The sequence below is a fragment of the Daphnia pulex genome, chromosome 8 (genome assembly GCF_021134715.1).
Source record: "Daphnia pulex isolate KAP4 chromosome 8, ASM2113471v1".
In the NCBI taxonomy this organism is placed as follows: domain Eukaryota; kingdom Metazoa; phylum Arthropoda; class Branchiopoda; order Diplostraca; family Daphniidae; genus Daphnia; species Daphnia pulex.
In genome coordinates this window covers 8975049-9188929 of record NC_060024.1, presented here as the reverse complement: position 1 = coordinate 9188929, position 213881 = coordinate 8975049, and the positions used below count along the sequence as shown (strand labels likewise).

Here is a 213881-nt window from a genome sequence, read left to right as displayed (position 1 = left end):
CAGCCTCCACCCATTGAGGATATCAGGTAAACTGATGGATGATTTTGATGAAGGATTGTTTTTGTAAAATCTTTATCTTTCAGAAAAAAATACGAGTCAGATCTACAATGGAATCTGAGGAGGGCATTCATTGAAAGAAATGAAGAGAAAATGGAGAGACGCAAGCTTCTGAAGTTGTCCGGTAACCTTATGAACATGGAATTTGTTGGAAAGTAAGTAGCCTATTCTATTGTAATGGAAATTTAGGACTTCGTTTGTAATAATGATTAATTTCTAAGGTTTCGATACCCCATCAAAGTTTACCATGAACTCAATAATTTGGCAGGAAATCTATGGGAAGAATTCAGACGGGAGAAGAAACTTGCCAGGATAAGGGATTACATCTCAGAGGGGAACCTTTTTTAGCTAATGGGAGGCTATGGTAAAGTTTTTATTTATAGTCAAATTAATAGTCAATTAACTGCATAAAATAAAAATGACAAATTTTAGGGAGACTGAAATTCTACTGGACGGAAAACTGATTGCGTTTGCCGACCATAGATCTCGGAATTTGTCCATAAAACTCGCTTTCGAGTCCTCATTCTGGCAACTCCAACAATCCCAATTGTGGTCAATGACGAATCCTACGAGCATGTCGAGGATTTCGTTTTTGTATGAATCCATGAACCACGTTGCTTTTTGCTACCCATCCCTCTATGCTAACTTCGCATTCCAAGACTCGCCTATGTAATATTACTAATTCTATCTTATCTTAGAATGTTAAATATGTCTTGATTTCATTTTCTTATGCATTCGTTACATTGGATTCGAGGAAATGGGGTTTGGGAATAACAGAAATTATTTCAATCTTCCATTTGATTTTTCACTTCAGGCTCAGAATTTTTTGAAAAACTTCGTTTCTGAACAGTCTTTAGAAATCCTTGATTTTTCGACAGAATTGTCTCGTCGTCAAAGAGATATCGTTGGCGAGTAAATACAAAATATTTTCTGTAAATATTTGTTTTAAAATTAATTTCACTTTCTGGTTACAGGCTCGCTTATGCACTCAATCTAGATGTCTGCAAAGTTCATTATGGTAGAGAGGATCGGGTGCAAGTCAAAGTGATGCATTGCCTCCTTCATTTGGCAATGGATATTTTCTGGTTGATGTACCAAGGGGTAGAAGAAGAAGATGACCATCCAATCTTTAGAAAATCATTCTTGTGCAACCGCAACCTCATGTAGGATATTGGGCAAATGCGCAGTACCTTTTCTCTCTGTGTACAATCTGGTAATGCTGATATCTGATCAAATGAGTCTTCAGATACAAATAATGGCCAGACCTATTGCCATGCCGGTCCGACAGGCGGACAGGGCAATAGAGGGCTTTTGCCTTGTCAGTATTAATAACCCCATCTAGTGACGGCTATTGCATTTTACTTTGCGTAGGGGAGACTGGAGTAACGCGGGGCAGTGTTTGTTTGTTTCCCTTATTTCCCAATTTAATCACCCTATTTATTTATTTTTTTTACATTTTATGTATTTCACATGTAAAGGTACCGGGTTTGGGAACGATACTTCTAAAAAAGTATTTTCGTTAACGATAGCGATTCTTCGTTTTTTTCATGTTCGTTAGTCGAACGATAAAGTGAAAAATATTCATCGGCAAAAGAATACTCTATAGAATTTCGATACTAAAAGAAAAAAATTTAGGGAAAATTTTAACTTAAAAAAAAACATTATTTTTCTCGACAATTGAGACAAACAACGAGAGAATTTCCTGCCTTTTCTGTAGGCCTATGAAAATCGAAATACTTAGAATGGATAAAAATATCACTATACGGGACATTCGAAAAAAAGTTTTGCTTAAAATTCACTGATATTCGGTGGAATTACAGCTATAAAAAATTCTTCTGTTTTTTCTACTTTTGCTTTCTTAAAAGTATCGGTATCGTTCATCGAACGATACTCATTTCGATAATCGAACGATACCCATTTTGAAAAGTATTGCGCCATACTAGAAACAAATTAAACAAGTATTTTTGATGACGTTTTCATCGTACATCGAATAGATAGTCTCAACCCTGAAGGTAACCCCCATATTTTTTATTTCATTTTAAAGTAAACTGTTTACCCGTAGGAGACGGATAAAGTTGGGGAGGAGCCTATTTTGAGAGGTAAGTGAGGACACTAGGGTGGGTAGGACATTTGCTTTATAAGCCTTAACATTTTTTAATTTGTTTTAATTGAAATCGTTTTTCCCTACATCAATTCTACTGTCATCCGTGAAAGTTTCTTGAACAGGCAAATGGCTCTCTATGTTTTAAGTTTAATTTGACGGAAGGGATACTACGGTGCCTTAGTACCGTACCCCCGGTATTTTACTCCCTTTTCTCTTTTTCTCTATGTTCTTCTCTTCCTTTACCTACGAAAGAAAAAAAGAAAAAGGCGCAAAATCCAAAAAAAAAACGACCCCCATCCCAACGCAAAAAAAAGCCACTCCCCCAACCCACCACCCTAAAAGAAAACCAACCCCCTTCCCACCCACCCCCGCCAAAAAATCGACCCCTTCCTTCAATCCAAACCGCAAAAACGAAAAGAAAAACGGTTTAATCGACAGCGCTCACGATTCGCTGAACGGATCGGGATTTTTCGTGTCAACTTGTCCGTCTCATCAAGTTTGACGTCACCTACCAACCACGGACAGGATCAAAGAGACAATTATAAGGAAACCCGCCGATTGTCCAAAAAAACGGTCCTAATAACACCCCATCTCCCCCCCAGGACCTTGGAAGCCAAAAGGGAATAATAGTAAGCGTTTTTTCATCTCGTTCAGTGCAAACAAGTAATCTTGTTTTTGCTCTTGTTGTTCATAAGATACAAGATACATGGCGTAACGGGGTTTTCATTTGTTTTCATTACTGTTTTAAAAATTTAATTTGCGTACTTGTTACCTAGCTGGTTGCCGAATCCTAGGCAGTGAATTCGCTTTTTTTGCGTAACCTTCCAACTGTCAGTGCATGCTCAGCAGTGTAAACAAAAACAAAAAAAAAGTTTGGATCTTCCCTAGCAAGACAAGTTTTCTACTACGGGAGTGGAGAGTATTTATTATTTGATTTTGTTTTTATGTTCGATTTCGATTTCGTCTTTATTCTTCTTTTTACTTTGTATTTTCCCATTATTACTTTTTTAAATCTTTTGTTTTATTATCACCTCTTTTTGTTTACTGTTTTTTGTCTTGATTTTAATAAATTTGTTGATCAAGTAAAATTTCTATTCCTCTTTTTTTAACAGTTAGTCATCAACCAAGAAGTTGAGGAACATTTAAAAATGTTTGATTATACTCATTTTGAAGCTCTGGGTCATCTCTCTCTTCTTCCTTTGTCCTCTTCACAGTCATCAAGATCTTCTGGTGGTCGTGAAGAGTTACCACCGATCTTCCACTTCCATTTACCTCCGAAAGCTTTTTAAGTGTAATTTTTCAAAAATTACAAATTTATTTTTCGAGATCGAGATTCGAACTCTAAACAATACGAGTTGCAGCCCGAGTTGCTAACCATTAGACCAACATTGACATTTTTATGTAAGGGAATGCTTGGCCCGGTTGGTGAGTACACCAAATAATGTAACAAAAGTCGAAGTAAAGCAATGGTAATATCGCTAGCGACGCTACCATCGGTATCGATTTCGGAACCGGTCGTAAAACACTTAGGTTATATGCCTTAATTATAAAGATTTTTTCAGCGGTGGTTTAATCTAACTGCTATAAGAGCACATCCATTTCTTTGTAGTTAATATGTAACTAATAATTTTTCTAATTCCATGTTACTATAGTAATAAATATTGCTATAACTTAATCTAAACATGAAGTGCGACGTGGGGTGGCGGAACGAATCCTCCGCCATTCATAATTCGCACCACTCATAATATTACAGATTATTTTTCAATTAATTATAAAGAATCAATAATGGAAGATAATAAAGGGAAACAGAATTTTCCAAACGTTATAGTATGTATTAATCTACTATAACCTTGATTTTCTGTCTCTTTAACGTTTAAAAAAATTACCGAAGGACGTTACCGAAGGAATCTTGTTTTAGAGTAAATAGTTTACCCGCTACCAATTTTTAAAGTTGCGGAAATAAAAGAGGGCGAGGAAAAAATCGGGGTTTGTATGGGACAGGGCGAAACAATCTAAATTTAGCACTAAAATATTGTAATCAATTAACTTTAAAATTTCATGCTATTATATTTGCCACCTAGTATTTGTTTTTCGCTATGTTTTTAGGTTATTGCTAAATTAAGAAATAATTTTTTTTTATTTTTTTCTCAGCGTTGCCACTGAGCTAAGCTCCGCCCATTACAGACTCCTTTTAGTTCCAATTTAGAATTTACCCCACATTTTCGCCCCAAATATCCCCCCAAAAACGCTTTTGGGAAAACTTGAATTATAAAACACATTTTTAACAAGCGATTTTCCACTCCATTTAAGCTTAATGTGATTCTCTATCCTAAAATACCGAATTCATCTAGAATTTCTAGATTAGGCAATTTTTTATATGCTTAATTTTTTGAAAATTGCGCCAAAACACAAATCAAATGTGTTTGTAATTACTTATTTTTGTTTATTCTATTTTAAAATATTAAAAATGAATTTTAGAATTTTAAAGATGAATTTTTAAATTTATTAAAATTTAATCAACCACTTGTGACCGAAAATATCGATTCAAAACGATCGATTTCGATTACAAACAAGTAAACAACTTACAATTAAATCAATCCAATCATTTTGAACAAACCTGCATTCAATATCAACAGACATTAACGTGGCTTCGAAAACACATTTACTACACAACCACATATTACGAATGAAAAAGGCCTTCGGGAACCTCTCCAAGAAGCCTCGGCGCATTGGTAGCAGTTGAATCTGAAAGCAATCCCGCCGTCAAGAAATGTGAACGTCACTAGGTGACTAAAAAATATGTCCAATAGGTAGCGCGAGCGTAATCGTGAGAAACGGAATTCCGCCATTTTTTGCTGAGAACATGAAGTACCATGGCCTACTGAACCCTAGGCCGGTGGTCGAGCTATACCCCTGTAGTGTAGCTTTTTCAACCCATCCCCTTCCTTTCAACCTTCCTGGGAAGTGGCGCACCTAGCGCTCAAATTAGCTTATTAGCTTATTAGCTTTTCAAATTCCATTCTTCCCATTGCCATACACCTACTACTTCATAACTTTATCGAAGATTGGAGGAGCCTTGGCTGATCAGCCGATGAAGTGGATTGACTCTTTTGGCTTAGAAATGTTAAACGAATTTAAGGTTTTTCTCAATTTGCTTTTTAATATCTGTTCTGTTATTAACTAAAGATGTTCTGATACGTACTGGTGGCCCCTTGCCCCCGGAATTCGGGGGCCAATAGGGACAACCAAAAAAAATTTGGTCGGATGGCAACGGCTGCATTGGAGCGATAGTAAGGATAAGAGTTGTTATTTTTCAAAGTGATCTTAGCAAATTTAATGGAGAGAAGACAAAAACTTGAAATTATTTGGATAAATCAAAGAGGCATCTTGGAAAATTAGATGATCGTCTTCTTCCTCCAACACTTGATACATTATCCAGAACAAATCCATGAGTTTAGTGGAGCACTTCATTGGCTTAACGTGTACACGAGTGTCTGGCCTCTGGCCGATTTTAGTAGCATCCAGGTTGAGTGAATGAGCCAACCTGTAATAAAAAAGGAAAAATTAAAAAAAAGGAAAATTCTTACAAGAAAAATTTCACATTTACTTGCAAACTATGTTTTTTTGTTTCCAAGATAGATCATTGGAGAAGACGAGTATGTCATTTGAATTTTGAGAAATAAAATTCTCCAAAAAGTTTTTCAGTTGGAGATAAAAAAAATTGGCGAGGCACCGTAAAAAAAAAAAAATTAAAATCCAAGGAATGGCCGTGGTGGTCTAGTGTATAATGCTGTACATTGAAAAACGAAGGTTGAAGGATCAAACCTTTGAAACCAGTAAGATTTTTTTCAAAAAAAAACTTTATTGAAATTGTTATCTGTTTTTCGTTCTATTTGCATTTTTTAAAGTTGATTCTAAATATTTTATCAAGATGTTTACGATTAATGAAAAAGTTAAAACTTAAATAATATTTTCAACAAACAAATTTGGGACATAAGATGCATAAGAGAAACAGGGGCCAGCAATAACAAAGTGAAATGTTAAAAAACAATTCCAATATTATCACGGAAATGACTGATACTCCATTCACTCTTAAAATATTATTTAAAAAACGGGAATAGGTACAAGAAATAGGAATGACAAGTTTCTTGGATCCGATCAGACTTGATCCCAAAGACAATAACATTTAGTTTTTGACAAAAAATGTTTAACCAATGCAATAAAACCTATAACCTTGTACATCAATCGATTCGACTTGAAAATCTGCGTCGATTGATGTACATATATTGTGAAATCACAAATATTTTTTTTTCAAAATTTGTCGTCCCAATTAGCGTCTGTTGTCCAACGTTCGCATTTTTCTTCCAGTTTCCTGGTAATGAAAAATCTCGGATAATGACTAACATATTGACAAAATCTTACATGATTTTGTAGAACTTTTTAATCTTTACATTCTAATATAATTTTTTATAGGATTAGTGCATTTTTACTCTAGATATTCCTTAAGGCGTGACTTTTTTCTTACAGCCAACACAGACTCCAAATTTCTTGCCCGTAAGGAAAATTGTGAAATTTCATTTTACGATGTTTCGTTTAATGCTAAGTATTATAAGATGCTTTTTTCTCATTTGCGTATCATGCCCTATAGTTAAAAATTAGTTAATTAGATTTCGCAATAAACCCTTAATTTATTTGTATTTTACTTAAAGAAAAAATCGTCGTTTTTTTCCCAATTCGCGTTTTCGTGACCAGTGTACCATTTAGCGTTTTTACCCTAGATGCTATAAGCTCCATAGATTTTAAGAGTTTATAATATATGTATAAACTCTTAATCATATTTAGATGTTAAGAGCTCGACAGATTTTAAGAGCAATTATTGTATCTCTAGATGTTAAGAGCAAAAGAAGGTCAACAAAAAAACCCACACAAAGAAAGAGATTTATCCCTCTTGTCAACCGTCACGTTGACCTTAACTGGAGAAAAAAGGTCACATTCTATAATATTGGACAAAATTCTTGCATTATTTTATTCAGACAGAAATAGTTTGGGTGCCAAACGAAGGACAAGAATACCCAGATTTAATACCTAAAAATGCTCCATTCTTTTACATTCCCGAAGGAAAATACAAACTGTATATGGAAATCTAAAACAAGACTGCCTTTTTGGCAAGAATACGTTTAGAATATGTTTAGACTTACTTGGAACAAATGTAACAGCAAAAAAAGTATCTTTTGATAAAGGTTATTCATATTCACCATCTGATATTAACTGGTTTTGGGAATTTATAAAAAAAATACGGCGATGCTTTAAAAAATGCTCTAAGAGGAGCCGATTTCAATAATTGGGTGAAAGAACTACATGAAACACAAATTCTAGAAAGATGTGCCCTAATACCAGAAAGGAAAATCCTGGATACACATTACCCGGTTATAACTTCTGTTGCCCACAAAATTCAATGGATTACGTACCAACGACAATGTTAGACTCCATTTGTCAATATCGCGATACACAATGCATGCTAACAGACAAACTTATTTAGAAAAATAAGATGACCGAGAATTTAATATAATGCTAGATAATTGGTCAAAAGCAAATGCTAATCCGGTGATGGATGATCAAAAGCAAATGCAAATCCGGTGATGGATAGTCTGGACCAACATATTACGAAAAACAAAGTGTAATACCGTTTATAAAAAGAATATTTAGCCTGAAGGATGCTTTTGATGGATCTTATTTATTGCAACGATCTAGACAAGATCCATTAATTTCATTGGATGATTTGTATGATCATGAATTTCAAGAAATAAATGTCAATAGGGATTGTACCAGAAATAGAAAATATCAAGTATTAAGTGATTCATCGGATGGCATGGGAGATATGTCAATCTATTTTACATCCAGATGGGAGATACGTCAATCTATTTTACATCCAGATTCAAGGTCTATTGCCTTTAAGTCTTTTACTCAAAATAAAAATCTTATTCATGTAGAAAGATGGTCCGAAGGAATGGTTATTTTCCAATATATTTCGAAATTGAACATTTTAATTATGAATTATAACCATAAAGACAAAATTTGACCAATTCACTTTTTAAATGCAGAAAGGCTTGGATACAGAGTTCCTGAAATTTTATGGTCATGGAGTCAAGATCCTACAAAAGAAATGTACAATATACAAATTCTATTATTCCTTGTGCAATTCACAAAAGTTATGAATCACTTAGTCATAAATTTGATGGAGTAGATTGGGAACCTAAATACGCTACATGGTCTAATTTACAAGACCCTTCCAGACAGGATGTATTGTAGATTCACCTAGGCAAAGATAAATTTATAAAACTTCCAAAACCTTTGCAGAAGCAGATGAAGCTGCTAAACAATTTATTGCACAACAAACTTTAGAACCTGGTAGAAAGCGCGAAAAGCATCCAAGAACGGATGATACGGAGGAAGAATATCAGGAAAAAAAGCCTAAAGTTGAACAATACGTAGAAAATGTAGATCTAGATGAATTAATGCGTCAACCAGATGAACCTGCAAGTCCAGAGACAGCAAGAAGTGTCGAATAAGCTCTCGCTGGAGAGAGAGAAATTGGCCGATCAAAAGAATAAGTGAAACAAGAAGAAGTAGTAGTGAAAACAATTGTTAAAGAAGGCGGAACTGAAATACAAGAGACAGAAATAATTCCACCCTAGGTACCTAGGAATGTTGGCATTTTGCATAACTCTAGACACCCGGTTGTTGCTGAGCCAACGAACACCGGATTCAGCAAACCATACAATTGCACTTTTTTGACGAGGCTTGGATCCCCATTCTTATAAAGTATGTAAGCACACGGTCCATCTTCAATATTTTGTGACACACAGTGGGAACATTCAGTGAATTTCGTTTCTTTGAGGTGCGAAAAAATATTGGTACTGTCTTATCGCATGATTCCAATCTACAGTCGTTGTCTTCACATGAAGCGTACTTCTATTCTAAACTAGGTGAGAAATAGCCTGTCTAGCCTCTCGTCAAACAAAAATTGATCACTTTCTTCAGAAATAATGCCTGAAATAAAAACCCCAAACGAAATTTAGACGCACATCAAGAAAACAAGAAATCGATAATAAAGTTTATACTGAGTTAAGAAAGTTCGTCCTGAACATCCAATTTTGACTTCGTGACACATTTTTGCTGAAAAGCAAAGGCAAAAACATTTCTGGTTTCTTCATTTTGTCCAGCTGTACAATCGTTAAAATAAGAGAATGCGCACAAATTTCAGCACATAGGCAGGAGTTTGCCAAAATGAAGTTACGTTGACATTATAAGTTTGACTGAATGATAAATTGTAGCACCATTTTCGAAGACCAAATGTCGCATACCACATCATATAGATGCACTTCAGAGGAGCAATAGTGGTGTCCAACCAACTCGATGTAATAAAGCGAAACATCCCTAAAAAATATCCAAAAATCCGAAGGGCATTAGAGTTGACAACCCGTTGATTTTATGCTACTTAAAGCAACTTTAATTTTTTGTTTTAATTTGTCCCACATAGCCCCGGTCTCCCCTAAAGAGGGGGAACCAGTAGACCACTCAGAGCTTCGGAGGTTGGTTACAGTGGTTACAGCTTCGAATTTATGCCTTAACTACGAAGAAATAACCAAAGACTGAACTGAGAACTCCTCTATAGATGTTATTCCAATGAAAAAGTAGTACATGCCAAAAAGTCGTGCGCAGTTTACGCCGATGCGCACCACAGCGGCCGATAGCAGAACTAAGATTGTTATCACACATGACTTTGTAGAGGATGAGACGAGACGAGAACCGTCTGCTTGTCGAACAATGGATCTGGCCTAAATAGCTCTGATAATGAAGAACTGATAAGTATAGAATATAGTTCTCAAGACTGAAGTAAACTTTTCAACATTCGATTTGACTTGTTGACAAAAGATAAGGTAAATTTACTCTGAAATTATTTTTCGTTGTGTATTGATAAAAAAGGTTTTAACGTAATGGAACCTAAAAAATAAGTTTTATTTTTCTAGTTCTTGACATAAAAATGTCTGACGATTCCCCATCTCGCATCTTGGTAGAAGAAGTACGCTTAGGTTTATTTCGAATATACTGGGAGATAGAGGAAGCCATGTGGGAGAAAGAAGATGTATACAAACAACAATTTGAGTTGTGTGGATCACAACAAGAAAGAAAATACCAACTCAATTTTGAACTACAGTTAGTTGGAAATAAGAACACCACTTCCAGATCAAAATTGAAGATCTCTTGTGTACTGATGAAAATTATTCTAAAACAGAAGAAAAAGCAAACAAATCTCAGCAAGAAGAACAGCAGCAGTCTAAACGTAAAAAGTTAGATAAATTAACAGCCCCATCCAATATGCTGCCAGCTGTGTTCCCCATTTACATGTGGTTAGACAGCCACGTCAGTTCCACCAACGAGATGCCACTAATGAAAGCAGCTGAAGGAATTTGGAGAGTAGAAGTTATCAACCCTTACGCACAGCCTTACATCACTGTATGGATGGATTTCGGGACCAACGAAATGAAAGAAACACGCGTTATCAAAAGACTACTACTGTACATGTACTACAACCAACAGCAGTGTGATGTTGAGTTCGATTTCAACGACGGGCAATCTGTTGGTGCTCACATAGTCATCTTGTCCGCCAGCAGCTCTGTATTTGCTGCAATGTTTCAATCAAACTTATCGGAGACCAAAACACGAAAAGTGACCATCGTTGACGCTGAAATTCGCGTTTTTAAACAGTTTTTGATTTTCCTCTACACGGATAATGCTCCTAAAATGGCGGAAGAGGGCATGGCGCGACTACTATTCGAATTGAGTGATAAATACGATGTTGTTAATTTGAAGCATGAGTGCGTCGACATGTTACTTACTCAGTTAAACATTGGAAACGTTATTGACATGCTGGTTTGGGCTCATTTTCACTCTATCGGAATACTTTCCGAAAAAGCCATGAAGTTCTTGGTAAAAAATTTTCGCAAGCTTTGCAACCGGCCCCAATGGGAGGAGTTGTTAAAATGTCACCCTGATTTGTTCCTCCGAGCTACCCAGCAATTGGCCGATCTTCTGCCTGAATCTTCAGATTCAGAGTAATTATTCTTTTCCCTTGAGTTTTCGCCGATAAATAGCGTATGCTTGCCAGTGGATTTGTTCCGCTCAAATCTGCTCAATCGAAGCGCTAGCGTAACCATTTTAAAGTATTAACTCTTGATATTCTTCAGAGCAATTTACATTTCATGTATGTATGTATGACCATGTAAAATTTCGCATAATAATATAAAAACAAAATTTTTTCGTCGAGTTGAGGAGTGAACAATAAAACTTGTAACATTCTTTTTGCAATACATTTACAAATGAACTTTGTATTTCTCTTTCTAACACTGTAATCTTTTCTTACTAATTTGACAACGTCGAAGATCTTCAGCTTCGTGAGCTTCTTGTTCGTTCTGGACAAGTAACGATTGAAGTTCAATCTCCATTTGAGTGGCGTCGCTACTGACAGCATTCTTTTCTTAGAGTAAATCCAAATCAGCCGCCTGACTACAAATCTACCACCTGGTCACAAACTGACAAAAGAACTGGTTGCCCAAAAAATAGATAGCAGCTGGGATGGGATCTAACGATCGAGGGACGAGGGCTCCAATATCTTGAGGATTTGTTACGACTAATCCGCGAAACATTTACCTGAAATAAAGATGAAAAATTAGTTGAAATAAAATTTACAAAAAACTAAACCAATGTTCAACTGATCTATGACGAATTCTTTCAATTCTATGCAAAATTGTCTATACAACTTACATATGATAGTCACGATCACCACAGAATGATTGGACACTTTAAGATAGTAACTTTCTTCCTGAAAATAAACACAAAAACAACTGCTTTCAATTCAATGTTTTGACAAGAACTAATTCAAAACACCTTTACTTTAGATCTGTTGTTGGATATCTCCTGCATGTTTCCTACTGAGAATTGGGAATAATGCACAAGTGTACAACAACTGCTTCAGAAGCAATAACTCAAGAGGCAGCATGAACTTGTTCAATAAATCACAACATTGTAATTATAAAAGGTATGATTTCTTCAATGAGCCTTATGTGATAATATCATTCTATGGTATGCTTACCAAAAGCAAATATATATATGACTCCTGGACCACACAGCTGCAGCTTATTTGTGATTATCAGGAAGTTTTGATGAATTATTGGCATCTTGTTGAAACAATAGGGATATCCTTGATCCACCTGATAGGGAAGAGGAAACTTTTATTAAAGTCTAGGAATATTATAATACAGAGATGTGTGTGATAAGACTATGGTTACAGAATTGCTTATATACCAAGATTGTGGTTGGGTATAGTCCATAATACCATAAATAGTTATGTACAAAGACTCACATATACAAGCAAACATGTGGTGTGATGTGAATGTATGGTGGCGAGGATCATTTGTATGCTTAATGTCTGGATTGTGGATTGTCGGGTGTATGGTGTCTGCCGCCTGCCTGACTGCCTCAGACTACGTCATCGAGCTGCGGTGTCGAATCGCTAGATTGGCCTGAGTTCAAATGTTTACTTTTGGTGATGAATTGATGATGGGTGGTAAGGAAAGGGAGGGGTATGCATTTATTAAACTAAAATTAAATTTATTAAGTTAAATTTAGAGTCGAATTGAGTTGACAGCAAAACTATATTTATAAAGAAAATCTTGATTTACATGCCTTAACTACGAAGAAATAGTTTGTAGTGCATCATATTTTAAAGTTCCTTCTCGTTTGTGACCTTCACGTACGGTGTTAAAAATTACAAACAACATTCCATATAAGGAAAATTTAGAGGATATGTTGAGGTTGTTCGAATCGGAATCAGGGGTTGAGGTTCTTAGTGAAGTTTCTATATGTTACCCAAAAGGTGGTTTCGAATATATTTTTTAATGGTCACTAGAATTGCTAAATAAAAAAGAATGGCGAAGTGACGGCCGATTATCGTTGGATTCAAGGAGCAACCGTCAGTGTAATCAATAATTCCGGATTAACATGCAAAAAGTATTTATTTATGTATTTTGTTATTTTATCTTCAGCTTCATATGGATAGGTTGCAATGCATTCACGAATCTTTCTTCTCGCGAGTAGCGGAACTTATTCCACAAATAGCTGAAGCAAAAAAAGTGATAATTGTTACTGATGCAGAAAAAGCTATTACAAACGCAATATTGCAAACCTGGCCAAACAACCCAATGTTTAACTGCTGGATTCATTCATGGAAACATATGAAGCTTAATTTAATTAAAATTTGCATTCAAGAAAAATTCTCGGGTCTCAACCTACAAATCCGATTTTATGCAGCTTCTGTTGCAAAAATCAGATAGGCTCTACAAATCCCTGCTCACCAAATTGTATTTGAAGAGCTGGAACCAAAGTAATATATAGGCCTAAATAATTTGATTTACTGTTAGAGTTAAAAACCCTTCCTGGGGTTCCTGGGGTTCCTGGATATTGCTACCTTTTGGTATTTAACTCTAGACCAAAAATAAATCAGAGTCTTTCAACGCCCCATGAAGCGACTCGTCAACTGGAAACAGCAGACAATTGACGTTGTGGCCAATTCTTTAAGGAAAATCCCACTGTTTTATGAAATCAAAATTGGTAGGGTAGCCTTTGATGTAGAGACTACGGACTTCTGCCTCATCTCAAAGATTCATATAAAACACGACAATGGTCAAACTGAATTACCAGTCTACAGACGAACTTTTTGATCAAATTAAGGCTTCTCTACCAATAAAAATTACGGTAAAAGTAAAGATATTTAACGTGATTAATGAATATGCTAAAATTGCGTAATTTTAGAAAGGATATGATGCATCAAATCTAGTTTAACATCCTGTGCCCTATTGTACTCCCAGTGACAGTGTCAGGCAGCGAGCCATGGATATTATAAAGGAAAACAGAATACAGATAGTGCCATTGCTTCAACACTGGTCGGTTGTAGGATCTACAGGAGACATTTACGTCGTGAAGTTGTTCAAAGACTCGTAACCAAACTTGTACTTGTGCCGCAAGTGCATTTTGTTCACACATTTTGGCCGCAATGTACATTATCGATTGTGAAATGCTATCAAAGAAGAAGCGAAAAATTACAGTTACACAGCGAAAAAGGCGGAAGCAGCAACTTTATCAACGAAGTGGAAAGAAACCTCTTTCTAAACTAGAAAAAAAAAGATTCGAATAGAGCCAAGGAAAAAGTATCAAAGAAGAAAAAAGAGAAGACAGTACGCCTAAATCTCCTGACACGTCTGATTTCAATGATAACTTGGGTGATGTCTCCAATAAAAAATAAAAAAAAAATTTAATCAGAAAAGGTCTGAAGATCATCCGAAACTTTCTCCGAGTACACAAGCAGCGTTCAGTGTCGTTTTTCTCCTCGACCTACGTCTTCTCTGGGTTTAGCAAGGAGGATTGTCTCCGTCGGCATGCTCTCCTCCACAATCTTTGAGGGAATTTACATTCTACAAACCGAGACGATTCATTTATTCTACTGTCCCTTTCGTATGGACGATTCTCGACATCGGAAGTTTGGAAACTGAAAAATCGACCATCTTGGAACTTTAAAGTGACGCGTAAGGAGCAACATTTCCATTTAACTTTTGAATTTGCAATTGCAAAGAGCCAATCAGCCAAACAGATTCATCTAGCTAAAAGCGGTTCATCCAGAATAAAAAAAAAACTTTGTGAAACCGCGTTATCTTTATCATATCAACTGTTTGTAAAATGGAGCAGCCTCCACCTATTGAAGATATCAGGTAAACTGATTGATGATTTTGATGAAGGATTGTTTTTGTAAATTTTGTATCCATCAGAAAAATTTTCGAACCAGATTTACAATGGAATCTGAGAAGTGCATTTATCGAAAGAAATGAAGGAAAAATTGATAGAATTAAGCTTCTAAGGATGTGCGATAGCCTTGTAAATATGTAGAATAGGTGCAATTGCTGGAAGCATAGCCGGAGTCGGGGTAGTCAGTGTCGGCCTTATGGGTAGCCAGTGTCGGGTAGCCAGTGTTGGGGTAGCCAGTGTCGACCCCCCAGGTAGCCAGTGTCGCGGGTAGCAGGTGTCGTTTTCGCAGACAACATTTGGGCTAGTGATGCTTCCTGATTTGCCACATGTGCATCCATTGATCGAATGATCAAAGGAGAGAATCTTTATTTTGGAGGATAGCTAAACAATGAAAGAAAACTGTCATCACGCCATATATGGTGGAACGGAACTAGGGAACACGGTCTTCGGCGGTAAACACAATTTTTACTTTAAAAGTAAACAAAAAATATTATAACATGCTTTTGACTTGCAGTCGCTCTCCATTATTTTTCTGACTCCCGCAACCTACCGAGGTTGATAGTTCCCGAAATCATTAACAAGAAGCAAAATCTTCGAAAAATGTTGCGGCAAATTACAGAAAAATCAACAGTGTTGAACCACCCAAAAATGAGAAGACCAACGAAAAAGAGAATGAGAAGCTCAATTACGTTTTGGGACAGTACATAACAAAATTAGAAGGTTTGATGAAAGAATTTAAGTTACCATAAATTCCGATGTGATCGTTACTACCGTTATTATTTGAAAATTAATTGTTCCGTTTTGTTTCATTTTTCACCGTCTTTGTTAGTTAATTGACCATCCTTCACTTATTGTGTTCAAATGTTTAACATGCTATTGAACTTCTTTTTTCACAAATACATGGGACCAATAAATTTCATGCTTTTTATTATTTTGTCGGAAAATTAGCGCGCGCTGGTAGAAATTTGAATAGAAGTTTATTAGCAGTTTGAAATGCGGAATTATTGAATTATAATTATCGTTAGCAATACTTACATTAAGCGCTAAAAAATTCCGTATTCGTTTGCCGTTTAAAAACGTATTTGTACCCAGTTTTATTTAGGGGTTAGTCCAACGCATTTGGAACAGTTTCTTAACTTCATTCCAGAACGTTTGATTGCGCTTTATAGGAGTTTCTAAACGGGTTTACAAAACTAGATACAACACAACAAACAGGTTTTAGAAACTGTATTGAAACAACTTTATTTACGGTAGACAGCTAGTAGGGTAGAGAGTTTCTTGCAGTGACAAGAACACTGCAATACTACCATCACTCAGGCGCAACAAACAACAAAGCCGCCATCATTTACTGGCTCACCGACAGCCAAAATTTAATAACTTTTTTAACAAAGGGGTCAGGAAAGAATCAAATTAAAAAAGAAGTTTTCCAAGTTATGGTCCTCTGCAAGAAACTTAACCTGAGAATAATTCCAATTCACCTCTTACGCGAAAACCCATGCATCAAATTAGCAGATAACGGCTCGAAAACAGCAATCATCGGACCTATTCAACGTCGTGAGCAGCAATCAGCAATTTGGCGTTCACCAAATATTGACATTGTCAGAAAGTATGCTGACAAGTATAATCAACAGAATCTTTTCGCGTTCCTTACAAAATATGTAAGCACATCATTTTCCATTACCTCTCGAAAAGAAAACGGCAATTACCATGCGGTTTTAACCCTATACGGCGAGGAGAGGCCATTCCACTTAGTTCATCGTCTTCAAGCGGATGCTAAACACTTCATACTGTTACAATACATAAACAAGCTTTGTGTAAATGGATTTATGTTATGGAGCTTTCAACCTGGACCGAATTTTCTGGAATTCAGAAGAATGATTTCAACATGATTGGCAGAATTTGGAAACTACCACCCTCAGGTGGTAGTCCGGGAACTGGCGGAAATTTTCCCGACTCTGATATGCGACATTGATATAGTAACAACTGCATTCAATTTTGCTTTTGTTTAGCAGTTGGGTCAAGGATATCCATATCCCAGTCACTATGTCCCAATTGCTACCAGCCTGCCACAAACTGCTGAATACTACCTATTAATCACAAATGACATCATGTTGAAGTGTGCTGAACCGCTCACTTGGATGACTGCCAAATAGACGACGAAACGTTCCAAATGAGCAATGGTAAATTCAAATTTAAAATCGAGCTGTTCGCATCCGACAGCAATACCAAATGCGGGAGATTATTTTTTTTGAAACTTTTACTGTAAGAGAACAACTGGCATTGACACGTTTTCGAATTCCTGGGACGGGGAGGTGGCCTGGATTTGCCCACCAATACGAGAGCTAATCAAAGTCATCAGGAAACTAAAAACATCGAAAATAGCTGTAATTCTATTTATCCCGGAGTGAAAAGACTGCCGACTACTGGACCTATTTAAATGGTACAATGTGTAAATGGAATGTGTTTGACAACAGTAAGTATTCTATTGTAATGGAAATTTAGAACTGCTTTTGTAATCAAATTCAATTGCAAAGAGCCAATCGGAAAAACAGATTCATAAAGCGGTTCATTCAGAATTTAAAAAAAACCTTAAACCGAGTTTTCTTTATCAAATCTACTGGCTAGTTTTTGAGAAAAATCGTCAAATAAAAAGCAAATCAGCTTCATCAGAAACAGGTTCATCTAGGTAAATTTGTTCGTTCAGAATTTAAAAAAACTTTTTTAAATTCGTGTGAAACCGTGTTATCTTTATCATATTTACTGGTTTGTTTTCTAGCTAAATTTAAAATGAAACAGCCTCCACCCATTGAGGATATCAGGTAAACTGATGGATGATTTTGATGAAGGATTGTTTTTGTAAAATCTTTATCTTTCAGAAAAAAATACGAGTCAGATCTACAATGGAATCTGAGGAGGGCATTCATTGAAAGAAATGAAGAGAAAATGGAGAGACGCAAGCTTCTGAAGTTGTCCGGTAACCTTATGAACATGGAATTTGTTGGAAAGTAAGTAGCCTATTCTATTGTAATGGAAATTTAGGACTTCGTTTGTAATAATGATTAATTTCTAAGGTTTCGATACCCCATCAAAGTTTACCATGAACTCAATAATTTGGCAGGAAATCTATGGGAAGAATTCAGACGGGAGAAGAAACTTGCCAGGATAAGGGATTGCATCTCAGAGGGGAACCTTTTTTAGCTAATGGGAGGCTATGGTAAAGTTTTTATTTATAGTCAAATTAATAGTCAATTAACTGCATAAAATAAAAATGACAAATTTTAGGGAGACTGAAATTCTACTGGACGGAAAACTGATTGCGTTTGCCGACCATAGATCTCGGAATTTGTCCATAAAACTCGCTTTCGAGTCCTCATTCTGGCAACTCCAACAATCCCAATTGTGGTCAATGACGAATCCTACGAGCATGTCGAGGATTTCGTTTTTGTATGAATCCATGAACCACGTTGCTTTTTGCTACCCATCCCTCTATGCTAACTTCGCATTCCAAGACTCGCCTATGTAATATTACTAATTCTATCTTATCTTAGAATGTTAAATATGTCTTGATTTCATTTTCTTATGCATTCGTTACATTGGATTCGAGGAAATGGGGTTTGGGAATAACAGAAATTATTTCAATCTTCCATTTGATTTTTCACTTCAGGCTCAGAATTTTTTGAAAAACTTCGTTTCTGAACAGTCTTTAGAAATCCTTGATTTTTCGACAGAATTGTCTCGTCGTCAAAGAGATATCGTTGGCGAGTAAATACAAAATATTTTCTGTAAATATTTGTTTTAAAATTAATTTCACTTTCTGGTTACAGGCTCGCTTATGCACTCAATCTAGATGTCTGCAAAGTTCATTATGGTAGAGAGGATCGGGTGCAAGTCAAAGTGATGCATTGCCTCCTTCATTTGGCAATGGATATTTTCTGGTTGATGTACCAAGTGGTAGAAGAAGAAGATGACCATCCAATCTTTAGAAAAGCATTCTTGTGCAACCGCAACCTCATGTAGGATATTGGGCAAATGCGCAGTACCTTTTCTCTCTGTGTACAATCTGGTAATGCTGATATCTGATCAAATGAGTCTTCAGATACAAATAATGGCCAGACCTATTGCCATGCCGGTCCGACAGGCGGACAGGGCAATAGAGGGCTTTTGCCTTGTCAGTATTAATAACCCCATCTAGTGACGGCTATTGCATTTTACTTTGCGTAGGGGAGACTGGAGTAACGCGGGGCAGTTTTTGTTTCTTTCCCTTATTTCCCAATTTAATCACCCTATTTATTTATTTTTTTTTACATTTTATGTATTTCACATGTAAAGGTACCGGGTTTGGGAACGATACTTCTAAAAAAGTATGTTCGTTAACGATAGCGATTCTTCGTTTTTTTTCATGTTCGTTAGTCGAACGATAAAGTGAAAAAAATTCATCGGCAAAAGAATACTCTATAGAATTTCGATACTAAAAGAAAAAAATTTAGGGAAAATTTTAACTTAAAAAAAACATTATTTTTCTCGACAATTGAGACAAACAACGAGAGAATTTCCTGCCTTTTCTGTAGGCCTATGAAAATCGAAATACTTAGAATGAATAAAAATATCACTATATGGGACATTCGAAAAAAAGTTTTGCTTAAAATTCACTGATATTCGGTGAAATTACAGCTATACAAAATTCGTCTCTTTTTTCTACTTTTGCTTTCTTAAAAGTATCGGTATCGTTCATCGAACGATACTCATTTCGATAATCGAACGATACCCATTTTGAAAAGTATTGCGCCATATACTAGAAACAAATTAAACAAGTATTTTTGATGACGTTTTCATCGTACATCGAATAGATAGTCTCAACCCTGAAGGTAACCCCCATATTTTTTTATTTAATTTTAAAGTAAACTGTTTACCCGTAGGAGACGGATAAAGTTGGGGAGGAGCCTATTTTGAGAGGTAAGTGAGGACACTAGGGTGGGTAGGACATTTGCTGTATAAGCCTTAAAATTTTTTAATTTGTTTTAATTGAAATCGTTTTTCCCTACATCAATTCTACTGTCATCCGTGAAAGTTTCTTGAACAGGCAAATGGCTCTCTATGTTTTAAGTTTAATTTGACGGAAGGGATACTACGGTGCCTTAGTACCGTACCCCCGGTATTTTACTCCCTTTTCTCTTTTTCTCTATGTTCTTCTCTTCCTTTACCTACGAAAGAAAAAAATAAAAAGGCGCAAAATCCAAAAAAAAACGACCCCCATCCCAACCGACCCCCCGCAAAAAAAGAGCCACTTCCCACCCACCACCCTAAAAGAAAACCAACCCCCTTCCCACCCACCCCCTCAGTTCAGTGCAAACAAGTAATCTTGTTTTTGCTCTTGATGTTCATAAGATAAAAACATTTTTGGTGGCTCTTAGTATAAAAATCGAATAGGAGAGAGTGGGGTTATTTGAACCGGCTTTGGTTTTCTCGTATAGGGCCTTTCCTAATATTATATTGTATTCGTCTCACTTTTTTCTATCTCCAGTTTTTTTATTTTATTTTAGAGTAAATAGTTTACCCGCTACCAATTTTTAAAGTTGCGGAAATAAAAGAGGGCGAGGAAAAAATCGGGGTTTGTATGGGACAGGGCGAAACAATCTAAATTTAGCACTAAAATATTGTAATCAATTAACTTTAAAATTTCATGCTATTATATTTGCCACCTAGTATTTGTTTTTCGCTATGTTTTTAGGTTATTGCTAAATTAAGAAATAATTTTTTTTTATATTTTTTTCTCAGCGTTGCCACTGAGCTAAGCTCCGCCCATTACAGACTTCTTTTAGTTCCAATTTAGAATTTACCCCACATTTTCGCCCCAAATATCCCCCCAAAAACGCTTTTGGGAAAACTTGAATTATACAACACATTTTTAACAAGCGATTTTCCACTCCATTTAAGCTTAATGTGATTCTTTATCCTAAAATACCGAATTCATCTAGAATTTCTAGATTAGGCAATTTTTTATATGTTTAATTTTTTGAAAATTGCGCCAAAACACAAATCAAATGTGTTTGTAATTACTTATTTTTGTTTATTCTATTTTAAAATATTAAAAATGAATTTTAGAATTTTAAAGATGAATTTTTAAATTTATTAAAATTTAATCAACCACTTGTGACCGAAAATATCGATTCAAAACGATCGATTTCGATTACAAACAAGTAAACAACTTACAATTAAATCAATCCAATCATTTTGAACAAACCTGCATTCAATATCAACAGACATTAACGTGGCTTCGAAAACACATTTACTACACAACCACATATTACGAATGAAAAAGGCCTTCGGGAACCTCTCCAAGAAGCCTCGGCGCATTGGTAGCAGTTGAATCTGAAAGCAATCCCGCCGTCAAGAAATGTGAACGTCACTAGGTGACTAAAAAATATGTCCAATAGGTAGCGCGAGCGTAATCGTGAGAAACGGAATTCCGCCATTTTTTGCTGAGAACATGAAGTACCATGGCCTACTGAACCCTAGGCCGGTGGTCGAGCTATACCCCTGTAGTGTAGCTTTTTCAACCCATCCCCTTCCTTTCAACCTTCCTGGGAAGTGGCGCACCTAGCGCTCAAATTAGCTTATTAGCTTTTCAAATTCCATTCTTCCCATTGCCATACACCTACTACTTCATAACTTTATCGAAGATTGGAGGAGCCTTGGCTGATCAGCCGATGAAGTGGATTGACTCTTTTGGCTTAGAAATGTTGGACGAATTTAAGGTTTTTCTCAATTTGCTTTTTAATATCTGTTCTGTTATTAACTAAAGATGTTCTGATACGTATTGGTGGCCCCTTGCCCCCGGAATTCGGGGGCCAATAGGGACAACCAAAAAAAATTTGGTCGGATGGCAACGGCTGCATTGGAGCGATAGTAAGGATAAGAGTTGTTATTTTTCAAAGTGATCTTAGCAAATTTAATGGAGAGAAGACAAAAACTTGAAATTATTTGGATAAATCAAAGAGGCATCTTGGACTCTTCCTCCAACACTTCATACATTATCCAGAACAAATCCATGAGTTTAGGGGAGCACTTCATTTGCGTAACGTGTACACGAGTGTCTGGCCCCTGGCCGATTTTAGTGGCATCCAGGTTGAGTGAACGAGCCTTCTTTATCTATGCTTCTACCATGGATTTAGTCAAAAATCGCAATGTGGCAACTCCCTTGATGTTTGAAAGCCCTCTCTGGCGGCTAATGCTATATTTCTCCAATTGCTTTTAGTCTACATTGTCTATTGTGCGTTGTGGTGTGCATTTAAAAATTAAGTTGTTCTTTTTTACTATTGTCGGAACCTAAACACAGTATTTATAATGTTTCGAATGAAGTTTGTTACCGTAACAAGTGTTGCCATAGGAGGATATTTGGCTGGGCTCGCAACCGAGAAATTCTATCGATCCCCAAGTGTAGATTTAGAACGTACTGAAAACTCAACATCCAATCATAATAATAACCTCTTGCCTATGCCGGGCTTACCAATATTTGGTACAGTATCCGCTGCTTCAATGGTACCTTCCAAAGCTAGTTTTAAAGAAGTGAAAAATATTCCTCCTGAACCTTCTAATAATGCCCCTAGAGTTTCTCAGGTATTAAACAAAGTCATGGGATACAACAAAATTTAAAGTAAAATTCCGACAATTATTAGATAATGAGATTTGGATTCCCTGGACTAGACAATGTACGGTCCCTGGATGATTACGTATTGTCATATGATAGAAGAAATAGAACTGCTCATTGGGTGTTTGAACATTTGACAGCTGATTTTGTTGCTTACAATGAGAAAGTTGATCGATCAAAATGTGATTTTGCTGAAGATGAATCCATTCATCCTTACTTCAGATCATCAAATGCTGACTACAAAGCTAGTGGCTTTGACAGAGGTCACTTAGCAGCAGCTGGAAATCATCGTAAGGATCAACTGCATTGCCAGCAGACCTTTCTGTTATCCAACATGTCACCACAAGTTGGAAAAGGATTCAATCGAGATTCATGGAATAGATTGGAGAGACATGTTAGAAATCTCACTAAAACAAACAGAAATGTATATGTGTGCACAGGTAATTAACATTGCTCAAACATTTCTTTATGGAATCAATCTGATGACAAATTTGTTTTTAGGACCACTCTACCTGCCCAGGTAGATGATTATTACATGAATGCTTACTCAAACAAATGGAAATAATAATTATCATTGTATATTTTCTTAACTTAGGAAGGAAGATGATGGCAAAATGTATGTAAAATATCAGGTAATTGGCAAGAATCATGTTGCAGTGCCTACCCATTTCTTCAAAGTCGTAGTCATAGAAAATCAGAAACAAGAGCTTTCTTTGGAATCCTATGTTATGCCAAATCAACCTATAGATGACAAAACTCCACTGTCTGTATTTCAAGTACCTCCAGAAACAGTAGAAAGAGCTGCTGGACTTTTATTTTTTGACAAACTGTCAATTGACAAGTTAAAAACTATAAATGGCAAAAGCCAAGTTTGGTTGTAATTTACAGTGCATACATGATAGTACTACAACCCATTATTTGAGAGCTTTGTGAAAAATAGTACAATCATGTAAAACAATTAAATTTTTCATTTCAAATATTCTTTTTCTTTTATATTTCATGAAAAAGAATACAAGAATTGACAATCATATCAATCAAAATTTTGACTCCACTTGATTTCTTAGAAAAGTAAGCATGGTACAATTAATTAATGAATGGAAATCAGTCCAGATTCAATCAGCTTCTGGATTTTAGTAGCAATCGCAGGATTTTTTAGATGGCTAAATTGAATAAACAATTTGTTAATATTTGCATCACTCTTAACATACATACGCTACTTACTCTTGCAGAGCACGAGGTTCATTCTGCATTTGTTCTAAAATCATACGCATGGCAGGGTCACGCAATATAGCTTGGACTTCTGGATCTGCCATTGCTCTTTTGCGCACTTCCTCAGGATTTGAGTTAGTTTGCATCATGCATGCGCGGTAGCCATCAAGCGCTTCCTAATATAAAAACACAAGAAAAAGTGAGTTGATTTTTCTTTAACCAACCAAAATAAATAAAACTACCGAGGCGTTTGGATCAAGCTCCATAGCTTTCTGAAAAGCGGTAGAAGCCTTACTATATTGCTGCATTCCCTGGAGAATCTTTCCTTTCCTAATCCATCCCTTAACTAAAAAGACATTAAAAAATATCAGACTGCGCTATAGACCAAAACATTTTCTTACCAAATGATGGTTCAAGCTCTAAACAGACATCACAATCTTTCAAACCTAAATCAAAAGCTGCCAGCTTTGTATAGCAGGCAGCACGATTACTGTAAACTTTAGCGTCGCCAGGGTTACGCTTTATCGCCTCCGAGTAACATTTTAATGCATCAGCGTATTGACCTATGTAAGGAAGTTCAAGAGAACAAATAATAAATTAACTGAGTTTACTTTCTCCTTCCGGAAAAGAGATTTACCTTTACGAAAAAATTCATTTCCTTTCTCCTTTTCTTGCTCTGCAATTTCCGGATTGATGTATGCCTTGCGTTGTTCCTCACGAAGCAAACTTTCCACTTCAGATAGCAATGTTTTTGTCTCTGGCGAGCGGAACTCTGAGAGTGATTTTTCGAAATGTAATTTTGCATTTGCCAAGTCCTTAAAGAGAGTGTTTTAAATAGACGTACAGTAATAGTTTGAATAATGTCAAATACCTTTAGCTTTTTATACGAGTTGCCAATTCGCGTATAAGCTTTGGCAATTAGCTTGAAGTCGGCCCTATTTTCTCTGCCAATGTCAATTGCTTGTTTACAAAGTTCCACACATTTTTCGTAATCCTTTTGTTCAAAATAAACAGCAGCCAAATTCGTGACATAAGTCATGTCAGTTGGATCTAGCTCTACAGCCTTGTTGTAGTGTTCTATTGCAGCAGCAAAATTTTTCTTCTTATAAGCTGCATTTCCCTTTTCTTTTTCATCAAGAGCCTATTAAATATAATTGTTGTTATCATAACTGAGAAAATCACACATGTTAGGCATACCTTTTTCTTCTCTTCTGGTAGAGCATCATATTTGGCTTTTTCCTCCCTCTTTCTCTCTTCTTCCTCCCTTTTTTTCTTCTCTTCTTTCGGATCAAGTGGTGGTGAAGGTTCTGTGGTATCCATTGGTTCATCTCCTGAGAAACATCTCCTTTTCAGTTACTATTGTCCACTACTTTGTTTTCACATAATACCTTCATTTGAAGCCTCCAAATCCACTCCTAGCAAGACACTGAGGGTGGCCAAAACTCTTGGATCACCCAATTTGGTGGCCATCGCACCTGGATTATTTTGAAGGTCTTGGATCAACTGTCGATAAGTTGGATCTTCAAACATTGCTTTTGTTTTTGGATTGTTCTGTAGTTTGTTCATGACATCTGGTCCAGCAAACGGATTCATGAGTTTTGCTCCTTGTGATCCAACCTTGTTCTTCACTTCAAGAAGACCTTCTTTAAGTTGTTCATTGTTTGGGTCATACTTGAGTCCTTCCTCATAGGCTTTTTGAGCTTCAACATCACGGCCAAGATAAGCCAATGCAGCACCTTTTCGTGAATGACCCTTACCCCAATCAGGCTTTAATGAAACAGTCTTCTCAGCATCCTGTAAAGCTTCCAGGTACTTTCCAGCTTTCGCATATGCAGCTGACCGATTGCTGTACAGAACATGATTTTCTGGGTCTATAGCCAATGCTTCTGAGTAAAGGGCTACAGCTTCATCTAATTTACCAGCCGACAAGGCCGCATTTCCTTGATCTTTCAATTGAGTTGCCTAAATTTATAGAACAAATGTAATGATCAAAAACCCTAGTTCTTTCAGTTTTATAGTACAATACTAATTTCCATACCTTGTTTGCCATGATAAAACAAGACAATCGCGATCAGAAGGTACGGATGAAACGTTGATGTAAATTCACACGCCTGCACACTGTCAATGAAACGTTTCCAAGTGGGGAATGATTTCGATACTGAGAGCGAGGGACACGAGAAACTTCGCGAAAAGGCTTACACACGATACAGACGACGGAAGGTTCTGGATTTCTGTCCGCCGAAATTCAAAGCTTACTAGAACTACGGCCAGAGCAGCAGAGCTTACAATAATAGTAGCGGTAGATTATGGAACCATTAATAGCCACTTTGTGCAATTAAAAATACATATCAGTGAAGCGTGGATAATTTAATGTATACATTTATTTTCCGTTTGAAACTAATGTGAAAGGCAATTATTTATTTCTTGCTTGAGACATTTATTCTTCTGCCTTCTAAAATGAGCAACTAAAGCCGCCATGAAAACAGACGTCATCTAGCGGCTAATGCTCTCCCTTCATTATTTTTTACGAATTTTTCAGCAAACGAAGAAATGCATTTTTTGAAATTTGAAATGAAACATCCTGTTGAAGAAAAAATTTGAAGCGTAGCTGTATGTTCGTTTATTATTTTTCTGTCTGCGCCTCCTCGGAGCTATTGCTTTAAGTCATCGATTTTTAGTTAATTTTAAAAACAAATACGATAATAATACAAATGCTTTTTTATTGCTTGGAGAAAAAAGGATAAATGCGGATAAATGCCATTTCTAATAAAAGAAGAAAATTTTAAAATAAAAACATTTGAATTTTTTATTAAATACTTTGTGCCAAACTTTTATTTTTTCACTGGTTCACTTTTTAGACTAGTAACATTGACATACCAACAATTTGTCTATCACTGGAAAGATGCGTAACGTTCATGAAGAACGAAATCATAAATACCGAGTGCGCTAGTTTTTCTAGCCAAATCAATTACTTCTACGTCCGGCATTATAGGCGGCCATGGAAATGAACACAACACCCAGGACAAAATAATAGCCTCCGTACACTTTAAACTACAAAATTTATTAATTAGATTCTTAAATTTCCAAGAAAAATTTTCTAATAATACCTGGTCCGGAGGTTCGAGCGCCAATCCAGCACTATCTGCTACAATCAAAGTTAGAATAGTTTGGAAAAACAGGGCGAGAAATGTGTTGATTCCAAACACCAGACCATAGCTTTCCTGTTTCAATCCTTTTGCTACTTCCGAACTATATTAAAAAAGCAACTGAATATTAGAATCCGAAAAGATCTCATACAATGAAATGCATACCTTGCAATTGTAATAAGAACACTATACGTTATGCAAAAGGCCATGTAAGTAACGTACGCTACCCACAGTTCATTAGAACTGCCAGCTAAGTATAACATGGCACCTTCAAATAATGATATCACAGCTATTACAGGTTCACCATACACTGACCAATTGACGGGCGCATAGCCAATAGCTATGGTAGCGAGAGCACCTATTAAAAAAAGCATGATTATAATTTCAATTTATGAATCATACACATTTCTTTATATCTTTTACTGAGGAACGTATGCGTGGCTTCTACAGCGCCGTTGTAAATATTGTTTGTTCCTGACGGAGCCACTGTTTCCCACAGAGGTTGGATGTAATTAAGTACTTGAAAGTAACCGCACATGGCAAACGCCCACCTATAGAAAGAAAAACAATGTAGAATGAAACATTTTCTGCATATTATCACGAAGGCTTTCTCATCAATAATTCATACCAAAGGGACCACTTGAGCATATAAGCATTTGAAAAAGAAGACTTGAAATCGATCCATAGGAGTTGATAGACAGATGCCAATGTCCACTCGGTTTCCGAAGCGGTACTGTCATTGGAAGTAATTTGATCAACACCATCCGTTACACGACCCATGTTCGGGCTATCCAGTTGATCGAGCGCTTTGTCATCTTCTTTCGGTTTTCCACGATGGAAATAGATGGACTGAGAAACGTTGGGTAGGAAACATGCGACGACAGTTGCGGCAGAAACAAAAGCCAGGGATATAAAGTTGAGGGTGTAGTAGTCACACAGCCCTGTAGCAACCAGAACCTGACCCAATATACCTGCTATGCATCTGCCTGTCAACAAGGCAGCTTGAGTGTAGGCTGTGACAACTTGAAATTTGGATAAAGGAACTTGGGCATAAATGTAGGTGTTGTATGCAATTTGAGTTGCTGTAGCAGCTGCGTACAAAAACTCCACTCCCTTTGATTGAAACAGGTTAATCATATTATGGAAAATTGAAAGGATTTTATAACTCTAAAATACCTGCATTGCTGCTACTCCCTGACCCCAGATGAGAACACACCAAGTCATAATATAACATATTCCTTCAAACACAATGACAGGTTTGTATAACAAAAAGTCTGTGACAAGAAATACTACAACCAGAAGTGCTAGGTAAGAATAGGTCCAAACAGGAAATATTTCTGAATAAACCTGAAATTAAAAGTTATTATTAAAATGTAGTAAACTGAAAATTTTAAAAAATACCTCATCTGTAGTCAAGTTTTTCCATGGTCCAACAAGGTACTGTGTTAAAAACGGTTCTGAAGGCCTCAGCTCTTTCAAGACACCAAAGAGGCATAATAGCAAACAAATCTTGAACCACTTTTCCATGTTGCTCTCCTCGCACGACGAATAATGATGCAAGACTGACGAATGATGACCGGATCTCAATAGCTTATTGGTTCAGTTGAGGGATTCAACCATTGATCCATCAAGGATAAGATTGTAATCATCCAAATAATTCCCCTGCCTAAAATTATCACAGTTAGACTGTCAATAACGGAGAAGCTGTATGAACTTTACCCGGAACAAATACATTATAACGGATTTGAATTTTTGGACTTATTGAACTTTATCTTTGTTTTCAACAAGAGGATTGTTTTTTTTTGTTTTTTTTATTTTTATTTACGTCACGCGATCCGTCGTCTGCGAGCCATCTAGCGTCGTAACAGATTAGACATGGAAAATTTCCGGTTGCAAGCCCGACCAAGCGAGTCCGCCGCTCGTAGTGGTCAGATTCCATTTTGGTAGGGACTGCTTTTGAGAGGAAATCCGGAGCGGGACTTGAAAAATCCGGAATAGGTTTGTCTTGTGCAGAAGTGCAAGATTTCATTCGATTCGAATGAATTCCAAGCTGATCCCTCGTACTTTTTTACCTAATTTCTCGCCGTTCACAGGGCGAATAAAAAAAAATAATTGGTGCAAAATGTAGTTAGTAGAAATATTAAAGGACAAGAGGAAAAATCAGAGTAGCCTACAACTTTCTCGAGTCAATTCAGAGCGAAAATCGCAATTTGAGGCGCATTCTGGACACATTTAAAATTCCAGATGGTTAAAATAAAAAACTTTATTCGAATCAATCTGAATCAACTCATTTCAAAATCGTCTCCCTTTTCATGTAAAAGTAAGAAAAACCCGAAAAACTGCAATTGAATTAACGAATCACAAAAATCGAAATGTAAGGATGGTTTTTGAGCGACAGCAACCGTTCAGTGAAGTGCATATCTTTCAAATAATAAAGCCTTACAGCATACTTACATAACAAATAAGACTTATTACAAAAGTGGTGGGACACGTGACTTGCATAAAGGTGTTTACAACTCATTGGTGTGATGTAGGAGAAGCCGGATCGAAGTAATCACTTGGAATATCTTTACAGTCTGTTGAACATTCTATACAGACAATATGATGTCGCCATCTGTAGAAAGAAAAAAACTTAAAAAAGATTCATGAATAGTCAAAAATAGGGTTACGACATTACGAGCGTTCATCTAAAAATCTTTTACCGAAAACCAATGGATCGAAAATTTTTGCTACGCTAGCGTTACCTTAGTTCCCACAGGTAAATCGGTAATGTCCCATTTCGACACAAGCTCGCAATTCAAATTCCAACGATGGATAGATTTACCTTTCTGTTTCAATTGGATTTTAAATTGTTACGTCCCGTGTCGTCTGCCATCCAGCGTCTCCAAAGATTAGATCGGATTAGATATCAGATTTGGAAAATTCAAAGTAAACAATACATTTGAGCATACGAGTACGGAAGTCGAGAATGTTTGCGTAAATAACGAGCACATGTTTCTATTAGTGTCCAATCGTATAATGAGTACACAGAAGTATAAAGGGGCGGGGGGCAAAAATTCAGGGAAGAGGGTACTTCAAAGTAGGCAGGAGAATATATAGCGGGCGGGGGCCAAAGGCCACCACCACAATGCACACACACATGAAAGCATTGTACTCTCTTATTCATTCATTGAATCTCAACCAGAATTTTTTTTTGTTTTTTTTTCCCTCTTGGCTCTCAGTTCCAAGTTACTTGATTTAATAGATGTAATAAACGAACAGAAAAAGAAAATGCCACTATTATTTCACACGCGTCAATGGTAACTTATATCTTCGTTTAGTTTCTATGATATAATGCATATTATATAGGGGCGGGTGCGTAGAAAATATTACTTGTTTCCGTTTGTCCCTTTTCATCGCCATATGTATCATATATAATGCGTTCGTGTATGTGTGTATGTGTATAATCTGCGAATTCAACAAAGATCATTTTTTTTTTGTTTTTTTTTTTTGCTTTCATTTTTTCTCCTTCGTTCAAAATTATGACGTTGGGGGGTAGTTTTTTGTGTGTATGTTTCTTTTCTTTCAAGCCCGGGATATAATGGAGGGATCGTATTAACGAAACAGAGGATTAAAGAGAGTTGTTTTTTTTTGTGTCTGTATGTGTGTGTATAAGCCCCGTGTGGATATAAAATCGAAAACAAAACTGAGATGACGACAAAGAGAGATTTGAGTCGAGGAGGACTTGGGTGGGGGGGAAAAAACCAAATGGATGAAGGCGTGTCGTTTCACGCGCAATTTACAGGGATATTTTGACACAAGCAGATGATTTTTCTTCCCAAAGCAATGATTTTTTTTAAGTTTACATATTTACTCTAAGAGGCCACAGAATTTTTAAACGCTTCACTGTGAACCGGGCGAAATGGCAAAAAAAAAAATGAACTCATATCTCACAACTTGGTAATTAATTTCATTTCGTGTGTGTGTGTGTTTTCTTTAAAGAGGATATCTCTCAACGCTACTGGGCCTTCACGCGTGATCGTTGCTCTCGAATGCCAAAGACACACAAATAAGCTCTTCTGTTCGAACTCGTGCTTCGATCCAGCGGCGATGAAAAAGGCACAACCTTAATTTTTCGTGAAAAAATCTTCTCCCTCTCCACTACTACATCTGCCATCGCAAAAAAAACACACACGAAAATTTCCAACAAAAATACCGCATAGACGAAAGGGAACCGGCCCGTCACGTGACCAAATGAAAGGAGAACAAAACAGGAAAAAAAAAAAAACAGAAAGAAAAAAAATAAATTAATTAAAATGAAAAAGAGGATAACGCGCGACCTGCTCAGTCCGCGAGTTTTGTTTTGTTTTTTTAATTCAACGGTTTTGCACTTGGGTTCGTTTACGTGTCTCCCGACAACGAGTATAGCAAAGAGAGAGGAGAAAGATAAGGACTGTGTGGTGGTCACGTGAACGAGATCGGATAAGTGTTTTTTGTTATAACTTGATTAAGCTGTTGTATAGACACTTTGTTTCCCTCTCTCGTCTTCTCTCTCGTCTCAAAATAAGAGGCACTTTGGCAAGTTTTCTATTTTGTTTTCTTTTTTGTTTTTTCGTACGCGATCAGAGAGAAAGGGAAACAACTCCCTGTGCCCATCCGACGAGATGGCCATTCACTTCTAGTTGTTTTTTGGTATTGCAAACGAAAAAAAAAAAATATGCTTCCGACAATAAATACCCGGTAAGAAGGCAAACTAAGTCTACATTTCCTTTGTGTGTGTATATCTTGCGAAGATATCGAGGAAATTCAAATGATTGCGTGATCGACCTTTTTCTGTTTCGACGACGAGCCTTGTTTCTTCTTCTTTCTTTTTTGTTATTCACTTTTGTTGGCTGGCTACCGACCCGGCTGAATGTAGGCGTCACGCAGTCGTTGAACACCAGCCCGGACGTAGCGGACAACGTCGCGTAAGGAACTGTGAAATGTGAGCGGCCCGCATTGCCGATCCAGTTGGATAAAAAAATCTGGAAAACGATATGGATTTTTGGGGTTTTTGTTTAGTCCAAACCAGTTCAAATAGTAAAAGTAAGTAGTAGTGCAGATGGATAGTTTACCTTGAGCTTGCGCTCTTTGTACTAGACTGTCACCCTGCTCCCACAGTTCGTGGCAGGTGCACAGGTAGCTAAAGTACTGATTCTGCTTTTGCATGACACTGTGCACGCCCAGTGGTACCGAGACACACGGGCCAGCATTCAGGTGATTGGGCGTCGACATGGCTAGCGGTTGACTGTTGGCTAGTTGTTGGGGTCTTTGTTGCTGCTGCTGGCCAATCTGCCCGTTGGGTTGACCAGGTGCTAATTCGCCACTACTGTAACCCGACGACTGGCTCCCCACTGAGCCAACTGACCCAGCCGGTGAGGGTGTCGGTGAAAGTGGCGACGGTGTTCCCGTCGTCCTGTACATAACACCTCCGCCGACACTGGCCTGGCCGTGCATATCCAAAGCGATGCCACTGCCAGACGCTCCACCCATGGCGGGAGAAGTCACCGCAACTGTAGTAGCCTGCGAATAAACAACATGGAATTAGTCTGATGTAGACAGACAAACAGACGGATGGATGGGTTACCTTGGCGTGATAGTCTCCCAGCACCTTGGAAAACTCTTTGACCTCGTGACGCCGCATTTTGAATAGTTTGAGGTAGAGCAACGCTTGACAGCGAAGCGACAAGATTTGGAGCTTGGCGTCAATGTTGGCCGACTGGGTGCCGGCTTGTGGTTGATGCCGAAATTTGGACGAGATATAGCGGATCAGATTGAGCGTGTCCTTGTACATGGTAAAAGCTGCTTTCTCCGTCATCCGGTCATGCTCCATGGCATTGCCCGTCAGGATAAAAAACAACACTGCTTCCAAATATTGTACTGCTTGGAGGGTCCGGTCCGTTTGCTGTCGAATGACAAAAGAAAACGGCGATATGAGCAAATGACCAATGGAAAATGAGGGGAATCAAGGAAATGATGGAATATTACCTGCTTGTCAGCCGCGTGCTTGAGAGCTTTAGCTTCGCTTAAGAAATGATTATGATCACGATCTTCGTGTTCCAATTGATGTGCTGGTGGTTCCTCAAAATAACTGAAATACACAATGCTGGTTCCCGGCTGCGTTTGTTGTTGGCTGCGCATCATGGGCGGAGGAGCTGGTGATGCATTTCTCGGATCGTAAGGAGACAGACAAGACTTGACATCAACGGACGGAATGTGTGTGGGTGTAGGAACGACCGGAGCGAGAGGGCCAGCCTCGTCCTCCTCCTTTACTTCAACGTCGATTTTCCGCCTACTCTTCTTCTTTTGAGCCTTGCCCGTTTGAGTCTCGATTGATTCCTCCACCTCGTTCTTCCGTTTCCGTTTGCTCTCCTTACGATGTGACGGCGTTTCCACCGGCGGCACGACTGAGACGGACGAAGTTGAACTGATGCTTGATCGACGTTTGGAAGATTTCGACGCCGACAATTCCGCCTCACGTTTAATAGGCACTGGCGTTCGGGTTTTGGTCTCCACAGGTCGCTCCGCATTCTTCTCCTGCGTAGTAGGACGAGCCGCAGGGATAGGAGCAGCAGGAGCAGGAACAGCATTATTAGCCAATTTGCATAGAGGTACTTGGCAGATCAAACTAGGCCGGCCGTTGACGTATGGGACGGATGGGCCAACTTTAGCAGGTGGTGGTGGAGGAGGTGCCGCAACCGCTTTCGGGCTGGCTGTCACCACCTCGCTAGCAACTTTCTTGGGCTCCTGTTTACCTTTGACGCCTCTGCTGCTGTTACTACTGGGAGTTGTCGCTGCCTCGGGAGCGACTGCACGATCCTGCCTTCCTTTAGCTCCGGGACGATAGATTTTCATAAATAAAGCACACTTGCGATCAGAGCTGGGCTTCGAGTCCATGTCCAGTTTGGGTGGACTGAAATCCTTTTGCAATTCTTCCTCTCTCGGTCCTCTCGGTTGGCCCTTGCCACCTCCACTAGGTATTGACCGCCCGCTACTGCTGCTGCTGCTGCTCGAACTGCTGCTAGAGCTGCTGGAACTGCTGCTTCGACTGCTGCTAGAGCTGCTGCTACTCCGGCTCCGGCTGCGAGATGGAAAAAGGACTCGGCTGGTCACCGTTTCCGGTGGAGTCGGCATCTTGACAACGGCGGCCAATTTAGATGGACTTTGAGAGTGGGTATTGGTTTTGCGCGGAGTTGTCGGTGGCGTGACCGTCACAGAAAGGCTGGGCTTCCTCGCCTTCAGAGGTGACGGCGTGTTCTCCACATCCACTTCACTGTTGGATGGCGATGACGAACTGCTCACCGAAGATGTTGTCGTGTCGAGAATTTCACGTGATATCGGTGCCTGCAAGCTACTCGCTTGTTTCTTTGGTGGTCGGCCTGGCCGTTTGGAAACTTCTTTACCAGAAGGAGGTGCGGATGAGTTGACTTGCTTCTTAGGAGGGCGGCCAGGACCTCTCCGTTTGGGAATAGCCTCTGTTGGCGCTGCTGGAGCTGGTGGCGGTGCTGGTGGTGGAGCGGCTACCACTACTGGCTGTCGTGGCCGCACTTCCGGCACCGGGCGCTCATCTTCACTGCTACTACTCTCCGATTCAGATAACCGATTCAAGTTCACTTTGGCAGAATTTTGAGGCTGTTTCACTCTTCGATTGGCGGAGGCTTTGGAAGCAGACGAAGGCAAGTTAGGCCTGGGCGTGACGTGATCCTCCGAGTCGGACATTTCCGACAACAGAGGTTCGGGCACGATCATTTTCGACAAGGCAGAATTGAGGTCCGGCTGCTCGGAGTCACTATCTGAAGTCGCTTTAGCGATGGACGATGTTGCCGCGCTCTTGTCCCCTTTGAAGAGGCCATCGTCCAGTTCAGACGAAGGATTGGGACTGTCAAATCTAAGGCCAGCTGAACTGCCAAAGAAATCGTCGTCGTCATCATCCGGACGACGAAGAGAGTCGCCCAGTGTATCTCTGCGATCCGAGGAGATTTGATCAAGGCCTGATTGAGAGACGTCCGAACCTCTAGTAGCGCCCTCAAATATACTGCTGGGTGGATTGATTGGCAGAAACGACTTTAGACTCCAACTTGGAGTATTGGCCGGCTGCTGTTGCTGCTGCTGGATAAGGAAAAGAAAAATATGTAAATAAAACATGTGGCATCCTGCTAGATCAATATCGATCTTGTTGGTTGATCGGTCGGTGGGTCACGCAATGGCAAAGTTCCTGGTCACCGCATTATAAAACCTGTTTTACCTGTTTAGGAGGAGATGCAGGCGGAGGTTTCGTCTCCGGCTCCAAGTGCTCAGCGTCAGAGCTGGAATCCGAGCTGGAACCGTCCGATTCTGAGCTAGAATCATCTTCTGAGTCATCAGCCTCACTAGCAGCGGCTGTAGCAAGACCAGAAGGTGGCGAACGAGGCCTTGGCGGACTGTTCATCGGTTCCATGGGACTGGAAGGCAGTGGGCTAAGAACTGGGGCAGTAGAGGTGGTGGCGGCGGCCGAGATCTTGATGGAGGATTCCGACTCAGAGTCCTGGTCGCTGTCTGAGATGCTTAAATCATCCATCAGCCCGCTGTTGGAAGGCATCCGCTTCGGAGGTGGATGAGGATGACCGAAATCAAAGTGCTCCACTTCCTTCCGCGGAGTGGCAGCGATGGCCGTTAGCGGCGTCATAGCTGCCGATTTCATCTCTTTGAGGATGTCGTGGATATCTGGATGACCAATCCTTTCCGGTGTTGAGGATGGAGGGAGAGGATTGATGAAGTTCAACTTTGGTGGTTGAGGCCGCATGTTGTTAGTTGGCTGACGCTGCCTCTGCGATGAGGAGGTAGACATGGACGAGGATGATGACGATGAGGACGAAGACGAAGATGATGACGACGACGACGATGATGATGCACCGCTGTGATATCCTCCACCAGGCCCTGGTCCGGGAGCCTTGTGTAGACCCGTACTATTACTACTACTGCTGCTGGATCGGCTCGGCGGAGCCGAATTCCTTTGAGGAGCGATATGCGGTGCAGCATGAGACGGAGGCTTCATTAGACTGCCGCCCGATGAAGGGAGCCGTTGGTGAGAGTGGCCCTGACCCAGACCCGAGGACGGGGCCGGCTTGGTAGGAGTGGCGAATTCTGGCCGGCTACTGCTACTGCTACTGCTCGACGGCGGTGGCGGTGTGTCGGGTGGGTCATGGTGCTCCCGACACGGTAGTGGTGTAGCCGGCTCTTGGTACACTCCAATTAAATACTTGGAATCTTCTATGATCGAAGGAGCGTATCGGCCAAGCGTCTTGACAATCATCTGGTGCGTCCGATCGTCTGATGATGGCCGGAGCTGCAATTGACATGATCGTGATCGTTATCATCTTTTCTAGGAATATGAAGAATAAGAAATTAAGATAATTACGCGGACGGGTGCGTCAAAGACGGGCATGTACGATTCCTTCGGCTCGGCCAGCATTGATGACATTTGGGCCCTGGCCCTGGCCTGGAGTTCACGATCACGTGATCGATCACCGGCATCGCGACTGCTATAATAGAAAGAAAACAAGAACCAATAAAATATAATGAATTATTCGTAGTCATTTTTTGTTCAAACAGAAAAGGGCAGGGCCAACTAGATTTAGTTCCCTAACGTCCTTGGATAACTGAAGATTGGCAATAAATACAAAAGAGCCAGAGAAATGATAGCAATAGAAATAAAAATCAGTTCAGGTTTTTGTTTTCCGGAGATTTTGAAATGGCGAGATGGGGGGCTAAAGCTTTTTAGGTCTACCGCACTACGCCTGATGGATGATATGCACCGTTATTAGAGGCAACAGCTTGTTCCCGTTAAGTTCAATGTCCCTTTGGGGGAGGAAAGACGACGAATACCTCTGCGGCAATTTGGCGTGACGGCCTGATCATCTTTTTCTCGCCTATCTTAATCGGGAAAGCGATTTCCTAGATTGTTTACCCAACTACTTTCAGAGATCCATAAATCCTCTCAGTCAAGTAAACAAGGTTAGTCATGCAAAAAACCAAAAGGGGAAAATGGCGAAAAATAAAAGGGATGACTATACTGTTCCAGTAGCTGGACTTGACTTTTACGGCCTTGGCCAAGCAAACGAACGCCGATTGAGGCCACGGACGAGAATGCGAAATCCAACGACACTGAAGCACACAACAGTGGATGTCGATTGTCATCCATTTTCTACACTTCCCTCATGTTCTTGCCCACACGTTTGTAGGGGATCTCTTGATGATCCATTTTTGGGATCCACTCGATACTCAAACCCAATACAACAGGGACAAGGTTCAGTAACTGGAAAGAATAAAGACAGAGAAAACACCAAACACTGTGTTGGTTGGTTGTGCAACACAGCCCCACCACTTTCTTTTCTCTGGATTCAGACGAAAGTAGGGCACTCTTAAATTTCCTGACTCTACCCTGCAAAACCTCCAATAGAAAACACAAGGACAGCTTGTACTGAAATCCAATCCCGCTGCAGGTGAACCTAAATTTCCAGAAAGAAGCAACTCGGAGATTGGCACAAGAATCAAACACTGGGCCTGCAGAAATTTGTGTAGTGATTGATTACACAACTCCACATGATAAGCTGGGGGGTTTTTACGTGACACTGAATGCCTGTTGGTTATCAGTGAGTAAACACTCAACATTCACCCACAACTGAAGTGAGCGAAACCTGTAGGAAACTGTTTTTGAAAAAAAAAAGACCTGATCGACTGCAAATGACACAAGAACAATGATGATGAGAACCATAATTCTAAAAGTAGTTGATTACCTCAAATTATAAGACATTGTAGAGTCAAGATCATGAGTGATAAGATGAGGTCAACACCGGAAAAATAGAAAGAACGGGAATATTCTGGGAGGCTAATGTCGAATGAAGTCGAACAATGAAGAGGTAACACACTCGGGCGTCGAGTATGTTGAGAAGATTGAAACTGTTTTTCTTCCTCTTTCGTCGTCCGCCACAAGTTTACAAAGGCTTTTTATTTTCAGAGGGTGACTTGTGTCTGTTGTTTAGATATTTAAATGGCGAATCAACTGGCCCACATGAAGATCTGTCCAATCGATAGGGCTGGTAGTGCACATTTTCCACCCCGTACGTGCACGTACGTAACCAATGAGAAATGTGTGCAAGTCTCTCGGCCGAGCCACCACAAATCCGAGACGCTGTCGCGAGATGTCAGAAATCACACACACACACACACAATGGAGGAAGGGGAGGAGGAGGGGTAAAGTGGAGTGAATATAACTACACACACACACACACACACACACTGTGTAGTATGATCTCCAAGAATATGTATCCCGAAAACTGATGACGAAATGGCTACACAAACAACGTTGATGTGTGTTGAGTCTCAGTAGTAGTATCTACTACGGGGCATATGTATATACACAAACACCACAATAAGCAAATGGGGGACTTATATATATATATGTGTCGACGAGTTAACGAAAACTTGTGAACCCTCTCACTACTCAAACTGCGCCACTGTCAGTCTCAGCTTTTCCAACGAATCCCGAAGATTACAAGTTCCATCCAAATGGACACTGGAAGCCATTTGAGGCCTCATCACAACTTTTTTCCAGATCGTTTCCTGACTACACAGGCCTTCACTGTGGAGAGAAAAACGTATTTCTCTCCGTTTCTCCGTCTCTAGTGTAATAGATGCTACAGGTCATGTCACTCCGCCTTGCTGCGGTGTTGAATTTTTCGCGCAGACAATCCTTTTTAACCACCTTTGAACGAAACGATTAAAATGGGTTCCTATTAAAACGCCAGTAGAGAATCAAAACTTGGACAAGACGTCACTCGTCAGCCGATTTTCACCAAGGAAAAGGAGAAACTCAATGCCGTGCCAAAATAAAATACACGACGACACAAGATCTATTTAGTCGGCCCTTGTGCCTCTTTTTTTCTACGTCGGTTAGAACTCTCTTTTCACTTCTGCTATTTTCCAACTCTCTCTGGCTGGCCGCCGCTGGTGGGGATTTTCCAATATCGACGAAATGGCGTCGTTGCATCGGCGCCATATTTGAAAAAACAAACACAACAAAACAGAAACCAACCTTCTCTATTACAGTAAAAGTGTATTCGCCTTTTCATAAAACCAAGAGCTTTGGTTATTATCGTCAATGACAGCTCAAAACTTCTCATTTGTTCCAAAATGAAAAAGGGAGGTCAAAGAAAAGAAGAAACTAACCAGTAACTCGTATGCAAAGAACTGAATAATGAAGAACCAAAAGAGGTGAAAAATGAATTTCTTATAAAAAAAAAAAATTACCAGCTAAATTCATGTCACTACAATAGTTGGGACAGAAAAAAAAATTCAGCGACAGTCGACAAACATCGAAATTGTCAGCTGGACAACAGAGAAAACAATTTCAATTTCTATTTTTAAAAAAAAGGTGGTTAGGTCAATCAGAATAATTTGAACACTGAATTCCAAAGTGAATCGGAAATAGCAATTCTTATGCTTGCCATAAAAAAGTAGACGAATGGGAGACCAAGTATAACGCAGACCAAACAGATGACACTCTGCGAGCCCCACTCATCATATTATAAGATTTGTTGTTTCTTTGCACGGGCGATATAATAATCTAAACGAGGATTTGACGGGTGGGAAGGAACCATGTTCCACTTGGCAAAAAAGTCACTCATGAATAGCGGATGATTTACTTAGAATTTTCAAAGAGATAGTGAGTTCCTATATGGACTTGGTTCCAAGTTTTGTTAATTTCTGTTTCTTTTCAACAAACAAATGTAATGGGGATTCAAAAAAACATCAGCATGAACGGAAGTTTTTTTAGTCGTTTTTGTTTTTTAGTGTGAAGGGGGAGAGAAAAAAAATAGTATGAGGTTTGTATGAGGCATGAAGCGATGCAGTAAACGCTGGTGTGCTGTGGGCTGGTATGTGGTAGTCGATGGTTTTTAAAACCGGGCCCGGATATAGACGGCTGAAACGTCGTGATCTGCGTAGCCAAGCCGCTTAGCGTGTTTGTAAACTTCGTTGGCAGCAGCTGAAACGGGCAAAGGCTGCTCTAGTTGGTCACCCATAGACAACGACAATTTCAAGTCTTTCTGCATGTGCTGTAGCGGCAAGTTGGTTGGGAAGGCTCCCTCTAAAATGGCTAAAATTGGGAGGAAAAACAAAGAAAATAAATAATCGATATGTTGACTTCCGATTTCCTAGTTGCAGTACGGCTTCATCAGTCAGCACGAAACCTTATTATTTTAACCCATCAAACTCAAATCCGAGGCTATTAATTATGCTGCCTTTGATTACAAGAAAACAAAAAAATCAATGCGAAAAAAACAGTAGAAATGTGTTACCTTTTCCCTTTTCTAACAATAACGGACACGCCAGAGTCGTAAGCTCAAAGATTTCGAGGACGTCGCGTTGCTGTAGACCAGCTCGATCTGCAAGTGCCATTCCTTCGGCCACACCGGCCACTGCGACGCCCATCATCAGCTGCAAGACTAGGTTCATCTTGGACGCGCTTCCCACTTCACCTATAATGATGCAACGAAAAAAACAAAACAAACCTTATTAGATGTACAGCGCCACAAAAATAGAAAATATGAGTCATTACCGAGGAAGAACGAGTTTTTGCCCATGGCTTGGAAGCAAGATTGGCAATCATCAAATAGGGTTCTGTCTCCAGCAGCCAGAATGACCAGCATTCCTTCTTCGGCCTGTACTTTACTGCCTTGAATTTGTGCCTCCAGATAACGACCTCCTTTACCCGTGATGGCCTACGCAATAAGCAAACGTGTTTCATTGATTATCTGTTGCACAAATAGGGCTTTTTTGGCAAGTCGATATATACCTCTGCAATGTCTTGCGACGTTTCGGCATCGATGCCCGTCATTTCAACAAATCCCTTGTCAGCCGACATTTCTTGGAGAACGCCACAATTGCCAAACACCATCTATGCGCCGTGCCAAATCAAACAAATGTTAGGTGAGTGCCAGTTGTCACGAACGAGGCCACGAGGTTAACGAGACGCGGGTATAAAAATAAATAAACAAAACAAAGACGAAATCAAGCATCCTTACGTCTTTGGCTACTTGTGGATCCGAAACGCAAGAAAACGTGATATCGGCGGCTGATATCACATCCGATGGAGTAAGAGCCTCCTCAGCGCCAGCTTTGACGAAATCTTGACACTAAAATAAATAATAACAAATAAAAATAGTTTTATCACGTTTTTTTTCTTTGTTTTTGAAAATTAATTATTTTTTTGAAAATTCTTTTATTAGGTTACATAACATATATTTTTTAATCGGTTGCATCTATTTGCCGCTAGATGACAGGAGGTCGCAGGAAAGCCCCAAAACCTTGGGAGGGAATGAGGAAGAAAGATAAAAGGAAATGGGCAGAGTAGGCCGTGATAACTGACCGGAGATAACGGACAAATAAAAGAAAAAAGGCGCGCAACGCGACCAAAAAAAAAGAGCCTTTCCGACGACATTCGACAGCGCCATTTTATTTTTGGGTTAGCGAGTCAATCGACTTGTAACGACGAAACCCGATGAGCGGAAAGCTGATCCTTCATCTTGACACGAAGTTTCATGAAGTAGTTTCAACTGGTTCGGGTTTGTTGTAAACCACGGACCTTTTTCACATTTCTCTAAAAAAGTATCGAATTTCATATTCTGAGCACAAGAATGGCTCGTCGTGAACTAAATAAAAATTTCTTTTTTTTACGAAAGTGTATACATGCTACAGGGAGGGGGGTAACTAAAGTATTGCTTTCTTTCAACTACATCATCAGTCTTTGCGACTTTGCTGGGGGTTTTTGGTAAAACTGAAAGTTCAACTATAAGTTAAGTTAAGGAGAAAGGTATTGCCAGGGTGTTTGTTATCAAGGCCGCTAAGATGGAGGAGTGTGTATACAGCTTCCAAAAAGAAAAGTACAGCTAGAGGCCAGAAAATTACCACACCCTTTTTGACCACGATTTCTATTTTACTCAATATATAAAACGCCAAATGATTTTTTTTTCCTAATTTGACTTTTTTTTACTGAATAAAGCCCGCTTTTCTCCGAAAAGCCATCTTTCGTTGTTGCACAGCACCCCAAGCGGATACGAATTACAACAACAATTAAATAACGGTCTTTTTCTTTTATGGCCAACCGCAGCGTTTTTTTTTAAGGCAACATTTTTGGTTTCAAAGTGAAGAAGAAATTTTTCCTTTTTATCTCATAGGAAATTCGACGAACATATTTTCGGTGCTCTACCGAAAGGACAGCGTCAAGCCGTCAACAACGATAAGGAAAACAAAGAATTTCAAAAATCTGGTAGCCATTTTGGAAAACTTGAAACGTTGCATTACCAACGCCACAGCTGATAGCTAAGGAAGAGGCACAGTGCTTAGCCACAATACGACATCAACTTGGAGATACTTGGCTGCTGGAGAAACCATTTTGGCAGGGGAATGTTAGACGTTTTGCAAAAGTGATTCCACATCATTCCGAAAAGACTTGTCAGGTGTGGTAAGGGACACAATTAGGATCAAAATGGTGGCTTCAAGTGGTATTGAAGCCCATCGAATGTGGCCGAGTCTGATGGTGGCTTTGTTGCTATTGTACATCGCATCAGCCGACGAGGTACAATGTCCTTTGCCCTGCCACTGCGAAAATGGCGAAGTAGATTGCACTCAAGCTGGTCTGAAGGTATGGCCGATCAATCTACCTGCAAACACGACGACGCTCATACTCAGTCGCAATCAATTAAAACAAATTCCAGTCGATGGGTTCTACCTTTACCCTCGTCTCAAGACACTTGACGTCAACAACAATCAAATTGAGCACATCGACGAAAAATTGCAACTGGATCATCTCGAAAAACTAGATCTATCACACAACGCCGTAAAAAACCTGGATTTTCTGCAAGGGCTGCCGAAGTTACGTCATTTGGATGCAAGTTTCAACCAACTCAACGTACTGGAAAACAACACATTCATTCGCTCTACAAGACTTCATTGGCTAAGAATCGATAGCAACCCCATTAAAACACTTCCATCAGGTTTGTTTCGACGTAACGAAATGATAGGCTATCTATCGTTGTCAAATCTTGAGGTGGAATATCTACCACCCAGGCTTCTCGATCCGCTGACTCGACTTCAGCAACTGGAAGTTCGCGACAACATTCGGTTGGATTCTTTGAGAGACGAGATTTTTCACTACCTGGGCAACAGCTTACGTCACCTGAACCTAGCCAACAATACTTTTAGCTCACTACCGCGATCTCTAAGACAATTGGACGCTTTACGCAGCCTCAACTTGGATGGAAATCCCTTCCAGTGCGACTGTCAACTGTTTTGGTTCGCCAACTGGCTTGAAAAACGACCTACAATCGCTACATCGGATGGCATGTATTGTTTGGATTCCAGTCTACCCTTGGTGGAATCGCTCTGGAAGATGCATTGCAGCGCTGTTCGCCTAGAAACATCTACATTGTTTCAAGAAGGTTTAATCGGACAGCCCGTTGTTTTGACGTGCAACTTTTCGGGGAATCCGCAGCCCAGCGTGACTTGGGTCACACCAAATCGTACTATTCTACAATGGCCGTCTACGACAGCGGGAGACGTGGGAGTCGACGATGTGGCTCTGCTATCATCCGGTCAACTACAAGTGAACACATTAAGTCGCCACACTGCCGGTGATTACGCCTGTCATGCTTCTAACGCCTTATCCAATGTGACGGCTTTCATGCGCATTCACATCGCCCCTAAAGGCTTCCGCCGAGTGCAAATTCACAGCATCATTGCTGGATTCACTTGCGTTGGGGCTTTCGTTTTGATTACATTATTGGTTCAAGGATTCCGCTACTTGATGGACAGGTCTGTGATACTTTTCCCTACAGCTTCTTTAGACATTTAGTTTTAATTACTGCCTCTTTACAGATTCGGATGGTGGGAGTGTTGCTATTGTTGTGGCGAGAGGCTTTCGCCTAGAGCTAAACAGATTCGTAACTTGCTGGAAGCCATCGAGCAGTACAAAAGTCAACAACTGGAACGCCTCAGAGAAAATTATACTGGACAGGTACGAGTAGCTGCTGAAAGTCCTAATCAGTTAAATGCAATTTTAGACTAAATGGAATTTACGCAGGTCAATCGCATTCGGGAAAACTGTGTCCAGCAAATGGAAAGAATCCATCAAGGTTATGCTGGCCAAGTCAAATATTTACGTGGTGTGCGAGTCTACGGTACCCAACAGCTGACAACCATTCGCGAGCAATATAATGATCAGGTAAATTCTAACACTTGATAGATCTGAGATGATAAATACATTAACTATAACTTTTTGCAGGCGAAAAAAGTGTACGATTACACCGTTGACCGACTCCAAACTGTACAACGCAATTACGTTTCGCAAAGGTCAAAGGTTCGCAAATTCAGTGCTCACCAACTGATAAGATTGCGAGAAAAATACAAGTTCCAGCAAAAGACCCTCAACAAAATCATGGAGAACTTGCCAGCATTCTACTTGGATTCTTGTCGCAGCGCTGCATGTGCCCGTACCGATTCCGTCTACTTCCAAGATGTCGGAGAAGTAGATGTCAACATCGATGTAGTCGAGTCAATCATTAAGCAAGGAATTCGTCTTGATCTGCCCGACGATGTTTGCTTGGAAGACGAAAATCTTGATGCCCTGGGTGACGAAGAACTTGAGGGAGCCATAGAAGAGATGGAAGCGGCGGGAGCAAGGCCTCGCAAAAGATTTGGCCATGGAAGACAGTCTAGTGCTGGCAGTTTAGATCTAAGTTTTCTTTTTGCTCCTATTCGTTTTCCTTCTCTAAATTGGCGGCGACGCAACACGGTGGACGAGGAACCGAAAAATGTCGCGAGTGGAACAGCTGTAGAAGTAGCTGTTGAAATCTGCCCTGTACCCATTGAACAGGAAACCGAAACTACTCTTCAACCTGTAACTTCAACTGATTGCTAAGAATATTTCCTTCAGCGCTTGAATTAGCTATCAATGTTCCCTTCTCGTGTCTATTCCGTGTTAACCTGCCCTTCGAATATATTCTTAACACGATTTAGGATGTCTGTGATCAAGTGTCCCATGATATGAATAAACAGAGACATCCCGTTGTCGTTGTCTAACGGAAAATAAGAAATAAATATTGGCTTTGATGTCGTACCTTTTCTGTTGTGCGATTCCAGACGATAACCTTGTGACCTGAATTAAGGAGGTTTTTGACCATTCCTGAGCCCATGATTCCAAGGCCGAGGAAGCCAAACTTGAGCGTGGATGGTTGAACGTTCTTCTCTTTGAGAGTTTGAGTCACTCTCTCGACATCCAATGGTGGGGTATCCTGCAAAAACCAAAGGTCATTATTTTCCAGGGAATAATATTTTATCGAGTTAATTTGTAGAAACTCTTGCAACTAAATAAATATCGAAATAAACCAAATCGAAGATTTTTAAGATATATAAACTGCCTTCCTAGTAAATAATTAAATACATATTTTTCTTTCTTTTTAGCATTACCGGTCTTTGAATTGTGGCAGGTTGGTCTAATATTCTTGAAACCAGACCGCTTTTACGAGGAGAGGTGTGATTGGTTATAACTGAAGTGTCACTCGAGTTTTCGATAGTAGAATTACTGCGTGGTTTTTTTCGGCTAGGAGTGGGTCCAGAATCACTACCTGACTCGCCTGATGTCCGCCGCTTTCGCTCCTAAAACACAAAATATATCATTTAAATGGTTTCATATTATTTTATATTGCATGTATTCTTTGTTCCTCTTTCCATATGAAAAATGCATGAAAAAACCATTTTTGTTCATATATTACTGTAAATGATAGTGCCAGTGAATTTACCTTTGGTGTGCGCTTTATATCCCTTTTAACTTTCTTGGGACTGTCCTTTTCTTTAGTTTCATCTTTAAGTTTATCGAAATCTTCATCACTTTGGTTATCATCAGTGACAGTCTGCACCTGCTCTCCTTCTTTCTGTAACAGGTTGATATGGAAATAATGTTTACAGGTACACTTGATTAATATTATAACTAAACACTCACAGGTGGGTTTACAATGTGTTTTTCAATAGCTTGGCAGGCATCTAAGAAGGCACGACTCTTGCACGCTTTAGTGAATTGTTCTTTATATTCGTGGTAGGGCTTTATGTTGAAATCCTCAATCCAGGCACTAGTAAATATAATGATAATTATGTTTCTAAAATCTGCAACAATTAATACAATGCTTACAAATTGTCTGTTCCAAAAAAAAAGACACAAGATGCAGTTTTTCCAGACGGTTTCGAAATTCGCTTTAAGTCTTTAGGAGGGTTGGCAATCTAAGTAAAATGAAATAATAATAATGATAATCTTCCAAAATTTGAAATATATTTAAAGAGTGAACAATAATTTTTGTCGTATCCAACTCTGTATTTTGAGTTATCAAACGTACCTTGCCCGGCCAGGGAGAGAATCCTTTCATCTTGGCCCTGTTTTCACACAAACACAGAGAGGGGAAATTAACGATTAATTCAACGGCAAAAAAAAATTACGAGTATTTATAAAATCAACCAACCACACTAGATCGCCTAATTTTAAAGCTGTTTCCGACATGCTAATGCAAGTTTTCTAACCGGACGAGGCGTAAAGTTATAACTGACTACACGCAGATGTTGAGCGGCACAACAAATTTTCAACAAATTTTCAGCAACGGAGACGCCAAATACAAAATCTGAGTAGAGACATTGCCAGATGGATTATGGTGAAGCTTCCGCGTGAGTAGCCTGGGGCTGGGCTCCCCAGTACCCAATGTTTTTGATCTGACTAAGCCTAAGGCTGCTTCATCGGTAGTCCTCACAATTAAATAAACTCTTAATTATTGTCATATACACTATTATTCAGAATAAAACGTGCAAAATTGTAAACCGAATTTATGATTTTTAGAACAGATTTCTTTTATTTGTCAAGTTGACTCAAGTCAACTTGTTTTGTTCGGCTCCACTTTTCGATTGCAATAAAACAAGAAATGGTGAATCAAAGAGTTATTTCAGTTCTTTGTAAATGTGATACATTAATTTTCCAAAAAAATTGTATTTTTTTTTTAATTGGACGTAAATAATTTTTTTTATTTATTACGGAAAGAAGCAGTTTCTCTAATCATTCATAGGTAGCGGCACACTCTGAGTTGCTGTACACCAATGTTTTTTTTTTAAATTTGTTTGAAGGGAGTGCAAAACAAATTATTCGCAATTTAGCGTTCACATTTTGCCCCATTTTTTTGTAAAACTTCAGGTTAATGTTGACAATAAAATGGTTTTCTTCCCAAGGTCACACGTTCAGCTTATAAGAGGTTGTGGGTTAACGATTAAATGAAATTAGGTCCTGCTCAGTTCATAAAAATCAATTAAATAATGAACTGGCACAATAAGAATGCTTTCTGAGCTAGGCAAAACGAACAATAAATCAGCTTAATAAAGATCAGCTTAGTCGGCGTAAAGTTATGAAACACACGAGACACGAGTATATTTATTTACGATTTACATGACTGTGTGGTTCTAACTGGACCAGCACTTCAAAGCCCAAAGCCCACTGAAAAAGTATCGCCTTCAGTCGATAGATGTCTTTAGATCCAATATGTAGACGAACCTTGGCCGGAACAACATAACATTTCTGTAAAATAACTACCAAAATGCAAACTGGAGAAGGAAATGTAAGCAGTTTTGTAGTTTAATTTCCGTCATGCATTGATTTCATAGACAATTACTGAATCATTTATTTCCGTTCTTTTAGGGTCCTAATACTGCCGCCGAGCCCACAGAAGTACCATTGCAGCTTTCAAATATTAAGGCACGAGTCTTCTCGTTCTGCACATTTTCTTTCTCGCTAATTTTAAATTTATTTAGGCATTAGTTGAAAAAGTTTACGTGGACGGACTAGGAAGAACAAAAGATGACCTTGTTATCAAAACTGTGAAAGAGCTTTTCGAAGCTGGTGACTTTCAGCAAGTTGTGCTAAAATCTCAAGAAGTCAGATCAAAACTAGAAAAACTTGGATGTTTCAAAAATGTTGGTGTCTTCATTGACACCAGTAGGGGAGAAGATGCCTCCTCAAATGGATTGGAAATAACATTTTCAGTAAAAGAATTGAAACGAGTTCTTGGTGGAATTACTACTCTTGTTGGAAACAACGAAGGTTCATTAGTCATTAAAAGTAATCTGCCCAATACTTTTGGAAGAGGAGAAAATTTGCAGGTGGAATACACTTATGGCACAAAGCAATCCAAAGGATTTAATGGAATGTTTATAAAACCTCTTCACAACAAAGCCAATACCATGTAAATAGTTACTAAATTAAATATGATGCATTTAAATTAAATCTATGTTTTTCATAACTGTTTTCTTTATAGTTTAACCTCTTCCTTTTACCAAAAAAACTCAGAATGGGTAACATCTGGTTACCACTTGTGTGAACAGGGAATCTCTCTTGATGCCAGCTTTGACTCAGTTCCACTTGTAAGTAAATCAATATTATGTTTTGAAAGCAAATGCAGGTAACTCGAATTTTTCTTAAACTCATTTCTAGGTACGTCACAATCTTCAGTGGGAAGGTATTTGGCGTGAGCTGTCTTGCCAAAGTCGCACAACAACATTTCCTGTCCGTGAACAAGCTGGCCACTCACTTAAATCTGCTTTGCGCCACATGATACATTTTGACAATAGAGATTCAACTATCTTCTCCAGTCGGGGTACCCTTTTTCAGATGGTACAAGAACTCGCTGGAATCGGAGGAGATGTTGGGTTCATCAAACACGAACTCAATTACCAGTTAAATGTTCCAGTCACAAACGATGTGGTGAGTTGTGTAAATCAAAATTATTTATTGTACTTCTCAAATCAGTTTGAAGGTTTTCATTTAATTTTTCTGGATCAAGGTTATTCAAGGATCCTTCCAAGGTGGTTTTATGAAGCGACTGAACGACGAGAAACTGATTTACATTTGCGATCGCTTTTTCTTGGGTGGCCCGCATACTATCCGTGGTTTCGAGCAACGTGGAATTGGTCCACAATCGGATAATCAAGCCCTTGGAGCACAGGTTAAATTAATAAATAAATAGGCAAACCATATGCCATGTTTTTTGTTTCTTTTTAATCCGCTAAATATGTTTTACTCACAGGGATATTGGGCTGCTGGTCTTCATTTGTACACCCCATTGCCTTTCAAGCCAGGACAAGGCGGTATAGGAGACATCCTTCGCACACACTTCTTTGTCAACGCAGGAAACATAGACAATTTTGATTTCAGTATGGCTTCTTTATTAATCTTGTTTCACAATTTAACCATATTAACCGTTTTTTCGTCCTTTTTCCAGGTGATAATCTAAAGGAGAGTGCTCGAATTCTTACAGACAGATACCGTTTGAGCTACGGAATGGGATTAATGTTACGATTAGGCACCACTGCACGAATCGAACTTAATTATTGTGTCCCCATCAGAAGCCAACGAGGAGATCGGACGCATCACGGTGTGCAAGTGGCTGTCGGAGTGCAGTTCCTATAAATTGTGTCAGAAGCCAGTACGCCAAAGGTGACACAACACGGTTCGAGGTTAACGTCACCTGATATAGCAATTTGATCTTCGAGATGATAAACTGTTTAAAAACTCTAATTCATACCGTAGTGCTCGTTTGACTGAAAAATAGTTTACAAAGAAGTTTCTGTAAATACAGAGTTCATTTAGTTTGTTTTGTGTATTCGGATAGGCGCGGGAAAAGAATAGACGGATGGTTTTTAATGCATGCAAATAAAATACGGGTTTGGAGCGACCCCAAATCATTAACGGGGTGGGCAAAATAATTAAAAATAACAGGGGAAACATTTCAGCCGCCTACTTTTCTTAAAGTTCGAAAATCTAGAACGAGGAGGGGCAAAGTGAATTCCATCCAACGAAAAGGAAATTTCAAATTACTTTTATGGTTTAGGGCTTATGCTCTGGTCTCCACACAGAAAAATTACCCACAAAAACTATGAATGAATGGAAATTCACTACACATACGCGCAAATGGAATTTGATCTCAACCATTCCTCGTTCTTCTGTTGTAAACCGCAATAATGACCTTCAGCGCGTTACATGCTGATTGGGTATTTACAAAATTTTTACAAAATTCACGTGGAGAATTTTTTTCTAATACTTGCAAACTTCACTTTTCAATCTTCAACATTTTTTTTAAGGGGTGATAGGGATAAAACAATCATTTTTATATGAAATTCAAAACCATTGATGTCCCGATCTACCTTCCTTCTAGAGAATGGCGCAGGAAATCGAACAGCAGCTACTGCGTCCACTTTTACTTTTTTGTCGTTGATCTGTCAAAGATAGATTTATTTAATAAAATTTAGAAATCATACAAGAAACACAAAACCACAATTTACCTTGAGAATTAGGTTCAGGTAGAGTTTCTCGTGGAACGAGATGCATTACTGAAGTGCGACCGGGCGGTAGACCCAATGCTCCCAAGGTTACATTTCCATGTAAAAATCTACCCTGGTATATCAAGCGAAGTATCTCTGCTCTTGACACACCTTCTTCATTCCATTCTAATTTCAAATAAAACATGAATATTTCACTTGATAGAGACAAATAACGTGCAGAATAGCTTACCTTCTGGCCAATTGTCAAAAACAAACTGTGCGATCTCTGAAGCAGAGTCCTCAGGAGAGAAAAGAAACTCTTTAGTCTTGCCAGAGACAAGAATCAGTCTCAGATTGACCTAATATCAATAGACAGATCAGCATATGATAAGTGATAACAATTTGAAGAAATACATATTTAATTAAAGGAAGTCTTTCCAATATGATAGCCAATGACCTCTTCCAAGCTTGAATAACTGTATCAGCAGCCATTGAAAATATGGAATTTCATACCTTATCCATAGGAATGTTTTTGCTGGAGCCCATTGTACCAATAAAAGTGAGCAGCTGATCTGGATGTTTAACACTTTAAGTTGATAAAATGTTTCTTTGTGTGTAAAAGATCACAGTGGAACACCTTTAAAATTCACTCAATAGAGCCACATTTTAGTGATGCTTAAAACACTGGTAGCCCGTCAGCACTGCCATGACACAATATAACTCACTGCAGTTTATGGTTATTTGAGAAGAAAATGTTATACAGCGTGTATAATTCAATTTGAAATCCAGTCAAATAATATTACGTTGTCGCCCCCCTGGAACACGGACCAACAGGGAAGGGTGGGAGTAGGCCTACACAAACGAACAATACCCAGTTCTAAACCGTGAACAGGGTAGGGACAATTACTAAAATGGCGGCGATATCAATAAAATACGTTTAATAAACTGAAAGAGAGCGTTTTGTTCGGATTTGGCATGAGATTTTACAATCGAGATTCGCAGACAAAATGGCCAAGGAAGTTTACTAACTAGGTCACAGCACAAAAGGAGACTCCACCATGACAGTACGTTGCTGTGTTGCCAATGTTTCGAATGTTACTTCTGTTTTCTTTACGTACGTTGCCAGAAAAATCCAAAGAAACGCGTTTCTTTTTTTCTCCTATATATCGATAACGGGTTGCAATCAATATTTGTAGTTATTGAATCGATAACAAAAAAAGCAGTGTTTAAACTCGCTAAAAATAAAAAAAGCAATTTAAAACAAAAAAATTTAAAACAAAAAAATAAAAATAAATATAGCTACTGGACCACCTTTCTTAAAATGCTACATTTGAAAATTATTTTGATGTATTACTTTTATTAGCTCTTCAAGCTAAAACCGAATATAATTCCAATTTAGTTTAGATTTCATTTTTATACGGTACGATGTATTATCTCAGATGTCGTGTCATGACGGTCTAAATTTTTCTATTACCACGACATCTTTCGCAGCGATAAACAAGGTTTAGTCCATTGTCACGACAATCTATTGGTCCTTTTGTCGTGAAAACAATTAGTTTAGATCTATTACCAAACCAATTTCGTGTCAGTTAGAGCTCCCACCCCAATCAATCGGTCTTAATAACCACAATTTGAGTAAAATTATTTTAACAAATTTCGCAATCGAATTACAGCTAAGTAAAGTCCATTCCTTGAGTTCTTGCTTTGATGAAGGAATCCAATTATTTGAATTATAATACAAGCGTCATTTGAAATTTGCTGGAAATTGAAGCATTCGGAGTTGAAAAAAAACAAAAGTCAATGATCAAGGAAAATGAAAAATAATTTTTATCACCAAATGAATTGAGTGAAGATGTGGTAACTCGACATGGTTTATTTTATACAAATGCGTTAACAACTGACTACATTTATTTACCTTCCTTAAAATAAAGGAAACTGGCGAGAGAAATTGTTGGATATTAAACTTATAATTTCTGTCGTTGGGCTTTATCCTCCTTTGTCTCTTTTAAATTGGAATCGTCATCTTGAGAAGAGTTAGTCGAACCTTTTTTGCTAGAGCCATCACTCGCCTTTTTCGCACCTTTGAAATAAAAAAATTCAAAATTACAATTACAATAAAAATAATCAATAAATTCTAACGCGCATCCGTAACGAAGCATAAATCAAAGCTAGCTAGACTTAAAGTCAGAGATCAATAACTGGTAGTTAAGATGCAGCTTGAGAGGAAACACCCAGGGTTTGTCATGTCAATACATTTTACTATTACTTACGTACTCTATGGTAGTAGTCGCGACTTTTCCTATCTTTATCCAAAAATGGCCTTTTTAAGGCGGCCAAAAAGACCATCTTCTTTTCCCTGGGTGTCCTCCTTGCTAGCTGATTGGGATTCCGAGCCAGCCATCGGCGCTTCTTTGATCCCATCCATTCGTTTACCTAACAATAACGCACACTATACGAAAAACTAATACTTCGACCCTAGTGCAATATGTAGAAAATGCTATTCCCATTTAATAGTCCTTATTTATCTTGTCTCGTATACAGTAATCTTAAAATTATGTATTAATTGTGTTTATTTACCATCTTTGGTGTAGGTGATTCCGTTTACAGTTCCTGGGGTATCTTCTTCAAGTTCAGCGTAAGCCAAAATCAGTTTTTTTTGCTTTTCATTAAGCCGGACCGGGATTTTGATTTTTATATGAATGTAGTGGTCACCAAATCCGTAACCATTAACTTTACGTAATCCTTTTCCATTCATACGAATACGTGTATGTGACTGCGTTCCTTTAGGGATATCAACTGTTAGCTCTTCATATATTCCTTGAACGCGGATGGCTCCTCCTAGGACGGCTTGCGAGAATGTAATAGCAGCGTCAGTGTGTATGTCGGCACCATCGCGACGAAAATAATCGGATTTTTCTACCCGAAAAGTGATAAAAACTTCTTTTTGGCCCACTTGCATTCTTACTGTTTGACCATCCTCAACACCTGGATAATATGCGATACATCAGCTTAATTTTCTTCGGTGAAATGTTTTAAGTAAAAAAAAGATTCCAAATTTTACCTGCCGGAACGGGGACAGTTACTTTTTTTCGCTGAACTGTTGAACCTTTTCCTTCACATTCCAAACAAGGATTTGCTATGTGCATTCTTGAACCCATGCATCTTCTGCAAGTCGATCTCATGATGAACGGACCAGTGCTAATTGTTTCCATCCCTGTTCCATTGCAAAATGGACATTTTACTGCTTTTGTTCCAGGTTCACTTCTTGAACCACGGCATTTTGGACATGTATCAACCACATTCAAGTTTATATCTTTGTTGATTCCTTTGGCAGCTTGAGCGAATGTCAAATTCATGGTCATCTGTAAGTTAAGAACAACAAGTTATATTTACTTCTTGAAAATAGCTATCAGAAAATACTATCAGAAAAGTAATATTTTACCTCTTGAGCAGCACCAAACCCAAACCTTGATTCAGCAAATTCTTCACCAAAATTTCCTCCTTGAAAGCCAGCTTGTCCGAAAATCTTTCGGAACAGTTCTTCAGGATCAACACTAGACTGAAAATTCCAATTTTGATGTCTTGAAAAGTCCTGTGAAGCACCTGGTCCAGCCTGTCCACCTCCCATTTGCTCTGAAGTAGCTCCCCATGTATCAAATTGTTTTCTCTTCCCATCATCGCTCAAAACCTATGATGTAACTCTTCAATTTAAGATCAAAGTAAACAATAATTTAAAATATATACCTCATAGGCTTCAGAAACTTCTTGAAATTTTTTTATAGTTTCTGGATCATTTTTATTGGTATCAGGATGAAACTTTTTAGCTAGTTGGTAATATGCTTTCTTAACATCTTTTAAAGAAGCATTTCGAGGAACACCTAGAACATCGTAATAATCCCTTTTTTTTGCGAACGTGATGTTTGATGTATGGAAATTTCTTCTGCTTGCTAAGTAAAGAAATTTGAAAATTTAGTATGATTAACATTTAAAGATTCATAATTTTATGCTAGTGTAGAAAGTTACTTGGAATTTCAGATTGAAGTGCAGCATGACTCGTTATGGGCAATAAAAACCTCTGTTTTATAATTAATCCAAACAAACTTCGGGAAGTGCAGGCCATTTTCTGTAACCGGGGCCACATGGGGACGTACAAGGTACAAATCGTTGGTTTCGACTCGACTGTTTAAGTGAGGCAGTGATCCCTAGATGTCATCACTTGATTTCGTTTTAAAAATACTTAAGCCATGCCCGGGCCAATCATCATTCATCCATGGCGTCACGATCGCCACAATATTAGCTAAAAATTCAAAAAAAAAAACAAAAAAAAAAAAAGGGAAGTCTGCTAACGTGAAGAACCCTTGAAATATCTTTTTGTTACAAATTTACAATAACGAAATCATCTACGCAGCGATATTGGAAGGTTTTCTTTTGATCCTAGATATCAGTTTAAAGTTATGAATATAAAAGAATTCGAGAAGGTGCAGGTGCATACAAGATTTTAATATATATTAAATTTTATTTCCCCCATTACAAAGTGAATACGAAATGAACTCTCGGTATTACGGAACGCCAAATTGAAAAAGAAAAATGTACCGCTCGTCGCACCGCCAGTGTGGCTGTGTGGCGAATAGCAGAAAATTCTGTTCCATCCGGAATGTCTTCCGCCTTAGGAATTGATCGTACAGAAGCTGATCATATTTCTTTTCGATGATCGAGTCAACCTTTTTGAAAATAGATGTATAAAGAAAGAAATGGTGTCTCCGGATAATCGTAATCCATCTTGATTAACGACGCTGATAAGCTTTTGGTCCTGAAACTTAACAAAACAAAAAAAAACAGGAAAAAGTGTACGAGAAACCAAAACACTGAACCTAGTGCAAACAATATCTAGACTGACAGCAATAGCAAAATTCGCAAAAATAAAATAAAAATTAATCTACAAACATTGACAACGAGCTCCTGAACAATGTAAGGTTTAAAAAAACCTCACTTCTTCCAAGTCACCTTCCTGGCTTTACCCGACCAACCTGAAAATGACGGAATTAACGAACAAACTACCCTTTATTATATTCAACGTTCAGAAATTCGTAGGATTTAGGGTAAAGGCGGACGAATCAATTCACAAGGTTCTAGAAAGAAATACGGTGTTGACAAAAAATAGTGATGCTGGAAGCATTAGTCATCTCTGGAGAGAATTACAATTAGGCAGTTCGCCAAAGACTGTTGAAGCGAGTATGGATGGTATAGAATTATTGTTCGAGAAAACGATGACTTACTTTACTTTATTATTACTTCTTATCTCAACAGTCAATAAATGATGGCATCTACGGATTTTCCTCCTTACACCAACTTGCTTTAAAATAACATTACTGTATCATATATCCAGCAGCATAAAGACGATGTATCCTGGCTTTGAATTGTTAGATGTGTACTTATCATAATAAATAATATAATTTATTGACACCATGTACCAAAAAGACAACCGAAAAAAATAACAGCACCTATACTATTGTTAGACTTGAATAGTTTCGCACAATTTTCGCCGTCTTTGATATTCAAAGTCGCTACCTGAAAGGAAAAAAAAATTGTATATATATATTTATAATTTATATATATTATCTTCATCAAAGTATTATAAATTAAATATATTTTATTACTTGGCGAATCAAATGAGCACTGGATGCTAATACAGCCACATAAAACGGCCATGACTGTTCTGCGGAAATTCCGGCAACGGTAAATCCAGTTACCGTCATTAAACTAAATCCCGTGAGCCATTTAGAAGTGGCTTCGCCGAATCTCAGAGCTGTCGATTTAACTCCTACGATAACATCGTCATGTTTATCCTAGATTTCAAATCTTCTTTTAAACCACAAATGATAAATTCATAAGTTAAATGAAATTCTACTTGATGGGCGTAGATGGTGTCATACACCAATGTCCAAGCTACTCCAGCGGCATAGAGGGGCAAACATATACTCCAGTCACAGTGACCTTGTACAGCAGAATATCCGACTAATGCACCCCAGTTAAAGGTCAAGCCGAGTATAAATTGAGGCCAATATGTTATTCGTTTCATAAGAGGGTATGATATAACCAGACCTAGTGAAATTTAGAAATAGATCCTTTAATTATCTGCTTGACTGGATATCTTTTTTTATTGTATCACTTACCCAACGAACTTGCTCCCAAAAGAATTGTGTACCAATTTAACTGTAAAAGAATGGCAAGTCCCACACTGAGCTGGGCACCCAAAAAAATTAATGCATTAAAAGGGGTGATTTGATTGCTGGCTAATGGTCTGTTTTTTGTTCGTTCAACCTAAAATCATAAATATTTGTACCACCAAGGTTTACATTAAAGTGGCTTTATTCAGGTATTTTGTTAAACAGAGAATAAATTTGTATTTCACAAGGTACCTTACGATCTATTTTTTGGTCCCACATGTCGTTTATTGTGCAACCTGCACCCCTCATCACGAATGATCCAGCCAGCATAAGACTTAGCATGCCAAAATCAGGGAGACATCCTGGTGCTGCAGCTAATGCTACACTCCAACTACAAGGCCAAAAAAGTAACCATGTTCCTGTAGCAATGGATTGTCAAAAGATTTATTATCTGAATTTTTTGATTTATGAAATGTTTTATATTTAAAAAAAGGAGAATTCATACCTATAGGACGATCTATTCTCATCAATCTGAGATACGGTTGCATCGGTTTAGGGCAGCCATCCACAAGCCGTTCGGCAAGTTTTGGTTTAGCAAGCTGTTGCTGATTTTGCTGTTTGTCACTGAGTACGAATTTGCTTGTAGAGTAAACTGTTCCATTCCACGGTTTTTTGGGGGAAATGTTTCTAAGGGCGTAATTTGGAAACGAACGCAGAATTCCTTTACATTCTAAAGAGAAACGAACTGACAAACAAGACATCATTTTCCTTCAATTCGATCACGAAGGTTAAAAACATAAACATAAACGTTGCCTGATTGGGCAGTTAGTCCGTTATGTCCGCAACTGTCGTTATTTCAGAACAGGTTTCTTCAGCACTCAGCAGCAGAAACATTGAACTCGGGTTCAATGGCTCTAATTCCAGTTTTCCCGTAAAATATCTTAATTTATAATGAAAGAATAAAAACAATCAATTTTTTTAATGATTCCGTTTTATTTCTCCTCAAATCATCACCAAAACCTCAGAACAGGATATCAAACTGAAATTTAGAAGTCTTCGTGTGAATTTCCTCAAATTTGTTTTAAGAAACGGAGAAAGTACTAAAGTAGCGGTTAGAAAGATAGCAGTATCATAGATAGGTTTAAAAAAAATAAACAAAGTAGACGTTTATTCGAATCATCCTGCTTTCATATGTACAGCGTATCGTTCAGGTTAACAATTTCCGCAAGAAAGATTTGTAATTTTTTTACATGATGGAACAAAGTCCAGAGGTTTCGACACCTTTAGTCATGAGAGGGAGAACAGTTAATTTTCGGCCAGCCAACCTCGGCTTGTAAGTCAAAGAATTTTCGTCAGAAGTAGGAATTAACAGTTTACTACTGTTATCTGGGACATTTGCAGGACAAGAAGTCAAGCCCGCATCGGGCTGTGAGGATATTTGGGGCGTAACCTGCTGTGCAGTGGATGAAATAGTTGACGACGCCTTGTTGAAAAGATTAATCTTGATTTTGATTCCAGCTTGAGGAGCAGGAGCAGGCTGTTTGTTGGTCATTTCGACATTGCCATCAAGAGAAGAATTCACAGTAGGAGTCTGAGAAATGGAAATTAAAGGATCGAGAATCGTAGCAGTTTCCCCGTTAATAAGCTGGTCGCGACTTTCAACTTCTTCGTCAGTTCGGGGAGCAAGATCTGGAGCTGGAGAATTTGTTTCTTCCAAAGCTTCGGCGAGTTCAGTAGTTTCTATCGATTCCTGAACACTCGAAAGAACTTCGTCCAGACCTTCTAGTTGGTCACTGTCGTCATTTACTTTTTCCACGCCAACAATTAGATTTGCGTTGTCGTTCATCACATCCAAACTATCGAGTAGAATTGCGGCGTCCTGCACTTCTTCCTCTGTTTTGTCGATTTCTTCATTACACACATTCGTAAAGTCTGTCTCGCTGTGCTGGTAAGGCGTTAGACCACCTTCCTGAATGGTTGTATCGTGCAAATAATCACTTTCTACTACTTCGATCGATTCCATTTTAACACTTGTCGGCAAACTCGTTTCAACAGCAAGCTCAGTTTGAATGACAGGCGCACAAGTAACATCTTCGAATGTCTCTGTGTCAACAGGTTCACTTTTGACAACGGGCAACAAAGATTCGTCTTGTGCAAGCAATTCTTCCATTGGTTCAATTTCGAGTTTTTCAGTTTTGATGACTAAAGGTATTTTCACGCTCTCCGATGGAACAGATTCTTGCATATCCACAAGTTCATTTTGAATCTCTTCTTTTTTAATATCACTTGTTTCTGCGATAGCTTCTTCTTCATCGCATGAAATCTGTTTGTCGTCATTATCCGAGGCAGATTTGTCTTCTTCGTTACCAGATTTTTCTTCTTCGGTAGCCGATTTGTACTCATCCATCGCGTCGGAGGGAGAATACGCACCCGTTTCCTACAAATCATAATAATAAATTTTTGCTACTAAATTTGCAATATTTATCATTAAATTACCACGTTGGAAAGATGGTCGCGGTAGCATAAACGATGGAAGGTTATTCCTTCAACACGAACTGCGTCTTTCAAATGCCATTCTTCGCTTTCTTCATGGAAAAACTCATCCAGTTCCTCGTGACATACAAAACATTTGTTCTCCTCGGGAGCAGTGCCCACCGCAACCGAAGTGCTCTCTTCCCTGCTACAAAAAAAAAAGAGAAGTAAAGTAATTTTCAAGAAACGTAAATTTAAATGCTTCATACGGAGTCAAGTCTTCGCCATTACGCTCCCCGTCTTTCTCCGACTTTTCTTTGGCTTGAGCTTCAAACCAATTTAGCCGCTTTTCTTCGGATCCCTCTGTTTCTTCAAACTGTATCCAGTCGGAAACGCTGCAATACCTGTGGGACATTACGTTAGTTACCAGTTGTAAGGCAAACCAAACCAAGGATTATGTACCATTTGCGACTTTGTGGTCGTTTAGAGGCCCCCTTTTCGCGTCTATTTTGTCGGAAATGCCAATCAAGATGAGTACTGTAGCGAACTGTCTGATCAGCAGGAAATCGTAATCCGCAGCTACCGCATTGCATGCCACTATACAGCATCGAAACAGCAACATTGGGTCGAACTTTCATGCTCTCGGAATCACCCAAATTAACAACTGCAAATTGAAAAGAAAAAGTTGTACACAAGCGTCAAATCATAGATTTTATCTAAATAATACCTCGCATAGTCTCTTCCTTCTTGATTTCTTCTTTGATGGGGGCCGGTTTGACTGCTTCAGGAACACTTCCAGGTAATAAGCCGGTGGCAACCAACTTGGACAAGAGTTCGCCAATATTGACTGTGCCGAGGGGAGGAGTTTGACTAGCACTCTTTTCTTCTTCAAGAACCCTGCGGTTTTCTTCACTTTGTGTCAAAGGCTGTAAAACACGACCGGGCTCGACACCTCGTGGTAGAGACGAAAAACGAACAAAGTGCTTCCGGCCATCAAGATGAATAGCCATTGGCAGTCCACCAAAATCAACACTGTATGGATTTCCGTCAATTACGGCCGTTCGCAGTGCGTCTTTGAATTGCAAAGTGAAACGTTTCGCATCCATTTCAAAGTGTTGTGATTTGAGATCCAAGTAAACAGGGATAACACTGTGAGCATCGATTATCATCGTCACACGCCCAGCCAACAGGTCCAATCGACGTTCAGTACCGATTTTTACTGTAGGCGGTGGACCTTCCAACATCGCTTGCACGGGTCTACCGCTCAGGTTAACCGTAATTGGCGGACCCCCGAACATGCATTCGTACCTGAAAGAATACACGAATACCAAATTTAGTGACAGTTATAATTTTTGTTCAATGGCTATCATTACCAATTTCCATCAATGTAAAGCTCTCTGGTAGGAGCTCCGATTTTAATCTTGTGAAGCTGTCCATCAAAGTGGAAATCCATGTAATCATTGCCGACCGTACAATCCACAGGTAATATGTTGTCAAATACGACGCGTCGAACACAAGTCTGGAAGCCCAGAAGACGTGGGTCATCAGAGGCCATTAAAATGATAGCTTTGTCCCCATAAAATCGAATTTCTCGAGGAACATTATCAATTGGGATGTTTTTCATATCTTCGTCTGGTCGAACCTTCATTTAAAATTAAATTAGCATACAACAAGTCACAGCAATTAATAAAAGTAAGATGCTTTACCTCAAAAGCGGAGCTGACTGGAGGTCCGCCCATACCAGGTGGGCCGAGGTTTCCACGAGGTGGCTGGATCATATCAAAACGTTGCATACGACCTGGGCCAGGTGGGCCTGGCGGATATGGTCCGCATGGATATCCACCTGCACGACGCGGATCGTTCCATCCTCTGTCTTGTTCAGGACCAAAAGGTTCAAGGCCATAAGGACCGGGACCTCCTGGTGGCATGTCTCTGCCCTGGAAACGAAAGTCATGTTCCATGCTAGGGTGTGGATGCGGACCTGGTGGACCTGGTGGGCCTGGAGGGCCAGGAAACGATTCACGGCGCTGAACTTCCCGAATCATCTTTGTCTCCGACATTTGGAACACTTGGCGAATAATTGTACTATATTCACCATCGTTGATAACACCGTTGCGATGATTCTCTTTGGCTTGTTCCAAAATGAAGTCCATGTTGCGAGGTGACCCGCTGCCATCTTGCTCCCTATCTTCGTCCTCTCGAGGACCAGCACGTCCACCACGTCCTCCTCGACCAGACCATCCTGCTCGACCACGTTGAACAGCAAGGCCTCGCTTGGGCCAAGCTCCTCGAGGTGGACTTTCTCGGCTGGATAAAGGAGGTGGAATGACGACACCAGGAGCTGCAGGAACAACTGGAGCAGCAGGCACTTTCCTCAGGTCAATGTCTTCGTTGCCAAACAAACTGAAATGGGAAAATCAATGAAATTCCATTTTCTTTCACAAAAGCGATGCACACTTACTCGTCAAAACGGTTTGTTCTTCTCTTTTTGGGTTCGACGACACTTTCCTTCTTCATGACATCCATCTTACGTCTTTCAGCTGCAAATAAAAACGACACACAAATCATAAAAAAATCGTCATTCAGGCGGCATCACCTTATTTCCCCATGAAATACAGTTAACTACGAAAACAGTGCAGTTAATAATGCTAACAAAGGAGGGAGAAGTATTAGTAAGGATGTCCGCGGAATATTAAATCAACCTTGGATTCCAGGTGAAGGGGGGCGTTTGTTGTGACTGTGGCGTGGGCGGCCGATGTTATTCCGAACGTTTCGGAAGGCAGCCACGAGTTGGATATCGTCCTCAGACGGAAGTGCATTACCGATTTTACCACCACCAACACTTTCAAGACCTTTGTGCTCATCCTTAGAAGTTAGAATATGTGTGTTTCCGGCACCTGGAAAGCAGAGAGAGAGAAAAAAGAAAGAGCTGAGATTGGCTGACTCACCCTGACTCGCTTTGAGCATCATAAGTCGTGGGTCGCGGCTTTGTGGGGCTGACGGGCCTGTCCCTGTCGAGGACGGGTGGCGTTGGCTGATTTTAGGGATCCGAGGCATGGCTTTGGCGGCATCTCTTAAGCTGGGATGATTTCTTAATTGCGGAGCAACACGTCCGCCAACCACAACCACCTCGTCTTCACCAGACGTACCCTTGACAGGATCTGCATCTAACACGACCACAGTCTCTGGATGTTGTTGTTCCTTGCCTTTACGAGCGCGAACTGAATCCTTGGATTTGGGTCGACCATCGTCCGGACCGGAATCTTTTCGGGATTTTTTTCGTCCAGGCTCCTTATCTCGATCCTTGTCTCTGTCCTTTTTCTCCTTTTTGGCCTCAGCTTTCTTTTCTGGGGATCGGCTGGAACGATTGTTCAATCCCATCGAATGGCTGATGGGTGGGGGTTGAGGGATTTGAGTAATAATTAGCTCTTCCATATTCAAATCGGGAGGCGTCATGGCCAATTCCATCGGTTCTGGGACAGAGAAAACTTCGGATGACGGCGCAAGCGGCAGGATAGTTTCAGCTAACGGACTCGGAGCAAAGAATGCTGAAGTCTCTTCTGGAATGGGGAGTCCTGTAACTACATCCGGTGGTGTCTGGTTAACCGTTTGAATGAGTTGTATCTAGAAAAAAGAAAAAGTTTGTTTAGTTTCTACACTAGAAAGAATTTCGGTCGACTCAAGTTACCTGTTGTTGCTGTAGTCTAGCTTTCGTTTGCAGCAACTCAATTTCTAGTTTCTTTTGCTGGAGTTCAAGCAGTTCCTTTTGTTTTTTGAGGAGACTTTCGCGCATTTCCGTTTCGCAAAGGTCACTAGCAGGCACAGGTGGTGTGACTACTGGTTGTACTACCTTAGCCGCTGGCTTGGCGGGCTTTGAAACATTGCTTGAACCGGACTACAGACAACGATAGATACACATTTAGTTGATCAACTTGATTAATTTTCACTATTTCAAACACTGATTACCTTTTTAGTTGAATTGGGTTTATATCCCACGCGTTCCTCCTGAACGATCAACGAAAAATTAAAACATGCCATGGAATCATTACAATATAACAAAATTATAAATTGATTGGTTTTTTCTACACGTTGCGCTACTAAGAGGAGCCGCATCGGGATATAAAATACCCAACAAATATTTGCTTTAAAGGAACAAGACTATCGAAAATAAATTACACATACCTTCGGTAAGAACGCTGGATTTAGATGGATACTTGTGGGCAGCGGTGCAGTGACGGGCCACGCAGGATCTATTGATTTGACTCGGACGTCCAAGGCATAAAGTTTTTTAGGTGGGAACACGTCCGACCACGTCTGGCGCAGTTTAAACATCGATGCACGCGTAGATTCTTCCACCTAAACGAAGTGACATTGGTTTCGCGCTACTTTTTCATGGCTTGGTTTTCTATTTTACAACGCTCGTTTAAATTTCTTTCCCCTAAGACAACTTCCCTCGGCCGGATTGTATTTCAAAGACAGTCGGAAAAGTTGTCATCAAAGGATCCCCAAACCTAAGCTCCCATTGTGTTGAAATGGTGTCATGGAAAATACAATCAGACACAGACAAATAACAGAACACTTTGACTTTGTACTCAAATGCAACTTTTTTTTTTAGAAAATGCATCACGCTTGAATTTAACAAATTAATTGCTTTTGTCAACTTCAGAACTTCGATGTTGCAGTAGACGACGGCCCGTTCCAAATAGCTGCGTTAAGCTTAAAAACATTTAATGAGATTATTAAACAAAAGCATACAAGAGCCCATAAAACATTGTGAGGATTGGAGGGAAATGCACTCCATTTATTTTCAATTTTGGGAAAAAGGGATTAAATAAATGTCAACAATTTAACGTGTGGATTCGTATGCCTAAAACTGCTTAAAGTGTGTGTGACGTTTTTTTGTTGTTTGCTTTTCCATTGCTGGCAAAAAATAATACCTTTTCAAAGACACTGCAAAAAGAAGACACGATGTTCTGCGTGAAGAGCTGTGTGTAAGCGCGGCCATAATTCTTCACTATAGAATCCACCAAGTAGAGCACAGGCAACTTCATCTCCGGCTTCACCTAATTGTGGGGGACCGTTTCAATTGACATAAGTTTTCCATTCAAGGGTTTAACATGTGAGACCCAGAGGAGTGCAACATATCCGTGATAACCTCCACTTTAAGCATCAAAAGTGCAGTGAAGCATTTTTCACTGACGATGACAAGAACATAATGGTATTCCAACAGCAACAATCTGGATGCTTCTATGGAAACCAAAGCTCAAATGTCATGTCTTGGCATATGCACACTTTGCTCAGACTGGGACGAACACAACAAAACTGTATTTGTTCTTTTTTTTTGTTTTCTTTAGCAACCACAAGGCAATTCACTTCACCCAGAAGAATGGTTTGAAATGTGATCAAGTTTTGGGGGGAAATAGTGACACTCGAATGAGAAACAAGATTTTTTTCTTTTCAACCTAGAAATCAAACATTATTATTTTTTGTTTACTCTACTTTCTATCTTGACCCATAACATTTGGACCATGTATTCACCACCACTACAAAAGGATTTCAAGAGACTTGTTGATGTATCAACAAATACAAACAGACCTTTATCACCACGAAGATCAAAATTTATTGGTAAAAAGAACTTAAAAGATAAATGTAAAACCTGTGATAGATGTTTTTCAATAACTTTGACGATTGTTGGGGCGGACTCAACATTCTCCTCGGCCAGCATGGTCAACATATTGATGAGGGGCTTGCTATTCACCGTCAAATCAGCCAAGGAGGACATGTACTCTTCTGCGATGACATCCTGTTGAGGGGTGTTTTGTGCTTCGTCCGCCATTTTACAGCCAGAATCCTGGATTTCTAAAACCTTACCACATTCGACGAATAATTTTTACTACGAATACGTAGAGACGAGACGAAATTTCAATCGAAGAAAGTTTCTAGAAGCGAGGTCGTTGGTGGACGAGCGTTTCCAATCTCACAAATGGCGGATGACAAAAACGAATAAAAAGTATTGCGTTTCTCTAACGTTGTCAGCGTTGTCATGTCGTACTAGGAAAATGTCACAGGGAAAAGTTGCAACATTTCGAAACGGCTGAAGTCGCTGAACTGCACAAAAAGCTAGTTTTCTATTTTACGAATTTAAACGGAAACACAAGTTTGTTTTTAATTTTGGATGTTCTCAATAACGTAAAATTTGAACTTTTCTAAAGATCTAGACAAATGACAATAAAAGGTTTGTTCTCATCCAGGTTCGAACTGGAGACCTTCAGTGTGTTAGACTGATGTGATAACCAACTACACCATGAGAACTTGTTTTTCATTGAATAAAAACGGTAATTATACGTTTTTATAATGGAAGATGAGAATAAAAAATAATAAATATGTGCCACTGACCACCAACTGTAAGTTGTGTTGAGTTTTTTGTGATTTTTTGAATATATATCCACGCACTATATAGACCTGTAACAGATCATTATAAAATCCTTATTGAATTGAAATCATAGTCATAGTGTCAGATTATGACAATTGCGTTTTATTTTACTACATAATAGACAAAACAACACTTTCATATAATCTATTGCTCAGATTTCAAAAAGTTTTAGATACGACCTGTTCGTAGCAGATGTAATAATTCAATTCCGTTTTTCAGCTAGCGATATTACCCCAAAATTTGTAACACAATGAAAAAACAAAACAACTGAAATCGCCAACAAACAAACAAAAATATTTAAACACAATGAGTCAACAGTTCAATAGTACTTTTGAGCTCGAGAAAATGTTGGTCCGTCTTCCACTTTGGACAGCATAAACTTATAATAGTTAAGCGGGCACAGAGTCGAATTAGAACAGAATAACATCTTGCTGATTGAGTAAAAAGCCATTTCTTCGCATCTTCATTAAACGACAGATCAGACAGGGTATTATCAAGACACTGACCCGCTTCTGTTATAATTTCTTGCATGTCAAAATCGAACAGGAAAGGCTTGGAATCATTCCCAGTCGCTGATAAAGAATCGACGACATTGATGAGGAAATGGACCAAGTCTATCTCGTCGCGAAAAAAATTACGGGGTTCCCGAACGTACAAAAAATGAATTTCGTCGTCTTCGATCCGGTCGCAATTTTTTAACAGATTAAATACGACTGGAATAACATGTTCTTTACTAAACCAACGACGAATGTCACGAGCAAATTCTTCAAGGCACCGGGTGGGATTCATTTGAACTAAGCGTGCGTGTTCTCTTGAACTACAATTAGACGGAGAGACTAGATCCGTCAGAAACAAAGCCACATTTGCTCGTACGCTATTGTCTTCGTCTTGGATGAGATTCAAAATGAGAAGAAAAAGATTGCGATCTGTTTCACAACTTTTGTTTGCCGTCTCCATCAGCGTCCTTCCCATCGTTTTGAGACCGGCAGCAGCTGCGCAACGGAAAGATAGTGATTCCTCAGGCTGCGAAGCATCCAATAAGCAGCGACTTAGTCGTACAATCACTTCGTCGATACCGTTGGTCATTAGATTCTTCACTAGTGTTTCCTTGATGACAACCGCCGCTGTGGGGATGGCTAGTAGAGCCACAGCAGAGCCCAGTTCCCTCTTTTCGATACACTGATCGAGGAAAAAATGGATGTGCTCTTGAAGTGACGTTTCGGTTTCCTGCAGAGCCATAGCTCCCCGAGCTTGGACAAAATCAAGACAAACCGGTAAAAGAGACGGGTATGTCTGCCAATGAGAGATATAGTACATCATGTAAGCGTTTACATGATTTGCCATGACACTGGAGCTCGAAAATCGAGCAAAACGGTTTGTTAGTACTTTTAGAATAGTTCCCAGCACATCCATTCCTGAAAAAGGAAGAAAAGAAAGAAACAAATTATTAATTAATAAACAATCAGAAACAAGCTTTAACAAAAATTGAAATCAGAAAAATTATGGAAATTTTGTTAATTACCACTATAGAAGGCTAAATAGTCTTGAATGGCCATGGCATGTATTCCCCATAAAGAATTAATCGAAACTTCGTTAAATAGCAGCTCTGTTTTAAGCTTTAACCATTCATTGAAGCCAGGTTGATGAGCGTGCAAAGTGCGCACCGATTCGTCTCGATACATCCGAAGAAATTCATATTCCTCAATCATGATTCCCGGTAACATTTGAAAAATCTTTAAAATAGACAATCTGATGTAAAAGCTGGGATGATCATTTTCGATGGGTATGAATTCTGAAACAGCTTTGCGAATCAATTCCCAGTCTTCCATGTTGAGCGCAATATCACGACACCGACTAATAAATTGGAATACAGCCAGTAGGCATCCATGGAGGCTGTTGGTACTCGAAGACCCGCGTACGCACAAATGAAGTGTTTTTTCTGAAGCATTTTCATTCGCCAAGATCACCGCATCTGAACAAAGCTGCAGCGTTATACACTTGGTCTTGAAGAGCGGGACGAATGCTAATAGGCTCTGAGCAGCCGATTGGCGGACTTGGTGAACTGAGTGACCGAGTACAGCCATGAGACTGAAGGTGAATCGAAAATTTCTGTATTCATTTCTGTGGCTGGGTGAAAGGCGACTTAGCAGGCCGAGAGTTGGAAGGATCCCACGGGAAACTATTTGATGGTGGTCTGTTTCTTCGCCTAGTTGGTCAATTAAGAAAGTCTCCAATCCTGGAAGTTTGTGAAATAGTTCGCCAGTTTTTTTGCTAGACGTGCCAACCAAACGTGGTATAACAGCTCCGTGTAGTTGAAGAGCAGCATTTCGAACTGACCAATGGGAGTGAGAGAATGAATTGACGCTTAACTTGAAAATAAGCTCCATCGTGTCCGGCTGGAGGACAACACTTAGCGAGGCATCATGAACTAGCGATTTCAGTATATGAATGGCTACTGATTGCGGCAAATCGTTAGCATCATCTTGATCTTCATTCAAATTGACTGGACGCTGAGCAACATTTATCAACCATTTAGTCGCCAAAACCAGCAAAGAGTCCTGTAAAACAATAAATCGTTAACTGGTTTGCTTCCACATGAAAAATTGGCTTCAAGACGCCTACCGATGAAGAATTTTCTGGTTGACTGCTTACAATCTTACTGACCAGATAAGCTAATCCAGCCGAACGGCGGGTGACAGATGCACCCGTTTTTAAATTCCCAAGTCGTTCAAAAAAATTCGTTAATATCTTGCTAGGGATAGCTCTTATCACTTCTTCTCGATTGTTAAACATTTGTCGACAGAGTAAGCCCATAGCATCACCAGCTGCCTCGATTGCGCCCTTGTGTCGACAACGGAGAAGGATTCGATAAATTATTTCTGCGCACTGTTCAATCTTATCACTCCGCTGTTCCTTTGTTAATAATTCGTCGTTTAACAACAAGGTGGCAACTTGAGCAGCTAGACTACCCGATTCCTGCGTTCATAAACTGAAATATTAGCATTTAATCATTTAGGTCGTTACAATTGAATTACCTTCAAGTTTAGCCAGACGCACGACACGATTAGTTGATGTTGAGCGTTGATTGAAATCGTGTCGTTCATTTCGGTTGGTTTACTTTGACGAACAATCTCGTCCATTGACAGGCTCATTTCTTCAAACGATGGCGCCAAAACTTTATTAAGAATTTTCAAAATAATAGTTAATTAAAATTGAAATTGACTGCACGAGGATTCTGAAGGACAAATTACCTTGATTTTCGTTTGATTTGGTGGCTAAAATATCCAGCATATAGCAACTAATCATTTCACTCAATTCAATTAAATCTGCATACGATTTCGCCGAATGTTGATGATGAGGAAGCTGAAGGACTTTGATCAGGGCGCAAACGAAACCATGTACAGGTTCCCGTGAAGCACCAGTCAACCAATCTAACTTGAGTTGATGGAATCGCTTTTTGATCTCCCCCACTAGAAAATCTACCGTCAATTCTGGAATGACAGCTTTGCTTGAAAATGACCAATGACTGACCATTTGTATTGCGACGGCTCCACATTCGCTACGCTGAAATTGAGCACTATCACACAATTCCAATCCTTGTTGACAAAGCAGCTGTACGTAACTGAGCGGTGGGCACAGGAAAAAAGTTCGCAAAATCTCGGCAGCTTTTTTGCGAATGTCAATAACCTCATCCATTAGACAGACTGTGTAATGGTCTAATGGCACTGTTCCAGTAAAGTCCCAGCGGTCTCCGGCCAGCTCAATCAACTGGCAACGATTCGTTAGCGAAGCACCTTTAGCCAGACTATTTGCCTGAGCATCACTTTTGCCAAATAATTGCAGAATGTAGTGAAGGACACCCAGCGACGTCATTTTTTTGTGGTAGCTAGAAGATTTAGTCAAACATTTCAGTAGACGGTCGTGTAGTTTTCTCAGGCTGTCGATATCTTCTTTCACATCACGATTAGTTTTGATTCTGTAAAGGCTAGACTCCAGTACTCGAATTAGAAACAATCGAGTGGTTGTAAGCAATTGAAGTCTGAAACGAGGATTGTCAGATCGGAGATTGTTTAATAGGAAATTGATGAACAAGTCCCATTCTTCGGAAGTAACTGCTTCTGTCGTTTTATTGGTATGAAGAAGGATTGCAAAGGCAGCTGCTCTTACTTCCTCTTCGCCATGGTTGAGAGCTCGATGGACAAGCAGTCTGTCTTCGTCGTCTGGAGTATCTATCAGTTTCAATAGTGAAATGTAAGCCAACCAATTCAAGCGATCTGCTCTTCGTAAGCATTGCTTAAATTCGACTAGGACAAGAGGTGAAGCATGAACCAAGCAGGGTAGCCAGTAATGGGCGGCATTAAGTTGAGTGTTTGGGTTCGAATGATTCAAAGCGTCAAGCAAGACACTTTGACAGCAATCTCCCCACTCTTCAGAGGTCAAGTTCTTCAAAAGTGCCTTGAAAAGTGTTGTTCCAGCCGCCAGCAAACATTTGACATTGGAGTCGAGGCTGTACGTCATAGCGTGAAGGGTATCGGGATACTCTTTTAGAATTTCACTTAAGTTGACGAAAGGAAGCAAGGTAGCTAAGATGAGGTACTTTGATTTTGATTTCCACGTTAAGTTAATTAACGCAGTCTTGACTACAGTAGCAGCATACTGCGAAGATAGTTGGAGGTTACGCCATATTTCGCATATTGTCACCAGACACTGTTCTGCCACATTTTGCACTTGAGTCGTTTCCAAATGAAGTGTAGTAAGTTCCAGCATCACACTTTGAGGCAACAGTAATTGTGTCCAAATGGGGTTGGAATTGGGAATGAAGCAAACGATATTTTGAACATACTGCAGCCAAGTATGGAACAGCTTCATTTGATAGAAATAGACTGAATTGAAATTGAGCAGGAGCTGTAAAATTTCTTCAGCAACAGTCACTACAGTCACATCACACCTATCACAAGGTAGGCAATCCAAAATGCCAAACACGAAGCAAATTTTTGGAACCCTTTCGCTGATCTGTGAAGATTGAATAAGCAGATTCTTTATTGTTGTGCGATGATTCTGGATGAACACTTGTGTCAAGCAATTTATCTTTCCAGCCACAATTGCAAGATCCATGGGCAACTTTGAATTGCTCATCAGTCCTTCAGTCATTGTTAAGAAATCAGCAGGAGGCTCTGCTAATTCGAATCCTTGTTTCCTTGATATTTGTATTGTTGTCAGCAAAGCCTAGGTATCAATTATCAGAAAATTCATAAGAAAACAAGATGATGTAAGTGTTGAAATGAATAAAATATTACCCTGATAGAATTGTGTAAGTTTTCTGATTGAACATCATACAAGTATGTTCTTGCCACTTCCATATGGTGAACGAATTTCTCTTGTAGGTTCAAATCCATTGTGGATATTTTGACCAAGTAAATAGAATCGAAACTTTTTCCAGGAAAGTATACAAAAACTCACGTAGGAGCCATATGTATAAATTCCGATGTTGAGCACTAGCACGTAGGCTACTGGTTTGTTGTGTGTCAGCCTACTGGAGCAACAGCTGTTTAGCAGAAGACGAAAATGAAGAAAATAAGTGAGCGGGAAAAGCGGCCGAAAGTGTGTCAAACTAAACTGCTGCTGTGGGATCCAATCCAAAATTCCAAACTCAAAAAAATTCAAAGTCCAACTCCAAAGTCTAAATGCGTAGTCGACAGTGGTGAAAATTTTTCACATTGTCTTTATACAGTCGCACTCTGCCCATGCGTGCATGATGCGTGTTTATCCATTGCCCATTGGATTTAAATTATTAAAAATGGCTGGAAGGTATATTGAATATTGAAAAGTGAAAATCAAACAGAAAAATATGTATTATTTATCCATATTGCTATAATAATAATCGAATATTGAACTGATAGCCTATATTTTGAAATTGAAATACGTAGGCGATTTCGTCAAATACATAGAATGCATATGTTGCAAATAAACTTTAATTATTACATAGTTCTTCAATGGACTCTGAAATTACTTATAGAATATTGGCTCTCTCTAATTGACTTGATAAATTCGATTTCTACTAAAAAATACTAATGTGGAGCATTAATAAAGTTAGGAGGCAGTCCCATGGCAGAGAGTTGTTTCTTCTTTTGCGCATTCCATCGGCAGGTGATAAATAACAAAAGGAGACTAGCGGCCGTCGCTGAGAGTAACACGCCAACTGGAACTATCCAAATTCCACAGTTCACCTCTCTGTTGGAGTCATCTTCCCCTGAGACAAATTCAATTTGTTTTATTTGTCACTTTCCAATGTATGTTCATAAACTGACCTTTTGGTAAGACAATTTGAATAGAGATCGGTCGTTGATCAAACTGAACTTCGTTACTAGTTCCGTTGACTTGGGCCGATCTTTTACGTCTTCCGTATCCTGTTGGGATATTCGGGTCATCGCAGTCTTCCTACGAATGTAAGCAACGTAAATTTCGTCAAACTTTTCAAATTTACCGCGCAATCTTTTCTAAATTTTACCGGCTTGCAATCTTCATCTTTCAAACAGGCGAGAACGGTAGTGTGAATCCACTGTTGGCCTTCACGTCTCGGTTTCTTCGACTGGGTCGTGTAATTGGTGGACGGAGCAAGGAGAAAGGCTTCAAAGTCCAACCAAACTTCAGACGGCTTTGCAGGTAGTCGTTTCACCTGGCATCGCATCAAACTCTTCATTTCAGGTGAGACACAACTGAAATGTATTTATAAAAATGTTAGTTGCTTAATATTTATTCGAAAATGATTACGATTCTTACCCTAGATGCAGCAAGCGAACATAGCCCTCGGCATGAGGATCTTTAGGATCGGTCGTTACAGTGACTTCAACTAGTTTGGCGTATTTCCAAGCTTTAAAAAATGATTTCAAACGTTACACATTTGAATTTGGAACAAAATTCAATTTGAGTAACTAACCGCTTTGTTGATTGAAGTTTGTTCTTAATTGTAACCGAGTTCCAATGGGTACTGCATTATCAAGGGGAATCAAGTACGGACCTGTCACGCCAACTTTCCCGACAGCCGTTGGTGAATTTTGCCGTTGCGTTGTTGGATATGGGCTCTCTTCGATGTAGCGGTACACGTCGACTTGGTATTCGAGTTTGGTAGAGCTCTCCTCCACTATGCCCGACACCCGCGCTTGTCTTGGACTAATTTGTAAATGTGTATTTTTAAAATCCAGTAGAATTACAGAATAAAGAAGGGAATTTTGATAAATTTTTAGATCTATTACGCTGTACTAGAAAGCTCAGACACTTTGTGTGTCAGAATGGTGGATTCAGGTGGTTTGCACACTAGAATAACCTCTTGATCGTGCGACGTCATTGCGCCAGGTAAAAGCGGAAACCATATTCGAACGTGCACATAACCCTGAGAAAGTATATAGTTGAAGTTAATTAAATTCGCCTGCGCAAACAGATGCTACTTACACTGTGATGAGAGACTCCGCAGCGGGAAAGGTCTGTAATCGTTAGCCGGTAGATGCGGGCCGATTTGTCACCTGGTTCCGGTACAATCGAGCAATAAGGATCGGTGTAAGGATTGACTTTCAAATCATCGGCGAATAGGGGATGCCCACGAAAGTATTCCGGTTTTTTCAAGCGAGCCACCATCTTCTGTTTGGGCGTCCCTTCGGAATAAGAAAATGATGTTCCAACTGCTTCTGGATCTCCGTGCAAATGACATTTGACATCGGCAACTTCGTAGTCCTGGGCCAAGCTTGCTGCCACCACCTAGGCCATAACAACAATTTTAAAATGGCTGAAATAAATGAATTTCGTTTAGTCTCAAATGGTTACGTGAACGCACTAGCGTCAAGATGCAGAAAGATGTCTTGAAAGTTATTGCCGACATGGTAGCCAAGTGTCAACTGATGTTGAGGATCGACGAAACCAACTATTTAATGCAAACCAAGAAAGTTGTCTGCGTGAACAGATTGCTTAGCGTGTCTTCATCAACGCCTCCAGAGTCTCCCGACACGGCAGACCTCAAAGGAGGACAATAGGCATTTGTGGATGGATGCTTCCGGCCACTATACAGTAGAGCAGCATGGGACGACCGCACCCGCTATTGAAGGGAGCTTTTAATTTTGAAGCGACGAAGCCTTTCTCGTTTCCGCTGCATCCTACCACTCGTGGAACAAAAACAATTTACCGGTAACTTGAATTTAGGAGAGGCGCTCCATCAGTTCGATGGTGTCACTTTTTCCGTTTTACTTTCCCCTTCGTTCAAGAACAAAGAGTGTCTGCTTTCCTTTGTATGCAATAAAATGGGGCGTGTGTTCTCTCTCTGGAAAATGGTATAAACAAGCAACAACAAAATTTAGGTCACGCAATGAATATGCATTAAGCGTTTTAACGCTGATGGACGAGTAGCACTTTACAACTGTGAACAAACGATTGACTATTCGAAAAGATTGACTGCCAAAAAAGAACAGTTATTATTCGGATTTTAAATTACTAGTCTTGTTCAACACAAAGCAAAACAAGAACAAGTTGAATATGACGAATTTTGTTATTAGAAATTTATGTTTCAAATATAGTTGTTATCCTGAATACAAAATAACATATTAGCCTCAAAAGCCAAACGATTCTAAGATAAATGTTGCTATCCCCTCAAAGTAATATAATCTAGCCCTAATACTTATTCATACGAAGGCATGACTTTACTATCATAATAAAAATTACGAAATTCATAAATCAACAAGGAATGGTGAATCAAGAGCTCCGAGTCCAGCAGCAACTGAAATGAATAAAAAAGTTAAGATAAGTCAGTCGTGCATGTAAATAGTCGAATTTATAAAGCCAACAAATTAATAGCTAGTGGTAAAATATACTTTACCTCCTCCTTCATTAGCGGTGTGTATTTTAGTACGCAGCATGTGTCCACCCACGGAATTGTGCAAGATTTCTTTGGCAGTTCTACGATATTTATTTTTCAAGTGTTACTGTCGATGATAAGATGATAAGACGATAAGAAGTAGTTAGTTGTCTATACCCAATGATGACTCCGAATATTCCGAGCTCGCTCAGTGTGTCTACACGCATGGGCTGAGTAGATGGACGCACCATCCAATTTTGCAGTAATGGGGGCTTGATAACATCCATCAGGATGTAACTAGCTCTTTCAGGATTGCCTTTCAGCTGTTTCAAGACTTCGCCAACCTACACAGAATCACTCAATTTGAAATAAAAAGAAAGTGGCAACTAAAATTTACACTTGCCTCCTCTCCGTATACGTTATTACCACCTCCTTCACGCTGAGGTTTCAGGACGTACTTATCAGGATTCTGGATGGCCATTTCAGCAGCGCGATCACCTTCTTCGTCCTAAGAAACGTGTAGAGTGATGAAAGAATTCCAGAACTTAAAGCTAGGTGTATAACTACCAGGTCAAGCGAGTAAAGCCCAGTGAACACATCCCTTAGTCTGGCAACTTTATCAGGATCGTCAAATATACGTTCTAGATTTCCAGGATCAGCTAGGACCTGTTGGACTTTTTTCGTCCCAGCGAGATGATACGATATGCTTGGGCACTTAATGGCTTTTGAGCGTTCCATCATTAGCCGGGCGTCCCATTCGCAACCGTCAGCTGACATGTACTGATCGGGAGCATACCCACATCTGAAGTAAATCACTGCGACCTCATGTCCATCTCTAAATGATTAAATCAGTTTTGTGAGTCGTAATACATGACGGAGGATTAAATTGTCAGTTAGTAGAGCACAACTTTCCGAGTTTACTTACACAATCAGTTTCTTTTCTGCATCAAGCGACGCCCCTCCTCTGCCAAGTTGCGTCAAATTGCGGCGTATAACCCTTACATTCGGATTTTGCTTGCGGATTTCAAACTCGTGAAATCTCTGGTCACAAATATTGTACGTAATTTCTTCGATAATGAATAAAATAACAGCCCTGATGAACCACAACAAAATTAATGTTAATTACAAAATTATTCATCCTTTACTTATCCTTTCAAAAAAATACTCACTGAGGTTGATTGTATATTTCCCAGGCTTTGAGCATCCCGCCACAGAGGGCTTCTAGCGCATTATTTTCTGGTATCTAGACACACAGAAATCAAATACGAGCATTAATAAGAAATAAAAGCAAATTAGTTTAAAAATTGAATAGCAAATCATTTAATACCTGCTGAAGTTTATCCCCATGAGAGAGTTCTTGCATGACAAATCTATTAAATATTATACAGTTTACGTAACGGCGTAAAATAATCATCACTATTTTAGTCATCACAACGAAAAGCGATAAAGTCCGGGACTTTATTAACTATAACACCAGGAATAAAGATGAGTAACTACCAATCTACTATAGAGCAAAGCATGTGCATTGGGGACTGAAATAAGTCAAGGATGACCAGGTGTAGGATAATATCTGAACCAGGAGGACATTTCAAAAAATAATAATAAATGGGGCAATATGCATGGTTATATATGAGAAAGCACGTTAAAAAAAAAGTAATCTACAAGCCTTTAGTGAATTATTTTCAACTGAAAAAGTTGTCAGCTTGTTACACGACTTCTGATTTATATTTTACTGGGTTACAAACAATGTTTTTTGTGTTTTAGGCTTACCTATGTAGCCGCGTTACGCGTGTACAGATACCCGCAAAAGAGCTGGCTATCGTATTTATTTCGACCTGGCGGACTGCATCTCTGTCCAGCATGTAATCACACCGGAATAAGCCACAGCAGCACTCTTCCTATATAACGTGTTTTTGTTTTCGTTGAAGGAGTACGATTTCATCTGATTTACTAGTTTCTATAAAGTTATTCTCTGCTTATTCGCATGTTCATTTCAGTATTAACGCATGAGCGATTAACATTTGTAACAAGTAACGAACGAATAAGATGAGAAATAGTTCTAACCGAAAGATGATTATGCGTGTATAGTGAGTTATGTGCGTTAGGCGTGAAAATTTAAAAAAAATTTACCCTCGTATTTTATTTGAAACAGTTGCGTTTGGGCGAAGCAGCCTAAGCGATAATCAAAACAGACTCTTTAGTCAGGCATTTGCTTTGTCTTGCATTTGCTCTGCGTCACGAGAGTCTGGTAACTGCGGCAGTCTCCATCAACGATAACCTTTGGGCATCCAAGTAGGTTTTATTTTTTATTTTTTAAATTTCACTACCCGGAACAAATTACTGCCATGCCAATAATTGGAAGGGCCGTCTGGTTTGCGATGAGTTGGAAACTTGGGAAAGCGAAACACTACTGTACTACTGCACCTGGTCTATCTGACCTCATTCAAACTCCCCGCCACCAAATTGCGTAAATTTAAACATGCGTCGTTGATCCACTTTAAGCAAGAATAGTGCTCGATGTTAATTATGATATTTCACCCGTTATAGCTTGCTTTGCAATGATTTACTGTACAAGGCGAATCACTGCTATGCTCAGCTTTAAACTGAATTATTGGTAACTGAATAGAAAATAAATGATTAAAATGGATCATTTCTGGAATTCATGGAACAATTGTAGGGCAATAGTTTAAATCTAGCACTATTATATTAAACCAAGTATGGTTATTGAAAGTTTTGAAATAATAATTGATTGTTGGTAGCTGACCTATGAAGACGACCTGAGGAAGGTCCAAGCCAGCCGAACCCAGCTGCAATTGTGTTTACTTCCACTTGCCTCAGTTTAAAACTGGAAAGGGGCATCTCAGGTTCAGCACCCAGCATAACATCACTTCGTATTAAACCTAAATCTATAGCCTGCAATATAGTGACATGAGACCAGCACCCTTATCAGCAATAAAAAAGGCAAATGAAATAACTTAATTTGGGGGAAAAATCAGTTTGCAATTAGTTAACAAGTCAGAGAATACTTTATCTCTGGAGTTAAAGTATAACGGAAAGTGTTTAAATCATAGCTGAAGCAAGATGTACCATTCACCCACCCCCCAGTGTGCTGCTGTTGTGTTTTTACTGATTGATTCTAAGAAATGTAATAAAATTAAACTACTCACCTGAGATACACCTTCCTCTTGGACTGTGGTGTATATTTTGAACAATTGTGCAGTAAATGGATCAACTGTGTTGGTTCTGCATGAAAAGAAAAAAATATTATCCCGAATGAAACCCCATGCATGAGCACAAACATTACAGCATATATTGTGTAGAACATTTCATTTATATTGTAATTTAAAAAAAAAATATATATATAAAAGAACTTACATGGCAAGAGTACTTTTGAGGAATTCATAATTATTTGCAATTCGATGTATCATCTCATTGACAAGAGTTTGGAGCTCAATAGCTTTTTCAAATTCTTTCTTGGGAAATGCTGATGGAACCAAAACGAAAGGAGCAAAATTTATAGAATCTGGACTAAAATTTTGCCTTGATCTCATGCAAACACCTGAAAAACCAATATAATTTGAGTTACCATGTAAAATTAATCTGATGACTTTTGGTGACAAATGAGAGAAAAACATCAACACATACCATGCATCAAAGCCCAGTCTTTTGCTTTTGTCACAATTTCGTCCAGAGTAGAGCTGTCGAAATCGATCGATACACATGGCTCTAATCTTATTGTCGACATTTTTATATAGTTCTCTTTACAGGCTGAAGTAATTCACTTGCTTCAATGGATGTTGGCAAGAATATCTTTCAAACGACGCGCTTATATAAGTCAGTAACACAAGATAAATGACTGACAGCTCGCAGACGCAGACGTTTTCTGCTTCTACTTCCTTGAAGGCTGGAATGGCGATTTGGAGAGTAAACACTAAACAGCAGTGGGCGCTATGCCGCTACGGAATAATAACAAACTCTGCTCTCTGAAGTCTGAACAAACTTAGGCTAGTAGTTGCCAGTTAGTCCCTTTTACACACAAGCGATATCAGTAAGCAACCTTATACTAGCACCAAGTTACTAGATAGCTTTGTCACCATGATTTTAAAAGCGAAGTCATGGCGACGGGAAGCCTTATGAAAGAAAGAAAGACAACTTTAACAAACTATTTCCTGCTGCAATAATCACGTACACCCGCGTAGATCCAACGTGATGAAACTTTAGAGTTTAAAGCAAATAAATAATGTGCCATGTCAGATTTATGAGAGCAATTAGTTTATAAAGTAGTTAATTCAGATTTAATAAAACAAGAGTTCCTATAGAGGTTTTTCCATTTGGTTCGTGTAAGTAGAGGGAAAAGTCGTGCGGCTAGTCGACTAGTGCGCACCATGGCGGTGGATAGCCGAAACTTGCTGCAGACTTTGCTTGATCCAAACGATAGTCACCGTAAGGCCATGTACTGTAACCTGTCAGGCTGTCAGCAGCAAAAGTGAAACCTGTTTTTTTTCTTAAGTGTTTAAAATGACAAAAGGTTTTTGTTTCATATGTTCAACTTATGAAAAAAAAAAGAGATCGCCGAAGTTTTTTCAAAGTGCCAGAATGCAACATTAACAGTAATTCAATTGAGAAAGAACTCATTTCACTTTGAAAAAACTTCGGCGATATCTTTTTTTTTCATAAGTTGAACATGAAACAAAAACCTTCTGTCATTTTAAACACTTACGAAAAAAAACAGGTTTCACTTTTGCTGCTGACAGCCTGACAGGTTACAGTACATGGCCTTACGGTGACTATCGTTTGGATCAAGCAAAGTCTGCAGCAAGTTTCGGCTATCCACCGCCATGGTGCGCACTAGTCGACTAGCCGCACGACTTTTCCCTCTACTTACACGAACCAAATGGAAAAACCTCTATACCTACTTGATCAGGCCTAAATGTAGATTTTTTATCAATCTATCATAGATTATCTATGATGCAATACGCTTTTGCGAAGACCGCTATTCTAAATTCTATTCTTATATGATATATTATGAAAAGAACATGTATTTGAACTTTTAGATTTCGTTTTGTTTTCTCTCCTGAGAATTTTTTTTTCATACTACTAGCACTGGTATGTTTGGTGAAATAAAATAAGAAGACCAATATTGATATCTCTAGAGTCTAGATGCGCTCATTCTCGAAGTTGACACAATTGAAAAATTCCTTGGCGTCAACGCCTCAACCAGCAAACACCATAATTATATATTCAATTTACTGTTAGAATACAACTACTCACGTATGGATAATCTCGACGTCAGGTTTAAAATTGTGGCAATCGAACCCCGGTAACTGGAAATTGAATTGTGTCTATATAGGTTCTCTCTTCTCTGAATATTTCCCCCCTTTTTATTGAAGGCTGTATATCCATTTTAAAAATATTGGTTCACATTGATAGAATGTCCTCATTCATGTCACACACAGTTATTTTATCATTACTGTAATGTGAATGACAACAAAAGGTGTGTTCTCATCCAGGTTCGAACTGGAGACCTTCAGTGTGTTAGACTGATGTGATAACCAACTACACCATGAGAACATGTCAAATTAGAAACAAAATAACAAACAATACTTAAAATATAATTAATTAAGAGTAAATATTATTCTTGAATCTTGACGTTAGAGATTCAGACAAAGAGTCAAAAAGACAGAAATAACATTTCTTGTGCAGTAACAAAGGCGATCCTCATGTGAACATTCAGATTCGTCAAACTAAAAAAAAAGATTTACGGAAAATCTGCGAAAATTTTTTGAAACTTCTTAATACTAGGACATCATATCCGTCATCCGTGGTTTAACAAAATGATTTGGTTAGATAAAATTAGTTAAAAAGGGTCTATGTTGTTTCGTCATCTCTCATGACTTGAAGCAGAAGACAACGTATATTTTTACACTTTATTTGTAATGATCAACAAGTTCTCATGGTGTAGTTGGTTATCACATCAGTCTAACACACTGAAGGTCTCCAGTTCGAACCTGGATGAGAACAAACCTTTTGTGTCTTGATCTTTAATTTAGAAAATTCATTTTTACAACCAGTAAAAGTTTAAGATGAAGAAAAAAATTGGTTCAGTTTTTTAATGGTAAAAAGAAAATGTATGTGTAAATGTCATACTAGCCATCTACAATTAGACCACGAACGGATGCTCGGTCTAGAAAAGATTCAAAATCTCAAATAAGCTCAAACTGCCTGCCTACGACTAGCACCGCTTTCTCTTAGGGAGCAACTTTTCAATTACCCGAAGGGTTACTGGTCAAAGTTTCGTTTGCAGTATGGTTTACATGGGCACCCTCAGTTCTCGTAACACTACACAGATGGCTTTTTGCAGTTATCGTAACACTACATAGATGGATGCACTAGTTTTTGGCAATTATTGATTGTAATCAACAATTTTATTGCATTTCAATGGCAGTAATCGGTAGCTTACAATTTTTTACATCTATTCTGAAAATTTGGCTGCAATCGATTCAGGCATTTGATCAAACGGAGTTCTGGTTACTTTTTGACAGAATTTCAATAGCTGTTACAGCAGACGATAATACAGAGACATGTGACAGGGATATAAAGGTAACGTGACAATCGACTACTATTGTATGATAGAATAGAAGTCACTGTATGTTATCACCGAACGCTATCAATCTCCAGTAACAGAAGTGCTGATAGGTAGTTACTTAAATTTAATTTTAACAAGATCCGGTGTGACGTGGGGTGGCGGGGCGAAGCCTCCGCCGCACCAAAGTCACGCCTTACCCTTACGCCGCGCCATATCATATTAGGTTTTTTTGGAATTTAATTTTTATTTAATGTTTGGATAGAATCATGCGGAAATATTCTTTTAATCTCTTTCTCGATTTCTGCTTATTACAATCTTCCGGAAACTAAGGGCATAAATGTTTTTTAAATGTTATTAATTCATCTTAATAATAGGCCTACCTTTATAACAGAATATTTTTATTATTCTATAACTATTCTATAGCTCTGTCTTTATAAAACTATACCAATACTACTATACCAACTAGAATACCCTTAACATTCCCTTCGGGTACCTTGCGGCGTACGTACGCAGCCTACAGTATGGTTTACATGGGCACCCTCAGTTACCCGAAGGGTTACTGGTCAAAGTTTCGTTTGCAGTATGGTTTACATGGGCACCCTCAGTTCTCGTAACACTACACAGATGGCTTTTTGCAGTTCTCGTAACACAACATAGATGGCTGCACTAGTTTTTGGCAATTATTGATTGTAATCAACAATTTAATTGCATTTCAATGGCAGTAATCGGTAGCTTACAATTTTTTACATCTATTCTGAAAATTTGGCTGCAATCAATTCAGGCGTTTGATCAAACGGAGTTCTTGTTACTTTTTGACAGAATTGCAATAGCTGTTACAGCAGACGATAATACAGAGACATGTGACAGGATGACAGCATCGTCTCTATTGAATATGACCAGCATGACCCAGGATCGAAGAAAAAGCGTAGAGTACCGCCGTTGATTGTTGGACCATCTCTAGCCTGTCTTATTTTTCTTTTCAAAATTATCATCCTGTTGGAGTAATATTGTATGATAGAATAGAAGTCACTGTATGTTATCACCTAACGCTATCAATCTCCAGTAAAAGAAGTGCTGATAGGTAGTTACTTACATTTAATTTTAACAAGATCCGGTGTGACGTGGGGTGGCGGGGCGAAGCCTCCGCCGCACCAAAGTCACGCCTTACCCTTACTCCGCACCATATCATATTAGGTTTTTGGGAATTGAATTTGTATTTAATGTTTGGATAGAAACATGCGGGAATATGCTTTTCATCTCTTTCTCGATTTCTGCATATTAAATTCTTCCGGAAACTAAGGGCATAACATTTTTGTTTTAAATATGATTAATTTACCTTAATTAATCTTAATAATAGGCCTACCTTTATAACAGAATATTATTTTTATTCTATAACTATTCTGTAGCTCTGCCTTTATAAAACTATACCAATACAGCAATTCTACTATTCCAACTAGTATACCCTTAACATTCCCTTCGGGTACCTTGCGGCGTACGTACGCTGCCTACAGTTCTCGTAACACTACATAGATGGATGCACTAGTTTTTGGCAATTATTGATTGTAATCAACAATTTTATTGCATTTCAATGGCAGTAATCGGTAGCTTACAATTTTTTACATCTATTCTGAAAATTTGGCTGCAATCGATTCAGGCATTTGATCAAACGGAGTTCTGGTTACTTTTTGACAGAATTTCAATAGCTGTTACAGCAGACGATAATACAGAGACATGTGACAGGGATATAAAGGTAACGTGACAATCGACTACTATTGTATGATAGAATAGAAGTCACTGTATGTTATCACCGAACGCTATCAATCTCCAGTAACAGAAGTGCTGATAGGTAGTTACTTAAATTTAATTTTAACAAGATCCGGTGTGACGTGGGGTGGCGGGGCGAAGCCTCCGCCGCACCAAAGTCACGCCTTACCCTTACGCCGCGCCATATCATATTAGGTTTTTTTGGAATTTAATTTTTATTTAATGTTTGGATAGAAACATGCGGAAATATTCTTTTAATCTCTTTCTCGATTTCTGCTTATTACAATCTTCCGGGAACTAAGGGCATAAATTTTTTTTAAATGTTATTAATTCATCTTAATAATAGGCCTACCTTTATAACAGAATATATTTATTATTCTATAACTATTCTATAGCTCTGTCTTTATAAAACTATACCAATACTACTATACCAACTAGAATACCCTTAACATTCCCTTCAGGTACCTTGCGGCGTATGTACGCTGCCTACAGTTATATAATTCATTTTCCTAAATTGAACAAAATAATATTACAACATAAAAGAGGTCTTGGGCTCTTGGCACCAAGCAATTGGAAATGGTTTCATTTGAATCCGACAGACGGCGTAAACCTTTCTTTCGAGCGTGATTACTACTGCGGCAGAGGTCGTACGTATGTACCGGTATGTACCATCCTAATTTCGATCTTTATCGAACGCTCGAGCTAACTAACTTTTTTTCATGTCAAGTAGGTGTCCTTCAGTGCCTTCACAAGAAGAAACATCTAAGGCAAGAAAGAAAAACCTTGCGATGGGAGGGGCATCGCTTGACATGCAAAAATGTTATCAGGGAAGTATTATAACTATAAAACTATTACAATTCAGCTTCGTTAGACGTCGACTTTTCTAAGGAAAGATTATAAATTTACGACAGGAAAGAGGGTTGAAATTTGATCAAATTTCAAAAACTAGGCTACATAAGTTAGCTAAGATTTTGGATAAAATCCGTATAGTCTATTAGTGTTCGTTTGACCTCACAGAAGGACCTAATCAGAAAAACCATCATGGCTACTATAGGCCTACTGATGCTCCTATTGACAATTTGTCTAACATGATATAGGGGTAGATATACAGTTACACGGACGTGCGGAAGTGATTAACGATATATAATACGTTTGCCATGCATATATACACTAGAACACTAACGGCGGGGGTTGGCAACTCACAACTTGGGTGTACGAAGATTCGGGATTCTAGAGAGATTCTAGAGATTCCGAAAGATTCTATGAGAGGAGAGATAGGGAGATTCTGGCCAGGGCGGACCAGGGTGTACGAAGATTCTGGGGAGTTGCCAACCCCCGACTAACGGCTTGGTTAAGCCGACGGCGAGGGGTTGTCAACTCAAAAAAATCCTCGTACACCCTCGGATTTTTTCAAAAAAATCCCTAAAAAATCCCAAAAATCAAAAAAATCAAAAAATCAAAAAAATCCCAAAAATCCCAAAATTCCAAGAATTTTGGTTTAATAAATCGACAAAATTTTACAAGAATCGATTTTTTTCGTTATCGATTCTAATTCCCTTTACTGTGTTAATAATTCCCCTTGGGCTTCTGTCTGTCTCTTGGTCTGTCTGCTGTCAGTGCCATGCTAGGAATTTTTGATGGGAAAAAATGACTTCTATAAATTCTGGTATTTCTAGAGAGGATGACGATACATGGGAATTGTTAAAGAAAACAAGGTCATTGTACCTGAAAGTATTAAAAAAATACTTAACGATCTCAATTTTAGTGGAATTCGTGCGTTGGCTAAAGTAAATGAGTCAAGTGTCATGATTGAAGAGTAGGGGAGACCGGACCCATGTTGGACACTGTTCCAAGTTGGACAGTGTTTTAAAATATAGTAAAAATTGCTTTAAAATTCTAGATTTCACACGAATTGTTCTAGATGTGATGATGCTGGATCCTGTGTAGTTTAATTAATTTCCCGACAGTAGAACGGGAGTTATAGGTGGAAGAAAAAAACACGATAAATTATTGCAAAATTTTTCACCCGAATTATTGATCTTGCTCCAAATTTGTTTGAGTAAACATTTTTAAAAACACATCAGTGTGTAAAACAGTTTGACCTTTACAATTGTGTGTAAGAAAATTAATTTTAGGTGCTTTGGTGTACCTACAATTAATGAATTTGCGGTGGGCATGATTTTGAGGCCATTTTGGACAGTTCCAAGGGGTAATATTGGACAATGGGTAATATATGGACTTCAGCGCCACCTACATTTTTTCCCCATCTCGCCCCATTTAAAAGTTGTAATTCTTTCCCTTAAGAAAACTTTTTCAGTTTTAAAGATATAATTTCCAAAATTTGTTTGGGGTTAAACTACATTACCATCTACATTTCCTGATTTATTCATAATTTTTAATTCATACTATCCCTCTTTTAATACCCTGTCCAACTTGGTACAGGCCCCTGTCTAATGTCACCCCGGATCGGTAAAAAAACACCGAAAAATGGAAATCAATCTAAGTTCTTAAATTTTAAAGTTACAAATTTTTAAAAAATCAAGGGGGTGGGGGCAAGGCTAAAGAATGACCTTAGCCAAAAAAAAATCTTTTGCCTAAGGGGATCGGGAGATATGCGGGAAAAACCGCGACTGTCCAAGATGGGTCCGGTCTCCCCTACATCCGAGATGTACTTGGTGATCCTGATGTTCTCGAAATTATGAATAAAGAAGAAAAGCTACAAATATTTGGATCTATCTTTTCACGGTGCCCGTCCAAGTTCAAGCTTTCACCAGGGCACAAAGTTACATTCCAAATTTTGTCAGAGGTTTGCAAAGAAATTGTCCAGCGCTGGACAATTATCTGTAAAGTAAAGCCACGTCAATCAATGGGTGTTCCATCTGGTAAAATAAGACTTTATAGCAATCTGAAAAAATCTGAAAAAATCCCAAAAATCTGAAAAAATCATTTTTGGATTTAAGATCCGTACACCTTCGGATGGAGTTGACAACCCCTCGGTCAAACGATTCTAAGATAAATGTTGCTATCCCCTCAAAGTAATATAATCTAGCCCTAATACTTCATACGAAGGCATGACTTTACTATCATAATAAAAATTACGAATTCATAAATCAACAAGGAATGGCGAATCAAGGGCTCCGATTCCAGCAGCAACTAGAATGAATAAAAACAAAAGTTTAGATTAATACGTCTACATCTAAACTATGTCAAATTTGATTTTTTTAAACCAATAAATTAATCGATAGTGGTCAAATATACAACTTTACCTCCTCCTTCATTAGCGGTGTGGATTTTAGTTCGCAGCATGTGTCCACCCACGGAATTGTGCAAGATTTCCTTGGCAGTTCTACGATATTTATTTTTCAAGTGTTACTATCTATGATAAGACGATAAGAAGTAGTTAGTTGTCTATACCCAATGATGACTCCGAATATTCCGAGCTCGCTCAGTGTGTCTACACGCATGGGCTGAGTAGATGGACGCACCATCCAATTTTGCAGTAATGGGGGCTTGATAACATCCATCAGGATGTAACTAGCTCTTTCAGGATTGCCTTTCAGCTGTTTCAAGACTTCACCAACCTACACAGAATCACTCAATTTGAAATAAAAAGAAAGTGGCAATTCAAATTTACACTTGCCTCCTCTCCGTATACGTTATTACCACCTCCTTCACGCTGAGGTTTCAGGACGTACTTATCAGGATTCTGGATGGCCATTTCAGCAGCGCGATCACCTTCTTCGTCCTAAGAAACGCGTAGAGTGATGAAAGAATTCCAGAACTTAAAAGCTAGGTGTATAACTACCAGGTCAAGCGAGTAAAGCCCAGTGAACACATCCCTTAGTCTGGCAACTTTATCAGGATCGTCAAATATGCGTTCTAGATTTCCAGGATCAGCTAGGACCTGTTGGACTTTTTTCGTCCCAGCGAGATGATACGATATGCTCGGGCACTTAATGGCTTTTGAGCGTTCCATCATTAGCCGGGCGTCCCATTCGCAACCGTCAGCTGACATGTACTGATCGGGAGCATACCCACATCTGAAGTAAATCACAGCGACCTCATGTCCATCTCTAAATGATTAAATCAGTTTCGTGAGCCGTAAAACATAACGGATGTTGAATGTGTCAGTTAATAAGAGAGCACAACTTTCCGAGTTTACTTACACAATCAGTTTCTTTTCTGCATCAAGCGACGCCCCTCCTCTGCCAAGTTGCGTCAAATTGCGGCGTATAACCCTTACATTCGGATTTTGCTTGCGGATTTCAAACTCGTGAAATATCTGGTCACAAAAAATGTACGTAGTTTCTTCGATAATGAATAAGATAACAGCCCTGATGAACCACAAAAAAAATTAATGTTAATTACAAAATTATTCATCCTTTACTTATCCTTTCAAAAAAATACTCACTGAGGTTGATTGTATATTTCCCAGGCTTTGAGCATCCCGCCGCAGAGGGCTTCTAGCGCATTATTTTCTGGTATCTCGACACACAGAAATCAAATACGAGCGGTAATAAGAAATAAAAGCAAATTATTAAAATCGAATAGCAATTAATTTAATACCTGCTGAAGTTTATCCCCATGAGAGAGTTCTTGCATGACAAATCTATTAAATATATTATACAGTTTACGTAACGGCGTAAAATAATCATCACTATTTTAGTCATCGCAACGAAAAGCGATAAAGTCCGGGACTTTATTAACTATACACCAGGAATAAAGATGAGTATACCAATCTACTATAGAGCAAAGCATGTGCATTGGGGACTGAAATAAGTCAAGGATGACCAGGTGTAGGATAATATCTGAACGAGGAGGACATTTCAAAACATAATAATAAATGGGGCAATATGCATGGTTATGTATGAGAAAGCACGTTTAAAAAAAAGTAATCTACAAGACTTTAGTGAATTATTTTCAACTGAAAAAGTTGTCAGCTTGTTACACGACTTCTGATTTATATTTTACTGGGTTACAAACAATGTTTTTTGTGTTTTAGGCTTACTTATGTAGCCGCGTTACGCGTGTACAGATACCCGCAAAAGAGCTGGCTATCGTATTTATTTCGACCTGGCGGACTGCATCTCTGTCCAGCATGTAATCACACCGGAATAAGCCACAGCAGCACTCTTCCTATATAACGTGTTTTTGTTTTCGTTGAAGGAGTACGATTTCATCTGATTTACTAGTTTCTATAAAGTTATTCTCTGCTTATTCGCATGTTCATTTCAGCATCAACGCATGAACGATTAACATGGCTGGGCAGCAGTTGTAAGTAGGTTCACCTATATAATGGTCCGTACGCCGGCAACCTTCCGAAAGCTCAAATGCACATAAGGCGTTTTAATAAAAGTCTCCTTTGTAAAAAGGAAAAATGTCCGAAAGTCCTTTTGTAAGGCATTTAAAAAGAAATCCTGATATGTAAGCGCGGATTTTGAACTAAATAGGTTTTGTAACTAATGTTCTACGGGTTTGAAGTAAACGCAGGGTACGTTGTATTAGGCGATAAATTTGTAGATTGATATATCGCCAATGCATCCGAATATATGCATCTTATAAATCGACTTCTTATCAGATGTAAATAAAAGTGAACCTTGTATTAAAAAACCTGATTAGCCCAAAAATGATTTATTTTTATTTTTAAATATAGGTGGAAAAGGAAAATAAAAACAAATAATACCAAATATTTCATGTGGCAGGAAAAACAATGAGGGGATACTCGAAAATCAAATAAAAAAGAAACACAGAAAATGAAAAAAAAAAATACATTCTGGGCAGATCGAAAGTTGGCTAGTTGAAAATAATCAAACTTAAAAAAAAAAAGATTTATTTCCAAAAATTGAAATGTTATGGTTGCGTCATTAGTCATATGAAAAAAATTAGAAAAAAATACGGGTTGCTTCTCGGAATGTGATTTATTATTAAAATAAATCACACAATTCCGTAATTTTCGGTTATTTTACAATTATTTTTCCAAGAATATTGCAACTTTACAATTTATTTCATAACAAATCTCAAATTGGCATAGATAGCCATTCCCGGGAAGTAATGAGATGCCCAATAGCGTGGCCATAATCAAAATAAATGTCAATCATTATATGCATACAGGCCTTATAATCAAATTCGCAAACACAATCAGTTTGCGTATCGTAAACGCCATCTCATGGGCGCGCGCGCGCTAGTTTATTTTTTTAGCTTCTACGGCCGTTTAGTGTATCTTTAAGTCCCTATCGTGTAAAAGATCGATTTTTTAATAATCAACCTGTTACAGGTGAACCTTCGTTCAAAAAGTGATTTACAACTGTTTACATATTCATCTTGAGTATTTTATAAATTTGATTTTATATGCGCGTTGTACTACCAACTTATCGGACGAATGCCCATGTTACAAATTTCACTGTTACAGGTGACTCAATTAGTAAAAACATTTTTTACAATATTCTTCTTTTTTCCATATTATTACGCCTGAACCTACTTACAACTGCGGCCCAGCCATTAACATGTGTAACGAGTAACGAAGATGAGAAATAGTTCTAACCGAAAGATGATTATGCGTGTATAGTGAGTTATGTGCGTTAGGCGTGAAAATTTAAAAAAAATTTACCCTCGTATTTTATTTGAAACAGTTGCGTTTGGGCGAAGCAGCCTAAGCGATAATCAAAACAGACTCTTTAGTCAGGCATTTGCTTTGTCTTGCATTTGCTCTGCGTCACGAGAGTCTGGTAACTGCGGCAGTCTCCATCAACGATAACCTTTGGGCATCCAAGTAGGTTTTATTTTTTATTTTTTAAATTTCACTACCCGGAACAAATTACTGCCATGCCAATAATTGGAAGGGCCGTCTGGTTTGCGATGAGTTGGAAACTTGGGAAAGCGAAACACTACTGTACTACTGCACCTGGTCTATCTGACCTCATTCAAACTCCCCGCCACCAAATTGCGTAAATTTAAACATGCGTCGTTGATCCACTTTAAGCAAGAATAGTGCTCGATGTTAATTATGATATTTCACCCGTTATAGCTTGCTTTGCAATGATTTACTGTACAAGGCGAATCACTGCTATGCTCAGCTTTAAACTTAATTATTGGTAACTGAATAGAAAATAAATGATTAAAATGGATCATTTCTGGAATTCATGGAACAATTGTAGGGCAATAGTTTAAATCTAGCACTATTATATTAAACCAAGTATGGTTATTGAAAGTTTTGAAATAATAATTGATTGTTGGTAGCTGACCTATGAAGACGACCTGAGGAAGGTCCAAGCCAGCCGAACCCAGCTGCAATTGTGTTTACTTCCACTTGCCTCAGTTTAAAACTGGAAAGGGGCATCTCAGGTTCAGCACCCAGCATAACATCATTTCGTATTAAACCTAAATCTATAGCCTGCAATATAGTGACATGAGACCAGCACCCTTATCAGCAATAAAAAAGGCAAATGAAATAACTTAATTTTGGGGGAAAATCAGTTTGCAATTAGTAAACAATTCAGAGAATTCTTCATGTCTGGAGTTACAGTAGGCCTATAACGGAAAAAGTGTTTAAATTATAGCTGAAGCAAGATGTACCATTCACCCACCCCCCAGTGTGCTGCTGCTGTTGTGTTTTTACTAATTGATTTTAACAAATGTAATAAATTTAAACTACTCACCTGAGATACACCTTCCTCTTGGACTGTGGTGTATATTTTGAACAATTGTGCAGTAAATGGATCAACTGTGTTGGTTCTGCATGAAAAGAAAAAAATATTATCCCTAATGAAACCCCATGCATGAGCACAAACATATTACAGCATATATTGTGTAGAACATTTCATTTATATTGTAATTATTAAAAAATATGTTAAAAAACTTACATGGCAAGAGTACTTTTGAGGAATTCATAATTATTTGCAATTCGATGTATCATCTCATTAACAAGAGTTTGGAGCTCAATAGCTTTTTCAAATTCTTTCTTGGGAAAAGCTGATGGAACCAAAACGAAAGGAGCAAAATTGATTGAATCTGGACTAAAATTTTGCCTTGATCTCATCACGCAAACACCTGAAAAACCAATATAATTTGAGTTACCATGTAAAAATAATTTGAGGACTTTTGGTGACAAATGAGAGAAAAATGTCCACACATACCATGCATCAAAGCCCAGTCTTTTGCTTTTGTCACAATTTCGTCCAGAGTAGAGCTGTCGAAATCGATCGATACACATGGCTCTAATCTTATTGTCGACATTTTATATTGTCACGGACGTTTTTATTCTGACTACACAACTCGGCGAGATTGGTACACAGTAGGGGAAACACAACTCGATGCTGGTCGAAAACACAGTCAAGGAGCGTAACCGCCACTACTGGCACAAAACCAGTAGATTGATATACGCTTTACACACTAGAAAAGAGAACTGAGACGAACAAAAAGAGAAGCGGGTGCGCTCTTGTGAGTCTGAGACGGATCTGCCGTCCAAGAAACTCCAGCGTAAAAAGAAGACAATCCACAAAAACAATCCCCGGAAAACAAACAACAAATAATACCAAGAAGCGATGACCAACACACAGAGCTATCCCAAATCCTAGTCAACGTATCCAACGTTGACTAGATCAACAAGGTCGAGTTCTGGCGAAAGACCTTCAACTGAAATGCACAGAAACAAACGTCAACACTCCGTCCGTGACAATATAGTTCTCTTTACGGGCTGAAGTAATTCACTTGCTTCAATGGATGTTGGCAAGAATGTCTTTCAAACGACGCACTTATATAAGTCAGCAACACAAGATAAATGTTTGACAGCTCGCAGACGTTTTCTGCTTCTGCTTCCTTGAAGGCTGGCGAATTTGGAGAGTAAACAGCAGTGGTCGCTATGCCGCTACGGAATAATAACAAACTCTACTCTGACTCTGAACAAACTTAGGCTAGTAGTTGCCAGTTAGTCCCTTTTACACACAAGCGATATCAGTAAGCAACCTTATACTAGCACCAAGTTACTAGATAGCTTTGTCACCATGATTTTAAAAGCGAAGTCATGGCGACGGGAAGCCTTATGAAAGAAAGAAAGACAACTTTAACAAACTATTTCCTGCTGCAATAATCACGTACACCCGCGTAGATCCAACGTGATGAAACTTTAGAGTTTAAAGCAAATAAATAATGTGCCATGTCAGATTTATGAGAGCAATTAGTTTATTAAGTAGTTAATTCAGATTTAATAAAACAAGAGTTCCTATAGGGGAGAGTGGGGCGATCTGGCGTTCGGGTCGGATGGCTCAATTGATTTCTTGATGGGTTAGAATTGCAATAAAATATTCAAAAAATCAGGAGATGTAGATGTTAGTAATGCGCATCTTAAAACAAAATTTCATGGTAGTACGACGAACGGTTGAGGAATGAAAGGTAAAATAAATTTTTCGTCTTAAAATTGGGTCGTCCTACTTTGACTTTCGAATCAAGTGTCGGCTTTCCCGATTACTTTAAAATTATAAAAAAATATGGAAAATACTCTACGTTATCTCCTCTTTAAGCCTGTTTAGTTTGTTTTATATTTACAATAGTTTAAATAAGAGATATTCAATAATATACTAAGACCCCTTTGTTGGGGGCGCATCGGCCACACAGCGTCGGGGCTTTTTGGCTTACATAAAATTGCATATGAAAGCAGTAAAATTATTTGTGTTCGACTTTTTTCGTGTTTTTAGTCAACTATCATACTTATTTAAGCTTTTTCATTGATATTCCGTTGGTGGGTTGCATTATTGGTTTATTTTTTAAATTTTAAGTTTCTACTGTCAGTCAACGGTTTTTCCGTAAGAAATACAGGGGCCGAGACACCCCGGCGGTGTGAGCAAGTGACCCCGTATCAGGGGCGGGTTTGCTCTTTTTTTTTTTTTTTTTAGATCGATAATAACCTAGTCTTAATTTATTTGGATCGGATTGCAAAAATCACCATTTAGAGCAGAAAGAATTCTCTATCTTTTAAGATTTGGTGGATCTAAATACGTTGGAAAATAAGGGAATGGGAGCTAAGAGAAAAAAAAGTGAGCCAGTCGCCCCACTCTCCCCTACCTACTTGATCAGGCCTAAATGTATAGATTTTTGATCAATGTATGATGCAATACGCTTTTGCGAAGACCGCTATTCTAAATTCTATTCTTATATGATATATTATGAAAAGAACATGTATTTGAACTTTTAGATTTCGTTTTGTTTTCTCTCCTGAGAATTTTTTTTTCATACTAGCCTACTAGCGCTGGTATGTTTGGTGAAATAAAATAAGAAGACACATACGTATTGATATCTCTATAGTCTAGATGCGCTCATTCTCGAAGTTGACACAATTGAAAAATTCCTTGGCGTCAACGCCTCAACGAGCGAGGTTTAAAATTGTGGCAATAGAACCCCCGGTAACTGGAAATTGAATGGTGTCTATAGGTTCTCTCTTCTCTGAATATTTCCCCCCTTTTTATTGAAGGCTGCATGTCCATTTAAAAAATATTGGTTCACATTGATAGAATGTCCCCATTCATGTCAAAAACAGTTATTTTTTTATTTTTGTACTCTGACCAACAATAAAAAGATTTGTTCTCATCCAGGTTAGAACTGAAGACCTTCAAATTGATAGACTGATGTGATAACCAACTACACCATGTCTGAACTGCAGTGTTAGAATGATGTGATAACCAATTACACCATGAGAACATGGATAATCGGAATCAAAATAACAAATACTACTTAAAATATAATTAATGAAGAGTAAATATTTTTCTTGGAGTGAGAGATTCAGACAAAGAGTAAAAAAGACGAGAAATAACATTTATTGAGTAACAAAGGCGATCCTCATGTGAACATTCAGGCTCGTCAAACTAAAAAAAATATATTTACGGAAAACCTGCGAAAAATTTTGGAAACTTCTTAATGCTAGGACATCATATCCGTCATACGTCGTTTAACAAAATGATTTTGTTAGATAAAATTACTTAAAAAGGGTCGATGTTGTTTCGTCATCTCTCATGACTAAAACCAGAAGAAAACATAGATTTTTACGCTATATTTGTTATGAATCTCATGTTCTCATGGTGTAGTTGGTTATCACATCAGTCTAACACACTGAAGGTCTCCAGTTCGAACCTGGATGAGAACAAATCATTTGCACCCAACAAATCAAGTTTAGAAAATTTATTTTTACAACACCAGTAAAGTTTAAGTTGGAGAAAACAATTTGTTCAGTTTTTGTAATGGTAAAAAGAAAAATGTATGTGTAAATGTCATACCAGCACAACTACCAACTACAATATAGACCACGAACGAATGCTCGGTCTGGAAAAGTTCCAAAATCTCAAATAAGCTCAAACTGCCTACGACTTGCACCGCTTTTTCTTATGGAGCAATTTTTTCAATTAAACAATTAATTTTTCTTGAATTGAATGAACAAATAATATTACAACATAAAAGAGGTCTTGGCACCAAGCAATTGGAAATGGTTTCATTTTAATCCAACAGACGGCGTAAACCTTTCTTTCGAGCGTGATTCCTACTGCGGCAGAGGTCGTACGTATGTACCATCCTAATTTCGATCTTTATCGAACGCTCGAGCTAACTAACTTTTTTTCATGTCAAGTAGGTGTCCTTCAGTGCCTTCACAAGAAGAAACATCTAAGGCAAGAAAGAAAAACCTTGCGATGGGAGGGGCATCGCTTGACATGCAAAAATGTTATCAGGGAAGTGTTATAACTATAAAACTATCACAATTCAGCTTCGTTAGACGTCGATTGTTCTAAAGAAAGATTATGAATTTACGACAGGAAAGAAAGTTGAAATTTGATCAACTTTCGAAAATATAAATGTTAGCTAAGATTTTGGATAAAATCCGTATAGTCTATTAGTGTTCATTTGACCTCACAGAAGGACCTAATCAGAAAAACCATCATGGCTACTATACTGCTCCTATTGACAATTTGTCTAACATGATATAGGGGATAGATATACAGTTACACGGACGTGCGGAAGTGATTAACGATACATAATACGTTTTTCCATGCATATATACACACTAGAACACTAACGGCTTGGTTAAGCCGATGGCCACACCAAAGATATATGCTCACAGCTAATATCAAATTCGCGCTCCGACCGTTGGCCCCAGGTTTCGATCCCGCGCGGGGATCGAATATTTGACCATATAGAATACAGAAGAAGATATTTCGTGTCACGTACAGAGTCCATCGGCCGAAACCAAAGTATAGAACGACAAAATGTCAATAATGACGATCCACATCGCTATAACGCGATTCAACGACGACCTTCAAAGTTAACATTTTTCAGACACATACGTGTAATTATTGTTAGTTTAAGCGATAGCCAGCTGCTCATGCGGAATCCATTCGGAAATCTGTTCACGCGCCTTCAGCTATATCCATGAACAAGGATCTTCCGCAGTTTTGGGCCGTCCCAGCTGGGCACCCTGATTGAGGTGGTGATATGTTTTATTAAGAAAAATATCGATAGATTGGTTGTCCTTTAGGCTCGTCTGATTGGAAATGATCACCACGACCATCACCAAAGGCGAAAACGAAATTCTTTCAACGAACTGATCGATCGCGTGAGATTGGCGATAGGTTAAAGATCGTCGCTTTCTTTCTGATGTGAAAACGGCAACTCTGCTTATTTTTCCATATAACTTGTATCTATCTCGCCTCTATATTGTGTACTGCGACAACATCTGTTATATAGGACACTGTGCAACGTTTCATCATCCTACCTTTGTGCGCCTTTGTGAATTCAGTTGAAGTATATTCAGCAACTCCTTAATGGAAATAACGATAAAGGCGAGTTCAATAAATTTGAGAGCACATTGAAGAAAAAAACGCTGCCAGAGTGCACTTTGTGTGTGTATTTCTTTTGTTGTTTGGCCATGTAGAAACAGCCATTTGAATAATGACATTGACTTGATTACTCGAAGCAAGCCAGCAACATTGACGACGCTCAGCAGCGCGTAGGATATGCTATAGTAGGCTAGATCTAAAAACGCCTAACCATGTTGCAACAGTCTCGAATAATACATGGATAGAAAATACTAGGCACATTACTTGAAGGCAGACGAGCCGCCCAGGTTTTGCGCGGTTTCGATCGGCGCGCAAGAAGGTGGACTGTGCGGAGGGGTGAGGCGAACCAGTTGGCCATGATGCCGACACAACATCGACCTGGTCGCTTTCTCATTCAACTAGTGAACACGGACTCGTACGCTCCTGCTGCTGTTCTTTAGCCAATCCAGCCCAGCCCATCCGCAATACACCCAACTCGCAACCGCCATTATTCCATGATGCTGAAACTTACCTTGCAATTTTTCGCCATCATCGTTCTGATTGAACGCGCTTACTCGTGGGGCGGAAGGTTCAATCGCTTCAGTCCCGAAATGCTCTCCAACATGGGCTACGGCGGCTACGGCAACAACCGACATTCACCCCAGGTAATTAATTATCTTTTTCGCTTTTGATCATCATCATCCGTTCCAGCATCGTTATTATTCTGTGCATAAGGTTGTTAGAGATTGCTGTTAGATTATTTCTCTGATCTCTCTGGCTTAAATCTAAGATTTCAAAGCTTTCAAACATCTGTACTTTTCCCTCAAATTAATTTATACGTTAGTTACGTAGGTTATTTCCCTTTTATTTGATTTGCCGAGGATTGACCGTGTTGTTATTTATTATGTGTCGCTTAGAGCACATTAGCTACTGATAAAGCCTGGCAAAGCCTTTTAGTGAGCCCCTGTGTTTTTCTAATAGCTCTAAGAGCTTAGGTAAAATAATCAGACAAGCGCGTGCAATACATCACGCTGAATTATGTTATTTCGTTGACCTCATTTCAGTCGGGGCTTTTTTCTTTCTTTCCCGAAAATGTAATCTACCAAACAGCCTGCGTATTACTACTCTTTTCCTCTCGCCATTTGGCTCGTCAATGTACAAATTCAAATAAAATAAAAAAGGAGAAAAATCAGGCGAGGAGTCCCGCGGCCTATACACACGACGGTCGTCTTGATAGACGAACGTGAAAGGGCATGGGCCTTGGTTGAACAAAGAGTTGTAACGAAGCGTAAGCGAATAGATCGATGGGATAGTCATGATCGTGTACTCTACGCACGCACAACCGAGTCTAACAGTAGCTAGTGTTGCTACCGTACAGAAAACCTGCAACTCTCTTACTTTCTTCTCTCTGCGAATAGACGCAAGTCTAACCGAATGAAACATCAGAGGAACTCTTAGCTATGCTGCGACGTCGATAAAGGCATTTGGCTGAAACTGCGTCGGGGGACTCTATCTCGCAAGCTTTTTTCACGAGAGAGAGTTGAAGGAGCTTGGTTGCGCTCCTATATATACTTTCCGTCGCACACATACGAGCAGTAGCAATAAACAAGCTGTGTATACACTACTATATAACCTTAACCGTCTCAACAATACTTTGACCGCGTTGCGCCAGCATCACAAACCACCCCAACCACTATGTCAAACAGTCGGGCAAATGCATTGCCCCACTTATCTCATGTAACTATATAACAGTCGCATAAATATTAGCGCGGAGAATGGCGGTGTATGTCTTTCGCTAATTACTACTTGTGTATACCAATGCCTAGCAAAAGTCGTTTGGCGTTGAAAAAGTCCCTGACATGACCGAAAGACATTTTGGAGAATATAAGAGAAAAATTGAAAAACATGAAATGCTGTTTGTGATTCAACTCGTTGCTGGGCGACGATTCCGAAACGATTTTGATTCGAGGCCCTTGGAGAAATATAAGCTATTCAATCTTCTTTAAAAGAAAAAAAATAAAAGGGGAAGAGAACATGACTCTTGAGCATGAAGCGTGTGCTGAAACCAGAGAGAGAGAGTTCGTTTCCACGTCAACCAGCGGCCACGATTTTGCGTACAACAAGTACTATATGCTGCATTACAAGTTCCCCGATCCGCAATGTAACGCATGTGGTGCTACACGGTATGTGCATGCCAAACACATTCTTTTACCCCGCCATATAGTGAATGTTATGTACAGTCGCCGCTGTATATCAACAGTTTATTCGAGGTTATTCGCCAGCGCCATTTTTAAAAAGAAAAAGAATATGTAGGTAAACAATTTCGCCGAATGATATCAACTGGGTATAAAGATCCAACAACTGTATTTAATCGAAATACATGTCGTCTTTATATAGAACTGTATACAACATCTGTACACACATGTATATACAGGGCGTATAGCCCAGCCCTTATCGGCACTCTATTGATCCACACGCCTACTTCAAAAGAGGTTGGACCGATATACTACTACACAAGGTAACATCGCGTATAGAGTTTGTTTAGGTATACTCAACAAGCTTTCAAGTCTCTGCTGCTCTCTACATTTTTTAGAAAACTTTTTTCCTTTTCTTTCTTTTGCCGAGACTGCGTTTGGGAGACGCTGTAATACATTGCACCTGTTTCGGTTCGACGGCGAAATTGGGAGACGGGCGGATTGATCCGTCGAATGGATTCTGTATTCCAATCGTATACGTGTGTTCTGCACAAAAGTGGAGGAGAGAGAAAAAAAGAAGAAAAAATTGACGGAAAAGAAGCTTTTTTATTCCTTTTTTTCTATTCCAACCCCTTTAGATTTTCTGGTCATGTAGACCTGTGCTGGACAAGCGTTTCCGGGCCAGCAGTCTGGTTGGTCACCCAACACACACACAATTCTCTGTGTGTGCTATTGTATCGCCGTGTTGGTCTTTTTCCCCCTTAAATTGCCAGATCGATAAAAAAGAAAATCAAAAAAGTATATAGTAGATCCCCTTCTATAGGTAGTATATAAGCTGATGATGTGAAGCGATGCTGGCTGGCTATGCTGCACAAGTACACAGGTCAATACATATACTACGTCCACACGACCAAGATGAAAAAACATTGGTATACCACTGAACAAACCGTGAAAGCAAGTGGCTATACCCAACTATACGGTTGGCTACGCACTTGAGCAGCTTTCTCTGCTAGCTGGTCTGTAGCTGTAGTGTGTGTGTGCTGTAGCTGCCTTCCGGCGTGATCCCCCACTATCGATTTACTATTAAACTTACGAGCAGGGCGTTCTGCAGCTCCGGCGGCCCGCCGTTTCCACAAATAATATATGCGGCCAGTCTAAATGTGCCTTTAGCTATATAGAGGCTATATATAACTACGTACATCCGACAAAAAAGGAAACATGTTATTCCGGATGTTCCGGATACGTACGGAAGCTCACTTGACGCTCATAAACGTCAATAGAGTAGCGCATGATAAGCTTCAAAATAACCTACGACTCCAAGATCAATTATACCAAAGTTATAAGACCCGCCAGCTAAACGACCAACCCACCCAACCCCGCAATGAAAATGATGACTTATTTGGACTGTACGCGGCGCATTTTATGCAAAGGGTAGTAATTGCATTTGACGATCGTCTATCTACATCTGCTTCTTTATTCCTGCAGTAAACTCGATCGCCGAAACGAATAAGTCGACATCTAATAAGTGACATATACCTTTGACTAAAAGTCCACATAGCATTTGACACCCCCCACAAGTGTTTGATAGACCTTTCGACATATCGATCGCTTAATACCATCATTGCCGGCCATCTAACCTTCGCGAATTAAAAAAAAAAAAAAAAAACTTCTTATTATAGCGATGAAAAATGTATTTCCTAAATGTTTTATCGTTTCTAAACGGAATATAGTGCACCCACATCCATCAAATATTCATCGCGTACTATACTTTTATCTCTCTCTCGTCTCTCTTTTTAAATTTAGCGCTTTCTTCCGGCCTCTTCAATAGACCTACTCGAATCGATGCTGCAGAGCGAAGAAGACGAAGAAATGACAGAAGCCAGCAGCAACAAAGCGGCGGCCAGCTGCTCCGGAAGGCGCTGCTCGGCCAACGAGCACTGTTGCGCAGGAACCGTCTGCGTGGATCTCGATGGCCGTAAGTTTTTTAAAAAAATAGAGAAAAATAGATTCAACACAGTCAAGAAGAGTTTATACAGTATAAACTACAGGCGCGGTCTAGCGCGCCTCAGACGTAGGTGTCTGAGTTGAAATCCCGTGTGCTGGAAGCTACACTCTGTACATACATACACACAATCGACGTCAGTGCTGCTGCTGCTGATGTCGTTCCAGCAGCTCTTGACATGCGTATAGTGTACTTGACCATCAGCAATTGCTAGCTGCCCACTCCTTATTATATGGACCAACTACAGAATAGTATATCTGTTTGTTACTTGTGACGTCAATTCAGACGCGATCTCAATTGGAACGGAAAAGAATAGAACTTAACTCGGAAGAGTTTACCACTTTCTCCCCCGCTAGATATATATGGAATAATACCGTGACGCGGAAGAACGTAAACATATCAAGTGTTGTAGAACACTACATGGAATAAGAGCAGATGGTTTATTTCCCACGACGCTCAGAAATAATATCCTCTCCATCAAATGGAGAAAGAGAAGATGCGCTGGCTATGCATCCTGATGATGGGCAAATTTCTCGGCCGGCCAGTTATATTACATCAAGGCCTATATGATTATTCTGGGCATGAATTATTCCTATAGCCTATCTTAATGAACCGCGACTATAATTAGACAATGGCGTGCCGCGCAATTTAAGTTTAAGTTTACGTGTGGCATGATAAATGCTTATAAACATACAAGAAATGTTGATATTGATTTAGCTTCAGTTGGGACTTGTCTCCCACACCACGGCCGGCGTGAAGGGTCGGCATGCCATCGCACCTCCGACTGCGATTTCGGACTTCTATGCGTCATTTCCGGCGGAACTGGCAAAATCTGCCAACAACCCTCAGAGAACGTGAAACAATACAGTAAGTGCCCACCAGGGTTTTCTCACGGGCGGGTTCTAAAAAGTCCATATCTACTAGGCTATCTAGCGCTTTTGCCATTCGTGAATTGATGAACGAGAACAAAAAAAAATTAAAAGATATGCAAAACTATATCAAACGTGATTTCATTACAGATGAAGACTGCGCCCAGAGCAGCGAATGCGATGTATCCAAAGGCTTGTGCTGTCAATTGCTTCGACGCCACCGGCAATCTCCACGCAAAGTAAGTCGTCGTCTCGCAACGGTTGTTCACGCCACGGTTCACGCAAGAGTGTGGGGTGTGGTCTATATACCTTCTTGAAGGGTAGGGTTCAACAACATCGAATTCGTTTGATTTCGAATGTCAACTGCTGCAGCATAGATCTCAGCCAGCCGAGTAGTATAGTATACGTAGTACGTGTGTCTGCGCTTCTGGCTAAAGTTCAGGGGTTGCCAAGGCAAACTTTAATCTCTGAACTCTTCACTTAAACAATTTCCCAGCGAAACGCTAATAGAAGCTAGCCAGGAGCCGAACGCGGGAGCGGCGGGGAAAAGGAAAGAAAAATCAATGCGGACAACTCTCTCGTCACAGCACCGTAGTTACACTTTTAGCTTGTTATTTGTTACTTTTTTTAAGACTTCTAAGAGTGAACAGCGCACGATTCAAGACGATTCAAAGCGTGAAGCTTTCGCAGGGCTACCTGGACCCTGAGTGCATCGATTAAGAAGACAACAATATAAAAAAAGGAGAAGCTACATTCGATGGTTTTAAAAGGGAAATTCATTTTAAGAACTTTCTGAACATATTGCGCAGAGTCCCAACACTTTACTTGATTATATCGACCCTCCCGAAAATTGAATTACTTTAAATGTTTCTTTTTTATTATTTGCCGTGACAGCGAAAGGCCATCAATGCAAATAACAAGAACATTCTCAAATGTAAGAGCATTTACTTTGTTATTCAAAACTCAGCCAGGAAATAAAATAAAAAAGAGAAACAGTGAAATCGGATTTCGAACAAACATAGTAGCGATGAGCATACATGAAATCTAGCAGGTAAAATATCTATCAGGAGCACCAGCAGGGGTGGGGGGAATCCAATTCTCTCTTGTTCGACCCCCCCGCACTCCCCCGTCGAAAGACGTCAGAGTTGATAATATTTTGTGTTTGTTATTGTGTGGCACACTTGAAAACCCCGCAGGAGACGAAGCCGGTGAAACCAACAGTTGCCAAGACTACCGAGTAATGTAAACCATATCGACCAATCTAATACCAAACTTGCATATACCAGAGAGAGATATCGCTCATCAGTTTACCATGTAGCAATATAGACTGTGCACTATATAGATATAAGTAGCCTAGATCAAGTTACGTGTTATCCGCGTTATAGAGTTTCTCTAGTTGTGTTGTGTATAGACTGATGTCAAAGTCTTCGGTTCCAATCATCTAAATGTCTCTGTCTACCGGCATATAATCTGCATATCGCATATCTATAATAATATGTACATAATAACGCAGCAGCAACTCGAACGTGGGCATTTAACTATTTATTAGACTAGGTGCGTAGCTATTATTCTGATTAAGCCGCCGGCGTGATGTGAGAGTTAGAACATACACGCGCAACAGTCACCGCAGAGAACTATTACATAGCGCACGTCCGAGTTATCCTTGTATTATTCTCTGTGCTCCGGTTCTTTGAACTCTGATAAGGTCTTCTTGGTATAGAACTATAAAGGCCGGCCAGCATCATCATACACTATATACTATAGTATACAACAAATGCATTGCCATAGCTTAATTGGCTGACCAAAGCAGCGCAGAGGTCCACGTAGAGAGACCTGCTGGGTTTCTAAATGCTAGTGGTGATGGTGCTGGGGATAATAATACACGGGAGCGGGGCGAATAGGAAATGTCCGCCCCACCGGCCTGGCTGGGCAACTGCAATGAGGACGCGACCGCGTGAAAAATGGATTTCGCAGAAGGCCCTCCCATTGGGGGTTTGGAAGTTCGCGTTACAAACAACGTATGTGGGAAGAAGTAGGAGGCGGGGTGACAGCAATGACGTCGCTGGCGTGTAGGCCTCTCCCTCTCCACCCGCTTCGCACACAGCTCAGATATATATAATAGACAATTCGACCGGAGATGACGCGTGTAATACTTAAACAGACACATACAGACATACAACATTCAGAGCTTCTTTTTTTTCCCTCTTTCAAATGTTAATGTCTGCTCACGTCCGTTGCTCAGAGTGAGTGACTTTTAGACTCGTTGGGGGAATACCATACCGAATGAAATGAAGAACTAAGAATCTATATACGGCCCTTTTATACATAATGAAGCTAGTTTCAACGGTTCTATAACCGTGAAGCTTTGGAACGATCAAAGTGTTGGGACTTTGCGAGAATAAATCACGACGATTTGATTAACATTTGAAAGTTAGCATTGGGCCAACCCTGTTGGGAATGTTACGGCTGTTCTAGACACGACGGAATGTCATTGGTATAGTGTAGGAGCCTTCTGACGTCAGACGGAAGCCAAATTATTTAACGGCAATCAGCTTTTCTCGGTAAACATAATTTTCTCGCGTTGATTTCTTATTTCTTCTTCCGCAACTTTTATCCCCGGGAATAAGTGCGGGGCAATAATAAACTTGTTGATCTAAGGGATCCAATTAATTTTCTATTCCGCATCACACAACATCAAATGCTGATATGTGTACGGGGAATGATCCGGAGTATATTAAATCCATCACGGCATCACATCGCGTGATATAAAAAGGAACCATAAAATTTTATTCAACGGCAAACGAGAATTTGTTGTGCCTTTAAACGCCAAGTTGATAATAGACGGGATGGTGTATAGCTTAAATGCTTATACTAAATTACGTATTGATTAACGCTGACGTTGCCTTTTTTCTCTCTCTCGTAATAACAGGCTTGCAGTTACTTCCGAGACCCGCTGGTCTGCATTGGGGCCGTCTCCGTCGACTCCGTCAAGGAGCAAATTCAACACACGGCGAACGAAAAACGCTTGACTGATCGAGCCACTAATTATTCGCGCAAATAAACCCGGCGCGCGTATAAATCACTTTTACATGGGCGGTCGCCATCACCCCCCAAAAAAGGCAGAATGGCAATAGGCCTATTCCATTCTTTCTAATAATCACACTATATAATTCAAAAACAAAATTCAAAAATAAACAACATCTATGTAACAAAATTAACTGCAGACATTGATTACTGGAATAAGCCTGTGAATCTATACTCTTACTTGCATGTTTTATTTCATATTATGGAATTCTTCAGAAATATTTGTTGTTTAATTTTTTTTTATTATTATTATTTAGTCGAAATAACACGTTTAGCTGAACGTTTCTTTTTTTTAAATTTTTTTCCCGCAGTGCTTTTTAAAATAATTAAATAACACACGTTTTTTTCGCAATCATTTATTCGTCCACCTCTGACAAAGTGGAATTGCAACCTAATAGCGTCCATCGGAAAGGAAAAGCAGATGTTTGATGGGTTACAAACTGTTTTTACTTGCAATACTAATTAATATATTCCCACATGTAACAAAAACAAGTCCTTTGACTCGGTCATGTTTTCGTTGCTGAAAAAGAAAAATATGGCAATATTTTTTCTTTCCTTTTTGCAATTTTCTTCGTCTCTCTCTCTCTCGGTGAATGTGTCGAGGTTATATAATTTCCCTAGACGCTACACTATACTACTCTGTCCACGCTGTTCAATGTGTCTCATTATCTTTAAAAAAAAACCAACAAATAACCAAACTGGTAGATCACTTACTAATTCGACGCTTTCAATGTAAATTTATTGTGTCATTTCTTCTTTCAAACTGTATTCCTTTATTATAGTCGTTTCAGAACTCACCTGTCAGAGTTGGAAAATATATATCTCATAACTGTTTACGTCGACCTTTATAAAGCCACACTCATTTTTATTAGGAATAATTAATTTTAACCGCAATGAATTTCTATTCGCAACAATATTAATGAGCAATTACGCTATATGCGCTCAATCCCGTTATTTTTGGCAAATGCAGGGTGCATGCGGGGCTTTTGTTTGAGAGACGAGTTAAGATTGCGCTAATAAGTCGACAATTAATCCTTTTGACTGAAAGGCCAAAATTCTAAATTTTTCACAACGAATTTGCCTAAGAAGTCTCTAAATACGAACCGGAATGCCCCAAGAGGAAACTCGCGGGCGGATTATTTCTTGCCACTTTCGTCCAACCGGAAAAGCATATAATACCGCATAATACCACCGTCGGCGCAAGGACTTTGATGGGGGGGGGGCATCGTCCTTTGTGATATGTCGTGATAATGACATTATTATATAGTACGCAGGATTTTCCCTGAAAAACTTTTGAAGCCTGAAAGTCTAGTTTGTCGTCACCAGGGTGGAGAAGATGAATAAGACGATCCGCTGAAAATAGTGATTACAAAAGGCAAGAAACTTCCCGCGGTCCTCATTATCCAATGCGTAGGGAGTGCATCATCATAAAGGATCGTCAGCAGTCTAGTACAAAGGAGTGACTGGGTTTTTTGGGGGGATGTCTCCCTTAGTAGTGACGTTTAGTCGACGTTTTATAGGTGAAGGTGGATGTATGCCAGTTTATCTTGCACAGTTCTTTGTGTAAAGTTTTAATATTACACTTTTAAGTGTACATACTGTTTAGTTCGTTCGAATTGATTTAGCTGTTTCAACTGAACGCTTTAATAGTGAATTTGGCAGAACTAAGACAACTTAACGTACAGGAACATTTTATTAAATTCTGCCATGTAGTTTCCAATTCTTAGTTGCACCGCACTCATTATCGATATCGTTGGAAGTATGAGTGGGAGGGACGGAAAATGGCAAACAAAGTCAACGAATTATTTGTTCGGAAATGTATTTATAGTAACTAATATTATTGCACCCAATTCTTTCAAATGACAAAAAAACAACGATGCGCATTGCGCAGCTATTAGAAAAAATAAACTGTCGAGGTTTTCAGGTCTGCCCGACAGTTTCGTGTGTAACGAAAGGAGATCGAACGCGATGGAATATTTTTTCTTTAAGACAGCGCCAGCGCACAACAGGCCGCTGAGCATGGTAGAAGCGAATCCACACGTTGTCACGTCTTGGCCGCTAAAGAATAATCCTGTGGAAATTTGGATCACATGCCCAGGATATTAGGCCTAGTTATTAATTTTTGGTAATTTTGCGTGTATATATAGATGGAGGAATGCAAACCTTCAATGCCAGATTCGGGACGCAGCACAGATGACATTTCTGGGTCAAAACGTTCCTTATCGTGTTCCAATCCGTAAGTCCCGCCTTTTTTGGTGTTGAGGTAGTGCTCAATGGTAACCGGAGTTGCAACGCTAAAATAATCGATCGCGTTCTAAATTCAAAAAACAACATTTGTGATTATAGAAAAGATGATGTGGACAATTCGGAGGATAATGCTGATCCTTATACCTTTATCTTAGGATACTGGCGAGTCACTTGATCGATAATCTGCAGTCCGATGGCATTTTTCAAGGCGTTGTAGTCGTCGCCTCGTTTCTTTGCCTTCAGGTGAGACCAATTGGCGAAAAAAGAGTAAGGGATGAAAGACACGACCGATATGGTACTCCGGTCTAAAAAAAAAGTCACGGTTAATCTTTCACTTTCAATAATAAAAGATTACATTTGAAATTCGCCTGACCAGGGTATCTTTTGGCCCACGAAGGATCTTTGGCGGAGGCGGATGAAATGAAAATTGCCGGATATACGGATCGGTGCAAAAACGTTGTAAAGTAGCCTCATTATAGCCTAGTTATCTTTGAGCTCCTAAAGTAAAATTGGAATTCACAAATCACATCAGCCACCAATTAGATCTGCCTGATGCCTGAAGCGGTAGATCAATACATTATTTATTGGATGGAAGTCGGTGAAGATCCAGACATTTTGCGCTGTTAAACCGGTTAAACCCAGTTCTTCAGGAATGCCTTTGAGTCCAATGAAAACGGTTAAATTCCCCAACGCAGCTGGAAGAGAATTCGCTAACGACCAGCTGGGTGACAATTTGGCGACATTTTCCGGAAGAAGATCCTGAAACGTGTTTTGAAGACCTACAAATAATAGAAATGAATTTTTTGCGTTAGATTGTGGTGTACATTTCTTATTAGATATTTTCTCTGCCTCGTTGTGCTCTACTACCTGCATCAGAAATGACAATGGGAGCGTATAAGTCGACAGCCGACTGTTTTTTTTGGCCGACCCGTACGCCCGTCACCCGTCCGTTTTCGGTTAGAATCTGAGATACGTGGGCCTTCATGAGCACTCGGCCACCTGATCGCTCTATGACCGGGATGATTCAATATGGGATTTCCGAGGCTCCACCGACCGGATAACAAGACCCTGTCAGCAATGAAAGCAACCAATTCTATTAATTCAAATAGCCAGACACAAATAGGGCAACTGTGATCCATTTGTTTTGTCCGAACCAAATTCACAGCAGTGGGCGTGCAGGAAAGCAGCCATGGAAACAGATGCGCGATCCGCACTCACGCCATAACCTCCGGACGCCTCCGGAGCTGTAGTTGAGCAGGAACTGAAGATCGCTGTTGTCCGTTAGGCTCTGTTAAAGATCAAAGAGGAGATTAGTCTTTAGAGATCAGAATCGCACCTCAAGTCTAGGCTGCTGATTGAACATCGTTGGCTGGATTACCGTGACAACTTCTTCGATTGAGCGTTTGTTTAATACAAAGTAATCACTCAGACGACACGCGGCTAACCCAAGAAGCACATCACTTTGACGAGCCACAGTGGGAGAATTTTAAATGCATACAATCCTAGCGAGTATCCCAACGGATGGTTTGCTCGCATCAGCAGGGAAAAGAATGTTCGATGGCTTTTCTTTCGCCGGGAAACTCCTTCAGAAGTTGATTTTTCCAAGCGTCCTTTCCGGAAGAAACGCTGCAATCGCGCCGTTGTGGAGACGTGGAGTTCATGATCACACGATCAAAGCCGCTGTCTATTAAAATCAAATTAATAAATGAATGAAAATTTTATTTAATTTTAAAAATCCATCAAATGGCTGAAATTATTAGTCAGTGATGGCTAACCGAGTTGAGCCCACTGGATTTGCCCGTCAGTGATTTGTTCCACAAGAGTTCGAGTCAGAGTCGGGCGGATGAAGTTGCCCACGTAGTGAATTCCGACATCGAATTCGTAGCCTTGCTTTTTGAAAGTGTGACAGCGCCACATTTGTAGTGCTTTTCGAGAACCAACACTTTCATTCCTGCTTTGCTTAGTAGCGCTGCAGTGGACATCCCTATAGACGTTTAAGTCAAAATATGTGTCGTTATCCATAATAAGAAATCATTCGCAAGCTGCTCGAAGCGTACCTCCTATTCCGGATCCTATGACTATGGCGTCCCATTTCTTCTCAGTGGCCAGCTGCTTAGTAAACGCTGACAAGTGTAAAGCACAAAAATCAAAATGAACTTCCTACTTTACTATTATACAGGCATTAAACTAAGATCGGCTGTAATACACAGCATTTCTGAGTTGGATGAAACTATTAGGAATGTTTCAGACGGATTATTGAATAGCCTGCCTACCTCTTTTTAAAACTTCGTCGCGTTTAGTTTGGTCAATTTCCAGCGGGGTCAAAGGAGTCCTTGAATCCTCAGCAAAAGGAGACCTCCACTGCTGGAAGTGAAGAACAATTTCTTTACGCAGTATCATAGTAAAACGGCTGCAGTGATTCCAATCGCATTTGGCGCAGTTGAAAACCAAGTCCAGTCCATTTTTCTAGAGCAATGCGCTGGACACTAATCGAATAGCGACTGGGAGTCTTGTAAACTGAGCATGCTGCAGTTATTTTTCCTAAAAGTATCTCGACTTTCAAAAATGAGCAATAGTTAAACTCAATCTTGTCAAACTGGTTATTCGAGTGCAGAAAGTGGAGTACGCTCTCTTTCTTAAGGAACGTTAATTTTCTGTTTTTCGTTTCATTCTTCCTGGTGTCCGCGTATTTATATAACTCGTCCACAGATTACTGGGATTACCCATTTTCAAACTTACTTCTTCGCTAATATGGACACATAAAGATTTCCTGGTTGGACTTTAGTTCGAACTAAATTTATTGCATTAAAAACGAAACAACATGCATACAAAGTTGAAGAAAGTTGTGCCCAAACCAGGGGACGCAAAAAAGGAGAATAGAGAAAATAACTAGTTGATCGAGAATACATTCAAACTGAAAATGAAATAAAAAAGAGAAAAAAGCCATCTTCTGTCTAGTTTACAGTCAGCACTAGGCCAAAAACACTTGCGTTATTAAAGTGCCGAAGGAAACATTCAATGAATCGGGAACTTTCATTTCCAGTTTGTTTGTGTGCTTATTGCGATGACTGCAAATAAGTGCCAAAAAGGTTATGACTTCTTATGTAAAATAGTTGTATTTAAATTTTTTTCTGATTTTTGCATTTACATTTCAGTCGGCTGTTGAACTTCCAGATTCTTTTCCCTCACCGAGCAGAATTTCGAGCAAATGGCCGCGTCCTGATTTGTGGTTTCAATTGAAATTTTGAGACAGTCAATTTTTCTTTTTTTTTGTTAAAGTCGAATTAAAAAAAAAAAAGAAAAGATTAAAGCACATCAGTTAATCAACTTTCAAGAATCAAAGATTATATTTGAAATTCGTCTGACCAGAGTATCTTTTTTCCCACGAAGGATGTTTGGCGGAGGCGGATGAAATTAAAATTTCCGGATACATTCGTGAGAAAATATTCTAAACTATAGCCTCACATTCGTAATCCTTGAATTCCTAGAATAAAATTGGAATTCACGAATCACAAGAATCACCAAATAATCATTGAATCGCCTCCCTACCTTTTTTTAAAGACTTATTCACGTTTAAGTTTGGTCAATTTCCAGCGGGGTCAAAGGAGCCCTTGAATCCTCAGCAAACGGAGACCTCCACCACTGGCTGGAAGTGAAGAAAATGTTTTAGCGCACTAACATAGTAAAACAGCTCCATTGATTCTAATCGGATTTTGCGCAGTCGAAAACCAAGTCCAGTCCATTTTTGCGAGCCAGCTGGGCACTACCGCACTAGTCTATTCGCGACAGTTTTTTTGTAAACTATGAGCATGCAATTATTTTTCATAAATGTATCTCGTCATTCTCGTCTTTCTAAAATGAGCAAGTCAAATTCAATTGTACTATATGGTTTTTTTAAAAGTACTAGGCGGTACTACGAGTGCGTTCGCTTGAAGCCTTGAACCCAAACGTAACCTTTTTGTTACGGTCGTTTTCTTTCTTCCTATGCCCGCGTATTTCAAAAATAATTCGTCTATGCATTGTCCATTTTATTTTCAGACATATCTTCGCAACACAAATAAAGATTTTCTGGTTGGGCTTTCGTTCTTTAAACTATTGAAAAGATTAGGAAAAAAACCAACACAAAGTTGAAGAAAGATGTGCCTACGCCTACGCCCAGCCTACGCCGTGAAACGCAATGGAGAACAGAAATTCGTTATTGATCAAGAATAACATTACAACATTCAGAACTGAAGCTGAAGTCAAAAAAAGAAACAACCAGCTGCTTTCTGGTTCAAAATCACTAGGCTAAAAAACACGGAAGTTATAAAAATGCTACAATTAGAACATTCACTGAAGACGGGAACTTTTGGTCTTTTGTGTTTGTACTGCTGACTGCATGATAAAATAAATGGCAACAAGTTTTATTATGAATTCTGGTGTAATAAGGTAATAATAACAAGGAAAGTTAGGATGGAGTTTCGAGATATGGCAGAGTTTTTGTGTAGAGTTTAAATATACCCTACTTGAAAGTTCAAGACTCTCAAGGCTTAGCTCATATAAGCGTACTGTTTGGCTTATACGAACTGCTTTAGCTGTTTCAACTGAAGAAGTTGTTAGTGAACTGGAAGAGGTTAACGTAAAAACTTTTTATTCCATTCCGGGATGTTGGTCTCCGATTCTCAGTATACCCCAGCACTGATTATCGATATCGTTGGCGTGAGTGGAAGGGACGGAAAATGACGAGCAAAGTGAACCAATTACTTGTTAGAATATGTAATTTCGTAAGCTATTATCGTCAATTGTTTCGAATGATAAAAATAAAGATCCGAAATTATTAGAAAAATAAACTGTCGAGGTTTTCAGGCCTGCCCGACAGCTTAGTGTGTAACGAAAGGAGGTCTAACGCGATGGAATATTTCTTCTTTAAAACAGCGCCGGCGCATAGCATGCCGCTGAGCATGGTAGAAGCGAATCCACACGATGTCACGTCTTGGCCGCTAAAGAATAATCCTGTGGAAATTTGGAAACAAATGCCCAGGATATTAGTTATTAATTAATTGATGTTTCTGCGAGTATATATATAGACGGAGGAATGCAAACCTTCAATGCCAGATTCGGGACGCAGCACAGATGACATTTCCGCGCCAAAACGTTCCATATCGTGTTCCAATCCGTAAGTCCCGCCTTTTTTGGTGTTGAGGTAGTGTTCAATGGTAACCGGAGTTGCAACGCTGAAATAATCGATCGCGTTCTAAATTTAAAAAAAAAAAAACAACATTTGTGATTATAGAAAAGATTATGTGGACAATTCGGAGGATGATGCTGATCCTTATACCTTTATCTTAGGATACTGGCGAGTCACTTGATCGATAATCTGCAGTCCGATGGCATTTTTCAAGGCGTTGTAGTCGTCGCCTCGTTTCTTTGCCTTCAGGTGAGACCAATTGGCGAAAAAAGAGTAAGGGATGAAAGACACGACCGATATGGTACTCCGGTCTAAAAAAAAATATATTAAAATCACAGTTAATCAACCTAATACAAATCAAAAGATTATTTGAAATTCGTCTGACCGGGGTATCTTTTTTCCCACGAAGGATCTTTGGCGGAGGCGGATGAAATGAAAATCGCCGGATAAGGATTCGTGCAATAATTTTGTAAAACAGCCTCAGAATCGGGTTCCTTCAATCCCTATAGAAGAAAATTGAAATTTTTACCGTCACCAGTTAGATCTGCTGCCAGGTTAAGTGATAGACCATACATCATCCATTGGATGGAAGTTGGTGAAGATCCAGACATTTTGCGCTGTGAGACCCAGTTCTTCAGGAGTGCCTTTGAGTCCAATGAAAACGGTTAAATTCCCCAACGCAGCTGGAAGAGAATTAGCTAGCGACCAGCTGGGTGACAATTTGGCGACATTTTCCGGAAGAAGATCCTGAAACGTGTTTTGAAGACCTAAAAATAATAGAAATGAATTTTTTGCGTTAGATTGTGGTGTACATTTCTTATTAGATATTTTCTCTGCCTCGTTGTGCTCTACTACCTGCATCAGAAATGACAATGGGAGCGTATAAGTCGACAGCCGACTGTTTTTTTTGGCCGACCCGTACTCCCGTCACCCGTCCGTTTTCGGTTAGAATCTGAGATACGTGGGCCTTCATGAGCACTCGGCCACCTGATCGCTCTATGACCGGGATGATTCGATATGGGATTTCCGAGGCTCCGCCGACCGGATAACAAGACCCTGTCAACGAAAAATATGAGCAACAACTTATTTGTTAGCTATATAGCTGCTGGATACAATAAAGCTATACTTATTGGGATGATATTATTATCTTAACGAACCATATTCACAGCAGTGGACATGCAGCAGAGCAGACATGGAAACGGATACGCGTTTAGATTTCACGCCGAAACCTCCGGCGCTGTAGACAAGCAAGAACTGAAGATCTCTGTTGTCTGTTAGACTCTGTTTAAAAAAAAAATAAGAGAATAGATTATTAGCTTGCTTGTGACTAATATTAATATACTGCTGTTTAAACATATATCGTTGCTGCTGAATTACCCTGACAACTTCTTCGATTGAGCGTTTGTTTAATACAAAGTAATCGCTTATAAAACACGGCAAACCCAAGAAGCACATCACTTTGGCGAGCCAAAGTGGTATTGTTTTGAGTACAAACATCCCTAGCGAGTATCCAAGTGGATGGTTGGCTCGTTTCATCAACGCAAAAAATTGTTCGATGGCTTTTCTTTCGCCGGGAAACTCCTTCAGAAGTTGATTTTTCCAAGCGTCCTTTCCGGAAGAAACGCTACAATCGCGCCGTTGTGGAGACGTGGAGTTCATGATCACACGATCAAAGCCGTTCTCTATTACATCCAATAACGAAAAGAAGTTAAATTCATCAAACGGCACAAAATTATTTGTGGAGTGATGATGGTTAAATAAAAATATCCGAACCAAGTTGAGCCCACTGGATTTGCCCGTCAGTGATTTGTTCCACAAGAGTTCGAGTCAGGGTCGGGCGGATGAAGTTGCCCACGTAGTGAATTCCAACGTCGAATTCGTAGCCTTGCTCTTTGAAAGTGTGACAGGCCTAAAACAAAACCAAATTATAACCAACGCGGAAAGTTAAAACGTGTTAAAACGTCCAACCCCGCCACATTTGTAGTGCTTTTCGAGAACCAACACTTTCATTCCGGCTTTGCTTAGTAGCGCTGCAGTCGACATTCCTATAGACGTTTAAGTCAAAATATGTGTCGTTATCCATAATAAGAAATCATTCACAAGCTGCTCGAAACGTACCTCCTATTCCAGATCCTATGACTATGGCGTCCCATTTCTTCTCAGTGGCCAGCTGCTTAGTAAACGCTGACAAGTGTAAAGCAGCACAAAAAATCGAAATGAACTTCCTACTTCACTATTACAGGCATTAAACTAAGATTGGCTATAGTATACACGCAACATTTCTGCATTATAGAAAAAATTAAGGGATTGAATACCTCTTTTTAAGACTTCGTCGCGTTTAGTTTGGTCAATTTCCAGCGGGGTTAAAGGAGTCCTTGAATCCTCAGCAAAGGGAGACCTCCACTGGCTGGAAGTGAAGAAAAATTTCTTTACGCAATAACTCAGTAAAACAGCTCCAGTGATTTTAATCGGATATTGCGTAGTTGAAAACCAAGTCCAGTCCATTTTTGCGAGCCAGCTGGGCACTAGTCGAATTTAGACTGAGAGTCTTTCTGTAAACTGAGCAGGAAGTAATTTTTCGTAAATGTTTCTCAACTTTCCAAAATGAGCAAGGTAAAATCAATGGTATACCAAACTAGTTTTTTTTTTTTTTTTTAATATACTCAATAGAAAGTGGAGTGCGTTCGCTGCAAGCCAACTTATGTAACCTTTTGGTTATTGTCGTTTTTCATTCTTCCTATAGTGCCCCGTGCCCGCGTATTTCAAAAATAATTCCTCAATGTATTGCCATTTTTTTTCTCAACTTAAATCTTCGCTATCAACACATATGTAAATTTTCAAAAGATGAGAAAAAAAAATTAACGAATAGTTGAAGAAAGATGGCCTATACGTCGGGAAACGCAAAGAAGGAGAATCTAGAAAGTCGTTGATCAAGAATCATAACTTGCAGACTGGAACTGGAAAAACTGGAAAAAAAACTGGAAAAAACTGAAAAAAAAAGAGAAACAACCAGCTGCTTTCTGGTTTTAAAAAATCACTTGGCTAAAAAACACGGACGTTATCAAATGCAAACGGGAACATTCACTGGAAACTTTTGGTCTTTCAGTTTCAGGTTTTTTTGTGCTTACTGCTGTGATGACGAATAAATGGCAAAACATTTGACATGGATTCTGACGTAAGATAATTGTATTTATACTTTTTTTTTCCGGAGGTTATAATATTAATACCGTAGAATGGAAAACTTAAGACTAGGGGAATGTTGAAGACAATTTTTTGAAGTTTGTCCAGCAAGCGCACAAACGAAAACGACTTTTTTGTGTTTTTTTTTTGTGTGTGTGTTTTCTTCTTCTCTCTTCTTTGAATCGTTATGTTAATGTTAGTAATAATAATAACAAGGAAAGGAAGGATGGAGTTTCGAGATACAGTACATAATAACGAGATAATAATCAATGATTTTTGTTTGAAGGGATTATGTTGTCGGGGAGAAATGGGGGGAGACCGGAGGAAGGTGGTCAATGAAAGCGAGCCAATAATAATTAGGACAATGAAGATCTGCTGAAATATTAAGAAAAAAACGCATCAGGAGAGAATCACGTCGAGATACCGCGTAGATTTTGGCCTTTTGTTAAGTTTTTTTTTTTTTTCCTTTTTTATTTTATCTTAAAAACATCTGTGATTGTGTTGGTTGTTGTTTTTTTTAACTCTGCGTCTTGTCGAGGGAGATGAAACAGGATGGAAGAAAAAAAATCAATCGAAACATTATCAAAGGAAATTTAAAAAAAGGACGAGGGAATTAAAAAAAAATCATCACTCTTTAAAGAGACAGACGATCTGTTTACATTGAAATTGCATCGTCAAATGGAGAGAGAGAGAAAGAGAGATAGAGAGAGAGAGATAGAAGAGAAGAAGGTTGGCCGTAATAAATTATCATTATATCATCATGGGATCTATTTACAAGGCGGCGATGCGAATTTTATAATGCCGGAAGTTACTTTTTTTTTAAACTTTTCTTTTCAAAGAGGGTGTGGTGGTGTGTATAGTGACGGTGGTGGTGGTGGAGAAGTCGAACCGAACTGGAAGAACTCGTCTTTTCGTGCTGTACGAAGAGATACAGTATATAGGTTATATTATATTGAATAAAATAAAAAAAACCTTTGATACGACCTAAAGCGCGCGTGCGAATTTGCATTTCACTTGTTATAATACCTCGGGTGTTGGTAAAAGTATTTATAATATGTAACATGATTTTAGCGCTAACCGTGAAAATATATATGTATATGTATATATAAAACCGCTGAATGGCCGCGACTGACGACGAACGGGAAGGGAAAAAAAATAATTAAAAAAATCAATCGAAAATCAAAAACAAAATGATGCAAATATTTACCGCACATAAGACATAATTATAATAATATCGAAATTTGTGATGGAGGACATATTGTGTGTGTTTTTTGTGTGTTGCGTGATGAATGGATTCCGATAAAAAAAAAACTATTGTCGATCCTTTTTTGTGTGTGTCTATAGAGCAGCAGTCAAATGATCAAATAAAAACATTTCCCGAGAGAGAGATAGAGAGAGTGAGAAACGTTTGATGAAGACGAGAGCGAGAAAAGGAGAGTTTTTTTTGTTTGTTTTGTTTTGAAAAGAGAGAGATGAATATATAGCAAAGTATCATGAACAACTTGGCCGTCTCGAGAGGCTGGAACCGCGCGCGCTATTTGTTATAATTATATGTATAGTATAAGTTATACGTAACGAGAGAGAATGAATTATGTAAAAGATGTCGAGAGAACAAAATGACGAAACCGAGCCATACAGAAAAAGGAAGAAAGTTTTTGGCTTTTGACTTCTTCCGATGACAGATTTGGTCAATCAACAACACGGCTAATAATAATTAATAATATTTATATCGAAAAAAAAAATTGAAATTTTTGTTTTCTTGAATCGCTTGTTTTTAGATTTAAAAAACAAACCAACCAAATCAAAATGAGAGAGCGCAATATCATCATCTAACCATCAACTCCTTTTTGGGTAGTAAATTAGGTCAATGTGTTTCGAGACGGGATTAATTCCCCTTTTTATGCACGTTTGATTTGTTGTGTGTTGTTGTTGCGCGTCGTGTGTCGCCCCTTTCAGATTTGATTCCTTCCGGTTTTGGGTTAACATTTTTTTTGGTCGAATCAGTGTCGCTTGAGGAAACTGAAGAGGCCCTTGCTCCTAGACGGCGGTGGCGCCATCAGCATGGGCACTTGATTCTTCTGAGTGATTTGAATCTGTTTTTGGCGCCAACGATTAAAAAATCAAACCAAACTCAAAAATTGAACTTTAGGACTTGAAAGTGTAGCCGGAAATAACTGACCGTGCAAGGTGACTGCATCCACGGCTCGCCGTCCACCTGCATGGGGAAGCGCTTGCGGGTCCGGATGACGATGTTGGAACACTGGGCCAGCCGTCGTCCTGACGCCCTGAGTCCCGTTTTGACCTGTCCCATGTGCAGGCAGTTCTCCAGGCCGATGACTTCGATCAGCCCGTCTCCAATGTCTGTCAAATAAAATTGACCAAAAGGCAAAACTGTTTAATCGCATTCGCGACGCCAGAGCATTGATAAAAACCTTGCAAGGCCAAACTGAGATCGACGAAGTTGAAACTGCTGCTGGACAATTCCCGCTCCGACTTGTTGCTGTCGTGCTCCTTGCGCAGGCTGAGCGGGGCCGGCCGCGAGCGCTTCTTCACCGACGTGTCGCCCCACAAGTTGGACCCGCCGTGAGTGTACGGGATGTTGAGCAGAGCGATGCCCTGCAGCGACGGACCGTTGGCCAGGTCCAGCGACACTCCGTCGCACTGCGGGAATAAATAATTCCGTTGTAGAACAATTACGAATTAAATTGCGTCATAATAATTAAATAGTTTACCATAATATCAATGTCCTCGTGCAGATTCTTGCACGAAGCGGTGAACGTCTCTGAGGTAGCGAATTCAAAGTACCACAACTTGTTTTTCATCCGGCTGTTGAACTTGTCCGGATTCTTTTCCCGCTCAGAGTGGAATTTGACGCAAATGGCCGCGTCCTGATTTGATTTTTGAAATTTTAAATATTTAAAAAAAGAAAATTTAAGAAAATGGTTGAACGTGGGGGGACACGTCAACTCACCACTCCGATGGAGAAATAATTATTGAAAATGGTGTAGGGGATCTGGTCGCTGGGCTCGGCGTTCTCGTCCTGCTGGTGCGGCACCACCTCAATCTGCCAGCGATCCATCATGATGGGCGCCGCCCGGCTGATTTTGCGCAAGATCTTGTGGACGGACTCGCCTTCGTAGCCGCCGCCCCACCGGAGGCAGCGCGCCAAATCGTTGCCCGTCCCCAATGGAATGATTCCGATGGGCGGATGATTGACAAATTGGACTTTATCTGATGGCGACCGGCCACCGCGCATTCAATGTTGAATTGAATAACAAAAAGGGGGAAATTTAAATGAATCAAGTGTTTGGTTTGGTTTTTAAAAATAAACTTTCAACTCTTACCCATGGTCTCTAGGAGCCAGCCGACCGTTCCGTCACCGCCGCAGCAAATGACTTTGAAGTTGGCCACATCTTTGAACATTTGAAGGCCGGCCAGGGAGCCGCCCTGGTCCAGACTGTACACCTGACGCGGATTGAGGAGCGACTGGAACTTTCGGAGGATGCGGGCCCCTTGCCGCCCGCCCGATTTCGGATTGATGAACACCAAAAGCGGACACATGCCCGGCTGGAGATTGATTTGGAAGGACATGGGCGATCCCGACGATCCCGATTGCTTTTAATTTTTAAATTTTAAAATCATGATGAGAGAAGAATTGAATTTGATTGGATAATATTTTACCTCGGAGATGGGCAGATGGCTCTCGGATCGCGTGAGGGACCGCCGATCCCGACACGTCGATACCTGCCGATCGAGAACGATGGGACAGATGGACGTCGGCGGGAGGATGTGCACTCGGTGCTCGCCCAAACTGCACTCGGGTTTCACCTGGGAAGCGCATCGGTTGTGTAACTGAAATTCAATTTCAAAAATGAATTAAGATTCAATTGTCTGTGTGAATTTATAGTTAGGAGAGGTGAAATTACGGTCATCTGACACCAGCGACAGTGGAGCCCAGTGATTCCGTTGTAGGACTTGATGGGACCGCGGCACTTGGAGCATTTGGCGTTGCAGTTGCCCTCGACCCAGTGGTGGGCCATGACTTGCGTCGATTTCTTCGACTTGACGTAAGTGCAGATGCAAGAGGCCGGCGCCCGCTGCACGCACCGCTCGTGCACCGTGTACTTGCAAACTGCCACAGCAGCAACGCCAGTCGGAATGAGCAGAAGAAAGAAATTGAGTCAATAAAACATCAGCCCCATCCAACCCAAAAAATATAATAGTATATTCCTTTTAAATAATAAATAACTTTAGTTTCTTATTTCTTTTTCTGAGCTATCGGCAGCTCAGAACCTGAGAACGAACGGGCGGGCGGGTGGGGCCGTTTCTCTTTGGCCTTTAGCTCTCTCAGAGCCAATGATAATAATAATGATAATAATATTCGAGATTTGATAGGATTTGGAGGCCCAACCCCTGCGGCTTAGAGGCAGCAGCCTGCGCTGTACATCCCATATTGGAAGAGATGGATGGATAAGACGTGACGGGACTCGCTGAAATCAACGGGATATGTCTAGAGCCTCCCCCCATCCGATATAGCGCCTCTCCCGCTCCCGCTGCTGCCGGCCAATGCATAATGAGTAATCCGTGACATCTATTTATGACGATCACAATTTACGCAACGTGGATAGGAGCCTTATGGATGTGACACAAAGGCAAGCCATTGCTGCTGGGCCAAAAAAAACAACGGCGGGATATATTAACGAGCTGCTTGGGGAGGGGAATATGTGCGAAGGCCTTTCGGGCCGTGTATGTATGGGGGGAAACGGTGGGACTCACAGATGCAGCAGAGGCCCTTCTTGCCCAGGCCGACGAGCATGTTGAGGCAGAGATTGCAGTAGGCTGGACGGTTAAAGTGTTTGAGCCGCCACAAATGATTGCCGTCCTCTTTCACGTTCTGTCCAGGCAACAAAATTAAGAAAAGGACAAAATTAGAAACGAAATTTCAACGTCAAAATTGTGACATTTTTTTTATTTACGGAATCGAGTCCGAGGAGGACGAGGAGCGGAATGGTCGTCATGCCTCCGCGTTTCCACTCTTCCAGCGAGACGGTGCCGTCGTTGTCGTAGTCAATTTCAGTCATCATCTCTTGCAGGATCTTTGACGAACAAATCAATTGGACGTTAATTATGAATTTGTCATCGATTGAATTCTAATATTAAAAAGTTATACCGGTTTCAGCTCGGATGCGTCCCAGCCGAGGTATTCCGCCACGGCCATCATCTGATTGACGATGCAATCCATTTCCTGTTATCAAATTCAATTATCAATTCATTCGAGTGAAACTTTATCGAAAGATGTCAATTAAAATTTACATTGGTGTCCAGTACTCCGTTGCCGTCCGAGTCGTATAACCGAAACATAACTGCCATAATTGGGATAAAAAGAAATATTGTTTTAAAAATTTCCCGCGCAAAATATTTGAATTTCTGAATTTTACATTCGAGTTTGTCTTCGGGGCGGCCGGCCTCCAGCAAGGAAAGGTAGCAGATGACGTTCTTGAGCGAAACCCTGAGTGTGTTGATGTCCAACATGCTCGTCTTTCGCACCAATTGCCGGACTTCCACTACGCGCCGTCAAAACGATGTAAGTTAAAAATGTGTCAGGATTGATTGCGGACGGCGGGAAAAAAAATGTAAAAAAATTTAAATGTTACGTTCTAATTTGCCGTTGGAGACGAGGATGGAATTGTTGGACTTTCGCGAGGAATTGCGCGACATTTGACTGTGACTGGGCGAAGACGATTGGTTGCTGGCCCGCTCCCATGTGGCGCCGGCCGTCGACGAACCCGAGGCCGCCCCCGCTCCCGCCCCCATAGCCGAACAGGAGGCCCCGGCCCCGCCGCCTCCTCCCGCTCCGCCACCGACGACTATCGTTCCCGGCTGGGTCACCATCACCATCGGATGAACCGAAGCGCCGATACTCCCTGCGTCAAATTGAATTCAAATAATCAAATACAAAATACAAATAATCAATTAGACACAAAATCAAACAATTCAAATCGATCGTTCAGATGGCGTAGGAGCATCTAAGGGGGCCGCTTACGTAACTTTATATCAATATCGAACTGCTGCTGAGTTCCGTTGATGTGCCTTTCGTGAATCAGATTGAAACTGGGGGTGGGGTGGGTGGGGGTGGGGGCGTGTTCTATCACATGATACACGTCGGGTTGTTCACTCTATAACGTTGTCAAATGACTGGGCAAAAAAAAGGGAAAAAAAGGAAAAAAGAAATTGGGGATGTTGTAAGAAGAAGATGAAAAGATGGCGACGCACTTGAACTGACTTTTGCTTTTCTATACTGATGAGCATCTTCTTCTTCTTCTTCTTGTAACTCCCAAATCACAAAAAAAAGAGAGGAGGGGAAAGAGGAGAGAGTAGAGAGAAGTGTAATTGATTTTATCCAATGATCGACCCGGGACATACATGCCATGGAGAGAGAAAGAGGCAAGGAGGATATCACAGGGAACAACAACAATCGATCCGGTCCGCAACCCCAAAGGCCGAATCAGAGAGAGGCAGTAACTAACAACAACAACAACAACAACAATCTTCTCCTCCTCTTCTTCTTCTTCTTTTTTTATTCCGGGCGGAATTTTCGATTCCGTTTTGATGGAACCAACGTGAACCAAATAACCAGGAACATGTTTCTTTACAATTCAATAATGGGCGTGTCCACATTCAGGCAGATGATGTAACAGTGATGACGTGAACGTTCCCTCCCCCCTTAATTTTTTTGTTTTCTATTCCGGACCGCTGGATAGAAATAAACTTACCCGTTCGAGTTCGATTAGTTGCCTCTGACTCGGCGCTGCTGCGGCCGACGCTGCCCAGTCCGCTGAGACTGCCCAGCCGCTCGGTTAGCCCGTGAAAGCGTTCGGCCAGTCCCTGGAGCGGCCGGCTCTGCTCCGACAAACTAGTGGTGATGGTGTGCAAGACTCCGCCGGAAGCGCTGGTCGAACAGCCGGTCGTCGCGGCGGCGGCGCTAGCCGGACCGGCGGCCGACGAAGAAGCTCCGGCTTCGCCAAAGGCCGCCGCTAAATTGTTCACTGACCCTGTGGCGTTGTGGGCCGTGATGGGGGCACAAGCCGTGGCCGAACTCAGCATCGCCATATCCTGTGAGAGATATTATTGGCACATCATTCAAAAAATCTAATTTAATATCATATAATATATAGTAGAATAATCATCATCGTCATTTATATATTGATGGCACCCGTTTGACACACGTCATCAACTTTTATTCTAGCGACTTTTTTTTAGATTTCCATTTTCTTTTACGACCCGTCAATAATAAAATGAAAAAAGGAGGGCACAAAAGTCTTTTGCCATCTGATGAAATGAGACTCCCGCGTTCACTTTGATGTCTGTCGGCAGTTGCTGCAACTGTGTGTGACTGTGTGGCCCACACACACACACACACACGTCTACATTTAACAACATTAACACAGGCCCGCCTCTGAACGTCTAACGGAATCAAAGGAGCAGTGTTCCTATTAGACTACACACGGCACTCTTTTTTGGGTGTATTATGATGATTATTAGGCGCGCTAGACTATACGGCACATCGCATATAGAATATAGCGACTACGTGGATATATTATAACAGCTAGGGCCGTCTGCTGTAATCCAGTGCGTGACTATACAGCCGGCGGGGCTAGACAAATGCGACGACACATATACGTACGATGATGAATATTCGTTTTCTCCGTATCTTAATTGTTTATTACATTTAGCCCCGGCGATGTAGAAAAAGAGTTGATCGATTAGGCTAATAGTCTATATAGAAGATAAATCTATACGAAGAGATCGTCCAGCGCATCACAGAAGACGGGCGTTCAGGTGCAGCTGGAGATGGCCATTATATTCGCCGAAGAATCTAGACGAGGGACAATCAGCGCAATTGTTACAACCGACTGATCTCTCTCTCTCTCATTATCAATCGATAATCAAGCGATTGTCTCCACCCTTTTTATTTTCTGTGTCCAACAATGAAACCCATCCATCAATATCTCCCCCGAACTCTATTATAAACGCCTGCAATCAATTCTTTTTGCCATTCATTCGCATGCAGAATAAATCTGTCGCACTGCCTATAAATAATCGACACAGCACACACACTTGGGAAGAAAGAAGACAAAAAAACAAGCCATCGACAGCCACTCGATGGGAAAACACAAGGGTCGCCTCAGCAATATATTGTCTCCTATCCATCGCAACATCGCTGCTGCCCAGCGAGTGCTGCTGGAATGTGTGTGTGTGTGTGTGTGTGCGGCTTGTTTTCGTTTCCTCTTTCAGCTTTTCTCTTTCTTCTCTCCTTCCCAAGTTGTGCTGTGCTGGACTGCGCCTTGCTGCTGTGTTTGTATTTCTCCAGCTGGCCGGAACTCTGAACGGATTTTATTTTTTTCCCCTTTTTTGCCAGGGTTGACGGATGCTGTGTGTGTAAGACCCAATAGATTTAGGCCAGGGCAAAACTTATCCAAAGAAAAAACGAATGGAGGTACACTATAGACAAACAAAGATGGAAGGAAGAATCCCGAAAAGACGCGGGGTTGTTGCCGTTTTGTTTGTGTGCGCCTGTCTGCATGTACACAACACGTTTTAGACAGTTGCCCGGCCCTGTACTATATAATAGCTGCCCGTTTTATACATATTCTTGTGTAGCTACACAGCTATGTAGAGCGTCGTATCTAGATCTATAGGCAGCAGCACAGATACATTGTTGTTCATTTCCATCCATTTCACGCCGGTTTCAGCACTTGAACGCCGGGCGACCAATTGAATTTTCATGGGCACGGAGAGAGAGAAAGCAGAGACGGCCCTGCCCAGCAGTCCTGTAGAGGTATACTACACTACACTATTATACGAGCAAAGTCGCATATATATGTAACTATTCGCTGTTCTTTTATTCTTTTTTAAAAATAAAATTTTGGGGTTTTCTTCTTTGCGGCGATGCGCACTATTTTATTATTTTTATTATTATTTTTAGACGGAACGTGTGTACAGTCCGTGTGTGCCCGCCTGCATAATCAAATGATTTGCTGTGCTTTATCTCGATGATCTCCGGCCGATGGTCCCCCCCCCCCCTCGCTCGCCGGCGTGCACAATTGACGATGTATAACTGCCGATGGGCAAAACCCCGAAAAAATATTATCGAATCAAAATCCCTTACGCCACCACTACCACCACCATCTCACATCATCTTCTTATTCTTCTTCTTCTACTTAACAAACAAACACAAAAGGAGAGAACACAACTGCAGTCGCTGCTGACCCTGACTTGCTTTTGTTTTTTTCCTTGTGTTATATTTCAGTTTTTATTAGGACACGATTCAAAAAACAAAAGAATGAAATGAAATTTTGAATAATATGAAAAGGAAAAATGTTTGGAAAATTTTGGCCGATATATATGAGACTTTGTTTTGTGTGTAAATACGAGCTGCTGGGAATAAACATTTTGAAAAATATGGCAGAAGAAAAAGAAGAAGAAGAAGTGGAGCGAAAGTGCCGTGAGGGCCCAGCCCGGGCATGAAGTGGGCAATAAAACTGTCCCATATTTACACATTTGATGTCGGGCCTGCTGGCCGTGGATTATAAAAAGCACACGGCTGCTGTGTGCTGTGCTAGCTATAGCTGCTAGCGGGATGTGTCTTATGGAACTCTGTGGAAAAGCGCCATCTATGCAAATGGTTGAAACGAGAAAATTTGGTAATTTCTCCTTAAATGGGAGTTGCGGGAAAAGAGAAAAGACCTGCTAGATGTACAGCCGCTGAGGGCCAAAAAGAAAGAAACGTCGTAATACCCCAAAAGTGTGAAGCGAAAATATAATCATAGACAGCAGAGCAGCAGCAAAAATAGCGCGCGGTTAAACTATCTAATAGCTTGTTTATATATATATATATATACAAGTTGCGGCCTTAATCAAAGACAGATGCGACATTTTTACACGCGGACACTGGCCCCGGCCGCCGGCTGAGAGAGCAGCTCTATGCAATAAGGCGCCGCGCTGTCAAAATATAGCGGATAGTTATTATTATTATTATTATTATTTTAGATATATTATATATATATCTGAGGCTATATTAGAGGGCTGCTCGCTTCTATGCAACACACACACACACGTACATATACTACGGCTATACGTACGTGCAATCATATTTCAACGCAACACACCGTTTTTATAGCAGAGCCTACAAACGCCGCGGAGGGAATTTCATTCAACTCCTCCTATATACCCGCCCACTATATATATATATGTGTACCGCGCTGGCCGGCCAAGAGATAAACACGGCTAGTAGTATAGTAAAAAAAGAAAAAATGACGGGTCATAAATAGCTCATCATTTTTTTCCTCGTTTTTCCTTATACTATCGCGGTGAAAGAAAAAGCCAAATTTTTAATTTCCTTGTGAACGTCTGACGTCATTTAGTTTTAGGCAGCGCAACACCACCACCCAAAAGAGACGACCGGCGGCTGATTGCGATTGCGTTATTTACCTTGATGACTTTGCCGTCAACATTGGAGACGGTCTTGGTGGGCGTTCGTTTGACGAAAGAGAGGAACAACCTCTTGCATAATTCCTCCTGCATCTCCATCTCCAGGTAAGTGTCCATGAACAGCTTGAAGCCTTCGTAGTCGATATCCTGGAACGTGATGACGTGGGGATTTTTTTTTTAAATGAAGAAGAAGAAGAAGAAGAAAGGAGGTCCATTATTAAGTTTAGACAAGGCGAAATTGATTATATTTGATGATATGCGTGTGTGTGTTTATTATACCCCATCCGGCTGGAATTTGGACAGCGGTCCCGTGCCAGAGAATTCAGCCAGGACATCACTCAGCTTCTTGGATGAATCTGCACCAAAAAAGGGCAACGAAAAACAAATTTAATTTTGTGTCAAACAGAAATATTAAAATGTAATTTTTTAAAAAATAAATAAAAAAAAGATGTATATAATCCTATATGGTCAATTAGTCACTATTAAGATGACGGGGAATAACATGATGTGTGTGCAGTAGCGACTAATCGCAAAGTTTATATTCGCTAACAACAAAAAACAAAAAGAAAAAATTTGTTCTGAAAAATATTTCAAAAAGTCCCGCCGGTCGGGCGGGCGGGTTCTTGTGTCTTTTGATCATTCGGTCGTCTCGTTGTGGAATGCGGACAGTCGTTGAAAAAGCAAAAAAAGCCCTTTGGGCAATTGCTGCTGCTGTGGCCCCGACACATCTAGCTATACAGCACAGCATATAGTGAGGAACGACGGCGAGTTGTATCGTTTTTCTCTCTCCTTCTCATCAAAGTCGCTTCTTCGTCTCGTGGGAGAGTAGACAGACACACACACACACACACGCAAAAAGGATTTCCGACGGCCAATAAGACAAGACAAGGGCCTCGGCTATGTATATTTTTCACTCGCGTCCGGTTCTCATGTCACCGCCCGCGCCCGCGTCACGGCTTATTTAGGAATTTGTGTATATAGAGACTTCTTATATGAGTATATATGAGAGCTTCTATTTCCCATATAGCCAGAAAAAATGACCGCAAAAATTCATTATTTGCACCAGCCCAATATTAAATGGCCATCCGGCTCAGTATAAAAGATCATTATAAAGCCAGCGAAGAGATGACAGCAGACAAATCTATTCGAAATCTCTTTTTATACATTGTAGAGTTATATAGATGTGAGCGGTCGGAACCGGTCAGTCATCGTTAAATGTCATCTCATAATTAAAAGTCTAAAATGAATATGTCGCTTGTCTGTAATGGAGACGAACATTTTTCGAGCCTTCGATTTCGCTCATCACGTAGCCTAATAATAAATACAAGTGACGTGATGTGCTGATGGGGTTTTCCAGCTCTGCTGTGTTTCTGCCGGCCGTGTTATATGTCTATCTATATACGCCAACACGACAATGAAGACGAATATTATGCTGACAAACAACTTGGAATGATGACGATTGACAGCAGCAGCAGCAGCTGGTTCGTGATGATGCGTCAAACTTTCAGACTTTTATTTCTAATACCTCGACGACTTGTTGTCTATCAAAATGAAAAAAAAAACTGGTTGGCGATTATAAATCGAGAGGAAAACAGGCCAACTGGACATATCTATAAAACCACTTATATAACCGACCCCAAATTTGACATTGGCTGTCGGCTTGACAGCTGGAATAATCTACAAATAAGTCGAATAGAATCAGGAATCCATCGAAAAATCGATGAATTACAGACATCAGACACGACTGTGCTGGCGATATTTGAATGCCCGCCCAATTTCAAATAACATGATGGCGTAGGTGGGAATTTTTCTTGGAAATCTCTTTTGTGCGCCCATCTTCTTTCTTGGCCAGAGTATATAGAAAGAAAAAATAGGAGGAGGAGGGTCTATGGATGGTATAGAATAAAAGAAGAAGAAAGTTGTTTACACAAATGAAATGAAGAAACAAAAACAAATCAAAGATGGATGAAGATGGATCAGATGGCCGTACAGCTCCGCTATATGTACAGGAGAGAGAGCGACGTGGGACGTGCACAATCCATCGAATCGGAGGAGCCGATCCATCGGACGTATATAAAAAGAAAAGAAGGAAGGAACGTTATAAGTTGTGCATCCCTTTTTTTTTCTCTTCTCTCTTCTCTTCTGCTCCTTTTTATATCTTTTCTTCTTCACATGTCTGTCTGTCTGTCTGTCTGCTGCCTCTTTCTTCTTCTTCTTCTTCTTTTCGACTCTTTTCGTCAACGCGCCGGCAGAGAGGGAAAGAAGAAGAGCAGGGACATGCACGTCTTCCGACATCTCCATCACAGCCGCAGCAGTCCCGGCGTATACTATATACTACTGTTCACTACACGTCCCGATCCAGACCCCGCCGCGCACACACAGCGCACATCCCCCCTCCACCATCTCCTTTTTTATTTTATTTTTCTCCTTTTTTTCCTTCTTGCAATGGAAGGGAAGGAGCTACGACTAGGAGCAGCTCACGCAACTTTCTCTCTGCTCCTCAATGTGCCTCCCCTATCCGCCCAGCTCGCCCCCCCCCGTCCGCCCCTCCTTTCCCCACACTCCAACCGAAATCAATAACACGAAAAGCGGGGAAGAGCAAGAGAGAGAGACAGAAATGTCGAACGGGGGGAAAACGGGAGAAAAGAACGAAAAAAAAACTATCTAAATGTGTTTGTGTGTGTATATATGTTGTATAGATATACACACACACAACAACTATAACAGTTTTGAGATAAATATATATAAGAACAAAATATAAAGCTGAAAGCATATATAACAGCACTCGATATTTATAGATGGCCGAAAGATTTCCTATACGCGTAGATAGAGACGTCTATATATTCTCTAGACTCATTGGCTGATGGCAGATGTATCCGGCAAACGATTTGATATAATTGTTGCGTCATTTCTCAAATACATCAAAATGTATAGATGTATAAACGTCTACAAGGGGGTTGGTGGTAGATATCTAACGGCGCGGTCAGTGTGGATATGTCTACAACAGCAGCAACAACAACAACAGCACAACTACACAACATATTGGATTGTCAGAGTCGCCAGTTGATTTGGTCAGAGTCCAAGTCAAGATCGAGAGAGAGACACACACAATAAGATGAGTAAAGAAGAAGAAGAAGGAGCGCAAGGAAAAAGTAAAGAAGAAGAAGAAGAATAAGGAGCAAAAAAAAGGATGAAAAACCGCGAGCAAGGCCTTCAAAAGTTATTGATTCTGTGATGGCCTCGCAGGAGCAGCACAGCAGCAGCCGGCGACGCAGACTCTCTCATGTCGCACACACACACACGCGCCAGCAGCAGCGGAAAAACGGAAGAAGAAGAAAAAGGGGAATATATAGATGTGTGTGTACACAAGGAAATGAAGAAGAAGAAAAAATAAAAAGAAGAAAAAATGTTCTTTATATGTGTATCGGCGTCTTTATAATTAGATTATACCAAAAAAAAAGGGGGGGTGGAAGCGAATCAAATTTAGGGGCTATGACGTCACACATGGAAATCTTTTTTTCTTCTTCTTCTCCACAGTGCCGGATCTATATATTATCCTTTTTTTAAAAATATTTTCTATCTGCTGCTGCATATATATAGACACGGACAGCAGCAACATCTATATAACCCCCTTTCGAATTTGTGCTATGGGCCACATGCATCACACATAGACTATAGTATATGGTCGGGCGCAACGAGTTGCTGCCACGGCCTCTGTGCTGCCCATCAAATAATCAGCCGAGGTACGCTCGCGAGCAGCCGATAGAATTCGCCGTACAACTCCACATCGGCGTCTAATATCTATAGATCTTTTTCGATTCGAGTTATTGCTGCGCTAATCATATCAAAAGAAACAAAAAGAAGGGTACAATACACTTGAGGCTATTATGCAATCGCAATCTCTTATCATTCCAAAATATAAGAGAAAATAGTAATGCTGTTTCAGTCTCTATGTGTGCAAAGAAGTTCTTGTATAGTGAAACCGCTGTGGAGATGTACATTTTTTTATGGGGGGAAGGTTTTATTCGTCGGGACTGTCGTTTTTCTCACAGAGACGCCGGGGAGAGACGACGACGACGCCGACGACCGTCTAGTGTGTGTACATCAATGACGTCAAAGGAAGAGAAGAGAGAGAGGGAGGGGGGTAGGATGGTATCGATCTGTCGGTACCAGAGAGACCATATCATCTACAAAAGCGCCGCTCCTGCCAAGGGAGCCGTCGCGACGCCGTTGGGCGTCGCCATAGCTTCTTCTACTTCTTCTTCTTCTTCTTCTTCCTCCTTCTTCTTTTTCATATCCTCAATGACGTCATCTCCGACGACGCCAAAAGGAGCTGCTGCTGCTGCTCCTCCGCCTGCTGCTCTTCTCTTTTCCTGTTTCTACCCACCGACACACACACACACACGGACCGTTTTTTCGGTTGTTGTTTCACTCCCGCCTCCCACCATATCCCGCGTGATATCCTGTCAATTTCATCTCCTTCTTCTCCTTCTCCTTCTGTATTATTTCCTCCCTGGCCGATATATTTACTATATAGACGCTGCTGCCGGCCTTGATTACTACACAGTGCACTCATACATGAGATATCCACACGCAATATATCGACCAGAAATCTTCTTCTTCTCCGTCTTCTTCTTCATTTGAATGATATGACCCAATAATTACATCTCTCTAGACTCTGCTGCTGCTGCTGCTGGACGCCGCCCCTTTGATATGATATCCATCTAGTCTCTCTAACACGGGAGATATTGTCTCTCACGTCCTTCTCTCCGTGTCGAAATAAATATACAAGCACAGCGGACAAAACAAAACAATCTATTCACAACAGTGCTATGTGCGCTGTATATCACATATATCTATTCTGGATTAGATAGATATCCAGGCTGCATGCGCCACGGCTGGAAATATTTTCGATCGAGTGTCATTTTGTTTTTGTTTTTTCGTATAGTCGGTGGCGTTTGGTCACGAACTCGCCATCGTCCCTCATATGGTCGCTACTCGCCCAGCATGTGCATATATCGATTCTTGATATTCATGTTGTATACGCTGCTGTTGTGTGTACGTACATGTATGTGTGTACTAGGCTATAAAGACCATCATATCCTCTGTATACTATACTCCGGCAGCAGTACCACAGCACCTGACATTTTATGGCGTCACACACACACACACACACACACAACTCTTATAAGTATACACACTCCTCCCATTTTCTTTCTTATAAAACGACGGGCTGGGCGGTGACTGTGCGCTGTGATGGCGTCACGGACGCGTCCATGTCTTTTATTTTATTTTTCCTATTTATTTTTAAAAGATCTTTTTCCTGAGGTGCTGCATGGGGAGGTGTCCAGCACCGCACCACCTCCTCTCTATGCCGCCGCCACCACCATACCATAGCATATCCCGTGATTTGCATGAAATTTGCATCGTCAAACATGTAGACGCAGTACACACACACACACATCTCTACACGTATGGATATATACCCACGTATATATCTGTATCCCGCTGAATTTTTATCGCTGGAAACCCCCCCCCCCCCCACACACACACCATCCCCACCCACTCAACTGGAATTTCCATATTCATAAGAAAAATTCCCTCCCCTCCCACCCCCCATTTTTCCACGTCTAATAGACCAGCGGTTTTTTCTATCTTATTTTTATTACTGTGCATCGAGGGGATATAGAAATTAGTCTGAAAAAAGATAAAAAGATGAAAAATTCCGTTGCGTCTTTTATATACACACGATCGAATGTTGTGTGCGCAATAAAAAATAGACGGGACCAATAAATTGTTTTTGGGTGGGGGCCGCTCCCGCTCTGTCAAATGTTGCGGTGCGTCTGTCTCCCGTCGAAACAACCAGCTAGAGCCCAACAACTGTCAGCTGTCATCCCGCGATTTCGACATGTCGAAGAATATGTCTGTCCGTCATCTGCTGTGTCGATTTCTCGCCGAAGAATTTCGACCCGTCATTTCTCAGCGCCCAGAGAGAAATTTGCATACGCCAATATATTTCAAATAATAATAATAATAATAATAAAAAGATTGGAGAAATTGATCCCCGACTTGCGCAAACTGTTAAAACCCCCGGGCCAATGATCAATTTTCCTTCTTGAATTTTAAAAAATATTGAACTTTTAATAACTAAATTTCTAATCAAATTATAAAAGAAAAAAGTAAAATGAATTATTCCTTACAAGCGGCAAGATCTTGTAGCTGTTCAAATTCGGCGGGCGAGAGTTTCTCCCATCGGTAGGCCGATTGGAGTGCGGCCTGGTCGAGTAGGGCGGCCGAAGAGGCTCCTCCGGTGTTGTTGCTGGCCCCAGCAGCGCCTTGGCCGCCCTGTTGGCCGCTGGCGGCCTGCTGGTGCCGCTGCATGGTGGTCAAGATGGAAGCGGCCCGGCTGGCGCCGCTCTTCTTCTTGCTGCTCTTCTCTTTGCTGTTGCTCTTCTCCTTCTTGTGCTTCATGATGATGGTGGCCAGCTTACCCCGTCGCCTCCCTCCGCCGCCACCACCAGCACCGCCCGCTTCACCACTTTTGCCTTTGTCGGCCACTTCTTCAACCCCACCCGATCGGCGAACTTTTTTATTTGCGTCTTTTTATTTTTATTTCGATTTGATTTTTCAGACTCGACTCGTTGCACTCGCCACTTAGAAATTAGAACTCTGCGCACAAAAACACCAAATCAAATTTTCTTCTTTAATAATTTCCCCTTCCACTCGCTGCTGACCAATCACCTGAAATGACAAACGTCCAAAAAAGGCGACTGATTATTACACACTCGAGAAATATTTGAATATCAGAATTTAAAAAAAAAATAAAATTTCGAAATATTTCCTGTCGAGAAAAAAAAAAGAAATAATTTAAAAATGTTCCTGGGAAACTAAACCGGTTGCAACGATGCAACGATATTCTAATACTACATGTAAAACGCAACTGGAACAGGAGCTCCGAGAACCTATATACACGACGTAGACGACGGACGACGGTGGTCACAAATAAATGCGCACACCCAAATCTTTTTTCATCATCGTAACCCAAAAAGAATTAAAAGGGGGGAAAAAAATAAAAAATTCAAAAATCAAAAGGAAATGAAAAACAACCACCGCAACATTAGTTCATGACGCGGGGGAAAAAACCAATAAGGTAAAATAAAATAAAATTTGAAAAAATAGGGCGGACGTGTGCAGCAAACCAGTTTTGTTTTTTTTCTTTTTCTGTTTGTTCTTTTGTGGTAGCATTTCAGATATTCCGATTTTTTCTTTTTTGTTGTAAATTTCCTTCTACACACATTTCTATTAGCATCAAATTGGACGACCGCAAAAATGCTGTCGTCAGATAAACCAGAAATAATAATAATCATCATTGATTCCCTTTTTTAAAAATTTCCATTCGATCCCCCAAAAAATGTTCAATTTGTTTCGTCAGAGAGAAAGAGAGAAATGAGCGTGAATGTATAAAAGATGGTGCGCGTGAAGCTGCCGAGGGTTCGGTACTATACCATACTACACTGACTGATCCGGAGAGAACTGTACATCTATCGGCCGTGATCTAAAAATAACAATGGAGGTGCTAAAGAGAGAGAGAATGAGAGTCACAAAGTCGGAGAGTGTATGTGTGGTGGTGGCTATATATACACGGATATCTCAAGACATATCCGTGTGTGTGTGTGTGTGTGTGTAGTACTCTCCGGAGTTTAGAGAAATCAGCTGTGACACACACACACAGCACACACAAGAGTTGAAAGAGAGATGATAATAATCACAACTCTGGAAAATTCACGTTCAATCATCCCGACATTTATTTTTATTTCCCCTAATGAGGGGGGGATAGCTTGTCGAGCCCTCTAGGCTTTTTAATATTACAGCAGCAGCAGCAGCAGAGTCGGCTGTATGCACAGCAGAGCACATCAGCAGCGGGGCCTATCCATATATGTCTAGCAGATAATAAACAAGAGTGGATGTGTGTGTGTGTGTGTGTTTGTCTAAATGGCAAGTTCGAATTATTGCGATGATGAATTTCAGCGCCAAACAGCCCCGTCGACTTGTTACATCATCGTATAGAGATATGTATCTCTACTAGCAGATGTCTGTTGTAATAACCATATTTTTTTTTGTTGGGTTGGCTAAACTAAAGCCCCAGCACCCCCCGTTTTACATCGTAATTACGTCATCACAATATAGATAAGAAAAACGGGGCCCTTTTGTTTATTGACGTCCCCTCCTCGAACCCCAGCCGATATTATAAGAATAAGACTAGCGGCTCAATTTAGACCAGCACGAGAGAAGGAGGGGGCTGCAATAAATCAATGATCAAATAATAATACGTGGATGCCAGTGTTTGCATAAATGTGGTAATTGGGGCGGTGAAATCTGTTTTTAAAAATCCCGCCGTCTGATTTCTATTCCTCCCCACATATTTTAAAAAAGAAATGATGATTAGAATATCAAAGATCTTTATATATTTTGGATTATATGGCGTTGTCGCCATCGATTCCCCTTTTGGCGATTGGTTGGGAATAAAATAAAGAGAAAACCACCAAAAAATTAGAATTCCAAATTAAAAAAAAAACGATTTTTTCGGCTGGTAGATACTAGATAGACAGGACAGCTCGCTCTATATAGGGCCAGGGTGATATGTATAAGGGCCTGGGCCATTATACATCACCGTTGACACCAGTTGGACACAGACACAGACACACACACAACTGGATTCCGCCATCTCCTCCCGCTCTATCTGTCTATCTTATTCTGTATAGTGTATAACCTATAAATATATTGCCTTTCCCCGCCGTTGGCCATCGTCAACCAAAGAACCGAACGGCCGTGACAAACACATGCAAATAGCACAATCAAAAAAAAAAAAAAAAGAATTGTATGTATGTATACGGGATGCTGTCTGGAATAGATCTCCCCAGCAGACAAAACAATAAAAGATTATATTTTCCCTTTATTGTCAAGTGTGATTTTTCCTTTTTCAATTTGTTTCATTTTGGTTTGGTCCGAAAAAATAAGAAATAAAGGGGGGCAAATGAAATGTGTCGTTTTCTATTGTATCGCCGATATTCCTATATGTAACGTCCTGTCCTTTCCAGTTGTGTTTGTTTGTTTGTTTTGTTGCCCATTATATCGTAGCAGTGCATACGGAGCAGTGCGCCCTCCTCTATCCGGTAGTACTACAACCAGCAGCAGCAGCAGCGTACATATCTGGTACAGAATCGTGAGCTATTGTTGTTACGAGATGTCGTGATAACGAACGGGAGAGAGGAAAAAATATACAAAATCCCAAAAAGAATTTTCGATCGCTAGTTGTGAGCTAGAGAGATAGAGAGAGAATAATACGGGAGTTGAACTCAAATAATGAAGAGGGTTGAACTCTGTGGGCTCTGTGTGTGTGTGTGAAATTCAATCAATAAAATTGATTTCGTAGAGAGAGAGAGAGAGAGAAGAAGAAGGAGAAAATGGCACGGACGATCAAAATCAGACGGCCATGTTGTCGCGCACTGACACACACGGCGTTCAGACGGGAGTCGAGCGAGCAGTGAGGGACGAACGAGAGCGCAACTAACAAAAGTTGCCATTCTTGTTTTGTTTTTTTTCGTTTGTGTGTCTGTGGGTTTTTCGAGATTTCTTTTTTCTCTTTCTTTATTCTCTGCGTTCGATTCTTATCATCGAAAATAAAAAAAATAAAATAAAATAAAAAGAATTTTCCAAAAGGGAATTTTAAAAAAGGGGAAAATTATTCAAACGGAAATATCTGTAAAACCTTATACAGCTAGAGAGGAGGACGCCAAAAACACATATCCACTCTCTCTCTCAGCACACACGGTACACACACACACACACACAGTACACACTCACATAGACACACACACACACACACACACACTTCAGATGCAGAATCGATCGTCGTCGTCGTCGTCGTCCTGGCCGGATGATGGTGGTGGTCGTCGTGTTTGTGGTGGTGGGTTGTTCATTCCGCTCGTCCAATTTGTTTTCCCTTTCCACCTTTTTCTATAATTCGCTGCTGGTGATGATTATTCTTCTCGAATTAACTACCTAACTTTAATTGCCGATCTCCCCCAATCGAAATTGAAACACTGGCGACTTTTTCAATCTGGCAGCAGCGCTCCGGAAGAATTACACAACACACGAAACAAATGTTGATTGGGAATCAAAATGTTTGATCCAATTTCCCCTTTTTTCTAGTTTGATTTGATTTGTAGCGAGAGAAAAAAAAAACTCGGCGTAGAGCGGCCAGCCGAATTTAGCCGAGTGTCAGCAGCGCAGGACACAAACACACAGACACACACACGCACGCACGCAGACACACACACACACACACACGTAGAGAGAGAGAGACGGGCGAATAGAAGGGAAAAGGAAGAAGAAGAAGAAGAAGAAGAAAAGGCCAAAAAATAAAACACCGGGCAGCAGCAGCAGCAGCAGCAGCAGCAGCAGAGAGGAGGACTCAGCGCAAACAGTGACCGGCCATAGCGCGAGCTGCCGACTGAAGGATTCGAGTGGGGTAGTGATGTCGACTAGTGGCGCTCTCTCTCACTCTCTCTCTCTCTTCTTCTCCTATTCATTCTCTTTCTCTTCTCTCTCCTCTATTCGTCTATTTTCCCTAACGTCGGCAGGAGGAAGCTGTGCGGGATGCGCGGCCCTGTGCCCTGTGCTGCATTCGGGGGTTGCACAACACAACTCGTCGCCTTGTATATCAGAGTTCCGAGCGTGTCGTCTAAACGCCGAACTCACGGCGGTTGCGCGGGAAGATTATTTTTTTTCAAATCACGAAATAAAAAGGAACGAACGAAAAGGAGAAGAGAATGGGCTCCTATATAACAACTTGGGACTCTATTCTATACTATACTATAGTATAGAGCTGATGGTTGTATATACTTTTGCTTATATGGACGGACTGGCGGTGGTGGTGCTGGGCTGAGGCCGGTCGCGCTGGTGATCGAGTGACTTTTTCCTTCCGTTTTTCTCTGCTGCTGCTGCTGCTGGTTGGTTGGTTGTTGTTGTATAGATGCCCGTCATTTTCACATGGACACAGTTAAGCGATGATTTGTACACTGTAGAGAGAGGCAGCCCCCCGTCTTTATTACGTACGATGGAAGGGGGGTGATATATTTAGTGCGCATATATATATAGACGGGGGCGACTAACTCAAGGAGATCAATTGATTTATAGACGAGAGAGAAAGAGATTTTCATCGCTCAAGATTATATATCCCGGCCGGCGCTTGGCCGATGACGCCAGCAACAGCCGAGTAAAAACGATGGACGCGTCTTACAAATCATCAGTCGGCTATTATCTCCTCTTCTTCTTCTTCTTCTTCCTGGCTCCTCCTTTCCGCCTTTTATTTATTTCTTCTTCTTTCCTGTCTCGTTGATTCGTCTTGATGATGAGCCGCTGCCGCCGCTGCTGCTGCTGCTGCCCCGAAATAATCAAAAATAATAAAAAGAGGCACAGCCGATGGATGTGTGCGGTTGATTGTTCTTTGATTCCGTTGTTGTTGTCGAGAGCCTCCGACGCCCACACAGCAGAAAACATTGGCGATGCCACAATCTTATTGATAGATCCAGCCCAGCTAGATTTGATTCACATTAAAAGAAAAATAATTGTATAATTTGTGTTTATAGTTTAATACACCATGGACTCTGTGCCCGTGTATGATATCAAAACCCTTCTAGCAAAGGAGGACCTTTACGAGTCCATATACGATCCTGCATGTTGTCTCCCACATCCGGAATTGTTAGAACCCCAAAGAAACAAAAAGGCGGATGGAGGGGGAGAATGAAAAGAAAAACACTGGAAAAATAAGTTTTTCTTGGACGTCGCAAAATGAATGATGACCGACCCACCGCGCAAGAAGAAGAAGAAGAATAGAACCCACAAGGCCAACCCACCGGTTACCTCCTACCCTATAGGATCATCGTTGCACGGACGGAAATGGCCAAAAAAAGGTCTACCCCAAAAAATAAAAAGACTCAAATTCCGCCCCCTTAATAATCCAACATACTGTACATACATCTATCCTATTAATAAGTTGATCCACCCCACCGGAATCAAAAAAGAAATAAAAGATCGATGAGGAGAAGAGCGCAGGTTCCGCAAAAATAAAAAAATAAAATAAAAAATTTCGCGGAAAAATTTCCCCAGCCAAATGACGTCAGCAAGTTGCTGCTGGATCAACTTTGACCTTTCCAGAAAATGTGCGCAAACTGCGCACGCGCTTGTTTATATACACACACAGCCGGCACAGCCAGCCATCCAGCCAGCCAGCGCTGGATGCTGTGGATTATTAGACGATGCGCATGCCAAAAGTATATAGACGCCCTAATATTATACATCCAGCTCTATATAGCTGCCTGTGTGTGTGTGTGTCTTATATACATCGACCATCACCGTCACGTATTTCTTCTTTTTCTCTTTTCTCTTTCCACCCTTTTCCTGTATTTAGCTTCTTCCTTCATCATTTTCTTCCGTTTCCGTTCACATCTCTCCCGACGCTGATTTCAACCTCGTTACGCCATTACGTCTATGCTCCTGCTGCTCCCGCTCCTGTGTATACACGACGTCGACGTAACGGGGGCACAGATAGTAAAAGACGTTTCCGATTCGCACCCTCTAGCGTCTGTTTGTATATATAACTCTTTTTCTTTTTCTCTTTTAGGAATATAATACTAGGCAACACATATGGCTCAATACTATTATATATACTCGATCGAGTTGAGTTGCATCAGCTGTTATTTTTAAATGATGATGATTATGTTGGACGACAGCAGAGATCTTCGATGAGTGCGGGTGATAATAATGGCGCCGACTGGGATGTGCCTGGGCCAAGTGCGAGATCCTTTTTCTTTTTTTTCTCTCTCTCTATGTGCTGGCCGTCATTATTAGAGATAATCCCAACAGCTGATGGCAATAATGAAAGGCTTTTTTATTTTTTCCTGGATAAGAAGAAAGTTTCGGCGCTCTGTGCGTTTGGACGGTGACGTTTTCTTCATCCCGTCACTGACGTCAATTTCGGGCTCCATCAACTCGAGACTGTCTCAATGGCGATAATGGCGAGAGAATAGAGAAGAAAAGCCAAACAAACTTTTTTCTTTATCCCGATTCAGTCGACGGGAAGAAAAACGATGAAAAACGACACGTTCCCCCCCGACCGTCTTGTATTTTTATTTTATTTTTCTCTCGATAGACTCTAGGCTTTTCGTTAGCTTATGGCTTTTTCGGGCTTTTGACGCGAGTAGTAGTAGTAGTAGTATAGTAGGTTAGATACACACATAGAGGTGTTGGTGGGTGTGGATTAGAAAAAAGACCCGCCCTCGACAACGTCGCCATGGCTACCACGTCGTCAGCTTTTGACAGATGTCGATGTGTTCAAATGTGATTCGCCGACCAGTTCCAGTGCTTTTTTCTTTTACGTTATTCTTTTCTCCTTTATTTCGACTGGGTTTTTTCACGAGTGTTGTCCTTTTTCCTCCGTAGTTGTGCCAGTTTTATTTTTTGTTTAGTCTATTTTAGTTGGCAGCTCTTTTTAAATGTTGGAAATGAAATTGTCTGTCTTTGTTTTCGTGTTCGTGGCCGCATACGTCACAGCTAATGAACCTGATTATGCCAACGGGAATTTCGATGTTCCTTCCGTGCCGAAAAGAGAAATTCTGAGATGCATGGGTAACTTTTATAATACATCAATAATCACCTCTGTTTCTACTTCTAGCGATTTCCTGGCAGTGTTTCTATCACAGCAGCCAGCAATTAGTTCCATGTTTTCCTTGATACAGCATACTAAAAACCCTTTGCTAATGTTCCTTTCTTTATTACAGTGTGCAAAGCGTTGGTGGATGAAGTGGAAATAGCTGTTGATAGAGTGGACCCTCACAAAAAAGTTGACATGGGCAGTTTCCGCCTTGACGGAAAAGGAAACGTCAAACAAAACTTGGTAACTTACATTCTAATCAAGTAATTCATATCAAACATCTTGAATTCACAGCACACATATTGTGTTACTGACATGTTCTTGGTCAGTTTCAAGATGTTTTCAAAACCACAACAACCTGTTTTATCGTAGATGAGATAACCAAGAGCCACCTATCATTTGTTACAGGTACCTTATGCACGCAGCCAGCTCTTCCTCTCTGAGGTTGGTTCCACATTCTCCTCTTTCTCCCATGTTATATAACTCAAATAATCAGCAAAAAAAAACTGCAATGGCTGGACTCATCATCACACATAAATGAACAATCTAATTTGATGACTAGGTCATGGACAAGGTCTGCCCGATGTTCAGGAATTACGTCGTTGCCAATTACAAAGCCACTGGTAGGCCGACGCTCTTGAGAATTGAAACTCCAGACGGGAAAGGCATGAATCCCGAGATGAGCAACGTCAATATCGTTCCCAATCCCGAAGTGAACGAGCAATTATCTTCCTACGTAAGATTGGAAATTTGATTTATGCAGTTTATATTGTTTGACACCATATCTTAAATGATAACGAAACGTATACATCTCATTTTGTTATTGTTTTTTCGGGGGGGGGGGGGGGGGTTTATATAGTGTCAAGGTTTAGTCGAGGAATACGAAGATGAAATCGTGTCCATGTTCGCCAAAAGCGAGAAGCAACTCCACCAAAAGCTTTGCGTTCAATTGGCCGAGGTCTGCCCCAGAGATGCGGTCCCCGACTCGGACGATTCCAGTTCCGAATCCTCGGAGACTTACGATTTCGAACGCGAAGAATTGTAATTTTGTGATTGATTTGGTTTTTCTAAGGAAAAAGGAAACTCCAACCCCCCCACAAAAAAATGAATTATAAACATCGAGATATAAACGAGAAGTATAATTCTATTTAATTATTATACCAAAACTGATGGTAAACTACTGCCCACTAATATTTTGCTCTCGTTATTTAATGTATTTTTTGATCGAATTATGTAGGATTATAATAGTTAAAAGATTTTTATCCATGAAACATTGTTTGAAAGTCTATGGGGGGGTTAATTCATAATCATAATGGATGGGAAAAAGGAAAACAAATAAAGGGGGGTGTACGTAAGCCGAAGAGAAAGATCCTTTTCTTTTTTCTTTAGTCTTCTTCTCATTACAAACGACAGGTAAATGTATAATTATAAGTAAATATATCGAGTGGTGGTGGTGGTGGTGACGAATTCGGGCGGGGGGTTGTCAGGGCACGTTATAATATAATATGCTTAAATTGTTTTTTTCTTTTATATGCGTGTAGTAAACATCGATACAGAGGGTGGAGGGTGGTGGGGAGGAGAGGTGAGTGTGTGGGGTAAACGTTTTTTGTCTTTTTTCTTCCAGGAAACAAGAGCTATGATGTAATATCAACACAGATAGGGCAATTAACTCTTATTGATCAAGTTTATATAAAGCCCGATGTTGAAACGAGAGTTGGAAAGATTAGAAGGAGAGCGAGAGAACCAGTTGTCAAACGATATCGGGTTCTCACAGATTCTTGGGAGAGGAGACGAAAACAGATGATGAAGAAGAAGAAGAAATAAATGACGTGGTTTAATATACGTGGGGCGCCAAAACGGGTAGTAGTGGTGGTGGGGTGGAGAGCTAGGAATTGAGGGAGGATTTGAGAATGTGCGTCATGAGCGCACACTAGTCATTTTTTTTATTTCTCTTTTTTTTGGCTTTTTTATTTTATTTTTTTATTTTTTATTCAGCAGCCGCAATATCCGGTGTCTTCCTCCTCCCGTGGTATTCATTCCGCAGTCGTCTATATAAGATCAATGTGTAATAGAACGAAAAAGAAAAAAAAAGATGTTAGTCGCTGGGAATTAATAGGCAATTTGCTTGTCTCATCGGCGCTTGTCGCCGATATAGACGAGCGCGTGGGCGGCTAATCAACACGCGACCCTCATCGCTGAGACTCTGCCTCGAATGTCCGCGATGATTGATTGATTGTCCATGTTCCCCACTCACTCCCGCCGCGTCTCCCCTCGCCAGGCTCTTGATGGAAAAATCTTGTTATCGCTCGTCTTTTGAGTGCCAGTATATTTGGGGGGAGGGTGCGCGCAACTCGGATCAAAGCGATTACATTTTGGAGCGAACTCTACTATTCCGGCAAAAGAAGAAGAAAGAAGAAACCCAGTCGAATAGAACACGGCGGATAACAGGAAAAAAGTAGTTTTTTATATCTAAGCCGATCTTCTTCTTTTCGTGAGTGTATATAAATATAGAGCGGGACTATAGTGTACATATGTCACCGTCTGTATGGAAGGCGACTTTAGGAGTGAGCAGGGAGAACAGCCAGCGGTTTTGAGAGTCCCTCTCCAGCGTTGGGGTGCAATTACAAACTAAATCATGCAGATGCTGCTTTGTGTGTGATGTGTGTGTTACGACAAAAGGGGAGGCAACCATTGTCTCCTCCCTTCAACCCGGTGACGTGCAAGCCCAGAGAGTGGACCTGCTGGAGTCTGTCGAGTCGAGTCACACCTCTTCTACATCGTTTCTCTCCCATCTTTTGGGAGAGAAGAAAGAAAGTATTTGATTTCTTCCTTTTTTTATTTACTGTCGGAGGACATACGCGCGCCAACTTGGGTGAATGAAACGCTTGGCTGCCTCTGCCATGGTGGTTGTTCTCATCCACACCAAACCTATATTATCGCCATGAGAATACGTAAGCCGGCGTTCGGCAAGGGGCGGCGGCGGCGGCGGTAGGGAGGATGATTGAGAAGAACAGAATGACGTGCATTGCTGGCGTGAATTCCACGCCCAGAATGAGAGCAGCAATATCGGATGGAAACAGTGAATCCGCTTTCTAGTATATCCCCCCCCCCACATCGCATCGAAAAAAGAAATGAATTCTAGTAGCCTCGACGTATTCATCTTTTCGAGGCTATTTCGAATTTTCGAGAGAGACTCTTGATGCTCCATATTGATCTCGTGCCCGTCTCTCCAGCGATTGGACTCTCTCCTTTTGTTCTCTTAACTCACAACCACGTGATCTATTTATCCGCCTCCTGTGTGTGAGTGTGTGGATCATTCTGGATAAGTTGGGCAGCACTCGGGGATCAGGGACCCCCTCGCACCAACTGTCCTGACGTTTGAAATTTGGCGCCGGATACAGGTGATTTCACGGTTCATTGATCTTTGAACTAGAGCGCGCGCATTGTTTGTTTTGTTTTCTTTTTTTCTTCCGGCGGAGGCGACTAACATCCGCTGGCAGATCCGGATGAAAGCGATATCCAACATCAAGAGGAATATCATGTCACCCGGTGTCTGTAGTAGTGCAGTTTCTGGGAAGCAGACGCCCACTAGACCCCCCGGCCTGTCTAACATGGGACGACGACCAAACAGCATCAAGGGCCAATGAATCGAACACGGCCAGCCGCGGCCAGCTGGATGACCACCACCCAACGATTGCGATTGATGTATTAAATGGAGAGCTAGGGACTCGCGCGCTAAACTTGACGTTGCCGGGCTCCAGCCGATGGAACGACTGGGCTGGATGGATACGAGACGAATCAGAAATACAAATAAAAATGTTACCATAGCTGTTTTCACGAAATCAGACAGCCTTTCCACGTATATAGACGGAGCCATTTCTCATCTAATTTACCTGTCGAGATGATTCACGCTCAAACTACAAAGTGACAGAGTCTACTGGAGCGTCTCCGAATTATTAAACCGAAACAAGAAGTTGAATCAAATCTAGAAAATTCGACTTTGAAAACTTGTCGTCATTTAATTTTTACCTTTTTGTTATTCATTTAGGATGCCTGGGAAATGTAGCATGTTCTCCATAACCCTGAGGGAAAACTATTGGCTAGAGCTTTCATCAATCTCTTCACGGCCGCGAATTCACGTAATTAGGCGTTGCCTTGACTCCGATACGCCCGTCTCCTATGGCTTTGATTGGCGTTGATTTTTTGTTTCATACAACAACCAAAAAGTTAACAAAATGGAAAACATCCGAAAAATCGGATCCTACATCAATCCTTACTGGGAAGCGCTGGGAAGTAACTTACAGTATTCCGTGTAATAGTTTGGTATACGAAATCTCCTGACGGTAATATCGCTGCCCAAAAACTTTGCGCAACTATCTATATCGGTAATTGCATTTTCTCAGAGATAAAGCTGCAGACTCAAATGGTCCAGTTGCTCTTTTAGCCATTTGTGTCTGAGCTCTCTCTTTTGATCAGGTACCAGACGTGATGAAGCCAATACGAATGGCTGTCTGGCGACAAGATCACAAAAAGCCAGGGCAACAATTGTAATCAGCTTGCAACTATAAATAGAGATATTATATCTCTGCTGGTATGAATTCTATTTCTGTACACACTATCCGCTTATATGTGCCTCTATCTCACATCTCACTGGACTTGAGGTATTTCACCCCAGACACACGCTGTTGTATAGAAAAACATGAAAAAATCGTTTTCCGAGTGGTTCGATCCATCACCAAATACCGGACGTACGGCATTTTCTTCCCTGCCTTATCTTCCGGTCTGTGTTCTTTTTCGTTCCGGCTTTCTAACGTCAGATTTGTTACATGCGTCATTTCGCAGATCGTTGCCTCAGAGACGCCCACCACTCGGATGGAACCCCCCGTCGGCCAAGATTCCGATCTCGTACGCATCGATAGTTTTTTATTTTCTTTATTTAAAGAAATTTTCATTCCCCCCTCCCTCCCTTCATCGTTTCTGATCGAACATTCGATCCCAATCTTTTTTTTTGAGCCATAAACTTTTTAAAAAGAGGATGGCGTAATCATTTTTCTCATTTAAAATTTTTTTTTTGTACCTGTATTTTATTTTTGCAAAGTCATTTTGTTGTTGTTGTTGTTGTTTTCCAATCTTGCCAGTCGCGTCTGTGGGCGGCTAGCACAGCGAGTGACACTGGGCCGGATGTAGTAAGCCCTGGGCAATGCATTTCCGCATGCAGTTGGGGCTCCTCTTCATTGACTGACGTCGAGCTGCACACACAAACACAACAAAGACAAAAAAAAATAAAACTCAAATTGAATTGAAAACAAAAAATATATTTTTTTGACAAAAGAGAAAAACTAAAAATAATAAAAATAATAAAAAAAAACCGACCGGCTTGCCGAAGGATTTTCTTGAGAAGGGATTCCTTCTGCCTGTTGATTTTGTTGACGGCTGAATGGAAACCCAAGAGGGGCAAAACTCGAGGCTCAGAGTCCCGGCCGATATTAGCCGCCGCCAATGATGATGAAGAAGACAACGACGACTGCTGCTGCTGCTGTGACGCAACCGACGACTCGGCGTCGGCTCCCCCTGTTGAAGATTTGGAGGAGAGAGTCATCGAATTACGTTGCTGCTTTTGACGGCGCTTGCCGGTCACCGGCGGGTTGAATGGCGCCGGCTGCTGAGATCTTTTCAAATTGCTGGTTAGTTTGCCGTAGTATTGGGCCGGCTCGCCGTCGGCCATCAGCGCGTATTTAGTCATCAGCGGACGATCCTCGTAGACGTAGTCGTCTAAGACGTTGGGACTATCGGCAGTCATAGCTCCGGCCCTCTGCTGCTGCTGCTCTTGTTGTTTTTGTTGTTGTGACTCCTCCTCTTCTTCCTCCTGCTGCTGTTGATTGTCTCTGAAATTCGAAGCTGTCGCGAAGATGGCTGAAGATGGCCTGGCCGCCGATGGTATTGAGGCCCGCGATGGGCCCGATGCGGCCGCCGCTCTGTCGCTAATGGCGACGGCGTTGTTGTCGTTGTCCTCGTCGTCCGATCCGCCGTTGTCCAGGATCGAGTGAAACTTACGGGCAGCTCCCGCCAGCTTGAATTCGTTCCAGATCCACGGCTGCTCTTCCATGACTTCCTCATTGATTTCTATAAAAGGGGGAAATCATAATATTTAATAACCGAATTGAAACAGGGGAAAAAAAAAAACAGAAAAACATGAGAGATTTGATACAGATAGGATTTCAGTCTAATCCAGGATGAAAAAATAAATAAATAAATACCCGATCCATCACTCGGATTGCACTTCTCTCCCAGATAATTCAATTTCTAGCAGGGTCAATATATATCTCCAGAAGGTGCCATTTCATTATAGATTCACTCCTCCCATCTAACTCCGATTGCATTAGAGAGACAGAGCTGTAAAAGTACACACATCTCCTGGGAGACAGATAAAGTTGCGCCATTCGTTGCGCTCCGTTTTACAGCCGTGATTTCCCTGGAAAATGACCACAGTGTCGCCATTCGTCAGTCAACACATTCCCCAGAAAAACAAGAGAGCTGCCGAAAGAGAATCCTTTTCGCTATCTTTCAAAGGGGGACCGGGGGCAAATAAAGAAACATCAACCAGACTTTCTTCAAAAGAGCAGAGTGCACTTTGGGTCGCGCCATCGCTCTACAGCGATGCTCTCTCTTGGACCTGTAAACATCAACCGTTACAAGATTTATCGTGAGAGTGAAGAACCAAAGCTAATGCGCTTTCTTCTTCTTCTTCGTCCGCGGCTGCCAGCCATTACACTTTGATCCTCATTGGTCGGAATGGCCAAATATAAAAGGTCAGCCACCAGAAACGTCACCAGCAGCTTCCAGTCTCCCTTTCTTTTATATACGTCGACCATTTGAATCTTTTATTTTTTTCAATCCCTTCAACAGCTGGAAAAATAGAATAAAACATCAACTTGAAAACAAAATTCAACCGAGATCGAAGAAATAGGTTCCCCTGTTATTTAATAAAAACGGTTGTTGTTGTGGGCTGCGTGGGGGGAATCATATTGAATGGGGGAAAAAATATCGGTGGTTCAAACTAGCTGTTAAGGCTTCTTCTTTTTTTTGGGACTCCTGACGACATTGATTGGTTGCCAATGCGTGGTCGGCAATTGGATCTGTTTGGTCGAAGATCTTTGTGGTGTGGAGGCAAACGTCCATAACTGATTTCATCCACTCGGTGAATGGAATCCATAGACAATCGGAGGGGCGTAAACAGCAGCAGTTGATCACGGTAAATACAAAGACAAGCGACCGGAACCAAAAAGTGTAACCACACACTAGAAACAATGGACCGACCAAAGATGTATTGTGTTCAACCTATTTATTAGGTCCCCCCCCCCCCACCCATCCCACAACTCCCTTCGATATTAGTTTTTGGTCGACTATTATATAATATTGCTCTCGCATGGGCACGTTCAGAATCCCATTTTGGTCTATAAAATTGATCTTTTTAGTTCATAACTTTGGTGCGGTGAACCCAACCAAAATATATTGTTTTACTGATTTATCGTTTCCATTTCTGTCGGAGGTATATCAACTATATAATATCGTGCTAAAATTCTATCCTCATCCTCGTCAGGATTTCCGGTTTTTCCCCGCACAATTTTATCCAGGTTTTCTTGGCGCGTATAGAGTATAAAGCCCCTCATCGCTCTAATTAATTTGCCTTTTACCGACACGCAGCACGTTGACTGCGCGTGCTAAGAGGCGGTTTCGTGCAGATCTTTTTCTTTTTGAAACGACGTCCGATTTATCATTTGTTTGATCCTATATACCTATGCGCCTTATACTCCATTCTTTTGCCAAGATCCCGCAGACCGCTCGTCCTTATAGTAATTATCTTGGGGCTCTTTCCTGTTGGCCGATGCGAATGAGCCGCGGACTATGTGTGTAGAGTTGATAGCTCCGGTGAATAGAAGCATTTTCATTTTGACTGGGGGGAAACAAACACGCACGTAAATGTACATCAGTATATATATACGTCTCCGCTAGCTAACTAGCTGTATAGCAGCCTCGATTGTCTATTGCTAAATAATAAACGAGAGTCTAACGGCGGTAAAGACAATAGCCCAAAAGACAAGACCGAGGAGGAGATGCACAAATGAGCAAGACGAGGCAATAGTTGGACTGCGTCTAAGATGGGTACAACAACCACTCTCGTCGAATACATTGCACGCGTGTCTGCTGCTGCTACTGCTCGCTGGCTGATACTCTTGAAGGCTATTCAATTAGCGTTATTCTCTTGTAATAATAACAACACTAGAAGCGCTCTGGCTCTCCGCTGTTGGTTAACTCTATAATGCCATTTCGGGAGGAGGATAAAGCCCAGTATAGTCACGGGGCTTTTATTGGGAGAAGGTTAACTCCTTTTCGTTTATGTTTAGGCTGCACACACAACAGACCCCTCGAGATGTCTGCACACAATACGAATAATATATGTATAGAGGTGCAGCACTTGGTGGCCGCTTCATGCGCATACGTAGTTGGCAGTTCCCAATAACAAGGATAGCGATTTCGGAGAAGAAATAAGAGCTAATATTTTCGGCCTGCCGAGGTCTATTATACGCCCCCGCTACCAATTTCTCAGGCTTGAGATGGGACTGAAATTCAAACATTTATTTGCCTTCCAATATACTTTCTAGCTGTACGGTTTGGCTACTGGTACAGTAGTCGATTTTTTGGGATTCAGTGAACGTCCTGCCCTATATCTCTAATATCGGAGAGTGTCTCTTGTATCAAACCAATACGTCCGCTGGACCAATACGTCCGCGATATGGACCAATAACCCTTGCTAAATCACACATGACTTGATGCTACCTGGCAAATGATGTAGCCAGTAGGTATATACGACATCTTTGTCAGCCAAATCGGAAATTCAGTCTAGTTTGATTTGATTTTTCGAAAGGGACTTTTTTTTTTACGACGAAGACGCATTTCTTTCAGTTGAGTGCGTGAATTTGCATTAATAAAAAAGCTCCCAGCGTCATAATCAAATCATTAAACTTTTTTCATTTCTTTTTCTCAGCATTCGATCGTCTTCCAGAGAAAAAATAAAATAAAAACCCGAAAGGTTGTATCATCATATGAGACTTCATCAGAAGAACACACGTCGTCAACTTGTATATTTGAATATTTCCATCTGTTTTTCAATAGGTCATCACGCTCTAGTTCACCTTTACACTCGTTTAGTTCTTTTAAATCTGATTAAGTGCCGTTTCAAAAGGATTTCCCAATAAATGGCAGCGCAGTCCCCAGCAGAACAAGAACGTTATTTATTTATTAGCCGAACTTGTAAAATGTTGTGATGATGCAGCAACGATTTACAAAAATAGAAATACGGAAAGTCCCGCGCTCGGCTGGATCCGGTCCCGCTCTAAAGGCTATATATGTTGATTTGGTTTTCGCGCAATTCAATCGCAAGGATTTCGCCCATTTTACATGCTCAATCTAATTCATGCTCGGAATGATTCAGCATCAGTCCCCCTTCGGCCAACGTTACCTCACATTTCCTAGACAGCGGAGGTAAACTTTGACGCAGATGAGCGGCTTATTATATGTGCCCCCCATTCACTGGGATATAGTTTCATGCATTTGAATAGTTCAGCATCACACACACACTAGCCTCCACGCCGTGTAAAATGCGTAGGTAGATGTAGACGCGGTGGACTCACTGCTCGGCCATTATACATAAGGGGGCCAGTTTTCGTTCGGGAGAGCGTGCAAAATAATTTCGCGTCTGAATAGAAAACTCGGCTGAATTGAAAATGTCTCCTCCCTTTTCATCGTGGGTCTAACAGCGAAAAAAAAAAAGAAATCGGTCAATCCGCGACGACGCCTGAACTTTGGAGAGAGAAATTTAGGGGACACACTAGACAAAAGGGGCCAAAAGATGAAGTACTTACGCAAGTACAGCACACGCCGTTTCAAAAGAAGAAGAAGAAAAGGATGTCTCATTTTTCACGGTCTTGCGCCTCCCGTTAATGAGAAGGCTCGTCCCGCTGCTTTCGTCTCTACAACTAATCAGCCTATATATACATAAGACCTACTCACCTACCAACTATAAAGCGTCTAACGAGAACTTGAGAAAGGTGAGACATCGGACGCAAAGCAAAGGATGGAAAACTGTGAAATATCTAACGAACGCCATCCGCTTCTTTTGTTTGTCACCTTTTTTTATATCCCCCCCCCTCCCCCATTGTCTGACTGCCATTCAGACATAGAGGCCGTATACGGGGGCCGGTGACGACGCTGTTCACGTGTAGTTGATTGTTCTCCGTCAGGCATTGACGCGTTGCTTGCCTGCTGCCGAAAGAATGATGATTTGATTGAGCTGCCATGGACAGCTATATACAAGGGACTATAACGGCCGTGATTCTCAATGACCGTGACTGGAAACGGTGAAGAACACTGTATAAACATGTAATTTCACTAAGAGCAGACGGTCTGAAACTGTCGCCAATGTTTCATTAATTTACCGCTCCTTTGTTTCTTTTTACGACGCACACAAAAGGGGCTCTCAATTTCTAATGGAATATTGGAGACACATCTACTTATTTCATTTATTATTTTCCCTACAACTTTTCCTGTCCCGAAACTTTTTTTTTCCGCTTATAATCTGATTGTAGGCGACGAGGAAATGGGTTAGGCCCTCACAGGGGGAGAGAATATAGATTGTGCTGAATATATATAGCATGCGTGCGTGACAAACGAGGTGGAAATCGTTCGCTATTACCCAGACCCCGGTGCGCATAACAAGCCAGAAAAAAAAGGTACAACTTTGCTGTGTGTACCTTTTTTTTTGGAATTCTTGTTACGATTCTTTATCGAGAACGCTGAGAAACGGTTTGACGTATTTTTTTTTTCATTCGTCGTACGTAATGTCGACTATATAAGAAATAAAAAAAAACTCGATTGATGTTGGCCGAGGGAGATGGAGAAAAGAGTTGGTGCGCCTCAGCAACAATTGATCCAAGTCTGTGATGCAGTTTGCTTCTCAAGACAGCAGTCCGCGCTGTTGCGGTGCTGGGTTGAAGATTTATCTCAACTATTACTGGCCGAACAAGCGACTATATTATTATTACTGAGAGCCTATTATATTCGATATACGCTTCCAGAATAATAGCCATGAATAACATTTCCAACTGTTTTGAAACTTCTCCGCGCTTACCCTTGAAGCGCATTGAGAACAATAACAGTTATTGGCTGGCGCAGCACAGAGCCAGCAACTAAGTTGCTGTTAAGAAAAAGAAGAAAGACAACACAACCAAAAGGTGGTAATTGAAGCGGTGGTTTTTGTTTTTACCTGAGGAGGAGCCGATGTCGACGCAACAGCAGACAGAGATGACTGTCAGCAGCATCCAGCAAGAATGAAGGGTCCATCCAAACAACTGCATTATATGCGAGACTCGTGTGTCGATTGTTGTCGATGTGCCAAAGATTAACGAGAGACAGCAGCGCCTTCTTTGATTTTCTTCTTCAGCTTCTTCTTCTTCTTTTCCTCTTCCGGCGATCTTTACGCTGCTGTAATTGACCCTTTTGTTTGTGCGGGAGCTGCTGTCACGGCTGAGAGTTGAAGATTGGCAATCAAAAAAACACTTGTTACTCTTTCTCTCTAGCTCTTTCTCTCTTGACTTTTGGATTGATTGTTTTGGCCTTTCCCTGAACTTTTTGGTTACTTGTATAACTTGACTGACCAAAGGACAAACTGTAACGTTATGGCGCCGGGGTTTTTCTTTGGTGATGGTGGGGGGGATGGATAATGTCAAGCCGCTGAGCCGTCGACGAGGAGGACTTGTCTTCGAATAGAGACCGTCGACTAGTATGGAAAGCTATTCGTTCCGATAGCGAGAGAGTATCCACACTATATAAGCGCTCCACCCTTTTGGCCGAACCCCCGCGCCGTGTGTAGCTGCTCGGCTGCTCTGCTCTTGCTCCGCGTTTCCTATGCTCCTAGTTTGGCCACGGTCAGTGCGTTGGTGCGTGTATACCGCGACGAGGGTGTGTGTGTGTGTGTGTGTGTGCGGTAGGGAAGGCAACAGTTAGTGCGACTGCTCCGTGAGTGCCAACTGATGTTCCCACCTTCTGAGTCGTATAGCCCGCGCCGATGACGTTCTTCATCTGAGACACGTAGACACCCCCACGTTTAGATCTACAACCCTTGTTGGGGAAAAAAAAAACCTTCCATCAAGCTCCGTATTATACACACACACACACAGAGACAGGTCGTCACACAAAAAAATAAGGAGTTGCAACTTATATGGCCTGAACCTTTTATCGTATATTTCTCCCCATAGATATTGGGTCGTCAAAAAGCAATAGCCTTGGAGAGTAGTATTGCTACTCTCCGCATATTATTTTCCTAAAGCCAAATAAAAAATTTACTGGTCAAACAATTTACCGAAAGGTCGACTTCCGTCGATGCTCGATGGATATTGATGGAAAAATTCCTGCATAACATTTGTCCTTAACAATTTGGCAACTGTACGGTAGCGCGAACCCGTAACGTGTTTTTTCTTTTTCTTTTTTTGGTAAAAGCTTCGTGGCAATTTTCCCTTTTATGCTTCAACAATTTCACTTGCCCAACTTATGCTAATATTTTTTAACAAACGTCACCGGCTGGAAAATGCTTTGTTGGCTTATTGGCCTGAGCAGCACTGCTGTGTGTGTCGGATGGAAAAGAGAGACTATATCTCTTCTTAGAAACGTCAGGGCGACGCTGTTCGCTTCTCGTTTGGTGTCAGAGACGAAGATAGGTTACGATATGCTAACACGAGCTTATAACGAAACGACATTACGAATAATTGGTATCGATGCGTTCTCGATAAATACCACAAGGAAAGAATCGAGAACAAAACAAAACAAAACAAAACACACTTTTGGATTACTTTTCAAGCGTTCGGGGAAGTTTATTTTTTTTTACCGCCCCCGATATTTATTCACGTTGATGTTCCAATACTGGATTCCATCATGTTATTTTAGGCAATAAGCACAGACACTCATAGTATAAGCAAAACGCCTACTGGGACCGGAAGGAATAATCGTTGCGGAATTACAGATATTCTTCAATTCGTTACGAAAGTCTCGAAACTCTACAACTTTTCGCTTACAGCCCGAGCTGGAATTCATCCACCCAGCATAATTTTCGTTTATAAGATCTTGTTAGATGGGGAAACGAGTTTTGGGAACGGTAATCTCCATCCCGTACCCAATATCGGAGAAATTTGATGAACATATCGCCCATGAGATTTACTTATTCAACACATTCTGCGCTTTTTAAATTCGTTCGAACGACGACGCCTCCGCGCTTTACATACCGAAGTAGATCGAATTAAAATTAAGCTTCTTGACGACTCGGTTAAAATATTCAACTCCTCCAGTTGTTAATTTTTTGTCAGCACTTGTAACAGCTGGATGACTTTTTAGTCTCCGATGCAATAACATTTCGAGTGTTTTCAAGCGAATGTTGTGTTTTGACAACTTCTTCGCAGATTGCTGGATGGAATTAAAGGGGGTTTATTTCCTTGACTGAGCACCAGCAGTAATCTCACGTGCATGCGTAACTGTGGAAATCAGATACGAGCAGCAGCAGCTGCATTGGTTATACCTAATTGCGGCCAAAGTGGAAATGACGGACTTATGTAAACTAATACCCCTTCAAATTTAATTTTCACACTCGACAAGAGCGAGACGAGAGTGTGTAATTCGTATAGCTTTTACTCCGACTAATTACCTGTCCTATAATTCGTACGAACCATGATTACCATACGTTTAATGGTTCAAAACACATTCGACTGATATACGTCACCATGTCCTGCATCAATAACGCCCACGTCGTTCCTTAAATCTAATGCCATCAAATAATTTTTCTTTTATTATTGCTACCATTTAACATCAATAGACTGTCTGCTCTTTACGTGCACCTGTTTCAGCTGGTCAGAAACAAATGAGCGATAGTTGGCTGTTCGTCATCTTTTATCCTTTAAATGACCGTCATATGTTGGAAACCTAAAATGAAATGTTGCATGGCTGTTCCGCGGAATTTTCAAGTTGCTTTCATCCACTTTTTTTTTGTTTTTGTCTTTGTTGGCAGGAAACGCCCCATCATACTTACTGATGACGGTCTCGATGGCCTCGTTATCCGTGTTCTGCTTGGAACTGCGCGTACCAGCAGCTCAATGGAGCCCGCGAAAAGAAGTGAAATAAATGTGGGTAGAAGATAGTTAGCTTTGTTACGACATAGCATGTTCTCTTGGGTGACTTTTGATTAATTACTGTGCGACCACTAGACCCAAACCCTTACACGAAACCCTTTTATACGCAAGTGCTGTATCATTTCATCTGCTACTTTTTCCAGATACTTATTATGTGTGTATATATACTTTTCCTTTCTTGGTATATATAGAATTCCCCCTTTTCGGTCTTGTTGCCTTTTTTATCTTTTTGTCTCGCCTCTTTGGATTATGAAGTCTATTATAACACCGGAAATGACAAGTGATGTGCCATGCGACTCCGCGATGGTTCTTCGCATCAGAATTTTTTCGGAAAATTCCATTGGGAGCTCTAATCAAGATGCGCATCTACCTAATTCTTATCTTATAGTATCGGTAGCTATAGTGCTACACAGCAACCGTATATGTCTGTCTCTCGCAGGTTGTGTCCTTTTGAATTGAGAGACTTTTCGTCATTCTTCCTCCCATCGCCGTATATCTTGTGTAAGCCGATTTGATTGCAAAGCAACTTTCCTTTGCCTTTTGAAATGAAACAAATTTGATGCTATACATTTCTGACGGAAACGTGAAACCTTTAAATGGCTGACACCGTCAATTTCCTATAATCGTCTCCAGTTGCAAGAATTAGTGGGTTGCGTATAGGCTCTCTGCTGGCTATAACGCGGGACCGGGAAAGTATACGAAGAAAACGAACGCATGTCCATATGTTTTGCCATTTCCATGGCACCCCAGACCCTTTAGACGCTTATTTCGTTTATACAAATTCAAAGTTAAATAAAAATCTGAATGTCAGTGAACATTTTAAACTTATTTCCATCCTTGATGTTGCTGTTGTACATCGATTATTCTAAAATTCAGACGATCAATGAATGATAATTTACCATAAAATTGTTATTACTATTATAGTAAAGCCGCGTACCCATATTTTGTATTTGTATGAAATTGTACTTTTCACATTGTAAATGCCACTGTTTACAATCGCTGTTTACAATCACTTGTGTTTGATCCATATTTCTGTTTGCGTTACGGTAATAATTCTTCGAGTCTTAGCTGAAACTATAACGAAAGGAAACTTTTTTTATCGATACCAGGAGCACTCCTGGAGTATTATGTGCTGATTCAGTACAGTAAATCTTATTGCAGTCAATTGCGACCAAATGCCAGACCAGCAGTAAATCGACCGTACTTATTTCTCGACTCCCGAAATAGCCTATCATTATTGGCGGACCATGATTTCTGCTTTTTTGTCGGAAAACAAAATCCCCAGTCCCCAGCGCAAACATATTCCATCAACGTCCTGTATTGTAGGTGTTGCAACAAAAAGATCGAAAGCGCTTACGTCTTCCTTCAAAAACGTGGGCGGTCTGAAAAATTGGATAGTACTTGAAATATGTACGTCAGAAGTTATTCTACGTACATGGTCAATTTATGTTTTACGAGTAGGTACCGATGGTTGGGATGCGCTTGCGCTCTGATTTTTCAATGCCTGCATATGCACCAATATATGCTGTTCTAGACCACTAGATATATGACTAATAGCTAATACATTCTGATAGCTACATATCGGCTCTGTATCTGTAGCGTATAGTATACTGTGTATATATTAAAGCTGCGTATACACAGAGGCCTGCAAAGAGGAAATCAAATATGGATATAGAGGGGGAAGGGATAAAGTTACTGAGGTCAGTCCGTGGCCGGTGGGCGGATTATAATCGTTTTTACCTGCATTTTTCAGAACATCGTTTGTCCTTGTTGATTAGCGCTGTGAACGGAAGTGCCTATAGCGGGCTCGTGACGTTCATATTGAATGAGGAAAAGGTGAACACTGCGGACACTGGGTTAATCGAATGTTCAATAATAGGCAGGATATTTAAAAGCTTTGGGTTGGGCGGGAACGTTCGATGACCTAATTAAGTGACACATGATGATACATCAATGTTGACACTATACCGCGCATTCCCCCGCACCGGATAAAAAATATTTTAAGTTTCAAATTAATTTTCGTTGATCCTGATTAAATCCTCAAGATTTTAAAACGAAAGTTTTAACGCTGTGTAGTAACGAATTATGATTAAGATACCGGAGCAGTTTGGTCCCAGACCAGTGGCCCATATGTAATGCTCAAGTTCAGACTTGGAGGGAAGTTTTCTTGCCTCATCATACCTTTCGTACACTGTATACTTTTTTCAAACTGCGCGAATCCTTATTCCGCTGTGATTAACCAGCGGAAGGAATATGCATGAACGACATCTTCAGATTTCTGTTCCTCTAGATATATATAGTTTGACGCTGTTGGTCTACACTATTTATATACATACATGCTGCTCACCTTTTTGTTCCGATATTGTCTGGTGCCATTCAATCTTTTCGCGATGAGAAGAGCTCACATGCAGAAACGACATTGTGACGTATAGATGGAAATAGCTTCCGAAATCTGATGGCGATAGCATTTTATTTCAGAAACGACGCGACAAGAGTGTACAGCAGCAGCAGCAGCAGTTGTAGTAAAAGAAATTCAATTTAGTTTGGCTGAAATGGAAGCCAATTAGCCATAAGTGCTCGCTATATGGCTCCACCAATCTGGGCGAGTCGATGACTATTGTCAATGGGATGGATGGAAAATCCAATTAAACTTGAAGCCTCTAGGCGTGTCAAAAATATTCCACCTTCTCGCACTTTCGCGCTGAGATCTATACTTTGGAATCTAAAAGCAGAAGAGTTAGGGCATCTTTACTCTGTGTACTACCACGAAAAAGAAAAATAGTCTGTGCGCCAGTCACTGTGACCTATTGAGATCGATGTCGAGTGCAACATGTGTGCTTATTCCCTTTTTTCGATGCGGAGAAACTTGATTGAACGTAACACGTCATTGAACGATATAGTGGAAAGATAGTTGATGAGGAGCATTATTTGACACATCCGGCAAACTTAAATGGCACTCAATGCGCAATAAAAATAAAAACTTAAATCCTTTTGGGTCCTGGACTGCTGTCTAAGGATTCTTTGTTAATTCAAATCTATTTTTTCCTTGATTTTTTCATTGCAAAATTTATTGAAATCATACGATTGGACGGAGGTAACTGACAAAAGTATTACGTAAGCGTGAAGGGAGTTGTGCGTTTTCTTTTTGCATAAAAGAAAAAGTTTCTTCGCTTTGCTTTCGGCTGACTGGATGATCCAGATAGGCTATTCGGTCAAATCACCAGGGATTTGGGGATTTTTTATTTTTTCTATCCTGAAAGCCTGAGACTGTCAACGAAAGCGCAAATCCATGTCAATTGGTCTCTGGCTCTCATTCGACGAAATCATTTAGACTCTTATTCTGATATTAGCTTTATACGCGGACTATAAGATCTTGTTAGCGTACCCTCCTGTTCCATCAATGGGAGAAAATCATCTTCTTTGATTCAATTCAATTTAGTTTTGCAAAGCAGAATGCGTCAGCTATTTAACAAATAGATGATGGCTGAAAGTGGATGACACACACATCTCGCAATTCATAATGTACCTCTTACGTCATTAACAACATGAATAAATAAGATAAGCTAATGTAACAGCGGAACCTCCTATTGTATGGAAAGCCGTTGGTGACACATTTCACGGAAAATGTGCAGGCGTGTACAGGTGACGCAAGTTGCAATGCTACTTCCAATTGCACTTCCAATTGCAAACAGATATGCAAGGGTAGTATGCAAATTATACTTATGATAATGACAATCAACTCGGTGATGCGCACATTACAATGGATATGTATATTCCCTGTTTTTAAAATTGAACCAGTGGTAGGCCTACCTCGACGACTTCGCCATCTAGGGTGGGCGCACATATTTTCCTCGAATCCCTACCCTTCTAGATGGCGAAGTCGTTGAGCTACTACTGGTTCAAAAAACCGGGCATTACAAATTACAATTTTCAACTATGATGAGACCTGTTTGTCTATGGAATTCTCATTACACCTGCGTTACTTCCAAAAATCCCCTAGACCAACAGTCTCTTGGTCCATGAATTAATCTCCATCCTCTTCGTGAAATATAAGAATAATCAAAGCCACAAAAAGCCTCTGTAATTCGTGATTTTTTTAAGTATCTTGCGCATAAATTGTTTTATTTTCATTTTACTCGATTTAATGCAGATAACATGATCCAACTCTCAAGCAGCGGAAATTGATCCACCAACAAGAAATTCGAGAATAGAATACGAGAATGGCAAATTAGATTACAGAGAGAAGTTGATGACTAACAGTAATTAGTTATGGCGTCACGGAAAAATTCAAGGTCTTTTGCGCGCAGGAATGAAGATTGAAGAGAATGAAAAAGGAATTATTTTCCCTTATATCTTTACTAGTGCCATTAGGGAGATTGAAAACATGAAGCAAGAGCTAGCTCACACCTTTAATTGCTACAAATCATTAGCAGGCAAATTTCTCATGTAGCCTTCGTCTTATTAAGAAAATGTTACGTGATGTAACGTAAAAATTTGAGTGAAAACAAAAATAAATTAAATAATATAAATTATCGCAATCACAAATCTGTATTCGATTAAATAAATCAACACAACAATGAAACGGCTGAATGATTTTGAAAACGGGGATTCCCGCAAACTGCCTAACAGAACGGAAATAGTGCATGAACTACGGAAACGGAACAGCATCTTTGGACTTTTTTAATAATGAACATAAGAAATGAAAAAAAAAATAAAAAAAAAACAAACGAACAATAGATCGACCTTGGGCCATAGCTGCAGGCATATCCTACAAGCATAGAAAATTACGTTTGTAAGTATAAATATATTGGTCTCTGTTTTCGCAGAGATCGTGAGTCCAAAGCAGGTCACTAACAGAAATCTTTGGCAGATCATTGTTCTTCTCTTAAGCAACATTGCAGTTTGTTCTTGTACTTAGTATCAATGATAACGCATTTCTTCTTATTTGAAATAGAACAAATGGCCGCAGTTAGCTTCGAGACGTTTGCAGCCAAACACATTTCGTTCCTCAATACTTAACACACACCAACGGAATGCTTCGATAAGAATATAACGCACATCTGCATGGGATAAATGATCTTAAACCTTCTTCAGCATTGGTAGATTTAAAACGGCAGGAATGTCTATGTCTTCTAGTTTGATAGAAGATGGGCTGTATGGAAAGCGCACCGTAAATGCGTGTTTGGTATCCATTAGCAATTTGCTCTGTGATTGGTGGTCGGTTCGTTTTTGCAGCTCTTCCTGCACTTTGCGGATAAAAGAAATCGGAATTCGATCTTCCAATTCATCGGCTGGCGTGTACAGATTCAGAATTTTGATGATCTGAGCGCTGGTTAACCGGGAACACATCGTGCAAATGTTACTGACGTCGTCGTCGGATTTTCTGGCTTGTAACAACTGTGCGGCTTGGATAATAGGCTGCAGGGTATCTACGATAGTAGCACTCATACTGTCCTGTCCATGAATGTGCTGGTCACGCACCCATTGTTCCAGATGGGAAATATTGTACCGAATCTGAATGCCTTTCGACCAGTGACACATTTCTTTACGCAGTAGGAGGTTGTTCAATGCACAGGCACAAATGTAATAGAACACCTGAAAATAAAGATAAAATTTAAGTATTGAATTAAGAATGGTATGTAACCTACATAAATGCACGAAGGCAAATACCTGGCGGAAAGCTTGGGCGATAAGCGTCGGATCTACGCCATATAACTGCAACACTTGGTGGAAAATGGTTAACTCGCGCAACAAATGTGCGATCGCTTCTTGTGGATCAACAGGACTTGTGGTATCCCTCGTTGACCCCGATCTGTAATTGCCAGATAGTAAATATTGGAAACTTTTGGCTGATAAAAATCATCAATTACCTCGCTCGGCCGCTCTGTCCTACTGGTTGCTTATGACTAGAAAGTCCAGAGATGGCTTCATGTTCCAACACTGCAGTGACAATAAGCTGCTGAACACGCTCTTCCATAAATTTGATTACCGCCTAAGAGTAATTGCAATTATTTCATCAGTTCAATTAGTTTCACGATTAAGAAAAAATCACCTGATAAATCCAAACAGCGATATCACTAAGAACTTGTCGGTATTCTGACAAATCAAAATTCCTCAAACATTGTTCATTTTGTTTCGGAGTATTTTCCTCTTGGAAGGTCTGTGAAAATCAATTACATGACATTAGATGATTTAAATAATTAGATGGGCAACGCTTGCAAATTGAAACATACCTTTTCTCCACTGTACTGCTTTAGACTGTGTAAAAGTCTGCACGTGTTGACTAACCAGACAACTGAAGTGTCCAGATCCTCATATCGTTTCTTAATGAGTCGACGAATAGCGTTAATAATCAGAGTTAAGAAAGATCTGATTTTATCGTCGCTGTTGATGTAATCTGCGTGTCGGACACACATAAAAATGATGTATGCCGGAAGACCGGGTAACAGAGTTGACGCAACGCGTGGTTTCAATTCTAGAAATTCAAACCAAAAAAATCATTATGAAGTTACTTTATTTCGTCACAACACCAAAAGGACTCACCGTAGACGAGATTCCTGGCGATCTGCTTTTCGTCGCCCATGTTAAAATCAAACATTCCAAGGTAATTCGTTTCCTTTTTACGAACAACCGGCAGCGATGATTCGCTTCTTTCGTTCCTGCGACTCGAATGCACTGTTTCACGCACTTCAGGGCTGGCTTCCTGATTTTCGGCAGGTACACCCTCTTGCTTCACCCTTTTCGCCAATTTCATCTGCGATCTGTACTTTTTGAGTTGCTCGGATAGCAAATCATTCTTTTCCTGGAGATCCAAATTGTCAGCCGTGAGTCGAGAAATTTCATGCTGCATGACAGCATCGGTTTGTCCTTGTGGCGTCCGATGTAAGGCCCCAGCAAGAAGCTTTGCCTGCTGTTCATTATCCAATCGCAGACGTTCGACTTCTTCTCTTTCAATTTGAATCTTCCGCTGAGACGAGGCTTTCTCTTCCTGTAATTCATTTTCTAGGTGCCGTATGATACGCTTTTGAGATTCAAAAGCCATCAAAATCTCGTTGTCTTCAGCAAACGGCTCTCCTCCGTTTAGACGCGATGCGTTCAGTGTAGTTTGCTCACCAATGTCGCCTCCAAGAGTCGTGTTAGCCAACACGGTTCGCAGCTGAATACATTCCTCTCGTCGTCGATCGAGCTCGTCGGACATGGCATCGAATTGGCTCATCAGCATATCCAGACTGCGGGGCAATTGAACCTCATTCTCTGTTGCAGCTTGACGACGAAGATTCTTCAGGTCATCTTTGATCTTGGCGTTTTCCATTTCGAGCTCTTGCAAGCGTATCATGTCCTGAGCTCTCCTGACATCGGCAGTCGGACTTTCGCGCTCCAACTCTTCAACCCTAGTCGCCAATGATGCCTTGTCTTTTTCAACAGTCTTCAACCGCTGTTGTAGCTTGAGGACCAGACCAACATCTTCGCTGTCCGACCGATTAGGAACATGACGAACAGATCCATAACCACCATCATCTTCAGGATTTGCGATCAATTCACTGGTATTGCTGAGCGTACTCACGTTCGAAGCGTTGCGAGAATGACCACGAATAGTTTCACTCTTGCTGCTTTTCCCTGGTTCCTCATGAAGGCGTTCAAGTTCTCTTTCAGCTTCTTCAAACCGCTCCTCCAGCTCGTGGTAGTCCTGAAGCAACTTCTGGTAGGCTGCTCTTTCTTGATCGTACTCCTGAGCCAGCATAGCTCGTTCTTGGTCCAGTCTTCGTAGGATGGATTCTTCGGCTTCCTGACTGCGGGTTTGGTTGATTTCAGTCGACTCAACGAGCTCTTTTTGAATATTTTCGATTTGAGCGTTTAACTCTTCATTTTGCTTTTCAACCCTCTCGCGATCTTGTACGAGATCCATCTTTTCATCTCTCTCACGATCCAGTTGGGTCTGCAATTGTTTTACCATGAGTTCGAGTTCACCTATCCGCCCAACAGAAACTTTTAACTCATTGGCTAATCCGCGGTTTGCTTCACACTGGGTCTTCAATTCGGCATAATCATTTTGCTTTTGTCGAAGAGGTATCAGCTCTTTGTTCATCTCTTCAATTCTTTGTTGCATGGATATAATCTTATTTTCCAAGCCTTTATTAAGATTTTTGACGTGCTCGATAGATCGGGCCTCCAAACGAAGAGCTTTGTATTGACGACGGGCCAACCAACGACGCCAGCAGCACTGCAACAGGACGATGCTCTTACGTGCACGAAGATAACGTCGTCTGGCTAAGAAACCGCGAACCATCTTTTGAATCATAACTGCCTTGGCATTGCACACCAATTGCAGGTATCTCTTGCGAGCCAGGAATCCACGGCCATACGTCTGCAGACGGAGTACGTTCTCACGGAGTCGGGTATAAGAACGTCGCTTAAGAAATCCTCGGACGTGTTTCTGAATAACGATGGCTGATCTTGTTTCTCTCAAGCGCTGAGCTTTACAACGAGCCAAGTAACCGCGACAAAATCGCTGGACGCCAACAACTGCCAGTCGCAACTTAACGTAGCGCTTTCGGTAGAACCAGCCACGAATCATCCGCTGAATGAGAATTCCGCAAGCTCTTAATTTGTCTGTACGGCGCTTCTCCAAGTATGCAACTTGACCGGCACGGAAGAAAATTTTGCTTGCTCCAAACTTGAATTTGTCTTCTTCGGTTATAAGAGTAGCGAGGACTGCCTCACAAGATTCTCTCTGAACAGACAAATCTCGCAGCTTCCGCTGACATTGCCGGCTATGAAACAGGACTCGATAACGGACGATGAATTCTTCATACGTTAGTCGTGACGGAAATCCAGCAGCACTGATTCGTACAGTCTCCAAGACTCCACAAGCTGAAATATTGAACAAAAACAAAATAATTAGACACAGTAAATTGAATTTCAATAATAAACTGTAATACCGCGAAGCTGCTGGACTGCTCGGCGAGGTTCGAAAACGAAGGATTCTTTGGAATCGTTGGGCTTGATACATCGAACATAGTGCGGGGTTGTAGCATTTAACGTGTTCATCAGAAGAGTTAGTGATTCCCTAAATTGCGAACCAACTGTTCGACGATTCTGTTTTGTCATGGTGTTGGTCTGTCGGCCTGCGCCACCTCCAGGGACTAACAAGCTGCCACCTCCTCGAGGAACGGTACCGACAACACTACGCGATCCCGCAGCTGCTGCAGCAGGAGAACGAGCACCAACAATCGACTCTTCGTCCAAAATTAGCTGCCGGACAATTCCATTCGAGCTGCTACGTAGAATTTGCACTTGTTCTTCTAGAACCGTGTCACGATTTTTTTCGACAAAGCCCGCACACTGATACTCGACGCGATCCGCGAAATGGACGATAATGAAGCCCGTGTTGGATAGTCGAGGTTTCACGAATTGCTCGTACTTTTTGCATTTGGTGTAAAGCTTTTCAACCCAAGCGTTGTCAGCTCCTTTGGGTACTCGACATTCTTCATCTAGCAAATCCAGGATGCCCAACGGTTTCTCAATCAAGTCAATACACGGCTGATTATCGTAAAAATCGATGAAAGTCCAATCAATCTTCTCTCGGACGTACTCTTCTTGTTCCAGCTTGAAGACATGTTGGTTAAACTGCTGTTGCAATTTCTCGTTTGCGTAGTTAATGCAAAATTGTTCAAAACTGTTCCACTCAAATGTCTCGAAACCGTAAATATCAAGAACACCAATGAAGCGGTGAGGCCGGCTGGAACTGGCAAGTGATTTGTTAATCATGGTAACAATTTTCTGAAACAAAAGCGAGTAAATATGCTTGGCCAATGCGTCCCGCGCAAAGGAAGCTTCTGCTTTGGTCATCGGTTTAGTGAAGACTTCTTTCATGCTAACAATTTGGCGAAAGCATAGCCACTTTCGAAGTTCTTCACTTGAAGCTACGTCAAGTCCCATCAATGAACAAAACGAGGCCAGATAAGTGTCAGTTTTTGGAATGTTACTTCCTTCATGATCGGCGTCGACAATCGTGACGTTACCCAGATGTAAAAGGCCCGCAAATATTCGAAACATATCCGCCTGTTGGTCTTCACTGAATCCGAGAAGCGTCAAAGCGCGACGGGTCTCTTGAAACTCGGCCAGGTCATCAACACCGTCGATTGTGGGGCAGTTACCTTTTCGAGTGTATGAGAAATGGTCTTGGTGCTGCAATTGTAGGTACGCCATTTCAGGTAACGAGGAAGCCGCACATAACTGGTAGAAGATGTGATAGTTGCGTTCCTCGGCTGATTGGAAAACCACACGCGATTTCTCCAGCAAGTAAGTGCGCATGCCTGCACCTTGGATGTGATAGTCTTTATTGAAACCTAGTTCAATGTATTTTCCGAATCGCGAACTGTTGTCGTTTCTCGTGGTTTTTGCGTTGCCAATGGCCTGTATAGATTCAAACCATCTCGTCATGGGGAGTTGAACAAAATAGTGAAAACAATAGAAATTTTACCTCCATGATGGGACTGGAAGCTAAAACTTTACGCTCCACTTGCGTCTCAGTAGCTGATCCTCCGGCTGTAGCGAAATAGCGCATGGCGTACTTGGCAGACACCGTTTTGCCTGCTCCTGATTCACCCGAAACAATGATAGATTGGTCCTGGCTTTCCCTAATGTGTCAACAAAGATTTTTTTAAAGCTTTAGGTAATACATTTAGTTTTTTATCCTCAAGTATTTGTTACCTTTCCATTTTAGTGAATGCCTCTTCAGCCACAGCGAAGATGTGGGGATCCAGACTTCCATACTGGTTTCTGTTTCTGTACGCCAACACAGTATCTTGGCTGTAGATCGACAGCTCTAGGTAAGGATTAATTGCGACCAAAACAATTCCTGGAAAGAAGGGGGAAAAGTACATAACGTTAAAATTGGAATGCTGACGAAAATTTTTTTTCTGAATCATGAATTACCGCAATACGTGTAGATCGCATTATAGTTCATAAAACGAACTTTCAGCGTATGCAAGACAGCGGGTTCGTGCAGATATGAAAGTGACGTGAGGTCATTTCCACCAATTAAAAATTCTGGATTTCTAAGTGGTGGCAGATGTTTGCTTTCTTTTACATTGAGTTCAATTGTCTGTTTTTGAAAAATAGAAAATAAAAAATGTAATAACTTATGTTGTCAAAAAGTAAGATCAATAAAAATTTACTTCTGTTGTGTCTAGTAGCAGCTTTAGAGAGTCTGATTTAAAATCCTCCAGAATTTCTCCTATTTTCCAGACATCCGTTGCATCAGGAAGCCATACTTTTGCACCCTAAAGGACAAAAATAAAGTAGTGCATTCTCAGATTACAAATGGTGGATAAAATAAGCTAATACTATTGAGCTATGAGCTTCAAAACTCGCATCCAAACACTCAAATTGTCTGATCAAGAATCAATAACCACCTATATGATTTTTACACATTACGAAGTAAATGTTTTTGAAAGAGCATACATTAATTTAATGTGCCAATGCTTTAATTTTACTGCCAACACAATTTTATACAACTGTAATTATTTTCCTCTGCATTTCAATACTAACAAAATCATAGTTTTTACTTTGTTGTTCTGGTGTTTGAGTAAAAAAAAGTTTATACAAATTCTTGTGCTTGGCTAAGCCACAAAGTTTACCGAGATAAATGGTTGAGGAAGGAAATGAGGGCATAGGTGCAATTGAGGAAGTTTGAAGAACAAAGACAACAAACCTTTGTATAGAGCACCGCTGTTGACATTTTTTACAGAAAACCTCACGGTTCTTACGATTCCCGTTATAAAATTCTCTCTCGCACCTTCAGCATCGATAGCAACGACATCAGAGAAACTGGACTACTTCAGCTGTAAGTTATAACCAACGAAACTGTTGTCTTATGTAATATCGACAGTAGATGATATGATCTAAAGTCTAATTCAAACGACGAAGTCAAATTCAACAGACCGCACACGGTGCAAGAGTATATGTATAAGCTCGTTTTGACAGCAGGGCACTGCGGGCAAACTCCTCAGTCAACTGTCGCTGTCTTGGCTCAAACAGCTGATCAGTCTGCTGACGTCACACGAGCGTGAAATATGATTTCCTCACAAAAAATCAAAATTTTCCTTATTTCGTCAGTCTTTTATAGGGAAACTTTGTTTAATTTAATAAATAAATAAATTTCTTCATTCGGTTATGGCAGATAGAGAAATGTCTGACCTAATTCTTTCGCATTATAACATTAAAATGCATGATTATAAAACGCTTATCATCTCTTACAGCCGCCGCTCCAATCGTATTTTTTGGTGTCAACCATTTTATCAACTAGATAAACAAATTTTTGTGACGCAGTGTTACATCTAATAACGGAAAATTAGATTTTTTTTAAATTTCTTTCAAAATACTTTTTTATTTAAACGTTAGCGGCCACTAGATGGCTTGCTATTCGTTGTGTGGGAAATTTTTTGAAAAACCTTTAGTAGATTAAGATTGCTTTTTGCTTCTATTCCCTACTACATGGGTTTACAAATCATATACATTATATCGTACTGTGTAAAATTGAGTAATAAAAGCATTTTTTGAATTACAATTAAGCATAAGTTAAAAAATACATCGTGATATCTGGCAAGAAGTCACGAAATGATTTTCCGAATTAAAATCCTTTGTACTGGTGGAAAATATGAAACATGCGGTTCATATTTAGCCTTTATAACTTGGCATTAATGAACTGAACACCTTATGAAATGCAATAATTTCTCATTTTCTACTGTTTGAAATGCTTGAAAATGTGATTTCGTCCCAACATGACATCTCACGCATAGAAAAATAATTTCACAAACGCTAATTGCTCACAGTTTACCCTTTATTTTCATTGATCAAACCTCCTATTTACTTTCTTTTCAAATATGTAGAGCGCACGTTACTAGCACTCGTAAGATCTCCTTTGAATAAAACCGTACATGTGTCATGAAGAAATAAAAACTCCATAAAATGTTTGCTCGAACTTTGTATTAAATTAAATGTTATGACCTTCTGCAAAAAGGAACCAAAACAAGAAAACAAAACAATCCTACGTTTTGTCTAAAAGGGAGGAGTGTGAGACGTTAACCATTAGCCAAGAGGAGGTCCAAAGTCTGCAACATTTTCAGTAAGAGTTTGACAAAAACATACAAACAATACTCAAGTAGAAGAGAGAAAACAGAAAAGTGCATATCCAGAAATATAGAAAAAAATCTGATCAATATTGAAGAAAATTTACAAATATTTTAAGATACTAAATGAGCCTGAGGTAGATTGTGCTCTATTCTCTATGCAGAATAGTTAAGAAATTACCCGAGGAAAATCTGAAAGACGTGACGTATTGCCACGACCTGTAAAATGTGCCCTTCGTTTGCAACCAACTCGTTTTCTAAGAACTATAAAGGTTCACAAAAAAAAATGTTAAGAAAAAGTTGGACGGCCAGGAAAATCGAGAAATGGCGGCTTGAGCATTTGAGCGTTTAAAAACGTTAAGGCTATAGTTGGAGGACACTTTGCCTTCTGCTGCAGGAAAAATGCTTCCGTTTAAGAAAAAAGTAAATATTCGAAATACTATGAATAATTTGAAAAATCATGGTTCGGATATAGCCGCCTACATTAAAGAGTTTAAGATGAAAAAAAAAGAAAAAAAAAAACTACCAACAGTGCGCGTATCCCCTAGACGAGATTCTTCAATTAAGAAAGAACCATCTGAAAATTCATTATAAAGATACACTAATTTAGAAAAATAGCAATTCAAATCTTTAAGACCTTCGAGGGCAAACAAAAAAGTTTCAAACTTCCACATGGAAATTCCATCAATCAAAGAGTGGCTTGCTATATAAAAAAAAAAAATCAAGGCTCAGCCCTCAATGGGAGGCAAAATTGTTCGGATTGATGTGCCAATAGTGTCACAGGCAAAGGGAATTAATTCCAGTTAGTTACTGTCCGTAGGTTGAGGAAGATCGGGAGTTTGTTGATAACCTTGATGCTGGTTGGCAATTGGCGAAGACGCGGTGGTTATCTGCGATCCAGAAGCCGTCCCGGAACCTTTGTAGTGGCGCCTATGAAAAGAAAATATTGTAACTTCAACTCGCCAACAATGTCTATGCTTTAAAGACAAACATTAGTGGTCTATGATGCTTCACGTAATCCGAATGATGTTGTAGCTGCCAGCAGGAACGACAGAAGTACTTGAAACAAGCAAGATCGCGACAGAAGTATGGGCCTTGCTGGACGCCGCAGGTGGCGCAGAGCGAGTCCTCCAAATACGGGTCCACTTGAACCTTCTTGGTGAACTTGGGAGTCTTGATCTCGATGAACGCAGCAGCCACAGCTTTCATGTACGAGCGATTGTTGTTGAAAGTAACACGGCCCGATCCAATAGGATATTTAAATTTATCCGTGTCGATTCCAGCATAGAGAACACCACCAAACAAGTCATTCATAATGTGCGCCAAACCTTCAGCATTGAGCATTCCATGCAAAGCTCCAACGAAGACAGTTTTCTGGGGATCAAGACGCTGAGTTGGCGAACGGACGTAGTTGCTGTCGCTCAACATCCAGGGAATAACCTGCACCTCCTTTGAGCGCATGCGACGCGAAGAAATCTTGTAGTACCAGCTACCACCGTTGCTGTAGTCGTGCGTGCAAGCTTGCAATAGAGATTTGACGTGTTTCTCGTTGTCGAAAATTATGTAAACATAACCTTTGGGGGGATTAGCCACATTGTCCTTGCCTGGCCATTCCACCTTGATTGATCCAAACTGCTTGAAAGCGTTAGTGAGCGATACTTCAGTTATGTCCCATGGGACGCCACCTAGGAAGACTTTACAAGAATACGTAGCATTCTTGTAGGCGCGCGGAGGAAGATGACCACTCCAAGTGCATGTTGGTTCGCAAAGAGAAGCAGCGTTGCGGTACATACGAGCAGCTCGTTCCAGATTACTATTTCCATCAGTTGGGCCTGATGAAGAATTGAAAGATCCCGACCCTAATCCAAGGGCAGCAGCACTCAACGAGGGTGACCAAGATGATTGCAATGCATTCTCCACAGCATTCAACGCATTACGATCGACCCCATTGCCAGAAGATCCGTTTAAAAGAGAAGATAATCCATTTGCGTTCCCAGCAATAGCCTGTTTGACAATCAATAATCAGCTGGAAGCTTAACTTAAATCAACTACACAAAATTACCTGCAGACTTTGAAGATTACGAAGATTTTGCCATGCTTGAAGGTTCTGGAGATTGGCCAGTTCCTGGAGATTTTGCAGATTGGTCTGCAGTGTTTGCAAACTCTGTGGGCTCATATCATTTCCAGTCAGGCTACCAAGTTGGGCCAATCCATTCTGCTGCAAAGCTGCCTGCAGTTTGCTGTTTTGTAAAGCCTGTTGCTGTTGATAGGTAAGTTGTTGCTGCAACCCCTGATTAGAAAATGGATTCACACTCGGCGGCGACACGCCAGACGTGCTACTTCCCGACATATTGAGACTTTGCTGAAAATAAAAAAGGGATCAACAGGATCATTACTACGTCTTGTCAAACGTACGCAACAAGTGGTTTTACCATTAATTCAGTAAGCGAAGACTCGACGCTTGAAATTCCCGACGAGCTCAACATGGAAAGATCCGATTCAGTTGGTGAGGCACCTTGCCCATCATGGCCGCGTTGACAACCCATCATCAAAACCTGTTCCAAAGTAGGGCTGCCCGATTCCCTACAATGAATGATAATGTATTTATGATCCTACTACTAAAATACTTTTTCCTACCTAAAAAGAGAAGTCCCGCGAATAGGACGACAACACGAAGTGGGCGTTGAGTGAATCCCTGGCTGCATAGAGCTGCTAAAACCTCCAGTAGATTGTGAACGAGTAGTACGTGGCTGGCCACTAGCAACGGGCGATGACGCGGATGAAGTAGGCGAGTCTCCTAATCCCGAGCTGGCCATCGATTGGCGATGTTGGCTCAACGACATGGAGCGTTGCGATGGCTGATTGTTGTTTGAAGAATTGGGGATCAATTTGTTCATTGACTGGCCTTCATTCTACAATCCTTGATTTAGTATTTTAATCATATTCACAAAAGAAAGACATACCTTGTTGAGGAACAGCGATGACGAGCTAAAAGACTTCAATTGATTCTGTTGCTCCCTTTGTTGCTCCAACTGGTGCTGCTTTATAGCTTGGCTGAGTTGATGTTGTTGCAACAAGTTAGCCAAAACGTCATCTTGCTGAGAAACCATTTGATTCCCATTGTTCCCATTGTTCCCATTAGAACTAAAACCGGAGAACAAATCCGACATGGACAAGGAATCTACACACAGATCACAATGAGCGCGACTTCCGACGTAATACAATCAAACAATTTACCAGTATAGTTGCGTTTCGATGCCACCTCTCCAGTGAGGTTAGTAAGATCAAGACTGTTCTCCAACATGGCATTGATTCTCTGCATAATCTCCAAATTCGTAGCTTCACCCATCGTGCCACTGTTGCTCGTCCCGTTGTTGGTTTGAGCAGATTGAACTTGGTTGCCGTTTGAGTTCGTGCCACACAAACGACTCAAGTTAAGACCAAATCCTAAATCAACTGATGGATCACTACCGAGTCCTAACTGCAAATGAAAAAAATACAACTTAGTTTACACGATTGGGTATTTGTCGAAAGTTTAACGGTCCAAATTTTAAAAAAAGGGATGAGAAAAATCAGTTACTCAATTTCCGGACTGGACCCTCTACAGCGACATTTCTAACTTTGCCGTGACAATTCTAAACAATCTCACTTATTTTTAACTAAAAACCAAGCCTAAAACTAAGAGCACTGCAATATTTTAAAACAAATTCAGAAGAGCTCAAAACACGAGGTCCTTACTTGTGGAAAGCTAGGCATCTTCTCTCAGTTGACGTGGTGGTGTTCTACGGCCGTAGAACGTTCCGCTCCCCTTCAATTTCGAACAAAAGAAAAATGAATCGATTGATACCACAAAATTAACACGTCATTTAAAAAAATTACTTTCACAATGGTAATAAAGTAATCAGATGAAAATTCTGACTACTCTAGAATTAATACAAATTCAAGAAAGCAATGGACGTGCGGCCGGTTTCGACCAACACCAAGATCGAATGAATCGTTTTGTCAAGCCCCTGCCGGCAAAGGTAAGCTATTCGTTTGGCAAAAACAAAGGAAAAATTTACCTTTTATTTCATACCCCTTCACGAATATTATATATACCCTACCTCAAACAGGGTACGAACGAGATAGGTTTTCAGACTCTTCCTCCCGTTAATTTTCCCAACTCGAGACTAGACAACGTTCAACCTTGATAAAAAAGGGAGGTATGGCAGACGTTTTCCTGTAGGCTATCGGGAGGAAGGGAGAGGATCGTTTTAAAAAAGTTGTAATATTATTTTATTAAACCCCTATTTCCGTCGTTAAACATAAATGATTTAAGTTGATTGTTATTAACTGACAGGTAACTAAATAACTTTTTATGTTTTGTTTATTTTCAGTTCAGTTGAATTCTTGCTTCTGTTGAGAAGTGTCACCAAACAATAGCAATTTTGTTTTCATACTGAAATGTCTTGCTGGTGCAATTTTTGAAAGGGTTACTGTTTTCTTGAAGTAAACTATATTTTGTTTTATTTCTTTTACAGTCCTGGATGTTGGTGCTGGATCACTTATTATCAACGGCATGAAATGGCCACCTCTGATCAACCTGATGGATGGAACCAAGAGGTATATCGTGCTGCTATGTAGTTCAAATGACAATGATTGATCAGTCTCCCATTTAAATAGGTTGAGGTAGTAAAGAATGATTCCTCAAATGGAGTAGGTCGTCATGATTCTTACAATATTCTAAAATCATTTGGCCAGTGTTTTGATTCTGGAGTTGTCTTGTTGGCTACTAAGAAAAGTTCATATCAATCAGATCAATCATATTTGGCAGTGAGGAAGTATAATCTGGAAGACTGTCGCAAAGAAATTTGTCGCTTTCTGAAGGTATGTTGAAAAAATGTATTCTTAACACAGCAAACTAACGCTAACACATTTTTACAGGAAATTTGGCTGATGAGAAACTTAAGTCATGAAAACCTGCTGACATGTATTGATAGTTTTGTTATTGGACACAGCTTATGTATTGTCACCCCACTTGTTGATTATGGGTCAGCTTTGGATCTCATCCAGACACATTTTAGCAATGGATTTCCAGAAGTTGTTATTGCAGGGATTTTACGTGACGTTCTACATGCTCTGGTCTACTTACATTCAAAAGGCTACATCCATAGAAGTGTCAAAGCCAGTCATATTTTGATATCATCAAAGGGACAAGTCATGTTGACAGGTTTAAGGGATGCTTATTGCATAGTCGAAAAAGGGCGTTGGCAAACGGCCGTCTTTGACTACCCCATCGATGCTGAACAGAACTTTTGCTGGTTGAGTCCTGAAGTACTACAACAGAACTTACGTGGCTACTGTGAAAAGTCCGACATCTACAGCCTTGGTATAACGGCCTGCGAGTTAGCAAACGGTGTTGCTCCCTTTGTTGATTTACCTTCAACTCAATTACTTATCAATAAGCTCAATGGCCCTCCTCCTCAGATCTGGGATTGCACCACAGTTCCTCCTCCCGAACACCGAATTATTCTACCTAATCAGCCTGCAGATTCTGGTGTTTTCGATGGAGTCACGGCTTGCAGCAACATTGACGCAAGACTGGAAGCTGCATACCAACGAACTTTTTCTCGATCGTTTCACCGCTTCACAATGCTTTGTGTACAACTAGATCCCGGACTTAGACCAGGTTCTACGCAGTTATTGAAGCATCCCTTCATTCAGTCCATCCGAAAAGGTTCAGTAGCCAACTGGCTGGAGTATCTGACCTTAATCTCCATCCCCACAATACAGAACTTGTCAAAAAGTCCTACAATAGAAAACGAACCAACATTCAACAGTGCCCAACTGGAATCTGCAACGTTTACCCACGACGACAAAGAAGATCAGCGTTTATCCCGAGATTCAATTGCATGGGATTTCTATGATTGAAATAATTTACAGCTAAACATTTGTTTGTGTGTTACCTTGTTTTTCTTGTTTTTTTGAGATTTGTCGCATAAGAGGAACTGAGAAATCAACACCAGAACAGTAACACTTCCTTGTCAAATAACGCGCATATTACACATGTCATAGCGAACACAATTACTTGAATACAGCCTCATTCCTTCCCGTCTCATTACAAGACACATGGCATCTGAAAAAGCGTATGTTACAACCAAATCGGTTCTCCCCATTATTTTTAACGCACGTTCAAAGAAGAGATTGTAAGACCTCGCTGAGCTCGTGCTCATATAGAGCTATGGTTAACATAATTGCAAAACCACTTAGAAGGCCAAAAAGTTGAAGTAATAACTGCAATAGAGCCGAACGATGTTTCCCAGAATGTCCGTTCAATTCTGGCATCTGTAAGGGAAAATTTTGATCAATGTTAATGTTTCTTTTCCTCAATTCTAAATATTTTACTATACCATATCGACGAGTGCGATATAAAGAAACATGCCTCCGGTGGCAGCGAATATCCAGGGAGCTGTATTGTGCGCTGATCCTATAGCAAGTCCTACCAGCACTCCCAGTAGGCAGAGGAAGGAGGAAATCAAATTACAAATCATGGCTTGCTTGATCGTCATTCCAGCTTTTAACAGTACAGCGAAATCCCCTTTAGCGAAAATTAAAAAAGCTTAGGATTGAAGACTAATTCGTTATTAAAATGTTATAGAAATACCAAGTTCATGAGGAAGTTCGTGGCACAAAACGGCGATCGCTGTAGTAAAACCTCCAGTAATGGAAGCTGCAAAAGCAGCTCCGATGGCTAAACCGTCCGATAAGTTATGCATTCCATCTCCTGCAAGTACAAGCCACGCAAGCGAAGCGACGCCATCAGGACGGGCGTGAATGTGTCCATGAGAGTGCGAGTGCCCGTGATGCGACGTGTGGTGCTCAGAAATGAATACAGTGAGCGAATCGGCCTGTCGAGCGGCCGTTGTTTCCTCTACTGGTCGCGCTAATGAGCCGTTAGATCCTTTAGTTTTAACACTTAATAAATGCTCAGACTGACACGATTCTGGTAATCGTTGACTTTCAGGAGCGGAAGCGGCGGAGTCACTGCCATCACAAATTTCGTGAGAAGCACAATAAATTAGTGGTTTTCCAACCACAAGACCCTGCCATTCGGAGCAGCCATTTTGCTGATCTTTTGGTCCGGAGCATTCGTCAGCTGCCACTTTGTTTGCGCAGTCTTCTTCTCCATTATTAAGAAATGTTACTTCCTTAACGCAGCTGACTAGAAGATCTGCGTCAGGTTCCCCATGCGTTGCATCACTAATTCTTGGCTCAAGCAAATGCTGGTCTCCTTCACCCGTACTCGTTGCACTATCTTGATGCTGATGATTCTTATGACCTTGGTGGCTATGCCGATGATGACGACATAGTTTTTCACCCACCATTTTGCTTGATCCAGACAGCAAATGCACAACTTTATCGACCTAAACAAGGCAACAATGCAAAATAAGTTAGAAGGTACACCTTATGTGAAGCGGAGATTGCGGAGTTACCTGTTTTGTCGATTGCAGTCGCTGCCGCCATTCGCCAAAAATGTTCAACAACCGCTCAACAATAAAAAATACGACCAATACAGTAAGGATAACAACTCCTCTCCATACGACAATCGAGTCATGCCCATGCTCGTCGCTATGATGGTCCTCGTGTAACTCAGAATGTTCATTGTGGGATTCAAATGTTGCATTTTTTTGAGATTCTATTACACTTCTCGAATGATGAACAGCTGTAAACGCCTGCTTGTAATGAGATGATAAATGAAACTTTTTGAAATTTTCACATGTTAAGAGACTTACATGAGGGATCAGATGTAGTATGGCGTCACCAGTTAGTGTGCCAACCGCCAATGCGACTAGAAATTAATACATAGTAAACTGATTATCTGCTTTTTTGTTTAAATTGAATTATCTCAATTGATTACCTAGATACTGTATTGCAGGTTGAAACAACCACTGAGGGAGAATTTTGATTACTGCTACAGCAGCCAGACCACAAGTAGATATGAACAGGACACTCACACCAGCATAAAGCCAGGCTGCATCAAATTACAAGAGAGACAAAGTTACAAATTATACATACTAAAATAACTGCTTTAACTGTCAACAAAAATAATTACCATTTTTAGTAGATGATTCTGATGATTCAGTTTTTGCAACAGGCTTTTCAGAGTCTATGCCTGGTGCAACTTCTGAAACAGTATGAACATGATGAGAAGTATCTTCTTTTTCTTTCCAATGTGACGAACAAAAACTTCTGACAGATTTCAAAATTTTATCAAGTCCTTCCAATGATAAAGAACCATTGCTGCTGTGAATTTCAAAAAGCTTTGTGGTACTGCACACTTCTTCATTTTTATCTTGAATATGTGATGAGGAATGGGCAGACAGGAACAAGCAAGCAAAGCAAACGAGGATCCCTGTGTGTCGACACATTCCTGCAACAAAAAAAGGAAATTTTCCTATATCATCATGTATAACACCTTACAAGGCAATAGTAAATAACAAATTGGCAGACAAATAAAAAAAAATCATACCTGACATAAAAATTAACTGTTATCAAAAGTTGGTCAAAATAAAATACTGATTTTTGTCAGTGAGATTCGTCACTACTTCTCATCGACGATCCTTTTGAGATATCAAGGAAACAAATAACACAAAAAATTGTAGTGATGGTCTCCTGCTCTATTTAATGTTTTCGAATGTACGAAGTGTTGGTGAAGATACACAAATTTGAAGCGCAGCTAAAGCTGCAAGTAAACGTTCATACAGCAACAACAATTTGGGTATGTCTACCACCACAACTTTCGTTTTTAAGTTAACCGACACACACGACAACAGACCATGAGTTTTAGACACAGATTTGGAAACCAGCTTGCTGCCTTACTTTCCAGTTCAGTTCAACAAATGAGACTGTGACGGAAAAATCCTTTTTTGTCGTTCCGCTACACGCGAAGCTGTCTGCTCCAACACGAGCTCGTCTAGACCTCTGGTAGGCTGCGTGGGCAAATAGCTTTTTAAACAAAAATTTTAAACTATATAGTTAACCTATTGAAAAAGAGAAGAAGGTTCACACAAGGATATCTACAAATGCTGTTTTTTTTTTCTTTTAGCACATATCTATTTAGGTGTTATCACCCTCCTGCTGTATGGCGTGGACCTGGGGTACCGGGTAGGCGGGTACCCTAGAAAAGTCCGCAACTGTAGAATGTTGTTTCAACTGTTCACTCACCTCTACGCTTAACCACGCACGATGATGTGGATACCGGGTTTGAGGGCATTTTTATCCTTATTGTTTTGTTTTTGTTTCATCAATGATGATCGTAGGATTATTGATAAAAAGCGGTACAATCGGTACATATGCATACGCGTCATACCATGTCATACTGTATATTTTTCTATCTTTACGACTTGCTAGACGTAAAATCCAAACTGATAAGGCTCACCCACGGATGCTTACATCTCTGTAGGATATCATCTTAAACCATATCATTTTATTTGTTGACGGACAGAATTATACTTTGGGGCTGCTTTGGGGCCATTCTATAATAGGCCATTCCAACCTCAAGAAGTTTGTGTCTGTTCTCTTTTTATTGTGATATAATACTCAGGTTATCATCTATTCTTAACGATGGCATATGTTGAACTTACGCCTACGAACTTAACGGTACAACTCTATAGTTTTATTTTCAAAATTATAAATAATCGTTAGTTTGTTATTTTAATTTTTAAGGCACTAAATATACTGTAGGTTCTAGACTTAAAGGCTTTGACTTTGCTTACTATTTAAAAATAAAAGTTAGTAAACGTAAGAATAAGATCCCATGATACAAATTATTTTATTTGGAGAGCTCAAGAGCTGTGTGTGTGTGTGTCGTGACTGTCGTGTCAGGTCGTGTGTGTGTGTTAATTAAAAAAAAGACCCCCCCCCCCCCAAAAAAAAAAAAAAATGAGTATTAGGGCCACCTCTGCAATTATCGTTGCTTTTGACTTTATTTACCTCCTTGTGATCTGTCATCCGCTATGAATCTCGATCACCTAGACCTAGTTTTCGTAAATAATAAATAAGGAAATTACTGAATTACACACACCTTTCTAAAAATGGTGAGGTTGAATTACCATGACTATTTATTTGTTTACTTTGTTCTTGGAGCTCAATCAATGTTGTGTGTTTAGTTTTGCTGGCACTGTATAATAGTTTATTGGTTTAATTAGATCATAAGACGGCGAAATCAGATTTGTTTTTGAAATAACATGTATAATTTTGATTTAAAATCATCTTTTTTACAGGGAAGTAGAATGAAAAGTACATCAGCAGCACCAGACCTTCTGACTGACTCTTATCCACTTGACAATAGTAGTGTTACGGAAATATTGGAACACCCAAGATCTAGAACAGATTCAAGTCTATTTAACCAGTTAATAGGTAGAATTCCTTCAAGTGATGCACACAATTCAACAACACATTCTTGGAATGAAGTGAATGGAGATTGGCGGCATTTAAGAAATCCCCTTGCTAACAATGATGTTGGTAGCACTAGGGAAGAACTTCTCTGCTTTGACTCTGACCAATTAGATGTGCCTTTACTGACTAATACTATGGTAAATAAAATTTATATTAGTTACCAACATTTTGTTTCTCATGCCACTAAAAACATTCTTTATTTAGGGTGTTGATGCCAATTTTAGCAGAGAATCTGAAGCATGGGATCATTGTCATCAGAGAACACTGAATTCTAACAAACAAGTTCAAGCTCGTAATCAGTTGGTTGCTGCCTCTATTCTTTGTCTCATCTTTATGGTAATACATTTTTTATTTTCTAAGAGCACTGTACACCTTACAACTTTACTGCCCATGTAGATTGCAGAAGCTGTAGGAGGCTATTTATCCAACAGTCTTGCAGTTATGACAGATGCTGCTCACATGCTTTCAGATTTTACAAGTTTTCTTGTAAGTCTATTTGCAATTTGGGTTTCTTCTCGACCACCGTCCAAAAAGATGTCCTTTGGGTACTACAGAGCAGGTATTAAGAGATAATGATTATAGCAATTTTATGCCAATTGTTTGCCTACATGGCATTGACATATTTACATTTTGCGATTTAGAAATACTTGGCGCTTTGTTTAGCGTTCTCGTAATCTGGATTCTGACTGGCGTCTTAATTTATCTTGCGATTGATCGCATTATTCATCAGGATTACGATATCGATGCTAATACGATGATCATAGTTAGCTCTATAGGAGTAGTTATGAATATCGCAATGGGAGCAATCCTTCACGGAGGTCAGAAATTACGTCAGGATTGTTTGGTAATTTTTTTAAAAGTGCATTTTAATTCAAGGTCTTTGCAAGAAACTCAATCTGGTTCATCATGGCCACTCTCATGGAATTGGAGGTGGAGGACACGGCCACTCTCATTCAAACGGCGGGCATGGGCACAGTCATGATAATCACGGACATGGGCACAGTCATGATAATCACGGACACACATCGAACGCCTCTCGCAATATGAACGTAATTGATCAAACGACCATGGACGATTTATGGTGGTACTAATTAATGGATAAAATCGTTTAGGTGCGTGCTGCACTAATCCACGTAATAGGCGATCTTGTTCAAAGCATCGGGGTTCTTATTGCGGCCATTGTAATCAAATACTGGGTAGGCATTTCTTTGATTTTTAGAATTAATAGTTGTGTCATTGATTCTTTTTATCCTTTCTAAAAACGCAGCCTAGTTTTCGCCTGGCGGATCCCATTTGCACATTCCTCTTTTCTGGACTGGTGTTGACTACGACTATAGGATTAATCCGTGACGCGTCACATGTCTTAATGGAAGGCGTGCCACGTAATATTCAATATCACGAACTACGACGAGATCTTAAGAGCATCAATGGTGTATGCAACGTACATAGTTTGCATATTTGGTCTCTCACACTTGATAGAAATGCTCTGGCTGTTCACTTGGCTGTTGGTGAGTTGAACAGAAAGTGTAATAATTGACTAGCATCAAAAAGTAAAATCTTACTATATTGGACTTTGCAGGTGTTATGACAGATGCTGAAGAGGTGCTAAATAACGCTACTCGACTTCTCCAAATTAAATATGGTATCGCTCATTGTACGGTCCAGGTAGAACGGTTCAACGCTGCAGCAATTGAAGTCTGCCCACAATGTACTACATTCGACGATTAACTTAGACATTCCAGATCTAAACCTTTATATCTAAACATTTATATTAAGCATTCCGCAGTCAAATCTACCTGCTAATTTGTGTATATATTTGTACGCTATAGTTGAGCACAAATTAGCAGCGATCTACAGAATTAAAGATTTAATTTTCGCATGCACAAGTAATACATTCGAGAACTATAACATTGGACGGATTGATTATACACAAGCGTTATTAAAAAAAAAAGGGAAGTTTTTAAGATCTTAAATTCGCAATAGCTTTTTCCAGCACATCCTTACGAATACGCGGATGATTAGGATATTTAGTCAACACAGACTGGCTGATGTCGATAGCATCAGTATACTGTTTAGCTTTAAGGTAGCTCAAGGCCAGTTTGTAGCCTACCATGCCATTACTCTGATCAGACATCTTCCATGCATTTTCAAAATGCCCAGCTGCTTCACGGAATGATTGTTCTTTCTCCATTATGTATCCAAGGTATTCATAAGCTTTTGCGCAAGAGCGATTGTAGGTGAGGACGCGCCGGAGTAGTTCGTTGGCCACTTCCATTTTGTTCTGACCAGCTTGAATGTAAATGTCACTGAGAAGAAGCCAACAACGTTCCAAATATTCTCCCTCTTCTAAAGTCCACGGAGCTTTGATGAGGCGCTTGAGCTGATTTCGAGCACGTTGCGCCTGTTTTAGCAGCAAATGTGCGGTAGCGATGCCAAAAACCACACCTGGATTATCCTGCTGGTTGCTTTTTGTAGCAAACGTGGTCAAGTCTATCAACGCGCGTTCTACATTCGTCTTCTGTCGCGTCGCTAGCAAATATAGGTTAGGGTACAATACGTGAGTCTGCAATTCATCGCCTTCGACCATAGACAATTCTTGAAGTAGTTTAGCCGCCGTGTGCAGTGCCATCAATTCCTGTTTTTTTTTTAAAGGTAATATTTATGAGCTAAATTTTAAGTAATAAATAAAATCAATAAGACAAACCGTGTCTTGGACTTCGTACTGAGAATCCAGATCAGTGACATTTTCCAGAGTTTCGCTGTCACCATTCAAACATATGTCTAGCATGATTCGGATGGCATATTGGCCCCAAACAGCATGTCCTCTTGCTCGGTTTAAAGCCAGCAGAGCAACGTTGTATTGTCCCGAATAGAATTCGTACAATCCTCTACAATAGCTGAGTCCTGGTTCATTCTGTCCGTGAACTGAGTTTACTTCGGCAGAACGGAGTGTTACATTTGCATCTGATATATTTCCACGGCGCCGACAGACATCGATGAACTGACCCAACATTTCGTAATGGCAAGGCTAAAAAAGAAAATAGGGTCAAATTGAGGAAAATGAGGTGATTAATTAAAACATTTTGGTTTTACTTGTCGTTCTAGAGCTTGTCGGAAATGCAATGTTGCGGTTTCTAAGTCATTTTTACGAAGAGCGATCTGAGCTACCATCATCTGAGCTTGATCATTTTCACGATCGATTTTGAGCAACGACTTACACATGTACTGACAGTGTTCTACATCGTTGGTTTGCAAGTAAACTTTGGCCAATTGAGCCATGCAATGAACATCATCTGGAGAGTATGATAATGCCTCACGATAAAGCCGGATGGCCGCGTCTGTATCACGATCAACCGATAGGGCGTGTCCAGCCATTTGAATGGAAATAGTGGACGCAATTTTCTTTTGCTCAATGAGATGATCAGACTGATCAACCTTTTTCACTAACGATCCAATAATGCTCTGGCATCTACGCAGTGAGGCAATAGCTTCTTCTTGGTCTCCACTCTTTTCTTGCACTTTGGCAAGTAGTTGCAGGAGTTTAACTTCTTGCATTAGTCTATCTGGATCTCCTCTAGCTTGTTGTATATTGGGTAGTAAAGCTTCGCTGATGATCTTTTCTGCTTTGTCCAACTGTCCAAGACGAGTAAGAAGCGTGGCGTACTCAATTCTCAATCCTGGGTGAGAAGATGAATCATCGCTGCGCAAGGCATCCTTAAAATAATTCAGCGCTTTTGTATACTGGTGAGTCAGGACTAAAGCTGCTCCTATTTTCGAAGCGAGTTGAAAGTTGCGCGGCTCAAGTTTTAGTGCATCTTCGTAAGCTAAAACGGCCTGGTCCACTTGATGCAGCGCCAAGTGAGCATCACCTAGCAAGGTCAGATTGCGCACGGTTGGTAGCTGACGTACAATATCGCGGTAACATTGAAGGTATAGCGCTTCATCTTGTAGTCGATGCAGGTAGATATCAGCCATCTTCTCGCGGGCCTGTAGGTGTTGAGGGTGGGAGTCTGGCAAAACTTTCAGTTTGAGTAAAGCTCCATCAATATCACCTTCGTTAAGAAGGTGGTCAACCTAAACAAGAGGAATAGTGGTACCTACAAATATTATCAGGTCTAAATTCGTACATACCTGAGCTAAAATAACAACTCCTTCTTGTGATGTCCCTTTCAGTTCCTGTAAAGCTTCTTGAATGACTTGGCCAGCGTCTTCTTTCTGATTGGAATCCATTAAAACGTGAAAAAGCTCTAAATAGGTGGCTGCCTTTTCTCCTAAACTGAACGGATATTTGGAACGTTTCATTCCCGCACTTGATGGTCTCATTCCACTTAAAATCATTGCCATCCGAATGCTTGAAAGACAAGCATCGGTATCCTTCTTTAGGCGTTGAACTTTAGCTAAGAGTAGGTGGTATCTATAGTATTTAAAAAATCAAAGTGTTAATATAATAAAGAATAATCGAAAATGATTTGGATTACCTTGGATGATCACGTACGTGAAAGTTATAGCTCAGCCCCATTTCAAGATATTGGGCTGCCTGGGCAAGATTATTTTGATAGATACCAATTTGGGCCATAAGTAAATAAGCTTCAATATAGGTTGGATCGACATGATCAATAATGTGGTGTAAAGTAGCACTGGCCGCTCGGTAATCACCAGCGATGAAATTTGCATTAGCTAACCGATACAGAGCGGGAAGTAAACCGGGACACGCCTGGACTACACAAGTCAAAATGTCTGACAACTCAAGCAAGGTCTGTGGTGAATCTTCGGGACCATGATATTGAAAATACTCTTCAGCAACAGAGAGTAAATAATCGGGATTTAAATTGTTTAGGTACTCGACACCGTACGAAATACAGCTAGCATTCTTTACTTGTAGCTGGTAAGCAAGTTTCAGTAAATGAAGGGATTCGGTTGGGTCTCTCTGACGCAACAACATGGCTTTGGCCAACAAAAAGGTGGTACGAGATGAAGCATTGTCGTGTAATTCTTCGACAATGTTTAATTGTTGCTGTGCAGCCTCGTACTGTTCATCATCCAAAAGACAGTGGATCTTGAGCAACATAACTTCGATTGATGTTTCACCCGATTGGCTAATCTTTTTAAGAGAAGACAAAGCATCTTTGAAGCGACCTTGTAGTACTTGTTGCTGTGCCAATTCAAAAAGGTAATTGACATTTTTCTCATCCAATCTGATAGCTTTCTCAACGAATACTTGGCATTCGTTCAGAATGGGAATGTGCCTGCCACAAACTCTAGAGAAGAGCCTAGCTGAGTTCACGAAGAGCTCTCCATTAGTCGGTTCGTACTTCTCAAGTGCCACAAAAAGTTTTTTTAAGAGGGGGGTAGCGTCCACAAAACTACCGTCATGACAAATAGTTGCTAATATCTGTATCTCGAGTATTTTTACAATAAACGGATTGGGGACGTTGTTTATTTTCTTTGTCAGGTCACCCACAGCATCCCAGTCTTTTGCAGCGAGATGAGCGCGTAGTTTCTCAACTAGAAATTCTTGATTGTTAGGGAAATTGGAGATCATTTGGTTTAAAATGGGGAAAGCTTGTGAAACATTATCAGACTGAATTAGGTATCTAATTTTTCCTTGATAGGCTTCTATAGCACGACTATCAATTGAAATAGCTGATTCAAAATATTCCAAAGGATTTTTCTTTTTAGACTTGTCTCTATTAGATAAAAGTTCAATCCAGCCTTTAAGAATAATACCATCAATATTATTTGAGCCTGAATTAATGCTTAACGCCCTATCAGCATACTCTCTTGCTTTCTCCTGGCGATTGTTCAAATGAAGGAAAAGTGCAGCATAGTAAAGGGATTTATCACTGGCTTTTTTTCTCTCACTTCTCAGAGCTGCTTCCAGTTGTGTGATTGTTTCACCAGAATCTATGCTTTTGAAATGCTTGTAAATATGGAGAGATGCTATAATAGCACTTAAATTAAAAAGGGGATCCGCTTGCAAAGGAGTTAGTAAATTGAGAGCATCTTCGACTTTATTAGTAAACAGCAAAGCAAGTGCCTGGTAAAATTTGTTGAGAGTATTGACAGAATTGTCAGTCGAGTTAGTTGCTTCTGCTGCTGAATGATACAACTGCTCTCTGAATAAACTGTGTATCTTCACCTCCATGTTCTTGTCTTCCATTTCCTCACGAAAATTATAATATTATAATTAATATAGTTGATACAATTTACACACTCGAAGAAGAACTCGAAGAACACCAAACGGGTTTGCCTTTGTTTTCAAACTTTAGTTGCCATGACAATACGGCAAGTGTTGCTCTTTTGTTTTTCTCCGTCATTGCATTTTAATTCCAAAATAAATTGTTCTATAATCGAATTTCTGAATCAAAGAAAATTTTAAATTTTAATTAAAAATTTATTAGTATCACTTTCAAATCATATTAAAAAGTATATTTGAAAAATATCACGAAATCTCTCATTAGATTTGTCAATGTTCCGGAAGGAGCAACCATTGCTCCAATGAATCGTTAACGTCGAAAGCCGCATTCGCGCATTCTTTCATTGAGACGTTCGAGTTCGTTGCTAAATCAGATTGTGCAATTGCTGTCGAGTTGTGACATGAAACATTAGCATTGAGAAATTTCTAAAAATGGCAGGAAGTGCAGAGACAGTTAAACGTAAAATACCAGAACTTCGCGTGGTTGATTTGAAGAACGAATTAGAAAAGAGAAATCTTGACAAAACAGGAGTCAAAGCAACATTAGTCGACCGTCTGACCAAGGTACGTTTTTTAATGCTGACGTGTATTTCACAATTTGTGTAAGTATGAAATTCCGGTTATTTATTCGTGGTAGAGAAAGTATGATTGGATGAATGTATTCTATGTCACAGACTTACAGTTATTCCTCACATTGTCACATGTTGAATGTAATGAAATCTTGGTTTTTACACTTTCGACAGGCTGTGCTTGATGAAGGAAACAGTCCTGAAGACTACTTTTTTGAAATCTTGGAAAAGAAAACAGGCAAAAGAACAAGTATTGGAAGTAAGTATTTTCTGTAGAAATTTAAAGATTCAGTTGAGTAGAACTAATTGTATTTTATTTGTAAGGACAAGACCATGATGTCAGCGATCTAGAAAGTGCCACTGATGCAGCTGATGTTCCCAATGCTAATGAGTTTGATGAAGATGTGAAAGATGAGGTTGATGGTAAAAAAGGGACTCATGATGTCAACGAACCAGAGCGTGTTGAGGTGAATGAAGCAAACACAGATCTGCCTCCACCCCAAGAACTCGTCAAGATAGAATTTTCAGCTAACCAAGAAAATGGTGATGTAGTGGAAGACTGCATCAACCTCAACGTGGAAGATGAAGAGAATTTTGAAGAGGTAACGTTTCACCTTTATTTTTAATTCGTTTATTCTTATTTCATTTGCTTACAAGTACTTTTTACTTTTTAGGAGGAGAGTCATGCAAAGGAGAAAGGTAAGAGATAGTATTTTTCATTTATTCAAATAAATTAGCTTCTAAATGGGACAGCTTTTAATATAAGGAGTGATTGTGTGTCTGTGTGGTTCAATAACCGTTAACAGTCTTGACGGTTGTGCGTTCGTTCTTCAAGTAATGGAACTGTCCATGCCCTGGACGAGAAGTTTCTGGGCGTGTCTTAGCATTTGCAGCAATTTAATCATTTGACAGCATAAATTGGCTTGTCGGCAAAAAAAAAAAGCTTTTGGTCTTCATGTCTACTTTGGCGCGCGAGATGGAGAGACTGACCAACGAGGCTCACTCCGTTATGCTATATTCACTTCCCTCCGGTAGACGAACCACCTAGGAGAGGATTAAATCAGCCGCAGCAACGTGAAGAGAAACAGCTGCCAAAGAGCCAAACGGTCGGCGTGGGTTCATCGGGAGAGACATCAACATTGGCGTCCGGCGGTGGAGATGAATTGGAAATCGGCAAAACGAGCTCGGCGACCTGTGGTGACAGCAATGGGGACCATGAAGCAGATGAAGATGGCAAGGAAAGCAACAGCACTGGAGCAACGTTGGACAGCATCGCTTCGTCGGCTTCATCTGGAGAGAAAGCGAAGAGGTTGGTGGTGCCTCACCATTGTGGCTGGATATAATTGAAACAAAAAAAAAATCGAAAGAGTACCTCGTCAGAAAGCAACATCATACCCATTTACCAAATCCCTCTCACAATCATTTTTCATTCGTTAAGTTCAGTGAGTATTAAGAAATCACTCCCCTGCGTAAGTCTTTTGATATTTGGAATGGGCACTCCCTACAAAATTATCTGCTCAGCCTTTTTTCAATCAATATTTGGTCTTATTGGTCGTTCTTATGCTTCGACGCACGCTCATTCCCCCCTCCGTCTATCTTCAAGACAAATGCGCCAGTAAAAAGTCCCATTTCCATACCCGGAGGCGGTAGTCGGAACCAACAAAGAGTGTACACGGTCAACTTACGAAACTCAGTCTATCGCCGCCCGTCGTTTGGAGTGAACGTGTGTTATGTTCCTGGACTGACTTCGAAGACGTAATCGCGTGTGGATCCAAGCAGGCCTGGGTTTTGATCTTCCGAGGATGGTGTGCCTCACCGCATTCAACGCAGGAGCCTCTCGGAACCTGCAACTTGCCGTCAAAAAAGAGCTGCTTGAAGTTCGGAATGTTCCTGCATCCTCAGACAGACCATCTTTGAATCACGTCCTACTGTGCAAACTTGCCGCTCGGCTTCATCGTTTTCCATTATTGGGCCTACAGACATTCGCCGCCCTTTATCGTTTAACCCGCAACGAGTTAGATCTTGACAACTGTCATTCACTGAATCAATCCAAGCCTTTTTCGACCAATAGTACAATAAGTGACTGCCCACGGTAAGAGGCTGTAGTGGAACAAACATAACTAAGACATACTTCCGCTGTTTCAATAATGCTTAAACGCCTCTCGTTATGGTCCTCGTCGTGTTAATTATTTCGTTAATAGGCAAAAATTTTATTTTGCATTTCTGACGTTTATGTTTTTCCCTTAACAGTAGTTCGATCGGCGTTAAAGATGGGATGAAAACGGCCTCCAAAGATGACAGAGGTGAGTCACTATTACGTTTTCCGATCATTTAATTTAAGATAGTAGAAGCTGGTTTTACATAAAATAGTGGAAAGCTTGTCGGCTTTCTTTAGAGACAGCATTTTTAGTTAGATTAGATCGATGGTTGCCGCTCACGATGCGTTCTTTCCATTTTCTTATCAGATGCTCAAATTCAAACAATGCGTTATGGGATAGATAGCTTCTGCAGCTCTATTGTTAGGATGTAATTTATTTCACGTTAAAAAAGCTCCGTTTCTTTTTATGAGGTTGTGTTCTTGATTGGTGCGTGACTTGATTTTTTGTTGAGTTGAGAGGACTGTCGACTGTAATAACTTCCTTCAGATGACAGAGGAAGTTGTTTACTGGAAGGTAGGGGGGAGGTAGAAACTTGTTTTTGGTTTTCCTTGTGAATAATTTATATACCTAGTTGATAGTAGGTGTACCTGTACTATCTACTCCTGTTGCTGACAAAGAATAATTTAAATATTGGGAAGGGGGAAAAGAAAAGAACAGTTATGGGTCATTCCACTCGGCGCTCCTTTAACAATTTCTTGATGTTGACTCGGGGATTTTCACTTCTTTTTGTCTCGGGATGTAAAAGAATATTTGTTGACAAAAGGAATGCTGCGTCGGGCTAGAACACGGTTAAATGTGTTTGCGCCAAGCTTTTTATTTATTGTTAGGTTTAATCTGTGTTTCTCGACTCGTCGAAGATAAGAAGATTTCACGAAAGCGCCTGTGGAGTGAAATGTCTTCGTGGTGGCGTTTTGTTCATGACAACGACTTGTCATTGTATCACGACTTGAGCGTTAGTAATTTTCTCTAGTAGAAATACCCGCCTACCTCGATTTGCTCTAATGCGTTCTGAGATCTGAATTACTTGTTTCCACTACTCACGCAAACTTGCGGGTGCCTTCATCGCTGTTACATTGTCCGCAGCACAAAAGCAAATTTTGGTTTCCTGGTAGGCTTTAATTAGAAAATGTCGCCATACAATTCAGTGCATGAGGGCTGAGTTTTTTTGTGTTTTTGTGCCAAAGTGGGACGTGCCTTTTGTTCTACTGTTGTGTATGGCCAAGAAATTCTTCCACCGTGCGAGGATGAATCGGCAGAGGGATAGAAAGTTTTTTTTTTCCTTCTCTCCATTCTTTTCATTCTTTTTAGGAAGTTTTGATGGCACAAGTTGTCTTACCTTTCCCTTTTAGGGTTTTCTCTTGACCCTTTAGCCGCATCACATGGCGAAAATAACTCACGGTGGGAGTAGGGTATCCGTCGTGCCATCTCGCATTCCCCGTGGTGAAATTTTTCGGAGATACTAACCAAGTTCGTAACTTAGCCGTGTGGTGGTAACGCTAGCTAGTTGGCTCTTCTCTCTTTAGCCCCGGGGGTTTTTCTTCGACTGTGCCATATTTGTTTATTTATCACCGGAGTTTTTTTTTGGTGTGAACCGTGTCTCTGAGCAGACAAGTGAGTGGGTTGTGTGTGTCTAACCCAACGTCATGTCCCACTTGTTGCTGCGTATCCTGAGAAGCGCACTTAATGCTGAAGGGCAATGGGAATAAGTTTATTATTTTTTTTCTCAAAATCACTCAAAGCGTCACTGTGTTGTATGTGAGTGCTTTATCACATGACTGTATGATAAAATCTAAATATGCTGTCTCACTAGTAGTATTTCACCGAACGCTCAATTATGTTAGCTTGATCCTTTGAAATGGATGAATGAAGAAAAAATTCTCTCTATTTTCAAAACAGATAAGAAGAAAACCGTAGGAGGTTCTAGCAGTAATGGCGGTAGTCGTAACTTGTGGGTGAGTGGGTTGTCGACATCGACCCGCGCCACGGATCTAAAACATCATTTCTCTAAATTTGGAAAAGTACGTACCACTTCATGACGTGTGATGTGGGTGAATTGTGTAATATTAATATGCCCTTTTTTTTTTCTCTTCAGGTCATGGGAGCCAAAATAGTCACTTACGCTCGAACTCCAGGTGTACGGTGCTTCGGATACATAACCATGGCTACTAGTGAAGATGCATCCAAGTGCATTCAGTACCTCCATCGCACAGAGATCCACGGTCGGATGATTTCCGTAGAGCGGGTAAGAAGCGTTCGTAAATTTTATGGATTGTTTACTCGTGGGACCCTTAAACTAGACAGAGGAAACCGCATGATGTCTTAAAGTAAACGATCGATGGAATTGTGGTCGGTTCGTTGACGACATGACATGCAACATAATCATTTCTCCCTTGCCAAAGGATGAAGTTAGATAACTAAACTTGCTTACCTTAGGATAGGAGAAGCACATTTCTCTTTAGCTTTAATTATTTTAGTTTATTTCTGTCTCACGTTGTGATTCATCACACCTTCTAACCTCCAACTTTCGTGCTGAACTCTGAATCATCAGACCACAGGAGAAAATGGACCGCGTAAGGCTGATGTCATCAAATCTTCTGATTCAAAAAATTTGGCCTCTGCTGGAACCGAAGATGAAGTCCCTGAAAAAAAGAGTGCCGACAAAACTGATGAAACGGTAGCTGATTCGTCGCCCCTCGCTAAGAAAGGCGAAGTAACGACACCGGAAGTTGCTACATCCGCCACGACCGGGGACACGTCCGTCGCAGGAAATACAAAAGAAAAGGAGGAAGAGAAATCGACAACTCAAGGAGGAGACAAAGATGGCAAAATGGTGGTCGTCTCGTCGGCTCAGCAGCAGCGGGAAAATAGGGAACGAGTCAACCGTGAACGGATGGAACGTGAGAGGAAAGATCGACCTCGCCGACCCCCATCTCCTCATCGGCCACGTCAACAAGTCTTGACCTTCCAGCATATTCGGGTATTTGCAGTTTTAAAGAAACGGTCGATGGTGGAATAAGAAAAGCAATGACATCCATCCATATTATGAAAAAAAGGAGGAACGTGAGAAGCAGCGGATTCGAGAACGTGAGCGGTTGGAACGCGAGTCTGAACGCCGTCGTCGAGAAGAGATTGCGCGAATGCGTGAGTTCGAGCGAAAGCAGCGCGAGGAGGCGATCCGACTGGAAAAAGAGCGAGAGCGGCTTCGTATCGAAAGGGAGAGGTTGGAGCGCGAGAAAGCCGAAATATTACGCCTTGAACGGGAACAGCAGCGCCTCGAAAGGGAGAAAATAGAAGCTGAACGAGAAGAGCTGAAGCGTCGACAAGCCAGGTATAATTCTACTTGCCCTTCATCACACAAAATAGATAGGCTTATCCGCGGGAGGAAACCTTTAATGCGCCACGCCTTACGGAAGCCGCTTCCCACGTTCGTTCGTCGAACTTTAAAAAGGATAATGAACCATTCCGTTCAGCATCGTGAATTTAACGATTGTTTCGATGTCTCATGGTCGAATTCAACCATTCACAGTGCAATATTAAAAGAGATTGTCTCCCTTGCCAAAGGATGAAGTTTGATAACTAGACTTGCTTACCTTAGGATAGGAGATGAACATATTTTAGTAGAAGTTCTTACAGTTGAGTCTATTCCGTCTCGATTGTTAACATTTTTGTTTTTTCAGGTCTCTTGCCAAGATAGAAGAAGTAAGGCGCGCTACTAAAAGGACAGCACCCAATGATCGTGATGGGTATTTTGTCGATCGTAAACGCCTATCGATGGAAGGGTCGATGCGATTCGATCCATCATCACGCTTTGTTGATCCCAAGGGTAGCAACGCTGGAAGTGGCGGACATTTTGGATCGGGTTCTGCCTCCCTGAATGCTGATTATCGCGGTTCAAAGGTATCTGAACCGGTTCGCGGCGGTTACGACAACCACGCCCGCCGCTTCGAACGTCCACCCCCGTCATCTGTTTCTGCAACTGCCGGAGCGGCTGTCATTACACGACGCGTAGTCCAAGAAATATCAAGTGTTCGCAGAGACACTCGACTCCCACCGCCGTCACCACCTCCCCTTCCTCGTGATCGCTTGGATGACAGACGGGTCGTTGACAGGGGACGTGATGAGAGGTATGTAACTACTAAATGTGTGAATCTTCTTATATTTAATTTAAAAATGCAGCTGCACTCAGTGCTGCTTTACTTATGTGGAGGCAGTGCCATTTATCAGCTCGCTAAATTGAAAACGATTTTATTCCTAGCCTGTAACAAATTTTAACAGGAAAGTCATTCAAATCGTGACAATCCTTGTTAATCATTATCCAAAATTTTTCTTTCTGGATTAATGTACTTAACCTAATTACTTTTTAAAATTATAGATACGATCGCGGGAGCCGAAGCCGAGAAGGTTTTTCAGATCGTGACAGGGAGCGGGAAAGAGAGCGTCCGCGTGATCGAGGAGTAGGCAGGGGAAGTGCAACTGAACCGATACGGAACAACCGCATGCCGGAGAGAGATCATCGTGATCGATATGCCAACGACTCACGTGGGAAAGGTAAAAGCCGGATGGAAAGTGCGGTTGCGATCATATATTAATTACTATTTTGTGGTTTTCTCTTTTGTTCGAATAGATCACCGTTACAATGAGAGAGTGTCTGAGCCCTGGCAGCGAGGCCCTTCCAGTGCGAATGCCCCCGTATCAAGCGGAGGAGTTGGAAGTTCAAAAACTAATTACGGTTCCAATGGAAGCGGTAATACCATGCTGGGCAATGGAGTTGGATTGTCTTCTAACACCAGCTGGTCTGGCAACGGAAGTACGCAACAAGATCGCTGGAGCGCATCGTCATCCTCGTTAATGCCTGTCGGAAGGTCAATGGCGTCGTCTGGATCATTTAATAACAACTGGACTGGATCAGCTCCCCCTCTTAGTGGATCCGCGCAATATAATCCAGCGACAGGAAACATAGGGAGTCTTAACAACCCTGTTATCGGGCAGTCTGGATCCGTTGGCTATTCGGCAGATCGTTATTCGCGACACTAACTTTATCGCATCATATCCAACCGTTTTTTTTTTTCAACTTAGACGTTTACAATGTATGAAATCAATACACAAATTGAACTTTATTTTTGAAATCCCATCAATTTTTCAAGGTAGGCTGAGAATGCAACTGGATTATTTCTAGGAAATTTCTGGAGTTTAGTAGTTCTAAAATCAACAATGGTAGTTTTTAAGGTTTCTGGATAGCACATATAAACATGTCCTTCAGAATGTAACTTCTCAGCAAGTTCTAGCTGGTGATTGCCCATCAGCTTCTGGTTAACCACAACAATTAATGGCTTTGCTACACTGAGGGCCTCAAGACAACTGCCAGCACCAGCATGTGAAATGATTAGGGAGGCTTTTTCCATATCAGAAGAAATGTTTTCTTTAAAATGATAACAAGATATTTGTATTCTTCGTGAAATAGGAATTGGAGGTTCAACACCAAGTCCAATTTGCAGAACAAGATGTGTGTACCCATCATCTTCCAAAATCTGATGCTCAAATTTTATACATTATTATTTACTAGGAAAAATGTGTAATGCAACGTAAATATCGAACATACCTCTAACGTGTTTGGATGCAAAACTTGAGTTATTAATTCGTCAAACTGGGTAGTCCCTACAGTAACAAAAACGATTTTACTTCCCGATTCTTTATGTGTCACACTCATTTCGAACGACAGCAATACTAGTATTTCAGTTCACTTATGGACATTCCCCACAAAAAATTCTCAACTTGTTTACGAAATTGTGATATTTATTATTCAAAAAAACGAATAACTAATCTGTCAGAATGTCAGTCAGCCAGTCAGGCAAAAGGAAAAGAGACGATGACAGTTTTGTTCATATTTTTTTAAATATTATTGAATGAACTCTAAAATTACGTAAACTTTATTAATTTAGAAATTCTTAACTCATAAATGTAATTATTTTTAAGTTATTTAATGAATCATTTCATCATTCAAACTTACAACCAAAAATAAGTAAAAAAATCGATGTTGACCGAAATATTGGCACTTGGCAGCACCGTTGGCACTTGTTTACAGCAAAGACAATTGTCTCATCAGCTGTCCTTAACTGGAAAGAAAGGGTTTTGTACTTGATTGGCGTGACTCTTTGCCCTTTACCGAGTTTTCATACAGGATTACTGTTAAGTTTGTTTTTCAGTCTTTAATGGTAAGTCAAACTAATCTTAATTTTAATGACAAATGGTTTCATTATATAAACATATTTCATCAGGTGGTGTAGGGAGGAAAACGTCATCGTCTTTTCTTCCCTTGGGAGCATCTTGCCTCGAGCCGTCTCTATCGAGTGAGTTGTTATCAATAATGGGTGACGAACAAGCTGGCCCGTCTAGAAAAAATACAATGGACACTGAAAGATCCAATAGCTCGGGAACAAATAGTAGCAAGTCAGCAACAGAAAATGTTCCGAAACAAACATCACTTTCAGCAGAAGAAACAAACAATCACTTGGCATTTGGAAATGGAAGGACTAATCCGCCCAGAACACCTAGTAGGAATTGCCCTTCTATTGATGGTGAATGTCCATCAGGCCATTTTGATGAAGAGGATTTGGACATGCCAGAATTAGAAACTCCCAGCCCTGTCTTGATGCCGTCACAGCTGCTCTCACCCCCAGTTGCACTCCACTATGATGAAACTTTGCCATTGACTCTTCAAATGCCAACAAGTATTAATGTCAGTGTTAACTTGCAACCTTCAGTGTACAGTCTGTCTGGACCACCAGATCCTGTATTCCTTGACGACAGTATGGAGAGTGGGGAGAGAGAGATCACTATCACTCGAAATCCTTATTTCGATCCCTCTCTCTCACCTGGCCCAGTCGACGAGTTTCTTTCTCTTGCCTCCTTCAGTAGCCACGTCGATGGCTTTCACTTTGGACTGGAGGAGGCACCAGCACCTCCCCATTGGGCCAACAGTAACCGCGTAGAATCTTTTCCTCCAGCTGCTGCTTCTGCTGTAGCAGCATCATCTTCATCATCTGATGTCCGCCGAAAAAGACCGAATACAACTCAACAGGATTCAAATTGCAACGCATCGAAGTCCAAAAAACAAGCCGAGACTTCTGGTGGAGAACCTGTACCCGGTCCATCGGGTATCGGAGTTGCAAGAACGGTAACTGGCGATGATGGCCCAGTTGCTGATGATCTACAATTAGAATGTCTGACTGACGGTTCCTCCTCTGCTACCGAATCAGACATTGACGATGACGATAGTTGCATCGAAGTAGTAAGCGTCCGACCTGGTCTATTGCGTTCTCAGCATCAACCCGAAGTCGTAGATCTTACCATTTCAGAAGACGAAACGTCGACTCCCAATCCTTCTACATCGTCGGGCTATTCTCGTTCTACTGGGAGACAGCCCAAACCATCGTCGTCTGTAAAGTCAAGAGCTATACCTAAAGCAGAGCCTCCAATGGCACCAATACCGGTTGTGATTGAAGAGAACAATCAGCCAGACGCTGAAGTAAGACGAGCATCGCCGGCCTTTGTGTCCGTTACTCCATCGTCCTCTGCAGGAAACCGCCCAGGTGCTTGGTGCGGATGTCCAGGGCAGTTTTACGTGGACGGAGGACGGCCCACGCCCATGGGTGTAGCTTGGCCAAACAATGGTAATCCAATACGAGCACATTACATTCCTAATCAGTCTCTTCGACCATCTCCGCTAGCTCATCATGCCACTGCCTTTTCGTATACACCACCACCGCCAGCTTATCACCATCCTCCACCACCGCCAGTTCTGACTCTACGTTTGCCGTCAACCGTTCAAACCCACGGTGGAGCTCGTTCGCCCGTCTGGTGGAGTTATCCAAGTATGGCCGTTGAAACAGTAGCCACTCCGTCACCTCAACACGTAGCAGGAGATGGATCTTCTAATCAGGCTGCGGCCATTCCACTGCAACCCAGTCAGCTGGTTGAAGCCACTTCTGTCGCTCAACCTGCACCCGTTTTCGTTCCTCAAACAACTGGTATTTACCATGCGGCCCCCACTTCACGACCCGTGGACGGACGTTGTACGATGCCGCCTGCCATTGCTCGAAGCTTCATGCGTATCCATCCCATTCACCAGAGGATTTGGCATTCACAGCACCGCTCGCAAGAAGCTCTTCGACGTCATATGGACATGGCACAACGTGTCGCAGCTGGAGAAACCGTCGAAGTTAGCGGTCCGTCATCGATTCCGGATTCTCCGATGATGAGTCAAGGCATTCAAAATCAACAACAACCCACTGGTTTCTCTGGTCCGCCTCCTCCATATCATCCAGTTGCACTGGAGCGCAACAGCAGTCCTTCGCCACAATTCAGAACTGTTCACGCTCCCGATTTGAGTAGCCACATGATGCCGGCCGTTCAAGCTGAAATTGTCGTTGAAAGTTCTCCTGTCAATTTAGATCCTCGCCATCACCATTTGCCTCCTCCTCCTGCCTATGCTTTTGCTCCGTCTTACCACCACCACATTGCCCATTTCAGTCTGCCTGGCAATTTGCATATCAGTATAGGTCCAGGACCAGCCATCCCGCCCGCAGTACCACCACCACCACCTCGAACCGTACCAATGGAACGCGTTCCACCACCTGCCATGCCCGGTGTTCAAGGTGCCGCAGCAGTCGAAATCCAACCAGCCCATCAGCAGGAGCAACCTTACCACCGTGGCTACCCGTTGTACATTCACCACCAGCAGCACGGTCACCACCACCATCCTCCACCACCATTGATCCCACTGGGCAACAGTCCATTCTTGAGCGGATCACCACATCACTACCCATTTTTACGTCCTTCAACGCGTTTGGAAGAGTACATGCGCTTGGTGGAACAGCGTCGAATGGCCCAGCTCTCGCGTGGTGCCTCCCAGACGTGCATCGAACGCAATACTCTGTCGCATTCGTACAAGCGTCTCTTGCGTAGCAACAGCAGCGTTGATGGCGACAGTAATGAAGACAACACCGAAAAGTGTACCATTTGCCTGTGTGAATTTGAGGAAGGTGAAGATGTCCGTCGTCTACCTTGCATGCATTTGTTTCATGTCTCTTGCGTTGACCAATGGCTTACCACTGTTAAATTCTGTCCACTTTGTCGTGTTGATATTGAAGCCCAAGTGGAATCGAAAGAGCAAGGACAAGGGGATTCTCGTAGCTGGAGCTCGTCTTCAACTACTCCTGAAGGAGCTACTCTCCGTATACCTCCAGACGCAACCGAAATGGAGGCCGGAGCTCCAGCAAGCTGAACTTAACTTTTGCACATAGGTTATTCCTATTTTTTTTAAAGTTTAAATAACGCTAGTTTCCTTCAGTATATGATTATCCCAGTTCTCTTTCCTACTCTTTAATTCGAAGTTTTGTAGTGGTGTTTATATTAATATTTGTGTTTGCGTAAAATTAGCGTGATCTATGATGATGAAATGAGTCAGAAAGAAGAGTTGTTTATGATTAGTTTACAAACTAGTGTTGGCTGACTCGGGGGTTTCCCTGACCAGTGAAACGTTCTGCTCTACCTCAACTTTACCGTAGTAGAGGAATCAAGGAATGAGTCGCGAGTTTTATTAACAATCAGTACCGGCGCCTTTCTTCAACCTATGTTAACCCCACAGTTTAACTGAAATAAGGTTAAAAGCTTTCTTTTATGATTTTCATGTATTGAAATTAATTGCTTTGAAATCGACTTTGCTTTCAAATTTCAACTCTCACTCTCCGACCTCCTCCTCACCCTCCAGAAAAAAAAGGGGGAAATAAAAAGTTTGTTTCTTGCATTTAATTGATCATTTTCACTGTTTCATTCTTCATCTGATTCGTCGTCCGTCCATGTCTCGCTCTCTCTATACGCTGTCGTCTCGTAGTCGAGCACTTCACGATCTGAGAGATGTGACTTGCCCTCCACAAATTCAGCAAATCTATTAAAAAGAAGAGAAAAACAAAACGAAACGGTATTAACCAATCCATTCGGTTAAAATCCACAAGCTGCGTACCGAGAAGACCTTCTATTTCGATTATTTTTAGGTGGAGTCGAGACGAATTCAATACAACGAGGACTAGGTTTAGTTCGCATCCTATCAACAAAACCCATGCAAAAAATCAGGCCGGAGACAAAGCGAACAAAGGGTAGGGATTAGGGAATCTTACGACCGAATAAAAATTCCTTGACAAGACCACCCAATCTGCCACCATTCGATAGAAATGAAAGAATAATAAATTAAAAATCACCTGAGGGGATCCTTAAGTCGATTCATCGTTTTCCAGGCGTTGCATTGGGGACTTCTGCTGAATTCTCGTAATTCCTTTAGTCCTCGTTCAGTTTCAATTCGAGTTTGATCGACGTATTCATCTTCGGTTAATAAGCGCACGGTAGGGGGAAATCTTTTGAACCTACCACATCAAACGCAAATGATAATAATCATGAACTATCTCATTTATGATAAAATGTGCTATTACCACAGTGTCTGGCATCGAGCCCACCACGCTCCCGGAAAGTTATGCGAGACAACCGTGACTAAGATTATGGCCATTGCTCCTTCTTTATGTTCACTGCTTTCAAACACTAGGTACAAGCCACACAACTGAAGAGACCACTGAAGGAGATTAATGGTTCTAGTATTTGTGACTGGACCAAATCGGTAGCAAAATGCGAAACTAATCACTGAACTGGCGGCTAGGTAAGCAATCACATAGTAATGATATTCTCGAAGCACAGAGTACATGTTCTCCCAGAGACTTCTGATCAGGTAAAAGACTATAGAGCTCCCACCAATCAAGACAGCATAAGCACCAGATTTCTAACAAATTATAAAGTAGTTAGTTTTTAAGAAGTTTTTTTTTCTAATTTCAAAGACTTACTTTGGGAATAATCCTGCTAGTAAGATAGACAATAATGAGAATTGAACCCAATACTCCAACAAGCGTTCCAGTAGTGTAGTGAAATATAACTTTCTTACACAGTGTTGGTGCAACCGAAAAAAGGAGTATTCCAGCAATGAACATTAACAAACGATTAAAGTTGATTTCTGAAACAGAATGATATGTTTAATCATGGATTTAAAAATGTTAACACCTCAAAATATGTTTGCTTACGTCTGACATCTAATCTCAAGAGAAATTCAGATTTTGAAAAAACTCCTGTGCATGACATATTGAATGGTGATACCGAGATTGATTTCTCTTTCCAAGGAAGAAATGAAAACCAAGACTGCTGAAGTAATTCGTGAAGATGAACAACATGGCTTGCATTTTCCCCCTTGTAGATGTTAAAGTTGTCATCTTTTATGGTTAAATACACCTGGAAACAGAACATGTCTCGTAAAGATAAGGATGATTAATTAATACTTGATTAGACTTACTGTTGCAGTTTTCCAGAGCCCAAACACAGTTTTTGAATCACCAGGCCAGCAAAATATAGTCAACAACTCCTCTGAATGATCATTCGACACATTGTAAATATTCGCCGGCTTGATGTTATACTGATTCGGTGCATTGCCGGCTTTAACAGCTACATCATTCAACAAGAACACGATTTTAGAATTTAACAATGAAATTTTATATATTCAACATACCTCGAATGGCACAAAACACATGGTTAGAAAATGAAACTAGTATCACAACAAACAATACCGTTTTTCCTATTAAGGATCTAAGGACAGCGGAGCTCATGTTGTATGTTTGATTTTGTGTTGTGCCGCCATATTGTAAAGCAGAAGAATGCGTTGTTGCCTTGTTAATAACTTGAACAAATAGGAACAAATCATTTGATTAAATTTTTAAAAAATTAATTGCAATTTGTTTCTGCCACATTTAAACGCTAGTCAACTACCCCACCTAATTGACATAACAGAAGATTTTTTTTCATCATAATATAAATTTAAAAAAAAACAGTAGCGCCAATTTTAAAAAATAGAATCGGATGAGGGGGATGAAATTTACTTGCAGTTTCATTGAGTAAGCACGATGGAAAGCAAAATTGTCATGCGGTGCTAAAAAGAAATTCAATCGTGGATCTGAGTTTGTATTAACCAATTCCTTGACTAGCATATAATAATTGGAAAAAAACGTAAAACAACAATGGTTTACAACACCTACTAAGCAGGATGTTAGGATTAATTAGAGAAAAATGATTTGAAGTGTGTAGTTTTCCTGTAGTTGCACGTGTGATTTTAAGCAGAAGACGAATCACGAAAAAACGGCGCCCGAATCGTTCGACAAAAATTACTTGGTGAAAGTTTAAACAAGACATCTTATTTGTTTTAAAGAGCATGATTAAACTCAAGTGAGATATCACAATCATGATAAATAGAATGTACAACGGTTTGCGTTCGCCCTACATCAAGCAGCTGACCAACAATGATGTCGAGTTGATTAGAGTTCGAAAATCTCATCTTGAGATCTATCTCTGTGATTGAACATTGACTTTGTTTTCCTGCCTCTGGCTCCACCAACAACTTCTGTAACAGGCACATGGTCTGAAGATGTTGCAGCATTGAATTCTCCTCCTAGTTCTGCCAAACTCAGTCTTAATCTTGTTGAGGCTTGGGATCTGGGCCACGAACCTTTATTCACATCTGGATGATCCTTCATTACATCACTTTTAAATGGCAACAGTAATTGTTAGGTAATTTTTAAATATAAAAATGTGAACAAACTGCATACCTTGTCTTTTGTAATTTTTGCGCTTTTGATTTGGCTTCTTTAATTTGACTATCAATGTCACCAAGATAATCATGGATATTTTTGTCACAGTCAATACTGGTGCTACTTGCACTGCTAGCGGAACTGGTCCTTGCCAGCTCTGGATTGTTTTTCATGGACCTAAGGCTAACTTCAGAGAAAACCGATGGGATTTCCGTACAGGATGCATCCAAGGTAGGAAACACAGTTCCATTTGTTTCATTTTCTATCATCAATCTGGCAAATGCTTCAGTGCCAGCTGGGAAGTCTTCTGCAGGGCATGGGACAAGTAAGGTTTCTCGTAGAAAAAGGGTATCACTGGTCCACATTTTGTTGATACGTTTGATGTGTTCCATCTGGTGAAAAAGTTGTATCATATGTAAAACCAAATCAGTGGAAAGGAGAGATATTGAGCTACCGTTGTCTGATATCGAAGTGCAATTCCAGCCAATGTCTCTCCTGGTTGAACTCTGTGGTCCATGTGACAACTGGGATGAAATCTTGAAGGTGATAAGGAGTCATTCATGCTACTTCCGCTTGTAGTACTTCCGTACTTCCGCTGCGATTTTGCCGATCTGACAAAACTAGTCCTTTCGTCACTTGCCTCGTCGCTGCTGTCGAGCAAAGGTACTGACAATGCCAGAGACGAAGGCGATAAGGACAGATTCTTGAACGGATCCATCTATCGTGAGGGCCGGCCCCTTGGACCGGTCATGTGATTTTCAAATATAGGCCAGCTCGGCTCTCAGCACTCTACCTAACCTGCTCAAGGGATAATGGTTAATTTGCCTTCAGTTTTTTCGCTTTCTCTCGTAATAACTATTTGACAAGCTCTTGCACCACAACTTCGATAGAAATCAGTATGGGAGACGTTGTTTTCCTGAGCAACAGTGTTGCCAATTGGTTTTAAAAATAACCGAGCAGTTTCCTAAATGACTAAAAACTGTTTGCCTTTAATTGATAGCAAAAAAAAAGGGCCAACATTTTTATAATCGAATTTTCTCGTACGTACATTGCTGAATTTTTATCGTGACTATGATAATGCCACGGGCGCTTCTTACCAATCATCGAGTCACGAGTCTCACGACTCATAAGCTATCATACGCTTCCTTTTCGGCTTCAATAAAAACCTTACGAACAAAATCATCCTTTTTTAAAATTTCTGCGGACAGAAAAAAAACGCAGGCCATTGTATTAAGATATCACATGATTTTGCCGGAGACTGGGAGCTGACAAAGTCACGCGGTAACTTGAGGCAATAGTAAATATCTACAGGTCTTGTCCCATCTGCCATGCTATAAATATGAGATAAGATTGCGTGTAATAAAAAAACAGATATAAACCCCTATTTACTTTCCAGTCAGATGCTCACCTCTGATCTTTAACAAGCAATCCACCACTCAACCGCACCAAATCCATGGACCCCACTTTTTTTCCCATTCCGCTATAGGACCTAAAAATCTGAAATAATTCAGCCATATAGAGTTTTCTACTCCGGATTCATCTGTTTTTGCAGACATTAAATATTCCCTGCCGTTCGGGAGATATTTAATGTTAAAGTTTAGGTTTTTTCAAATTTTAACAATTTTGGGGGGTCTTTGGTATCGCTTTTTGGGAAAATGCTAACCTTAAAAAAAAATCTAATTCTCCCAAAAGTTTGCTCGGCCATCCCTCAATACCAATCCAAAAGGAATTTACATTCCGGATTAGATTGGCCGAGTTATTCCCAATCTAGTAAAGTGTAATTTTGACCAGTTTCCCACTCAGCCTAGTCGCCATTTTTTATTAATCTCTCTTGCGTTCCAGGCGGATGACAGCCAAAGCTACGCTTTCCTGGCCTTCACTTTAGAACGGGGGACATACTGTAGGCCCTTTCATATAGTCTAGTGGCCAGCAATATGAAGCCCGAGGTGCAGAGAACTCGTATGTTTCGGCTGTCATCCGCCAGGAACGCGAGAGAGAGTAATAAAAAATGGCGACTAGGCTGGGTGGGAAACTGGTCAAAATTACACTTTACTAGATTGGGAATAACTCGGCCAATCTAATCCGGAATGTAAATTCCTTTTGGATTGGTATTGAGGGATGGCCGAGCAAACTTTTGGGAGAATTAGATTTTTTTTTAAGGTTAGCATTTTCCCAAAAAGCGATACCAAAGACCCCCCAAAATTGTTAAAATTTGAAAAAACCTAAACTTTAACATTAAATATCTCCCGAACGGCAAGGAATATTTAATGTCTGCAAAAACAGATGAATCCGGAGTAGAAAACTATATATGGCTGAATTATTTCAGATTTTTAGGTCCTATAGCGGAATGGGAAAAAAAAGTGGGGTCCATGGATTTGGTGCGGTTGAGTGGTGGATTGCTTGTTAAAACGTGACAATTCTTTTTTTCCCCTCAAACTTTGTTTGCTACTTTGATTACCACCTTGAAAATAATTTAAAATTCATTGAAACCTTTCACTGCGGTTCAGCAATCGACTGGGTTAAACGACCCTGAATTCTTTATCGATTCATCTGAACATTAGAGTGCGATTATCCCCCGAAATCGGTCAACTGATGTTGAATCTCGGATTCTTTTTCACTCGTTAATTGCACCAATTAGCGATCTCGATGGTTCATTATGGTCCCGCTTATTTTGCCCACCGTCCCCGGGCACAGATGACGCTTTCTCGAAAGCCCAACAGTTCATTACGATGTAGTGCTTTTTGGAGAACAAGAGAGTATCGCTCGTCGTCGTCGACGTTGGCGAGGATTATTTATGTATACTAGATGTATCCTCTTGCGACGATAATAGACGACTCGCGACTCTCCTCTCGTGTCTGGCTCGTGCAAACTGTTTCTCTTAATTGCGTGGCAGCAGCCTGAATGTTGAGCATGTTTCTAGTTGACACAGTAATATGAAGAACGACTGGAATGAGCGGCGAATATAATTAATCGCGCAATCACTGATTGTGATTTCTACGATGCTAATAATGGTTCCCTACGTAAGCACAGCAGACCCCCCCACGTACAGTATCGTCCAAAAAAATCCGAACACCATGGTCTCTTTCTTTATTTAAAAAAAATATTTCTGCATTTTTTTCTTAATTCTAATAAATGAACTTTGTAAAACAATTAATTCTACACATAATATGAAGTCTTGAAAGTTAAAAACAAAGAATCTACATTAAACTGGGCTTTTGAAAAAGAGGTGCGTTCGGATTTTTTTGGACGATACTGTACTTTGCTGTGGCCGGGCAGGTGCAGTGGAGGGTCTCAAAGCCAATGGCATTTAATCACACTCATCTTGCGTCATTGGTTGGCCATCATCTTTCGAGCGAGTGGAACTGGATTAAAATAAAATATTTATAGAGCTTTCGGGTTTGAAGGGCCACTTCACCACTTTGAAATAATCGCACACGTTTCTTCCATTTGCAAGATGATGGAAGAGGCCTGTTTGATAACCCTCAAGTAGGAAATCCTATTTCAGTTAGAGGATTGTTGTTTCTGCGCAAATGTCTATCTCCGGAAGGAAGTCATTCATCTTTTCTTCATCTGCTGATGATGATATTTTGTTTTGTTTTTCTATTTTTCAAGTTACCAGTCCACCCATCACCCTTTGTGTGGGTGTGCATTACTCTTGGGCAACATCAACGGGGGGACATCGTTAGAATGATGGGCTATCACGGGAAAAGAGAAGGATATGATGCGAGACCAATATTAAATCGTGTACAACTCTCGTTATTATCTGCCTGGTGTGTGCCGATTGCGTGCTGTCTCTCTCTCTTCCCCGCACTCTCTTTCGTCTCTGTCGTCTCCTTTTCATCTCTTTGATGGGCTCTCTCTCTCTTTTTGTCTCACTCAAGAGTACTATTTAGCCACTCGTAGACCCAGCCAGAAGCGGTGGCATATGTGTAAACCCAAGGAAAAAAGACTGTAGAGTCAATATCACCGGTGTATAATGATTCCAGAGAGGTGGTGGGGTATTGCCAGGCGTGGGAGATTTGAATTGGATATGCTGTCATAAACAAACGACAAAATCAAGATGCCCTTTCTTAAATACCCGCTTGTGGTTCCCCGAAAATTTCAAACCAACGTCAATCCCGACACGAAACTCAAAATCAAAGAGCTTCAGTTCAGAAACTACACGAACGGTTTGTGTGTGCGGGGGGTAGAAAACAGTCTGCTGATTGCTCCCCCTTGATTTGAATAATGAGTTGCTGATTCAAAAGGTACGCAAAAGCTCCTTTTCGGTGTCTCGTTACATTCACTTTTTCTCGCCATCGACCGCGGCGCTAATGCGTTTGCTCATTTTCTATTGACACAATCCGCAAAAAAGTGCGGCCTCTATCCTGTCGAATTAAAAGGATAGTAACCTTTTCCCTGCGTTCTTTTTATTTTAAAACGAGTATTCAGATGTGTAGAACAAAGGCCCGTAGCTATTTCCCTGTCGCCGGTTTTGTTTAATGGCCGCCGGGACCCCATCTGACGCATAAAAATTGATATCCATTTGGCCCCGTTGGAATATGCGAGTGCGGCGACCTGCTGCATTCATCATTTGCATCCCGTAATGGCCGTGGCGTGCGGCGGTCGGGCCTGCGCCATTTTCGTTTCCGTGATGTGACGGACGGAAGAAGTTGGCGTGCTCCAGCTCCTTTTTTTCTTTTATTCTTTTTTTATTTCCTTCCGATGGAATAATCGTGCGCCACACCGTACAAACATGAATAAAAAGAAACGGGCAGAGATAAAAAAGACTGCAGCAATGAAATAAATCGAAACAAAAGAATGGAGCGGAGGAAATATCGTTGCATACTCTCCTTCAACTCAATATATCCATCTAATCCAATAAGCAACAGTCTCTGCATTCTTTCCGCACTTGAACGACATTGGAAAATGTGAATTTTTTTCCACTCTAGGGAATATAAATAAGCTACATCTCCCTTGTTGCGTCACGTTTAACTTTGAATCAGATATTCGGAAATTTGGTCATCTGCGCTGGCTCCCGAAACGCGATGGGATAAGCGGTCAACTTTCGGATCAATTTCGCGTGAATAACGCTATGAATAAAATGACGACAGCCAATAAAAAGGTTGCGCTACATTCCCAGGGAAAAACATCGTTTCGTAACGGGGACTTTCGGCCCGTGTTTGTCTGCGTTGCTAGGTCGTCTCGCATGTCCAGATGAGAAACCTTACGTGGAAGGCTGTGTGTGTATAGTTTTTTCAGGAAATCTCGGACTACCAAGTTTCAGCCCTCCCCAATTCCTCGATAGCCCTGGAAAGAAAAAAGCATTGACCATTAAGTCTCCAACCATTTGCCGGAACAAGTAACTTTTTTTCCAGGAGAGGGGGGACTGTAACGATGTTGTATGTCTAAAAGTAAACAAACAAGAGACGACGCCTTGGACATGTCGTCCCCGTGTGCAAGCTCGGGAACTACATCAATACGTAAATACAAAACAGGTGTATGGAACAACTCGAGATGACGAGTCCATATATCCATAACAAGGCAAATAATAATAGATTTGTTATTTGATGTTGCCATACGACTCCCCCCTTGGAGAGGAAAAAACGTGAATTTCTGTGGGTTATTTTCTTTTGAGAAATAAAAAAGAGACTTGTAATGGGAGTGTGCATCTCTTTTTTCCTTGTCCGTGTTTACCGCCCCTCATTTTATTGTTGTCGGTGATTTGGCATGAATTGTCATGGCCACCGGATTCGATTTTCAACTGTTATGGATTTAACGTTTTGCGATGCCATTCGACATCGTGTTGTTATCGTTCGGGAGGGGGGAAGCAGGATTGTTCTGGCCTTTGTAAGGGAACCGACTGGGTAAGTCTAACGATATCAATACGCTTCTGACGTACACAAAACACATAGCAACGGGACTTTGGGGGGGTAGATGGCGAAGGTCGTGTAAATATAAATATAATAATAATAATAATAATAACAATATCGTCATTATCATACGCAGCGTAGTACACATATTTGATGTGTGTGTACACAAACTGCACATGCACAGATACCGGCCAGCTCTCTCTCTCTCCCCCGTTTAAGTGTATATGTTTTATATGTTGTTGTTTATATAATGTTTGGTCGTCGCTCAACTCTGATGATGATGATGACTAAGACCTCTTTGAGTGTGTGTGTGTGTGTGTGTGTACTGCGGGAGTTTCGTCTCTCCTAGTGTATATAACTCGCTCCGGCAATCGATCAAGTGGAGGTCTGTGTGTTGTGAAAGATGAAGTACACACACGAGCAGAGGGTCAGCAAAACGCCTTTTTCTATCTTTCCATCTTTTTTTGGGAGGGGGGGGATGGACGATGGTGCGATGTTTGTTTGATCATTTCTGCCCCAAATGTCTTAACATCTTATAGACACATCAGAGTGGAGTGTTGTTCCTAGCGTTCCTTTGGCGCGCCAGTGTTTTTTTGACAACCTGGCGCGGTAACTGGACGTGACGTTTGCACATCCACCCCAAAAAAATGCCGTCGGTCTTTAGCTGATTCATCGCTCGTTCTTTGGTGTTTTCTCTTAATAACAGCTGAGGAGGTTCGAGATTTTTCGGTTGAGGAGGGAAACACACACAAAAAAATAAATAATAATGTGCGAGTAACACATGACGCCGACGAAAAGATGATGAACAACTGGCGAGATTGATTCCAATTGTCTTTGGCTAGAAAACCCCCTCCGGTTGCTCATCAAGAAAACAAAAGAGGAACGAAAAAGCGTTTGGGCGTTTTTTTTTGTGTTTGCGTCATATGGTTCGGGCAGGAGCAGTTTATTCAGGCCTATACCAAAATGGAGAGCTGCTGGTTGGCCAGTTTTCTAAGATGATCGTTCAATCATTCCATAAACACGCGTGATCTCTCTCTCTTTTTTTGATTTTTGTTTTTATATTATTATTTTCTCCGTCTGATGTTGCAGAAACAAAAAAAGAGGAAACCCACAGGCTTTTGATCAATGCCCCCCTCCACCCAGTAGCCCGGGAGTTATAAGAGCGATATTTATTATATAGTGCTGAATCGTCTGTCAAAGTCCATCAACGTATACATGACCCCGAACCGAATCTATTATTGTTTTTTTTTTCTTCTTTTTCTTTTTGTTTCTTCTTCATCTTGCGCTTGCAAGTGGAGACGGTGCAGTTCTGCTCTTTCTCCTCGGCTGGGGGGGGGGGGGGTTTATGTTTGGCTATTCTGCGCTTTGATGGATTGATTCATTTATCTATTTCTGCTATTTCCCGCTCGACTTGATGGATTCGTTGGCCGTCTGCTCGCGATACACGGACTCGCTATTGCGTGCTGTAATGGACGTGAAAATAATAAATAAAAATAAATAATAATAATACCGAAAGGAATATCAGCTAGGCTTGTCTTCTTCGACGTAAGTCTTGTGTAGGTGTAAATCGAAGACGTCGGCGCGGAGATATCAAATGTTGCCAGACGACATCTTGTTACACGTAGACACTAGGAGCCGATATCTCCTGGACAATGTCCCATTTTGAGTTGTTTACCTTTTTGCTGGGGGTCACAAAGTTCTCGAAATTCATGTCCGCCCACATTTGCAGTCTGTCCAGTTTCCATGGCAGCGTGAAACCATCAGTGTATGCTGTATAGTTCAAAGGTATACCAATTGAAAAAAGATCAAGAGCTTTCTATCCTATATCTGTCGGCCATGAAAGAGAGTTGGAAATCCCGTCAGAGACCGAACGCTAATGGCGTGTCGCGCCATGTGTCTTGGTGGTGGGCCAGATGCAGAATTATCCGTGGCCGCTCGATGATGATGATACTCTTAAAGATCTAACCAGACCGGTTCCCTTTTTAGCTGCTGACGTGTAAATGTGAGAGAAGAGTCTCTATTCTCTCCCTGGACAATTCCAATTGCCCCGGCTCTTTCTAGATCCTCTCCTCTTCCGTTGAAAGGAGAGTAACAGGATCTTAAAAGATACCGGACTCGGGCCACACACACAACACACTGCACTTTCTCCATCTCTCTCTCATTAGAGCGAACAAGTTCCCGACTCGATTTCACCGGTCGGTCTCCAACCCCCGTCCCGCCCCTAAAGTTCCTTCAACGTCCAGGATCGGTCATTGATATACAGCTGAACACACTGTCAGACTCGCCAGTGTACATCAATAAATAATACGCCGTTTTCCCACCCACCAATCGATACGCGCAGCTACTGCGCATTTTCCGCATTTTAGCAAAGCAACTTTTATTTCATTTTTTCTGTTTGCAATCATCGTTTTGATTTAAAAGGGCCTAGTACTAAATGCGTGCAGCGGGAGCCGAGCTGGGCAGTGCGTGGGGTCCCTTAAATAGAGACTAAGACTTTTAGTTTTTAAGCCGCTTATGCTTTACAATGTTTGGGTTTGAGCCGACAGAATATAACTTTGAGTGCGCTCTCGGTTTTTGACAGAAAAGTAACTAAAAAATAAAAGGAGGGCGTCATTATGGGACAAATGACGGACACAAGAGAGAAAGATGACTTGTCCCTTTATATATATCTAAATATATTCTGGAAGTTTTTGACATTCACAACGTCCCACCAGCCCACATGTACACTTAAGATGTCTGATTATCAAAAAATAAAAGGGAGGACTTGGGCCGTCGCATTTTTTTTCCGCCTCCGACGATGAAAATGCGAAGCAAAAGATTCGGTGGTCTCCGAGTGTATTTCGTGCATCGTCGACTTCTCACTTTGTTCCTCTCTGGACCCTGAAAACGGACAAGAAACAAAAGGGCGTAGTATACATCACATTCACACGCAGTTGTTGTGTTTGTGTATTTAGCCCGTCTTGGCCGCCCATATATATACGATGGTCCCCCCCCCCCTATTATTCGTCACGGCAACTTTATAGAGGAAAGAAATGGAGGCTATACATGCATAGTGCTCCGGAGAGATTGTCTTGTGTGTGTGTGTGTGTGTGTTAGCGGCTTGAGAGTTAATCTGCCGGAATGGCCAGCAAAAATACACCCCACCACAAACTATATCCATACATGCGCGAAGAGAAAACCGCTCCACTTTGTCCGGCTTGATTAACCTTCTTTATTATTTCCAGAGCAAGGGAATCGCCCTTTTCTTTTGCCCATTTTTCACGCCGGCCACACACATTTCCAACTTGGCCGAGGCTTTTTTTTTTTTCTTTTCTCTTTGTAATAATCACCCCAAAAGTTTTGTTCTGCGTGCCTGGCTAAATGATTTAGAACTAGGCCTGTTTCTCTCTGGCAATCCTGCGTGTTAGCCTCTTGTCGTCCGTCTGTAATGTTCATTTTCGTCCGTCCCGCCGGCACTGCCTCCCCGAAATGTCCAAATGTCAAGATGGTGAGGGAGGCAGGGTGCGCTCACACGCTCCCAGTCAACTCTCGACTCCCATCTCGCTCCTGATTTTCCTGGAAGCGCGTGAAAGGCTATCCTTAAAATAGTAACAGCGTCAACTGCCTAGCGCGTGTCATATAGCCCGTTTTGTCGTTTTGACGTGTACGTTTACGTATACATATCCCCGTTTAAATAATCAAAATAAATAGGGAGATAATATCCAGTCAGATCCAGTCAAAGAGCCAACATTCTACGATGACTTTTGGATGTCGAGATAAACCGACCGCAGAGAAGTGGAAAGTAGGTCAAACCCCCCGAAAAAAAAACATCTCTTCGTTGCCGGATGGACAGACTTGCACTAACTACAAACACTCGAAAAAATACAAACTGTTTGTTGGCTTGTCTATTCCTTTGACGCCCATCATCCACCACCAGCACCACAGACTCTCTCTCTCTGTGTGTGTGTGTGTGTGTTTGGTGCTGGCACTTTTTTGTTTACGAGTCCGTGACCCCGGTCAAGTCAGTCCAGTTGTGGCAGTTATATAGGTTCTTCTTGCTTTTCTAGCTGGATCCCAGCTGACTCGACTGAATGTTGTAATTAGAATCATTGCGAATAAAGAGAGAAAGGAAGGAAGAGATGTACGGAAACTCCTTATTGTTGCTCATCCGTTGCCGGGGATCAGTTAGGGGGGCCATTGTTCTGGCTGTATATAACCAAGGCCCGACAATCGTTGAATAGAAACGACGCCAACGTTGCCTCGCACCCAATCACATCAAAAAGTCTCGCGCGTCTCTACATGTAGGCAGAGGAAAAGTTGTGCGTGTTTGGGTTAGTTGCTATTGTGTTATTTCCTCTTTGCCGAGCCGACCAACCCCAACCAGCCATCCAGCTTCCGGTTCGTTTTTCATGTCGCTCTGTCTAGACAACGCTCCATGGTTGCCTAAAACAGCCTAATATTATTATTTGGCTCTCTGCGCTGTAAATTAGTCTTACACATGTGAAAACATTTTTAGCACCCCAAAAAACTGGTGACGTTAGAATCAGGGTCAACGCCGCAGTTAACATCTTCCTTCTGTTTTTGTTTTTTTGTTTTGTTGTGGGTTTTTCCTAGCTGCGCTTTTGTGGTGATGCTGATTTGTGATCAAAACGGCGCGTTGCCATAGTGTAATGATATCTGATAGTATAAGGAATGTTTATAGCTCTTGTTTGGATTACATTTGGTCGTCTGCTCCTCCACTCCGGCTGGTGGGCCCCAGCTCCTCTTTTGGCTTTGAATGATGAGCATGTGGGAGTCAGTTGAGAGAGAGACCCTTGACACTTTTGATCCCTTACATATATTTAGACTTTGAATTGATATATAAGTCGCGGCACTCCCGAAAAACATGGTCGGAGGGCTCGGCCCCGAGGCCTGTAAAATTGAAAATCGCATCGGACCTGATTAGATGGTAATCGAAGCCAAGTGCGTCGGCAGCCGTCTCCCCCACACACTGCAACTCCTACTCTCTTTTAGCCATCGTTAAGCCTTTTTAGGTTTTCCATTCAATTTAAGGGAATATACTATATTTATATACAGTCTACACATAGTGAGACGGAAGAGTGGGGAGTTGAGAGAAATGGGCAAAGTTCCGTCGCCCGTTTGATGAGAACTTTTGTGTGGAGCAATGTTTAGCTATTCAGGACACGCAACGGCCATTTGTCTTTGCCTTTCCTCGGTCTCTCTCTCACTTGATTCTCAAGTCGATATCCTCAGCTTTCTGCACGTCAAGTCTCTCCCACTCGACTTTGCTGGCGACTGCTGTTGCGCCCACCACAACCGGCCGACTGTATATACACGTTATATAGCTTCATCACCAGCAGCAGCAGCAGCAGCAGCAGCCAAAAAGAAGAAGAAAAATAAAAAAAGACATTTCCTTATATTCTTCAGCTATAAGTCCCCCCTGCTCCTTTCCGACCATCGTTTTTCTCTCCTTTTTATTATTGATATTATAGTAGTCTCACAGCAACTGCAAATGATGGGTTACAAAGAGAGAGAGAGACTACCGGTATAGTATAGCTCCTCTACGTACTGGTACTCTATATACACAATATATGTAGTTAGAGTTTTATTTTTTCTTCTTCTTCTTTCTGTCGGAAAAAGAGGACTGGCCTATTGGCCGCCTATTTACTCTCTTCTATACACAGATGATGTGGATATTACGTGCTCTGAGCCAAACGACCTATAGTGATGGCTGAACGGAGAACGTTGGAAAAAGAGAAAAACCCTATACTTTACTTTTTGGGAGCGGAGGGGCTCACGACGTGAAAGGGGGGGCTTTTTTTGGGGCTGAGTTGGGCCGGGGAGGGTTGGACAATTTTCAAGTCAATTGTCGCGTGAGCTGCCGAACCGCCTCCCTCCAAGTCGATCAATCGGACGCCCAGGTTCACTATGTGTATAGGCTGGTTGGTCCTTTTCTTTACAATCGTCGAAAAATAAACTAAGAAAATAAAAAAGGAACAGAGAGAGAGAGAGAGAGTCAGGTCAGGTCCGTCCGACTGCGATGGTGAAAACCACAGGCCGGAAGTGATGTGATAATCGGCGGCTTGAAACTCTCCCGGACTTCTCGCGATGTCTCTAGTTGCTAATACTAGACATACTGTATTACCATTAAGAGAACTCTGGGTTCCCAACTGCTGCTGGTCCCTTCAATCATATTATCACAAGACCTATATGTATACTGTGTGTGTCTACTCTTATACGTCGTGAGAGAGGGGGGGGGGGATCAATAGTATATGTATAACATGTAGACGACCGCCTTGTACACGCCCGGTTTCAACTCTCTAATTTACTTGGCTTCACTTTCTCTCTCTCTCCCTTGTGGTGTAGTCTGGATGATGTGGAGAGGGGGGCAACATGAGGAGCTCCCGTGAATTCGTTTAACTAAGGAAATGGATTGTGAGAAGGGAGAGTAGTACTACATGGGTAAAGAGAAGGGCGTGATTGAATAGAGCTTGTAGTTTCAAATCGATATGACTCGGCTACTACATTGATTCTTCCAGACAATTTAATTGTCCCTTTTTGTTTCGAAACTTTTCGAAAAGCAATTTATCAAAAGAATTGAACATGAAAGTTTGACGCTAATACTTACGTGCGTGTGTAGTACGGCAACTTGGTGCAACATTCCCAGCGCTTCCGCATTCTTCCGCATTCTTCCAATTCCGGAGTCGACAAATCTTCGCATCAAGTTGAAGAAATAAAATCGATTTATAAATAATGAGACAACTAAGAAGAGCGAAACGAAAAAAACAAAACAACAAAACAACCAAAAGTAAGACACGATTTCCTCTTGAGTAAGAGGAAAAAAGAAAAAAAAAAAGGCGAATATAGTGCCATATATCTTGTTGATGGGATCTGTAAAGTCAAGGGATTGATTCCCGACACCGTCCTATATAACTATTACACAGTTGTACGTGCCGGCGTGATATAGTAGGGGGTCCCGACTCGCACGCCCCACTGATCCGACTTTCAATTTCGAATTGCGTCTACGAAACACACGAAATGATTTTTTATCGATTTTATTTTTTCCCTCGATGGCACTTGGCAAAAAAACTATTTCATTTCTTTTTTTCAAATCGAGTCGAGATGGAATCCCATGGAAACGATTTTTTTTTTTCTTTTGTACGGCGGAGTGTCGATGAGAAACAAATCAACCGGATTATTAAGAAAAAGGAGAGAGGAAAGTTCCGAGACAATGTCTTTTGCTGCACACACACAAGTGGCGCCATATAAAAGACGGACTGATTGTAAGAAAGAGGAACAGGTCGCGATGAATGAGCATTTCCGCTGATCGGAATCAGAATCGAGACGACACCAAACAACACCCGAATGTGCTCAATAACGATGGCCAACTTGTTTCCTCTCGCCTCAATGGAAATACGAGACGCCAACTGTGAGGGGCAAAGCCAATCCCCCCTCTGTCTGTCACGAAGCTTTTTCTTTCTTTTTTGGGGGTGCACGTGGATATTGTCTGTCTATAATATGGATTGATCCCGCATTTTGGGTCGGAAGGATGACGGCAATCAGCCATATTGTTCGGTGACGTGATTTCCATCACGAATTTCTTTAGCTCTTTTGTGTACTGTGTAATAGACTCGTGCCATGGACGTTGTGTAGGGAAAAAAAAGTAGCGACCGAGACGGTAATGATGGAGACGAGGTGTAACGTAAACGGATTTCGTGTCTGGCCGCTGCCGGTCACAGACATCGCCACTTGCTGCTGATTCTCAGATATTCTATACATACAGGACGGAACTCTGAAACAGAGTTCAAGGGACTATCGGTATAATATTGAAAGACCCCTGCAGGGACGGCCCAACTTTTTCTCCATTTTTTGTGGGGGGAGTATAGTCCAATATGGAAGAACATCGGACTGACTGTACATGTTCTGCCGTCGTAGAACCCAGAAATGGAATATTCCCTTGGCGGGATGAGGGTGGGACCCGGCCGGGCCGGGGAGCCCGAGAAGAGTTGAAAGACGAAACTTGAAACGGAGCAGAGGAGAAATAGAGAAGTCTGTGTGTGTGTGTAATATACTCTTGACGGGCGGCGGGAGAAGCTGGGCGCTCATACAAGGCCGGAGATCCAAAAGGAATACTATATATCAAATATAGTATACTTATAGAAGAGAGAAGGAGCGGGAGCCAAAGGGGTCGGGATTTAGTGGCTAGCAGGTTCTCTATCTTATTCTCTCTTTCCTACTTGTTTCTCCTACTGCTGACTGGGCTCGGCTGATGGCCCCAAAGTCTCGGCCAACTTTTCCGACTTTCCGATGCCAGTCGAATGAAAAGGAAGGAAACTTAAACTCCTGGCTGATTACGGCGTGGCGACCCCAACCTTTATAACCGCCAGCCACTCATCTTTCACCATGCGTGACAATAAATATAATAAGCTCTCCTACTCAACTGTGTGTATGTGTGTGTGTGTGTGTACATTTTTATAATGAAAAAGCTGGAGCCACTTTTGCTGCTGGCCAGCGACGGTGGAGGTTGGCTTTAACTAGGTTAAGTTTCTCAACTCCTCGGGATCCGACCTTTCCTATGATGTTTCCTTTTTGGTCTCTCTCCCTTCGACCCGACCCACTTTTGGCTTCCGGTGTCGACGATGAAACTCTCAACTGACGTGTGCAAAAGTCACCGCCAAAGTGTCGTGAATGACCTCACTCGAAACGGTCTCTCTCCTCTCATTTGATTATTAACCGTTGCTGATTTTCAGACGCGGACGTCTCGAGTTGGTCAGTTCAGTAGACCGTTGGACTTTTCCGCCAAATGGTTCAAAACTCGACTCGCGTTGACTCCGTCGCCCACCCACTTTGCAACTTTGATTCCCAGGAAAGAAAGATAGCTCGAAACTTTGCGATGATATTCGCGATAGTCACCGACTATTTCCGACAGAAAATTCTTCCATTTCAAAACTCTTGACAAAAGAAAAAATTCACAAACGGGCGGGAGGAAAAAAGAATTCAATTACTTGAGACCGTAATTCAATTTCACCGTGAACCGTCTCTCCAGCAGTCGGTTTAAGCCTGCCAGTGTGTATAGATTCCTCTATGGAATATTTAGAATTTGATTTTTTTATTATTTGGCATTTGATAACTTTGTGTCCTAAAAATTTATTTAAAAATGTAATCCGGATTCATCCGCTGGAAGCTCAAAAGTCCCTCCGGTCAAGGTGGGCCAATCTTTTTTTTTTTTTTTTTGGCTTTTGTCGACCTCTTTTTGTGCGTACGTCAAATCCTTTTTCTTTCTCTCTTTTTGATTGCGAGGATTTCGACGAGGGATCAAAGAACTAGTTTATAGAGCACTGGACGCTCGCGTATTTATTTTTGCCGGTCGACTCCGGGAGAACATAATCCGCCCCCACCTAGGAAATACCCCAAAAATTGGACGGTTTATTTATTTATTTCCGTGCGAAATGTATAAATATTTATACCCCCCTGGCCCTCCCATAGTTTTACACACACACACACACAGCGGTCGTATAGTAGTTATGTAAGATGGGCGGGCCCAATCGTTGTTTACAAATAAGCCGGCTTTATTTTGACATCCATCAACCAAGAGAAGGAATAAGGAAACCTTTGGTATTATTCGCTGAAAGGCTCGACACACTCACGCAAGGGAATAGAAATTCACCCCAAAGGCATAGATCCCCATCAGGACCGCAGTCATCAGAATATCCGCTGCTCCTCCCGTCACGACTCCGTTAGCGGACGGACACGTGAAAGAAAAGAGGAGCCGCAAAAAAAGGATCCTCAATATATTTATAGGGACGTATAGATCAGAAAGGGACCGGACTCTCTCTCTGTGTAACTTAACGTCCACTCTACACAGCGGCGGCTTTTATTTCTAGCGCTGGCCGTCGGTCAATGTCAATTGCACGTCCATTGGACGAGCGACTGCTGATTGTTATTAGACAGTCTAGACTGCGATATACTGCCCCGTCGTTGCCAAAGTCTGCAGCCGGCCAGCAAGCAAGCAAGCTCGTCCCGGAGCGAAATGATTGCGGGTCCAGCGGACGGCAAATTTTCTAAATTCCGTCTTGGTCCTTTCTTTATCTGTGACGGCTTCTCTACTCTACATTTATACATTGGTAATTGCGTGCGTAATTAACCTTTAGTTATACTATAGCGCGCACTCGATGCCCAGTTGCCATGGAAACCGGCTTAACACGTAGCTAGGACATGTTTTTTTTTGTTGCTG

General features: G+C 40.7%; 30 protein-coding genes, 3 long non-coding RNA genes and 4 other non-coding genes across 66 annotated transcripts; 11 read left to right on the top strand and 26 right to left on the bottom strand.

The window, feature by feature from the left end:
* The first annotated feature begins 22211 nt into the window (after nucleotides 1–22211).
* Nucleotides 22212–23697, top strand: LOC124201134 (endonuclease G, mitochondrial-like). The gene is made up of 4 exons (XM_046597602.1): nucleotides 22212–22636; nucleotides 22696–23107; nucleotides 23169–23187; nucleotides 23263–23697. The coding sequence occupies exons 1-4, from the start codon at nucleotides 22364–22366 to the stop codon at nucleotides 23546–23548; spliced, it is 990 nt and encodes a 329-aa protein (XP_046453558.1). The 5' UTR covers nucleotides 22212–22363; the 3' UTR covers nucleotides 23549–23697.
* On the bottom strand, nucleotides 23464–26136 carry LOC124201123 (stress-induced-phosphoprotein 1-like). The gene is made up of 9 exons (XM_046597587.1): nucleotides 25915–26136; nucleotides 25265–25838; nucleotides 25074–25207; nucleotides 24748–25017; nucleotides 24514–24691; nucleotides 24278–24439; nucleotides 24119–24222; nucleotides 23889–24052; nucleotides 23464–23827 (listed from the first exon to the last, which is right to left on the bottom strand). Exons 1-9 carry the CDS (start codon nucleotides 25924–25926, stop codon nucleotides 23755–23757), a joined length of 1671 nt encoding a protein of 556 aa, XP_046453543.1. The 5' UTR covers nucleotides 25927–26136; the 3' UTR covers nucleotides 23464–23754.
* Nucleotides 26137–26690: 554 nt separating this feature from the next.
* On the bottom strand, nucleotides 26691–28890 carry LOC124201130 (thiamine transporter 1-like). 2 transcript variants are annotated; one of them, XM_046597600.1, is made up of 8 exons: nucleotides 28742–28890; nucleotides 28424–28688; nucleotides 28199–28369; nucleotides 27651–28135; nucleotides 27446–27573; nucleotides 27188–27380; nucleotides 26984–27125; nucleotides 26691–26927 (listed from the first exon to the last, which is right to left on the bottom strand). In XM_046597600.1, exons 2-8 carry the CDS (start codon nucleotides 28547–28549, stop codon nucleotides 26841–26843), a joined length of 1332 nt encoding a protein of 443 aa, XP_046453556.1. In that variant the 5' UTR covers nucleotides 28550–28688; nucleotides 28742–28890; the 3' UTR covers nucleotides 26691–26840. The 2 variants fall into 2 exon arrangements, with proteins under 2 accessions (XP_046453556.1, XP_046453555.1); XM_046597599.1 differs by having other exon boundaries at nucleotides 28424–28863.
* Nucleotides 28891–30003: 1113 nt separating this feature from the next.
* Nucleotides 30004–38991, bottom strand: LOC124201121 (AF4/FMR2 family member lilli-like). 3 transcript variants are annotated; one of them, XM_046597583.1, is made up of 7 exons: nucleotides 37816–38991; nucleotides 36438–36561; nucleotides 35286–36365; nucleotides 33029–35149; nucleotides 32628–32945; nucleotides 32116–32563; nucleotides 30004–32025 (listed from the first exon to the last, which is right to left on the bottom strand). In XM_046597583.1, exons 1-7 carry the CDS (start codon nucleotides 37830–37832, stop codon nucleotides 31898–31900), a joined length of 4236 nt encoding a protein of 1411 aa, XP_046453539.1. In that variant the 5' UTR covers nucleotides 37833–38991; the 3' UTR covers nucleotides 30004–31897. The 3 variants fall into 3 exon arrangements, with proteins under 3 accessions (XP_046453539.1, XP_046453540.1, XP_046453541.1); XM_046597584.1 differs by having other exon boundaries at nucleotides 36438–36558; nucleotides 37816–38975; XM_046597585.1 differs by having other exon boundaries at nucleotides 33029–35146; nucleotides 37816–38973.
* A 123-nt stretch (nucleotides 38992–39114) lies between these two features.
* On the bottom strand, nucleotides 39115–46747 carry LOC124201124 (putative oxidoreductase GLYR1 homolog). Its single transcript, XM_046597588.1, has 12 exons — nucleotides 46588–46747; nucleotides 46465–46501; nucleotides 46263–46351; nucleotides 46077–46203; nucleotides 45877–46008; nucleotides 45545–45733; nucleotides 45196–45369; nucleotides 41104–41214; nucleotides 40875–40976; nucleotides 40638–40800; nucleotides 40378–40557; nucleotides 39115–40175 (listed from the first exon to the last, which is right to left on the bottom strand). Exons 1-12 carry the CDS (start codon nucleotides 46623–46625, stop codon nucleotides 39976–39978), a joined length of 1542 nt encoding a protein of 513 aa, XP_046453544.1. The 5' UTR covers nucleotides 46626–46747; the 3' UTR covers nucleotides 39115–39975.
* LOC124201122 (immunoglobulin domain and leucine-rich repeat-containing protein 2-like) lies at nucleotides 42359–45194 on the top strand. Its single transcript, XM_046597586.1, has 4 exons — nucleotides 42359–43891; nucleotides 43955–44093; nucleotides 44160–44300; nucleotides 44361–45194. The coding sequence occupies exons 1-4, from the start codon at nucleotides 42567–42569 to the stop codon at nucleotides 44994–44996; spliced, it is 2241 nt and encodes a 746-aa protein (XP_046453542.1). The 5' UTR covers nucleotides 42359–42566; the 3' UTR covers nucleotides 44997–45194.
* An 824-nt stretch (nucleotides 46748–47571) lies between the features above and the next one.
* On the top strand, nucleotides 47572–49750 carry LOC124201129 (sorting and assembly machinery component 50 homolog). Its single transcript, XM_046597598.1, has 8 exons — nucleotides 47572–47721; nucleotides 47802–47858; nucleotides 47915–48345; nucleotides 48418–48523; nucleotides 48594–48863; nucleotides 48943–49104; nucleotides 49186–49312; nucleotides 49381–49750. The coding sequence occupies exons 1-8, from the start codon at nucleotides 47701–47703 to the stop codon at nucleotides 49566–49568; spliced, it is 1362 nt and encodes a 453-aa protein (XP_046453554.1). The 5' UTR covers nucleotides 47572–47700; the 3' UTR covers nucleotides 49569–49750.
* Nucleotides 49744–51873, bottom strand: LOC124201135 (ubiquitin-like protein 3). The gene is made up of 4 exons (XM_046597603.1): nucleotides 50933–51873; nucleotides 50670–50778; nucleotides 50441–50605; nucleotides 49744–50374 (listed from the first exon to the last, which is right to left on the bottom strand). Exons 1-4 carry the CDS (start codon nucleotides 50963–50965, stop codon nucleotides 50310–50312), a joined length of 372 nt encoding a protein of 123 aa, XP_046453559.1. The 5' UTR covers nucleotides 50966–51873; the 3' UTR covers nucleotides 49744–50309.
* A 399-nt stretch (nucleotides 51874–52272) lies between these two features.
* Nucleotides 52273–54643, bottom strand: LOC124201128 (protein tumorous imaginal discs, mitochondrial-like). 3 transcript variants are annotated; one of them, XM_046597596.1, is made up of 7 exons: nucleotides 54443–54608; nucleotides 54164–54366; nucleotides 53862–54107; nucleotides 53481–53781; nucleotides 52997–53404; nucleotides 52690–52852; nucleotides 52273–52499 (listed from the first exon to the last, which is right to left on the bottom strand). In XM_046597596.1, exons 1-6 carry the CDS (start codon nucleotides 54558–54560, stop codon nucleotides 52725–52727), a joined length of 1404 nt encoding a protein of 467 aa, XP_046453552.1. In that variant the 5' UTR covers nucleotides 54561–54608; the 3' UTR covers nucleotides 52273–52499; nucleotides 52690–52724. The 3 variants fall into 3 exon arrangements, with proteins under 3 accessions (XP_046453552.1, XP_046453551.1, XP_046453553.1); XM_046597595.1 differs by having other exon boundaries at nucleotides 52694–52852; nucleotides 54443–54607; XM_046597597.1 differs by lacking the exon at nucleotides 52690–52852 and having other exon boundaries at nucleotides 54443–54643.
* A 1597-nt stretch (nucleotides 54644–56240) lies between these two features.
* LOC124200620 (4-hydroxybenzoate polyprenyltransferase, mitochondrial-like) lies at nucleotides 56241–57434 on the bottom strand. The gene is made up of 4 exons (XM_046596890.1): nucleotides 57092–57434; nucleotides 56839–57005; nucleotides 56593–56740; nucleotides 56241–56521 (listed from the first exon to the last, which is right to left on the bottom strand). The coding sequence occupies exons 1-4, from the start codon at nucleotides 57348–57350 to the stop codon at nucleotides 56241–56243; spliced, it is 855 nt and encodes a 284-aa protein (XP_046452846.1). The 5' UTR covers nucleotides 57351–57434.
* Nucleotides 57435–57726: 292 nt separating this feature from the next.
* On the bottom strand, nucleotides 57727–65170 carry LOC124201119. 9 transcript variants are annotated; one of them, XM_046597580.1, is made up of 15 exons: nucleotides 64715–65057; nucleotides 63996–64121; nucleotides 63241–63414; nucleotides 63025–63063; nucleotides 62747–62953; nucleotides 62265–62682; nucleotides 61761–61955; nucleotides 61520–61598; nucleotides 60765–61461; nucleotides 60432–60700; nucleotides 59786–60366; nucleotides 59521–59722; nucleotides 59328–59462; nucleotides 59083–59263; nucleotides 57727–59023 (listed from the first exon to the last, which is right to left on the bottom strand). In XM_046597580.1, exons 1-15 carry the CDS (start codon nucleotides 64892–64894, stop codon nucleotides 57833–57835), a joined length of 4674 nt encoding a protein of 1557 aa, XP_046453536.1. In that variant the 5' UTR covers nucleotides 64895–65057; the 3' UTR covers nucleotides 57727–57832. The 9 variants fall into 9 exon arrangements, with proteins under 9 accessions (XP_046453536.1, XP_046453535.1, XP_046453531.1 ...); XM_046597579.1 differs by having other exon boundaries at nucleotides 59083–59266; nucleotides 64715–65056; XM_046597575.1 differs by lacking the exon at nucleotides 61761–61955 and having other exon boundaries at nucleotides 59083–59266; nucleotides 62007–62682; nucleotides 64715–65170.
* Nucleotides 65171–65296: 126 nt separating this feature from the next.
* On the bottom strand, nucleotides 65297–65370 carry Trnav-aac. Its single transcript has one exon. It is a non-coding gene; the product is annotated as a tRNA-Val (tRNA).
* A 202-nt stretch (nucleotides 65371–65572) lies between these two features.
* LOC124201120 (uncharacterized protein C1494.07-like) lies at nucleotides 65573–71099 on the bottom strand. The gene is made up of 6 exons (XM_046597582.1): nucleotides 70789–71099; nucleotides 68743–70717; nucleotides 68527–68666; nucleotides 68114–68467; nucleotides 67014–68049; nucleotides 65573–66906 (listed from the first exon to the last, which is right to left on the bottom strand). The coding sequence occupies exons 1-6, from the start codon at nucleotides 70885–70887 to the stop codon at nucleotides 65789–65791; spliced, it is 4722 nt and encodes a 1573-aa protein (XP_046453538.1). The 5' UTR covers nucleotides 70888–71099; the 3' UTR covers nucleotides 65573–65788.
* A 226-nt stretch (nucleotides 71100–71325) lies between these two features.
* LOC124201131 lies at nucleotides 71326–73880 on the bottom strand. Its single transcript, XM_046597601.1, has 8 exons — nucleotides 73320–73880; nucleotides 72941–73243; nucleotides 72745–72881; nucleotides 72429–72661; nucleotides 72272–72362; nucleotides 72000–72207; nucleotides 71800–71929; nucleotides 71326–71741 (listed from the first exon to the last, which is right to left on the bottom strand). The coding sequence occupies exons 1-8, from the start codon at nucleotides 73362–73364 to the stop codon at nucleotides 71560–71562; spliced, it is 1329 nt and encodes a 442-aa protein (XP_046453557.1). The 5' UTR covers nucleotides 73365–73880; the 3' UTR covers nucleotides 71326–71559.
* A 139-nt stretch (nucleotides 73881–74019) lies between these two features.
* LOC124201127 (glutathione synthetase-like) lies at nucleotides 74020–78860 on the bottom strand. Of its 2 annotated transcripts, none has more exons than XM_046597594.1 (12): nucleotides 77976–78860; nucleotides 77706–77889; nucleotides 77498–77573; nucleotides 76101–76228; nucleotides 75658–75700; nucleotides 75500–75573; nucleotides 75256–75423; nucleotides 74898–75165; nucleotides 74734–74838; nucleotides 74508–74674; nucleotides 74352–74431; nucleotides 74020–74252 (listed from the first exon to the last, which is right to left on the bottom strand). In XM_046597594.1, exons 1-12 carry the CDS (start codon nucleotides 78073–78075, stop codon nucleotides 74203–74205), a joined length of 1443 nt encoding a protein of 480 aa, XP_046453550.1. In that variant the 5' UTR covers nucleotides 78076–78860; the 3' UTR covers nucleotides 74020–74202. The 2 variants fall into 2 exon arrangements, with proteins under 2 accessions (XP_046453550.1, XP_046453548.1); XM_046597592.1 differs by lacking the exon at nucleotides 76101–76228 and adding an exon at nucleotides 77095–77243 and having other exon boundaries at nucleotides 77976–78562.
* LOC124201126 (glutathione synthetase-like) lies at nucleotides 74020–91138 on the bottom strand. Of its 3 annotated transcripts, none has more exons than XM_046597590.1 (13): nucleotides 90813–91138; nucleotides 90540–90726; nucleotides 90336–90411; nucleotides 89922–90070; nucleotides 87247–87289; nucleotides 87092–87165; nucleotides 86847–87014; nucleotides 86486–86753; nucleotides 86321–86425; nucleotides 86095–86261; nucleotides 85947–86026; nucleotides 85695–85833; nucleotides 74020–74106 (listed from the first exon to the last, which is right to left on the bottom strand). In XM_046597590.1, the coding sequence occupies exons 1-12, from the start codon at nucleotides 90910–90912 to the stop codon at nucleotides 85784–85786; spliced, it is 1467 nt and encodes a 488-aa protein (XP_046453546.1). In that variant the 5' UTR covers nucleotides 90913–91138; the 3' UTR covers nucleotides 74020–74106; nucleotides 85695–85783. The 3 variants fall into 3 exon arrangements, with proteins under 3 accessions (XP_046453546.1, XP_046453545.1, XP_046453547.1); XM_046597589.1 differs by having other exon boundaries at nucleotides 74020–74113; nucleotides 85699–85833; XM_046597591.1 differs by lacking the exon at nucleotides 89922–90070 and adding an exon at nucleotides 87689–87816 and having other exon boundaries at nucleotides 74020–74113; nucleotides 85699–85833; nucleotides 90813–91137.
* Nucleotides 79828–79901, bottom strand: Trnav-aac. Its single transcript has one exon. It is a non-coding gene; the product is annotated as a tRNA-Val (tRNA).
* Nucleotides 80278–80351, top strand: Trnav-aac. Its single transcript has one exon. It is a non-coding gene; the product is annotated as a tRNA-Val (tRNA).
* Nucleotides 91139–93737: 2599 nt separating the features above from the next.
* Trnav-aac lies at nucleotides 93738–93811 on the top strand. Its single transcript has one exon. It is a non-coding gene; the product is annotated as a tRNA-Val (tRNA).
* A 1563-nt stretch (nucleotides 93812–95374) lies between these two features.
* Nucleotides 95375–104457, top strand: LOC124199621 (ITG-like peptide). Its single transcript, XM_046595526.1, has 5 exons — nucleotides 95375–96136; nucleotides 99470–99641; nucleotides 100386–100535; nucleotides 100688–100776; nucleotides 103467–104457. Exons 1-5 carry the CDS (start codon nucleotides 95987–95989, stop codon nucleotides 103596–103598), a joined length of 693 nt encoding a protein of 230 aa, XP_046451482.1. The 5' UTR covers nucleotides 95375–95986; the 3' UTR covers nucleotides 103599–104457.
* An 845-nt stretch (nucleotides 104458–105302) lies between these two features.
* LOC124199592 lies at nucleotides 105303–108392 on the bottom strand. Of its 2 annotated transcripts, XR_006876892.1 has the most exons (11): nucleotides 108142–108392; nucleotides 107926–107991; nucleotides 107644–107852; nucleotides 107247–107552; nucleotides 107023–107156; nucleotides 106736–106936; nucleotides 106445–106647; nucleotides 106242–106366; nucleotides 106013–106173; nucleotides 105785–105935; nucleotides 105304–105692 (listed from the first exon to the last, which is right to left on the bottom strand). It is a non-coding gene; the product is annotated as an uncharacterized LOC124199592 (long non-coding RNA). The 2 variants fall into 2 exon arrangements; XR_006876891.1 differs by having other exon boundaries at nucleotides 105303–105692; nucleotides 106242–106647.
* Nucleotides 108393–108630: 238 nt separating this feature from the next.
* Nucleotides 108631–109348, bottom strand: LOC124199594. The gene is made up of 3 exons (XR_006876893.1): nucleotides 109235–109348; nucleotides 109017–109087; nucleotides 108631–108936 (listed from the first exon to the last, which is right to left on the bottom strand). It is a non-coding gene; the product is annotated as an uncharacterized LOC124199594 (long non-coding RNA).
* Nucleotides 109349–110607: 1259 nt separating this feature from the next.
* Nucleotides 110608–113731, bottom strand: LOC124199591 (all-trans-retinol 13,14-reductase-like). The gene is made up of 12 exons (XM_046595429.1): nucleotides 113351–113731; nucleotides 113154–113219; nucleotides 113004–113080; nucleotides 112809–112944; nucleotides 112413–112717; nucleotides 112193–112316; nucleotides 111891–112091; nucleotides 111609–111802; nucleotides 111421–111538; nucleotides 111186–111346; nucleotides 110951–111101; nucleotides 110608–110860 (listed from the first exon to the last, which is right to left on the bottom strand). The coding sequence occupies exons 1-12, from the start codon at nucleotides 113538–113540 to the stop codon at nucleotides 110685–110687; spliced, it is 1899 nt and encodes a 632-aa protein (XP_046451385.1). The 5' UTR covers nucleotides 113541–113731; the 3' UTR covers nucleotides 110608–110684.
* Nucleotides 113732–114203: 472 nt separating this feature from the next.
* Nucleotides 114204–135416, bottom strand: LOC124199460 (diacylglycerol kinase beta-like). Of its 4 annotated transcripts, none has more exons than XM_046595279.1 (19): nucleotides 134599–135416; nucleotides 130907–131447; nucleotides 124986–125062; nucleotides 124707–124853; nucleotides 120989–121328; nucleotides 119870–120139; nucleotides 119654–119779; nucleotides 119529–119578; nucleotides 119386–119460; nucleotides 119192–119311; nucleotides 118992–119109; nucleotides 118142–118347; nucleotides 117897–118067; nucleotides 117560–117830; nucleotides 117187–117446; nucleotides 116948–117103; nucleotides 116648–116876; nucleotides 116395–116576; nucleotides 114204–116308 (listed from the first exon to the last, which is right to left on the bottom strand). In XM_046595279.1, the coding sequence occupies exons 2-19, from the start codon at nucleotides 131175–131177 to the stop codon at nucleotides 116216–116218; spliced, it is 3162 nt and encodes a 1053-aa protein (XP_046451235.1). In that variant the 5' UTR covers nucleotides 131178–131447; nucleotides 134599–135416; the 3' UTR covers nucleotides 114204–116215. The 4 variants fall into 4 exon arrangements, with proteins under 4 accessions (XP_046451235.1, XP_046451237.1, XP_046451234.1 ...); XM_046595281.1 differs by having other exon boundaries at nucleotides 117560–117827; nucleotides 134599–135237; XM_046595278.1 differs by having other exon boundaries at nucleotides 134571–135236.
* Nucleotides 135417–138065: 2649 nt separating this feature from the next.
* On the top strand, nucleotides 138066–139691 carry LOC124199497 (protein seele-like). Its single transcript, XM_046595319.1, has 5 exons — nucleotides 138066–138395; nucleotides 138548–138663; nucleotides 138829–138864; nucleotides 138983–139156; nucleotides 139280–139691. Exons 1-5 carry the CDS (start codon nucleotides 138263–138265, stop codon nucleotides 139463–139465), a joined length of 645 nt encoding a protein of 214 aa, XP_046451275.1. The 5' UTR covers nucleotides 138066–138262; the 3' UTR covers nucleotides 139466–139691.
* On the bottom strand, nucleotides 139264–150472 carry LOC124199495 (transcriptional corepressor SEUSS-like). Its single transcript, XM_046595318.1, has 4 exons — nucleotides 149744–150472; nucleotides 143794–144543; nucleotides 143498–143669; nucleotides 139264–140468 (listed from the first exon to the last, which is right to left on the bottom strand). The coding sequence occupies exons 1-3, from the start codon at nucleotides 149832–149834 to the stop codon at nucleotides 143575–143577; spliced, it is 936 nt and encodes a 311-aa protein (XP_046451274.1). The 5' UTR covers nucleotides 149835–150472; the 3' UTR covers nucleotides 139264–140468; nucleotides 143498–143574.
* A 6708-nt stretch (nucleotides 150473–157180) lies between these two features.
* Nucleotides 157181–164699, bottom strand: LOC124199569 (unconventional myosin-Va-like). Its single transcript, XM_046595403.1, has 12 exons — nucleotides 164368–164699; nucleotides 163832–163936; nucleotides 163590–163758; nucleotides 163365–163512; nucleotides 163135–163291; nucleotides 161591–163067; nucleotides 159195–161522; nucleotides 158885–159126; nucleotides 158704–158811; nucleotides 158522–158643; nucleotides 158322–158463; nucleotides 157181–158246 (listed from the first exon to the last, which is right to left on the bottom strand). Exons 1-12 carry the CDS (start codon nucleotides 164392–164394, stop codon nucleotides 157731–157733), a joined length of 5541 nt encoding a protein of 1846 aa, XP_046451359.1. The 5' UTR covers nucleotides 164395–164699; the 3' UTR covers nucleotides 157181–157730.
* A 925-nt stretch (nucleotides 164700–165624) lies between these two features.
* On the bottom strand, nucleotides 165625–169845 carry LOC124199573 (cytoplasmic polyadenylation element-binding protein 1-A-like). 2 transcript variants are annotated; one of them, XM_046595408.1, is made up of 9 exons: nucleotides 169664–169845; nucleotides 169523–169592; nucleotides 169022–169265; nucleotides 168748–168965; nucleotides 168422–168696; nucleotides 168217–168367; nucleotides 167847–168146; nucleotides 166776–167788; nucleotides 165625–166714 (listed from the first exon to the last, which is right to left on the bottom strand). In XM_046595408.1, the coding sequence occupies exons 2-9, from the start codon at nucleotides 169538–169540 to the stop codon at nucleotides 166588–166590; spliced, it is 2346 nt and encodes a 781-aa protein (XP_046451364.1). In that variant the 5' UTR covers nucleotides 169541–169592; nucleotides 169664–169845; the 3' UTR covers nucleotides 165625–166587. The 2 variants fall into 2 exon arrangements, with proteins under 2 accessions (XP_046451364.1, XP_046451366.1); XM_046595410.1 differs by lacking the exon at nucleotides 169664–169845 and having other exon boundaries at nucleotides 169022–169286; nucleotides 169365–169546.
* Nucleotides 169846–169962: 117 nt separating this feature from the next.
* On the top strand, nucleotides 169963–171847 carry LOC124199576 (STE20-related kinase adapter protein alpha-like). 2 transcript variants are annotated; one of them, XM_046595416.1, is made up of 4 exons: nucleotides 169963–170123; nucleotides 170305–170386; nucleotides 170447–170650; nucleotides 170708–171847. In XM_046595416.1, the coding sequence occupies exons 2-4, from the start codon at nucleotides 170348–170350 to the stop codon at nucleotides 171692–171694; spliced, it is 1230 nt and encodes a 409-aa protein (XP_046451372.1). In that variant the 5' UTR covers nucleotides 169963–170123; nucleotides 170305–170347; the 3' UTR covers nucleotides 171695–171847. The 2 variants fall into 2 exon arrangements, with proteins under 2 accessions (XP_046451372.1, XP_046451371.1); XM_046595415.1 differs by having other exon boundaries at nucleotides 169979–170238.
* LOC124199574 (zinc transporter foi-like) lies at nucleotides 171801–174728 on the bottom strand. Of its 2 annotated transcripts, XM_046595412.1 has the most exons (8): nucleotides 174294–174724; nucleotides 173877–174194; nucleotides 173682–173795; nucleotides 173557–173612; nucleotides 173257–173496; nucleotides 172428–173187; nucleotides 172174–172361; nucleotides 171801–172108 (listed from the first exon to the last, which is right to left on the bottom strand). In XM_046595412.1, exons 1-8 carry the CDS (start codon nucleotides 174298–174300, stop codon nucleotides 171956–171958), a joined length of 1836 nt encoding a protein of 611 aa, XP_046451368.1. In that variant the 5' UTR covers nucleotides 174301–174724; the 3' UTR covers nucleotides 171801–171955. The 2 variants fall into 2 exon arrangements, with proteins under 2 accessions (XP_046451368.1, XP_046451367.1); XM_046595411.1 differs by having other exon boundaries at nucleotides 173257–173612; nucleotides 174294–174728.
* Nucleotides 174729–175286: 558 nt separating this feature from the next.
* LOC124199575 (zinc transporter 2-like) lies at nucleotides 175287–178129 on the top strand. 2 transcript variants are annotated; one of them, XM_046595413.1, is made up of 9 exons: nucleotides 175287–175423; nucleotides 176047–176358; nucleotides 176426–176557; nucleotides 176618–176780; nucleotides 176863–177039; nucleotides 177098–177270; nucleotides 177334–177417; nucleotides 177489–177729; nucleotides 177801–178129. In XM_046595413.1, the coding sequence occupies exons 1-9, from the start codon at nucleotides 175388–175390 to the stop codon at nucleotides 177947–177949; spliced, it is 1467 nt and encodes a 488-aa protein (XP_046451369.1). In that variant the 5' UTR covers nucleotides 175287–175387; the 3' UTR covers nucleotides 177950–178129. The 2 variants fall into 2 exon arrangements, with proteins under 2 accessions (XP_046451369.1, XP_046451370.1); XM_046595414.1 differs by lacking the exon at nucleotides 175287–175423 and adding an exon at nucleotides 175705–175860.
* A 36-nt stretch (nucleotides 178130–178165) lies between these two features.
* On the bottom strand, nucleotides 178166–182526 carry LOC124199570 (tetratricopeptide repeat protein 21B-like). Its single transcript, XM_046595404.1, has 5 exons — nucleotides 180700–182526; nucleotides 180353–180635; nucleotides 179315–180295; nucleotides 178926–179249; nucleotides 178166–178856 (listed from the first exon to the last, which is right to left on the bottom strand). Exons 1-5 carry the CDS (start codon nucleotides 182379–182381, stop codon nucleotides 178182–178184), a joined length of 3945 nt encoding a protein of 1314 aa, XP_046451360.1. The 5' UTR covers nucleotides 182382–182526; the 3' UTR covers nucleotides 178166–178181.
* Nucleotides 182527–182697: 171 nt separating this feature from the next.
* Nucleotides 182698–190262, top strand: LOC124199572 (scaffold attachment factor B2-like). 3 transcript variants are annotated; one of them, XM_046595405.1, is made up of 13 exons: nucleotides 182698–182981; nucleotides 183161–183245; nucleotides 183311–183588; nucleotides 183661–183685; nucleotides 184022–184295; nucleotides 185237–185289; nucleotides 187042–187163; nucleotides 187238–187387; nucleotides 187694–188122; nucleotides 188199–188473; nucleotides 188823–189269; nucleotides 189518–189693; nucleotides 189770–190262. In XM_046595405.1, exons 1-13 carry the CDS (start codon nucleotides 182850–182852, stop codon nucleotides 190177–190179), a joined length of 2856 nt encoding a protein of 951 aa, XP_046451361.1. In that variant the 5' UTR covers nucleotides 182698–182849; the 3' UTR covers nucleotides 190180–190262. The 3 variants fall into 3 exon arrangements, with proteins under 3 accessions (XP_046451361.1, XP_046451362.1, XP_046451363.1); XM_046595406.1 differs by lacking the exons at nucleotides 184022–184295; nucleotides 185237–185289 and having other exon boundaries at nucleotides 182707–182981; XM_046595407.1 differs by lacking the exons at nucleotides 182698–182981; nucleotides 183161–183245; nucleotides 183311–183588; nucleotides 183661–183685; nucleotides 184022–184295 and adding an exon at nucleotides 184331–185078.
* Nucleotides 183602–187710, bottom strand: LOC124199579. Its single transcript, XR_006876882.1, has 2 exons — nucleotides 187574–187710; nucleotides 183602–184319 (listed from the first exon to the last, which is right to left on the bottom strand). It is a non-coding gene; the product is annotated as an uncharacterized LOC124199579 (long non-coding RNA).
* Nucleotides 190241–191010, bottom strand: LOC124199577 (UDP-N-acetylglucosamine transferase subunit ALG13 homolog). Of its 2 annotated transcripts, none has more exons than XM_046595418.1 (2): nucleotides 190745–191010; nucleotides 190241–190673 (listed from the first exon to the last, which is right to left on the bottom strand). In XM_046595418.1, exons 1-2 carry the CDS (start codon nucleotides 190850–190852, stop codon nucleotides 190260–190262), a joined length of 522 nt encoding a protein of 173 aa, XP_046451374.1. In that variant the 5' UTR covers nucleotides 190853–191010; the 3' UTR covers nucleotides 190241–190259. The 2 variants fall into 2 exon arrangements, with proteins under 2 accessions (XP_046451374.1, XP_046451373.1); XM_046595417.1 differs by having other exon boundaries at nucleotides 190241–190679; nucleotides 190745–190989.
* A 186-nt stretch (nucleotides 191011–191196) lies between these two features.
* On the top strand, nucleotides 191197–194955 carry LOC124201167 (E3 ubiquitin-protein ligase Arkadia-like). The gene is made up of 2 exons (XM_046597645.1): nucleotides 191197–191357; nucleotides 191421–194955. The coding sequence occupies exon 2, from the start codon at nucleotides 191510–191512 to the stop codon at nucleotides 194426–194428; it is 2919 nt and encodes a 972-aa protein (XP_046453601.1). The 5' UTR covers nucleotides 191197–191357; nucleotides 191421–191509; the 3' UTR covers nucleotides 194429–194955.
* LOC124201168 (nuclear envelope integral membrane protein 1-like) lies at nucleotides 194816–198747 on the bottom strand. 3 transcript variants are annotated; one of them, XM_046597649.1, is made up of 8 exons: nucleotides 198271–198747; nucleotides 197835–198208; nucleotides 196266–196279; nucleotides 196032–196198; nucleotides 195630–195970; nucleotides 195402–195563; nucleotides 195167–195247; nucleotides 194816–195091 (listed from the first exon to the last, which is right to left on the bottom strand). In XM_046597649.1, exons 1-8 carry the CDS (start codon nucleotides 198532–198534, stop codon nucleotides 194974–194976), a joined length of 1521 nt encoding a protein of 506 aa, XP_046453605.1. In that variant the 5' UTR covers nucleotides 198535–198747; the 3' UTR covers nucleotides 194816–194973. The 3 variants fall into 3 exon arrangements, with proteins under 3 accessions (XP_046453605.1, XP_046453602.1, XP_046453603.1); XM_046597646.1 differs by lacking the exons at nucleotides 197835–198208; nucleotides 198271–198747 and adding exons at nucleotides 196532–196680; nucleotides 196745–197004 and having other exon boundaries at nucleotides 196266–196470; XM_046597647.1 differs by lacking the exons at nucleotides 195167–195247; nucleotides 197835–198208; nucleotides 198271–198747 and adding exons at nucleotides 196532–196680; nucleotides 196745–197002 and having other exon boundaries at nucleotides 196266–196470.
* Nucleotides 198748–213881: the final 15134 nt, after the last annotated feature.

What these genes read in the sequence shown, in the direction of transcription:
- LOC124201134 (XM_046597602.1), top strand. Translation starts at nt 22,364, where the DNA reads ATGTTTCGAATGAAGTTTGTTACCGTAACAAGTGTTGCCATAGGAGGA. An exon ending in ATGCCCCTAGAGTTTCTCAG is followed by an intron (nt 22,637 to 22,695) that starts GTATTAAACAAA and finishes GACAATTATTAG; the next exon opens with ATAATGAGATTTGGATTCCC.
- LOC124201123 (XM_046597587.1), bottom strand. An exon ending in TACCAGAAGAGAAGAAAAAG is followed by an intron (nt 25,018 to 25,073) that starts GTATGCCTAACA and finishes TATATTTAATAG; the next exon opens with GCTCTTGATGAAAAAGAAAA. An exon ending in AGAGCTTGAACCATCATTTG is followed by an intron (nt 24,223 to 24,277) that starts GTAAGAAAATGT and finishes ATGTCTTTTTAG; the next exon opens with TTAAGGGATGGATTAGGAAA.
- LOC124201130 (XM_046597600.1), bottom strand. Translation starts at nt 28,549, where the DNA reads ATGGAAAAGTGGTTCAAGATTTGTTTGCTATTATGCCTCTTTGGTGTC. An exon ending in AGGGAGTAGCAGCAATGCAG is followed by an intron (nt 28,136 to 28,198) that starts GTATTTTAGAGT and finishes TTTCAATCAAAG; the next exon opens with GGAGTGGAGTTTTTGTACGC. An exon ending in AGCCACGCATACGTTCCTCA is followed by an intron (nt 27,381 to 27,445) that starts GTAAAAGATATA and finishes TTTTTTTAATAG; the next exon opens with GTGCTCTCGCTACCATAGCT.
- LOC124201121 (XM_046597583.1), bottom strand. An exon ending in TCTTTGACGCACCCGTCCGC is followed by an intron (nt 36,366 to 36,437) that starts GTAATTATCTTA and finishes TGTCAATTGCAG; the next exon opens with CTCCGGCCATCATCAGACGA. An exon ending in ACAAAGAGCGCAAGCTCAAG is followed by an intron (nt 32,026 to 32,115) that starts GTAAACTATCCA and finishes ATCGTTTTCCAG; the next exon opens with ATTTTTTTATCCAACTGGAT.
- LOC124201122 (XM_046597586.1), top strand. Translation starts at nt 42,567, where the DNA reads ATGGTGGCTTCAAGTGGTATTGAAGCCCATCGAATGTGGCCGAGTCTG. An exon ending in TTCCGCTACTTGATGGACAG is followed by an intron (nt 43,892 to 43,954) that starts GTCTGTGATACT and finishes GCCTCTTTACAG; the next exon opens with ATTCGGATGGTGGGAGTGTT. An exon ending in GCGAGCAATATAATGATCAG is followed by an intron (nt 44,301 to 44,360) that starts GTAAATTCTAAC and finishes AACTTTTTGCAG; the next exon opens with GCGAAAAAAGTGTACGATTA.
- LOC124201124 (XM_046597588.1), bottom strand. Translation starts at nt 46,625, where the DNA reads ATGTCGGAAACAGCTTTAAAATTAGGCGATCTAGTGTG. An exon ending in TTTTTTGGAACAGACAATTT is followed by an intron (nt 46,204 to 46,262) that starts GTAAGCATTGTA and finishes TATATTTACTAG; the next exon opens with TGCCTGGATTGAGGATTTCA. An exon ending in ATCCACAAGTAGCCAAAGAC is followed by an intron (nt 40,977 to 41,103) that starts GTAAGGATGCTT and finishes CACGGCGCATAG; the next exon opens with ATGGTGTTTGGCAATTGTGG.
- LOC124201129 (XM_046597598.1), top strand. Translation starts at nt 47,701, where the DNA reads ATGCAAACTGGAGAAGGAAAT. An exon ending in CACAACAAAGCCAATACCAT is followed by an intron (nt 48,346 to 48,417) that starts GTAAATAGTTAC and finishes TTTTCTTTATAG; the next exon opens with TTTAACCTCTTCCTTTTACC. An exon ending in ATCAAGCCCTTGGAGCACAG is followed by an intron (nt 49,105 to 49,185) that starts GTTAAATTAATA and finishes TTTTACTCACAG; the next exon opens with GGATATTGGGCTGCTGGTCT.
- LOC124201135 (XM_046597603.1), bottom strand. Translation starts at nt 50,965, where the DNA reads ATGGGCTCCAGCAAAAACATTCCTATGGATAAG. An exon ending in AAAACATTCCTATGGATAAG is followed by an intron (nt 50,779 to 50,932) that starts GTATGAAATTCC and finishes TATTGATATTAG; the next exon opens with GTCAATCTGAGACTGATTCT. An exon ending in ACCTGAACCTAATTCTCAAG is followed by an intron (nt 50,375 to 50,440) that starts GTAAATTGTGGT and finishes TATCTTTGACAG; the next exon opens with ATCAACGACAAAAAAGTAAA.
- LOC124201128 (XM_046597596.1), bottom strand. Translation starts at nt 54,560, where the DNA reads ATGTGGCCCCGGTTACAGAAAATGGCCTGCACTTCCCGAAGTTTGTTT. An exon ending in AACTGTCCCCGTTCCGGCAG is followed by an intron (nt 53,405 to 53,480) that starts GTAAAATTTGGA and finishes CATATTATCCAG; the next exon opens with GTGTTGAGGATGGTCAAACA. An exon ending in AATCACCTACACCAAAGATG is followed by an intron (nt 52,853 to 52,996) that starts GTAAATAAACAC and finishes CGTTATTGTTAG; the next exon opens with GTAAACGAATGGATGGGATC.
- LOC124200620 (XM_046596890.1), bottom strand. Translation starts at nt 57,350, where the DNA reads ATGATGTCTTGTTTGTCAGTTCGTTTCTCTTTAGAATGTAAAGGAATT. An exon ending in GAGAATAGATCGTCCTATAG is followed by an intron (nt 57,006 to 57,091) that starts GTATGAATTCTC and finishes CCATTGCTACAG; the next exon opens with GAACATGGTTACTTTTTTGG. An exon ending in TTTGGGAGCAAGTTCGTTGG is followed by an intron (nt 56,522 to 56,592) that starts GTAAGTGATACA and finishes AAATTTCACTAG; the next exon opens with GTCTGGTTATATCATACCCT.
- LOC124201119 (XM_046597573.1), bottom strand. Translation starts at nt 64,894, where the DNA reads ATGGCGGACGAAGCACAAAACACCCCTCAACAGGATGTCATCGCAGAA. An exon ending in GAAGGAAGAGACTATGCGAG is followed by an intron (nt 59,723 to 59,785) that starts GTATTATTTAGA and finishes TTCAATTTGCAG; the next exon opens with TTGTTAATTTGGGTGATTCC. An exon ending in GCGACCATCTTTCCAACGTG is followed by an intron (nt 59,024 to 59,082) that starts GTAATTTAATGA and finishes TATGATTTGTAG; the next exon opens with GAAACGGGTGCGTATTCTCC.
- LOC124201120 (XM_046597582.1), bottom strand. Translation starts at nt 70,887, where the DNA reads ATGGATTTGAACCTACAAGAGAAATTCGTTCACCATATGGAAGTGGCA. An exon ending in ACTTACACAATTCTATCAGG is followed by an intron (nt 70,718 to 70,788) that starts GTAATATTTTAT and finishes ATTGATACCTAG; the next exon opens with GCTTTGCTGACAACAATACA. An exon ending in AACCAGAAAATTCTTCATCG is followed by an intron (nt 68,050 to 68,113) that starts GTAGGCGTCTTG and finishes ATTGTTTTACAG; the next exon opens with GACTCTTTGCTGGTTTTGGC.
- LOC124201131 (XM_046597601.1), bottom strand. Translation starts at nt 73,364, where the DNA reads ATGTCGGCAATAACTTTCAAGACATCTTTCTGCATCTTGACGCTA. An exon ending in TCTGAGCTTTCTAGTACAGC is followed by an intron (nt 72,662 to 72,744) that starts GTAATAGATCTA and finishes TTTACAAATTAG; the next exon opens with TCCAAGACAAGCGCGGGTGT. An exon ending in TCAAATTGTCTTACCAAAAG is followed by an intron (nt 71,742 to 71,799) that starts GTCAGTTTATGA and finishes AATTTGTCTCAG; the next exon opens with GGGAAGATGACTCCAACAGA.
- LOC124201127 (XM_046597592.1), bottom strand. Translation starts at nt 78,075, where the DNA reads ATGTCGACAATAAGATTAGAGCCATGTGTATCGATCGATTTCGACAGC. An exon ending in GCAGAAAAGAAACTGATTGT is followed by an intron (nt 75,166 to 75,255) that starts GTAAGTAAACTC and finishes TTAATCATTTAG; the next exon opens with AGATGGACATGAGGTCGCAG. An exon ending in ATAACGTATACGGAGAGGAG is followed by an intron (nt 74,675 to 74,733) that starts GCAAGTGTAAAT and finishes GATTCTGTGTAG; the next exon opens with GTTGGCGAAGTCTTGAAACA.
- LOC124201126 (XM_046597590.1), bottom strand. Translation starts at nt 90,912, where the DNA reads ATGTCGACAATAAGATTAGAGCCATGTGTATCGATCGATTTCGACAGC. An exon ending in AAGAGGAAGGTGTATCTCAG is followed by an intron (nt 90,071 to 90,335) that starts GTGAGTAGTTTA and finishes ACTATATTGCAG; the next exon opens with GCTATAGATTTAGGTTTAAT. An exon ending in GGCTTTACTCGCTTGACCTG is followed by an intron (nt 86,426 to 86,485) that starts GTAGTTATACAC and finishes CGCGTTTCTTAG; the next exon opens with GACGAAGAAGGTGATCGCGC.
- LOC124199621 (XM_046595526.1), top strand. Translation starts at nt 95,987, where the DNA reads ATGATGCTGAAACTTACCTTGCAATTTTTCGCCATCATCGTTCTGATT. An exon ending in ACAACCGACATTCACCCCAG is followed by an intron (nt 96,137 to 99,469) that starts GTAATTAATTAT and finishes TTTTAAATTTAG; the next exon opens with CGCTTTCTTCCGGCCTCTTC. An exon ending in ACCGGCAATCTCCACGCAAA is followed by an intron (nt 100,777 to 103,466) that starts GTAAGTCGTCGT and finishes TCGTAATAACAG; the next exon opens with GCTTGCAGTTACTTCCGAGA.
- LOC124199591 (XM_046595429.1), bottom strand. Translation starts at nt 113,540, where the DNA reads ATGGACTGGACTTGGTTTTCAACTACGCAATATCCGATTAAAATCACT. An exon ending in CGACGAAGTCTTAAAAAGAG is followed by an intron (nt 113,220 to 113,350) that starts GTATTCAATCCC and finishes TACACTTGTCAG; the next exon opens with CGTTTACTAAGCAGCTGGCC. An exon ending in CATAGGATCTGGAATAGGAG is followed by an intron (nt 113,081 to 113,153) that starts GTACGTTTCGAG and finishes AAACGTCTATAG; the next exon opens with GAATGTCGACTGCAGCGCTA.
- LOC124199460 (XM_046595279.1), bottom strand. Translation starts at nt 131,177, where the DNA reads ATGAAGCACAAGAAGGAGAAGAGCAACAGCAAAGAGAAGAGCAGCAAG. An exon ending in ACGCATCCGAGCTGAAACCG is followed by an intron (nt 119,312 to 119,385) that starts GTATAACTTTTT and finishes TGTTCGTCAAAG; the next exon opens with ATCCTGCAAGAGATGATGAC. An exon ending in GTCGCTGGTGTCAGATGACC is followed by an intron (nt 118,068 to 118,141) that starts GTAATTTCACCT and finishes ATTGAATTTCAG; the next exon opens with TTACACAACCGATGCGCTTC.
- LOC124199497 (XM_046595319.1), top strand. Translation starts at nt 138,263, where the DNA reads ATGTTGGAAATGAAATTGTCTGTCTTTGTTTTCGTGTTCGTGGCCGCA. An exon ending in GAAACGTCAAACAAAACTTG is followed by an intron (nt 138,664 to 138,828) that starts GTAACTTACATT and finishes CATTTGTTACAG; the next exon opens with GTACCTTATGCACGCAGCCA. An exon ending in ACGAGCAATTATCTTCCTAC is followed by an intron (nt 139,157 to 139,279) that starts GTAAGATTGGAA and finishes GGGTTTATATAG; the next exon opens with TGTCAAGGTTTAGTCGAGGA.
- LOC124199495 (XM_046595318.1), bottom strand. Translation starts at nt 149,834, where the DNA reads ATGCAGTTGTTTGGATGGACCCTTCATTCTTGCTGGATGCTGCTGACA. An exon ending in CGACATCGGCTCCTCCTCAG is followed by an intron (nt 144,544 to 149,743) that starts GTAAAAACAAAA and finishes CCCCTTTTATAG; the next exon opens with AAATCAATGAGGAAGTCATG. An exon ending in GAAAATCCTTCGGCAAGCCG is followed by an intron (nt 143,670 to 143,793) that starts GTCGGTTTTTTT and finishes TTGTGTGTGCAG; the next exon opens with CTCGACGTCAGTCAATGAAG.
- LOC124199569 (XM_046595403.1), bottom strand. Translation starts at nt 164,394, where the DNA reads ATGTCAACAGCGGTGCTCTATACAAAG. An exon ending in TGCGATCTACACGTATTGCG is followed by an intron (nt 163,513 to 163,589) that starts GTAATTCATGAT and finishes CCTTCTTTCCAG; the next exon opens with GAATTGTTTTGGTCGCAATT. An exon ending in AGCAGTCCAGCAGCTTCGCG is followed by an intron (nt 161,523 to 161,590) that starts GTATTACAGTTT and finishes TCAATATTTCAG; the next exon opens with CTTGTGGAGTCTTGGAGACT.
- LOC124199573 (XM_046595408.1), bottom strand. An exon ending in ATCGAAACGCAACTATACTG is followed by an intron (nt 168,966 to 169,021) that starts GTAAATTGTTTG and finishes ATCTGTGTGTAG; the next exon opens with ATTCCTTGTCCATGTCGGAT. An exon ending in CATCGCTGTTCCTCAACAAG is followed by an intron (nt 168,697 to 168,747) that starts GTATGTCTTTCT and finishes CAAGGATTGTAG; the next exon opens with AATGAAGGCCAGTCAATGAA.
- LOC124199576 (XM_046595415.1), top strand. An exon ending in CTGATGGATGGAACCAAGAG is followed by an intron (nt 170,387 to 170,446) that starts GTATATCGTGCT and finishes CCATTTAAATAG; the next exon opens with GTTGAGGTAGTAAAGAATGA. An exon ending in AAATTTGTCGCTTTCTGAAG is followed by an intron (nt 170,651 to 170,707) that starts GTATGTTGAAAA and finishes ACATTTTTACAG; the next exon opens with GAAATTTGGCTGATGAGAAA.
- LOC124199574 (XM_046595411.1), bottom strand. An exon ending in GACTGCAATCGACAAAACAG is followed by an intron (nt 173,188 to 173,256) that starts GTAACTCCGCAA and finishes TGCCTTGTTTAG; the next exon opens with GTCGATAAAGTTGTGCATTT. An exon ending in ATATCGCACTCGTCGATATG is followed by an intron (nt 172,109 to 172,173) that starts GTATAGTAAAAT and finishes TTTCCCTTACAG; the next exon opens with ATGCCAGAATTGAACGGACA.
- LOC124199575 (XM_046595413.1), top strand. Translation starts at nt 175,388, where the DNA reads ATGGCATATGTTGAACTTACGCCTACGAACTTAACG. An exon ending in CTTTACTGACTAATACTATG is followed by an intron (nt 176,359 to 176,425) that starts GTAAATAAAATT and finishes TTCTTTATTTAG; the next exon opens with GGTGTTGATGCCAATTTTAG. An exon ending in CCATTGTAATCAAATACTGG is followed by an intron (nt 177,418 to 177,488) that starts GTAGGCATTTCT and finishes CTAAAAACGCAG; the next exon opens with CCTAGTTTTCGCCTGGCGGA.
- LOC124199570 (XM_046595404.1), bottom strand. Translation starts at nt 182,381, where the DNA reads ATGGAAGACAAGAACATGGAGGTGAAGATACACAGTTTATTCAGAGAG. An exon ending in CACGTACGTGATCATCCAAG is followed by an intron (nt 180,636 to 180,699) that starts GTAATCCAAATC and finishes TAAATACTATAG; the next exon opens with ATACCACCTACTCTTAGCTA. An exon ending in GAGTTGTTATTTTAGCTCAG is followed by an intron (nt 180,296 to 180,352) that starts GTATGTACGAAT and finishes CCTCTTGTTTAG; the next exon opens with GTTGACCACCTTCTTAACGA.
- LOC124199572 (XM_046595405.1), top strand. Translation starts at nt 182,850, where the DNA reads ATGGCAGGAAGTGCAGAGACAGTTAAACGTAAAATACCAGAACTTCGC. An exon ending in ATGAAGAGAATTTTGAAGAG is followed by an intron (nt 183,589 to 183,660) that starts GTAACGTTTCAC and finishes TTTACTTTTTAG; the next exon opens with GAGGAGAGTCATGCAAAGGA. An exon ending in ATTTCTCTAAATTTGGAAAA is followed by an intron (nt 187,164 to 187,237) that starts GTACGTACCACT and finishes TTTTCTCTTCAG; the next exon opens with GTCATGGGAGCCAAAATAGT.
- LOC124199577 (XM_046595417.1), bottom strand. Translation starts at nt 190,852, where the DNA reads ATGAGTGTGACACATAAAGAATCGGGAAGTAAAATCGTTTTTGTTACT. An exon ending in TGCATCCAAACACGTTAGAG is followed by an intron (nt 190,680 to 190,744) that starts GTATGTTCGATA and finishes ATAAAATTTGAG; the next exon opens with CATCAGATTTTGGAAGATGA.
- LOC124201167 (XM_046597645.1), top strand. Translation starts at nt 191,510, where the DNA reads ATGGGTGACGAACAAGCTGGCCCGTCTAGAAAAAATACAATGGACACT.
- LOC124201168 (XM_046597649.1), bottom strand. Translation starts at nt 198,534, where the DNA reads ATGGATCCGTTCAAGAATCTGTCCTTATCGCCTTCGTCTCTGGCATTG. An exon ending in CTAGCAGGATTATTCCCAAA is followed by an intron (nt 195,971 to 196,031) that starts GTAAGTCTTTGA and finishes ATAATTTGTTAG; the next exon opens with AAATCTGGTGCTTATGCTGT. An exon ending in GCTCGATGCCAGACACTGTG is followed by an intron (nt 195,564 to 195,629) that starts GTAATAGCACAT and finishes TTGATGTGGTAG; the next exon opens with GTTCAAAAGATTTCCCCCTA.